Here is a 286,426-nt window from a genome sequence, read left to right as displayed (position 1 = left end):
TGATTATTTAAGCATGGGGGGAATACAAATGGATGGATGATGATGTTGCCTGAACCCAATAAAGCATGAGTGAACAAGGTATGACAATCACAAATGAAACACCCCTTCTAAAAGTACCCTCAGTCTAACCCCAGGCAGGCTTTCTCATCTGCAGAGATTACTTCTGTAAAGAACCCAAGTGATCATTTTCCTGCACCTGGCTGGAAAGAGCTGCCTATGACACTATACTAGTGATTTCAACAGCCAGTAGCAGAAAAAGAAAAATGGTAAGGGCCTCACCTATTGAAATTAGTATTAAACAAATTGTTTGAGTAAGAACTAATCTGCCTACTTTCCCCTCACTATCCCTACAACTGGACTAAATTTGGAAATCGGTTAGGCAGTTCACAGGTTAGCCCACTTGCACCTCAAATATTTGTCCAATCTTGAATTAACCACCCAGAGAACAATTTGTTATGGGGTGACTAACAATTAAAGTTTATTATTATCACCAAATATGGCCCAAAACGGTTCCCACTTGCACCTCAAAAGTTCATATGTACGCCATCAGCGTGGATGGCATCATTACAAACTATGACATTGGGGTGTCCCTACAACTGTAGCAAATTTGGTTCAAATTGGTTAGGTAGTTCACAGATTAGCCCACTTGCTCCTCAAAAGTTTACGTGTCCACCAACTTGAATTGGGGTGGATGACATCATCACTATAGTGGATTTAACCCAGCCTTTGTCCAAAGCAAGCCCATGGGAGGGGATGAAAAAATGCTGAATCATCCCCAGTCTGTGCTTTGACCTACAAAGGCTGTTCCTTTAAACTTTCCTGTTTCTCCAGTAGCTGATTTGCTGCCGCCACCCCACCCCCCACCCCCGGGATTTGGGTGGAATTCCAGGGAGACTCTCCTCTTTCTACTGGAGAAGTACAAAACCCTCCATGTGCAAGCTTACACATGGTGAGAAACCTTGGTAGCTGAGGTTTCAAATGGAGGTTTCAAATTGAGGTGTGTTTGCACCAGAGTAAACCGCTTTCCAGCCCCCCTTTCCTGAGTTTTCCAGCCACTCAAAGAGGCTGGTTAAAATTTGCAAAAAACAAAAAGAAAAAATAAATTTTATTCAAAATACCACAAACAGTTTCCGTCTGGAGCTTTCTCAGCTTTTAGTTACAGGTAAAAATACTCAGTTGATTACAAGGTTCCTTCCAAAAAGCACTCCAGCTGATATTGGAGTGGCACACTTTAAAAATCATGGTTACCCAGTTGCAAAGAAATATGTATGTAAGAAAATACAAAAGCACCTTTAAAGTTTACATAGACTCTTTCAGTACCCTAGCTGGATGGATGGGTGCAAGCTATTGCTTTCTTAGCTTAGTTACATTCTAGGTAAAACAACAGTAGACCAGTTGCAGGGATATGCAAGGCACAAAAAGGGAAAATAAAAGTCCAAACTGTTCCCTAGGTTAAACTTTCCTCAAAGCCAAAGCCCTGGCTTCCTTCTTGAACTCACCAAAACCATGGTAGAGGATTCAAGCCCCAGCCCCTGAAGTCCTTATCTTCCAAGAATTGCAGTCCTGCCTGTTGTAGCTAATTTCCCAGCCACATGTCCAGCTGCCAGCCCAGCCCGCTTTCTTCTGCACAAAGAAATGCTTCTCTTCCTGCCTCATGACCCTCTAGGTCCCACCCACCATGTGCTGAGTGGCTGATCCCTAGAAGTCACTGCCTGTCAGTCAGGACAGGGTACACTTCTAGTTCACTCTTTAGGAGAAGGTGGGGCTGTTCGGTGACTGATCACTACAATCACAAACTACGCCGTTGAGGTGTCCCTGTGTGTCTCTACAACTGTACCCAATTTGTTTCATATTGGTCCAGGCATTGCGAAGGTGGGGGGGGGCACACATGGACGGACACACACACACACGGAATGCCAGGTGCTCTCACAAGCCTACTGGGAAGTAGGCTAAAAATATGTATATATTGTTTTTCAATCTTTAGAAGTTCTCAAAGTGGTTTACATAGCAAAAGGAATGAAACAATTGTCCCCTGTCCCAAAAGGGCTCACAATCTAAAGAACAAAATATACACACACATAAAGAAAACACCAGCTACAGCCACTGGAGAGACACTACACTAGGCTGAACCAGGGCAGTCATTTCCCCATGGCAACATATAAGAGAGTCTCCAGTGCAAATGGTGCTTCTTGCTCAGTTAGTAAGGTTCCACAGAAATGTGAAAGGTACAACAGGGAACAATTCCCCATGTGCTTGAAGACTGCTAGAGTACACAGTGAGAACTGACGCTGAAGTAATTTGGCAGGGTATGCATTTCAATATATTTTGGGCAGGATCATGTCATAGTTAATTGTAAACTGCCCTGAGCCTTTTCAGAAGGGTGGTATAAAAATAAAATAAAATAAAAGGTGAACCAGTGGTTTGGCAGAGCCACCAATTCCTTAAGTGTGCATGCAAGCCTGACTTCTGGTGTTGAGAAGGATATGCTGAGATTGGCTGTGACATGCGAACCCGCCAGTCTTAGCATATCCCACTTCACTTGCAGTAATGGAACCCCACATTTGCCCCACACTTCAAAACCTGGTTACAGATGTTGGGTTCTGTACCAGAAGTAGGAGAAGATGTGCCAACATTGGAGGGTTTGCACATCACATCTAGTGTCAATTTATCCTTCCCAACACTGGAAGTCGGGCTCACACATGTGCTCAGGGAACTGGCAGCTCTGCCAACCTGCTGATTCACCATGACATATGAGGGGGGGCCCCCATGTGTTTGTTGTGCTGATGATCATCCCTTTGTTGAGTCTCTGTTCTTACTATTCCCTCCCTTTTCTCCCATTACAGGCATTCCATAAAAAAGGGTTATTGTTATTTTTTGTTATTTTTACATTTATATCTCGCTCTTCCTCCAAGGAGCCCAGAGCGGTGTACTATATACTTAAGTTTCTCTTTCACAACAACCCTGTGAAGTAGGTTAGGCTGAGAGAGAAGTGACTGGCCCAGAGTCACCCACCAAGTATCATGGCTGAATGGGGATTTGAACTCAGGTCTCCCCAGTCCTAGTCCAGCACTCTAACCACTACACCATGCTGGCTGGTTGTGAACTGAAGAGGCCCTAGCTTCCTTTGCTGGCATCCATTGCAAGAGCACTGCTCCTCCTTGCAAAGCAGAGAGAGCAGCCTATCCCCACATACCTTTCACATGCTACCGGCAAGAGGCAGTTCCAATCGGGAATCCTGATCCTCATCGGCTCTAAAGCTGCCCTATCTTCCTTCTCAGGCTCAGCTATGTTTCCAAATTAGCTATCATTTTCAGATCCTGAGTTTGTAACTGGGAAAGCTTTTTCTTAAAACTATCAACTGACTAAAGATTTTTATTTGCTATCTGGCTTTTAACTGTGTGATCAGTGTACATGTACACAGATTTATATGTTGCAAAGCCTTGGTGTAGTACGTGTATTTTGTGAGGACTCTGAAGGAAAGGGTCATTTTCTTAAGTGTAATAACACTTGTTAAAATGTAATAAGCCTACCTCTTATTGATAGAAGGAAGTGCCATCTATATTCTTAATTCTCCAAACCAGGCCATGCGTGGGGACGTGGTAGAAAGGAGGCGATTGGCTGACAGAGTTTGCAAGCAGAAGCACCTGATCGGGCAGTGGAGATTCCATATGCAGATAGGGAGAAGGAGCATGTGGCACTGTGGTGATTGGGCAGTGGGGATTCCCTATGCAGATAAGGAGGAGGAGCCTATGATGGTTAAGGTCAGTTGGAATGCAACTGTTACTGGTCGGAAGATGTTCTTGATTGTAGAGGAGAAGCATCTCTATATATAAAAGGATAGCAGACGGGGTCTGCAAAAAGACAGTCCGTCGGTCCTGAGGGAGGAAAGAGCCCCTTCAGGAGAAGGAGGATGCCACTGTGTGAATTAAATGAGGAAACAAGATGAACAAAATCTGTTAACTCAGGGAGGGAGGAAGAGAGAGAAAAAACATGAAGGGAGGGGGAAGAAAGAGTGGGGAAGAGCGAGTGGAGGAGAGAGAAAGAGAAAAAGAAGGGAGGGGAAGCGAGACAGAAGGAAGGGCAAGGGACAGGCCTGAGCCTGTCAGCAGCCTGAGGGGAATGAGCGGCCATGGCAGCATTAGCAGCAAGGAAGGGCTCAGTCAACCACTGCTGCTGTTTGGGGCTACCAAGGCCATTGTCAGAGGAAGGCAGCCAGGCAAGGGATGGGCCTGGGCCTGTCAGTGGCCTGAGGGGAACGAGCGGCCATGGTGGTGGCAGCAGCAAGGAATGGCCCGGTCAACCACTGCTGCTGCTCCTGGAGGAAGGAGCAGGAGCGGGGCTCGGGTGAGGGTGAAGAGGTCTCTGGGGATAGGGGGCTTCAGCTTGGCCAATAGGCGGCAGCAATGCTGCAGCCATGACCAAGAAGGGTGAGGGAGATGGAAGCAATGGGAATGAGGAGGAGCAGGAGTGCAGCTCAGGTGAGGGTGGGGAGATCTCTGAGGTGAGGGGAGCAATCAAGTACTAACGCGCAGATGCTCTAGAACGTGCAGGAGTTCCAGCACTGAAGTGGAGAGAAATAATGGCGGCGGTCAGGATACAGAGGTGGAGGACTGGCAGGCGAAGCCCCTCCGGCCAGAAAGGGTGGGTGGATGGTTGGCGAAGCCCCGCCGGCCAGGAAGAGGAGACGGTGATGGGGGGAGGGAATAATGGCAGCGGCGAGGAGGTGGACAGATGGCAGGCAAAGCCTTACCAGCTGGGAGGAGGAAGTGGAAGGCGGCGGGATGGCCTGGGCCTGGCCCACCCAATGGAGAGAGCTGCGGGGGGTGAGCGAGAGCACTGCGGGGGGCAAGCGAGCAAGCTGCGGGGGGGGTGAGCGAGAGCGCTGCGGGGGTGGCGGGGCGGCGAGCCAGCGAGTGCGCTGCGGGGGCAGCGAGCCAGTGAGCACGCTGCGGGGGGGCAAGCGAGAGCGCTGCGGGGGGCAAGCGAGCTGTGGGGGGTGAGCAAGAGCGCTGCGGGGGGGGCGAGCAAGAGCGCTGCGGGGGGCGAGAGCGCTGCGGGGGGTGAGCGAGAACGCTGCAGGGGCGGCGGGGGCAGCGAGCCAGCGAGCGCGCTGCGGGGGCGGCGAGCCAGCGAGCGCGCTGCAGGGGGGCGAGCGAGAGCGCTGCGGGGGTGGCGAGCCAGCGAGCGCGCTGCGGGGGGATGCCACAGGCTCAGTGCACAACTGCACAGATGCTCTGTGCGGTGTCAGCTAGTTTAAAAATATTTCCTTCCTCATGTTTGGAAAAACAGGACTACCTTCTACTAAAGGAATATGTTCAGCTTCCATCACTGTTACAGAAGAGCCAGCTTTAAGATATATTGACACTGATTTCAACCTAGCACTTAAGACACACATACACAGCCTAGCGTTGTCAGTTTCAATTGCCTTGCTTCTTACAGACAGAAGAAAACCCAGAGGCACACATGCATATACACACCCACCTTGAGTTGCGAAATATCAGATAGCACCTTAGAGGCACTCCCAGGTGGATGTTGAATTCAGAATCATCACACCTGTTCACTCACTCATTATGGGGATTTCACACAACATCATTATCCCTACACTATCGGCCTGTATTTTCCCCACATTTAAATAATCGTCTTCATTAACAGAGTTTTTCTGACTTAAAAAGAGATATATACTAGTATAGCTGTACAATGACTACAGATGTGGACTGCTGTAGCATCTAAAAAAAAGTTGCATCTTTTTTAGAAAGAGACATGGCCAGATCAGGCAGCAACTAGCCAAATAAAGAGTGATTTAGTGCACTAATGAAAGTTTTCAGTTTTTAGTCTGTAAGAGCATTTAGCAAACCCACACATTTTCTCAGGTAGAGCCCCACTGACACGAATAGAACCAACTCACTTGTAAACAATTTAGGATTGTAGTGTTACAGATGTTTTTCCTGTAAAAAGATACAAAATAAACATAAGACTCAAAGTATCATAAGACGCATATAATAAATGCAATATCTCTCTCTCTCTCTCTCTCTCTCTCTCTCTCTCAAATCAGCAGGGCTTGAAAATGCTGAGCATCCACCTGCAGATGCAGTGGGAGAGGGGCATTATATTGATTTTTGCCTCCGGCAACAAAATGCCTGATATATCTATATTGCCAATGAATTTATGCCTGTTAGGCAGCTCAGCAAGGCACAGTGCTTAACAAGGGCCGCCATGCCACTAGCAAACTATAGTTGCACCTTGGTGGAAACTTTCCTCTCCCTTGCTTGTACTGCAGAAACGTGCAAAAAGCACAGTGCACAGAGCAGCAGCAGGAAGTCCACAACATGGTGTCTGTCTGAACCACAAAGCTGTTCCAGAAACATCACAGGCACAACCATTGTAAATGGAAGTACTTGGCTGAGCCTTCCAGGGACAAATTCTCTGTGTTCAAGAGGACAGGAGGGGCTTCCAACAGACTCACTGCACTAAAATCAGGTTCCTGCTCTGCGTCAGATCACAGGGGGATTGCATGGAACCATCTCTGTTTTAAGATATGTCTGGTGGGCTTGCACAATTCTACTCATCAAAAGCTTGTTGAACACAAGGTAAAAAGTTCCAAATCTTTTTTTGATTGATTAAGTGCCGTCAAGTCAGTGTCGACTCTTAGTGACCACATAGATAGATTCTCTCCAGGATGATCTTTCTTCAACTTGGCCTTTAAAGTCTCTCAGTGGTGCTATCATTGCTGTCGTAATCGAGTCCATCCGCCTTGCTGCTGGTCATCCTTTACCTAGGGTTAATCAAGCCTGTGAACACAAAAAAGCATCAAGACAGCAAAGCATATCTGATTTTCTGTCTCCACCACAACTGCTTGAACCATATTCCCCTCTGCTTTTAAAACAGGCTTTTTACCCTTGAAAGGGGTAGTGTCAAAGTCATCAGGAAACCCCTATAATCTTGAGATTGATTTGCTTTAATCACTGTGACCATCTCAGTTTTTATTTTATTTTATTGTCATGCTGGTACATTGTCATTTTCTGCAAAGAGAATGGGAAAGAAACATGCCCATTGTCCACAAACTAAGTCAATGTCACCTCCTGTGCACCCCGATGGCTGCTGAATTAATGTAATATCCTCCTGTCTTGTTTTTACTTTATGATACTCTATTGTGTGTTTGTATATATATAACTTGTATGCCGAACTACCAGCGTGGGGATTTGTGGGAGAGGGTAGCCCCACTCAGTGACCCGAAGACAGTGGGATCATCATTTTGGGGGTCAAGCAAGGGTGCACAAGTACAAATGGGGGGTGGGATGGCAGGGGGCATGCTTTGGCGCCAGTTGCCAGGAACAGGAGAGCATTCACTGGGGTCTCTGTCCCCAAGGCTTTCCTCCACACAGCATGCTGGCTCTGTATAGAGCTCCCAGGCCTGACACTCTCGTGAGAGGGCTGTCCATGGGAGAAGGGGATGTTTTGTCATCACACATGATTAGAGACTTTGCTTGGCAATTCTCTCCCCTCCCCTCTGGTGGTTCTTCTCGTGAGTTGTGTGGAGGTGTCCCATGGCCTGGCATCCTCTTGATCAAGTGCAGTGTGCCCGAGGTTGGCATCCATCTTTATCACAGAGGAGGAATCACCCTCCTCAGTGAAGGCAATGCCAATCCCGCTGCCTGACCACAAACCCCCAAGGGGAAGGGTCTGGGTCCCACTTCCCCAACATAATTATACTAAAAAATAGAACTTGGCTGCTCAAGAATACCTGGTTGGTCGGCCTTATAAACCCAACCCCGGGCACACATATGGCCCTAGCCGTTTGCTCCCCTCCCAGCACTGTGATGGGGGGGGCTGCTTATGTGGCCACCTGGAGCGTTTGTGCTTGTGAATATACATCATAGGCACTTCTTTCTCGGGGATCAAAGCAATTAGTGCCCGTCCTGCCATCCCATCCCCTTTCCCTCTCACTTGCCAGATGGGAGGAGCGAGGGGCAGAGTGGGAAGGTGGAATGGCCCTGTATGACTGTGCCATTTGACAAGCCTCTGATGGGACGCAACAGTATCCCTGTTGCTGGCCAACTGCATCGCAGACAGGAGGGGTGGGGCTGGTGCTTGGAGAGGTGGCCAGCTAGGAGTGTCACAGGCATAGAGCAACCATGTCCCCGGACTCATCAGCGCCACAGCCTCTATGATTGTGGTTTGAAAATCAGCACAAAACCACAGTTACGGCAGCATCAGGATTCAGATGTAATTCTTTGATGGCCAAGCTGGAGGTCTCAGTGGTGAACCTTTGTGCAAACCAAAGGTTCAAACTGGAGTTTGGCGTGGCAAACCAGAAGTCACTTTCGGCCTGAAGTTCCAACCTCTGCCCCATTTAACACTGCTTTTGTTTTCTGAACTCAGCCAAAGAGTCTCCGGAATGAGCTCATGTTGTCAATTCAACCTACCAGAGCATTTCCTCATTGTCTACATAACAACCAATCAGCACACATTTATTTAAATTCAGGCAAAGGAACCAATTCAAATTATTATTAATTCTAGAATTATTCAAATCAACTTTTTCAGAAGTACTGCAGATATTTCCTAAAGAGGTTACTTGATAAACAAATTGAATTGCAGTAAAATATATGATCTAGGAGGGTACATCAGTACATTTTAGAAAATAAGTAGCACATTTATTACATAGAAGAATAGTCTTATTAATGATATTTATACGCTAATTTTTTAAAGTGGCAAATATTACCTGTCTAACAAATAACTTAACTGTGAAGCCCATGACTTCTACCAAAGTGCTGTAGGAAATGAGAAACTAAGGACCCACAGAGAGCCACCTGCCATCAGCCCCCAGATCCACACCACAGAGAGGGAGGGCGTGGGCAGGAAATCGGCAGCATCCGTTTCTCTCCCACTTGCAGTTCGTTCAAGGCAGAGATGGCTTCAGCAGCAACAGTTCAGTCCCACCAAGGGCTCTCTGGACTCCTCTTCATCTCCCTCTTGGCCCTGCAGTGTGGTAAGTGTCTGGTATATGAGGGCAGGAAGATCAGAGGTGGGTCTCATTCAGAATCTGGATGACTCGCCCCTTCCACAGCATAGGCTAAACTGCTGCCTTCTTTCTCAGTCTCCCTTTGGCTCTGTTCACCCATATTTCCTGGAGATCCTCCACCGCATTCCTAACTAACTGCATGCGGCCATTTCTCTCTCCTCAGCCCTAATCAGCAGTGCGGATGTTGTTGTGAAGGTGACTCAGGAACCACCATTTGCCAGCAAATCGAAGGGTGAAACCCTGACGCTAACCTGCGCTGTGGACAAAAATGAGTATTATGTACATTGGTATCGGCAACAACCTGGGCAAACTGAACTCCAGCACCTTGGGACTTTCCCAGCCTTTAACAAAGCCCTGCAGAAGCCAGGGGGCAAGTTAGACGAGCGGCTGAGTGGTGAACGGAATAATAATAATGCGTCCTTGAACCTGGGAAGCCTGCAGTCCAGTGACATAGGATTCTATCTCTGTGCTGCTAAGGACACAGTGGTGCTGGAAGAAACAGGAGCTTGTACAAAACTGAGCACTGGCAATAGGCCATAAGGATATACGTGTTGCTGATTAACACATGCTCTATATACAACAAGCAGCATCACTCTCCACTACGTGCAGGCAAGCCATCATCTATAGCAGTGAAGATCCTCACTATTTTTCAAAGCACTTTCAGAGTGAGGGCCACTTCCTAGTGGGCTGACCTCTGCAAGTACAAATACGACAAATATTTATATACCACTTTTAAACAAAAGTTCCCAAAGCGGTTTACTTAGATATAAATGAATAAATAAAATGGCTCCCTGTCCCCAAAGGGCCTACAATCTAAAAAAGAAACACATGATAGATACCAGCAATAGGCACTGGAGGGATGCTGTGCTGGGGATGGGTATGGCCAGTTGCCCTCCCCCTGGTAAATACAGATAATCACCACTTTTTAAAGGTGCCCCTCCTGTATTCTACCAAATAAACCAAATGGCTCTGTGGTTGCCAGGAATCAACACAGATTTGACGGCACAACTTTACTTTACTTTGTTCAGTTAGCATGGTGCACTTTTCCCAGTGCCCAGTGTGGGGGTCTTTTAAGAGAAACAGAGCCATGTGAAGCTCAACTCCAACTCAGAAGATGCGCATGAATTTCTGAAAAGTGTAGAACAGGATGTGCAGAACGTTCCAAGCTCAGAACATTCCAAGCTTGCACACCTACACATTCCTTAGTGGAAAATAGCCCCACAATTCTCCTCTTCATCCATCTTTAGCGATTTCTTGGTGTTCTTTCATGTCTTAGAGAGAATTTAGACTGAAGCCGTCAACTGCTTCAGCTTTCTTGAAATTCAAGTATTTAGCACTGCATAGCTGGACAATGAACTTCACTGGATATCATCATCTAGGGACCATTAGGAAGGAGATTGCAAATAAAATGCTTAATAATATAATGCCCTTATACAAAACTATGGTGCAGCCACACCTGGAGTACTGCATACAATTCTGGTCACCACATCTAAAAAATGACATTGTAGAATTAGAAAAGGTGCAGAAGAGGGCAACCAAGATGATCAGGGGCCTAGACAGGGGCGTAACTACCATTAGGCAAGGGGAAGCGGCTGCCTGGGGGCCCCCACACCTCGAGGGGCCCCCCAGAGGCAAGTCACATGTGAAGTGAGTGTGTATGTATCAGCAAGGGGCCCATTTTAAAATTTTGTCTCTGGGCCCACTCCAGCCTCGTTACGCCCCTGGGCCTAGAACACCTTTCTTATGAAGCAAGGCTACAACACCTGGGGCTATTTAATTTAGGGGGAAAAAGACTGCGGGGAGACATGATAGAGGTCTATAAAATCATACATGGAGTGGAGAAAGTGGATAGAGAGAAATTCTTCTCCCTCTCACATAACACTAGAAGCAGGGGTCATCCCATGAAATTGATTGCCAGGAAATCTAGGACCAACAAACGGAGGTACTTTTTCCCACAACGCATAATCATCTTGTGGAATTCTCTGCCACAAGATGTGGTGACAGCCAACAACCTGGATGGCTTTAAGAGGGGTTTGGATAACTTCATGGAGGTGAGGTCTATCATCAGCTACTAGTTGGAGGGCTAAAGGCCACCTCCAGCCTCAAAGGCAGGATGCCTCTGAGTACCAGTTGCAGGGGAGTAACAGCAGGAGAGAGGGCATGCCCTCAACTCCTACCTGTGGCTTCCAGCAGCATCTGGTGGGCCACTGTGTGAAGCAGGATGCTGGATTAGATGGGCCTTGGGCCTGATACAGCAAGGCTGTTCTTATGTTCTTATGTTCTTATTGTCATTATATATTCAAAACCATTAAAGAAATCTCCATGAAGGCCTTTTCATTAGCTGCTAAATCCATCAACAGACCATCACCACTCAAAAAGGGCTGTTGTTCCAAGGAAAAGGGATTGACCAGTTGTTCCAACGGAACATTCCAGGCATTTACATTCTGCGCAAATGGCAGGAATATTCAGTTGGAGCAAATGGTCAAGTTGGCTGTTCCAACAGAACATTTGAAGGGTGTTCCATGGCCCATTTTGTGTGAAAACGTTCCAATTTTGGAACATTTTGAACATCCCTAGTGTAGAGCTCTATGGGGAAAGCACTGGGAAGGACTACATTTCCCAGTGTTCCATGCACAGCTTCTAGGTTGGGGGTGGGGCTCAGGGTGGCTCCATTCCCTTGAAAGAGCCCCACCAGCATGAGGGCAAAGTACAGCATTGCATGGTGGATATGGTCACTTCTGCACAGTGCCAGGGCTTTGCACTAGCCCAATGAACAATTAGACAGGGAGCCATCAATGTGATCCACCATTGGCTCCCAGGCCTTGCAATGAAGAACACTGAGAAGGGCTCACAAGTCAGCTCTCTTCAAACTTCACACAGACACTTTGATAACACCATATAGAGCTCTCAGCGGAGACATTTTGAGGTCCAAAGGTCATCATGCCGAGACATGCCCCACGCTCTTTACGGCTTTGAGCCACAAGACTAAATCCTGCTGCTGCATCTGCCTGCCCAAGAGCCCTCACCTCACACAGGAATCCCTATCCATTTGGCTTCTCCGCTTGCTGTGCAACAGACCACTCCAATCCCTGCTGCTTCTTTTCTGACTCTACCCCAGAGAAAGACTGCTTCCTTTTCCCGCCAAGATGTTCCCTTTTTTTTTTCCTGACAGGGCTTCTGTGCCTTTAACAGCCACATGAGCAGCAAACAATTTAACAAATGCCACTGTTTTCAATATGAAGGGGAAAGCTTCCACTGTTGAATTTTTGCCTGTCAAGTAACAGATAGAAGTGCAAGGGGCCTTTTAAGGAATAAACGACCCTTATGCATGCCCAGGTTGTCAAGCTGGGGTCTTATGCAGACTAACACTTCCTCTTCTATTCTATTTCCTTTGTTGTTTCCAAAGTCACAGGCACAGAACCTCAGCCAAGGCAGTGGTTTGGTAGCGGGGCAAGGGGGGAGAAAACAAGCCTACAACCACAACAAATATTCATATACCGTTCTTCAACAAACATTTCCAAAGCGGTTTACATAGAGAAATAACAAACAAACAATTAAAATGGATCCCTGACCCCAAAGGGCGCACAATCTAAAATGAAACACAAGATAGACACCAGCAACAGTCGCTGGAAGGATGCTGTGCTGGGATTGGACATGGGCAGTTACTCTCCCCCAGCTCAATAAAGAGAACCACCATGTTAAAAGGTGCCTCTTTGCCAAGTTAGCAGGGCTTGTCAGCCTATACTGATAAACAGAGGCAGAGTGAAAATCCTAACTCCAGAATGGGATATCTGCCGGGTGCCAACAGGATTTTCTGTGTCCAGTCTGCTGTATGTGGATTGCTGCCAGGGACATAACAATGGGAGGGAGAAAAAGTGAAGATGGAACCCTGCCACCCCGCCTTTCTTCAGAGAAGTGCGAGGAGGAGAGCAAAGAGCAAACTGTCATCCAGCTGGCTGAGCTCCCCTCCCTCAGGGGCCAAAGGGACATTCGTGTGGGCCCCCCCCCCACACACACACAAATGTGCAATTATAGCTACACCCCTGACTGATCCCAGAATCTACTATCGGCAAGAACTGTGTGCAGTGGGCTGTTGTCCCCACTCTCAGTGTACCCACCAGATTCTCCCTTGCCCCCATTGCCTTGCCCTCAAACATAGGAACCTAGGGAGCTGCCTTATGACTCAAGACCATTGGTCCACCTACTTAGTATTGTCTGCACTGCACTAACTGGCAGCAGCTCTCCTAGGCTTCAGGCAGTAGTCTTTTCCAGTCCTACCTGAAGATGCCAGGGAGTGAACCTGGGACCTTCGGCATGCAAGCAGATGCACAACCACTGAGCTATGGCCCCATTTAACTGCAGATATCTTAAAGCAGACGGTGATCACACATGTAGCCACCCATCCAAATGCATGCCCAGGCATGCCCTGCTTAGCAAAGGGGACAATTCATGCTCGCTAGTACCACAAGACCGGGTCTCCTCTCCTCTTTCCCCAGCTGAAAGGTGTATGAAGTGTGCTGAATAGCTATTCCTCCCCCTACACCGCCATCTACCTACCTTCTCTGTCAGGATCTTCTAGCTCCTCTCCAGTCTCCCACTCTCCCTTCAAAAAGAAGCAGAAGTGTACAGAGGCCAGTAGAGGGGCAGCCTTGAGCATCACTGCAGAGATGCTCCAGGCCACCACCACTCTACTAATCACAATTTGCATTTCTTTGTGATGGTGACAGCGAGGAGGAGGGGAGAAGGTGGACAGGCTGGCACAATGCGTGGAGGTAGCACATCTCTCTCCTGTTGTCTTTTTGGGCCCTCTGCTGTCTTCAGGCCCTGAACAGGAGTTTCAGTTTTACCCCCACAGTTCGCACAAAGTTATCTGGCTGTGGTGCTAACATGTTCAACAGAATTAATGGAGGATGGATCCCATGATCGCCTGCAGTTGCCACTGGCTCATCTGATGGCTACTCAGGGACAGGCCTTCTGCATTGCTGCCCCGAGGCTTTGGAACACACTTCCTGCTGAAATAAGAGCCTTCCCATCTCTTACAACTTTTAAAAGGGCTGTCAAGACGCATTTGTTCACCCAGGCTTTTAATTAGACATTGTTTAATAGTTTTAACATTTTAAATTTTAACGTGTTAATCTTTTTATTGGTTTTTATTGTCTTGTAAACTGCCCAGGAAACTCGCGTTTGGGACAGTATAAAAATGTGATAGATAGATAGATGACAAGACAGATAAACAGAACCTTAGTGTTCTGTGACAGGATACTTCCAAGGATCAGACACCAGAGACAGACATGGAGTGCTTGTGAGCACCCAGGGGCATCTGGGTGACCACCAAGGAAAGCAAGATGCCAACTATATGGACCTTAGCAGGGAACTGGTGGTAACACTGCTCTTGCCATCATGGAAGGCAATGTTCTTGTTTTACAGTTTTGTGTGTGTGTGTGTGTGTTTCGTGTGTGTGTGTGTTTTGACTGCAATGACTAAATTTAAAAGGGGCTGCCCCCATTCACCCAAGTTATTCAGGCTGAAGGCTCTGGTCCCTCACATACTTACTCATGAATAAGGCTGCAATCCTGAACTCTCTAGGGAGTAAGCCCCATTGAACTCAGTGAAACTAAATCATTAGTAATATTGAGGATTATATAACTTCCATGGTCAGTGGATGTTTACCAGCAATTACTAGGAGCAGAGAACAGTAAGAATGAGATGATGGAATGTATCCAGAAGCTTCTGATTAATGACAATAGGAAATGGACTACTTACCTAAGAGACTTGATTGTCATTCAGCAAGGCACTTCCTCGATAAGGTTGAATTGCATATGTCCCCTGATAGCCATTATTTAAATTATACAACATTACTTAAAATTATAGAACCCAGATCTCTTAAGAAATGGCCATTGGTGCAGTGCATAAAGAACATTTAACAGAGATGTTACAATGAATTTCAGCAACCTTATCTCTACCGTTTTGTTGCTCATCAGGCTGCTATCCATTGGCTTTCCTTAGCCAGAGTATTCCTTCCATCACAGCTAAGGGCTGGACTGCTAAGCCCCCCACCCCACCCCCACCCTACAGAATTCATGTGCCTTTAAACTGCTACATGGCCTAAAAAGAAAAGCACAGGTATAGCTCTTCCTCTGTCACTCCAGGCTGGGTAATGCCTTGCCTGATGAATTTGAGCTTATCATTTGGCTGGTAAAGACAAACAAGCCCTGCCTGGTACTAAATTCTCACCAGAATACTGACCCACACAGATTTTGGACACAGATGGCTTCTGATGAACTGAGCTAGTCCTCTCTTTCAAAGACACTGCTAGAATCTGCCATTCCTAACAATTTTTAGCCTATTTTCCTTAAGGAAATTAAGCTTATGAGATCACCCAGCTTTCTATGTGTACCTCTGTCAACTTTGCAATGTCTGGACCAATTTGAACCAAATTTGGCACTGTTGTAGGGACACATAAGGCATAGTTTGTGATGATGTCTTCACCCCAATTCAAGATGGTGGGTGTGTGAACATTTGAGGTGCAAGTAGGCTAACTTGTGGACCACCTAACCAATTTAAACCAAATTTGGTACAGTTGTAGTGAGTGACACATAGAGATACATCAATGGCATAGTTTGTGATGATGTCACCTACTCCAGTTCAAGATGGTGGACACAAATGTTTGAGGCAGAAGTTGGTAATTATCAATTAAAATTATGGTGAAAGGAAAGTAGGCAGATTAATTCTTACCAGAATTTCGTTATGAGCTTCAACTAGTTTTCCATTTCTGTTTCAAAAGCCCATGGAAGTTTAAAAAGTGGCAATACTTCTGATACCCAAGTAAGACTGTCAATGTTTTTAGCAGTCTTTGCTATGGTGTCTTTACTTACAACTGATCTTAGAAAATTGGGATGGAGGTCAATATCCTGTTGAAGTTTTGTTTTTCTTGATTGGTTGGAAACCCTATATTGAACACAATAACTTACTGACTTACCTACTTGATTACTCATTTGGCTGAAAAGCAGATACCTATGAGCAGCTGCTATCTTACAAAAATGAGATCAATTCCTGAATGTTTAGGGAAGAAGCTGGAACATTAGCAAGAAACACAGTATGCAAGTGTATATAGAAATCTGACTCGGGAGAACTCCTTGAATAATTAGCACAGCATCATACCATCTCTTCTAGGAGTCTTAGTTAAATTGTCTTCTCTTTCCAATAAACCACTCAAAAGTAAGCCGAGGTAAGACACTAGGGACCCATTTTGGGACCTAGTGGTTATCAGTTGTGCTGCTAAGGGGCACTGGAATCGCACCTTGGAGGAAACCTTTTGAGCACTGACAGTGAGGCAAGGATGTTAGAGCAGCAGAAAAACACAAAAGTGCCATGTTTCCAGTGGAAACTTTCCACCACAAGACATGTTTCAAAAACATAACAGGCCCAACTTCTGTAACATGGAAGAAGGTGTTGGAGGTGTTGTGTGGGGCAGTGACACTTGCAGAAACAGAGCAGGCACAGAACGGACTGCCAAAGAGTAATGTGCTTCTCCCCACTGCTGCTAATTGTACTTGCTCTCAGCATCATGCATAAACCATGCCATTTCTCATTACATGCAGAATGCAGATGAATTGACGTTTAGGAAAAGAGACCAGTTCCAATTATTTTTAGTACCAGAATTAGTCAAATCAGCTTTTCCATGAATATTTCAGATATTTCATAAAGAAGTGTTTGCCTGATAAACATGTTGATTTGCAGGATAATATATGATCTAGGAGAATATACTTTTGCTCCATACAAAGGAATATTTCTTATTAATTATGCATATATAGTACTTTTGACTTTTTTAAAAATGGAAAATATTGCCTGTTTAACAAACTACTTACTTGTAGCACATGATTTCTACAAGACTGGATTAGGAAATTAGAAACTAAGGACACACAGAAAGCCACCTGCCATCAGCCCCCAAACCCACACCACAGAGAGGGAGGGCAGGCGTGGGCAGGAAATCAGCAGCATCCGTTCCTCTCCCACTTGCAGCTCAATCAAGGTGGAGATGGCGGCAGCAAAAGTTCAGTCCCAGCACAGGCTCCCCATAGTCCTCTTCATCTCCCTCTTGGCCCTGCAGTGTGGTAAGTGTCTGGGTATACAAGGGCAGGAAGAGCAATATTTCTCATTCAGTATCTGAATGCTTCGCCCTTTCCCGCATAGACTAAGTGGCTACCTTCTTTCTCTGTCTCCCTTTGGTTCTGCTCATATTTCCTGGAGATCTTCCGCCACGTTCCCAACTGACAGCATGCGGCCATTTCTCTCTCCTCAGCCCTAATTGAAAATGCAGATGTTGTGAAGGTGATTCAGGAACCACCATTTGCCAGCAAACCGAACGGCGAGACCCTGAGAATGACCTGTGCTATCAATCAAGATTATTACAATATATACTGGTACCGCCAACTCCCTGGGCAGACAGAACTACACCAACTTGGGACTTTCCCATCTTCTACTGAAGACCTGCAAGAGAAGTCAGAAGGCAAGCTGAAGGATCGGCTGAGTGGCAAGCGGACCAATAATAATGCCTCTTTGAACCTGGGAAGTCTGGAGTCTGAGGACACAGGACTCTATCTCTGTGCTGCTAAAGCCACAGTGACTCCTGCAGGAACAAGGCTAGCACAAAATAGAGAGTCGGACAAAAGTATGCTTCTCACTTCTGCTACTGATTGCACATGCTCTCAGCTTCATGCACAAGCAGCATCATTTCCCAACACCTGCAGCCAATCCATCCTCTACATTCAGGCTGCACTAGCAAAACAAAATCATGCCCACAGCTTGCCAAGGCAAACCAACATCATATAGAGGCTTTCAGTTACAGTGCCCCCTCTGGCTTCATAGCAGACCATACACAGTAAGTTAGGCTGCAGCTGTTGCATATCCCAACACCCCTTCTCAACAGTTGAAGCATTAGCCCACTAAGTTCATTACCCTTGACAGCCTACAATACCTCTCTCTGACCAAAGGCTTTGTAAGAATGTCCACCATCATGTTCTCAGTTGGACAATACTGCAGGTCTATGAGTCCTTGTTTGTATAAGTCTTTCAGGAAGTGGTGTTTCACATCTATATGCTTGGTTCTAGGAATAACTCTCTCAATCAGTGCAAGTGCAATACACCCTTAATTATCTTCAAAGATTTGTGTGGATTCTCTTAGACATTGACCCAAGGCTGTCAATACTTGTTGTAGCCAGATTACTTCTTGACTAGCTCGTGCAGCTGTGATGTTTTTCACTTCTGTAGAAAAAAAGTGTTACTGAAGCTTGTTTTCTGCTGGCCCGACTGATAAATCCCCCTCCAAGTAAAAACAGATAACTGCTGGTAGGTTTTCTATCAGAACTGTCTCTGGTCCAATCTGCATCCACATATCCAGTTACATTACATCCAGAAATTGCTGGAAGTCATCACTTAAGGTGTAAAGTTCCTTTTTAGGTAATGTATAACTCTCTTTGCTGCATTCCAGTCCTTCTGACTTGGTGCTGAGACCTTCCTGCATAAGATCCCAATTACTGCTGCAATGTCGTGTCATGTGACAGTGGTGATGTATAACAATTTCCCAATTACTTTCCTATATTGTTGGTTGGTTGGCAACAGTGTACTCTGTTCCTTGCTCTCCTTTAAGTAACTGGTTTCCATAGGAGAACTCACTGACTTTGCATCTTTCATTCCAAAGTCCCCTATTATTTCTTCTATTTTGTAGCTTTGACTAAGAAGGTAGCTCCCATCATCTTCTCTCTCTATCTGTATTCCCAAGTAGTGTGTTACATTCCCCAAATCTTTCATTTTCAATTGTTGATTTAATGCTTTCAGTATTCCACTGTCATCCCCTTCTTGTTAAAAACATAGCAGTAGGTTATCCATATAGAACAGAAGATAGACCCATTGATTGTCCACTTTCTTCGGGTATAGGCAAGGATCTGCTTTACTTCTGGTGAAGTTTTCATTTATGAGTACTTCATTTATTTGTGCATTCCCAGCCCTTGTGGCCTGTTTAAGTTCATATAGGCTCTTGTGCAACTTACAAACAAAGTCAGGGTATTTATTTATTTTTTGAAGCCTAGTGGCTGTTCCATATAAATTTCTTCTTTAAGTTCACCATGCAAAAAGGCTGTTTTTATATCTAGGTGTTTGACATACATTCCTCTTCCAGCTGCAACACCTAGTAATGCCCTGATTGTTGTGTGCTTAACAATTGGGGCAAACGTTTCATCATAGTCCTCTCCAAACATTTGTAAGTAGCCTTTTGCAACAAGCCGAGCCTTGTACCGCTCAATTTTGCCTTCTTCACTATATTTAATCTTGAATGTCCACTTACAGCCTATAGGCTTTCTATCTGGTGGTAACGGAGTAAGTGTCCAGGTATTATTGCTGTGCAGGGACTTCATTTCCTCTTCTACGACCTTAGCCCATTTATTGGCTTTCCCTTCTGGCATTTGCCAGATCTCTTCCCAGGATGATGGTTTGGGTAACCTATTGGTACTAGCATTATATGAGAGGTGGAGAGGTGGTTTACCTTTGTTTATCCTGGATGATCATCATAGCTCAACACCTGTTGATTCTGCTTTCCTCTGCATTTCAGCTGGTTGTATATTAACTTCAACCATTTGTTCAGAAAGTTCTTCTGTGTGTTTGAGTGGTAGTTCTCTTGATTCTTGTAAAGTCATGACATCAGCAAAGCTTTCCTCAAATGTCATGCTGTTACTAATAGTCACTTTATCTGTGTTTGGGTCTAGAATTCTGTATCCTCTGGAGCATTCGTTGTAGCCAACTAGAATTCCTTCCACAGCCCTATTTTGCAGCTTCGTACATTTGCCTTTGGGGATGTATATGCATGCTTTGCACCCAAATAATTTACTGTGTCCCACACTGGGTTTTTCTCCATACCACAGTTCATATCAGTTTTGCAAATATGTAGCATGCATCTAATCATTTCTGTTAGGGTCTTATTTTTATGTTGTGCCACTCCTTTCTGTTCGAGCGTGTACAGGACTGTTTTGTGATGCTCCACTCCATGAGCTCTGTCAGTCCGAAGTATAAGTAGCTTGCGCTGAAATCTGTTACTTGCCATGGATATATAGTGTTATAGCTTTCCTAACACTTCATCCTTGTGCTTTATGAGATAGGTGACTGTATATCTTGAGTAGTCATCTATAAAGGTCACTATGTGTCTGTTGCCTCCAGGTGTTGGTACTTGCATTGGCCCACACACATCACTGTGTATGAGATCAAGTGGTTTTGAAGCTCTGGTTTGGCTTGCTTTGGGAAGTGTTGCTCTTGTAGCCTTAGCTCTGATATAGCAGTCACCCTTCATAGTCACTGGATAGGCTGTCATCACAAGGTCTTTTGTCAGGTGCTGTTTTGCCAGTTCTTTTACACTTTCAAGCCAAGACACCAGTGCCATAGGTTAATGCAGTTGTCGTGTTGCTTATATGTGGTGAGCTTCACCTGCTCTGTTGCTGTGCTTAAGTGATACAGGTGTTCATCTGCAGTTGCTCTGGCCAGAGTTTTTGTCCCCTCTTGGATTGTGCACTCATTGCCCTGGAACTTGATAGTGAGTCCTTTGGTTGCCATCCAGTTAACTGATAAGAGACCATTTATCCTGGCACTTATGTCAGGAACATATAGCACATCTTTTACTGGAATAGCAAGGATGTTCCCATCTGTCTTGGTGCAGTTTAAAAATCTTTGTCCAATTCCCTCTGCAGTTATACTGCTTCCATCTGCAAGATAAATGTTTTCCTTATTACTTAAGTCCAATTCTGTGAAAAAGTTTCCATTGCAGGCCATGTGACTAGTTGCACCAGAGTGCACCAGCCCTGACTGGAATATAGTCTACTGTTCAAACCAGTTCTTTCATGCAGATTTCTTAATGCATTCCTCATGCTCTTTGCTGTAGCCTGATTCCTTATGTGAATCAATTGGTTATCCTCCACGAGTAGACTGATGGTTGTCCATGCCTGCCTGTCTGTTTTATCCCATTCTTGGGGATTTGCTGCTGGTCTGTCTGTGTTAGTAACCTCCCACAAGTCTCCCTTCATTAGAAGCATTTCTACTTTAAACTTCTATAGCTGATCAGTTCCATTATTCAGCTTTCCCACAGAGAGCTTAAATTCAGAGCTGCAAGCCATTTTTCTTTTTGGGGGAAATACTAGCTTTGCTTACTTGCATTCAGCAGGCAGGCTTCCTCTCAGAGGGTCTCCTTGTGGCTTCTGCTCTTTCCAGGTCATTTGCCCTTGAAGGTCATTCTGGGCTGTATACTGGGTTGCTCTGAAGGAGTTTGGGCACCATAACCTGTTGCAAAATGTGAGCTGTCTGCATGGTTTTCAGAACAAACACCAATGCAAGGTTTAAAACAACTTTACTTGTGAGACAAACGCTTAGTGGTCAGTATAGAACTTGCTGATTCACACACAGGAACAGGAAGGAGAATAGAAACTGCTAGCTAGCCCAGCCAGTACTGAAGCTACTGAGGAATCTCCTCTGGCTTCATGGCAGATTACATGCAAACTATACACAGTAAGTTAGGCTGCAGCTGTTGCATATTCCAACATATTTATCATAGGAAACATCAAGCACACAGGCCTCAATCATACAATACAACTATTGTCTACTTTGTATTGATAGGTAACCCCACAGGGTGGCAGGGAGAACCTGAATCAAGAACACGACAGGCCCAAAATTATTTGGTTCTGTTGCTACTGTGTTCAACAAAACTGACGGAGCATGGATCTATCCATAATCATTAGTCATGGTAGCTAAATGGAATTTCAGTGTTCTGAGGCAGTCTAGATGAGGAGAGTACTAAAGGTAAAGTGTGCCATCAAGTCGATTTCGACTCAAGTCAAGTTTTATTTATGGTCTTAGACCAAACAGTCAATTTCGACTCCCAGTGCCCACAGAGCCCTGTGGTTTTCTTTGGTAGAATACAGGAGGAGTTTACCATTGCCTCCTCCCATGCAGTACTACTACTACTACAAATGTTAATGTGCTGCTTTTTAACAAGAGTTTTCAAAGCAGTTTTCATAGACCAGCAAACAAACAAAGATGGATCCCTAACCCAAAGGACTTGCAGTCTGAAAAGTCATACAGTATAAGGTAGGTACTGGCAACTACTGGAGGTATGCTCTGCTGGGCTGGAGAGAGATCAAACAATATGCTCTGCTTGTGAGCACCAGAAGTAACTGCATGATCATTGTTAGTAGCAAAATACACCTTAGCTGGAACTAGTAAGACAGTTTTTAGAGATTATCCTCAACTCCGCTAAATTTAATAGAACTACAAACAGTAATCTCATATGCACGCTAAACTAAATAGTAAGGCTGCAGCCAGAGGCGTCACTGGGGAGAGGGGGGCCGTGTTCATCCCTCTCTCTGGTGGCCCCCCAGAGTGAGGGAGATAATGAAGAAAATAGGGAGGGAGGGACCTGGAGGGCCCTCAGGAGCTGGGGGCCCGTGTTCTTTGAACCCTTTCTCTCAATTATAGCTACGCCCCTGCTGCAGTCTTTAACTCACTGCTAGGAAGTGGATCCCATTAAATTGAATGAAGCTGATTACCATAATGCTTAGGACTGGACCAGTGGATCATCCTAGTGAATACAACAAGGCTTTCTTCTGTGTCATAGGATCCAGGTATACTTTCCACTGAAAGCAATGGGATTTCAGTTAGTCACAACTAACAAACAGGAGTGGAGCCCTGATCATTTGCCCCAGTACTTGGTTCACTCTAAATTGCTGGAATGGAAAGTCTGCTTCTAAACTGGTGCTGCTTTTCAAGTTGTTCTCTTAGTGAAAAGTAACTGAGTTATTAAGTTCATCGTATTAATCTAAGTAAAGTTGTCCTCTCTTTCCAATAAACTACTCAACAGTTAGCAGAGGTAAGACACTAGGGGCCCATTTTGGGACTAGTGGTTATCAGGAGCTGTGTCACTAAGGGGCACTGTAATTGCACCTTGGAGGAATCCTTTTGAAACCACAGTGCACAGGTAGTTGGGCTAGGATGTTAGGATAGCAGAAGCAAACAAGAAGTGTTGTGTTTTAACCACAAGACTGTTTCAGAAACTCAACAGGCCCAACTTCTGTAACATAGAATGAGGTGCTGTGTGGGGCAGTGATACTTGCAGGAACAGAGATGGCACAGAATGGACTGCTAAAGAGTAATGTGCTTCTCCCCACTGCTGCTAATTGTACTTGCTCTCAGCATCCTGCATAAACCATGCAATTTCCCATTACGTACAGATGAAATGAAATTTAGGCAAAGAGACCAATTCAAATTATTATTAGTACCAGAATTATTCAAATCAACACTTCCATGAATACTTCAGGTATATCCGAAAGAAGAATTTGCCTGATAAACACATTGATCTGCAGTAAAATATATGATCTAGGAGGATATACACTTACTCCTTATAAAAGAATAGTATACACACACACACAGAGTGTATTTTGGCTATTTTTTAAAAATGGCAAATATTGCCTGTTCAACAAATAACTTAATTGTGAAGCTCATGACTTCTACCAAAGTGCTGTAGGAAATGAGAAACTAAGGACCCACAGAAAGCCACCTGCCATCAGCCCCCAGATCCACACCACAGGGAGGGAGGGCGTGGGCAGGAAATCAGCAGCATCCGTTTCTCTCCCACTTGCAGTTCGTTCAAGGCAGAGATGGCTTCAGCCACAACAGTTCAGTCCCACCAAGGGCTCTCTGGACTCCTCTTCATCTCCCTCTTGGCCCTGCAGTGTGGTAAGTGTCTGGTATATGAGGGCAGGAAGATCAGAGGTGGGTCTCATTCAGTATCTGGATGCCTCGCCCCTTCCACAGCATAGGCTAAACTGCTGCCTTCTTTCTCTGTCTCCCTTTGGTTCTGTTCATCCATATTTCCTGGAGATCGTCCCCCACATTCCCAAATGACAGCCTGCTGCCATTTTTCTCCCCTCAGCCCTAATCAGCAGCGCAGATGTTGTGAAGGTGACTCAGGAACCACCATTTGAAAGCAAACTGAACGGCGAGACCCTGAGAATGACCTGTGCTGTCAACCAAGAGAACTATTATATCTATTGGTACCGCCAACTCCCTGGGCAGACAGAACTACACCAACTTGGGTCTTTCCAACTCTTTACCAAAGACCTGCAAGAGAAGTCAGAAGGCAAGCTGAAGGATCGGCTGGGTGGCGAACGGAACAAAAATAATGCCTCCTTGAACCTGGGAAGTCTGGAGCCTGAGGACACAGGACTCTATCTCTGTGCTGCTAAAGACACAGTGATTCCTGCAGGAACAAGACTGGTTTCTAAACTGATGCTGCTTTTCAGGTGGTTATCTTATTGAACTGGGTAAAAGTCCACCTTCAATGGTAACCATATGTTGCATGTTTGAAATTTGAAAATGATGCTGGTTTGTCAGGGATGATGTGATCCACCAAGATCAGATGCCCTGTATTTCAGTCACTTTTCTGAATCCTTATTAGGATCGCTGATGATGCTTAAAGATTATAATAATGGACCTCCAAGCTTCTTTCCTAACAACTGACCTACTGTACTACCATGTGGCCCAGGTGGCTAGGGGAGGCCAAGCTGTTAATAGCTTTACTTAACACACAAGCAGAAACACAGTGTTCAAATGATGGGGGGAAGCCAGGGGAGACCTCAATGATTTTCCAGTGCCACCGCTGACTTTCCCCAAAGTTAGCCAATTCCTGCCCATCTCACAGCCTTGTCAAAGCAGTAGCTAAAGAGATCACACAGACTAGGGGCCAGGCCTCCTATCTATCCCCCACCCCCATCCCTCCCCACCTCACTCCACCCTATAATACTAGTAGAGTTTCCAAGGCACTTGCACTCAAATGACTTCAAAGTAAATTAGAGGCTAATTGACAGTGTGCCTTTTCACAGACTAGAAATCAAATTTAGCAATCCAGAATCCAATACCACCAAGTGGCTCCAATAAAATCAATGGGGCAGGTTAGGGTGATGAGCCAGGTTAAGCTTAACACTGCAGCCACACTGTAAACCGAAGGCGATTATACTGAAGTCCATTCAGGGGCATAGCTAAAATTGAACAAGGGAGGACAAATGTCCCTGGGCCCTTGATAGAGGGAACGCTTCCAACTGAGTGACTTCTTGATCATTGCTCTCCTCCTTGCACCCCTCTGAAGAAAAGGGGCACACCTTCACTTTTTGTCCCATCCCAACCTTGCGGTGCTCCTGTGTCCATCGTGTTCGTGTCTCTCTTTATCATTTTGATTGGATAACTTCAGATTATAATCACATTCTCACTGCAGTTGAAGGTTGCCAGCTGACCAGAAAACCGATTTGGTCTGCTCTTGTTGCTTTAACAATAAGTTCAGGTCCAGCAATTAAGAGGTGATAAGCCTAACCTCTGTGCTGTGAAAAGTTTCACTTGTTAATTCTGCATAACAAAATGCTGTTAAAGGCACAGCTAGCTACCAAGGGCAACTGCAACACTAGTCTGGAAATCCTACTAAGCCATGGCTTCACAAAAGTGAAAGCTAGCCCACTAGCCATAGAGCTGGCACTGACATGTGTTGGTACCACTAGTGACTCTCATGCAATTTCAACAAGAAAAAAAGCACAATTGTCTATATCCTGCTCAGATTATTTATTTTTATTTATTTATTTATTGTTAGATTTCTATAACGCCTTTCATTAAAAAACAACCCCAAGGCGGTTTACAAAAGTAAAAAACATACAATAAAAATGACAATTAAAATATTAAACTAAAAATATAAAACAAATCTAATTTAAAAACTATAAAATACAAGCATAAAAACACACAGACACAAGAATAAAAACACATAGAAGCAGCATAGAAACGGTCATGTAAAAGCCTGGGTAAAACGCCAAGGTTTAAGAAGCTTTCTAAAAGGCTTCTTATACTAATGATCACCCTGTACAAATCACAATAAACACACATCCTAGTTCAATGCACACAATTTCTGTGCATGTATACTCTGCAATCTGATATTCAGAACCAGTGGTGGATCAACGCATAGGCAAAGTATGGTGGCAAATTTTGAGGAGCGGCAAATTTGCCTATGCGTTAATCTGCCACTTGCACTGGGATGTGGGGGGAGGGGGGCAGGGGAAAGTTAAATCTACTTTGAATTTTTTTTTTAACTGCCATTGTGCGAAGGCGGCAAGAGCTCCTAGTGGGCCCGCCTGCCTCCCAAATCATGACAGGTCATCGGGCCATCTTCATATGGGCGTGTGGTGGGATGGTTGCAGAGACAGTGGTGAGATCTCCTCCCACGGGCTCTCCTGCCTCCCAAATGGTAGGTTGGGCTGTTTCCAGCCCATTTGGGGCCTCTGTGCACATGCACGTGAGGCCCAAAATGGGCTGAAAATGTTTATAAAGTAGATTTAACCCCCAGCCCTTTACTTGTAAAGGGGAACCCTTGCTGGAGTGGCACATCTCTGGTCGCCTATGGGCTTAATCCGTCCCTGTTCAGAACCATGCCCCTGTTCGTCACACCCTACCAAACACAGCTTGCTAGCCCTGTCTATCCCATCAGCCTTATTCACCACTGGCTTCTGGTTTGGGTTTCTCAAGCACCATGAATGATTGTACCCCTTATCTAAGATTTTTTTAGCAGGGATGAAATACCCTGGCAGCAAGGCTCCATGTCATGCCCTCTTTGATGGTGAGATGAGAGGCCATTTCAAAGGCATCCCAATTGCACACAGAGAGACTCTGACAACAATGAGCCTCCATCACATATACTTCTTTACTGTAACTTTTACAAGAGAGCAAGGGGAAATCTAGGGGCACTGGAGGATCTGATGGTCATCTTTTAGTCACTTGTCTAGATAGCACCAATGTTGATATGAATTGCCAAGTTATTTTTTTTAAATGTCATTATTACAAGGCCACTGATGCTAGGTAAGTGCTAATGTGTGTGTTCTGTTCTGCAAATGGCCAGTGGGATAATAAATTCTGGTTGATTGACAGGTCAAACCCTCCCCCCCACACACACACACCAATCCCTACAACCCATCACACACTAGCAGCATCCTTCAGTAATCCTTCCTTCGTCATTCCCAGTTGGACAAACTCAAAAGCTGGCCCTGACAACCAGTTTTCTCAATCTGGGTTTTGTTGTGGTTTCTTTTTGGTTTAGGGGGGAAAGATGGCTAAAGGGGTGATATGCTTGAGGTTTACAAAATAATGCACAGTGTGGAGAAAATAGAGAATGTTGTCTCCCTCTCCCATATTACCAGAACTCTGGGTCACTGAGTGCAATGGTTGGCAGGAGATTCATGACAAACAAGAAAAAGGACTTCTTCACATAGTGCACAATCCACAAGGTGTAATCGTGGCCACTGGTTTAGATGGTGTCAGAAGGAGGTCTGAGAAATTCATGGGGAAATAAGTCTATCAATGGTTGCTAGACATTACTAATAAAAAGAACTTCCACATTCAAAGGCAGTTCTCTGTATACCTCTGAATGCCAGTTGCTAGAAGACAAACTGGGGCAGGCTTTTGCCTTCGTGACCTGCTTATGGACTTCTGAGAAGTATCTGGCTGGTCACTTTTTGAAATAGGATGCCGGACAAGATGATCTGAACCAGCAGGACTCTCTCTCTCTCTCTCTCTCTGATACTGCTCCAGGAAATCTGCTGAGGATTGTCACCTCTCTGAGGCCGCATGTGTTTTACAGCTACACCTGTTGAATGTCTGTGTCAGACTGCAGTTTAAGGCACAGGAGCCCTACCAGAGACAAAGTGTGTGTGTGGAGTCGGCGGGGGGGGGAGATCTAGGCACGGCTTTTATCGTAACTGTACTTACTTGTGGGAGTAAGGCCTATTGAACCAATGGGCTTCCTTCCAAGAAGTAAACAGGTTAGGCTCTGGAGTTTCTACAAAGTCATCTAGCACTGTGGGTATACAGGGGGGCACTGTGGTACAGCAGGTGGTAACGCCTTTACAGTAACCTCCAGAGGCTCCTGCAGCGAGAAAAATACAAACTTGGCTCCTTGAAGGGGCTGCCAAAGTCTGCAGAAGAGTAGAACGTTAACCCTTCCCTCCATGCAATACTCTGTAGTGGGGAAAGTCTTCCAAGTGAGGAGAAGGGCAAAGAAAGCCGAAGGTGGGTTATTGGTCTTGTCTTGTTCCAGTGCTTTTAGTAGCAGCAGCAGCAGCTTGACACACAGAACTTTGGCAGGCAGGGACTTCAGTCCCCTTCTTATGCAGGAGGAGGGGCAAACTACACCACTGTGTTTTGGGGAGCAGGGATGGGACAAGGGGAGCATTTGGTTGTTTTATGAAAAGCAGCCTCAGGAGGCTGCAGTCTTGGGAAGGGTGTGTCCAGAGCACTTAACCCTTATCTCCTCCTCCTCAGCTGTTTTTCCTGATGGGCTTAGGGGTTGACTACCTCTGCATAGGATCAGGCTGCATCATTACTCACCGACGTGCAGCTACTTGGGACGGGAGTAAGTCCTATTGAACTTAGTGAGACGTGCTTCTGAATAGCCAGGGCTAGAATCACACAAAGGAAATGCTCACAAAAAAGAAAAAGCGCCTCTTCATTTCTGTTTGTCAGGTTGCTACTAGTAGTTACAGAGGAGTAAAAGTAGCAGAAGGGTGGCAAAACTGCTCCCGGTTAAGGTGTTTAGAGATAAATAGTTTGTTTTTTAAACAGACTATGCCGTTTAATGTACGGATATCATATATAAAGTCAGCAGAGTGCTCTTTTAAAATCAAAAGCAGAAAGTTTTGCACAGGGATCATATTCTCACTAGATAAATTAAGTTTGGGAGGGAACTGTCCCATCTAAATCCCCCCCCCCAAAAACACAACAACAACAAACCCAAGCAGGGTAAGGATAAGTTTTGCTTTGGAGCAAAACTTGCCGCGCTCCAAACCGCGAAGAAAGAAAGGCAACCGGGCAGCAGTATTGTTCAAAAGATCAGTGACCCAGAGGCGGGCAGGTTGGACGCATCTCGAGTTCCTGCGGCGGCGGCGGCAGCTTAGAATCCTGAATGCTTGGCCCGGGGAACTGACCCCGACCATGGCGACAGGCGACTGGTTAATCGGAGCTGTCCCCAGAGTCAGAACTGGAGAGCAGGAGGCGGGGAGTTCGCATGGAATGGCTGGAAGAAGAGGCGAGCGAGTCCCCCGTCTGTGAGCTGCGCGACAACCGGACCGCGAGTGGACTCAGTTGCCTCCTCCAGTCGGTGTGTCAAGAGACTGCAAACGGGACACGGGTCGGGTGCCAGCAGAGGAAGCGGGTTGGTCAGGCGGGTTCCAGCTTGCCATTCAGTGGCCGCCCTGGCTGGCTCCGTTTGAGGCTGGCAGGAGCCGCCAGGGAGTTTTTGTCGCACTTCTCCTCGCTGTGACAGTGGGACGCACAGTGGTGCAGGGCGAGTCTGATACCCGGCGGGGAGAGAAGAGGAGGCAGAAGAGGCGATCGCGGGCAGTGGGAGGGTCGCGGAGCTGGAGGGCGGCCTCGTGGCTCGGGAGGGATCTCAAGTTGGGGGCAGCCGCGTCCAAGCCTGGGAGGTTCCGACTGGGCTCCCTGCCGGGCCAGCTCAGCTGCCACCCGCTCCTTGGCACAGCCCTCCCTGGCACTGGGCGGCTCCGAGGGGCATTGGCCGCGCCTTTCTGGATGCCACTCGGCTGCCCTTGGCGGGACCGCATCTAGGCCGGCATCGGCTGGCAAGGAGTGGCGGGGGCCGACGAAGGAGCCGCTCCGCAGGGCCAGAAGCGGACAGCCAGATTTTGTAAAGGGACCCCGAGAGGCGGCAGCGCTGTGGCTTATCAAGCTTACTTCGCCAAGAAGGGCACCCAGGTCCTGGTCGAAGGTGAGTGTGAAGGCGCTCGGAGCCCCCTTCGCGGGGGAGGGGGGCGCCTCTCCCTTTCCCACCCCCAGCCCCACCGTCGCTTGCCCTTCTCCTAATGTATTCCGAAGAACTGGGCCGGGGCGGCGATCGATGTGGCTGGGCGGCCGCGGGGAGAAGGGCGGGAGAGTGGCAAGCTGCAGCCGCCGCCGCTGCCGCCGCCCAAAAGGTGGAGGAATCTTCCTGGGGAAACTTTGTGGCCGGCACTCCAGCAGTTTGCCGCCCCGAGTCAGGTCAGCAGCTCCGTCCCCACCAGGCGGCCCGGGCCGCCCTGTTGTGGGCTCTGCCCGCGCCCTTTCCCTTCCTCGTCCTAAAGCGCTCGCGTCAGTGAGAGAGCCCAGACCATCCAGCCAGCCCTTCCAAGACCTGGCCGAGCGAGCAGCCGCGCCCAAAGTCCTGCGAAGCAAAATCGCTCCCCTGCTTGTTCCAATCGGACAGAGGTGAGGGCGGCTGCGGCTCCTACCGCCGCCGCCGCCGCCAGTTCCGAGTGCGTGGTGTGGTGGGTCCACGTCCTCTGGGATCGGAAGATACTTGCTCGTTGCCTTTACGCCCGGGTGGGCTCCATCCAACTAAGGAGAGCGCGGGCGGGCGAGAAGGAGAGATCAGAGCCTGCGAACGCAGCGTGCTCATCGTGGTTTAGAGAAAGCTTGAGGAGGAACAACTCTATGAGGGGGGTGTATAGGTTATTAGTTTCGGCTGAGGGGAGTTCAGTAAAATGAGGAGGGAACTCTTCAGTTGGGCGGCGGGGGGCGGATCTTCCCGCGACGAAAATCCAGCAACAAGGAGTATCTCGCCAGACTGGTGCGGTGCCCAACAACAGGGAAATCAGCTTGTAGAGAAAATGGTGTATCCAATAGAGAAAGGAACGGGCTTCGGACAAAAATGCTACTGGAGCGGGGGGGGGGTGGCTACTGCAACCCAAGTACCAAATTTGCACGCTCCATCTTCACTGTGGCGAGTGCCACCCCCTTCTCTCTGCATCCTTGAGGACTAGAAGTTTTCTCCTTCAAAGGGGTTGTCTCTAGCGGGAACAAGGAGGAAAAGCGGGGATGGAAGTTGAGCTGTGGCTTTCCAGGTTTAGACCCCGAGCGTGTTGAGATAAACCAGAATTGTTCTGGCGACTGACTGACGTAAAAAGATGGTTGTACCACCGTAGCTTAGCTATATATTAGATTCGACTTAAGTATTTGAAGTTCAGTCCTCATTTGAACTCTTCCCCAACAAACCTAGTACTAGCCCATATCTTTAATCCCCAAAACACATGTTCCTCTCTCGCAAAGTGTCTTTCCTCATCTTGAGTTGTGGTGGATGACATCATCACAAACTACACCGTGGAGGTGTCCCTATGTGCCCAAAAGGCATAACAAATCTGGTTGAAATTGGTTAGGCCAGGGTTTCTTAACTTTGGGGGCCCCAGATGTTGTTGGACTACAAGTACAACTCCTATCATCCTGAGCCACAAAGGCCATGTCTGGGGATGGTGAGAGTTGTAGTCCAACAACATCTGGGGGCCCAAGGTTAAGAAACCTCATACGTCTGCCATCTTGAATTGGCGTGGTACAACTGTACCAAATTTGATTCAGATTGGTCCACAAGTTAGCCTACTTGTGTTTCAAACATTTTCGCATCTGCCATCTTGATTGGGGTGGACCGAATTTGGTACAGTTGTAATGAGTGACATAATTACAAACGACACCACTGAAGTGTCCCTGTGTGTCACTCACTCCAGCTGTACCAAATTTGGTTCAAATCAGTTGCAGAGGCATAGCTAGAGGAGAGGGGGCTCCTGTTCGCTGGTTAAGGTTCCCCTCAGCATGCAGGAGATAATGAAGAAAATAGGGAGGAGTGGAGCTGGGGGGCCCTCTGGAGCTTGGGGGCCAGGTTCTTTGAACCCATCATTCAATTATAGCTACACCCTGGGCAGTTCATAGTAGTCCATTTGTTCCTCAAGTATTTATGTATCCTCCATCTTGAATGGGGTGGATGACATCATCACAAATGATGCCTCTGAGGTGTCCCTATGTGTCCCTATAACTGTACCAAATTTGGTTCATATTGGTCTAGGCATTGCAAAGTTGATGGGGCGTGGACACTACACACAGAGAATGTTGTGTGATCTCATAAGCTTCTTTTCCTTAGGCTAAAAAGTGGGAAGACTGGAAATGGAAATGAAATGGAACCTCCATCCTAACAGATTCTGAGCAACTTAAATGCTCCAAGTGTTTGATAGTATCAAATAGGAAAGACACTTTGCAGGGAGTGGGGGAGAGAAAAATATGTTTTGTGGACTGAAGATATGGGTTAGTAGTAGGTTTGTTGGGGAAGAATTCAGTAAAATGAGGGGATAACTTTTAGGGACAATCACAGTTTTAACTAATATTCTCATTAGTACAGCATTAATTAATGTTCTCAGACAGCCAGTGTGATGCAGAGGCTAGAGTGCAGGACTAGGATCTGGGTTACCTGGATTCAGATCCCCAATCAGCCATTAAGTTCACTGGATGTTCTTAGGCCACTCATGATCTGTCAGCCTAGCCTACTACACCGGAGGGTTGTAAGGACGAAGGGGGAGAGCCACCATGTGCACCACACTGAGTTCTTTGGAGGAAGAGCAGGATATAAATGCAATACATACATTTGTGTAATCCTGGTCATCTTTCACATTATTAATTAGTATTATTATTATTATTATTTACATTTTATATCCCGGTCTTCCTCCAAGGAGCCCAGAGCGGTGTACTGCTACTTAGGTTTCTCCTCACAACAACCCTGTGAAGTAGGTTAGGCTGAGAGAGAAGTGACTGTCCCAGAGTCACCCAGCAAGTCTCATGGCTGAATGGGGATTTGAACTCAGGTCTTCCCGGTCCTACACCACGCATCCTCCACATAACATCTTGAGGTAAAGTTTGATGAAAACATCTTAATCTGGAGGACAGGGTAAAGTGCATGTAGGTGGTTGTGTTTTTTTACCACCTGGCACAACAGAAGGAGATGTAAATAATCCCTCTCTCCTGTTTTGCTCTACGGCTGAAGTAGTATGTACCACCCTCTGGTTCAGGTTTCCCAGTCACTGATATATTCTCCACTGAATCTTTTCACCCACTTTATTTTATTTACCTACTTAAGCCATTTGTATACCACCCAAAATGCAAGTCTCCTAAGATAAATAAATGTATCCTAAGTTTGAATACCCTCAGGTTGGTTGCAAGGGTAGGCTACCTTTAGCACTCCAGCTGTTGTTGAACTACAGCTTCCGCCATCCCCTGTCACAATTTATGGTGGTTGCCTGGGGATGCTGGGAATTGTAGTTCAACAACAGTTGGAGTGCTAAAGGTTGTGTTTTCCAGACTGTTCAGTCTGGGAGTTCAGGCCTAATTAATGAGTGCTTTTGTGCAAGAGGACCTCTCCTGAAGAGGCGACATGTGACATGGGCTTCTCCTGGTGGCCACACTACCATATTAACAGGTTGGGTGTGCTTGTTTCCCAGCCATGTTCCTGATCACAGGATTGTTTGTGTTGCCGGTGATGTACCATGTAGCCCAAACAAGTATCTGTTTCCTCCACAGATCCCAAATGTGAAAATTTCAAACAACAGCCCACTGCCCTTCTCCTAGGCCCCTCATTCCATAAGAACCGCATCACTCTTGTCTGCCTGGCCAGGGGCTTCACCAACCCATGGCCTGTGGATGTCCTCTGGAAGAAAGATGGCGAGGCAGTGCCTCACTTAGCAGTTGCCACTGATGAGGCCAAGAGTGACGGTGACTGCAGCTTCAGTGTTGTCAGTCGCCTGAGTGTGTCGGCTGCTGAGTGGCAAGGTGGCCACACATACTCGTGCCAAGCAAGCCAACTTGAACAGAAGACCAAACCAGTCGAAAAGGATGGGGCCAAGCTGAGCTCAGAGGAAGGTAAGCAGGCAGGAGCAAGTGGCAAAGGACAGGAATGGGGTGAGGACGACCCATCAGAATGTGTTTTTCTCTTCTGTGTGGGCAAGAGGGATCAGGAGGCTTTCCACTTATTTATTTACAGATTTATATAGTTTACTGCTAGTAGTAGCAGTGTACTAGCAGGCCTACTACTAGTGTCTCAAGGGCAGTTCGCAACAATTTAAATATAGTATATCCATACAAATTAAAAACCAACGATGATAAAATCATGAAAGGCAAGCGAGGTTCCTGGGGCTCTCCCCAAATATGCCTTGGAGTGCCCCTCCTCATGACTGCTAACTCTCTTCTTCCTCCTGTGCTGAAAGTGGAGGAAGTGAGTGCTAGGACTTCCGAGCAAGTGTGCTTAGGGCTGTCATTCTCCTTAATGATAAATGCTGCACAGAAACGCTAACTTGCAATGACTCTTAGGGGCGGGGTGGGCAAGTCTGTGCTTCTGACTGTTGTTGTTCACTCGAGTGTCTTCATTTCTTCCAGCACAACTGACAGACCCCTTCAAGCTGCAGCTCACCCTTCGCGAAGGGCAGCTCATTTTCCTGCTCCTGGTTATCAAGAGCTTTGCCTATGGCACCGTGCTGACGATTTACACAGTCTATAGGGAAAAAACAGGTCAGGGTCTTGTCTTGTCTACTGAAATGTGGTCAGTAAAGGTTCCTATGGCCACAGGCAACCATTTCCCATGTGTCTGATAGCTTCTGGATCAGGAATAAACCAATACTGGTGTGCTTTGGCAGGAGATAAAACCCTAATGGGAACTGTTAAGAACATAAGAACAGCCCTGCTGGATAAGGCCATCTATTCCAGCATCCTGTTTCACACAGTGGCCCACCAGATGCCTCTGGGAGCCCACAAGCTGGAGGTGAGGGAATGCCCTTTCTCCTGCAGTTGCTCCCCTGCAACTGGTATTTAGAGGCATCGTGCCTCTGAGGCTGGAGGTGGCCCACAGCCACCAGACTAGTAGCCATTGATAGACCTGTCCTCCATGAATTGGTCTAAGCCCCTTTTAAAGCCATCCAAGCTGGTGGCCATCACCACATCCCATGGCAAAGAATTTCATAGTTTAATTATGTGCTGTGTGGAAAAAGTACTTCCTTTTGTCAGTCCTAGATTTCCCGATGTTCTGTTTCATGGGATGGCCCCTGGTTCTAGTGTTGTGAGAAGGGGAGAAAAATGTCTCTCTGTCCATTCTCTACTCCATGCATAATTTTATATTTCTCTATCATGTCTCCCCATAGTTGCCTCTTTTCCGAAGTAAAGAACCCCAGATGCTGTAGAGGCACATGAGTAAAACCCTCATAAGGAAGGTGCTCTAGGCCCCTGATCATCTTGGTTGCCCTCTTCTGCTCCTTTTCCAGTTCTACAATATCCTTCTTAAGATACAGTGACCAGAACTGTATGCAATACTCCAGATGTGGCTGCACCATATTGTTGTATAAGGGCATTATAATATTAGCATTCTTATTTTCAATCCCCTTCCTAATGATCCTAAGCATGGAATTGGCCTTCCTCACTGCTGCCGAGCATTGAGTCAACACTTTCAACGAACTGCCCACCATGAATCCAAGATTAATCCTAAGCATCTTCTTTTAACTCTCTCTTTTAGGTTCGTAAGGTGCTTAGAAAGGCTCTACATCCCCTTGCCAGCATTTCCCACCAGCAGCAACCGCAGCATCTCTTCTCCACCCCCTCTCAAGCAGAGAAGTGTATTATTTGCTTATAGCGGGAGGCTATTCCCAGGGTGGATCCAGGCACTCTGTTAAGATGCTTCCATTTTGTCCTTCTCAGTCAATCTTGACAGTGACTTAAAGGCTCAGAGTAGTCTGCTGCTCTTGTCAAGCGCATTTTAACCCACCCACCCCTATTCTGAGTGGCAATAAAAATATAATTTTTCTTATCACTTGTGATCTCTGTGTGGAAATTACTAATCTAGCAAGGTGGGAAGCTGAATACCCACAGCTTTTCCTATCACTGGATCTCGGGGGGCGGGGGGAGAGCTGCATCTGATCATCACCTACATAATACAATTTAAGAGCACTTTTTGAGCGTCCAAAGCCATATTCAAAGCCCTGAGCCATTTTTGGAAGGGCGGTATATAAATCTAATAAATAAAAATAATAAATAAAATATTCAGACTCATATCCTCACAGGTGTTCTGGTTCTCCATCCATAAGGATCACAATTTTCAGCATTTGAGGAAATGGATACTGGCTGCATTTCATGTGTTCAAAGTGCACAACAGCAGATCTGTCATGTAAGTCATCCTTACAATAGCTTTGCAAGATAGGTCAGTGATATCTCCAAATTGCAGACTGGTGCCTGGGCTGGGGAGAAAAGCAGCTTGCTTAAGGCCACCCAGTGAGCCTGGGCCTGAAATGACATTTGAGCTGGAGACTTCCTGGCTTACTTCTGCACAACACTATACTAGCCCACCTGTTCCTTGCAGCAGAGTGAAGTACAGAAACAGTTTTTTTTTAATCAGCTGACAGTTAAAGAAATAACTAGACAATGCACAATACCAAAATACTTTACAGTTCTTCTGGTTAATGCAGTTCAAATGAAGCATGGGAGACTACAAGGTGATGGTTTAATCAGGTGTTAAAAATACACAGGAGAAACCACCAGAGAAGCCAAAATAGGGTGCTTTTAGTCTGAGTCAGCTGCCCACTATATGCAAACACATAACACCTTGCGGGCCCCACCAACTTTACTCTGGCTCTGCGTGTGATGGTAATGGCAGGAAGGGCTGTCTTCTGCTCTTCTTTGCAAAGCAAACCGGTCATAGTTTCCAGCTTCTGTAGCAGGCTGCTCTACAGCTGCAGGAACTGCTCCTTTCAAATAGAAACTTATGCGGGTTTGGGGTTTTACGGTTGTTAGAGTTCAGCATATCTTCAGTCCTGGTCTCTGCAACCCTTTTACACTTTGATGACACCTGCTAGATCAAGGCTGCTGCTTGCTGTTGCTGCTGCTCAGTGGCAATGCTATTGCTGTGAGCCTTGTTGGCATCGGTGAGGTCTGATCTATGTCCTACTTATCAAAGCCTGCTGCACTTCCTTGCTTCATGTATTGAACCATTTCTCCAGCAGCTTTTTACCAACGACGTCAACTATTTAAGCCCCTGCTATCTGGCACTGCAGAGCTGAGGCCTCTTCTCAGGAGAATGCCTGTATAGTATAGCAACTCGTAACAGGAGCCACAGTTTGGGAAAACGAATGTGCAGTTGCTAAGGTTAACTCAGAAGGAGCAGCATGTCCTATGGGGCTCCACCACACCCTTTTCTTAAACTCTATTGAGATTATTTCTGCTCCACAGTGGAAAGGATCTTCATTTCCCCCATCGTTGTGCTGACCTAGGGATCATAGGAGCACAAGCAGCAGCTATAGACCAAGTCAGACCCTTGGTCCATCTAGCTCAGTATTGTCTACACAGACTGGCAGCAGCTTTCCAAGGTTGCAGGCAGGAATCTCTCTCAGCCCTACTTGGAGAGGCCAGGGAATGAACCTGAGCACTTCTGCATGCAAGCAGATGCACTACCGCTGAGCTATGACCCCATTTAACTGCGGACATCTTACAGCAGACAGTGGTCACATGTAGTTCACCTGTCCAAATGCAAACCAGGGCAGACCCTGCTTAGCAAAGGGGACAATTTGTGCAGCCCTTACTGAAACACTCTTGACTGTTCACATGTTAATGTTCAGCACATGTACAATTTGTGAACAATGTAAACACATACAGATCTGTATGCACCCAGTTATTCATACATGTTCAACACATGTACAGTAGTACACTTCCTATCTGTACCTTGCACTTGAGGGGGCCTATACACAGGTTCACTTTGAAAATGAGTACATGCACAATTGTTCACACAAAAACGTGCACATGTGCAAAGACACCTGTACACACATTAAACACGATGAAGCTCTTCTCACGATCAGTGAGAACGGCTTCTTCCGGGTTTGTGGGGAGAGCAGGCTTAGCCCGCTCTCCCCGCACACGATCAAGCCTGCAGCCCTGGGCGGCCGGATTGGCCACCAACACCACTGCCAACTCTGTCATGGAGCCAAAGGGGGCTCCGGGGATCGGGGGCTGCGTGGCCCCCAGAAGTTCCAGAATGCCCCGTGTGCTTGCATGGAGCATCCTTGAGAGACCCCCGAGCCCTGGAGGCTGCTTGCAGCCTCCCGGTCGGGGGTCTACTCATGTGTTGCCATGTGCCGTGGCAACACACGAGCAAAAAAGGGGTTAACAGAGCACTTGCTCCGTTAACCTCGTCTTAGGGGTGGGGTATTTAGGGTGCTTAGCTGCCGGGACCACGCAGTTCCTGTTGCAACACACGATAGCCCAAAAGCGGGCTAGGCTCCCTTAGCCTGCTTTTGGGCGATCGTGAGAATCGCCTCAATGTCGGAGTAGGGCTTGAACCACACATCATTCATGTTGTCTCTGTCCCTTAGTTCAGTGAGTGGATATATATGCAAAAATAGCCCAAAACCAAGGTTGGCATATTTTTGCCCCCTCCCATATGGTGAGCTTAGATCCTGGCCCATCTACGGTCACACTGCAAACAACAGACATGCTTACTTGCAGAGTTAGGGTTCAGTTTTACCTCCCCTCCATGGTTATGCGTGCTTCTGCCTTTTGTTTGTTTGTTTAAAGCACTACTTCTCTGCTTCTTCTATTTAACAGTTCACCCTCCTTTTGTTTAAGTCAATCTATTTGTAAAAATGGGGGAGAACCTATTTGGGGTGAGATGGCTTTGTGATGTCACAAATGCTAACCAGTCAGCACTGTACACAGCCAACTTCTACTGGAAACTGTCCCAACTCGTTTCCCCATAACTCAATCATGGATAAAAGATTGTACATCTGACCAAAAATCGGTGCGTGTACTTCCACAGCCCTACACTATCCCTCAAATTATGTTTATTTGTAGGAATCCAAATATATTTAAAGAAAGATACAGAAGCTGGGAATGCCACAGACGGGTTCCTTTTATCTTCTATGACTATATTGCAAAATGGGTGGGACTTTAGTTCCTTTAGGAACTCTCAGAAAGCTACTGTTTCCATAGACAACTTCTCTTGTAACAGGCTTGATCTGATGTGAAAAACTATGCCTGCTGGCCTGGCTATGACTACACTTCAGATATTTTCAGTGGACAGAAACTTTCTTCAGTTTGGAAAAGAGAAATTATAATTAACACTGAATATGTATTGCTATACACCCAGAAAAAGCACCTTGGCCCAATGACAGTCTAATCTCCACTTTCTTTTAAATCCTTCTATTCTACAGTGTGTTCTGGCAACAAGTTTTCTAAATTAAATGTGCTTTTTGTTGAAAGGAATTTCTTTTGACACTTTTGCTTTTCAGCTTAATTGAGCCATTCCCTAACTCTTCTGTTATGAACCAGAACAAAGTTATTCAAAATCTTCCAAGCACTGTTTTTTGTTTGTTTTGTTGTTGTTGTTATAGAAAACTGAGAGGGAGGGAGGAAGTGTGTATGTTCTGCTTCTGAAAGACACTGTTAAGTGTTCCTGAAACCAAGTTTCTCATGAATTGGGGGTGGAGAAAATCTATAAAAAACCAAAACATATTAGATATCTCTTTCTTTCCTTAAAGACCTACACACTTACTACAGAAGTTACTAATTTTCCTTCTCATTCTCTCATTTCCCATTCTCTCATTTAATACAGTAGATGTACTGTATTGACGCCAACAATTTATCAAAAGTGCTCTCACATTAGCAGTGTTGAACACTGACTGAAAGGAATCCCTAACTACAGGTTAGATTAATGGGGTCTAATCATGATTTATGCTGACTGGCCAGCTGTGGAGGTTTCGACATGTGGACAGAAGGCACTGTTCCCACAGGTGAAACAAAGGCCCACTTTTACTTCAGGCCTGGACTATTGCTGCCATCTCAGTATGACCCTTTCATCACTGTCAACCTCTCTCCCGTTATCACACACCCCAAACTATGGCATTCTACACTATTCTCTTTGTAAATATCACCAAGTGTTTGTTTAAGCGTAATTGATTGCATTGTCCTAGCCTCATGAATTTTGTATAAAGAAAATGGGAATAAACTGCCCCAAGCAGTAGTGTATTGGAAGGTCAGGGTATAAATATTCTAAAATAAATAATACTTAGCATTTGTATAGTGTTCTGTAGCATTTCAAAAAAGTTCAGATAGTGTTTTCAAATGCTCAAAGAACTTCACATGCATTATCTTGTTATCTTCACAACAACCCAGTAAGAAAAGTATGTATTATATCCACATTGTAAGGGTATAAGGAGGAGTTTGCCTAAAGTCACCTAGTGAGAGGCTAGATTCAAACCAGGGACTTCCCAATTCACAGCTTGATTTCTTAGCCACTATGTCAGTTCCCAATATGTGGATGCTGTATAGCACCCGATGCTATGTAACTGCGGCTGTATAATAGAGAAAGCTGTTCTTGTTGAATTTCTATCTCAAAGCATCTCCATGGTGAGAGAGTTGCACTTGTGGAATTTTTGCCTGGCTTGCATGTGTAAATACACAGTGCAGTCTCCATGGGGGGGGGGGGAGTGTAATTCTCATTATAGCACTGATCCCCACATTTTAAATAATGTGTTCTCCCTCCCTGCAGGTTGTCTTTGTTGGAGGCCTGTTCAAATGAAGCATCAATCCAGTAATGATAGGATATCCTATGCATATATACATAGTGGATGGGTCATGCAGTGGGGACAGCCAGGCTGAGCCTGCTTCCTTTTAAACACACACACACATACACGCACTGTGCTCCAGCACAAAAGAGAGTTCACACAAAAAGGATGGGACTGTGGAGGAAGGGCAACAACAATATTGCTGGATATGAGCTCCACTGCTGGTGTTGGACAGGAAGCACTCAAAAGGCCACCACAAAATTAAATTATATATAGTAAAAAGGAAGGATCAGAAAGGTTGCTCATAAAACAGAGGTCAGAGGGAGCTGTGTTGCTGCTCCAATAACTATGTCACAGGAAATATCTGCTAAGTGCCTATGACACTAGTAAAACCGCACTAGCTACAGATATACAGAACTTGCGAGCTGCCTTGGGGGATCCTCAAATCCAGAAGATGGGTTGTTAATTAATTAAGCACAAGGAGCTGCCTTATACAGAGTCATACCAATTATTCATATAACCCAGATCTGTCTATGCTGACAGGCAGCAGCCCTCCAGAGTCCCAGGCAGAGCTCTTTCTCAGCCTTGCTACCTGAGAACCTTTAACTAGATATGCCAGGCACTGAACCGGAGACCTTCTGCACACAAAGCATAGTCTGCTCCCTTTCCATCCTGCAGTCACAATGGGCTTCCATTTGTTTCCACCTTGAAAACATTGTATTCCAACCTGGGAGAGAGAAATCACATAACATCTTAATAGCTGTAACTGTTTTGGCTTAAAACAGTTTAATACCTGTAACCTTACACCCCTATTCAGGTTGTGCCCAAACCAGGGGCCTCTATCGCCTCACTCAAGGTGCATATGCCACTCCTCATTGCTGACAATACAGTGATCTGACCACAAGGTTGTTGGAATCATCCATGGACCAAAACCACGGCTTAGCACGGTCTTGCTTTTCCAGTCCAGCTTAATGCTCAAACAAAAACCTTATCTGAGATACCACCGATAAAGAAAGACAAAGACAAACAAAAAGTGCTGCGACACTTTAGAGACTGATTTATTGTGGCATGAGCTTTTGTAGAGAACAGTCTACATCATTAGATGCTGGAAGCAGTATGAAGCCAGATTTATCTCCCAAGTCAGAACAACTGCGATGCAGGGACAGATAACTGGAAGCGCAATTCCTGAATGGTTGTACCCCATCTCCATTTAGAGAACATCCTCCCCACTGTTGAGTTGATTTTATTTAAATACTTGCTGCTTTTAAAAATGATTAATGTCCCTAATGTGTCTTCTTTCTTCCATTATAAAATAATTACCACCATTGTTTCTGTTCTTAAAGCTTTTATTCAGACATAGACTTAAGTGGAGTTGTATGATACTATGGCCTGGGGACTCTCAACGTTATAACCACATGAGCCCTGATAAACTGTAATCTATCTGAAATTGTTTTTCATTCATCAGCATTGAATTTCATCTCCACTTAGGCCTCTGAAGCACCTTACAGTCATTTCTGAAAAATTTACTCTTGTCCAGACCACTGCTAAGGCATTGTTTCTCATGCAGAAAGTGTGTCCTTTCTGACCACCTTCTTTTCACATATAGTCTCATGATACCTGCCCCACTTTCCTTACTTTTCGTGGTTTTTTAATTATCAATTTATTTCTTACTATTGTTTCTTAGTCTTGTGCAGTACTTGATGATGAGAAAGAAGAGTGTTAGACCTCAAATCTGCCTGGAAATTACCCCATTAGAAGTTCATATCCGTAAATCCAGAGGCCCAATGTAGATAAAGAGGATCCATATGGAGAAGCAGGTTTCCATGCATGTATCACTTGCTGGCTCAGGAACCACAGGAGCAAATTGGATGCACTTCAAAATAAGAATCAGAGTGTAGAGTCTATCTGTGTGCATTGCACTGCTTTCAACAGAATTCACATTGAAATGTGCATCTCCGTCCACATTCTGGTACAACTAGTCACACATAAATACCTTTTAAAAGCACAACTAGAGCAGTCCCTGGATGCAGCTGCATGAGGGATGGTTATGATTACTCACTGGTAAAAGAGTGTCACTCTGCACATGCTCAGAAACTACCATCTTCAGTTTTACATCCCATGTTCTGGTGAATGAGCCTTTTCTCAAATCAAGTACTAGTCTAGTGAAAAACACGTCACATTATCTTTTTTCTTATTTCTTCTGAAACATCAAACTATAAACCAAATATCACTTGGAGCTAATGAATACCAAATATACCAATAACTGAGGGGAAGACTTGTGAGGATTCATCAGCAGTATCACAGTATTCTAGCACCTGAACATATTTCTGCCAGCTTCTAAAAACATATACTTTCAGTGTCTGGCCATTAGAGGGCACTGTTCTCCCACTATGTCTCTACCACAGACATCCAGTAGAACTGACATCAGGCTGGCTGACTTCAAATTGCCCTGATAGCCTACCAACATAATATAACCTAGTTTTTGTAAGTGCTAAGAAATGAGCAATCTTAAATGTGCATGCCTATAAAGAAATGCATTGAGGTAAATGAGTGATGATGGCAGGTATCCCTAGGAGTGTGAGAGGATATATCATCACTGTATTTAAAAAAACAAATTGAGGTCTGTGTGGGCCATAATCACTCTGACTGACATGGCACAACTCTTCTCTTCTGCCTGAACTCAAACAGGCACACAGAATAGGAGGCTCATGCCACACCCATTGTACTCCTTACTGAATAGTCATTCCCACTTGCTAGGCAGATTGACCGTATTGCAAAACTCTCTCACAACATAGCCACCATTCCTCTGTCATATAAGGAATCATTCATGTTCTGAGGTGATCCCTTTTAGCTGTAGGCCCAAGATGAATATAACAACCATTCTTTTTCATGTTGGACTGGCTACCAGTTTGTTTCCAAGTCAAGTTCAAGGCGCCAGTTTTGTCCTTTGAAGCCCTAACGGTCTGAACCTAGGATACTTTAAAGAGCAACTTCTCTATTTCAATCCACCTTGAGTTGCGCACTGCTGCAGAGTAACTGCTCCAAGTGCCAGCACTGTCAGCAGGGAGGTTATCTTCGAACAGGATCAGAGCGTTTTCAGTGACAGCTCTGGAACACCTGCCCAAGAGACATCTACCTGGCCATCTAATTGATGCTGGATAAAAAGCTCAATGGAGGAAATGGGTTGTTGTTGTTGTTTGGGTTTTGAACTCGCTGCATTTTATCTCTGTCTGTTGCTATTAGTTATTAGTTTTAAGATTTTGTTTGTTTTAAGTTGTACTGAGTGTATTTTACATTTACTGTAAGCCACATTAAGGACCATTTTTGGCAGAAAGGCAATGTATAAATTTAAATACAAATAAATAATTTGACCGAGGTCTGGCAGCATGGCTTGTGTAATAGCTAACCCAGCTCTAAGAGGAAATAATACAGTGCTCTCTGCAAGGACATGATCCAAAGGAGATCATTAAAAAAATGACATTCTATTCTCTCCTACACAAATCCTGTCAAATGAATGTCCTCTTCAGTGTTAACCAGATTCAGTACTGCAATTTACATACCCTGTCATTCCTGCTGTCAAGTCCAAGCAGCTGAAAAATGTGTAGCACCCAAGAGGCCATCAGACCTTTGTCTCTGGGAAACCATAAAGAAGGAGGTTGCTTTACGAAAAGTGCAGAGAGAGGATTGGGAGAAGGGAGGCAAGGCTAGCAATGTCAGCTGATAAGGGATGTCCCAGCATTACACCCCATTTTTCAGACACCCCAACGTTAGTTGCCATAGTACAAGGAAACATCTCGATTCATCACTGTCAACTGATAGAAAACATTCAATTTGAACTTACATCTGTGTGCGGTTAATTCACCTCCTGATGTTATTTATGATAACTATCACGTGGAGAGGAGAAGTAAAAACAGTCATTTGCTCGCCACGCCACTTAGCAACACTGGACTGGAAAGTACTGACTGACTGCTACGAACTAGACATAGTCACTGTGATCTGGCACCTCTTTACAAGAGGGAGAGCTTTTAAAAAATATAACCGAGCCATATTCTAGAGCTCTGAAGCTCACTGGCTGACAGGACATCTATCTTTAAATAGATATCAGATCTATTTAAAAAACCATAGGGCCATTTAAAGTACTCTGCAAAAAAATAGAGTTCTCTTTCTATAGATATATATATATATATTATATAGATAGATATAAATATAGATATGCATTTGTTGAGAAATAAAAGCATCTCAGTTCTGTTCATAGTTCCCAAATAGAAAGTGTTCACAGTATTTCCCCCTCCCCTCGCTAATAGTGCCTCGCACCATCTGTCAGGCGCACTGAGTCCGCATCCTGTTCTCTGTCACCCACAAACTCCCCACCTTCCCCATTCCTGGCTTATGCAGTGGTGACGTCATTGCTCAACAAGCCGTTGGTAGCTGCACTGTCCTGGAGTTTGACTTCGGCACCATTCGCCTGATCCGGAGTCCCTGCTTTTGCTACTTGTTCCTGGAGAAGTCTGCGGCGGAAGAAGTAGAGATAGCAGGGGAGTAGGAAGCCCACAAAAGAGAAGATGAGGAGGGCAAGGTTCACCTGGGGAGAATGCAAGGAGGAGCAGTACTGAGACTGTGTGTAGATACATTTATGCTAAATGCTGGTGGAGAGAAACGCTGGCTCCAGCCAGGGCTGGCCCCAGGGGAAGCCTGGCTTTGGCACACACACACCCCCAACCCATAGCCTGGCCACTGCCATGCTCACTGCCCCCATGGCCGCTGCCCCCATCCCCATGCTTGCTGCTGCACCGGCCACCACACTCACCACTGCACCCATCACCCCTGTCCTGTGCTGCCCCCGCCACCCCACCTGTCACCTCTGTGGCCACACCTGCTGCTGCACCCACTGCCTCCTCCTCTTCTGCCTGCTGGCTGCTTACGTTGCAGGTGGCGAGGCTTCTAATTGCCACAGTACTTTGTAACTTTATTTATTTATCCTATCAAAACTATTGATCAAAATGTTGTACACTGCCTAGAGCTGTACAGATCTGGTGGTATAAAAATATGATAAATAAATATTTCTATACCTCCTGACATGTGCATCCCTAGCCGGTGTACATAAGTTAAAATACAATATTAAAACAGGATAAAATGATTATTAACACAAGTATGATATAAAATCAATTAAAACTAATTAAAAACCTGAGAAAACAGGTGTGTCTTAGGAGTCTTTTTGAAAACAGCCAGAGATGGAGAAACTCTTATTTTAACAGGGAGTAAAATTCCAGAGTGCCCAAGGCAGCTACGAGAACGCCGAGTCCAGAGTAGCCAGCAAACAAGCCAGTGGTAGCCTTAACCTGACCTCCCCTCCCCAGATGATTGCGATGAAGTTCTTAAAATGCACCACAGCAGTTAGAGGCCTTGCTGGCTGCAGCAAAAATGACCGGCAGGCAGAAGAGGAGGGGGAGGTGGCTCGTCAGCAGGCACGTACAGCAGGTACCAAGTGGGCAAAATGCCATGCGCCCCCCCCCCAACTAGTTTCCACCCCAGGCAGCTGCCTAAGTCTACCTAGCAGGTAGGCCAGCCCTGGCTCCAGCTCCTGGCTTGTCCCCTGAATTGGAAGGCTATATTCACGTTAATAAAAGTCCCACCACCAGACAAGAAGGCATCCCACCAATACTGGCAGGGAAAAGGGAATGAAGCTATTCATACCCACCCACCCCCTTAATAAATCAGAAGGATGGACCCTGCTGACTCCAAATATAGCCAGACCCATGCTTATACCCACTTAGCCACCACTGTGTGCTTTTTCTTTCTCTCTGTACTGCACCATCATGACAGAGAAAGGACCAGTCCACAAAGCTCGCTGTGGTGGTGCCTATTTTTTAGCAGCTATGACATCATCAACACTCCTCCCAAATCCACAGAGCAGTTTTGCCAATGATCTTAAAATGTTTATGAGTTTATTGTTTTGATATGGTAGCGGCTGCTTGGAAAAGCTTATTTTGCTCCCCCCGCCCCCAACTATATCTCAGGGAACAGCTTGCTTCTTGCAGTCCATAACTCACCCAGAAGGGGTTGCCATGCAGTGGCCCCACCATAGCCATGAAGAGTGGCTGTTGGAGGAGAGCAAATACAGCACTGATCAATGATTGTAGACCGGTCAATGTCCCAAAGTGATTGGACGGATACCTGCCAATCACAAATTGTGCACAAAAAGTGAGTCTTAACGTGCATAGTATTAGAGAGCCAATATTACTCCTACCCCATCCTAAAGACACACACACACACACACACAGCTTTCAGAAGCAAAAATGACATGAAGATTTTGTATTACATTTCAAATGATGAAAATGAGTCCATTCTAAAGATATCTAAATCTCCCAATATTCAAAACCTCAGTTAATGAAATGTAAAATTAGTTTTTTCAAAAACAACAATCTGATGGAAAAGAATGTGCAAATGGAAAGCGTTGGTAAAGAGATGAGCAACAGTTTTAATGAAAAACAGCAATAGTTTTGGCTTTCCATAATATAAAATATAAATTGGCTTTCAGTCACAGCTCATTTTCTGCCGGGCACCCTTTGTAGCCTGTGTTCATGGTGGCTTAGGCTCCAGCCTCAGAAAAAGAGCCCTTGAGCTCGCCTCCTCACAGGCGCCTGTTTGCACCACAGGCTCCCTGTTACAATGCTCTTATCCCTTTAGGCCCTTGGATTCTGGAGCTCTCACTTGCTGGGCAGCTCCAGCCAGACTGGCCCCTCATCACCGGCCAGCCAGTCTTTATATACAGTCAAGATCTCGCTGGTAGTCTCATGAGAGTCCCCAGTCTCGCTGGAATTCTAGCAAGATCTCCAGGCCTCGCACCAAGATCTTGCAAGCCTGCTCCCGGGTCCGTGAGATTTTGCCATTTTAGCCCAACGCTTTGATGGACTCAGGCAGGGGCCAGGAGGAGCCGGCCAGGCTTGGCCGGGGGTCCGTCACGGCACCCAGGGGTAACAGGGTAGACTCCAGATGCCTGGCAGGAAGGCTACGGCGACAGGACCCTGACACTCTCCCTACTCCTACTACTCCCAACTGCTGGGGAAGATTAGGGGCCACATAACGAAGTAACAGAGAGAAGAAAGCCAGCCAATGGCTTCTCCTTAGCTGTTGTAGGATCGTAGTCCTTCAACCTTCTGAACAGGCAGAGCTGGGTTACTTTATACATGATAACTGATACAGTAGGCAGTGTCAGCACCAAATTGTTGGAGGCCCTGAGGCAAAGCACCGATGGCATGCTGGACCCATGCCCCCTCAACGTTTTCCCAGTGGCTCCTGAGAGGATGCAGGGGTCTTTGGAAAGAGGACAGAGTTTCCCTACACCCCCTCCCTGAATTCTCTTGTCAATTCAGTAATCAACACAAACATGTTTAGTTGACTGAAATATTAATGCTGTTCCAGCTGCTGGGTGACAGATCCTCCTTGCTAATAGTCAGGGGTGATGCAATTACATTTCCTCAAGGGCACATGGGAGTTAATGGCCGGGGATTTTTTCCTGAATGGTGAATCTATTTGCGGGGTGGTATCTGAGATTGTTCTGTCAATGTAGGTGTGTGGCAGAAGCAGAAAGGAAGGCAGTGCAGTTCTGAACCGGAGCCAGAGACAGACATGGCAAGGGTTGTTCAAACAGTAATACTTTGTAGTGTCATCCACTGAATCCCAAGTAATCGCAAGATATGCTTGCCTGGGAACCAAGAAGCAAAGAATAATCACAGTTGCTCCACTCCAGCAACTTCCACCCTGCAGGTGACTATGACATCAGAGGGACCATTCTTAAAGGGACAGAGTGCCAGGGAGAAGAGGGGGATTGGCCTTTGGTTCCTGCTCCACTGGGCATATTTGTGTTTCACTTGCATAAGAAGGGAAAATAACAGATGAACAGATGATTTCTCCAGAGTGGAGAGCTGGTCTGGTAGTAGCAAACACGAATTGTCCCATTTGTTAAGCATGGTTCACCTTGGTTTGCATTTGGATGGATAACTACTTTTGGATGGGTAACTAAGCGCAAGGTCTGCTGTAAGATAGTCCTTTAGGGGATGGGGCCATAGCTGTGATACAGCATCTACTTGCATGCAGAAGGCCCCAGGTTCAATCCCTGGCATCTCCAGGTAGGGCTGAGCAAGAGTCCTGCCTGAAACCTCGGAAAGCCACTCTTGATCTTTGTAGACAATACTGAGATAGATGGACCAATGGTCTGGGTCAGTATAGGGCAGTTTCCTATATGCAGATGTAAAGGAATAAAGATATATCACTCCCCCCCCGCCCCCCAAAAAACACACCACTGCCTCTTTCCTCTCCCCTCCACAGCCTTCAACCTTCAGGCTGCCAGCACCACAGCTTTCCTGTGCTTTCTTTAATATTTTTATTTCAGTCACTAGCTACATCACTAATTGCATCATTGCCCACTCCCCCACATAGAATAATTTTGCTTGTCTGCCCATACAGTACAGAGCTGAGCTTTAAATGCCCCTCAAAACTGTCACAAGGCAGTCAGAGGGGAAGGAAAAAAGGGATAAGAACAGGGAAAACATGGGAGTGCAATTGCTTGGCAGCACTGCCACATGGATTCACAGACCTAAATGAGCAAACAACTGGAATCCATTCTTAGGAAAGGCCTGATGTGGGAAAGGTCAGAGTCAGAGAGATTTTAGCTGGATGGACCTAGCTAAGAACTGGGTGCACCCTGGAGGAAGGACATTTGACTGGAACAGATACAACCCTGCAAGTACTCTAAAAAGATCACAAATTTCTAGGGCATTCTCATCCCAAATAAATGAAATCTGTTGGCACAGTCCCAGGACTTCTCACCACTAGGAGCCTGGAAGTGGGGTAGAGCAAGTTCTCACTTCAGCTACCAGGTAGTTCTGCTAGAGCCTAAGGGATGGCAGCAATGCACCCCAACACTGCTATTTTGCTCTGCAACTCTGGAAAGGAAGCTGCTATTAGGAGTGACAAGGAGTTCTGGGCACCCTTCTTTGTTTCTCTTCCCACCCCCCTGTCTTGCACCCTGCCCGCATAGCCAGGTGAGGAGGAACTGAAGCCAGACCCAAAGCTGGTTATGTCCAAATCAGAAGATGCCAGAAGTCAGGTTGGAAAGAAGGCCTTCTTTAGCCCATGGGCCTGGACTTCCTCCCTCAGAAGGTTCATAAACTAGGCCAAATCCCCACCCTCCATTCAGAAGCAAGGAAGCAGAAAGTGATTCCATACTGTGGCATAACTCACACAGCAGCATAGAGGCCTCCACAGGCAGAATGGAAGAAGCCACGAACCATGGTGTGAAGGATGAAGGTCACATACTGTGAAGAAGGGGGGGGAAGAGAAGGAAGTAAACACAGTCCATTATAATGAAAGGAAGGGTCAGGAGACTATGAAGGCATGAAATAACACTGCAGCAGCAACAGGGCACTGTCAGGGGGCGAGGGGCAATATGACAAGGAGCATCGGGGATAGATGAGCAGCAGGGCAGGAGTTACCTGTAGAGGGAGACTGTTGATCAGACAAGTGGTACCAAACCCCACCAGCAGCAGATTGGTGATGACAAAGGCACGGATAGCATTGGTGAGCTTTTGGATCTTACGGTAGCGAACTTTAGACTTCCCTTTCCCCCCAGTCCTAGAAAAAGGAGAGGAAGCAATCAGCTCTTGTGAGTGCACCAAGATCGCCACACCAGCAGCACTCAAAGCAGTCTCTCGCTACATGCTACTTTTGAAATGTAGGATCAGAAACTTACCTGTCAGATGCCATGGAGCCCACGTTTCCTGGGCTATCCACACAGTCCTTCATGTGCCAATCCATCACATAGCCAATGAAGGGGCAAGTGAAAAGGCACAGTAACTGCATGACCCCAAAAATGGAGGAGTAGAAGCCGACTATCCAACAAAAAGAGAAACATAGTCTGAAGGCCCAGCTAGAGTTCCATCCCTGAAGCTAAGCAGGACTGGATCTGCCTGGTACCTGACCAGGTAGCCACCTGGGAACTCCTATGTATATTACTCTCCCTGAATGTAGGATGGGACAAAATATATGAACAAGTAAATAATGAAGAAAACCCTGTACATGCACACATGGTGGTGCATGCAGAGTAGAGAGAATTTGCTAATTGACCAGCTTGCCCACACAGCGTGGATTCATCAGCTTGAGCTGATGATTTCGTATTTTCATCTTTGTCCCTGCTTCCCATTCTGTAGCTCTAAGATGATCTAGTCTGCTCCTGAGTTGGCCTTCCCTCACTTTCTTCAGCTGCATAATCAGCTGACACAGATAAACTTGCCCACCTCCTAGCAATGTCAATTATACTGGAAAAAGCATTTTAAAAAATCATATTCACCCACAAAAGGAAACTTCTGCTTCCATTTCCAACCTCTCCACTTGCAAGTCAAGGCACCTCTTGCAAGTCAAGTTGTGATGTTGATCCCTCAACATTCAAATTTTGCTATAATGGCAGATCTCTGCTTGATTAATACTTTTCAGGATAATTTCCTCTATGTCAAAGAGCTGCAAAATGTCTGACCCTCCAAGCTGGACACAGGAAGCAGAGGTAAGTTAGAGGTAACCTACAAAAACCCTATTGCTACAAAAATTATTTTTTCCACTTTTCAAACTCAAGCCCCTGTTCTGAAATCAAGGCCCCTCAGCAGCCCCTCTGTGTATATGGCAGAAATCCACCCCAGCCAACAGCTGTCTGTGCTTTGTGCCAACTTGTCACTGCTTGTGCAACGCATACACTTTCAGACAGCAGAAAGACCAAAGCACAGCTGCAACTCCAGACTGGACACAGATAGCAGTGGCGGGTTAGAAGGACCCTGGAAGAAGGCTGGGCTGCTAAGGGGCCTTGATCTCAGAACAGGAGCTTGAGTTTAAACGGTGGAGGCATCTCTTCTCTATGGTTTGTTTTCTAGGAAATGGAAGTTCCCAACTCAGAGGCAGGGCAGGCAGAGAGCTGAATGTAGAGTATATTTACCAATATATATCACATAGAGATATATCACTTTGAGAGCTCTGAATGGGGCTCAGCCTATGAGGACTCCTACCTGTTTTTTCAGCTTCATCCTTCAGCTCCACTGATACTGGAAAGCCCAAGAAAAGAAAGAAGACTGAATCACAGTAGCTGGCACATCACCCTCTCCCCACCCACACAAACAGATGCATTCCTCTAGCAATCCCACAGAGCCTCCTCAAAAAGGTCCCCAGTGAGGCAGGATATAAATTTATTAGATAATAAATAACATTTTTATTCTCTATAAGCTCTGCTTCTCTCAGCCTCCTGACTCATTTATTCTCTACCCCTTTTCTTTTTCTCCTGTCCTGCTAATTAGCTCCTGGCTGCCTGATGCAGTCCTTTTAAAAAATTATCTTTTATGTACACTGCCTAGAGATTTACATATCAGGCGGTATAAAAATATGTAATTTTATAGAGAGACAGTTCTGTTCCCTGATATAAAAATGCAATGTGCATTTCAATGTATCACAAATAGGTTCCATGTATCAATTATAGAAACCAATGAGAAAATGCCATTTCTTCTTTTCACAAAATCCATACATTGATCCACCTCTGTTATTTAAACCTCAGGTAGAGTCCTCACCATTCTCCATGCCACCCGTCACCTGGAACTCCAGCATCTTGTTCATGGCTGCCATGTAGAATATGACACGCAGCTGGGTCATACCCATTGTAATGAGACTCCACAGGAAAATGGGGGAGCAGACGCTGTGGCAAAAGGGGATGGAGTCTGCAACCAAGAGAAGAGAAATATAGACTGTTGCTATCACGCTGTGACACAGTGCCCAGAAGAACCAGTGTGTGTATGTGATGCTTCCTAGCTTTATGCTTTCCCACAAAACTGGTGAGAGAATCTCTGCACTGTGTCAGGAATCCATCTCTCATAGCAGAGCAATGGTTTCAGCTGGAAAGGCTAAAAGTTAGGGGTTAATACCAGCTCCTGAAAGAAAGCAGCCTTCAGTAGATAAAGAAGGATTTCCAGGACTCAAGATGTGTGTGTTCTGTAAGAGAAGAGAAAGGGGGTTGTGTTGTATGTTAAACCTTGACTACTGAATTATGGTTCCACTCTAGCCTATTCACATGTTGTGTTCAATGCAAGGACAATCTGTGTACAGTATATGCATATACAGATCTATATGTACATATAGTGTTCCATATGTTATGATGAACACATGTCTAGTAGTGCACTTCCTATCTGTACCATGCATTTGAGAGGGTCTATACCCAGGTTCGCTTTTTAAAGTGAATGCATGTACAGTCAGTCACACCAAAACATGTACATTTGCACAGACACCTGTATGCACATACAGCATAATGTCTGAACAGGGCTACAGTGTCAATTTCACTGATTTAACCTTAACTTAACCTGAAGGGCTCCCACATGAATCTACCCACCCCATTAAAAATTTAGAGTAGTCTCTAAATTTGTCATCTCCTTCGGAGGCTCGGTTGGCAGCCATGTGGGAGAGGACCTTTTCAGTGGTTGGGTTGCCCCTGCCCTGTAGAATTCAAGAAATTCAGCTGGCATCCATCTTGTTGATATTTCAGCATCATATTAAAAACCTGTTATTCCAACAAACTTCCCATTTCTCTTTTAATCCAGTGGTGACTTAATCTCTCCTCTCAGTTGTTTAGATTATTTGGTTTGTGTTCTCTTAGACGAGCACTTTTAAACAGATTTTAGATAAATTATGCTTTATATTTACACAGTGGTTTTAACGCTGCTGTAAGCATCCTTGAGGTTGACGGTTCAAATCCCTGCTGGTACCTATAGCGGGCCGCAGCGATACAGGAAGATGCTGAAAGGCATCGTCTCACACTGCACAGGAGATGGCAATGGTAAACCCCTCCTGTATTCTACCAAAGACAACCACAAGGCTCTGTGGTCGCCAGGAGTCAACAATGACACGACGGCAGGCTTTACCTTTAAGCATCCTTGGATTCATATGAAAAAAGGATATCATAAATAACAAGGTTATATACAGCTCCCTGGCAAGACTCCTAAACCCACGTCTGCAGCAGGGTTTCTACTAATTTCAGGGCCAAACTATACATTGTGAAAAAACCTGTGATTAAAAGATGGGCTTAAAACTGGAAGTGTCTCTTTTTTGACAAAAAGGAGCCATTGGGCAGCGGGGCGGGGACTGATCTGGATTATGATCAAGGCATAAAGGGATGGGGTTTTGTTTTGTTTTAAACAAAATCTCCCCTCCACACATGCATGTGCACACACGTGCGCAGGCACACATTGCAAAGAGCTGCTTCTGGGACAAGTGGCCACTTCAGGGAGTGATTTTCTGTGAGAAAATGGTATGGAAGGGGAATGTTAGGCCCCACTCCCCACATGCCATGGCCTTCCTATGACCGACTGCTTTTTGTCAAAGAGGAGACATTTCCAGTTTTAAGCCCATCTCTTAGATAAGAATTTATCATCATGTGTAGTTTTGCCCTTAGGAAGTGGGGGAGCAAGTCTGGAACTGGGGGCTGTCCTCATTAAGGGTACAGTACACAGTTAATTCATTGTGCCTGACGACAAGACAGTAGGTTCTTGTAAGCAGAACAGTGGTTTGAACTGGAAATGAGCTCCATCCTTATTTCTGCCAGGAACTAGAGCATATTCCAGCCCCTTTATGTTGTTTAAAGCCTTCTTCCCATTATGAGGACACTCCCTGGAATAGACAAAGGAGGTTATTTTCCTTGCAAGATGATATCAGGACGAATGCCAAATGAAAAGTGCAAGTTCTATTTTCTCCCAACAGATGGAGCCAGATGCCAGGCCTACTCTCAGTTGTGGCCAACCACTGCCAGCAATAAGCTTGACTGATGCAACAGGTCCAAGGAGAAAGCAGCTGCCAAGGATAAAGCTCAGTGCTGGATCCATGAGCTATAGTAGTTCCAACCCTCAAGAAGCCTTGAACCCTCCAGAATGCCCCCGGCCCTCTACACCGCCTGGGAAGAGCTTTGAAAGGCGAGGCAGATGCCACACCGAATGGAAAGTTTTGCTCCACGGGGAAGAAGCCTCCCCACTCCCTGAACAGGGCTAAGCAGCCACTGTGCTGTGAGGGGGTACAGCTAGGCACACTCACGCTGGGAGGACTCTGTGGCCCCTTGGCGAAGGTCCTGCAGAGATCCATGCTTCTCTAGATGGGGCGCTTTCTGACTCAGCCGCTGCCCCACAGCAGTCACGTACATGTAGAACCGGTCGCCGGTCACTTTGTGATCGAGGGCCAGGCTGCTCAGTTTGATCTTCTTCCTGGTTCAGGATCATGGGGAGGAGAGAGCATTACACAAGAACTGTTACCCCACGTATGGTAACACAAGGTGTCTGACTAGGAGTCAAACCAGACGTTTGTGAGAATGTGTTCCCAAAAGGTGCCCTTATCCTCAGAACAGTCTGTGGGGGTGAGGCGGATACTGGTTGGGACTGTGGCACGTGGAGAGGGAGAAGTTAACTCTCTCCCCGCATGACATTTCCCCACCACAAGTTGTGTCATACAGTCGTTTCCCAAGCTGCTAATTTTGCCCCCTCCCCGCCCCCCGTGGCTGTTTGCCATAAATAGCTTTGGGGACACAATTTAAGGCTGGAAGCTAACATGAGAGGAAAGAGTTAACCTCTTCCTCCCCACTTGTCACATCCTCGTGATGATGCCCCCCTCTACAGCCTTCCCACCGCCTTCCAGGAATAAGCACACCTCTTAGAAATGTATTCCTGTAAATATCTAGGGGTTCCCCCACCCTACCCCTCATAGCAGCTGATGAAAGGGATTCTCCCTCCTCAAAGCCTCCTTAGTGTAGGTGTTTCTGCTGTTTGGCAAGCAACTGAGGTGAAGGAAGGACGAGGGAGCCAGAAGGGTTGTTGTGCAACAGGCAACAAGAGGTGTTCCAGAAGAGCCCGGTAGGCCTAGGCCCAAATATGAGCTGTATATAGTTGAGTAACAGCAGCTCGTTGAGATCTGAGCCTCCAAACCCATAGACTATTCTGAGCAGACAGACATATTAATCCAAGTATGGTAGAAGTCGTTTGAACACACATTCTCTGCCCTGAAAACACGTTTCAGGATGCAGCATATGTATGTCCAAACCTTCTCACCTCACACTAGAATATCTGTTCTCTCTCATCACACAACTGATGGGTATACTGTAGCCAGTAGAAAAACAGCCGGTCCGCAGCCTCTTCAATGAGCCATCTGTTGGCACCCACCACCTCATGCAGGATGTGGCTTTCAGCATGGGCTAGCAAGCAGCAGCAGCACAATATTTTCCAATGTGTGCGGAAAGGTGAACCCTATATAGTGACTGTTGCTGGTGTCTAGCTTGCTTTTTTTTTTTTAGAATGTGAGCCCTTTGGGGATAGGGATCCATCTTATTTATTTATTATTTCTCTGTGTAAACTGCCTTGAGCCATTTTTTGAAGGGCAGTATAGAAATCAAATTAATAATAATAATAATAATAATAATAATAATAATAATAATAGGTCCTTGGGAAGGACACGATGTCTGGATAAAACAAACCAGTCAATAACACCTGTCTGACTGTATAAACAAGAGATAATAATAATAATAATAATAATAAACCTGACCACTAGCTAGTCACTGCACCTGTGGGAGTTAAGGGTCTGTGAAGAAGGTGCGCCTTACTCAATGTGTGTGGTGTGTGTATTTGCCTGTCATGTTAAGACTTACTTAAGGGGCCAGCCAGGGAACAGGAAACCCCAAATGATTCCAACCTCTGCTCAACACAGGGTCTCTGTACAGAGTTACAGACTGTACTTGGAACAGCTGCATTTCCTCCCACAAGGGCCAGTATTTTTGCCCTTTCTGTCTATTGGCAATTGGATCAATGGGACAGGAACAGGAGCAGCTTTTTCCTCTTAGGACTGAATTGCCACATGGTTCCTACTTACGTGTAGGTGACCTCCTCGGGAGCTGGGAAGGACTCTGTGGGCCAATTGATCAAGCAGTTGAGGAAGATGAGGCTACCCAGGCCTAACCAGACGAACATGATGGTGATGAAGGAAACTCCCGAGTCATAGATCAACTGACAGCGATGGAACAGGAGACATGAGAAGGGAGGGATGGAACAGTGGAGAGGGCAGTGAAGGAGACCTCGGGTGGCTTTGGACATTCTACCAAAGCAGCAAGGGAGGAAGCATGGAGGGATTCATGTGCAGGGAGGAGCATGCATCCCTCTTGCAGAGAGATGCTTTCCATCTATGCATTGGAGAATGTGCATTCTGCCACAGAGGAAACCTGCATTCCACCTCTTTGCATGAGATGTACGAGCTATGACAGACAGAGCATGAATGACTCATGCTTCACCCCACCCCCCACAAAATGTACAAATCCACCCCTCCTGGGACAGGGATCGTGCTCTCTGGATGTTGCCCTGCCCTGCCTCCCTTTGCCAGCCTAAGACTTCTGCTAAAGAAAACCTTTCTGTACCTCTGTACCACTTGTAAGTGAATTAACTCCTTCAGCCAGAAAAGAAGCACATAAACCTAGATCTGGGGCTCTTGGATGCCTAGTAAAAGAGGGCACTGCACCAGGCAAATTAGTTGCTTCAAGCTTACCACATCCTATTCCAACCTCAGGAGAGCTGGTCTTGTGGTAGCAAGCATGACTTGTCCCCATAGCTAAGCAGGGTCTGCCCTGGTTGCATCTGAATGGGAGACTTGATGTGTGAGCACTGCAAGATATTCCCCTCAGGGGATGAAGCCGCTCTGGGAAGAGCAGAAGGTTTCAAGTTCCCTCCCTGGCTTCTCCAAGATAGGGCTGAGAGAGATTCCTGCCTGCAACCTGGGAGAAGCCACTGCCAGTCTGTGAAGACAATACTGAGCTAGATAGACCAATGGTCTGACTCAGTATATGGCAGTTTCCTATGTTTCCTATGTTCCTATTCTAAAAACATACCTTGACACCAGGAAAAGTAACGGCAGAGGAAGCATATGAACCAATCATGAGTGCCATGAAGGTAGAACGGAGATTCCCAAACATATTGGGCAGCTAAGAGAAAGTGAGAAAGCAGTTAGCAGAAATGCTCAGCCCCATGCTTTTCAACCCCGCCCCCCTGGCTTTTTGGCTTTTCTTTGGGTTTATTTACTACTTACATACGCATTTAAATGCCACTTTTTAGTCACATTGTGACCCCCAAAGCAGCTCAGAACCAGAAACAAAACACACACACACACACACCCAATCATTTTACAACCAATTAAGTCAAATGCCAGGATCCTTTATTTTCAGGAACTCTTTATTCAATTTTAAGTCCCAGAGAAAATCATGGAAATCCATTATTAGCTCTACAGACCATAATGGATACCAGATTTCAGACACCAAAAGGTAAGAGTCTCTCATTTTTCAAATTCTCCTCTCAAGAGCCTTCCTTTGCCCCATTCTTCAATTTCATTTGTCGTGAAAGGGACATATTCTTATTTTTTAACTTGCTCTTTTATTGAAAGGGGGGGCACCCTCTCTCCCACCCCCACTGCTCACTCTTTTAAGACTGAGCATAATTTATCACAGCTTAATAAGCTAAAATGCTTTAACCAACTTCTGTCCAGAGCTATTCAAAGTGGATTTTATTTCTTTCAATTCATGGGTGTGGTATATGACAATGACTGTATAGATGTTAGCTGCAACAGGCAGAGAACCAGAGAGTGGTAGTTACTCCAGTTTTAAAAATCCACAACAGAAGGGATTTGACCATTTTTCACATCCACGACATTATTGCCTTCTAATGTCTGCAGATCAAGCTGCTGTCCAGGGCACAGGAGCAGGGGCTGCTAAGAAGCCCGTGCCTCAAACATTCCAAAAAAGCAACCAAAATTCACCTTCTTATCAGGAGAGAGTTGTGCAGAGTTAAGATTCCCTGATATGTGTGTGGTGTAGGGGTAAGTTAAACTGGTTTCAAGCCAAGGAAATTCCTCTTTGAACATTATACATGCAGGATGGGGAGAGAACAGTGCAACCCTGAGCACACACAGTCAGAAGGAAGGTGCCCCCAAATCTACAGGATGCACTTCCGAGGAAGTGTGCTTTAATTGGGGTTGTTCCTTTGGAGTAAATATTTTACTCCAAATGCTGTCTTTGGAGCCGGCATTATGCCAACCAGCCCTTTGGCTTTGGTAAACAGAGGAGTACAGGGTGTCCCAGCCCGCTCCAGTTCTTTAACATATGCCCTTGCCTCAGGCATGGGGAAATGAGAGGCATGGCATTCAATCCTGCATTCTCATTGGCTGCCAACTCCCCACCTGACCTGTGCTCTGTGGGTGTTGTGCCTGCCTCTACAAAAAGGCAATGTGACCTAACTGGAGAATGGGAAGTAAGCACTGCTCCCCAAATGTTCTGGAAAGCAAGTGGAAATGAGCAGGGCCTCCCTGATCCCCAGGATTTGTGCAATGAAGCACAAAGCTCTATGCAAAGGAGGGAGGTAAGCACCAGGTGGCTGCTACAGGTCAGTTCTCCCTCAGGATAAGCCTCTCCCCCCTTCCTTCTGCCTTCCCCCTTATCTTTCTGCCAGCGTGGACTGCTTTGACATGACTCGGACGAACTCACCAGGAAAGAGAAAGGTCACTGTTGCTGCCAAGGTCAGAACACGCACCTTGCAACACGGGTTTTGTCAGGGCTGCGGTGATGACCAGGGGCAAAAAGAGGACAGGGCTCTTTTGTCTTGAATCATATAGAAGAGGAAATTCTGGCAAGTGCTGCTACTCTCAGGCACAGATGGTGGGCTGCACGTGCCCCAAACCCCTCTCTTCTACTGTGTTGATGAGAGATGCAAGAGCCCTACCCTCCTTGGCATCTGGTCACTCTGGCTATGTCGCCCACATGGCTGTGTCCTCAAAACAGCACTCACTGGAATCTCACACAGCAGGGAGGAGAAGGCATGGCACCCCTCCAAACACCTGCACGGGACACATCCCATACCTACACAGGCAAGATGAGGGCAAGCTACATGCACGTGCACAAACACACAAACACATCCCTGTACTGGTGGGGATCACACACCCTAAACTTGGAAAAGAGACACACACATACAGAGAAGAGAGATGTTTGAGCCTGTAGGGCTGAGTTGCCTCATGTTGTTCTGCACTAGTTTACTTGCTTAACATTCAGGGACCAAATATGTTCTCAAAGTAAGATGCCATCAAAAGCATCTGCTGCTAACTTCACCAATTCAAAGAGCACATGCAAAGTCTCAAAGAGAGAAACACTCAGAGAACTAGCAGGGCTGGAAGACAGGTACAGAACAAAACAGGCACCTGTGCCTTTGGTGGTGGTCTCAAAAGGACTTATTGCGGACAGATGGGCCCCCAAATATGGGTAGCAATCAAGGCCTTGTTTGAATACCAGCAGATGAGGAAGTACACCTGCTTCTTGGACAGACCTCTTCTTCAAACTGTAGATGGAGGCTCACATGTCTGCATACCCTTCAGATTTTGTTTTTCATTCCCCATGCACAGAAAACTAGCATGCCAGAGGAAAACCATTATCTCTGACACATAGTGGTCCATCCTGGTTTGGGAGCTATGTATGCTCCCAGTTTTCGGTTGTGTGGAGGCAAGGTAGGAGGAAAACCTGGGTAGCTTTTCCTCCTACTTGGCTTCCATACAATCACTTCCACCCACGTTTTCCTCTTACCTTGCTTCCACACAACCAAAAACAGAGTACACACAGCGCCCACATATGGGTAGAACACAGTTTTTTATTGTGTGAATGACCACATCATCTTCTATATGCAAGGGGTTGGGGGGGGGGGTTGTAATGGAAGAGTATTCCATCATGTCAGTCCTCATATAGTCTGACCCAGTACAGTCCAGAAATAGGTGTACCTCCTCATCTGCTATTTGTGAAAACTGAGCCCAGAAGGCATGAAGACAGGGCTTACAATAAAGCTGTGCTAAAGAAATCAACATTCTGCACCAAGAACAATTGGTATCTGTTATGGATGCCATGCAAATTAAGCAATAATTGCCTGTATTTTAGGGTTACAAGCCTGAATCTGTTCAATAGGCAGATGAATCAACTGAAGCTTTAGGGTGCAATCCCAAGCACACTTTCTAGAGATAAATCTCAATTTAAGTCAACGGGACTAACTACTGGGAAACATGCTTAGGGATCACCTTGCACACTGATGAATCACTGTTGAGACACAGTGGTATTTTTGCTGAAATTATTTTGGTTTTCCTGTGTTACAATAACAGGAAATGAGAAAGAAGATATTGAAGTGGGATGTCCCCTCTAAGAAGGGAGTCCACTGCTACCCACCAGTCATGATGCTGCTTCCCAATAACACTTCCTCACACAGAGAAGGCACCAACTGGCATATGACATCGCATTTGGCGATGACCAAATGACCCCATGAGATCACCCAACCCAGTACAGACACACACAGTGCACCACCAAGCAGCCAGAATGGGCTTTCTAGCATCCCTCCCTGTACAAGGCACCAGGGGGACACAAGTAGGAATCTTGCCTGGAAAACACAAATGTTTCAGGGGGCTGAAGTCATGCAGACCATTTTCATCACACAACGAGCCTCATCTCATGACTGGTGAGAAGGGCTCCAGAGCAGGCCGCAGGGAAGGCAGGTTAGACTTACCTTCCCTGCAGACGACCGCTCCTCCTGTGCTGAGCACGCTCCCCGTGCGCCCAGACGATTCCCTGCACGCCCATGCAGTGGGGAGGGGCAGGGGCAGGGATGTGTCGTTCCGGCCAGTGGAAATACCATAATGCACCACACAGGTGCGCGGTGCATCATGGGGATCTCCTCTCCCCTCCCTGGGCTCCCCACAGTCTGGCAGCCATGGCTGCAAGTAGCCACAGCTGACAGACAATTAAAAAATGGGGTTAAGGGAGTGCTTGCTCCCTCATTTTAAAGAGTGGCTACTTAGGTGGGTTTGCCGCCATGGTGCTACCAGGATCAGCCCGATCCTGGCAGTTCACATGCATGTGCTGGGCTCCCTTAGCCCGGTTTTGCACACGTGTGAATAGCCTCAACATGTTTGTATTAGGGCCTGGGTGAAAGTTGGGTCCAATAGCATCTTACACAGATTCTCCTGTATTTGCACTATTTTTTTCCTGTCAAAAATCACACATCACATCTGTGTCGATGCATTGCACCATAAAAACCAAGGATCTAATTGTTAATAGTGTTGTGAGGGTGCAGAATCATATGATTCTGCTAGATCCTCATGATTTTTATAACCCAAATCCAGCATCAAACAAAACTCACATCCAGGCTTATGAATTGTATCATGAGAGTCAGGGATCTAGTACTTCATGGCTGGAATCTAGAACTAAGGCATGGATCCTCATAATTTTCAGAGGCAGATTACAAAGAAAATCCCCATCTAATCACTGCTCACAGCCATGCGCCTAGCTAGCCCTCATCACTTACTATTTGTGCTGCACCTACTGCTTTACTGGGTGCCAGACTGCACTGTGAAAATAACTGATCCATGACTTTGGGACGCTGTCACTGTGCAAAAATACAGATGTGAGGCATGGATCCTAATGGATCCTCATGGTTGCTATGAACAAGCTAGCAAAATCCACATCACAGTTCATATCCACAAGCACAGTTTGCACCATAAAGATCACAAATGCAGTGCTTCATGGTGCAAAAACAGAGCTATGAGGCACAGATCATCACGATTCTTTTTCCTTTTTGAGACTATTATTGCCAAAGATAATAATGGACGGAAGGGTTTCAAAGCTCTGCCAAAAGAGCTTTGCACTGTTGTCCTTGGCAAATTGAATTTTCTGCAAAACTAAGAAGCTGGGTTTGCACAATTAGAATCACATATCCTTCCAACTCCCTTGAATAATTGTCCTTACTCCTTTGTTCACCTCTGTGAATTTTCCATTGTGAAGGAGGCACTCTAATCTACAGGAACTTAATGGGCTGGTTCAGATGATATAGTCCCAGCATATGTGATTAGGAATTGGACTTGCTGAGAACGCTTCTCAGGACATCCTCCACAGACAGCCTGATACCCTCTTACTGCATCCCTTTATTACATGAGGGGCACTGTTTATCCAAATGGCCCCTATATAGATGTGCTCCAAATATCTAAAGTACTTGGAGTGCGTGTGTGTGTCACTTGGATGAAAAGACCCATGAGATAAAGAGTCATGCCAAGAGGGCATTGGCATGTTCGTGGAGGGCGTCCAAACAGAGTGCGCTCTTGGCGCATCCATTTCTTAATTGTGTGTACCAAAGACCATATCATCCAACCAGCCCAACGTGAAGTTGGACCAAGAGTATATTTTTAGGGCTGGATGGAGAGAAGGTAGACTCAACTCTCTGGTGGTAGATCTCTGGGTGATTTGTGATAGATCAGCAAGAGTTTCTGACTCCTAATTGTGTAACAACAGCAACAACAAAAAGGGTCGTCGTCCCCCACACACACACACACACACAAATTAGGCAGCTGACATGAAGAAATATTGAGAGGAAACCAGGAATGGATTTTTGTGTGAAAGGACTGAGAGCTCAGTTCTGGTACTGGAAACAAATTCCTGGCCTGAGCATGTGCTGAGAGGCACCCTGTTCCTTAATTCTGTCTCCTCCCTCACCCCACCTCAGACATGGTTTTGCACATGGTTCCAGCTGGTGGAACTCAGGGCTAAAAACAACAACAGAGAGGAGAGCTGGTCTTGTGGTAGCAAGCATGACTTGGCACCTTTGCTAAGCAGGGTCTGCCCTGGTTGCATATAAGTGGGAGACTAGAAGTGTGCGCCCTGTAAGATATTCCTCTTAGGGGATGGAGCTGCTCTGGGAAGAGCAGAAGGTTACAAGTTCCCTCTTTGGCTTCTCCAAGATAGGGCTGAGAGAGATTCCCGCCTGCAACCTTGGAGAAGCCGCTGCCAGTCTGTGAAGACAATATTGAGCTAGATGGACCAATGGTCTGACTCAGTATATGGCAGCTTCCTATGCTCCTATGTTCCTGTCCCACAAGCCAGAAGTTTGCCCAACCCTGTTTTAGGGGTTGTTTCAGACTCCAAGTATCAGAGGGGCTGCCATAACCAGTAGGTTTTTGGGTGGATACAGAACAGCATCCATAAAATGCCACAGCAGGCCATGAGTTCACCATAGATTACCTCAGCTATCTGGCTCAGATTACCAGTAGAGAGATGCCCCTCTTCACAACTTGCGGGAAGTTCAGGGCCCACAAGGACTGGCTCTCACTCTCATTTTTGGCACTTGGGTTGTTTTCTTTTTCTTTCCTTTTTTCTTTTTTAAGCAATTAGTATGTTATAGCCACAGAGAGGAGAAACATACAACATATATTATTACAAAGTTGCACAAATAAACCATCCTTGTGGGTACCTATATTATCTCAAATTTTTACAAGAAATTACAGAAAAAGATGACAGCATCTAACAATTACTGTCTTGTTCTTCCAGGAAGAATATGGACATAATTTATCAGTTTGTGCATAAACGTGATGTTCCAGACTTTAGACAACCACTCCAACTGACCTGGAATGTTTTCATCTTCTACTTTTTAGCATAGCTCCCATAAGAGGAATCAGCTCTATAGTATGATGCTCTCTATTCACATTGTCTTCTTATAGCCCTAAACATAATTACTTCAGGCAACAGATGAAGTATGTATTCAAGAATTAACTTACTGTTATCTATTGCTTTTTCCAAATAAAATCAAATTTAAGCATAGTGCTACCAAATATAAAAACCAAAAGTAGCACTGTAGCTCTAGCAACATTTTAAATCTTTTATACATTTTTAGCTTTATATGGAATTGTCACAGATCTCTTGCATTTCATGGCCATTCTGCCCCATCACTTACATGTTGTATATATCTGCCAACTGAGAGGAATTCCTCATGCATCTGGCAAAGTGTGTTTTTGTCCATAAAAGCTTAAGAAAAAAAAAAATCCTATCAATGTTACTTAGTCTGGTATATATACTGCCACTAATGCAAGATTTTCTAAAAGTTCTCTCTTAAATGGCCACATATTGATGTAAAGAACCCTATTTTACATAAATAAAAACATTCTGTTGTAGAGACTTTTTTTATTTAGTTGGAAGATTTCTCTTCCATCTAATTTAGCTTTGTCTTATCCAGATCCACCAGCACACATACTGTATATCTGGATAATAATCCCTTGACCTTTTTGTGAACCTCTCAAAATTCCCTTCCTGGATCACCCCAGCTTTTACATGTAGATCACCAAAATCTCCTCACTAAACACTGTTCAGTCATGCCCATGGGGTGACCTGGGAAAATTATGGATCCAGCACGATGGTAGAAATAGCTAGAGCCTCATTATTTTCAAAGGCAGGGCACAAATCCACCATCTAATCACAGCTCACTTCCATGTTCATCAACATCAAGATCTGCGATTTATACTGCACCTCTCATTATATTGGACACCACACTGCACTAGAAAAATAATAGTTCTTCATGGTAACACAGCCCCTGAAAATGGACATAAGCTATGTTTGGAAGGTGGATTTGAGATGTGTGTGGGTAAAATAATGAGTATTCATGAGGATCTATGTCTTGAATCTATGTTTTTGCACCATAGATGTGTTTTATCATGAGGATCCATGCCTCAGATCTAGGTTTTTATAGGATGCTGAGAAGACACGTGAAACTCATCTGCCCTTCATTTCTTTTTGCTCTTCTTAGCTGCAGAGAGTTTGTTTGTCCACAGTTTTCCTTTAGTACAAAGTGCCACATCATCAAAGTTTCCACTTGTGTATCCCTAGTTCTCCAGACATGGGGCCAGAATGATGTAGCCCCATGCCATGCATTTTGAGATATAATACATGATTTGTATTCCCTGGCTGTGGTGCATGTACTTCTGGTGGTATGTGGTGATTGGTTGCAAAGTCCTATCCTCCATTGTGACTGTGGAGGCAGAGCCAGCAGGGAACAGTTATTTTGGGCTTTCCACTGACTTCAGTGGAAGTATTCTAACATATGCCACCCTCTTATACAAAGCTGATGTTATGGTGTTGTTGTTAGGACTGATCCTTGAGCAAGTGCAGGATTCTGCCTAACTTCAGCTCCTCCACTCCACCCAGCTCCCTCCCCCACTGTGCACTGGCAATGTTCCACCAGTGTAAAGATTATGCCAGCAGTAGCCTCACAGCAGAATGGTATTGCTGCACTGATGTCATTTTGTCTGCCAGCAGAGAAATGTGTTTCACCTGCACAGGCTGGTTTAGAAGCGGTCTTGTCCCCAACCCAGGGAGTATACATCAGGGACAGGATCATTCTGTTTGTTACACTGCAGATTCTCATACCTATTTCAATAACACAGACTAAGGATTTGGGGGGAAAGCACATGTATTTAAATGTAATCAGTTACAATGAGGGTGATTAATCAATTGAAACTACTATAACTAGATGACAGACCTAGTTAACTTTATGTCTGTTTTATTCTGTTTTTCTGACCACAGGAAGTAGAAGGAGAGCTATACAAGGAACAAGATCAACCCTCTGACCATATGAGGTCCTCACTGGAATTCTCCTCTCTGGTTTCTAAGATTTCACCAGGCTCTGCCACAAATATTCAAGCCTACTTTTGCACCTGTAAGGATGAGAAATCTGAGGTTTTCTGCAAATTAGTTCATGGAACACTGCATTCTGCATCCAATACCAAATCTTGTGCTTTTGGGCATAGTCAAAACATATACATAGCCCTGTCCAGAAGATTATATCTAAACTCAAACAAGAGCAAATATGCAATCAGTGTATCTAAAATGAAATGGAGACACTTGATGCACTGGTTACTGAAAGCCAAAGTTCTTGCCTCAAGCTACCATAAAAGAAGTATGAGCAAAACCAAAAGTATGAGCAAAACCAAGTTCTTGCCTCAAGCTACCATAAAAGAAGTATGAGCAAAACCAAACATTGTGCCAAGTGCTAACAAAAAAAGCGTGACTACTGAGCAACATCATGAGATCATTCACACAATCAAAAACTGTGTTCTACCCAGTTTGGGAGCTGTGTGTGCTCCCAATTTTCGGTGGTGTGAAAGCAAGGTAAGAGGAAAACCTGGTTAGAAGTGACTGTGTGGAAGCCAGGTAGGAGGAGAAGCCAGGTTTTCCTCCTACTTTGCCTGCATGCAATCACTTCTACCCAGGTTTTCTCCTACCTTGCTTGCAAACAACTGAAAATTGGGAGCACACACAGCTCCCAAATCGGGATAGAACACAGTTTTTGATTGTGTGAATGACCTCAGTGAAGGTCAGTGAATGAATGGATGGAATTTTATTACAGTCAATGTCCAGCTGTTAACACTAAATCACATAGAAAACAAAAAATACAAAATCAACATAGATTTAGTATGAAACCAACAAGAAAATCATTTAAATACTCAACCCTAGCACCCTGAATTAATTACTTTTTGGTTAACTGCTGCCAGATACGACAGGCTGAGACACAGAACCTAGCCACGTAATAAGATATGGTTGGGTTCTGGTCTGAAAGAGAAGAGAAACCTAACATTCAATAGACCTGCCTGGCAAATTCAATGAAAAAGGCAAGATTAAACCGTGGCGAATGTCTCGATAAAAAGAACAATGCAAAAGAACATGACCCACTGTTTTGACTTCACTCGCTTCACAAGGGCATGTGCATTTGGGAAGCGGGATGTCCTGATATCTGCCCTCAAGCAAAGCTGAGGGTGGAACATTAAAGACTCAGATCATTTTGCAGCTCCATATCCAGAATACAATATGCTGTCTAAGAGTCATTTTAGCATTGCCATATCCCAATGATACTAAGGAATCAGGGGAGAAACCATAAGACACAAGCTTGCTCAGTGAATAAGGCAAATGACAAGGTGCTGGGGAATGAACTGCGTAGCATTCTATCTGAAGAACCCCTGTGGCCACACACCCGACCTTGACAAAATGCTGTAGCAATCCTCGTTCCTCTGAACAGATAAACATCTTGCTGGTCATATGCAGTGACCTACCACAGCACCACCCCTCCCATTAACCAACTGCCATGCGTTTCTCCATTCTTGAGTGCTGATTAGCCTATTCCTGGGGTAATCGGAAGCAATTTCTGCTTAGATGCAAAGACAGACAGAGCTCCTGTACGTTTAGCAGCTGCACAGAAAAGGAAATTTCGGCAGATGCAAACTTTTCTCATCCCTCCATGACAACCTGAATGTACCAAAATGCCCTCCTCCACAGAACTATTAAAGGGACAGAAACCCTGTCCTCTTTGATCACCTGAAAAGGGTCAATGGAGGCTTTAACCATCTCCTGGGTCCACTGAGGGCTATTTGTATGCTATGCTTTAAAAAAAAATAATAATCCATATATTCTTCAACAAGGAGGCCCAAATTCTGAGCCAACCCAATAGAAATTCTGCATTCAGATTATGCAGATCAATCAATACTTGTCTGCATCTGTGTGTTTTTGTTTTGTATGATTTATTTTCAGCTAGAGGTTTTGTGGGACCTGGCATTTTGGGCAGGGTGAATTGCAGGATAAGACAGGGACAATAGGGGTGTACAGTAAAAGCATGGCCTACGCACAGGATGAGTACTTGTTCTGCTAGCCCTGAAGTGCCCTTTGGCAGACACCCCAGAGAAGGGAACTGTGTTGAGAAAAGGTTCCCCAGGATTCTGTTCATGCTGACTCCAAGAGGGTCCAGCCACTCACTAGTTCCACAATTGCTGTGAGATGGGGAGAGAGGCAATAGTGGCAGGACTGTAAGTTGCAGTAGCGGTTAGAGTGTCGGACTAGGAGTGGTGAGACCTGGGTTCAAATCCTTGCTCGGCCACGAAGCTCACTGGGTGGTGATGGGCCAGTCACTCTTCCTCTCAGCCAAACCTCTTCCACAGGGTTGTTGGGAAGCCAGCATGGTGTAGTAGTTAGAGTGCTGGACTAGGACCGGGGAGACCCGAGTTCAAATCCCCATTCAGCCATGATACTTGCTGGGTGACTCTGGACCAGTCACTTCTCTCTCAGCCTAACCTACTTCACAGGGTTGATGTGAGGAGAAATTTATGTAGTACACTGCTCTGGGTTCCTTGGAGGAAGAGCGGAATATAAATGTAAAATAACAACAACAATAATAATAAAAATGGGAGGGGGAGTCGCCCTCTGCTCAACAGAGGAAGAGTGAGATATAAATGTGATAAATAAACCAGCAGAGCACAGTGCAAGGCAGACCCCAAGGGCCCAATATGAAGTAGAACCATGGGGAAGGCTCCAGATGTCCCCAAGACAAAGAAAAATCAGGACTTTGTTCACACACACCCGGCTATTGCTACCTGATCATTGAAAGATATACATTAAGCCTGTTCTCACAACCGAAATCAGGGTTGAAGGAGCATCCAGCCAGGCTCCAATTCTCATGCACACTTCCTCCACCCTCAATATGAATGGATGGATGGATGGATCTTCATTTCAATCACCAACCAGAAGCAAAAGCATAAACAAAAACAAATGCTACTAATATGCCAATTGACCAAAGAAGTAAATTCCACTCTCAGTACAATTCTGGGTAAACTGTGTTGGTTGGCCGCCACCATCCTACCCAGATCAGGGGTAGCACACAATCATTCCTCGCTCCTACCTCAGTTTTCACTGACATATGACCAGTTCTCAGGAGCACCCCAAGGCTTGAAGCCTGGCTGGCCACTCCTCCTACCCTGATTTTGGTGGCTTACTGTCATTTTCTAGTGAGAAGCCCATCTCAGTGTTGTCGCCATACTTACAGTTAGGGAGGTGAAGGTCAGGCAGATTCCACCAAAGCCATTCAGGGAAAGACCAAGAAAAATCAGTGGGGAAAGAACTGGAAAGACAGAATGAGAACATGGAATGAACAAATGGGCAGTGCCAAAAAAAAGGGGCTTGTTGTAAGAGGGCATAAATGGAAGGAAAGGTGGGGCGGAGGAAGGAAGAGTGAGGCAGCAGCAAGCCTGGAGATCCCCACATGAGTTTGTTGAAAAAGGGAGGGAATTAGCCCATGGCTGCCAGTTTGCCTCAGAGAACTATACTATCACTTTAGCATCCCTACAGGAAGATGCAGCTAACTAGGGCTTCTTCAGCCCTCCTGTTCCTCAAGTTCCATTATTCACAGCATACCACTATGTTCTCCTCGCCTAAGGGAGCAGCTCCACATCAAAAGACTTGGTGGTTGTGGCTTGCTTTTAATGGACAGTAGAGCCAGGCAGAGTCTGAGAGGTCTTGCAGTCTGTCCTTGCGTAAGGGGACCCGACACCAAGCACCTGCCCCTTTCTACTGATCCTGCTCAGTGACTTAAGTACCTTATTGACCTAATTCAGTCTAACAACTTAGACCCACAATTATTGCAGAGTCTAATGTGGAGGTGTCCAGCAACTCCTCTTATGTGGTTAGTCTGGATCAGTTTCAGTGTGTGACTCCTGAGGATGTGGACAAGCTACTTGGAACAGTGCTGCCTACCACCTGTTCTCCTGACCCCTGTCTAACATGGCTTATACTATCTGGTGGGCGGGTTGTTGTAGAAGGTCTAGTAGACTGACCACAGGGCGGGGCTCCATGGCCACCTCTCTCCTGGGGGGCACCCAAATGCTCTGGGAGGCCTCACCAGAGCCCCGCTGCCGCTGCCCAGCCCCTGCCCTGCACGCCACCACAATTTCCCCCTCTTCACCGCCAGGGGGGTGAGCAGAGCAGAGCAGGCCACCACCATCTCCGGCGGCAGGTGGAGGCGGGCCTCCTCGGCCTGCACGCATGCGCAGTTGGAGTATGGAGTGTCACATCCCCAAGGAGGCCAGTCTGCGCAGGCCGAGGAGGCCTGCCTGAGCCTGCCGCCACCAGAGGGGGAGTGACCTGCTCCCTTCCCCTCAATGAGACAAAGAGAGAGTCGAGATGGGAGAAGCCCATGGGAAGAGAGGAAGGAAGGATCTTCATATTGTAGTGTAGCATAGGTCTTAGTACACGTACTACAGAGAACAGACTAGAAACAGCCTTCTGCTAGGAACTCACTTCTGGTAATAAATAACTCCACCCCCAACAGCTTACTAGAGCTCCAGCATAGCAGGGGGTTAACCACAGTTCTCCAGGCTGTAACTTGACAACCTTATTTCAAACAATCTGCAACACAAAGATGCCAATTGGGACATTGCTGTCCTTCCCACCTGGTGGTTTGTAGGCAGCCAGGGCCATGAGAGCACAGGAAAGCGAAAAGCTGGCACTGCAGAGAAAGCAACAGATACATCAGAGCAATGTGGGGCTTCAGCATGCTCACAGACATTTGAGGAAATAATTCTTTATGCCTCCAGCTCACCTTCTCCTCCCTCCCAAACCACAATCGACTCTCTCAGCTCTCCTCCTGAGCGTCCAGTTCCCCGCCCTGTCAAATAGACCTTATCCCAACCAAGAATCCACTCTCTGCACCTATTTTCTCTTTTCTTTGAGCTATTCACCTCTTCCCTAGCACTCCCATGATGCTTTCCTCTCCCTGGATATCTTTTTACTCAGGGCCCATTTGCCATTTGCCCCCGGATCTGGGTTTTTTTGCTCCATACCTGCCAACCAGACGGAGTGGCCTGGGGCCAAATCGGTCCATTAATATTCCTAGGGGCAAGGTGGCAGCACTCAGCAAAAAGGAGCCGATGGTGAAACCCAGGTTGAGCATCTCCTCCTGTTCCACACAGCTGGGCCAAGAATGAGGCATAACAGCCAAGGCTGAGGCCGAGTCGTTGGTGTCATTCTTACCTAAAGGTGAGGAGGCAAAGAGAATTGGACCCTTCCCTCTCCAACACAACCCCCCCACACACCTTTTGCAACCATCCTGTACGAGTTTATTCTGCCCATGAGAAAACAATGTCAGATCCTGTTGTTCACCCTCCTCTGTTGAAGAAAACAATACTTTAATGTGTCTCACAGCAGGCAGAGAAGGAAGGTGAGCCACAGGACCTAGGGCAGGAGGTGCAGGTGTTACGCTCTCTCACACTGTCTCTCTGCCATTAAAGGTACAGGTAAATTGGCTAAGTTGGCCACACCTAGCCCAGCATGAAGGGCAGGGATCTCTCTGAGATATGGACTCATGAGACAAAACTGATGAGGGAAAGGAGTTCCCCTGGGGCAGGGCCAGGGAGGGTGCTGCTTTGATCCAGATTTACCGATGGGGAGGAATGGGACTTTCAAACACTTTGCCCCTAGAACATGTATGATTATCAAATCACTATCTGTCTCACTACCTGTCACTGGTTGAATGGCTTGGTTGGGGCGGGGGGGGGGGTGGAGTGGCTTGCCTGAGATATTGCTCCACATGAAAGAAGAAGTATATGAGATGATCAACTCTAAAGACAAAGCTGAGGCATGAGATGAGGAACTTTCTGCAAGGGGACACCACTGAAGGAGAAGGGTGGGTATCTCTGGGGAGCGGCTCATACAGAAAACAGTGAGAATCAGATGCTCTCTTCCGAAACTGTGCCTGAGTCGCCTGCCTTCTCCTGCCACTGCTGCCTACTATTTTGCACATCCACCACATGTGACAAGTCCCAGCACCAGCACCTGCCAGAAAAGGAGAGGCTGGCAAGCTTGGGAAGGCACCAAGGTGTCAGACAAGGGTCTTCCCCAGTTTTACCTGACGACACCAGGGCCTGGACCTGGCACCTTCTGCGAGCAAAGCATGTGATCTACCCTGAGCTACAGCCCTTCCCATGAGGTAATAGATCCAACATGCCCACCTTGATCTGCTATAAGCACTGCACCATCAATCACTCAAACCCCAACACTGTCACGTCCTTGGAAAGCCAAAGAGGTATCCTTGAAAGAGAGGTGACTATCACTCCTATCGAGGCTGAAGCTGATGTGCCCATGTTCTGTGGGTCTTCCGCTCAGTCTCTAGACAACATGGTTGCTATAGTGTTAATCATGCAGGCAGAAACACATTTTCTATCAGGTTCATTTATAACTCTGCTCCTCACTCCCATCCAGTGCCAGAACACGTCTGACTGGTTTGGAAAATGTCAGAAGCTCTTTGGCAATCCCAGGATGACTGGGAGCCTCGGCAGAATGGGGAGAGAGGAGGGGGATCCACAGCGCCTTCTGAATGAAGGGATCAGCTCAGGCCACTACTTGCAACTCATCCCACCCTTTGCCGACCACTTTCTGATCATACCTGCCCCCTTCATTCACCTGCAAGGCCCTGACTTCTCTCCTCTCACCTGTGCAAACATGGGAGTACAATCCCTCACATTTAAGCATGATGAGCAAGGAGCCCCAGCCCAGCAGAACTGCCGAGAAGAAGAGATTTTCCACCACGGCAGTGCAGGCCATCCACCACCGTCGGCGGTACGCCTGCTGTAGGGTTGGTGCCATCTTCCTTCTGGCTTGGAGACCAGGCTGAAAACATGGAAAATTCATTGTCACTCTGCAGCATCCCATGACACCTCCAGACCACTGCTGCCAGAACCTCAGGGGCATACTCGTGAGTCAAATGGGCCATAACCCAAAATTTGGCTTTAAAAAAGCCAAATCTGGCAACAGAGCTCCAGACCTGAAACACAAAGACCAACCCACCCAGGGGCTGGCCCAGGAACCCTGCCATTCCCATGTCGCACCCTCTCTGGCAAGCTGGCCCTTGGCAGAGAAAGAACAGTGGGGTGTCATTCACTATCCCAATGACAAGGAACAGGGAATAACAGGTGGTGGCTGGGAAGGGACTGGATTCAAAACGAAACACCAGATGCCGCTTCAAATTTATCACATCAGAAAGAAGTTTCTGGGAATCAAGACATCAGGAAAATACAACATATTATTTGCATTATAATAGAGCTAGTTCTGGTGCAACACCCTGTCTTCATGGATTATTAAGGGGGTGGGGGCAGCTTTCAGCTTTATTTTAGCAGTGGAAGACAAGGGTACAGCTAGCGAGGCTAAAGTAAAGATAAGGCACGGGGGGGGGGAGAAAACACAGCAGCTGCCAAGAGTTTGTGTCCCTGGTTTGCGATAACTACTCAACTCCACTGTCAGTGTCCTGTGGTGACATAAAGAAGAGAGCATCAGCCTGGAAGCAGGCTCCAGCCAGGGGGCCCAAGAGCTGCAGGGAAGCTGCTGCACCCCCTTTCCCCTCCCAGCAACCTCACGCAGCAAACCTGCCAGCTGCTCTGAGTCACTGACAGAGAGTGCTGCCTAATTCAGGAGATCCCTACAAATATTCAGGAAACAATTCTTTTCTGTTCCCCACTCCTTTTGCAGAAGAAAACAAGAAACGTGAGGTTTGAAATAGTTATGTGAAGTCACTCAGAACCTTAGCAATGAAGTGGCTAACAAACCAAACCAAAACCACAGCAACAAATAACTTGCAAGCAAAAGGTTTTAAACAGCCCTGCGAGGGAGCTTAGGCTGCAAGAAAGCAACTTGCTCAATGGTGTCCAGGGAGCCTTATGGCCAACCAGGAGTTTCCGTACTGGAATAATGTTATTGGCCAGCCTTACCAGGCTGTTGTTGTATGGGTTATTACTGTGACCGTGTATGTGAAATGCTTTGAACATTTTGGAAAACAACAGATGAATGTTCACAGCCATCATGTGCCCAAAAAGAGCAGGGGCCTGATTGCCCAACCAAGGGACTTTATCCTTACTTGTAAGGGCTCCAAGTGTTAAGCCAACCTCCTGAGTTCTGAAGGCAGTCTTTTGATTTGGAACATTTGGGGCTGGCCGTTCTGAAGTCCCACAGATCCAGGACAGTTCTGGGCTGATTTAATACTTCCTGTAATGAGAGAGAAGGGGAAATAAACAGCTTGGTAATGAAATTCAGAGATGACACTAGATCCAAAAGTATTTTTAAACATGCACAATTGGGGAGGGGGGAAATTCAGATAGCTCCTAAAGCAGAGAGAAGCATATGAAAAAGTGGCAAAAAATAACACCAGACAGTTTAGCACGGAAGCTGAAAAAGGAGTCCTAAACACAGATGTTGCCTGTGGGATACAAAGCAAAAAAGCAGCTGTTGCCTGAAACACTTTGGAAGCAATATCGCAGGCCTGATGTAATATAGTCCCTTGAATGTTACAGAAGGTAAACTAACATAAATTAGTGGCTAGGAGGTGAAATGGCCAGCTTCTCTGGCATAGAGTTCCCTAGGTGTATGTGAGCAGATACTAAAAGGGAAATGAACACCAGGGGTGAAATATTCCATTGTGCCTCATACTTTCCCCAAGGTATGGAATGAAAGAATGGGAAAAGAATGGAATGAAGAATGGACTAGAGGAATCAATGTTTTCCTTGTTTCCTTGCCCCAAACTACCTAAGTAAGGTGATCAGATGCAAAGGATGACAGGGTGGGATTTCAGTGTGCACAGCTTTTCTCAGCCCTGCATAGCCCTGCCAAACAGATCTATGAAAGAGACAGGAGCCCTTAGCATGCAGGCATTCTCACTGTAAGTTCTTTGATGTCCCCCAGCATCTACGAGCATCATAGCGATGCAGTCAACAGACCTAATGAAAATTAAGAGCATTATAGCAAAGTTGTACAATTTATTCCAGGCTAGCATTTGGATTCAGATGAGTCAAATGGGATTTGTAGCCCCAAGAACACACACGCGGGGAGGGGAAGAGAGAAAGAGAGACTCACATCACATGAATTTTCGTTCAGATGTGCTTGACAGGTTGTAACGATCCTCTCCCCTCCCCTTTCTGTCTTGTTCTCATTGATCCTTGGGGGCAGTGACCTCTTCCCTAACCCCATTGCTTCTAGTGGTCTGTAAACTGTTCTGTATATGGGTAAAGGTAAAGTGTACCATCAAGTTGGTGTCGACTCCTGGCAACCACAGAGCCCTGTGGTTGTCTTTGGTAGAATACAGGAGGGGTTTACCATTGCCTCCTCCCGCGCAGTATGGGTTGTGTGTATATAAATAAATTATTCCAAGTTATCTTTCACAAATGTATAGACCTGAGGTCTGAATATAGTGTTTTGAAGAGCAATTCACTAAATTCAGACCTCAGGTCTGGATATTTGTGATAGATGACTTCAAAATAGTTATTTATATAAGCACTACCCATATACAGAACACTTTACAGACCATTAGAAGCAGGGGTGGGGGGAAGAGGTCACTGCCCCCAAGAATCAATGGGAGCAAAATAGAAAGGAGAGGGGAGAGGATGGTTACAAACTGAGACAGGTTATTTCCCTCCTTACTAGTTCTGTATGTTTGCAGCTTTAAGAGTCAGTATTGCATTCATTTAACCCTTTTTCGGAAATTATGTTGTATGTGTGTACAGGTATCTGTACACATGTTCATGCTTTTGCGTACATATGTTCATTTAAAAAGTGAACCCAGGCAGTGTTTCCTCTAAGGCGTGCGCACATGCGCATACTCACAAGTTTTTTGATGTCCGTTCGGTTAATTTTAGATTCCACTCAGGTTGAATCAGGAAGGCCCCATTCTAAATGTATGTGCACACACACTGCCTTGATACTTGTCTTATGTTTCTTTTTAGAATATGAGCCCTTTGGGGACAGGGAACCATCTTATTTGTTTGTTATTTCTCCCTGAGCCATTTTTGGAAGGGCGGTATAGAAATCGAATTAATAAAAATAATAATAATAATAATACTGCCACCCAGAACAAAATGTATTCCTTTGAACACATCAAAGAATTATAGAGAACTCTGAACCTAGGAACAGATTCCTCAAATGTAGGGACCTGTTCCTAGAAAGTGTACTATTGTATGTGCATTGAGAAAAATGTGTGAATAAGTTTATGTGCATACAGATCTATATATGCATACACTATATACACCAATTCTATGTATGCTGAAAACAACATGTTTTCATGTTTTCAGAAGAGGGTTATTGATATATTAAAAGTAATGATGCATGAATACACTTTACACAGTCACTCTGCTTATAGCCAGGTACTTCTCTTAACTGGTCCCAACTAGATGGCAGAAAAGGGGTTGGTGTTAATCCAATTAGTTGGTTGTGTTAATCATTTGCCATGAGCAAAAGTGACAAAACTACTCATCTCAGCAAACCATGAAAATAGGGACACAGAAGTGAGCATTTTAAAATAGTGCAAACTGACCAAAGTTGGTGTCATCCTGTGAAGATCAGTAATTCATGCATGTTTAACCCATGCCTCCTTTATAGTGTTGGCCAGAAAGGGTGAAATGTCTAAGAAGTAGTAATAGGCAACAGCATTGGGAGCCACATTTACCAGCTTATCTTCATCAGTTTCTCATCTCTGGACAGCCAAGGACAACTGTAAGATCTGCCAGCAAAGGGACTCTGCTGTGCTTTTTGCTGTTACGTTGTGGGCTGCCTACCTATTTTCTGGATAACTGTAAAAACTTCCAGCTGGGTCTGTAGCTGCTAGAAGGAGGGGCTGGCAGCCATTGTAGCTAGAAAGGCAAGGGAAGTGCCAAAAGCGCAGACATCAGCGCAGCCGATGGCCGTCCTCCTGTAGGTGGCCACTGAAGCAAACCTCCAAAGGGGGCTGGCCTTTGGGGGTGAGCTTCAGGGATGGGACTGAGGGGGCTGGGGCAAGCCATGCTGTCACTTTTAAAAACTTCTCTCTTTATTAACTAAGTCTATACAGGAATGCATTTGGGTGTATCTGGAGATGGGGGCAGGGGTGTTCACTGTCCCTGGAGCTATTCCAGTGGTGGTAGGGAACAGAGGAAGATGTGGCATTGGCAGGCTGTCACAGGGGAAGGGAGATCAGAAATGTAATAGCTGTTACTCCTCCCACCCTCCCTGCCAGCTCTTTGACCTTAGGGAGCAGTACCAACCTCCCACAGAACCTCACCTTGCTTCTCTGTAATGCAAGGCCTGTTCAAAATAAAACAGAAATCATCCACGATTTGATTGTGGATGATGGAGCTGACCTGGTATGTATGACAGAGACCTTGATGGGGGAGGCTAGTGGCCCAGCTTCTCCCGGCAGGATACGCTTGTGGAGCAACTGAGAGGTGGCTGTGGTCTATAAGAATTTTTCCGTTATCAGGGTTCCTGTCCGGGAACTGGCCTATATTGAGTGTGTGCACCTATGTCTGGGGACCAAGGACAGAATGGGACTTCTGTTGATGTACCGTTCACTGCCTAACAGAGTCCCTAACTGAGCTGACTGACTTGGTTGCAGAGTTGGTATTGGAGTGTCCCAGACTGATAGTTATGAGGGACTTTAATGTTCCCTTTAGAACCAACTTGTCAGGATCAGCTCATGTGTTTGTAGCGGCCATGACAACTATGGGCCAATCCCAAGTGTTCTTGGAACCAACTCATGTGACTGGTCACATTCTTGAGTTGATTTTTTGCTCTGATCAGGATAGTGTTCCATGAGTTTGGACTCACAGCCACAACCCTCCTCTGCAGGGGTGAAGGACCTACTAGGATGGTCCACTATTGGGATCCAAAAAAGGCTATTGTATCCAAAAGGATGCCAATAAGTCTTGGAAGGCTTTAAGGTTGGTTCTGCCAGTGCTTCTGTTTATGCCCTGGTTCAGACTTGAAATAATGAACTTACTAGGGCAGTAGACATGACTGCCCCTAAGAACCCTCTCCAACCTGCTTCTAAATTAGCCCTTTGGTATATGGAAGAACTACGGGGGCTGAAGTGGCAAGGCAGATGGCTAAAGTGCAAACAGAGAAAGACTCAGCTCGAATCGGACAGATTACACCACAGAGCACATTTGAAGATCTATGGCAGGCATCCCCAAACTGCGGCCCTCCAGATGTTGCTGAACTACAACTGCCAGCATACCCAGCCACAAAAAATTGTGTCTAGGGATGCTGGGAGTTGTAGTTCAGCAACATCTGGAGGGCCACAGTTTGGGGATGCCTGATCTATGGTCTGGGAATGCACACAGCAAAGAAGTAGTTCTTTTCTGCATTGCTTCTGCAAGTTCACATCTTGCGGAGCTGACAAGGGTTGTGAAAGGGCAAGTACATGCCCCTCCTCCCTTGAATGAGAATTTGGATCCATTAGTTTTACTTGTGATGTTTTTAATGAGTTTTTTTGCAGTTAAAACTTACCGTATTTGAGATGAACGAGACTCTACAATTACAGCAGAGTCTACTGTGGAGGTGTCCAGCAGCTCCTCTTGTATGGTTAAATTGGATCAATTTCATGTTGTAACTCCCAAGGATGTGAACAAGCTCCTTGGGACACTTCGTCTTACTATCTGTCCTTTTGATCATTGCCCGACATGGCTTATACGATTTAGCAGGGAGGTAATTAGAGATGTTCTTATTAAGATCAGTAATGCTTCTCTGAGGGAGGGCAGGATGCTTCCTTGTCTCAAGAAAGCAATTATTATATCAGTGTTGAAGAAACCTGCATTGAATCCCTCAGAATTAGGCAATTCTGTTGGTGTACTGTCTAACCCGCTGCCCAACTGACTCCCTAACTGAGCTGACGGAGCTGGTCGCAGAGTTGGTGTTGGAGTCTCCTAGACTTTTGGTGCTGGGAGACTTCAATATCCACTTTGGGGCTGGCTTGTCTGGTGCGGCTCAGGAGTTCATATGACAACTATGGGCCTATCCCAATTAGTTTCTGAACCAACTCGTGTTGCCGGCCACACACTCAATTTGGTCTTTTGTTCGGATCAGGGGGGTGTTCCGTGGGTGGGGGATCCGGTGGTTTCCCCGTTGTCATGGACAGACCACTACCTGGTTAAGGTTGGTCTCACAGCTGCAATCCACCCGTGCAGGGGTGGTGGACCTATTAGGATGGTCCATCCAAAAAGGCTGCTGGACCCAGTAGGATTTCAAAAGGCCTTGGAGGATTTTGATGTTGGTGCGGCCGATGATTCTGTTGATGCCCTGGTGGGAACCTGGAACAGGGAACTCATCAGGGCAGTAGACATGATTGTGTCCCTTCTGACCTGCTTCAAAAATGGCCCCTTGGTATACTGAGGAGTTGCGGGGGCTGAAGCGGTTGGGTAGGCGACTAGAGTGCAAGTGGAGGAGAACTCAGTTTGCATCTGACAGGATACAGCATGTGACCTGTTTGAAGACCTATGCGGTGGCAGTACGTGCAGTGAAAAAGATATTTTAGTCTGCATGCATTGCGACTGCAGGTTCGCGCTTGGCAGAGCTATCCCGGGTGGTGAGGAGTTTGGTCTCTGCTCCTTCTACTTCAAATCAGTCCCCGGGTTCGTTCTGCTGTGATGCTTTTAATGGGTTCTTTGTGAACAAGATCTTCTGTATTCGGGCTGACTTGGACTCCACTATTTCTGCAAGGTCTATGGAGGAGGTGTCCAGAGATCCCTCTTGCAGTATTAGATTGGATCAGTTTCAATCTGTGACTCCTGAGGATGTGGACAAGATGCTTGGGGCAGTGCGGCCTACCACCTGTCCTCTGGAACCTTGCCCAACTTGGCTGCTTCTGTCTAGCAGGGAGATTGTTGGAGGTGGCCTAGTTAATATCATAAATGCATCGCTGAGGGAGGGTAGGGTGCCCCCTTGTCTGAAGGAGGCAATTAGACCACTCCTAAAGAAGCCTTCCCTGGTCCCCTTAGCTATGGATAGTTACAGGCCAATCTCCAATCTCCCTTGGTTGGGCAAGGTGATTGAGAAGGTAGTAGATGACCAGCTCCAGGCTGTCTTGGAGGAAACTGATTATCTAGACCCATTTCAAACTGGCTTTAGAGCTGGCAATGGGGTTGAGAAAGCCTTGGTTGGCCTGATGGATGACCTTTACCGGGGAATCGACAGAGGGAGTGCGACTCTGCTGGTTCTTCTGGATCTCTTGGCGGCGTTCGATACCATCAACCACGGTATCCTTCTGGATCACCTGGGGGAGTTGGGGATAGGAGGCACTGCTTTGCAGTGGTTCTGCTCCTATCTCTCGGGTAGATTCCAGATGGTGGAGCTTGGTGACAGTTGCTCCTCAAAACGGTGGCTGTTATATGGAGTCCATCAGGGCTCCATTCTGTCACCAATGTTTTTTAATATCTACATGAAACTGCTGGGTGAGGTCATCAGGAGATTTGGTGCTGGATGTTATCAGTATGCTGATGACACCCCAATCTACTTCTCCTTTTCATCTTCAGGAAATGCCAATCATTCTCTAAATGCCTGACTACAGGCAGTAATGGGCTGGATGAGGGATGACAAATTGAAGCCGAACCCAAGCAAGACAGAGGTGCTCATTTTGGGGGTTCAGAATCTGAGGGGTGAGTTAGATCTTCCTGTGCTGGACGGGGTTACACTCCCCAAGAAGGAGCAGGTGTGCAGCTTGGGAGTACTCCTGGACCCAGGCCTCACCCTGGTATATCAGGTGGAGGCCATGGCCAGGAGTGCTTTCTATCAGCTTTGGCTGATTCGACAGCTGCACCCATTCCTTGAAGAGGATAACCTCAAAACAGTGGTGCATCAGCTGGTAACCTCCCAGCTTGACTATTGCAATGCACTCTACGTGGGGCTGCCTTTGTATGTAGTCCGGAAACTTCAGTTAGTTCAGAATGCGGCAGCCAGATTCGTCTTTGGGGCAACCCGGAGAGATCATATTATGCCTGTTTTGAAACAGTTACACTGGCTGCCAATGTTTCCGAGGGCAAAATACACAGTGCTGGTTATTACCTTTAAAGCCCTGAACGGCTTAGGTCCGAGTTATCTAAGAGAGCGCCTTCTTCTGCATGATCCCCACCTCATGTTAAAGTCATCTGAGGAGGTCCGTCTCCAGTTACCACCGGTTTGTCTGGTGGCAACTCAGTGGCAAGCCTTCTCTGTAGCTGCTCCTGGGCTGTGGAATGCACTCCCGGCAGAAATCCGTAGTTCAAGATCGTTACTGTCCTTCAGGACAGCCCTTAAAACCTAACCGTTTGGCCTAGCCTTCCAGGGTTTTTTAGCTGTTTGAACTGTTTAATTGGCTATATTCCGTTTTTATAGTTTTGATTTTAACTGTTAACTTGTTTTAATTGTTTTTATCTGGTTGTAAACCACCCTGAGTCATTTTGGAAGGGCAGTATATCAATCAATCAATCAATCAATCAAGTGTGTGCATCAAAGTGATCCAGTTGACATAGTATACCTGGACTTTCAAAAAGCTTTCGACAAAGTTCCTCACCAAAGACTCTTGGGGAAAAACTAGGAGTCATGGGATAAGGGGATAAGTACATGTGTGGATTGGTAACTGGTTGAAGGACAGGAAACAGAGGGTAGATATAAATGGAGAGTTTTCACAATGGAGGGAAGTAAGAAGTGGGGTCCCCCAGGGATCTGTACTGGGACCAGTGCTTTTTAATTTATTCATAAATGATCTATAAGTGGGGGTAAGCAGTGAGGTGGCCAGATTTACAGATGATACCAAACTGTTTCGGGTAGTGAAATCCAAAACAGATTGGGAGGCCCCCCCAAAAAATATCTCCAAACCGGGGGAGTGGGCAACAAAATGACAAATGCAGTTCAATGTTGGCAAGTGTAAAGTGATGCACATTGGGACGAGAAACCCCAACTTCACATTTACTATGATGGGATCTGAGCTGTTGGTGACTGACAAAGAGAGGGATCTTGGGATCGTGGTGGACAGCTCGTTGAAAGTGTCAACTCAATGTGCGGCAGCTGTGAAAAAGGCCAATCCCATGCTAGGGATCATTAGGAAAGGGACTGAAAATAAAATGACTAATATGATAATGCCCTTATACAAAACTATGGTGTGGCCACACCTGGAGTACTGCGTACAATTCTGGTCACCACATCTAAAAAAGACATTGTAGAACTGGAAAAGGTGCAGAAGAGGGCAACCAAGATGATATGGGGCCTAGAGCACCTTTCCTATGAGGCAAGGCTACAACACCTGGGGTCATCCCATGAAATTGATTGCCGGGAAATTTAGGATCAGCAAACATAAGTATTTTTTCACACAGCGCATAATCAACTTGTGGAATTCTCTGCCACAAGATGTGGTGACAGCCAACAACCTGGATGGCTTTAAGAAGGGCTTGGATAACTTCATGGAGAAGAGGTCTATCAACGGCTACTAGTCGGAGGGCTATAGGCCACCTCCAGCCTCAAAGGCAGGATGGCTCTGAGTACCAGTTACAGGGGAGTTACAGCAGGAGAGAGGGCATGCCCTCAACTCCTGCCTGTAGGCTTCCAGTGGCATCTGGTGGGCCACTGTGTGAAACAGGATGCTGGACTCGATGGGCCTTGGGCCTGATCCAGCAGGGCTGTTCTTATGTTCCTTATAAGCTGATGACACCCAAATGTACTTCTTGATGCCAACTTCATCAGGAAATGGCCTAGCTTCGCTAAATGCCTGCCTGGACGCGGTAATGGGATGGATAGGGGGAACAAACAGGCTGAATCCAAGCAAGACAGAGGTACTCATTGTGGGAGGTTGGAACTTAGGAAGTGGTTTAGATCTGCCTGTTCTGGTTGGGGTTACACTCCCCCAGTAGAGCAGGTATGTAGTCTGGGAAACCTCTCCCTGGTTTCTCAGGTTGAGGCATTAGCCAGGAGGGCTTTCTATCCACTTCAGCTGATAACGCCAGCTACATCCATTTCTGGAGATAAATTATCTTAAAATAATTAGTGTGCATATGCTGGCGACATCCTGGCTTGACTACTGCAATGCACTCTACAGTGGGCTGCCTTTGTACATAGTCTGGAAACTGCAGCTGATACAGGTCGGTCTGTTACCCAAAGATATTATATTATACCCATTAAAAAAGAACTATACTAGCTGCCAATAATCCGGGCGAAATACAAAATGCTGGTTATTAACTATAAAGCCCTGACTGGCTTGGGTACAAAGTATTTAAGAGAACGCCTTCTCCTTCACGAACCCCGCTGCCTGTTAAGATCATCGGGGATGGCGGGGTGTCCAGTTGCAGTTGCCACCAGCTCAATTAGCAGCGACTCAAAACCGGGCCTTTTCTAAGGTTGCTCCAGGACTTTGGAATTCACTTCCTAATGAAATTAGAGCCTCCCCTTCTCTAGATTTTTAAAGAAAGACCTGAAGACATATCTGTTTAGTTAGGCTTTTAGTTTTAAGTTTTAGAGTTTTTATCTGTATTTTAAACTGTTTTAATTGTAGTAATGTTTTAATGGTTGTGTTTTTAGATTGTGAACCACCCAGAGATTTGCATATGGGGAGGGATAAAAAAAGTACTAAATAATAAAAATGCAGCATTCATTGACAACAAATATACCAATAATATTTTATTAAAATATGGATAGTAAAGATAAATAAGTAAGTTACACTCAATGTGTGTGATGAATCTTAAAATAAGGCTTTATTTTTATCCAATTAGCAAGTCTTTTTAAAAAAATAAACCAGGAGGGGTGATAAATATTCATATTATATATACCGTAAATAATTAATAATGATTATGTTACCATAAAAAGTGCTAACAGTTTTTTAACAGAATAATTAGTGTATAGAGAAATCCAAACAACTGTAAGCAAAGGCAGTTTCCATGGCCTAACTTACCACAGTACTCGCATTCACTGTATTTTTTAAAACATATCTCCAAAATACATGGTAACTATCTGTGTCATTTTTCTCAATAATAGAATCAATCAGTAACAGATTCACCTTCCTGTTTGCCTTGCGCTTGCTCCATGCACAGTCCAACGGAAAGCTGCCAGTCTTCTATATCTGACCACCAATCACAAAACCTTATCTATCTATCTAATCTTATCTTATCTTATCTATCATAGTTATATACTGCCTGATATAGATATAGCCAGTAGGTCTACTTGTAGTGGTAAGTACACTTTATAGTTATTTGTACAGTATACTAGCCTTGTGTTTTTAGATGGTAGGGCTGTGCATCGCCAGAATGATCAGAACTGGATCAGTTCCAATCTCTATCAAGTTCATCAGTTTGACAGTGCACACAGGGGAGTCATCATCAATCCAATGCACTCTGCACTATCAGAGCAATCCAGTCATCAGAGGATGGGAGGTCTTACTTTGTGGCAATGCAGGGAAGCCCTTTAAAAAGGTGCTGCCTCAACAGGCAGCAACAGGACTATTTAAACCATACTGTTGCTGCCTTTTGAGACAGCAGGTTTTGCTCATCACACTGCAACAAGGTAAGCCCTTCCAGCAATCTGATCTGGGACATCCTTGTTTCAGACCCAATTGGATTGGGCCCTAACAGGCAATGTTTTAATCAGACTCTATCCAGTGAAAAGGTGTCCAGAAGGGTACCCAGTGCCAATTATTGGACCGATTTGCTGCACAGTCCTATGACATTCTTCCTGGAAGTACAAAAGTGTGTGTGTGTTAATGTAATGTATTTGTAATACCATTATTCTGCATAGGCAGGGATCAATGAATATAATAAGATGAGTAAATAAATAGTTCTGCACAGAGTTAGCAGTACATAGGAAGCTTCTGTATACTGAGTCAGACCATTGATCTATCTAGCTCAGTATTGTCTACACAGACTGGCAGCGGCTTCTCCAAGGTTGCAGGCAGGAATCTCTCTCAGCCCTATCTTGGAGAAGCCAGAGAAGGAACTTGAAACCTTCTGCTCTTCCCACAGCAGCTCCATCCCCTGAGAGGAATATCTTACAGTGCTCACATGTGGTCTCCCATTCAAATGCAACCAGGGCAGACCCTGCTTAGCTAGGGGGACAAGTCATGCTTGCTACCACAAGACCGGCTCTCCTCTATTAAGAGGCTCTGAGAATAGAAATATAACAACTTTGGAGAATCACAAGAGAATCCCAATATTTTGGTAGGAAGATTATTAACTGGCTCAGTTGCTTGATGTTGGACAAGTCATTTTCAAGTCTATCAGACACTGGCATTTCTTTTTTCCAGACGCACAGCATAAGTGGGATAGTATTTTCTTTCCCCCTTGTGGAAGCTCAGTATCAGGTGGAGGAACAGTGAATGTTTCAGAAATTGCCAGATCTCGTCACGAAACCGTTAGTTTTTCAACATCCACCATGCAAGATGTGTGAACTGAACTGCAGCTTCAGGACTACCCTGCTTTTCTTTCTATTAATGATTTACCTCGATAGCTAACAAGCAACACTACAAAATGATTTTGTTACCACACAAAGCTATGTTGTTACTTTCTTTTGATAAAATCAAAATATGCAGAGAAAAACCACCTGCTCCCAAGGGTTGCTGCCCGCTCTACGAGGTCATCTGAGGGGGCTCTGCTCCGGGTGCTGACAATGAGGGAGGCTTGGCTGTCGTGCACTCGGGACAGGGCCTTCTCTGTTGTTGCCCCCAGACTCTGGAATGCTCTCCCAGTGGCCATTCGCTCCTCAGACTCCATCACAGTTTTTAGAAAGCTTGTTAAATCTTGGCTTTTTATCTAGGCTTTTACATGATTGTTTTTATTGCTGCTTCTATGTGTTTTTACCCATTTATAGTTTTTATGCTTGTATTTTATAGATTTTAAATTTGGTTTGTTTTTATATTTTTAGCTTAATATTCTTATTGTCATTTTATTGTATGTTTTTTAACTTTTGTAAACCGCCTTGAGATTGTTTTTAATGAAAGGCGGTATATAAATTCAACAATCAATCAATCAATCAATCAATCAATAAAAACCACTGAGCACAAAACTTGGCACACTAAGTGTAGTTTACAGGGAGGAAAATAGTCACCTGTCCAAGATCATGCCCTAGGCATGATTAATTATTAATTCTCCTGGGTGTGCCTTAGAATGTACATCCCGGCGCCCAGCTGATTGGCTGGGCGGTGGAGGCACCTGATTGGCTGAGGTGCACCCAGGAGGCAAGTGGCGGGCCCGGACCGGCCGAGGCAAGCGGCAGTGGGTCAGCTCGGCCCAGCCGTGGAGACATGTGGAGGCGGGTCGGCTCGTCCGTGGAGACAGGCGGCGGCAGCCTGGCCGCGGAGTTGTGCATGGGGGGAGGGAGGACAAGAGAGAGGAGGAAAGGAGAGAGGGAGGGCAAGAGAGTGGAGCGGGAGGGAGGGAAGAACAGCCAGCCCCAAAGAGCGCACAGATGCACACAGGGTCGGCTAGTTACATTAAGTGCAGAAAGGGATGTCCAAAAATGATTGTTCCATTACTGTATTTTGAACATTTCAGATGCTACCTATAGTACGTAAGGGTTTAAAAAAATATGGCCTTATAGCAGGAGACGTTCTCTTACCTGTGGGCATGTATAATATCAGCTTATTTACTCATGGCTACATTCACTGAAAAGATTAGTAACGTGGGTGATTCCATTACCCATGGAATTGTCCAAATATGCCTCAAGTGGTGTCATGCAAAATTGCAATTGTCAATGAGTCAAACCAAGTTTTCACCATGTCAAAGTTTTCACTATGCAGCAAATTTGTCAAACAAAGTTTTCACCATGGCTGTGGTAAGAGTGGAAGGGGAAATTCTCAGTCAAAATAGAGCTGTGTGAACTGGCTTTAAGAATACATCTTCTCAGAAAATATGGGAAACAGAAGATATAAGGAAAGCAGTCAGTCCAATAAGTCCATCATCCACTAAGCTATCATACAATGAAACTGAACGGCAGTAATTTGAGGACAAACAAAAGAAACTACTTTTTCACACAATACATAATTAATGTACAAAATTCAGCAAATTATTGTGGCCAATTGCATAGGTCCCTTTAATAGGTGATTAGATAACTTTATGGAGGAGAAGTTTATCAATGACTATCATTGACGGCCATATGGTTGACAGCCATGTTCAAAGGCAGCAATACCTCTGAATAACCAATGGCTGGGAAACCATAGTGGGAAGAGGCCTGTTGCTTTCAAGCCCTGCTGATGGGCTTCCAGGGGGCATCTGATTGGTCATGGTGAGAAGCAGGATGCTGAATTAGATAGACCAGCAGGATCTTTGAGGGCTCGTATCTCCCTTGCCACCAGGGTACTTAAATATGAACCCATACCCATCAGAGTCACAGTGGCAAACTGCAGCCACCACTCCAACCTGTTCCATGTGTGATAGCCTGTAGTTTGGGGAAGGCGAACAAAAGCAACCAGCTGGGGTTTGATAAAACGTTGGTGTAATAATATCTGACAGGGCATCTGGTGGTGGGCCACTGTGTGAAGCAGGATGCTGGGCTGGACTAGATAGGCCTTGGGCCTGATCCAGCAGCAAGGCTGTTCTTCTGTTCTTAGGGCACCCTAGCAGCAAGAAGGGCTGAGCAATGGAAGGAGTGGTTGCCCTGGGGGAGTGGTGGGAAAGGCATTTACTTAGAACGGGGACTTGAATGAGCATCTTGTTTTCGAATTGAAATCGAGAAGGAATCCAGCTGTTGCAAAAGGGTCTCTGCCACCTCCATGCTCCCATTTCCTCGGTGACCCTCTCATTCTGAACCCCGAGGCCCAATTCCCTGGAAACCGCGCTCCACACAATCCTCCAAGGTGATGTGACCCCTACACTACTGTATTCCCTTCCAAGATGTCTCTTTAGTCGGAGTATTCGGATACGCAAGATAGCCTCACGGCCATTCGGAAGGAGCCATGCGTTCCCGTGGCCATTCGGTGCCCCCTTACCGCGCCCAGTCCGAGCAATGAATGATCCCCATTTGGGCGAGCCCCGGGCCACCCCTCCCTGTCTCTCCCTCCCCGCTCTAGAGCAGGCCGGGGCGGCCCTCCTCCCCCAACTCTCTCCCTCTCCCCGTCCCCGACTCAAAAATATCTGCGGCTGGCAGAGTCAACATATGGCGGGAGCTATTTTTTTCTAGCCTGCCTAGAGGAAGCTGCTGCTGCCACGTGGAAAGAGCGAGCCCGCATTGCCTGCCGAACAGCTGGAGCGATACAAAGGGGGCTTTCAACTAGCCCAGCCCCACCACACACACTCTCACCCAGCCCCGACCTAACCCCCTCCCTTTTGTCTCGGTCTGCTCCTCGCAGCGCGCCCCTTCCCCAAAGCACCTGGGATGTTCCCAAAGTTGGCCAACTCACCCCTTGGCTCCAAAATCAACGAAGGCGCGCGCCGTCTCCCTCTTCCACTTCTCGTCCTCGGGCAAAGTGCTGAGATTACTCAGCCGCCGGGTAGAGTTTGCAGGTCTGGCGGCTGACCATGAGCAGAAGAGGGTCAGCAGCAGCTCAACACAGTTGGTGGGACAGCACACAGAGCGAGCGAGCGAGCGTGTTGTTGTTTCTGGGCCGCGCGCAGCGCCCCTGGGCTCTGGAGGCGGCGTGATCGCCTTGGGTCTGGGCGGGACACAGTGTCCATGCGCGCGAATTACTTTATAAGGGCATTGCCAGACGTGTGGGGTGTTTGTGTATAAAGCAAAAGAAGGTGGAACTCAGGGAAACTGGACCAAAAGACCAGAGGCCAAGAAAAAGGAAAAAAGGGCCACTTTTTCGCGCGGAACTTCCTCTCTTCTAATGCCCCCGCATATATCTATCCCTCCCACCCCGCGCTTCCTGGAATTTAGCTTCGTTTCAACGCCTCACAAATTTCAGATCACTCCCTCCCACTTCTACGTAAATTGGCGCGATGCGGTGGTTGGTGTGCCAACTTTGTGACTGAGACGAGATCCGAGTTCAGATTCTTCCATAAAATCGCTATGGGTGGCCTTGAGCCAGCCCCGCAGTGTTACCCCATTGGTAAAATCAAACTGATCTTTTTCCCCAGGAGAGTTAAAAGGGTACATTAAAAGGGTATACTTACATTATTAACAACATAAGTGCACTTATTTGCCCGTTCTTTTTACGATGCTTACCTTGTAGTCTGCAACCCGCTTTTAGGTGGTCCATGAGACCACCATTACAAACATAATAGAGGGAAATGCTAACAGCCTTTCCCAAAGCAAACACTGATTTAAAACTCCTCTCCTCCTGCTGCTGCTTCTGTGCACCAATGCAGCCAGCCATACTGAACACATCGGGTGGAAGGGAAAGTGTTGCAAACGGGCGCGTTGTTAGGGTCTTTGCTAGCTCTTAAAGGTTCAGAGGCCCGCATGTAAGGTGGGTGGGGTGGGACAGGAATGCTGAGGCGAGCCACCACACTACCTTCCAGGCATCCTGGCATTCAGCATTTGTCTGCAAAATAGCGTTAAACACAGGGAGGGCTTCTCCACACAGTTCAGAACCCTGCCAGGGGTGTGGCCAGCAGGTGCAGCTCTGTGGCTAGCTGGTGCAGCCTTATAGCTCCCCCCCTGCCCCCACAAGCATTCAATGAATGTACAGAGGATACTTCTGAATAGACCTGAGGGGCGTAGATATAATTGTGCAGAGCTGGGGAAGATATACCTGGGCCCCTGAAGGCAGTCTAGAAACAGCTTGCTCTTCAGTCTCCTCCTCCTGCCTCCCCTTCACATTTTGTCCCAGGGCCCACTCCAGTCTTGCTCCTGACAGATCTTACATGTTTCTGAAACATTTGTTAGTCAGCATGGTGTGCGTGTGCGTCCTCTATCTCTTCTCCCCACACATTCAGTACAGCCGCCTCAGGGTGGAGAAGAAGCTGAGCTTTAGTTCAGAACTGTTTCAAGTTGTTCCCATGTGGCAATGCAATTGAAAATACATGTATTTAATTATTCTTTATTTATTTGATGTACATACCGCCCTTCCAAAAATGGCTCATATAGTTCTAAGCAGAACTAATGGAGACTACTTTTTGCTTCTTTTAACATGACAGCTCTTACCTAGGACCCCCTCTATTGTGCTGTGGAAATGATTTATATCTGTTTGCCAACATAAGGGATACCAAGGGGCATTGCCTATACTGAGTGGCTGCCATGCAATTTAAAAAAAAAAACCCATCAGGATCCTCTATTAGGCCCCCCCTCTCATGTGCAATGAATTTGTATTGGACAGTCCAGTTGGGACTGTGGACACAAGGGCTATTAGGAGACACAGATGGCGATCTCATAAGCCTTCAGAAAGCAGGCTAGAAATGGTGGTCTGCAGAAACAAAGAGCAAAAAGAGGTCCCAAGGAAACCCAAGTACTGGTGCAGAATACAACAAAGTAATGGTGCCTGGGATAATTTCCCTCAGACTCCCAATCCCACTTTCAAATAAAAATATGCTTTACTAGGAACATAGGAAGCTGTCATATACCGAGTCAGACCCTTGGTCCATCTAGTGCAATATTTTTCTACACAGACTGGCAGCAGCTTCTCCATGGTTGCAGGCAGAAATCTCTCTCAGCCTTATCTTGGAGAAGCCAGGGAGGGAACTTGGAACATTCAGCATGCAAGCATGCAGGTGCTCTTCCCTGAGTGGTCCCATCCCCAAGGGAAATATCTTACAATGCTCACACATGCAGTCTCCCTTTCAAATGCAACGAGGGTGGACCCTGCTTTGCAAAGAGGACAATTCATGCTTGCTACTACAAGACCAGCTCTCCTCAGGCTAGCTAGCAGATGGCATACGATTAAAAGTGTCATTCCTAAAATGAAAATTCCCAAGGACTCTATTTTGGGTTCTATGCCACATCCACGGTTTGTTCCTGATCCATTCATAAATAGCAGCACAATGTCTTGTCTATTGGCTTTTACTATCAGGCATAAGTACAGTTTTTTTTCATTGTTCTTCAGGGTGGGACATAGTTGTATATCTGCACAGATGATTCCTCCTACCTGGGTCGTTGGTTTCCCCAAGGGCATTTCAGTGACATGCTATTCACAGCTATTCGCTGTTTGTTATACTCCACTGTCATGCATCACTTCATCCTTCTGTATGGATCCCTGCCTTGACAACAAAGGATCACATGTGTTTGGTTTTTCCTTGTGACAGGACAGGAGGCTGATGTCTACTGCCCTTCTTCTTTGTGAAACAAGCTTTAAAAATATTCTCACAAACGGCGCTCTCTGTTACAGAAAGTGCCAGATGCATCCCAAAGCACTCTCAGTCCTACTCTCCATACTTTCTGCCTCCTGGGCTTGTGGTAATAGTGCACAAGCAATGGTGCATGTAACCACAGAGGCACACTGACATGCGCATCAACCATCCATTAAGCAAAAATAGGAAGAAGGGGCCGCAGTGGAGGACCTGGAGGCAAACAAGAGCGGCAGATTTGCCGGTAGCTGTGCCAGATATTTGCAGAGGCATCTTCTTGTGTTGTCAGAATGGGGAAACCTGGGAAGCACAGCATATTGGGCTACACAGTGAAAGCAGATCATTTCAATTGCAAGACTGAAAAATGAATGGTTGAACATACCCCCACTTGGCTGTGACAATATGTTTGAAAACAGCAGTGTGCTTCTTGAATCTAATTTACAATGACTGGCTATCATTGTGGAGAGTCTGCTTAAGTATTGTGCATTTCAGTATTGACAAGCTGCTGCAACAGTTTGGAGGCAGTGGTCCATATCACTCGTTTGTTCTTCCTCAACTACTGAAAAAAGATACAATGTGTACATTTGCATTTCTGCAGTCTGTGCACACAGCAGTCCAATAAAACCTCCACTACTGAGCAGAACTGAGTGATCATCAGTCAATGTATTCAACTGAGCTTCCACATTTCCCTAAGCAACTCATCCAACTGCCAAAGTGTTACCACAGTTAGGAAGATTTCTCTGGTACTCCGGTTCTACAGCAACCTCATCGGTTTCTCGGCACTCCTGCCCATGTCCCTGGTGAACAAGGGCTTCTTCTTTCTCTATATTTTAACAAGCTGTTCTAATCAGCCTACTTTCCTTTCACTTTCCTTTCCTTTCTACAACGGGATTAAATTTGGTTCAAATCAAGGTCCTCAATAGATCTCTTCCGCCTCAAATGTTCATGTGTCCACCATCTTGGATCAGGATGGGTGACATCATTACAAACAACACCACTGAGGTTTCCCTGTGTGTCCCTGCAGCTGCAGTAATTTTGGTTCAAATAGGTTAAGTGGTTCACAAGTTAGCCCACATGTGCCTCAGAAGTTTACTCATCCACCATCTTGAATCGGTGAGGATGACATCATCACAAACTACACGGTTGAGGTGACCCTGGGTGCCACTCACTGCAACTGTACCTAACTTGGTTTAAATTGGTTAGACAGTCTACAGATTATCCCGCTTTTGCCTCAGATGTTCACATGGCCATCATCTTGAATTGGAGTGGATGACATCATCACACACCACGCCATTTGGGCATCCCTATGTGTCCCTACAGCTGTAGCAAATTTGGTTCAAATCGGTTAGGCGGTTCACAAGTTAGCTTACTTACACCTCAATTATCCCCCCCCGCATTTGGTCTGTTATGATTTAATGTGTTTTGTGTTTTTATCTCATGTTTTAAATGGTGTGCTATAAGCTGTCCAGAGAACAATTTGTTATGGGGTGGCTAACAAATAAAGTTTATTATTATTTATTAGTATTCTTCAACTGATGCTGTTCATGTTACGCTCCGTACTTTTCAGCGCTATCAACTTTAATGGGACACAGTTGTGATCCAAAATTCCTCTGGAAGAACAAGCCTCCATGCTGCAATCCTATACACACCTACCTGGGAGCAAGTCCTAATAACCCAGCAGGACTTTGTGCCATGTAAACATGCATATGACTATGCCGCATGAGTGCTTCACTTTGGTAGGATCAGGCCTGCGCTCTGCATATGTCACCGCTCACACATACACCATACCTGCCCACATAAGGGTTAACTGAAAACCAGTACAGCCCCTAAGTAGGTTTTCACTAGCAAGGGCCATGGTCTACCTAGTTCCAACAGCCTCTTTTCATTATTTCTTTAGTTTTTCTTTCCAGTGTGGAATGATTTGGTTGAATGTCAGGTTTTTGTCCTCAGCTTAAGCTATTCCAAAATTATGCTGTTCAAATGTACAGATGTCTACACACTCATACATGTTTCTGTGTTAATGACTGCACCCGCGTTCATTCTAAAAGTAAACCTGTGTTCAACACAACATGTGAATAACGGAATCTGAGTACAAATCTATACCTATGTACACTATACACTCATGCAAGTGTTGAACATAATGTGTTAATAGGGCTTTAGTGCTCCAGTTTAGGTATTCAGTGTCATTTTCCATCCTCATTCTGGCCTCTACAGAATTTAGAGTGCTAGTTTTGTATTCTTAACCAACTCATTGTTCACGCTCTTCCCCCTCCATGGTTGCTTATGAAAATTATAAATAGCACTAGAGGATCCAAAACTAATCCCTTTGGAAACATCTCTTGCTTCTTCCTCCCAGGTCATCAGAGATTTAGTCACTGCTACATCTTTGAATGATCTTTTCTAACCTATATATACCAACTTTACAGGTACCACACCTTCTGATTCACATTTCCCCATTGTATTCGTGACAATATAAGGTGGAGTTGTGCCAGAAGAGACATTCTCAAAGATTAATATATGCTAAGAAACACAGCCTACTCCCAGCCATTTAAACATATGACATGTAATATCTGGCTGGTAACTCCTCCACCCTGGCTGTGCAGGATGCTAAATTTCTTCAGTGTTGTCATTTTTTAGCATCACTGGGAGGGAAATGCTGTCGGATGTGGGGCTGCTAGGTAATAAGGATATGATACATAAAAATGATTGTTCAGAATAACCTTGAAAGTATAAGTTAGGCCAGTCTGATTTAATTGGAAAGGCAGATGGAAATAGAAATGCAAGTAAGCAATCTGATTTTGAAAAGGGCAGGTCTGGAGAAGTAAAGGTAGGTAGTTAATTAGGGAGGTGAGCTGGACAAGGGAACTGTGCCCCTGGACACAGAAAAGAGCTTCAATGGCTGTAATCAATGGTGCATAGATTATAGGCGCCCTGAATGCCAGGCAAGGTGAAGAAGCCTGAGGGATGTGGCTCCAGGCCTAATTGGATGTGCAAGAATCAGACAAGCCTACCTGAAGCCCAAGGGGGAGCTTTCACTTGGGAGGAACAAACACAGGTTTGCTTTGCTGCTGCAGGCTTCTTCTTCCTCCCCCATTCACTGGTGAAACCTCGACAATAGGAGCACTGATGAACTCAGGGGACAACAAAAAAAGATCATGCACAAGACATGGATGGCAACTGTAGCATCAGGCCAGGGGGCAACAACAAGGCAGATAGAGCTGAATCCTGTCACCAGCACTAGGGGATCAGTTGGGCTAGTACTTATCTGCAACTCCATGGTGCAGAGGGCCAGTTCGGACAACGCATTTCCAGCCCAGGTGCCTAAAAGGCGGGTGCAGTGGTGGTGCAACCGTCCTGACACCTTCTGCAATGTGCTGGCCTCCTCCCAGCCCATCTAATCATCAAATGGGAGAGTCATTTGTCTGAACCGCTTGTCTGCATGCCGTCCAAGTACCTGCTTAAACTAGTATTTGGACTGGGGGCAAAGAGGCAGTTAGGATGAACTGGCCCCTCTATGCAGTAAAGGAATGTGCTGGGAAGAGGTCAGAACATCCACAGAAGAGAACAGGATGGGCACACTCCCTTTCATCATCTGGTCCAGAAAGGTATCATCTGAACTAGCCCTTGCACACTTCTAAGAGGCCCTGGTGGGCGCAAAAATGGAGGAAAAGGCATTTGATTAGAGAAACCAACGCACAGGCAGCAAAAACTGTCTGTGTTGATTAGAAGTAATTTCAGATACTGGAGTCTGGGGATGTGTCAAGTAACCTTTGCCAAGTCTTTTCCTTTGCCTTCTGCAGGAACATTTGACAGCAAGTTCCAATAATAATAGCGCATAAGACAGGGTTCCTTAGAAATGTGTAATTCCTCAATGAGGAGATCAGTAATGACAGGCAAGCTGCTAGAAAAGCAACTTGCCCACCACTACTGATGTGCTCCCATAATGTACACATGATTACTTAGTAAAGTTTAGAGTGCATTCCCATTTAACCCAGGACAATGGCAAGGCCCCATGGACCTCTGGTGCCCATGCAAGCAGAATGTGGGTGCTAGAAGATGCTTTGGAATTTTCTGCAACCTCTAAGAGTTTGCATGGGAAATGCACAAGAGCTGCTCAGCACACAGTCAATGCAGAAAGTGTTGCCTGAAGGCATAAAGTCTGAAAACCTCTGCTGAAGGATAATAAGCAATAGATTAACATACAAATATACCTGACCTTGCGTTGGCTGCAAGCTTTTCCGAGCAGGGTGCAATCATTCATGAGTTTTACAAGTCCCCTTAATTGCCATGTCACCGCATCTGAAATTTCTGTTGCCCTTTCCAGCCACAACAGGGTGCGCTCAGAGCTTTGGAGCCCATGAAAGAAACCACAGCACAGTATCCTGACCTGAACAGGAATCAAACGACAAGAATTGCCAAATAACTTCCAGCATGTGGTTTTAAATAACTTCTAATTGCTTTAAGCAGCTCTAATTGAATAAGTCACCCTTTGGCTAAGCACAGCTGCTATTTAATTAGAAAATACAGAATGAGGCTAAAAGAAATCAAAGGGCCCAATTATGAGCCAGGCTCATTAAAAAAAAAAAATTAACAATGCCTGAAAGCTGTTACTCTCACAAACAGTGACTGAAAAGCATGTGGTACAAGCTGCCCCCTGCTGGCCACATAAAATGTAGCAAATGTTTTGAACTACAAGAGGCCATGCACCATTGGATTATTATAATCATGTAAGACGTAGGAGGACCAACGGCAAAAGCAGTTTAACGAAAGGCAGCCATATGCCACTTCCTTTACAACAGATTAGACAAACTGAAGGGAAATTTGGTATCTGGTTCTAGTTGTTCAAAGAAAGTGTTTGAAGACTTCAATAAAAAGCACCAGAATGTGGTGGAAATGGAATTAGCTTCATAAGGAAGTCTAAAGGGGCCATCTGTTCTGCATGCAGAAGAGTCCCAGGTTCCGCCCTTGGCATCTCCAAGCAGGCTTGGAGGGACTCTTGCCTCAAACCTTGGAGAGATGCTGCCAGTCAGCGTAGACAACACTGAGCCAGATGGACTCAAATTCTGACTGGGTATAAAGCAAGTTCCTCTGCAAAGAGCAACATTGGTTGGCCATTTTTAGTTTCATTTTTTTGAAGACAAGGTGAAGCCTGGTAATAACCGGGCTGGGGTTTCTTTGTTTTTAAACTATAGTCACATCTCAACTATTCCAGTCTATCAGAATTCTCTAATGGCCTTCTTCTCTGGGCACACCTACTAAGATTTACATGCACTCAACTCTTGTCTGAAACGTGGCTGTCATTCTTCCTTACCCCCATCTTGAACGTCTGCAAGCCGGCCTGGGGACCTCACTGCACCCAAATCCCCATGTTGCAGGCTTCAGTTCCCCCTACTGGTTACCTGCTGCAATTGCAGCCAAAGCCTTTCAGCAAAGAGCAAGAAGATCCAGAAGCGTTCATTGCATATCCATTTTTTTCAAAGTTAACTGTGTCAACAAAAACAGCTTCTTGGGCACTGAAAGTACTGCACTCCAATAAAGCTTCCTTTGAGATGATGCAGTGTCAAGTTTTCCTCAGAGTCTGGGGCCAGGAAAGACTTCTCCCACCAGTTCGATTGCCTGGTGACTCCAAATGTGCTAACTTCTCTGCAGCTTAGCTCACTTGCTTGAATGATCCAAGAGCTATTTGTTATGCTGGCACCATTATGTGATGCACCTACTCTATCATTATCATGGACAGAATGGACTAGAAATGGGTACATTTCAACTCTATGGTTCTAAATAGCATCCTCTGTAGCCGAAACATTCAGGGACATAGCTACAATTGAACAATGGGGGACAAATGTGCCTTGGCCCCTGAGGGAGGCCCACCAATTGGGTAACAGCTTGATCTTTGATCTCCCCCTTGCACTTCAAAAAAGGAAGAGGAGCAGCAGCAGCAGCAGGAGATGGGGTGGGGGGAACAGGGCCCATCTTCACTTTGCCCCAGGTCCTACTCCAACCTTGCTACTCCCCTTTAAAATATGAAAGTGTTTCAAAGGGTACAACTTTGGAAGAGAACAGAAAGGAACACAAACCTGGCAAAAGATATGCAAGGAGACAATAAGGGATGCGGACAAGAGAGTCTGAGGAACTTTTAGCTAAATCATCAAGGGAAATAATAAAAACTTCTCATCAGAAGCAGGAAACCTGCATGCGCGCGCGAGAGAGAAGGTTGGACCGTTAAGGAGGATATGGAGACTACAGAGAAGCTGAATAAGTTCTTTGCATCTGTCTTCATGGCAGAGGATAACAAGCATATACCCTTGCCTGAACCATGCTTTTCAGGGACAGGACAGAAGTTAAAGAACTGAGTCCAGCAGAGGTGATATGAGATGACATTTTAAACTGTCTTGAAAAATTAAAAATTAACAAATCGCCAGGGCCAGATGGCATCCACCCAAGAGTCCTTAAAGAACTCAGCTTAACTTATCCATATAATCAGGCTCTGTACCAGAGGACTAGAAAGTGGCCAATGTAAAACCGGTTTTCAAAAAGGGATCCAGGAAGCTAAAGGCTGGTACCAGTGTTCCCTGTAAGAGCAATTCCCCAATGTTGTTGACTACAACTCCCATAACCCCCTGCCAAAGGCCACTGCAGTTGGGGATTCTGGGAATTGTAGTCAACATCTGGGAATCCCTCTTACAGGGAACATTGGCTGGTACACTTAACATCTGTGCCAGGCAAACTGAAGGAAAGCATTCTTAATGATAAACCTGTTAAATATATAGAAGAACAGGCCCTGCTGAAGGAGAACCAGCATGGATTCTGCAAAGGTAAATCTTGTCTCAGCAACCTCTTGGAGTTGAGAGTGTCAACAGACATGTGGATAAAGGTGATCCAGTTGACATAGTATACTTGAACTTCCAAAAGGCTTTCAACTAAGTTCCTCAGCAAAGGCTCCTGAGCAAACTTAGCAGTCACGGGATAAGGGGACAGGTTCATGTGTGGATTGGTAACTAGTTGAAGGACAGGAAACAGAGGGTAGGTATAATTGGAGAGTTTTCACAATGGAGGGAAGTAAGAAGTGGGGTCCCCCAGGGATCTATACTGGGACCGGTGCTTTTTAATTTATTCATAAATGATCTAGAAGTTGAGGTAAGAGGCAAGGTGGCCAAATTTACGATGACACCAAAATATTTAGTGAAGTGGAATCCAAAACACATTGTGAGGAGCTTCAAAAGACTCTCTCCAAACTGGGGGAGTGGGCAACAAAATGGCAAATGAGGTTCACTGTAAGCAAGTGTGAAGTGATGCATATTGGCAAGAAACCCCAACTTCACATATCCGCTGATGGGGTCTGAGCTGTTGGTGACTGACCAGCAGAGAGATCTTGGAGTCATGGTGGACAACTCGTTGAAAGTGTTACCTCAGCGTGCAGCGGCTGTGGAAAAAAGCAAATTCCTTGCTTGAAATCATTAGGAAAAGAGATTGAAAATAAACATGCTAGTTTTATAATTCCCTTCTACAAACATGTGTTGCGGCCACATTTGTACAGTTCTGGTCACCTATCTCAAAAGGGACATTGTAGAACTGGAAAAGGTGCAGAAGGGGGCAACCAAATGATCATGGGCCTGGAGCACATTCCTTATGAGGCAAGGTGACAACATCTGGGGCCTTTTAGTTTGGGAAAAAAGATGACTAAAAGAAGACATGACAGAGGTCTACAAAATTGTGCATGGTGTGGAGAGAGAGAGAGAGAGAGAGAGAGAGAGAGAGAGAGAGAGAGAGAGATTCTCTCCTTCTCTCACATCATTAGAACCAGGGGCCATCCCAGGAATGCCAAGGTTAGATCCGACAAAAGGAAGCACTTTCTCACACAACACATAATTAACCTATGGAATTCTTTGCCACATGTGGTGATGGCCACCAACCTTGAGGGCTTTAAAAGGGGCTTGGACAGATTCATGGTCTATCAATGGCTACCAGTATGTTGGCTATGGGCCCCTCCAGCCTCAGAGGTAGGATGCCTCTAAATACCAGCTGCAGAGGACCAACAGCAAGAGAGAGGGCATGCCTTCATCTCTTGCCTGTGGGCTTCCCAGAGGCATCTGGTGGGCAACAGGATGCTGTATTAGATGGGCCTTGAGCCTGATCCAGCAAGGCTGTTCTTATGTAACTAAGTAGCCTCAGGTTGAGCGAGAAGATCAGTAAAGGCCTATGAATAGGATTTCTAAAAACTATCATCATATGCTTAACTGAGATAAATTGGGCCACTGTGCGAAATGGGATGCTGGACTAGATGGGCCTTGGGCCTGATCCAGCAGGGCTGTTCTTATGTTCTTAAGACACGTTAGTCCTGATCTTCAGCTATAGCCATGTCCAAATGTGCGTGCACAGCACAAAACAGTGACTGGAGTTGAGAAATGCAAACCCTCATCCATGTTGTGTAGTCTACATTGCATTGCTACTCAAATACACATCCAGGTGCTGCATTCTACTTGCAACACAAATGCTCACACCAGCAAGACAATCTATGTGTAGAAAGGGAGACTGCTTACCTGTAAGGAGTGCTCTGCAACAGTCTTTTGAGCGTTTTGCAAAGGTGCGACTCCCATATGTGGCAACAAACAGAGGGCATAAAAAACATTCTGCTTATTGACCAAGACAAATATATCATACAAAATGACAATAATAAATCCCAGTAAAATTCATATAGAATATCATCTGTATTAACATCCACCTTCAAATCTGACTAAAGTCAGACTGTAATGCTATCCACCTCCTCCAACAGACTTCCAGTCTAGAATCCAGCTGTGATGAAATTCAGCTTTCTTAAAAAAAAAAAGAGTCTTGAAACACAGTGATTTTACCTTGTGTATCTTATGCACGGTAATGTGGTGACACACTGAAAGCTCTGCTGGGAATCCGCTCTGGCATGCTGAATCTTTCCTCCTTGTGGAATACTCCAGTTGTTTTCTGGCCAGTCTTCAACAGCTTCACTGTTATTGCTATAATAGCATTCCTGTGTAACACAGGCCATGCCACCACTTCCAACTATTTCTATATCTAATTCCAAATAAGGTATGCCCTTCTAGTGTACTAGAGGAATGAAGCAGGGGGGTCTCTATAAGTCACCAGAACCTCCTGCAGAACTGGATTTTGCTCAGGCAAGTCCACATTTGAGGACTGAGCATGCTCAAAGACATTTCACTTCTCACCCTTCTACTTCCTGCTAGACAGAGCTACAGCTCTCATCCGACAAACGAATCTCACCACCAAGACTGTCTCCCCGCACAAGGCAATTATAGCCTGCCCTTCGGTAGGCTCAACAAGGGAAGGCAAAGCTCAAGCACACTTAGCAGTCAGCAAAGGTAATGTAGCCTTAATGTTTTATTGACAGAGGGAGAGTCAACATTGAGTCCAGGTGTGGAGGGGGAGAGGGAGGTGGGCATGTTGTCCATTATCGGGGTGGGGTGGGGTGAGGGCGTGTATTATGCTGGCCCAGCCCCTTGCTGCATCCTCTTCATCAGCTCCTCATCCTGCATGGAGAGCTCAGTCAGCTTCTTGCCCATACGCTCATGGATGTCCAAGTACTTGGAGACACATCGGTCCAGGCACACAGACTCTCCCTTGGACAGCTCTGCCTCCTTGTAATGTGGAGGGACACATTTGCGATGACAAGCGTTGGTCATTCTGGGGCAGGGCGAGAGAAGAGAAGGGCATGAGAAGACAGGCACTTTCCAGCTACTCCAGTTCTGTTTTATGTCCAGTTCTGTTTTAAACCATCACGTCTCAGCCTTGCAGCTCTGCTGATGCTGGAAACTGCCTGATGTTCCCACCAAGATTCTGAGCATCTCCACCATCATTGTCCCAAAACCAGCCCCACCTTGCTTATTCTGGCAGGCAAGCTGTCACTTCTTGGCTACAATTATTTAATGGTTTATTCTGAAACTGTATATCCTGCCTTTCTCAGGGAACAATTCAAGGCAGCTTATGATTATTAAACAATAAACACACACAATAATTAGAACATTATATTAAAAGTACCAGAATGGGGAACAGAACTCTTCTTTTTTTTTAAAAAAAAAAAAGTGCAATCAAATTCACTGAAAGAAAGCTTGACAGAACAAAACAGTCTCTGCTCTCCAATGAAAAGCTGGTAGAGAGGGCACCAATCAAACATCCAAGCATGGGGAGTTCCAGAGAGAAAGTGCCTCCACTGGAAAGGACCTTTCTTGCATGGCCAACTAAGCCTCCTATGGAGGTGGCACATGCAAGGAGGACTCCCTGAATGATGTTATACTAAACACTTCCTAATCCACATGACACCAATTCCAATGCTCAACAACAACAACCACCACCACCAACAACAAATATTTATATACCGCTTTTCAACAAATGTTTCCAAAGTGGTTTACACAGAAAAATAAATAAGATGGCTCCCTGTCACCAAAGGGCTCACAAAAGAAACACAAGATAGACACCAGCAACAGTCACTGGAGGGGTACTGTGCTGGGGGTGGACAGAGTTCAGTGAAATGATCAAGATGTTTATAGCGACAAGAGAGCTGCTCTTACCCTGGTAACCTGGGTAGGACGAGTGCATATGATCAAGGGTAGAGGAAATGCCCAAGTCTGTGCCCATCTCCCACACAATCATTTCCCCCTCTTCCTACCTAGGTTTTTGCTGATAGAGGGCCAAAAATCAGGAGTGCACAGAGCTCCACCTCCCAAGGCTTGGTAGAAATGCCTATCCTACCCCATTTACAATCGTGAGAACCAGCCTAAGGAGTACTTTCAAATAGCGTTTCCAACTTCCCAACCCCTTCCAAGTAGACATGCCTAGATGATGATGCACAGCTGCAATCCTATGCATGCTCACTTGGGTGTACGTTCCACTGAAATCAGTGGGACTTCTGAATAAATGTACATAGGATCAGGTTGCATGTCTTCCAAGGCTAGAAGGAGCCGCATAAATATTTTCCTTCTGTTGAAGACTGCAGTAGGCACAAAGCCTGCCTGACTGCTACCTAGAGTAAAGTTGTGCCTTCGAGTCGGTGTTGACTCCTGGCGCCCACAGAGCCCTGTGGTTTCCTTTGGCACAATACAGGAGGGGTTTACCATTGCCATCTCCCGTGCAGTATGAGATGATGCCTTTCAGCATCTTCCTATATCGCTGCTGCCCGATATAGGTGTTTCCCATAGTCTGGGAAACATACCAGCGGGGATTCGAACCAGCAACCTCTTGCTCCCTAGGCAAGTTACTTCCCCGCTGCACCATTACCTACCTGGTACCTCCCATGCAATAGGAAGAGCAGGCGCTCCCAACAGCTGCCTCCCAGCAAGGGAGGATTTACTGAACTCAGCCTTGAAGAATATTGCAACATGGAGCAAGCCCAGTTTGGGGTGAGTTAAGAGCAATGCAGATGGGTTGCATAGAAAACAAAATACCAAGTACTATTTATAATCTAAACACCAAGGTTCCTTCCCCTACGACAACATGTTTAAATGGTCCTGGTAGTTAACTACTTCTCATTTTTAAGTTCTCACCCACACCCTAAGACACAGTTACCTTAAGGAGCTTTGTCCACGGCACTAATTCCTGACGAGGGAGCCTATGACCTTGTAACAGCAGCAAGACATCCCCCTGGATAACCCCCCCAAGACCGGTCCCTTTAGATGCACCACTCCCACTCATCATCCCATCTTAATGTTCCATCCTATCCATTGAACAGAATGAAACTTACAAGGCAGAACTCTTGTTACTTGGAACACCTGGATAAGAACGATGAAAGCATCTGGGGCTTTTTAGTATAACACAGAAACAGTTCAAGGATGACATGATGAGAGGCTTATGGAATTATGAATGATGTGCAGAGAATGGATAGGGAAAACAAATCCCCCTCAATATTAGTCACCCAATGAAACTGACTGGCAGTAAATTTAGGATAGACAAAAGTAAATATTCCACACAACAGCATTGTTGTGCTTATGGAATTCTCTTGACCAAGAAGTGGTGAGGGCCACCAACATTTTAAAAGCATTGCACAGGTCCACAGCAGACAGGTCTTTGGCTTAGCCATCATATTTAAATGGATCCTCCCTGGCCAGGAACAGCACATATCTGAGTAACAGATGCCAAGAGCGGACAGCAGGGGAGGGCCTCTGCCTTCATGCCCCCATTGCCAAAGACATCTCTGCCTGGCCACTGTTGGAAACAGGATGATGGGCTAGATGTAGCCTTGAACAGATCACACAAGACAATACTTGTGTTCTTTTGCTGGTACAATGCCTGATAAGATGCCAGTGTTTGTTTCAGGGGACAGAAGGATAATCTGGGAGGCAGAGGGGAAGAATCTGTGTTAGCTGGAGACTATAAAACACTGATCATGGCATACAATGCCTTAGAATAGCATCCACAACAGTGCATCACAGCACAGAAGTTTCATACAGGAAGTTTGAAATATTAGGACCACTGTAACTTCATGTTTGTGGCAAGCTCATACCTGTTGTACATATCAGCCATCATCTCCACTTCCAGTTCAGCTGCCAGCTGTTGAGCCCGTAGAGGATCCATCACACTTTGCCTTTGATGCTGTTGGAGAAACACAAAGCATCAGAATCCCATGCCTCTATATTCACATATGCGTATTTATTTGTATCCCACTTTTCCTATATCAATGTAGTCAAAGCAGATAACAACCCAATTAAAAATCTATCACAAAACATTATGAATTAAACATGAGAACATAAGAACAGCCCTGCTGGATCAGACCCAAAGCCCATCTAGTCCAGCATCCTGTTTCACACAGCGGCCCTGCTGGACGCCTACAGGCAGGAGTTGAGGTCATGCCCTCCCTCCTGCTGTTACTCCCCTGCAACTGTTACTCAAAGGCATCTTGTTTTTAAGGCTGGAGGTGGCCTATAGCCCTCCGACGAGTAGCCATTGATGGACCTCTCCTCCATGATGTTATCCAAACCCCTCTTAAAGCCATCCAGGTTGTTGGCTGTCACCACATCTTGTGGCAGAGAATTCCACAAGTTGATTATGCGTTGTGTGAAAAAGTACTTCTCTTTGTTGGTCCTAAATTTCCGGGCAATCAAATTCATGGGATGACCCCTGGTTCTAGTGTTATGTGACAGGGAGAAGAATTTCTCTCTGTCCACTTTCTCCACACCATGCATGATTTTATAGACCTCTATTATGTCTCCCTGCAGTTGTCTTTTTTCTAAACTAAATAGCCCCAGGTGTTGTAGCCTTGCCTCATAAGGAAGGTGCTCAAGGCCCTTGATAATCTTGGTTGCCCTCTTCTGCACCTTTTGAAGTTCTACAATGTTCTTCTTTAGATGTGGTGACCAGAATTATTCACAGTACTCCAGGTGTGGCGGCACCATAGTTTTGTATAAGGGCATTATAATATTAGAAGTTTTATTTTCAATCCCCTTCCTAACGATCCCGAGCATGGAATTGGCCTTTTTCACAGCTGCCGTACATTGGGTCAACACTTTCAATGAGCTGTCCACCATGACCCTAAGATCTCCCTCCTGGTCTGTCACCGACAGCTCAGATCCCATCATGGTAAATGTGAAGCTGGGGTTTCTCGTCCCAATGTGCATCACTTTACACTTGCCAACATTGAACTGCATTTGTCATTTTGTTGCCCACTCACCCGGTTTTGAGAGATCCTTTTGGAGCGCCTCACAATCTGTTTTATATTTCACTACCCGAAACAGTTTGATGTCCTATGCAAATTTAGCCACCTCGCTGCTTACCCCTACTTCTAGATCATTTATGAATATATTAAAAAGCACTGGTTCCAGTACAGATCCCTGGGGGACCCCACTTCTTACTTCCCTCCATTGTGACAATTCTCCATTTATACCTACCCTCTGTTTCTTGTCCTTCAACCAGTTACCAGTCCAACCAACCAGTTACCAATAGGGCCAGTTACCTGTCCCCTTATCCCATGACTGCTAAATTTCCTCAAGAGTCTTTGATAAGAAACTTTGTTGAAAGCTTTTTGGAAGTCCAGGTATACTATGTCAACTGGATCTACAGTGGGTATTGAAAAGAATCACCCCCTTTGATAGACCTTAAATTCTGGTTCCCTTACATCCTGAAATGAAAACACAAAGAGAATTCCCTTCACCAGCTGTACTTATCCAATGCAACCTATAACATCCAACTGAAAAACATCACAATTACAGTCCAGAAAAAGTATCAGAAATAAAAAACAAGAATTACTGAGATTGAAGAAGGATCACCCCCCCAATGTCAATATTTTGTTGAACCACCTTTTGCTTTAATAACAGCCTTGAGTCTGTTGGGATACTTCTCTATCAACCTTGCACATCTAGACGGAGCAATTTTTGCCCACTCCTCCATACAGAACTGTTCAAGTTCGGTCACATTGGATGGTAGGTGTTGGTGGACTGCTATCTTCAAATCTCCCCACAGATTTTCTATGGGATTTAGGTCTGGGCTCTGACTGGGCCACATGAGGACGTTCACTTTTTTCTCCTTCAGCCACTGTGTGGTCAATTTTGCTGTGTGCTTTGGATCGTTGTCATGTTGAAAGGTGAATCTTCTGCCCATCCTCAACTGTCTGGCAGAGGGTAGCAGGTTTTCTTCCAGAATCTGATGGTATTTTGGCCCATCCATTTTTCCTTCTAGCCTAACGAGAGCCCCAGTCCCTGAGGCAGAGAAACACCCCCACAACAGGATGCTGCCATCTCCATGCTTCACTGTAGGTATGGTGTGTTGTGGATGGTGAGCTGTGTTGGATTTATGCCAGGTGTACTGTTTGGTGTTGAGGCCAAATAGTTCAATCTTGGTCTCATCTGACCATAAGACCTTTTTCCATTTGGCATCAGAATATTCAAGGTGCCTTCTGGCAAAGCTCAAACGAGCTTTAATGTGGCCTTTCTTGAGAAGTGGCTTTCTCCTTGCGACCCTCCCGAACAAGCCACATTTTTTCCACAACACACCATACCTACAGTGAAGCATGGAGGTGGCAGCATCCTGTTGTGGGGGTGTTTCTCTGCCTCAGGGACTGGGGCTCTCGTTAGGCTAGAAGGAAAAATGGATGGGCCAAAATACCATCAGATTCTGGAAGAAAACCTGCTACCCTCTGCCAGACAGTTGAGGATGGGCAGAAGATTCACCTTTCAACATGACAACGATCCAAAGCACACAGCAAAATTGACCACACAGTGGCTGAAGGAGAAAAAAGTGAACGTCCTCATGTGGCCCAGTCAGAGCCCAGACCTAAATCCCATAGAAAATCTGTGGGGAGATTTGAAGATAGCAGTCCACCAACACCTACCATCCAATGTGACCGAACTTGAACAGTTCTGTATGGAGGAGTGGGCAAAAATTGCTCCGTCTAGATGTGCAAGGTTGATAGAGAAGTATTCCAACAGACTCAAGGCTGTTATTAAAGCAAAAGGTGGTTCAACAAAATATTGACATTGGGGGGGTGATCCTTTTTCAATCTCAGTAATTCTTGTTTTTTATTTCTGACACTTTTTCTGGACTGTAATTGTGATGTTTTTCAGTTGGATGTTATAGGTTGCATTGGATAAGTACAGCTGGTGAAGGGAATTCTCTTTGTGTTTTCATTTCAGGATGTAAGGGAACCAGAATTTAAGGTCTATCAAAGGGGGTGATTCTTTTCAATACCCACTGTATCAAATTAAAGCCTCACATGCATCCCTAGGTGGTGTACACAAATTAAAAAACAATCTAAAAACAGGATTAAATGATTAGCATAATTATTTATTCATTCATTCATTCGATTTCTATAATGCCCTTCCAAAAATGGCTCAGGGCAGTTTACACAGAGAAATAACAAATAAATAAAATGGATCCCTGTCCCCGAAGGGCTCACAATATAAAAAGAAACATAAGATAGACACCAGCAACAGTCACTGGAGGTACTGTGCTGGGGGTGGATAGGGCCAATTACTCTCCCCCTGCTAAATAAAAGAGAATCACCATGCTAAAAAGTGCCTCTTTGCCAAGTTAGCTGGGGTTATATTACATCAATTAAAATTAATTAAAAGCCTGATAAAACAGATGTGTATTAAGAGTCTTTTAAAAAACAACCAGAGATGGAGAAACTCTGATTTTAACAGAGAGTGCCTTCCAGAGCCCTGGGGCAGCCACAGTGAAGGCCCAGTCCTGAGTAGCCACCAATCGAGCCAGTGGTAGCTGTAACCAGACCTCCCCATTTGATCTTAATAGGCAGGAGGGTTCATGATAAAGGAAGTGCTCTCTTAAATACCCTAACCCAAGCCGTTAAGGGCTTTATAGATAATAACTAGCACTTTGAAACATATCGGCAGCCAGTGCAGTTCTGCTGTTATATGGTCTCTTCAGGTTATCCCAGAGACCAATTTGGCTGCCTCATTCTACACCAAATCTAGATTCCAGACTAGATACAATGGTAGCCCCACATAGAGTGCATTACAGTAGTCAAGCCTGGAGGATACCAGAATATGTACCACTGTTTTAATGTCATTTTCCTCCAGAAATGGACATAGCTAACATATCAGCCAAAGCTGATTAAAAAAAACTCTTGGCCACTGTCTCAACCTGAGAAACCAGAGAGCATTTGGGATCCAGGAGCACTCCCTAGCTATGTACTTGTTCTTTCTGGGGGAGTGTAACCCCATCTGTAACAGGCATAAACCATCTCTTGAGTTCTGAGCACCTCCACTCTGTACTTCCATTTATTTGGATTCAGTTTGTTATCCCTCATACAGCCCATTACCGCCTCCAGGCCTGCATATAGGGAAGTTATGCCATTAACTGATGAAGATGATATGGAGAAATAGATTTGGGTGTCATCAGCATATTGATAACATCCTGCACCAAATCTCCTGATGATCTCTTCCAGTGGTTTCATGTAGATGTTAAAAAGCACTGCAGATAGTATGGAACCTTGTGGAACTCCACACATTAACTCCCACTTTGCAGAGCAACAATCTCCAAGCGACACCATCTGGAATCGCTTAATTAACAGCCTAATGAAACAGATGGTTCTTGTTCCCACCTAAATGGTGGGGGCGGGGAAGCCTGGTGGATACACACCAAGAGTCACCACCTACTCAGTTTTTCTTGCATAGTTATTCAATGCCTGGCCCTGCTGGTAGAAAGTGAGTAAAGTTGAGTATGTTCCATCTCCCACTACTTTTTGGAGGGAGCAACCAGCTCCCACTCCATCTTTTTTGTCCATGCTGCCTCCACTCTCAAGAGCGCGGATAATGTTGGAGGAAGTCTTTCGGAAACAGATTAAGAGTCCCCTTCTGCCCTGTTAGCAGATGACAGCTCTCCCTGCTGTCATAGCACTGATCCAGTAGATATCTTGTTGTCATAGCACTGATCCTATCTACTGGATCAGTGCTACGACAGCAGAGAGCATTGTCATCTGCTATCAGAGCAGAAGGGGATGCCTAATCTGTTTCCAGAAGACTCCCCCCAACATTATCAGAGCTCTGCTCCTAAGAATGGAGGAAGCATGGACGAAAAGATGGAGTGGGACTTGGTTATCCCCTCCAAAACCTAGAGTGGCAGCCCCATCGATGACTCCAAACCGGTGCCTCCCAGCTTTCCCCACCAGCTCTATGAAGCCTCCAGCTTCATTGTCTGAGCCACACAGGAAAAGGAGGCAGAGGAAGCAGATTTCTCCTCCATGGGTTATTCTGCCCCTGGACTCCCGCCACCCGGGCTACAGTTCTTTCTCAGGAGTATCAACACTCACCTTCACTAGTCTCAGGCATCCGCCGGAAGCACGTGGAGCAGGCACTTCCACTGGCGCGCCTTTCATTTCATTCTCTTCTCGGATACCATCGAGACTTCCTGGGAAGAATAATGCCTTCTAGCAAGCTTCGGTCCTCCCGGGGGAGTGGGAAGCCCCGCTCGGCCTGAGTGACTCAGCCACCGCTGCCGCCACCTCCAAATGCCAGAGTCTTCGGTGCAGCTGGAGCGGAAAGGGAGATTCGGTTACACGCCATGTAACGCGGGAGGGCTGGACAGTCCTCTCTCTTTGAAGGACTCAAACCATAGAGAGGCGCGAGTGGAAGCCTGAGCGCGACAGTGAATTGCCATAGAGTTTGGGAAGAAGTTAGCTTGTGATCATAGAGACTCAGGAAGCGGGTGGAGTAGAGCGGGCGCTTGGTTTGTGCGGCTGCGCGGCAGCTGGGCTGTTTGCTGCGATTTTATCAGCGGCGGCAGGGATTTCGCCCTGAATAGCACTGTGGGGGTGTAGGAAAGAGGAAAGCAAGATGCGGACAGTTTGCCTGCCGCACAATTTATTGTATATCCTGACTATTGCCCTATTCATAGAGACTGCATGCGTGTATGATTTACTTTATATTTACTCGAGTTTCTCCAAAACTATAAACCACAGGCAATCTACAACAGGAAAGCTCACAACAGAAGGTTCTCCACCACCTACTCCTGAGGGAGTAAGTCTCCTGTTGTTCTGAGCAAGGTGCAGCCCTTGAGCCTATGCCTGTCTATATTCTAGTAGTAGTAGTACTGTACTACTGCTATTAAAAGTTTACTTTGTTCTACTACATGGTCTACTCGGAATAAAGTTTCCTTGCTGTGTTCAGTGGGACTTCCAAGTAAGTGTCTACTAAATTGCAGCCCTCCACAGAGCTGACTTCTACTGGGTGCTGCTTGCAGTTGAGGGTAAATCCTATTTCAGGATTGTTCAAGTCCTAAAGCAACAAATGACTGCCCCCATAAGATCCATGTTCTATCCTAGCCATGTTGACTGCCTGCATGTAGAATAATAATAGTATTTTTGTATGTGGTATCCTGGAAAAGGGACACCACATAGTCTTGGCATCTCCAAGATAGGGCTGAGAGAGATTCCTGTCTGCAACCCTAGAGAAGCCTCTGCCAGTCTGTGAAGACAGTACTAAGCTAAATAGACCAATGTATATGGCAGCTTCTTATTGATGTGAATACCGGTTTGTCCCTGGGTCCGCCTTTTAGCCAATCAAACAGACTCAGTGGGGATCAATTAGAGGCAATTTTATTTGCTACTGCAGCCAGCAAGGTAAATCAATGGGCTATTGCTCTGCATTGAAATACAAATTGGTTATAGGTACATCTTACATTTATACAGACAATCTGAATGATGTTGACACCCTAGACATAGTATACTTGGCAACAAAATGGTGGACTAAGTATCTAGTACGCATGCGAAAGATTCATTGTTCATCTGGTGATCACTCCTTATTTGGTTACATCCTGTTTTCCAAACTGTCAGCAAAGAACAGTGAGAATTCATCTGGTGAGAACCAAGTTTCTTTAGATACAATTTAGTGGAGAGAGATAATGACGTTGATCATGTGAGGCCGTGTCCTTGAGCTGGCCTGAGCTGGGCTGGGGTTACTTTAAGTTAGAGTGAGGTATTCTAAGTAAAATGGAGTTACTTTGGTTTTCTAAAACACATCAATCCCCCCCTTAAACACTGCATCATCCTGAATCTTCAGGATGCCTTAATTAAGGTTTGTAAAGGTACAGCTATATGTATGGGTCTTACATTATGGCAAGGTTTAAAGGTTCTCATAAACATTTGGATTAAAGCTGGAATGCATTGTAAGCAGCAACATGTGATTATCAATACAAAGAGAATACATGCTATAACTAGAATTATCTTCTGTGCCTATAAATCAATAGGCTCTCCATATTAGTTAAATGAAAGTTCTAACCGTTTGGAAATATTAATAATAGCTCTTCTAACACATAAACTCTTAATCTTGGAAATATAGTTCTTGCCCATTGATGGAACTCTGTGTTTCGTGTGGCTAAAGGGTTTGGAACATATGTGGTTTTGGGATGCCTTAAACATTTGTGATGCATTAAGCATAGTTTTTACAGAAATGGTATGTGCTAAATGGGCTGTACATATGGCAGTGAAACTAGATACATTGCATACAACATCCTAGAGCTACAAACATAATTAGTATAATTCTATAAATCACACACATATCCTTAATGACCCATATCTGGCATGATTTGATATAGATAAAAAGTTTTACACATAGCAGCAAGGTGTACATATAAAGTCATATAACTTATAGCAAGCAACATTGTTTTAACCCATCTTTATCCCAAATAAAGTATCAATAACAGTCTAGCATTGTGGAACCAGGTGCTTCTAGTGATTAATGGATTATCAGCTTGTGGAAAGCGATAGTAATGACAAGTCATAAAGATCATACAAGTCAAATACAAGTGTCTTATAAAATTAGCAAGTAAAGCTTGGGCTAGCTTAATGTCTTAGAGCACAAAAGGAACCAGTAACTTGGGGATAGGTGCAGACTTTCAGGTAAATGCTTTGGTTAAAAACAATGAGATGATTAGCACAATATGTAAGTGAAACAAGTGAGGTCCATGTCATTACAGCACAAAGATAGCAGGGTTTTCAACATAATGATAGCACATAGTCATTACAAGAAAGTAATATAAGAAAGTGGTGTAAATCATCAACTCCCACCCCCCTTAGTGTCCTCTAAAGTCTGTCATGGCCAAAAAGGAGGCCATGGAGAGCTTTAGAATTCAAAATCTAAAAGTCCTTGGTAAGAAAAAATATTTTAGTCCTTCAGTTGAGAACCAAATGCTCTTGTACAACGTTGCAGGATTTTGGCTATCCTGGATGTTCTCTGATCTGTGTTGTTTTGGCTTGTTTGGCTAGTGTCCATAGACAAGCTCGAATGTTCATGTGTTTGGGAGCCTTGAAATAGTGTCCTTGGCAGAATTTGAAATAGTGTCCTTGGCAGAATTTGAAATAGTGTCCTTGGCAAGGTATCTTACCCAGGTAAGATGGTTCCAGGGCTTTACAGCTTGGGAAAATGCTGTTGCATGTATGACTCCAGAGAAAAGTGGCAGTCTTCAGGAAGATGAATTTTGCATTGGGCCCTCTTCCTCGAACACAGGACAGGGTAGCAGATGGATGTTCTGTCACCAATGGGTTGGATTGGAGATGCAGATAGGGACTGCCCTCTGGTAGCTGCTGCTGCTGATGGTTAGTTTCCCTGGGTCACTGTTGATGGAGACTCCCTTGGGATCACATTCTGGCGATGGATCCAGGTATTCCTTCGATCTGGGAAGGACCAATCCTTCTTGGAAAGACAATTCAAGGCACTGTTGGTTGCAAACCTGTTTACTTGAGAGAAAGACAGGCAAGTGAGTTGCCAATTCCCCCCCCCCCCATGTAGGGACAGCATCCTGAGACTAAGTCTCTGGGTGCCAACCATCAGCACAAAAGGAAAATCAAGTTTTCAAGGCAAATAATACAAAGGATGGATAAAACCTGAGGCTATTTTCAATTTGGTCTTTTGGCATTTTTTTCTTTCTTTCTCCAATTTATATTTTTGTTTCCCTGGGCCCCCACTTCTTCAAAGACCAGAACAGGGGATGATGTCTTCATTTAAGGCTTGATGGCTTGTGTGGTAGGCTGGTGTCTGATCACGAGAACAAAACAGCAATCAGTCCTTTGTCAGGGCAATCAATCTCCATCCAGTATAACTGACTTCATTCTCCACCGTCAGTAACATCTGGCTTTGGGATCTTCATCTAGGTCACGTGTAGATAGTTGTGGTGTCCCAGTTCTCCATCTTTAGCCTCATAATTAACCAGTCACTGATGGATTCAAGTTTGGGTTTGACATTTCTGTAAAGTGAAAACAACCTCTCGAGACAAGGAAAAAGATAGCCCACACAGGTAAAGTCAATCCCTGCCCTCTGTCTACCCACAGCTTGGGCATTACCTGACTTGGCATGTCCAGTGAGATACTATACCTTGGTAAAGTAGGATTGTTTACTACACAAATTACACAGGCTGTTGCCACATGTTCTGCAAAAGGGTACATCCAAGAGGCACAAAAGTGTCTTTGTATTGACTAGGAAAAACCAAAGAATTGGTTCTGCAAGAATTCCACATCCCTCTGCTGTTCTTTACCAGCCATCCTTTTCTAAGTGCGCCCCCCTGCTGTGGTGCAAAGTCGATGTCCTTTTTCTAAATATGTGTGTGTGGGGGGGGGGGTTGTGCCAAGATAGTTAGCACAGGAATCAAAGATGCTTGGAAACAGAAATAGAAGGAGCAGCGGTTTTAGCTGCAGCATCTGCCATCCAATTACCCTTTGTCACTGGGTCATTTCCCTCTGGTGACCTCTGGTATGGATGACTGCAACCTCTTCTAGTAGTGTAACAGCAGTCTAGAGTTCTGATATCTGTGTCCCATATTTTACTTCCTTGTTTCCCACTATTAAAAATCTTCTTTCTTTCCAAGTGGCCCCATGAGTTGTGTAAAAATTACCTTGAAGGTGATGAGCTCTGCAAGCTGTGCTGAGATACCTGGAGAAAGAGATTTCACCACCAGAACTTCATGGTCAGTCACTACTCCATAGCCAGCTTACATTGTCCATCTTACATGAAGCTGCCTCCATCTGTGTACAAATCAATGTCTGCATTTTGGAGAGGTTGATCTTTAAGATCAGGACGGCTTGGCATAAATGCAGTCCACATCTTGCAAGCAAGCCTGTTCTTGGTCTTCTGTAGGCTCAAAAGGAAGTAAGTTAGCTGGATTAAGAACAAAGTAGTAGCCATGGAAACCCCAGGATCCCCACCAAAGTGAAATGATATTTGGTCATGTGTGAGCGAGTCAGCCATCTATTGCCCCAGACTAATCCCTTTTACCTGGGAAATTTCCAAGGTGAATTGCAAACTGGTGCTTTGGAACTCCTTGCCACTTGCAGGATTGGCAAAACAAAATTCCTTTCATCAAATCTCATGTCTGGGATTTTAAGATTCAGCTGCTGTGAAGGCAAAGCGGGGCTGGTGGATGAGTCAAATTAAAAAAAATTTTGAACCTTAGACCATTTGATTAGTAGCTTTCAGTTTACATCAAATCAGTTAGCAGAAATATTGCATAGATTTTGCAAAAACATGACAGTAATACAATTAGACTAATTTATCTTAAAATCCATTTTTCCTTCTCACCCACAATTACAAACTGCTGTTCAGAGAACCTCTTTCCCCCTCCCATCCGGAAATGAGCGGAGTTGACATTGTTCATCAGGGATCAGCTTTCATTTGTGAGGAAGAATTTGGAAGGGAAACTTCCAGTTTAGAGAAAAGTGTTTTTTCCCCCCTTCTTCAGAAAATAGGTAAGATAGACCACGCCAAGGAAATCAGTAAACATAACATATAAAGGCTTATGACACTCAGTAGTGGCAGAAATATCACAATCAACTTAATATAAGAATGAATGAAATAGAGCTTGCTCTCATGCCTAATGCATTTAGCCATAAGCAGCACTTTTGCAGAGGTGGGAAGATTCAGCCCTCAGTTGGCCAGCTGACCGCTGAAAGCTCCCCCTGCTGTATAACTGCTAATTTTGGAATGCAGTGTCAGAGTAAGTTTGGTCTGGAGCAGTTTACAGAAAAACAACAACATGTCACTAGAATAAATACATTCACAAATACAACAGAATAAACAGAATAAATACAACAGAAACCTCATCTTCACAGATATGAGCTATAAGATTGATGTGGGTTGAATTCCTATACAGAACCAGAGCTTTGGGCTCCCTCTCAGAAACATGCACACACACACACACACACACACACAGAGGCTTGTCTTGTGTATTTCACAGAACAAAGGACTAAACAAAAGAAAACTCCATATGAGTCACAAAGAATTTTATAACATTTTCAATCTGTTAGCCATAAACTCAGTTAAGAAAGTAGCTTAAATAGAACAAACTTATCACAGCCATCCATAAAAACAACCTGTAATTCTATATTACCTTTCCACATCACAATCTTATAACTTACTGGTGCTTTTCAAGCATTTTTCTTTTTGTTGTTGTTAACAACCTCCAACCAAAATCCTTTTACGTGTCTCCTTCTAGTTTTTTTTTTTCTTTTGTCTGCAATTCCCATATGCATTCCTTCAAAACTCCATTTTCTTTCCTCTTTTCCAACTGCCAGCAGTTGAAGAGAGTGGGGGGGAGAGAACAAAGGCAGCCTTTTGTTTAGAGAAACTTTTTGCAGCTAGAACAGTGTTATCTTTTGGCTTGGTTACAACAGGACAGTGGCATCAAGAAATTTAGACTGTTAGCAGTTTTGAACTTGGAAACAGAACATAGAGACAACATGATTTTAGCAAAAGACAATCATTATTTCTTCTTTTCTTCAGACCCCTTGTCTTGGAGCACAGAGGCGTTTTTAAATTTTCATTCTGAGGGCACCTCCCCCTCTCGTGAGAATCACCCAATTTTTCAGCACGCATTCTAAAGGTACTTGCTATTTCTACTCCCCATAGCCCCCCCCCAGTGTGCTCGTGCTTGGGCCGTTTATTTTTGACTCAAAGCCGCCCCTCCCTTGGGCTTTTGGGCTTAAATTGCCCCCCCTCGGGATTTTGGCTTAAATTGCCCCTCTCTTGGGTAATTTGCTTTCTCCCCTCTTCTCGGGATGAAAGATTGCCCCTCCCTGGGCTTCCCCCCCTTTTTCCCCTTCTTGGGCTGGGGTTCTCACCAAGACGTCTTTGGATTTCTCGCCTCTCCCTCAGGCTTTTGCCTCGATTCCCAGATGTGGCGTGTTGTGACGACTGGCGTGTCTCAGGGCCCATGAGAATCCTCCACAGACAAAACGCTGTGGGGCGCGCTGGATCTCACTGTCCCGTGACGGGTCAGACTGTCCACCCAGAGTCACATCCGAGTCGTGGCACCAAATTGATGTGAATACTGGTTCGTCCCTGGGTCCGCCTTTTAGCCAATCAAACAGACTCAGTGGGGATCAATTAGAGGCAATTTTATTTGCTGCTGCAGCCAGCAAGGTAAATCAATGGGCTATTGCTCTGCATTGAAATACAAATTGGTTATAGGTGCATCTTATATTTATACAGACAATTTGAATGATGTTGACACCCTAGACATAGTATACTTGGCAACAAAATGATGGACTAAGTATCTAGTACCCATGCGAAAGATTCATTGTTCATCTGGTGATCACCCCTTATTTGGTTACATCCTGTTTTCCAAACTGTCAGCAAAGAACAGTGAGAATTCATCTGGTGAGAACCAAGTTTCTTTAGATACAATTTAGTGGAGAGAGATAATGACGTTGATCATGTGAGGCCGTGTCCTTGAGCTGGCCTGAGCTGGGCTGGGGTTACTTTAAGTTAGAGTGAGGTATTCTAAGTAAAATGGAGTTACTTTGGTTTTCTAAAACACATCACTATGTTCCTATTTGTATTTTGTAGTGCAAGTGGTGTCCTGGGAAAAGGATTCTAAATAGTTGTTAGTTTCTCAAAGGTCCTTTCTAACTGAAATACAGGGGTGTCATAAGCTTTTCCTATCCTATGGTTTTTTAAAGTTGCAATCATATGAATACTTACTTCATAGTAAGTCCCCTTTAACTTAGTGGGATTTACTTCTGAGTAAATAGCTGCGGTGGTGCAGTGGGGAAGCAGCTTGCCTAAGGAGCAAGAGGCTGTTAGTTTGAATCCCCGCCAGTGTGCTTCCCAGTGCATAATAAATATATACATGTAGTCAACTATATTGGGCAGCAGCAATATAGGAAGGTGCTGGAGGCGAATGCTCACTTCAGTGACAATGGCAAAGGCATCATCTCATACTGCGTGGGAGAAAGGCAATGGTAAACTATTCTTGTATTCCACCAAGAAAACCACATGGCTCTGTGGTCGCTAGAAGTCAACACCAATTCGACAGCACAATCTTCAAATAGGCATCAGTTGGACAACATGGACCATGATTACTTCAGAGTAAGACTGGAACCCTCTGCTCACTTCCTAAGAAGTAAGTCTCATTAAACGTAGTGGGATGTATTTCTGAGTTCGCACACACAACTGTGAACTGCACACACTTTTAAACAGTAGGTCTTCTCAGAAAGTAAATGTTTAGAGGAGTGCCTTGTAAGTCTCTTGTGTTTTAAACAGTTCTGTATGTTTTGGTTTGCATCCTATATTCTCAGCTCCCAGACAGGCTGCAAGCTTTTCACATGGCTTGCAAAAACTGTGTGATTTCATGCAAATAAAATCGAAGGCTCACAGCTTTGTAACAGCAAGTTGTAGCACTGCCGAAGGCCTATATACTGAGCATTCAGAGAAAGACCTGTAATTGTTTATTCCACTGAAAGCACATCTACATCACAGACTTAAACTGGTTTAACAGTCATTGAAGTCATTAACACAACTGAAAACTGGATAGGACGAGTGTCCTACCCAGGTTTGGGAACTGTGTGTGCTCCCAGTTTTTGATTGTGTGGGAGCAAACAACTAGGTAGGAGGAGGGAGAAGTGACTGTGTGGAATCGAGGTAAGAGAAAAAGCTGAATAGCACAATGCTGCCTACCCAGCTTTCATCCCCAGCATTTAAGCACATAAGAACAGCCCTGCTGGATCAGGCCCAAGGCCCACCTAGTACAGCATCCTGTTTCACACAGTGGCCCACCAGATGCCGAGGGAAGCCTACAGGCAGGAGTTGAGGGCTTGCCCTCTCTGCTGCTGTAACTCTCCTGCAACTGGTACTCAGAGCCATCCTGCCTTTGAGGCTGGAGGTGGCCTATAGCCCTCCGACTAGTAGCCGTTGATAGACCTCTCCTCCATGAAGTTATCCAAGCCCTTCTTAAAGCCATCCAGGTTGTTGGCTGTCACCACATCTTGTGGCAGAGAATTCCACAAGTTGATTATGCGTTGTATGAAAGAGTAACTCTATTTGCTGATCCTAAATTTCCTGGCAGTCAATTTCATGGGATGATCCCTGGTCCTACTGTTATGTGAGAGGGAGAAGAATTTCTCTCTATCCACTTTCTCCACATCATGCAAGATTGTATAGACCTCTATCATGTCTCCCCACAGTCATCTTTTTTTCAAAATTAAAAAGCCGCAGGTGTTGTAGCCTTGCCTCATAAGGAAGGTGCTCTAGGCCCCTGAACATCTTGCTTGCCCTCTTCTGCACCTTTTCCAGTTCTACAGTATCCTTTTTTAGAAGTGGTGACCAGAATTATTCACAGTACTCCAGGTGTGGCGGCACCATAGTTTTGTATAAGGGCATTATAATATTAGCAGTTTTATTTTCAGTCCCCTTCCTAATGATCCCTAGCATGGAACTGGCCTTTTTCACAGCTCCTGCACATTGAGTTGACACTTTCAACAAGCAGTCCACCACGACCCCAGGATCCCTCTCCTGGTCAGTCACCGACAACTCAGATCCCCTCAACATATATTTGAAGTTGGAGTTTCTCATCCTAGTGTGCATCTCTTTACACTTACCAACATTGAAGTGCATTTGCCATTTTGTTGCCTACTCACCCAATTTGGAGAGATCCTTTTGGAGCTCCTCACAATCCATTTTGGATTTGCCTACCCGAAAAACTTTGGTATCATCTGCAAATTTGGCCACCTCGCTGCTTACCCCTACTTCTAAATCATTTATGAATAAATTAAAAAGCACCAGTTCCAGTACAGAACCCTGGGGGACCCCACTTCTTACTTCCCTCCATTGTAAAAACTCTCCATTTATACCTACCCTCTACTTCCTGTCCTTCAACCAGTTAGCAATCCACACATGTACTTGTCCTCTTATCCCATGACTGCTAAGTTTCCTCAGGAGTCTTTGATGAGGAACTTTGTCAAAAGCTTTTTGGAAGTCCAGGTATACTATGTCAACTGGATCACCTTGATCCACTCACTTGTTGACACTCTCAAAGAACTCCAAAAGGTTTGTGAGGCAAGATTTACCTTTGCAGAAACCATGCTGGTTCTCTCCCAGCAGGGCCTGTTCTTCTATGTGCTTTACAGTTTTATCCTTGGGGATGCTGTCCATCATTTTGCCTGGAACAGACGTTAAGCTAACCGGCCTGTAATTTCCCAGATCGCCCCTGGATCCCTTTTTGATAATCGGTGTTACATTGGCTACTTTCCAGTCCTCTGGTTGGAAAGAATATGTGTAGTTGGAAGAATATGTGTAGAAAATTTCTTATATAACATTAAGAACGTCCTTACATGTTCATGTGATTCCAGTCTATTCTAATGCTGAATGTTCTAATGAGAAATGGGAATGTGGAGAGAGAGAATGGGTGAAATTTATTGAGGTGGCTTTCAACCATTGGGTTGGAGCCTACACTTTCCTGCATGCTCATATCTAGAGGCTCATTCTTGTCATTCAGCAGCTTTAAGTAGCATTGTCTGCACTTCTATGCTTGGCAAGTAATCTGAACCTAGCTCTGTGCTGTCTCATTATATAAGGAGAAACAGAGCAACAGCTGCCATTTATGTCTGCTTCTCATGAGCTAACAAATATCTGCAGTCTTGGTGGGAGGCTCATGTTGGTTACTCTGTTTCCTTAGGATAGCAAACTGAGGCATGATGGAGAAGGGAGGTAGCCTACCCTAGATCATACAAGTCAGACAAGCAGCTGAGGATATAAACAACTTGAATTGCTTTATGTTCACATAAGAGCTCAGAGAAATCAGAAAAGTGGATAAGAAATCTGATCAGCTGTGAAGACAGCCACAAAGCACTAGGAAGGCTGATAAGGAGGACAAAGGAAGAAGTAAAGAATCCAGAGGTTGGGGAGAAGAAGGTCAGGATTGCTCAAGGCTAACTATACATGTCCTCATCTGTCATGTATGATTCTGAATGCTTGTGCTAGCTGGGCCCTCTCCTAGCCAGATGGAGTGTATCAATGCTCCCAGATAGTTTGCGTAGCCAGGAGGACGTGTAAAGCTTCAAAATATGTTCGAAAATTTGCCAACCCTTTTGCAGGTGAGGAGGAGTCATGTGATATAGGTGCACAACTGTCTCCTGGAGCATTCCCTGATGGGTCTTTTAGCTCGCATCTCCACTGGAGTGTGTGTGTGTGCGCGGCGGGGTGGGGTGTTCACATATCAGCCAGATTTACCACTAAGTCCATGCAACAGATGGCACTCCATACACGATTCGGGTTTTTCCCTGCATATTGGAACCTAGCCCAATTTATGTCCATGGTTTTAAAAATCTGCTTTTTGATCAGAGTATCCGATATGCCCCAAACTCACATTAAAGCCTCTCAGTAAACCCATGATAAAGCTGCTGTCTGGAGGCGTATCAGACATCAGGCTTTACTACGAGGCTTTACTGTGAGTTTGGGGCATAACGGATTCTCTGATGCAAAAGGAGGAATTTTTTTTTACCACAGACATAAATCAGGATAGGTTTCAATATGCAGGGGAAGCCCCAAATCATATGTGGAGCGCTCTCCGAAATATTGCATGGACTTCAGGGTAAATCTGACTGATATGTGCACCCAAAGTAAAGTCACCATCTGAAAAAGCTCCTGTTTGGGGCAGAATCCAATTCTTTCTACTCACTATTCCCCTGCCCTGCCCTTGCGATGGCCTCATTTAGGGATCAAGTAATTTCCTGGTTTGGCCACAAGGTGTCAGAGCTGTGTCAGAAATGAAAAGAGAGAGAAAAGGGGAGGGGGGAGTCTCTTAGACAAATTGAGCAGGATGTCATGCTGAAGAGGTTAATCCCATAGCAGTTTTCATCAGGTTTTCATTGTCACTCCAGGAAGACATTTTAAAATAGGCCTACAAAGGGCAAAGGCCTTGGCAAACCATTCATCCAAGCCATGTTTCTCCCAGCAGAGAACTCTCTCCTTTTAGTTCCCATAGCAATGTTTACAGGAAACATGCTCTGCTGGGCTGTGAAAGATGCGGAAAGGGTGTTGACAATATTTGTGTGACTTGTGCTGCCAATGAAACATTGTTGGAGCTTGGCTTGAAGGAAGACCTTTATACCAAAGAAGTCAGCTAACAGAGAAATGGTGGGAGGCTACTCCTCATGCTTGCCCAGGTCAGGATGTACAACACGATTTGGGATCTGATCTTTCAGCTCTTCCAAACTGCATGCAAAGTGCTATCAGTAGCATTAATTTGTCCCTTTGGGGGAATAAAGATGCTGCCCCAACTAGTATACTTACCGGGCCTTAAGTCCCACTCAACGGAGTGAGACTTCTAACTAGCTCTGGTCTTCTGGCATTTGTTTTGGTGAAGGTTATGCTTGAGCACAGGGCTCCTTCAATCTTCCTCCCGAAGAGAGTATTTCCAGCGTCACATACATGTCCCAAGAAGAACTTAAGTGGAGAGCTCCTTTGCTCTCTCATTTGGTTATCTGAGCACCGTCACCTTATGCTGAGCTCTCAAGGGAAGCAACAGTGGGAGAGGGCTGTTTGCCTACTACCCATCCCACTTCAGGGCTTCCCAGAGGTTTTCAGTTGGCCACTGGTACAGAACATCAGCGATACTTGCTATTTAAAGTACCAAAGTTAGGAAGAGCCAGTAGCAGCCTAGCCATGCTGGAATGGGGTTGGATTTACTCCTGAGGGTTTTGATTACCAACTCGAATATGCAAGTGATCCCATTAAGAAGCCCCAAGATGGAAGAAATAAAATACATCAACATCTATTTGCCTTCCAGCAGGGCATCAACCGTCAGAAATGAGTTCTGGTTCAAGTTAGAGGACATCAAAATAGTTGTTTTTAACTTTTCAAATCTGGGGATTATTCTTTGTAGCCATGTCAGTGCTTTTGTTTGAGCATTTACAGGAATTCAAAGGCCAATCTTTCTTTGTTTGATATATTTTAACCCTGCCTTTATGTTTTCAAGGCAACTCACAAATCAAAAGCAATCCTAGAAATTAGACACAATACTGTGTCTAATAAAATGATGTTTTCAGAGTTCTTAGAACATCAGAGTTCTTTAAACGCATCAGAATAAGCAACAAAAAGTCAATAAAAATGAAAAACAATCTAACCTCATGGCATGAGCCCATCAACCTGTTTTCACTTGGCTCCTAAGACTCCACAAGAGGAGGCACTCCAGGTGCACAATCCTGGGAAGGTTTCCCAGAGCGAAGGTACCACTACCAAGAAGATGTGTTCCTTGGTCACCACCTTGCTTGATCTCCAGAGGCGGGGGAATCTCGAAAAGGCTTCAATGATGGAGCAGACTCATATGGGAGCAGGCAGTCCTTGAGATACCCTGGTCCTATGCCTTGAACAATTTATAGATTTGAACTTTGAACTGAGTTTGGAAACACACAAGAAGCCAGTAAAGTACCTTTAAAACTGACAAGGTATGTTCTGAATTAGCCATGCCAGCCAGCAGTCTAGCTGCTGTATTGTCTTTCCAGTTTCATCTGGTTTATCAGTCATTGCAAAGGCTGTAAATCTATCTGTTACTATTAACTCCAGAACATCTGCAGCAGATGGACTGAATACCTTTTATCCCAAATGCTCCCTAAATGGCCAGTGCCTTGAGATAACAATCCCAGGGGGACAGCAGGTCTCTTGTGGAGAGCTCACTAGACATAACTATATTGTTTCCTGTGATTCCCTTTCCTAAAACAAAAAATACAAATATGATGAATACTTTTATACTGCTTTTCAGAAAAAGTTCCCAAAGCAGTTTACATAGATAGATATAAATAAATCAGTGGAATGCCCTAAGGCCCAGAGTTGTGGTCTGAGGCTGCTAGATTGCCCTGATGGATCCAGTCCCTCTTCACCTTGTCCTGGCTCCATCTGGCCCTTTGGAGAAGTGGGAGCTGTGACTGAAAGAGGCACCTGTTGGCCTCCTGATAAAAATAGGAGCCTCTGGTTACCCATCACAGTAGGGAGGGTGGGTGTATCAACAGAGTAATAAACAATGAGAACAGTGCTGCAGCAGCCACAGTGAAGGCTGAGAAGAGCCAGGAAAAGATAGCACAAGGAGGAGAGCACGCGTTAGGGAAAGACAAGACATTCACTAGGTAAGGAGCAGCTTCATTTCCAATGCCCCTTCTTTCCCCAACAGTCACCAGTGGGAGCCTGGGCTCCTGAGAGCTCTGGGTGTGTTGCGGTGGCGGGGGGGTGTGTGTCTTATTCTTCAGACATGCCAGTATGTCTGCACTGTGGTTCCTGAGTTGCATTGAGCTCTGGCCAAGAGCACTTTCTATCAGCTTTGGCTGACATGACAGTTGCACTGGTTCCTTGAAGAGAATGGCCTCAAAACAGTGCTGCATCACCTGGTAACCCCCGGACTGGACGGCTGCAATGCATCTACATAGGGCGGCTGCCTTTGACTTTGTACGTAGCCTGCAAACTTCAATTAGTTCCAAATGCAGAAGCCAGATTGGCTTCCGGGGTAGCCCGGAGAGACCATGTCATGCCTGTTCTTACACAGTTGCACGGGCTGCTGGTATGTTTCCAGGCAAAAGAAAAAGTGCTGGTGGTTATCTTTAAAGCCCGTCTTAGGTCCAGGTTACTTAAGAGAGCACCTTTCTCTGCAAGGTCCCCACCACTCGTTAAGAAAATCAGGGAAGATCTGTCTCTGAGTTCAGCTGATGGAAGATTGGGGTCAGGCCTTCTCAGTAGCTGCCCCTAGGTTGTGGGACCCATGGGATTAAGAGGTTTCTCACCCCTATAGATGTTCAAGAGATCCATAAAGACCCATTTTTCTAGCCTGGCTTTTAGTGGTATTTAAATTGTTTTGATGAGTTTTATGTTAATATTTTAAACGGTTTGATTTTTTTTATTGTGAACCTCCCTGGTCTATTTTGGATGGGTGGTATATTAATGAAATTGATAAATAAGAAGAAATGTAGGTCCCAGGCAGTTCAGGTCTAGTTCCTGGGCCCTGAAAAGATAAATAGAAGGGGAAGAGAAGTCAGTCCTAGGGGTACAATACTCTCCCATCCATACTGGGCCCAAGAGGGTCCAGGAGTGGAGGCAGAGTCATGAGCTGTAGGATTGTGGTTATGTGAGGCTTGAGAGACAGGAGGCAGAGGAACATTGTACCCAGGGCTGGCTGTCTCCATCTTTAACAGACAAAGAGTCTGTCACTGTTAATGACTCAGAGCCCTTTAAAAAAATATATAGGCCACAGGCAGGAATGTAACAGGTGGAGTTTTTCTGGCATAGTGAAGTAAAATTTGCACCTGCTGAATTTCTACCTGCAAGGCAATAGCTAAGAACACATTGCCTCTGTCCATTTTTTAATTGGTGGCAACCTTCGATGAGCTTGTCATGGAAGGAAAAAGCAGGAAGAGCTGTGTATTGTGGCTTTCAGGAGAGGGGTTTTGATGTGTGACTCAGGCTTAACATGCCGGCCACAGAGCCCCAAGTCATTATTGGATTCAGATCATTACACATACTAGCAAGCCACAGAAATGCTATTATCCTTACTATCTGTCTGTGTCAGGAAGTAATACCCTCGGGGACTAAACGATATCTGCTAAGGCCACGCAGAGTATCTGACAGAGCAGAGCTGAATGTGAATGCATCTCAAGGACAAGATGGTTACCCAATGGTGCTTTTCTTTCACCCACGGAACAGCAAGAATCCCCTTCACAATCTCTCACTAGACCCCTCTCACTCCCTGCCATACACCAAGTGTTCCCTATATGCTCTTTGGGGAGAGGAAGGCAGGAAGCTGAGGAGCCAAGCTTTTCTTGGGCTCCTCCCTCATATACCTAACTAAGCCCATTCATAGCGTGTTGCTTCCCCACTTCCTGAAGCAGTGGGATGTTCAGGGCAGCTGGCGAATGGCCCATTTCATTTGAAGGAAAGACACTGGAGTGTTCTAGTGTCTCTGTGAAGTTGTGTGTGTTTTAGGTGTTCAGAGTGGGGCAGCCAGCAGAGGCAACATTAATGCAGGCACCCAAGCTCAGTGGTCCCAGAGCAGGCCATATGTTCAGCAGTCAAACAGCCTGTTCAAGAAATGGCAAACAGCCCCGTGTGTCTCATGTCTAGGAATCCCATCTTCTCTTTGACTATTCAGCCATACAGGTATGAAGCAGGATCAGTGTTGACCAACTCAGGCACTGGCTGAGGGTCTAGGGCAGGGCTCCTCAACTTGGGCCCTCCTGCAGATGTTGTCCTACAACTCCCATAATCCCTGGCTATTGGCCACTGTGGCTGGGGATTATGGGAGCTGTAGTCCAAAAACAGCTTGTGGGGGAGGGGGCTAAGTTGAGCAGGCCTGGTCTAGGACCATCAGAGGACGCATGGCTGATCCTGGGGCCCTAGTGAAAAAAGACAGCACCTGCTAGCACAGCTGTCAAGATGTGCTCCAAGGTAAAGCTTCCCAAACTAGGAGCTAGCTGTAGTGGCAGTGGTGGTAGCTACCATCTTCCTTTACCCATAATTCAGTTCCTCCGCTTCCCAGTGACAGTGGTGGGGGCACTTCATTATAGGCAGCAAAGATAGTGGTGACCAGCACATCTGCTCTGCCCCACCCGCCACTAAAGACATTTCCTTGGCTGAGAACTCCCATGAACTTGGCCCCAGCAGTGGTTGGGAGGATTCCTTTCTTCAGTGAAGTGGCCCATTTTATCTACTCAGGTTGTTTCCATCACTCAGTGGATTCTGCCCCTGGCCAGCATTGCTCTCTGTTCTCAGTTCAGCTCTACCCACTGTGTAATGCAATATCCTTTTTCCTTCCCTTCTTACTTCCCTCCGAAGTGGAGGCTGCAACCCTCCCTGAGGTCAGTTGCTAGCTAGAGTGCAAATCTCACTAAACGGAGTGGGACTCCTGAGTAAACAGAGGCAGGGGTGGCTCAACATTTTTGTGTGCCTGAGGCAGGGCACCCAATGCCACCCCCTTCTGCACACCCTCCTCCTCCACTTTCCCCTTTTTAAAAAGTGAGGGGAAGGCACCTTGCCAACACACTGGCGCCCCAATAATCTGCTGCTGGAGGTGACTATCTTACCTCACCTCGTGGAAGGGCCACTCCTGAGCATCAGCTCTTGCCAATAGGCATATGGTGCAATAACAGGAACTCTGTGGAACTACTTTAATTATGCTTGTGGTTAGTAGTAAAAGAGTGATGTCTCAGTGGCACTATAAAGGGTCTGAGAGTGGAAACCCTTCTGAAGAGCGATGGCTCCAATGGAAAGATGGTACTTGTGCAGTATTCCCAGCAAGTCTAGTTGGCCTTTACAACAGCCAGGGTTCCCTTGGCACAGATATTTGTAACATGGGAGCTCTAGAGGAGGAGCTGAGCGGGGGGGAAGTGCCTCCCCCCCCCCAGTGTCTTGGTCCTCCACCCCATTTCTGTTTCAGAAATCTAATATGTGGGACACAGGTTGCCCAACCATAAATGCACTTGGCCCCTTCTGAGCCCCCCCCCCTCAATCCCCCCCCCCCGGTGCTGCCACTGACTGGCAATGCCTTTCTCACTTCCGTGGATTGATCTATGTGGCAGACACGAAGCAATTTCAGGCAGGGTGAGGCTGAGAATTTAAAAGTGCCTGCTGGAAATCTCAGGCTGGAACAGCAAGAAGGTTGGGAGGGAGGGACGGGCATTGGCAGAGCCAGGAGAAGGAACAGACGAGGGACTGACTGAGGCAGACTGGAGGCATGTGGGTCCTGGGAAGGGCCCTGTTCCTTGTGAAGAACTGCTCAGATGTCTTCCGTTACATCAAATACTGTAACAACTCTTTTTGAAGAAACTGGCTGACATACCACACAGTGTGAGGTGGGCAGTAGCACACCACCTGCACTGCTGCATGGGTCAGAAACACACTGACGATGCAATTGCGCAAGAGTGTTCTTGCACCACTCCAGAAAATCATGCAAACACAGTGTTGTGACTGTGAGGCCATTCTTTCCATGACTGTATAGTTGGGCAACTGTGTTCACACAGAGGCGCTCTTACCCTTGGAGTTCTGGGCTGAGGTCCCAGGGGGCCCCCAAATCCTCTTTAGTCTGTCCTGGGTGGTGTGGTCGCCCAGCCGAGCATGATGATGCTTAATTTGCAGGGGAGGGGGGCCTCCAAAGGCCTTTTGGTCCAGGCTCCAAAATTACCGAGCTGCACCTCTGTGTTCGCACAATCTGGGGGAGTTGCCAAGATCACTCTTGTGCAACAGCACAGGCGGTGCACTGCTGCCCACGTAACACTACATGATATGTCAGGCACTGCCTGGTCATCTTCATCTTGCAGCTCCCTGTTGTTTTTCCTTCTTCACTTCCTGAATAAAAGCTAGTGGCAGAACACTTTCTAGAATATACGACAAATACGATGAATATTTATATACTGCTTTTCAACAAAAGTTCCCAAAGCTGTGTGTGTCTGTCTCTCTATGTAGCTCCCTGTCCCCAAAGGGCTCACAATCTAAAAAGAAGCATAAGATGGACACCAGCAGCAGCCACTGGAGGGATGCTATGGATAAATATCTCTCTTTCAGAGACACTACAGGATGAAATGACAAGGGCCATGCAGGACTGATCAAACGTGGGGACACTGAGGAATGGAACAGCAGGTTCCTGAGACAAGCATGGGGAGGGAGCACAAATGCCCAGAGCCATCCTTTGCTCCTGGACATCCTGACCTCTCCACTGCCTTTGCAAATGTCAGAGGGGTATTTTTACATGAGTGACATGGCCACTCACCTGCCCTTTCTCCCCCCAGTTGCCCATTGCATGTTTCATGTTTGAATCACTGGCTCTTCTTGGCATTTGTCAGCAAGTTTTATTTAAGGGTTATTTACTAGGTGACAAGAAAGAAGGGGCAGGTGCTGACCCCCCCCCCCCCGCCCAGCCTTAAAGGATCTGCCTTAAATAAACTGCTGCTTTAAAGGGTCCTGAATGTTGGGCTTGATGTGGGATCTCTTGGCCTTCTGCACGTCTCTGCTTGTCTCCAAGGAAAGGAGGCCAGATTAAAGAACAGATTGGGCAGGCCCTGCACTGAGCCGTATTTTTACTCCCACGTCTTCCCAACATATAAACAATACAGTTCCCTTGCACTTATTCAGAGACACAGACAGACCTGCACCGTGAAGCAGCTGGCCCTCTCCTGGCATTTCTGAAGCAGACAGACTGAGTGGCACCCAGACTCACAGCATGGCTCTCCTCTGGCAGAGTGGCACACCCTTGATGGAAGCTCCTTCCGCGGGTTTGCTCATGCAGAGGTTCTTTGCGCAAGCGCCATTGGGGCATCACTCTGCCGGAGTCAAGATGCCACCCACTAACCAGCTTTCTCATCCTGTTCTAAACATCTGGTATCTTGAATTTCCTTCCAGTTCAAAACTAGGGCAATGCTCTGTCATCGTGTGGTGAAGGGACAGATGCGCCTGAGTGGTGGAGAAATTTAAAGCAGCTCAGTGCAGTGAACTGGGCTGTTCCACTAAGCTGGGTGTGATTACCTTCTCAAGGAATAATATCCCAGCAGGAGGACCTTCAGTTTGACCAATATCCTATTCTGGTGCTTAATATTCTTATAGTTCTTAAGAGTATTTACAACATACATCCAGTAGAGGGCATCCTTGTTACTTTTCCCCCCAAACTCCACAGCTAGTGGAGCCCAAGGAAGAAGCCTCTGTATTCCCAAGGCCAATGAGCCAGTCCACACTATTCCCCGCTTGAGAACTGCAACATCCATTGATGACTTGCATGTGTGAATAGGCAACCACAGATCTAACATCACAGACAGATCTTTCAAATCACCTAGTTTCCAAATCACCTGACGCACACAATACTTTCCAGTTGGAGTCAGTTCACACATTCAGTTGCCAGTCATCATCATAATCTATTTTTTTATTTAATTATTATTATCCCACATGCCCCGCAAAGATATGCCAGCTCAGCAACCATGCGGATATGCAAGGTGCACAAATTCAACATTTGCACAAACCTTACACATATGTCTATTATTTTCAGTGGCCTTACTCTTATGTGGCATCATGTGTGCAACATGTATACACACAGTATTACTGGGCTGGCATACCCTTGCATGGTATGTGAGCCACTATAACTACTACTACTATTATTTTATTAATGCTCTTCAATCAACAATCAACAACAAAATTACATAGCAATGTAATTGCTTGTGAAAGGGGGTTCACAGTCTAAAAGTACACACAAGGGAGACACCAGCAACAGCCACTGGAGGGAGAGATGCTACGCTGGACTGAATAGAGACAAGCTGCCAAATGTAAGAGACACCACTTTAAAAGGTGCCTCCGTGGGCTAGCAAGCAAGAGTCAGTCATCAAGTGCATACCAATCAAGTGTCAAGAAGATAAGTGATGCATACACACCAATAGTTGCATTATCTGTATGAAGGAGTGGAGGCTTTTGCAATCTCATTTCCACATTCCTCCCCCCCCCTTGCACTGTGTCTTTCCAGAGCTGGAGCAGGAAGAGGCTGCCTGATTCATTCTACACTGAAACTTTAGAGGAAAGTGGCTGTCATGGAGGCTGGAGGCACCAAGGAGCAGGAGGAGGCCCAGAAGAGCAATGGACGAGAGAAGGGAGAGTCAGGAGATGTTCAGCCTGAGGCCAAGGAAAAGAGTGGGGCTGGGGCAACCGAGGCTGCTGTGAACAACAAGATATATGGCGAGAATGAGGCCGAGGAAACAAAGGCTTCTGGGAATGAGGCTCAGGGAGGCCAGGAGCCTGCAGGGAAGCCTTTGGAGACGGAGAAGGAGCAGGGTGTGGAGACCAGAGAGAAAGCAGAGGAGGCCAGAAAGGAAGGCCAGGGAGAGGCCGAGGATAGAGTGGCTGTTGGTGTATCTGGAACAGAGTCCAAGGAAGAAGCTGATGGTACTGGAACACCAGAAGGACTGCAGGAGGGGGAAGGAGGAGAAGGTGTTGCCTTGGGAGGAAATGTCAGCAGTCCCAGCAAAGAGGTGGGGAACTGTGTTATTCCCAAGTTATGATCCTCCTTGTCTGTTCCAGAGTGTTAACTCTCAATGCTTCTTTTCAGCCATACACTGACTACACCCCTCCACCCACATCTTGCCTGTGCCTTCACTTCACCCTCTCTCCGTCCATATAATCCTTAGGGATCTGTGAGCAAGCAGAAAGAATACTCCTATATTCCAGTAACGTGCATTTCCTTGTCTGCAGGGACTTCTTCCCCCTCTCGCGCACTGTCAGCTTATAGGCCAGGCCCTTTCACAGATTCCCATTCAGACACGGCTCTCTCCAAGACATGGCCAGCTCCGAGTCAGCAGGGCTCCCAGGCACGAGTGTTGGGAGCCTCTGCAGGGAAGGTAATCCTGACAGGTGGGCAGGAAGGGTGGGAAGAGAATCAGGGCTCCTCAGCCACACACACAGAAGGGGATGTGAGGGCTGTAACCACTCCCAAGCTGCTGCAGCTGCTATCCCCCCTGTGGTGCTGAGATGGGGTAAGGATGTTCCTCCCTCCCCACCCAGTAGGGGAAGCCAGTAGGTTTCCTCCCAGATGCCCCTGAGACACCAAGATGCCCGTTTTGGAAGCCTGTAGGTTGACAGGAAGGGGAAACAGCAATGGCAGCATTGTTCTGAAAGGACCACTCCCCATGGCCATCTCCTGGCGCCCCATTCCTTGGCACATTTGGCCCCATATGCAGGTGGGTGGCTTCTGAGAGAATGTGGCAGCAGTGATGTGGACTCATGTTGCTGCTGCTGCTGCTGCCTTCTCCTGGCACCTCCCATGCGGGCCTCAGGGGTGGCCCTTTGATAGCCCTGGGCCCCCAAGCCAGGACCCGACCCGACCGACCCCTTGACCTAGTCCTGCTTGTAAAATTGTGTACGCCTGGGGGAGGGAAGTGTATTTCTGTCTCCTTCCATTGTAAGTGGCTTCTCTGTAAACACATGAGCACTATCCATGAATAACAGCAGCTCAAGCACAAGAGTTCAAAATGTTTTTGGTTAAAGCCTGGATATGCTCTGGGAAGGGTGAACAAGGAGAGAGTTAATGGCTCCTCCTGCCACTCAAGGCGACAATGAATATGACTCAGTGTTGTTATTGTTGTTGTTTTTAAATGTACTTATAAGATGTGTATATTTTGTATACAAAAAGTTTGTATATTTTTGTATATCTGTAAGATTTGTATATATGTTCTATCTGGTGCATTGAGGCTCCATATAGTCTCAAAGTGAATTATAATAGGGGGGTAAATGGGGTTGTTTCTTCTCTCTGGTGCCTGCAGGGCCGAACTGGCAGCACTTCTGATGAACCTCTCTCACCTGAGCCAGAGGAAGATGGAGAATACTGGCCAGAATTCTCTCCAAGCTCTCCTGATGAAGGACCAGAAAGCCCCACAGGGATCAATCACCCGGAGACAGGTGAGGAAAAAGGATTCAGCACACTGAGAGCTTGAATGGTAGCACAAAGTACTTGAGGTTATAATTGGAAGTGGTATTCTCAGCATATTGCATCAAATAGTACCTTGCGTGGCATCTGGTAACGTCACTGAATCCTGAAAAACTCAACTTTTTTTTAAAAGAGCAAGTTTCTAGCCCTCATAATCCTAAAAATGTAACTGAAAATACGCAAGAATCAAGAATTTCAGGAGTTGGAGTGTCTGCATACGCCTTTCTGGAGACCATCTCTCATGATCTGCTGTCACATTCCTCTTCCACATCTGCAACAGCTTGGGGACAGGACCATCAGTTCTGTTAACAGGGGGACATGCATCCAGTCACAGTCATTTCTCCTCTTTGCATACCATTTCTCCCTGAATTCCAACCGTGGATGAGATTTTTAATGGTATAACTTTCTGGAATTCCCTCTAGGTAGCACCGCTTCAGACTCACCTGCTCCAGAAGGTGCCACGGAGGACACTATCAGGTGAGACCGAGTCTCTGTGCAACCCTGGCATGGTGGGCTTGATCACTGCTCCCTAGTATGGGGAAATGCAAGGATAAAGCAAACCTCAGCCGTGGTTGTGGGGATGGATGATGAGCAGGAACTGTTAACCACACATTTCTCCTAGTGCCAGGCAACCAGTCGAAAATGGTAACTAGTTCCCAAGTACCACCTACTGACATACTAGGACCGTGTTCTCCAGCAGTGTCACAATGAGTTGCTTTCAGTGTTACTCAAACGAAATGCTTGCTGCTGTCTTGGGCTCAGGGAGGTGGAGGCGGAGGCTTGAATAACCGAGCAGTGAGTGGGCACAGGAGTGTGGGTGAAAAGGAGGAAGGAGAAAGGAAAAGACAACGTTTATACCTGTCCTTTAGCCTGCTGTCTCATGAGGAGATCCAAGGGGGTGAATCTCCTTGGAGAGGCTCAGACAGTCCTATCTGCCGAAGTGTTGCCAAAGTGGCAGGCAAAGAAGACAGTGGGATGCCACCTTGGCCCCAAGTTCCATGTGCCAGGCAGGGGGAGCAGCAGGATTCCCAGCCCACAGGAGGGAGGAATGGCCCCGCCTCCGCAGATCTGTTCCAGGTCCCAGTGATTTGTTTTCGGTGTCCTGGAGGCTTTACAGACAGGGCTGTTACTCAAATCTCCTCCGAAAGAGAGTGTGTGCATTCACACATCAGCCAAACTTACCCCGGAAACCCTTCAAGATCCTTGGACCCACTCCACACACAAATCGGGCTTTGTCTTGCAAATTCTAGCTTATCTCGGTGTACTTCCAGGTTTTTAAAATGCTGGTTTTAAGCTACTTTTTCTGAAGTAAATAGGAGCAAATAGGGAGAGGCACTGATGTAGAATCATTTGCATGAAAAGAGGGATACTCTCTTTAGAAATGAGGATATAGCTCTTTAGAAATCTCCCCCCCCCCATTTGCTAGAAAGAAAACACTGAGGCATGCCATGTGAACTTGCATCAAAACAAAACCCGAGAGCAGAGGGCGGGGCTGCTTCCCTCAATGATGCGAGTGTGATTCAAAGTGGCTTCGCTCAACATTTACCTCACAGCATGAAACTGTGTGTAAATAACTCCCTGGAGTTAGCCTGTAGCAAGCCCACACAGGGAATGGCCCAAGGGCAGTGGTATCTTCTGTACATTCCAAAGATATCCAGGGCAGTTTTATGCAGATCTTCACTCCACCCCAAAAAGCTCACACAAGGAATAGTCCAAGGATAGTGATTTCAGCCCAGAATTTCAGCTCAAAAGCCATACTCAGCAGTCCAGCGATTCACCTCAAGAGGGCCTCCGCTTTGCACAAACAGGTACTCAACCAGGCATGCTTCAGATGAGTACAGGGCAGATAACACCAACATGTAGGAAGCGGCACACATGTGTTAAAGCAGCTGTTACAAGGTTTTCGTTCTGGTATCTCCTCACAGGGGCTGCAAAGGCAGGGAGGTTTAAGATGCGGAGGAAATATTTAGGAACTTCTGCTGTTGAGGCAGAGGGAAAGGTGAAGGTAGAATGTTTGCTATTCAAAGACAAAAGTTTGCTATTGCAAAGACAAAAGGGCACTCATCAGCCAAGTCTAATTAACTGGCTTGGAGGTTGCATTTTAAGGTACAGTTGCATTGTTTTGGTACATTTGTCTGTCTGCTAACAATCGTCGCCTCTCTTCTTCCTGAGACCCATTCGATCAAGACGGAGCAGACTCACCCGTTGTTGCTGCTGCCGCCACCCACCACCCCTTCTGATACCTCTCCTGCTTGTTTTGAATTGCCTTTGGTTCACAGCCCTGAAGTTACCCCAGAGCAGGACAAGGAGCAGCCGCCTGCTCCTGAGGATGCAGCCACCACAAAGGAGAAAAAGAAGAGGCCCACATTTGACCGGAGAGAGCTAACACGGCCACGTGTGCCACCCAGAGGTCAATCCCGCAAGGCCATTATGGAGAAGTTTGGAGGGTGAGTCTGTGTCTGCACTTCTGTTGAAGTGCATGTTTCCCCTCATTACTCCCTCTCTAGCGTGCTTCGTGGGCCAGGCACCCTCTTAGCAGGTCATGTATGCTTCCCCTCCTAGGTGGATGACTAGGTGGTCATGATGCAAAGCACATGCCTTGCACACAGCAGGTCCCAGCTTCAGTCCCCAGCATCTCCAGTTCAAAGGGTCAGGTAACAGGCAAGGGGAAGACTTCTGCCTGGCTCTGACATGACCCTGGAGAGTTGCTTCCAGTCAGAGAAGGCAACACTGAGCTCGTTGGGTTAATGGTATGGCTCCATATAAGGCAGCTTCGAAGTTAGAGGCAGACTCTTGGGCCCATCCCAAGAATGGATAAGGCTCCAATCCTGTTCGCCCTTACTTGGGAATAAGCCCCACTGAATGCGGCAGAACCTGTCTTTGAATGAACACCCATTGGACTGCACTATTAGTTTTTGATGTTTCAGTACATAGGGGATCACAGTTTTGCACTCGCTTGCTCCATTTGCTTTTCTCTTAGCCAAATCCCGGCCCTGATAGTTCTTTTTCAGCACCACTACTATTTAGGAAACCAAAGCTAAGCATTAAAGGGCCAATGTCATGCTTAATGTAATGCTGATCGCAGACACTGATCTTATCCTGGCAGATCTGTAGCCAGTATTCTGTCCAGTAAGGGAGCATAAGTTAATAGTTCTCAGTTTTTAGCTTCTTAAATAACTTTTAATTTGAAACTTTAAAAAAAAATGTAATTTTAATTGTGGTGTTAGCCTGGTCTTTTAACTTGTTTAACTTAATTTAACTTTATTAATCTTCTTTTACATTGTATCTATTTTACTAATGTTGTGAGCCACCCCAAGTAGTAGTGTACTGGAGGAGCAGGGTATAATAAATATTTTAAATACATGAATCAACTGAGCCTCATACATTCAATGGATTCTGGAGAAACTTATGCTTTCTTCTTCTTCTTCTTCTTCTTCTCACTTATACCTTGTCCACCCACCTCTTATTCTCTCTTTCTCCTCCTCTCTCTCATCTCCTTCCTGTAACCATTTCATTCTCCGCCCTTTCCTCCCAAAGGGCTGCAAGTGGTCCTGCCCCCAATATCAAGAGGACGGGAGGTGCAAATACTGTGAAGAACATGTTGCTGGAGTGGTGCCGAGCCAAGACACGTGGTTATGAGGTAAGGGTGCCAAAAGAAGCTGGGAAGATGGTTGTTTGCTCTCCACACAGGCCCCTCCAGTGTGCTTCAGTTCATGCTCCCACTAGTCCCACAGAAGTGTGAAGGGAGACATATTTGTTTTCATTGCAGAATGGTGTTGAGTGCACACTTGTGTGGATCAGCAACATTTGTGAGGCATTACATCCACAGTTTTGTGCACACTTATTTGGGAGTAAATACTGTTGAATCCAGGGGAATGCAAGTAAACCAACCTAGGAGTAGGCTTTAAGAGTATTGGTTTTATCTGGAGAAGCTCCACCATCCAGTGTTGAAGATTGTGAATTTGGGCCACCACCCATTAGCAAACTCTACAATTTAGGTGCTGCCACCAACCTGTCTGGATTGGCTTAATCATCTTTGGCTTGGCTTTATATAATGTCGCAGGCATCACCAGGGACAGTTCTAGGCTCTGCTGTCTTCCATGAGCAGGTTCTGCTATGTTTCTGGCCCCTGTGTGGATAACTCAGTGCATAGTTGTTAACCAGTGGCAAAAACCTGGATGAAAGTGATAGCTCCTGGGAATTAGGTGGATACCTATTACTTTTTGTAATGTCAGCATTATTTCTTCACTACATTGCAATACTTAAAAAAGCATAGGAAGGAACAGTTGATGTGAGGTCCACGTGCTAAGGCGCAGCCCAAATTGCAGAAAATATAACTAGAACGTCCTGTAGTACAGCTGTTTTGTATTTAATTTGACACTCAGTCTCACCCTAACAGCACAAGTTGCTTAACCAGGAAAGGCCCTAGTTAAAATCCCACCCAAACCAACCACTCTCTCTTAGTCTCAATCTCCCTTTACAGTTATTGTAACAAGTAATAATTGTTGCTGTTGTTGTTATTGTAATACTAACCTATCATATAGGGCTGGCTTAAGGATTATGGAGATAATATAAATGAAGCACTTTTGAACACTGTACAAGTGCTGTATAAATACCAAGCACTACTATCCTTTTTTCTTTGCATTTACATATATACTGGACTGTGTATATAGGCAGTTTATATTGATGCTTTCTGCTTGTCTGTCGCCTTTGGATCTTGTTTTTAATTCCCCAAAACAATAGCAAAAGAACAGTATAATCCAACCCCCCCACACACAAATTGGCACCTATAAACCAAAGATGTGATTCTCACCACCCAGAGGTGACAGTCACAATGTCTGATTCATGGGGTTTCTATCCACACTTTCCCCCTATTAAAGACCACATGTGCAATTACAGCAACTGTGTTGTTATTGGAATGTCAGAACCAATTACAAAAAAACCTGTATGCATCTTTTAAAAACTATTAAGATTATTCCATTCTGTTTCATTATTCTGCTTCTGTTTCAAAGCAGTCATTACAAATATTCCCTCAACTAATTAGCAGGCGGGGAAATGGTATTTGAAAAGCTATGTGGTTTTTTAAAAGCTTCAGCAGGCACTCAAAATCATTCCAGTCATATTCTTTGATTTTAGATGCGTTGCTAAGCATCTCACTTGGTATGCTGCAGAATTAGCAATTGCTCCAGCCCCCCACTTGTACAGTTTTAAATGTGAGAACAATCTGCTCTTCCCCTTGAGTACAGTTTTAAGCATGGCAACAGTATGCCAACATGATGCAATTGCCAGATATTTTCTCTGTGTAGAAGGGTGGGTGCATGTCCAGATGTTTCCACTCAGAGTCCCAGCATGGTAGTCCCAGCTAGGAGGTTGGTTTGGATTCTCCAATCCCCCCTCAGCCTCTGTGCTCACTCGGGAGACTTGAGCTAGCCACTTTCTCTTAGGTCTGCTCAACTTCAGCCTTCCAGCTGTTTTTGGACTACAGCTCCCATAATCCCCAGCTGTAGCAGTCAATAGCCAGGAATTATGGGAACTCTGTAGGCCAACATCTGCAAGAGGGCCTAAGCTGAGCAGCCCTGCATAGTCTAACCTATCTCACAAGGTTGTTCTAAGGATTAATAATTCTAAAAAAGATGAGAACTCCATGTATGTCACCCAGAGCTGCTTGGAGGAAAGGAGCGGTAAAAATGTGATTACTATTGATACTAATAGTGTGGTTAATTAACACGGACATACCTTTAGCAATAAGTGATGGTTGCAGCTGGTGTGGATAAGCACAACACCAGGAAGCAGATGAGCCCTTCCCCGTCAATGGTTCTGTGTCTCATTCCCAGCATGTGGACATCCAGAACTTCTCCTCCAGCTGGAGCAGCGGCATGGCCTTCTGTGCCCTCATCCACAAGTTCTTCCCGGATGCCTTTGACTACATGGCTCTTGACCCAGCAAAGCGCAGAGAGAACTTTGCCCTGGCCTTCTCCACTGCTGAGTGAGCACTCCAGGGCCCCACAACTAAAGGGAATGTGGCGGGGGGGGGGGCTGGTTATCAGTGCCAACCCACACTTTGCATAGCACCAAATACACTGGTGTTTTTGCAAAGGGGAGTGGTGTATCTCCAGAAGTGGACACATGCCAAGAAGCCACAGCCAATGGCTCCACGCTGGCCCTTGACAACAGCCTGTCCCTCAGGGCTTGTAGCACATCTTTCCCCTTCACATTTATAACGTGTACAGCATCAAATGCTAGCCAAACACAAAAGGATCTGCAGTGCTGAATGAAGAGTTAATCAGCTCATTCTGTATTTACCAGAACATAAGATAACTCTAGAGTTTAAGACCCTCTTAAACAATGGAAGTGAAATACAAATTATACCTGTATTTATCCAAAAGAAAGAGGATTCTGAGTTTCAGACAGACAATTTCTAACATCAAAGAACTTGGGGGGATACTAGTTTCATTGACTTCAAGAGCTAGGTTAAGCTCTGAAGAAATGGACTCAGAACAGGGAGGTCATTCACACAACCAAAACCTGGGTTGGACAAATGTCCTAACCAGGTTTGGGAGCTGTGTGTGCTCCCAATTTTTTGGCTGTGTGGGAACAAGCAACTAGATAGGAGGAGGGAGAAGTGACTGTGGAATCAAGGTAGGAGGAAAAGCTGGGAAGGACAATTTTTCTTCCTACCTTGGTCAAATGCTGGGTAGAACAGTGCTGTCCTACCCCCCTTTTCCTCCTACCTTGATTCCACACAATCATTTCTCCCTCCTCCTATCCAGTTGTTTGCTCTCACACAACTGAAACTTGGGAGCACACACAGTTCCCAAACCTGGGTAAGATATTTGTCCAACCCAGTTTTCAGTTGTGTGAATGACCTCAGTGCCTTTGAACAGCCAGTCCAGGGACCAGTGCTAGAAAAGGCAGTGCCCATTCCTAGGCCACTGTAAGAAGAAAAATCCTGGTAGACAGACAGTCAACACCAAATTTAGGTGCTATATCACAGTTGGTTATATTCCCTCACAACTCCAGCAGCATCAACTCACTACTAGTGTCTGGAGTACAGAATCATTCTCCTTACACCTTCCCCATCCTCTTGAGGAACAAAGGAGGGAACCAAGCTAGCTCCCAAAGGCTAGACAGCCTTACCAGTGTCATTGGATTCCTTCCAAACAGGTAAGCCGTAGGTTACACAACACTCCCTTTCCATCCTGAGCCAGCTTCCAAGATGGGGTTTTGCTATTGGAGCTTCCTGGCAAAAAGCAATTTATAAATGCAACAAATAAATTAAATATTAGTGTGGAGGGCTATAGCCAGACTTTGGAGGTTCCCACCCCACTTTAGGGTGGGGCTGCACCTAGAAGGTGCCTTTCCGAAATTCAGTGAGGCTGAAAAAGATGTCAAGTTAACCCGATTGTTCTTTGACCACCTTTCCTCAGGAAGCTCGCCGACTGTGCCCAGCTTCTGGAGGTGGATGATATGGTGCGCATGAGTGTTCCTGATAACAAGTGCATCTACACTTACATCCAAGAGCTCTACCGCAGCCTGGTGCAGAAAGGGCTGGTGAAGACCAAGAAGCAATAAACATGGAAGGCAGGCTTCTGCTGGAGGCTGCTTGGAAACAACAGAGGAAAGTATGGCTGGTGTGGGGGACAGGTGAGGGGGAATGCCATGGAGTTCATCACTGAAGGAGAGTATACTGTGAAGGAGAGTAGCTGATAGGACTGAGGAAATGGTAAAGGACAGAATCCCTGCTCAGTTATCAGATGCTTCAGTGAAGAAACAGAATCCCTATGTAGCTGTGGCTATAAACAAAAAAGTTCAAGAAGGATGCCTTCTACAGTGCAATGGTTAAGCCCAGGGCTGTCAAACAGAAAGCCTGGGGCCTCATCAGGTCCTTCAAAGTCCTCAGTAAGACCTGCAGAACCCCACTACACGCCACATAACTTGCTAACCACTAGGCCGACTACGGGTCAGGATTTGATGCAAAATCAGAAGCACAGCTTCTGCATATCTGTTTGGTGATGGGGCGGACCTCCACCCACACTTGAGTTTGCCACCCATGCTCAAGGTCAGGGATTCTCAACGTTGGGTCCCCAGATGTTATTGGAGTTCAGCTACCATGATCCTCAACCAAAGGCCACTGGGGCTGGGGATTATGAGAGTTGAAGTCCAACAACTGGGGACCCAGTGTTGAGAATCCCTGCTCTAGGTACTGCAATAGCGCTCCAAAAGGTGTGATTGTTGCTATCTTGTTCTGCTAGGATTTCCCCCCTCCTTTAAAGTCTCACATTCAGGATTTCTTCTTTGTTTGCTTTTCAGGGAGAAGGCAACATGGGATGTACCCCCGTCTCTTTTCTACTATTTCCTACATACAGCACTGGCTTGAACTACAGTGGTTATTCCTTCTTGAAGTGTGGTACACACAGACTTCCTGCCAGTATGCTTGAAAGATAAACAGGGAAGGGATTATTGCCTCCATCCTGAGGGGTCACTAATCATCTTCAAAGATCTGGCCTCCATGAAAACAGAACTTGGAATAAGTAATAATCCTGGTGCCTCTTTAGCAAGCCACTGCCACCAATTCCATTCCCTTTCCTTTTGGCTACAAATGCTAGAAAATTCTCTTTCAACTCATGCTGCAATCATACTTCACTTCTACAACACTTCATCCATTAAAGCACAGTTTAAAGGCAACCATGCTGTATTTTGTTATGGCAAAGAGTTCAGTATCTAGAAGTCCATTTCTGCCCCCAAATGGTGAGGATATCAGGAAGACATTTGCCACCCATGCTCCTTGGAGACACCCCAGAATTCCTTAAAACTACAGAAGAATGTACAACCTGATCCTATGCCTTTTTCCTCAGAGGTAAACTCCACTGCATTCAATGGGTCTTACTCCCTAGTAGTTGTGCTTGGGATTGTAGCCTCTGACTTGGGATTAAGACCCATTGAAGTCTGAAAAACATAGCTAGGATACACAAAGGAAACCGATTTTTATAAAGCCAGTTTGTCAAATAAACCAGCTGCCTATTGAAACTGGAATCCCCCTTCCTTGCCAGTTTACATACAAGAAAAGGCCAGGGCAAGCATCTGCAACTGATGCTTTGGATATAGGATACTGAGGGCAGAGGCTTGGCTGCAATGATTTATCTTGTTTCCCCACAAAGTCCAGGATTCTAGAAAAGGACGAAATGAAATGGTGTAGTTGAGACGTTCATAATACAATATCACAAACTGGTTTTGGGTGGCCCACTTACTCTCTCTCTCTCTGAGGCAATTTCTTTTAAATAAAGAATGAGAGCCGCAAACATCTCCCTTTTGTCTTAACCAAAAGACCTGTAGGCAGGCACTTTGCTCCATAGAACTGGGGAACTTTTCATCCACCAATTTCAGAAACTACTGCAAGAAAATAGTTTGTGAAAGGCACCTCAGGGAGCCATGCTGAGAGAAATGGAAGTCCTAGAAAAGGTGGATGCAGCTGCTGAAGAGCATGTTCCATTGGCAGATTTTGAGTCTGTGGGCAGTTTTGTTGATTCAGTACTGAGAGCACTGTTTCACATCCTAGACCCAAATCCTGGTACTGAAAGCAGTCCTGGGGCAAAGCTCTGGTGGTTCCTAGTTCACATTAAGCCCTGAAATGCCCAAAGAAAGCCTGGAAACTGATCTTGATGTTGCCATGTGCTCCATAAATTACCCTGGAAAAACCAAACCACAATCCTAGATCCCTCTAACTATTAGGCAATTGTATCCTCGCAGTGTATTTCTGTGTGGGTGATTAATACTGTCTCCTGAGATTCTCCTCATTATGCCAAGAACATGGCCCAGTAATCCTAACAGTAGGAGGTAGAGCAGAGCTATGAAAGAAAGCTGGGGCGAGAAGGATCTACTGCCATGAACGAGCATGCCTTTCAGACAGTAGAAGAGTATTTTTATTAGGAAAAAAGGAGTCATTCACAAACACAAAGGAAACAGATATGCAGAGCAATTCTATGCATGTTTTACTCAGAAGTAAGAGCCCCGACTTCAATGAGGTTTACTTCTTAGTGTGTTCAGGATTGTAGCCTTATGTTACATTCTAAACACACACACTAAGAAACAAATCCCATTAAACGCAAAGGGATTTACTTATAATAGGATTTTAGTCAAAAAGGACTTTGGAGATCGTGTGGTCCAGCCCCCTAGTACAGGATGCTTCTGAGGAGGAAGCTGGACCATGAAAAATATGGACTCCATTACAATTCATCATTTTTTTTTAACTCTCTAGTTCAGACACTAACTTGAAAAAGTGGTTTGGTAACTGGTTCAAGCACTGAAATTATTCAGCACAAATATATCTAAACTGGTTCATACTCTTGTGTGTAATGTCACTCTATAAAAACTCATGCAATGATGATGATTTGAATTGGAAAAAGTGTCATAACCGTTGGTTTCTTTTTTTAAAAAAAGTTACAAAGAACAGGATTAAAAACACGGGAAAAGAAAGCAATTGTACAAGTGAAGTTATACCATTGAAAGCTGAGTGCCTGATTACTGAACCACTTATTTTGAACTAGTTATCGCTTTATGTATTTAAAGGGCTCAGTTCCAACTCAAAGCAACAGAGGTTTTAGGTTCCATTATGGTTCACTGACAAAAACCTCTCTGAATTTCTAGATTCAGTTTCAAGCCAGGAAATTCAGGACTGACAAAATAAAGTACTTTTCTCACACAGTGCACAATGAATCTATGGAATTCTCTGCCACAGGATGTGGTGATAGCCACTAGCTTGGATGGCTTCAAAAGGGACTAGACAAATTCACTGAGGACAGGTCTATCAATGGCTACTAGTCTGGTGGCTGAGGGCCACCTCCAGTCTCAGAGGCACAATGCCTCTGAATACCAGTTGCCGGGGAGTAACAGCAGGAGAGAGGGTATGCCCTCACCTCTTGTCTGTGAGCTTCTCAGAGGCATCTGGTGGGCCACTGTGTGTAAATGGATGCTGGACTAAAGAGGTCTTGGGCCTGATCCAGCAGGGCTGTTCTTATGTTCATTTTGACTTCCGGCTTCTGAGTAAGCACAGTTAGGACTGAGCTGTTTAAAAAATATTTTCTATGTACACATTGTTGGCAACAGAGACCAGTTACTTGCCTGATCCTCATCTCTACCTTGCTCCACTCACAGAGCCTCTTGGCTCCTCACCAAGTCATTTCCCATTTCACAAGTCCCAGCCTTCCAAACTAAGTGCTCCCTCTTGGTCAGTTTAAAGAAAGTCATTTGTATCTTTACCTCTCTTCACCTTTCCCCCCAGGAATGTTTACTGTAGGTTTTTTAAGTGCCTAGCAACACTATAAGAATCCTTGTGATGAAAGGGAGAGAGAGAGAGAAAGGGTACCCATGATGCCCATCCAATTCTGGAGAAGGCCTCCTGCTTCATCACAGCCAGGCATGAAGCTTCATCCACCCAAAGTGCAAGCCAAGTCTCCCCCAGGTAGAAGCCTACTCCCTCTCAGATGCAGAGTTCATCTCACAGTCCAGAGCAACCCAGAATTCCATCATGCATGTTATTTTGTTGATCTGCAGTTTTGGGAGTGGTTGTCTTGGTCCCACTCATCTACCGTCCCACTGGGACTAAGAATATATGGAAAGTTCTCCCCAGGCAGCTAATGACAGAGGCAGGCAGGGAAGCTGGGTAGACAGTTGGGATGGGAGGGGTCACTCGCATGGTCGCTTCTCACTGAATTTGCGGGTGTGCTCTTCAGCATTGGACAGGAAGCGTTTGTAGTCCTTGGTGAATTCCTCGGCCAAGTCAGCACGCAGTGGATGGGCAGGCTCAGGCTTATTCACCAGCATTATCAGTGCCTGGATCACTGTGGAAAAGGTCAGGAGGGTCAGAAAGGGACACAGCCTAATACAGCAGGGAAATCAGCAGAACTTACAGGTGAGCCATAAGCACCCAACAAGCAGGCAGCTGTCCTCTCACCCACCCCATAAGGCACGTCCCTCTTTCTCATACCCTGGTCTGTCCTGGTAGCTGGTTTCCAATATTCAGGGCTGATGATTGGCAAGCAAACTTGGCCCTTCTCATCAATGTTTGGATGGTAGATCCTCGTCTTGAATGTGATCTTGGGGGGCTTGAAGGGATATTCACAAGGAAAGCTGATCTCAATCCGAAATGCCCCTTTATTGTATGGAGGGTCATCCTGGGCACAAGGATAGAAATGGGCTCAGCCATAAAAATAAACTAACAATTTGCTGTTCTTTAACAGTAGTCCAAATCTGAGTAGCAGTGGCCTTACTCTACCCAATGTCCTATCTAACACACTGCAAACCTCTCATCACCTCTGAGCCCATTCAGGCCCCGCTGTTCTCCCAGCTCCCTGGTACTCACGGGCACTAAAAGTCCCTTCCAAAGGAGCACATTAGTTTCATCCACTTCAATATTCTGGAAGCAGCGGAACCCCGACCTCTTGATTTCATCCAGCTCCTAAAAAAAGGAAAAGGCATGAGATGTCTCCCAGCCCAGCAGTGGGCAGCAACTGTGTGATGAAACAGATTTCAATCAGTGCATGGTCATCCAGTTAGATTAAAAGGATGCTTCCCAGCCACAAGAATACTCAGGTTTGAAACCATTATCCTTATTACTCCCTTGACTCCCCTCTTTTAGTAGGAAGGAAGGCTGTAATGTCTGCACAAGACTTCTACTGAACACTTTCCTCTTCACTTAACCAGGCCATATTATGGTGGAAGTAAACAGGAGCAATGCTTGTCTTTCCATCTTCACACGTCAAAGTGACGGGGGCACTTATGAAAATTATTTTTGCAGATCTATGTTTGAATAACTTATTACATGCAAATAATTTATATCCGCTACTATTATTTCTCCGTTCGTCTCTCACTTCAGCCAGGCACCATTAATTTATGAAAAATTCAGTAATATATTCATTTTGGATATAGGGTCCTAGTCCCAAAAGAACAACCACCTTTCCTAAATCAGCCCCACCTGTACACTTCTGTGCCTTATCCTTTCTACCTGTAGTTTTCAAGTCATCAACAGAAGCTTCCATAAACTCAGATCATAAAATATCTGTTTTCCCAAATGTTATGGCTTTCCCCAGTCACAGGCAAATTGACATTCTACAAAAAGTTTTACAGAAACTATTTCAGAGTTATTTCCTTCTTTCCCAACAAACTTCTAAGCTACCAGTAACAGAAAGTGAAAGCAACCACATAAGGTGCTCTTTTGTAACTGGTGCTGATCTGCACTGGCACAGCTTTTATTGCTCTCTTAAAAACAGAGTATTTCAGTTTCGGACTTTTCAGTTAGGGATTTAGAATTACAGTCAGCATCCCATACACTAAGCCGGGCTTTCTGAACCTTTTCTCCAAAACAGCCAACTATTTCCATATTAAAGGATGTTCCTTAAAGGGGCTTGTCGGTTCCACAAGGACTGAATAAATTCCCAATAGCATCTGTTGCCCATCTTTCATGTTTTTTTAAAAATTTTGTCTTTAAAAGGCTATCAACGGCTTAATGGTGTGAGAATGGCAAATTATACACAGTCGTGTGTGTGTGTGTGTGTTTCTAGGAGTGAGCAGTAAGGGCTATTATTACCATCTTTTTTCTCTCCTGGCAGGACTCCTGTGCCCTGAACCACTGCACGACAGGCAGACATTCAACAGGTGAAGCACCATCCCGTTCCCCACCCCTCCCCTGCCCCCTTCCTTCTCACCCCTAACCCGGTGCCGAAATGGGAAAAGCGTGCTTCACTTTGTCTTCGAGCTACAAGAGCCCTTTAATGCAAGAAGGTAGTAAAAGAAGCTAGCTCGAGAAAAAGATGCCGGGGACCAGCCAAACCCAAAGGCCGTCCCCTACGACAAGGGAGATCACCACCAGGCAACAATTGTAACCGTTTCGGAAGCACGATCATCCTCCCCGCTTGCACTGAAGACTCCATCTGCCTACCCTCCCTCCCCCACCGCCCTACCCTCGCTTTCATGCCTCCCCTCCTCAGCGCTCCTCTGCTGCTCAAGGGCTGCAGGCAGGCACCTTACAGCCCCCTTGGCCACCTCCTCCACGTACCTTGCCCACTCTCCTGCTCGCCGCCGCCATCTTGTTTTGTAGCCCGTTCCGGAACCGGCGGCGCACAGCAGAGAGCGGTGGCTACCGAGGCCACTCCCAGGGGTACTGCCGCTGGCCACAAATTCCCAGCCTACCGGGCGGGGGGGGGGCAAGAAGAGTCACCGCTTGCGTAATAGAGGAGCGAGTAAACGCGGCGCCGGCGTCTCTATCTCGGGTCCAGACTGAGATAGCATAGGATTGCTTGTGGAAGATCTGGAGGGATCCTTCCTTCCTTCCTTCCTTCTCTTTCTTTCTTTCTTATACACACTCCGCACTGGTTTAGATTTTTATCTCTTCTCCGCCAGTGCTGGCAGCATGTCACGCTCCTCTTATACAGTATGTTAGATCCGGACTAACTAACTAAGCCTTCGTGATTAGACTCCACACATTTTGAAAGGCCAGGTCGTTAGGACATAGACCATTATAGATCTTCTCTCGGTTGGTCGTTTTTATTGTTTTATTTTGTGTATTTGGTTCTTATGTCGGGCATTGCCTAGAGTCCGCCTTGAGGTGAAAGGCGGTATACACTTTGGTAAAAGTAAATAATAAATAAGCATCACAATTGTGTACGCTTATTACTCCAGAATAAGCGCTATGGAAACCCCTATTTCACAGACATGGTCATCATGCCTTAAAAAGGATTATACCCCGATCTGCTGCATGGTTAAAAAGAAGATCAGTCTAAACTTCTCTTTAACCATGCACCTGGGTTATGAGTATGGGAGGGTAGTTGAAGAAGGATGATTCACTTTTCTCCCCTGTTTTCCTCATTATCCTTTCCTGGAGCCATCCTAAGAAAACAAACAGAAACAACAGTTTCAAAGAAAGTTGCTAGTCCTGGTTTTGACAGCACTTCAGTGCAAGCAGTGTGTGTGTGCCTTAAAGTCAACTGTGAATCACTGGTGGGGGGGGGATGGGATTATCTGTGGGTGGTTGTGCTGACCAACACAGATAGACATTGGGGCAGTGGGCCCTGCATCAGTTTAGGCTATGTGCCGATATGGCTGCCAGCCAGCACAGGAGAAAGGTTTTGTTGTAGCATCTGCCCAGATGAGAGTGTGCAGCAAGTGTCTATCTTAAAAAAATAAAATAAAATAACCTCCACTCCCATTCTCTGGACAGCCATGAGGCAGTTTGAGCTTCAATACTCCCATCAAACTTGTCGTTCTAGCTGGCTATTTCTGCTGTTGTCAATAGCCCATAGTAGAATGGGGGAAATACTAAGGGCTGCCCTTCAGTATTCGTACATACTACAAAGTGAATTTGGTTTGAACCTGATGTGCAACTATCTGTGTTTATGTGTAAGCACCAATGGTTTCAATATATTTATTTATCACCTTTATTTCAAGCCTTTCATCTGTTGCATGTCTTCCCCCCCCCCCCGCAAAAAAACAAAAGTTTAGAGGGTGATGAGCATTTTCTTTTAGCAACTCATGCAAGTTGTTCCTAAACATGTGTATTCAGCAGCAGTAAGAACTATCGGACCCAGGCCAGGGTTCCTAGGAAAAGTGTCCCATAGACATGCCCATACCTATTGTGCCATTACATTCTCCCCAATCTACTGCCTGTGTAATTAATACTTTATTGAATGCAGAGCTCATTTGGGCCCTTGTTTTCTTTTTATGAGCAGTGCAAATAGTATCTGGAAAACGGAATAAGCCAGAAGACCAGATAGTGACTCAGCACTAGAGAATGAGCTTCTTGGCAGTGATGCTGGCAGCAGGAGGAGGGCTCTTTAGATCCACTACTGTAACAAACATTCATAACCATTTAAAAAAAAAAAGGAATTGCAAGAACATACTTACCTCTTTAGAGAATTTATCTCAATCATAATGTAAAATGAACATTAAAAAACCAAAACAAAACAAAAAATCAGTCCAGCATTAGCTTCCTGTCACACAGTTAATTTAAACGAGAAACTGGAACTAAAGACTGGCAGTTTATTCAACATGTTTGTCACAGAAAACCATACTCTGCTTGTGTCCAGTTTGAGGCAAGGCAAGGAGCTGGAATGACTGTACAGCTGTCAGCGTTTTTCCTGGCTCTGCACCTGTGAGAGTGTCAGATCAAAATGAAGCAGGAAAAACTTTCCCCATCAGCTGTTGTTTGTTGTTAGCACTGCTCTTCTGCCAGCTCCCAGAAGTCTCTCTGCCTATGTTTGAGACTGCAGGCATATGGGTCTCACTTTTGACATGCTCAGGAGCCTCACAGCATCGTGAGTTCTCCATTTGCTGGCATATTTGGGGTCAGTTACCCCCAGATTTATCAGCTGCCAAAGCCAAATAGAAAGGGAACTAGCTTCGCACCTTCCCCATGCTGGGATACTTAAGCAGGCTCCTGAAGTTAACTTGCTAAAGTTAACTCACCGTTCAAAGTCTCTCTCCACGATTGACCCTCCTTTGGTTTATCTCCCCTCCATACATGCCTCAACCATGCTAAAATCCAATTACCTCAGCAGGGAAGCCAGATAAGGTCCACCAATGTGCATTCCCTCCTTATCAAAAGAAGGCTAAAGTGGTTGATGTACCCATTAAAACACTCAGAGATGTACCCATTAAAACTGATTAGTTTATTAGGTGCTTCCGACCTAAAAGAGTTCCAGTGTTTGCACGTCCAATCACTCCATTTGCATTGACCCATTCAAGCATTGTGTTGTAACACAGCACAGCAACCACAAACAATGGGATCTTTTGCAATTCCCCTGAACAAGTCTATTCAAGAAAGAAGGGCAACAGGAATATTCCCTCAGGACACAAATTGGGCTTTAAATGCCCTTGGAGCCTGGAGCCAGTGTGCTCCACTTGGTCTCCAGTGTCCCTCACTTGGTTCCATATCTTGGAGACACCCGTTATTTGGACGCTGCAGCGGACACTTGCCATACCACTTGGCCGCATTTTGTTCTGTGGGCCACTCTTGCTTCCAGGCCCTTGATCAGCTCTTTTGCCGGATCCGATCTGCCCAGCCCTCCTCACTACCATCTGTAGTTGGCTTCACGAGAACAGATGCCCTTGGGATCTATCCCTGCCGCCTAACCCCCTTGATTTTTCATTGCTGTTTGTTGCTTCCGGGTCCATCCCCGAGGAGAAAAGTCCTTCAGTTGCTCCTGAGCTACAAGATCCACCGCCGATAAAGGAAGGAACGAGAATCTATGATAACTGGGCTCCCTCTAGCCCTGTTTCTTCTCTCTTAGATCCAAGAGGCTGTTTCTCTGAGCTTCCTTTCTCTGGCCGGCCTAGAAGCTACTTTAATTCAGACATTAAGCTAAATTTTCTCTTAACAGTTATATGGTTAATCTTGTAACGTATTTTAAGTAATAACATTGCTGTAAATGACTTTCTTCCTCCATTGTGCCCCTTACCCTCAAATAAAACCACCTCTGTTTTTGAACATCTCTCTCTCAGTCATTTTCCTGTAACCAGCACTTTGCATTAAAATTTATTCTGATGTGGAACTGCTCTACACTGAACTAGTTTCCCCACACAAATTCCCAATCGCAATTTTAGGGTGTTCGCCAATCACGCCGGGGCAGCTCCATCAATGGTGATGGTGATGATGACAACAAGAAGAAGAACATTGTTTGTTAGCCGCCCCATAACAAATTTTTCTCTGGGCTGCTTACAACAGAGGATTAAAACATACAATAAAAACACATAAGAACAGGCCCATGGCCCATCTAGTCCAACATCCTATTTCACACAGTGGCCCACAAGATGCCGCTGGAAACCTACAGGCAGGAGTTGAGGGCATGCCCTCTTTCCTGCTGTTACTCCCCTGCAACTGGTACTCAGAGGCATCTTGCCTTTGAGGCTGGAGGTGGCCCACTCCAACTAGCAGCCGAGACCTCTCCTCCATGAAGTTATCCAAACCCTTCTTAAAGCCATCCAGGTTGTTGGCTGTTACCACATCTTGTGGCAGAGAATTCCACAAGTTGATTTTGCATTGTGTGAAAAAGTACTTCTGTTTGTTGGTCCTAAATTTCCGGGCAATCAATTTCATGGGATGACCCCTGGTTCTAGTGTTATGTGACAGGGAGAAGAATTTCTCTCTATCCACTTTCTCTATGCCATGCATGATTTTATACATCTCTATCATGTCTCCCCGCAGTCGTCTTTTTTCTAAACTAAAAAGCCCCAGATGTTGTAGTCTCATAAGAAAGGAGCTCTAGGCCCCTGATTATCTTCGTTGCCCTCTTCTGCACCTTTTCCAGTTCTACAATGTCCTTCTTTAGACATGGTGACCAGAATTGTATGCAGTACTCCAAGCGTGGCCACACCGTCATTTTGTATAAGGACATTATAATATTAGCAGTTTTCTTTTCAATCCCCATCCTAATGATCCCTAGCATGGAATTGGCCTTTTTCACAGCTGCCACACACTGAGTCGACATTTTCAACAAGCTGTCCACCACGACCCCAGGATCCCTCTCCTGGTCAGTCTCTGACAGCTCAGCTCCCATCAGCGTATACTTGAAGTTGGGGTTTTTTGTCCTCGACACACTAATAACACATTAAATCATAACAGACCAAAAAAGGTGAAAAGAAAATACTACACAATACAAAGCAGCTAAAAACTCATTTTAAAATTATTTTAAAATCAGAATCAAATTTAAAAGGCCCGAGTGAACAAAAAGGTCTTTACCTGGCATCTAAAAGAGCAAAGTGATGAAGCCAGGTGAACCTCATTGGCTTTATGGCTATTCCATAAATGGGGTGTAACCATCAAAAAAAGGCCTCTAGCATTAACATGCTAGAGACACAGGAGTAGAAACAGTAAATAAGCTGGCAGCCCTAGCAAGCGCTCATTCTCCTTCTTCCTATTTATTCAGTCTCATTCAGCAGTTACTTTCTCCTCCTTTTCATTTCCCTCTGTTCTGTGCACAGACCTACAAGAACCCATCATGAAAGGAATATTGTATTCTTGTACCAAAGGCTGACCACGTAATGGCACAGCAGGGAAATGACTTGACTAGCAAGCCACAGGTTGCCGGTTCGAATCCCCGCTGGTATGTTTCCCAGACTATGGGAAACAACTATATCAGGCAACAGCGATATAAGAAGGTGCTGAAAGGCATCTTCTCATACTGCATGGGCGGAGGCAATGGTAAACTTCTCCTATATTCTTCCAAAGACAACCACAGGGCTCTGTGGGCGCCAGGAGCTGGCACCGACTCTACGGCAGAACTTTACATATATTACTATCAGAGCCAGGATATGAAACTGACTGGTGGGATAAGGAGAGTGTGGGATTGGCACTTCCAGTGATAGTACTACCTGTTGTACCCATTTGGCTGGCTGGCCTGTTTTTCCTTTTGAAAAACAGATCACTGGCTGATGGACCAGGGGCTGAGTTGGAAGTTTCCTAAGTAGTTTCCAAATGATTCTTTGGATCACCTTCTGAGAGAGAAAGGCGCCACTGGAAAACTTGTAAGATCGACATATTCCACCTGTGGGGACATCACATCACCCTATCCCCTTCCCTCTATAAGGCCTGACTGCGCTAGGTCAGTGAGAAAATAGAGCTGCTGTGGGACAGAGAGAGAAAGGAAGAGGAAATGTGAAGAGTCTGGAAGGCAGAAGCCAGGGAGAAGGCGGAAGTGCTTTTGATGCAGTTCTCTGACAACCTGAGTGGTGCCGACTTTTCTCTGTTATTACCAACTTCATCTAATGCTCAGCCGGTATATTTGTGTAAATAAAGCCAATGGTGGCTCAAGAGACACCTCCCTGGGCCTGAGGTTGGGCCAGGGGCGTATCTAGGGTGGGGCAGGCAGGGCACGTGCCCTGGGCGCCACTTGAAGGGGGTGCAACTTCTTAAAATTAATTTTAAAAAAATGGCCACCAAAAACAAAATGGCCACTGCACATGTCCAAATGGTCTCTGCGAGGCCCTAGAGGCCAGCGGTGGGAGGGGTAACCTTTGCAGACACCCCCGCCCCATGGCCTATAGGAAGCACCCCAAAGGGGCTACAAGTTAAAAAAAATTTAATATAATATAAGTCACTGTACACATATTCAGTTTGGCACTATGTACAGAGAATCAGGGCTTGTGGATACTGAGCTGAAGCTTATGAGCTCGGATTGTATTCATTTGCTCTTACTTTGCTTCTTATGATAAGTGAGTTAAATGTGGTATCTTAATAATATGGCTATTAATGGTAAGTTTGTCTTTGAATCAGTGTGAAATCCTTAGTATTAAGGCTCACTGGGAGTTTCTTGCTCTTTCTCTCATTTTAACTGTCTTTCTGAAATACTAGAATATATTCCAAGCAGTGACACAGTTTACTCTGCATATCCTTTAATTATTTTCAGAGTATCTGGGAAAAGCCAAATTCTCCATTTATTTTTAAAACTTAGGTAATTGTGATGCTACAATGCATAGTAGAGAATTAGATAGGCACTTCTGTTTAGTTTTCCAAGTACACCTCCACATAGTATTTGGGTATTTCATGAGCCCAAGCATAGTGAAATTTGTAGTTTTCCAGCATTTTTTGGTCTGGCTACGTCCACTGCTAAATAGTTTTTGAAATTTTAAAAGATTAACGAACTTGACTTATATTTTTCAGCTGATATTATAGTAAAGTTATCTGAAAGATGGGTGTGAGATGTTTGGACAGGGGGCGCAATTTCAGTGCTTGCCCTAGGTGCTATTTTCCCTAGATACGCCTCTGGGTAGGGCACCAAATGCCATCCCTCCTTGCACACATGACATGCACTGCCCTTTTCTTTTCCAAGCAGCAGCAGCAGTTTGGTACACTGAAAATATAATTTCAAAAGAGGCATTTAAGCAGGGGCATAGCAAGGTTGGAGTGAGCCCGGAGACAAGATTTTAAAATGCCCCCCACCCTCACTGAAGCTTAGCTCATGAAGTAAAGAAATCTTAAATGAGGCTAAGCCTGGGTGGGTGCACGGCTGGGGGAGTCAGTCATGTGACTTGCCTCTGGGGGGCCCCCCAAGGCAGTGGGCCCTCAGACAACTGTCTCCCCTTGCCCTATTATAGTTACGCCCCTGCATTTAAGTCTTTGGAATTACTTCCTTCTGGCATGTTTGTTTACAAGAATCGTATATGTGATGTAGTGCCAAACACAGATTTTGGCAGTGCCGTTGATCTAAGCACATATACCAGCAGCACAATTTATTTTCAGGGGTGCCCACCACCTCCTGAAGCTACTGCTCCATTTTGCCTTCTCTGCTGCCACAATAACTATTGGAGGATACGCTCGCTTTCTTTTGCCCTCTTTTGCCACCTCCTTCATTTGTTGCTGGGCTAATTATGAGAAGTGGGGATATGAAACAGAACATGAAATGAGGACAGAATATGAAACGGAATATGAAATGAGGACAAGGCATTAGGGATGTGCATGGAATGAGGTGGAGATGGCTTGTATGGGTGGGTGTAGGACTTTAAGGGCAGGGGAGGGTGCACTTACCCCTCCCCCCACCTTCCCCCCGCCAGCGCTGGTGTTTTGTAAAATCCTTTGGGGCAGCAGTGTACTTCCCTGCTGCCCCTTCTTCTTCTTCAGCCGGAAGTGGTCAGAAGTACCGGGTGCGTATGCGCACATTGCACGCACACTCATGCACGTCAGACGGGCTCACTTGCGATCGCAATGTGTGCACATGCCTGGCGTGTGCACGCGCACCCGGTACGTCCGGCTACTTCCAGCCCCAAAAGAAGAATATCTTCTTTGTTATGAACCCCACCGCCCATTGAGATCATCCGGAGAGGTCCGTCTGCAGTTGCCACCGGCTCGTCTGGTGGCCACTGGGGACAGGCCTTCTCCGCTGCTGCCCCGAAGCTTTGGAATACTCTCCCTGCTGAAATAATAGCCTCCCCATCTCTCACAACTTTAAAAAGGTTTTCAAAGACACAACTGTTCACCCAGGCTTTTAATTAAATAGTGTTTGTTTTAATAGTTTTAACACTGTTATAAAATATTTTAAAATTTTAAATTGTTGTAATGTCAATCTTTTCTGTTATCATTATTTTGTTTCAATTAATGTTTTAATTTTTCTGTCATTTATTCTGTTTTAACTAATGTTTTAACCTTTCTGTTGTAAACCACCCAGAAACATGTGTTTGGGTGGTATAGAAATATGTTAAATAAATAAATAAAATATAAATAAATAAATGAGTAAATAAATAAATATACTATCTCCTGTACTCTAATGCCATTTTCTCATTCCACTTCTTCCCCCTTCTCATAATCAGCAGAGTGGCAAAAAAAAAGGGAGGAGGTAGAGGAAGCAGAAGAAGGCAAGCACATCCCACAGCAGAGAGAGAGAGAGAGAGGAGCTCTTTGCCAAATGGTGTGCCACTGCTTAGCAAAGAGCTGATCAGATGGTAGGGGTGGCAGATAGAGGCAGTGGAGCTGGCAGGGCACATCTTGCCACCCCATTGGGGCCCCAATAATCTGCTGCTTGAGGTGACCACCTAACCTTGCCTCATGGAAGGACCACCCTGAGAGGTTGCTAATTGTAGCCCAAGCAGGCATTCTTGAGAATCCTGTGGTCTTTTTTGTCCTCTAGCCTGTTGCAGCAATCTGACTCACTGTCTGCCACATTCTGCAGCCACGGAATTGATCTTAACTGAGCTGAATGGGGCAATACGCACCGCCAAGACAGGGATGCCACCTCTCCTACCCGGGAGAGGGGAGACCCAGCCATGTTCATTGTCATATACAAGTCTATCTGCAGATGTGGAAAAGTTCAAAATGTCAGTTGCCTAACGTTGACGCTGAGTTTTAAAACAAAACAACAAAACAACTTGGCTGGCTGGCAAAGAACCCAGTTACAGGCCAAGTGGCATCCCTGTTCCCAAAACTAGAGACATTGTCGTGACGCAACCTGCAGTGTTTCACAGGCTGTACAAAACAACACCATAACTGTCTGCCAGTATTTTGCTCCTAATTGCCAAGACTCCTCCTGGACAGGCTGGCCTCTGCTCTCCATAGCCTGATAACTTGCAGATTCGCCTACTGTTAATGCATTGTCCATGGGGCTGCTTAGGAAGACTATTCGGAAATTGCTACGTGGGCAGCTGACTGGGACTGGATGATGAGAACTTATCTTGCCCATGCTTTAACAACCACCCTGGCTCCCCGTCTGTTTCCAGGCACAGTACATACAGTAGCTGGTGCTTCCTTTTAAGCGGCTTGGCACCCCAGGATACCTGGAAGGCCACCTCCTCCAATGTGAGCCTATCCACTCACTGAGGTCCTCTTTGGAGGCTGTCCCCCAGGTGCCCCTGCCATCGGATGGAGGCAAGTGGCACTGGGGAGAAGGTCTTCTCCGTGGATTTTCTCACCTGCTGCCTATGGTGTTCTCTCTTGTCAGCATCAGAGGAAGCAAGATTGGAGGTGGCCTGGAGGCAAAATCCAAAGCCTGACCCCCTCACTTGCTCCCCTTTGCTCACCACTCACTGCCTGCCCTCCCACCAGGCCACATTTGCTCCACTGCCAGCAAAAACAGGCCTGCTTAAAGGGGCCGCCTGTTCTTCTTGGGATTCAAGCTGCACTGGTGCAGAGTTGGGGCAAGTGCATCCTGGTGGTGGCATGGTGGTAAAAGGGCAGGGGTGTTTGTGAAGGTGGGGGCAAGCAGCCAAGGGGGGCAGGGGAGGCAGCAAGCCCAGCTCCTGGGCACTTGTGGCTTGGGTGCACTGCAAGTCCGTGATCAATGATGGCTGCACCACAGAGGGGAAGATCTCCCCCTTCTCCTCAGACTTTTTAAATTCTTCGTTGAGTTGTTTTAATGCTTCCTTTATCTGTTGCTCTTTATAGCGTTGCCTTATTGTTGGTGTTCCCCACTCTCTTTGTATGGTTTATTGTTTGAAGTTGTGAACAACCCTGGAAATGTTTTTAGGTAAGAGTGGCACTGGCAGATCTTTTTTTTTTTTTAACCAATCAGTTCATTTTGCGTTATTTCCCAGAAATTGCTTATATCATCCATATTCTGCAAATTACAGTAATATTTACGTGAAGCTGTGAGTAACCCAGTGATTCTTAAACCCAGATTGTCCTTGAGTCCACAATAGAGAAATATAGTTGAGCAACCATTTTTCTGGGCAAACAGTGACTAACAACAAATCATTTTTTTCTGAATTCCAGTGAAGCTATCCCAAACACCCAAGTAAAGCGAAAGTGTTGCTAGATGGTGAGTAGACATTGGGGTCATTCACACAATCAAAAATTGTGTTCTACCAGGGTCTGGGAGCTGTGTGTACTCCCAATTTCCAGTGGTGTGGAAGCAAGGTAAGAGGAAAACCTGGGTAGACGTGATTGTGTGGAAACAAGGCAGGAGGAAAAGCTACCCAGGTTTTCCTCCTACCTTGCTTCCACACAACCAAAAATTGGAAGCACACACAGCTCCCAAACCAGGTAGAATACAGTATTCGATTGTGTGAATAACCTCACTGTTTAGTTTGAACACGTTCTGAGTCACTAGGGCTGTTCTCACAATCGTAAACTGGGTAGAACAAGCATCATACCAGCTTCAGGAGCTGTGTGTGCTTCCTATTTTGGTTATGTGTGTGAGTTAGAAGCTAGGTGGGAGGAGGGGGAAGTGGTTTTGTGGGAGGTAGGTGCAGGCTCCAATGGCATTTCCTCCTATCTTGTTAATATGCTGGGTAAAAGTTTAGGGTAGGACTACACTCGGAGCTGGCACCTGCCTCCCACATGATCACTTTCCCTTCCTCCGACATAGCTTTTAACTAACGCATAAATGTTTCTTTGTTAGCGAAGATGCTACCGTTTAGAGCTAATTGGCCCCAGATAGGAATATCCTGATGGACAAGTGTTTCATTCACATGAGTGTGTACAAGCCGGCCTGCTACTTAGCACCACTTCCCTTTCCCTTCACCTTGCCTTGTCAGTACATTTGTATCAGCGTTCAGGGGGGATTTCAATCCAGAAGCTTTTTTGAATAGTCTTCCACATGGCAAGTGAAAACTAAAAGGATATGGTGGTATGTGGGGGGCAATAAAATTAAGTCCACAATACTGTGCAGAAGAACTGTTGCCAGGGAGCAATATTCAAACCAGAAAAGGAAATTTAAATTTCAGAGAGAGAGAGAGAGAGAGAGAGAGAGAGAGAGAGAGAGAGAGAGGTGCCAAGTCTCAAGCCTGTGTGCAATCCTTGGGATCTATCCTGTTCTAGGCTGAGCCAGGATATCTTCTGAGGCAGGAACCAGGGAAGGATACAGAACTCAGACAGTTCCAGGAGGGAAGTGGTCAAGACCTAGCTCCAAGCAGGAATACATAAGAGCTAGGTATGGCAGCCTAAAGAGAGATGTTGGTCCAGCAGCCACTGGTTTTTACCCTGGGTTGTACCCAAGTAAAGTGAACTGGCCTGCACCTTCCAATAGCTAAAGCTGGCAAGTTCTCAGAGGATTCCTCCAGTTCAGAGGATGAAGCAGGGCTCAGGCCATGGGAGAGGTCCTCACTCAGGTTCCTCTAGTTATCTTGGTGAGGAGGGTCCTGATAGTGCAAGGACACCAGGGTCTGGGTTGTGGGTTCTCCACTACCACCACCACCACCACCACCACCACAAATATGCACATACTGCTTTTCAACCAAGTTCTTGAAGTGTCTTGCTATACATCCTATCTTATCCCCTGAATGGTCCACCTCATCTGCTAATACGAGGTCCCAGATCCAGGGCCATGACAAAATCTCTCTTTTTAGAATTTAAGCACTGCCGCCACCTCTCCGGACAGCATTCTGATAACACAAAAATGATTTTGGAACATTTAAAATTTTAGTACCAACATCCCCTTCCTTTTGCCACTGCAAAGGGTTGGCTTGTTTGTTGTTAATTGTGTGCATGAGGGATGGCTTTAATAAAAGTCTTAGTTTTTAATATACAGTTGTGCTTTATAACAACATGAAAAACTAACTATTTTATTAACCTGTTTTTAAAAAACCAAACTATTCAATTGTGGGTATGATGGACCTCTATTAGAGACAGCCATTGTAATATTGTACACATCTGCATTACGTATTCAGGGCATTTTGTTGCAAGGAGGGGACCTGCTATTTCAAGGAAATTAGTTGAACACCAAAGTATATCAATAACCTGATCCATGATCTCTTGTCAAGCTCTCACTCAACTTTGTGCCATTTCCTTCTTGTCTAGTGCCTCCTGACATTCTTTCTCTTTGCAGTACAGATTGTCTCTTATTAGGTGCTTTGATGCAATGCCTATTGTAATCGAGGTACCTTGACCTGTCCTCAGTCATGACCTCAGGTGTTAATTCTACAGGTGCTGGCTCTTTGTTACAAATCATAGAATGAAAGGCATATATCTTTCTTTTTGTCCCTTTGCTTGCTAGATCTTTGCCCTAAGGATAAGTCAGGCAATTCTGGAGAAAGCAAATACCCATAATCATTCTTAGTCACACTCACATGCCCATGCTGCCCAAGGCAGCAAAACACATACAAATGGCATACACATGCACTGGGGAGAGCTCTGCCACTTCACTTCTACATTATCCCATTCATAAATATACCTTTGGATACTAGAAACCACTATAGAAATGCCAAGTATTGTCAATGTCATCATCACCACCAGCTCCACCACCATCATGTGGGCACACAAGCCCTTAATTTGCTCCAAAGTCATCATTCACAATGCACATGGTGGCAAGCATGACTTGTCCTCTTAGCTAAGCAGGGTCCACCCTGGTTGCATATGAATGGGAGACTTGATGTGTGAGCACTGTAAGATATTCCCCTCAGGGGATGGAGCCACTCTGGGAAGAGCATCTAGGCTCCAAGTTCCTTCCCTGGCATCTCCAAGACAGGGCTGAGAAAGATTCCTGCCTGCAACCTTGGAGAAGCTGCTGCCAGTCTGTGCGGACAATACTGAGCTACATGGACCAATGGTCTGACTCAGTATATGGCAGTTTCCTATGTTCCTACTAATTGAATGGGCACAGCAGAGCAGGGGAGGCACCCACATGAGGCAGAGTGAGGCAATGGCTTCAGGTGGTGACTGCGCCACAGGGAGGCAAGTACAGGCCTCTGCCCCCTGTAGGCATCATCTCATCTGCCTGCTGCCACCACTGCCCTGCCTCATCTCTATTATTTATTTTTATAAATTTTTATAAATTTAATTTCATTAAATTTATTTTTTCCTTTCCCTCTCCAAATATTTTCCTCAATATCAAACCATCACAAACTCCAGGATTGCTTTCAATAGTCACCTGGAGGTTGACGCCAGCTCCTGGAAACTCTAGACCTGGAGAGCTGGCAATCCTAAGCACAGGTGACCTGCAGGTCCTTCTTGAACCAAGAGCCCCTGGGTGGGCACCAAGAACGATGCGATTTGATCCCCCTTGCAACAGCTAGCGGCCCAGCAGCTTAAGATCCCCTTCCTCCCAGTAAAAGCCTCACTGCAATGTGGAAGCTGGCTTGATCTCTGGCTTGAGATCCACCCAGCCCTTTCGAGGTTTCATCGGTCTTGGAAGGAGTATAAAGCACTCTTTGTCCACTCTTCTGTTCCATCTCTCCCTCCCTCCCTCCCCCCCCCAACCTTCACTTTCACTTTCCTCACAAGCAGCCTGACTGTGTTTATCCTCTGCTCCCCATTTCCTCACGGAAGCAGCCTTGCCTTCAGATCCATTCTGTTACTCCCACTCTAGCAGCTGATACAGTATTCGATCGCAATTAGTATCGTGTCCTCTTTTAATAAAACTAACTTATTTCTTTTGAAAAGTTCTGGTCTCCCAACTTTTCCTGCCTCCTAGGGTAGCGTCACTTCACTATCTGGACCTGATCCAAAGTTGCACTGCACACCTGCTGATTTGGTGCTGGTCAGCCTGGGCCTGCTCTACCAGACAGACAGCTGTCTCCTTCCTCAGCTGGTCAGAGTTGGCTACAGAAGAGAAGGATGCTCCTGGCACTCAAGTAATTCCCCACAAGCTTCAAATGTAATTTCCCCAGAACTGATTTGGTGTTCCTGCCTCAGAGATACAAACAAAGTGCACCATATATAAGTGATACAAGTCTGAGTTAGCATGGTAACAATAAAGCAGTCTGGTTTTGTCAGCATTTATTATCTATGTAGTAGGAGCCACTTTCAATGTCCTGCACAAGCGGAACGGTTAGAAGACTAGCTAGAATGCCCACCCCCAAATACAGCCAAATAATCTATTTGATCCTCTCAGAGCTTTCATAAATGGTTGAAATGTCACAGCAGTACCCAATCTAGGTCACAGAAAGCTATTTGCAGCAAACGTGCATGCTTCTTTAGACACTCCTGGTCAAAGGGTGGGTTGCATTTTTCAGATGTTTGTGCACATTTCACTGGGAGAGTCAGAGAGGCCTTGCTTGCAGAAGATTCTGTGCATAGACCTCAGCTGGTTTCCCCACCCCCAAGCACATGCACCAGAGTTGAAGTGTGGTTTTCATGTCCTGGAGATATAACAGTGGGGAAAGCTTTGCCTGTTGAATTGCTGCCTACCAGACCTCTGTTAAAGGCAAAAGAGCCTTGCATGAGGAGGACTATCAATCAAGGCCAGTCTTAGGGGTGGGTGAGCCGGGCAGTCACCCAGGGTGCCTACCTGAAGGGGGCACCAAGCTAGGTCTGGTGGCTCGCTGATGCTGTTTGCTGAGTCTACTGTCAGCAGTGCACCAGGAAGGAGGAGAAAGCCATTTCTGTGAGCTTTTATTTCAGGTTCTACAGGTTTGGGGGTACTAAAAATGAACTTCCATCCATTAACATAGAGAGGGCACCAAAGACGCTCAGGGCTTGAACTAAGGTAGCCCTAGATGGTTTGACTCCCACTCCCCAATGCCCCCGGCAGGCTAACTGAGAAGTGCAGAGTCCCAGCTTTAAAGTGAGGCATACAGCCTGCTTGTTTGCCAGGTCGAATGACCAGCTCACACTAGGGATGTGTACATGTTTCCCCCGCCAGCACTGTGGTTTAAAACGGTCCTGCGGGGCGGTAGCGTACCTCCTTGCCTCCCCGGTGCACGTCGGACCGGAAGTACCCGGCAGTGCCAGGCACTTCTGGTCTGATGTCTACCAGGGCGGCAAGGAGATATGCTGCCGCTCCATGGGACTGTTTTAAACCACAGCACCAGTGGGGAAAATGCAGCCGGGGGGACACATCTGGAGAGGATGAGCATCCTCCCCGGTCTGAAAGCTACACACATACCCCGGTCAAACCGGTCAAACCAGCCAAACCGCCAGACTTTCGAACCAGTTCAGAAGCCCGCCTCCGAACTGGTTCGAAATTCTGGCATTCTTGGCCTCTGAACCTGTTCGTACACATCCCTAGCTCACACAGATGACCAGCAAATGACCTGAGGAAACAGTGGGAGAGAGTTCCCAGTCTACTGTGGGGCAAACCTCTAACACTTCAGAGATGAAAAGATGCTGCTGACTCTGCTTAAATACAGAGTCCTGTTCCTTTTGAGTAAGTGCAGGTATAACCTGCGTTTAAGGGGGTTGTTTTAGCTTCATGTTCTTCAGTTTGGGTTAATACAGTACATATAACATCCTTACATCTCTGTGCAGTATTTCAAGGAGAGAAAGAATAATTAGCAGTGCTATATTCTGGCACTGTTTATGCAAGAGCTGATGCCCTAGGCGACTGCCTAGTTCTGCCTAGTGGATGCGTCGACCCTGAAGACACCCCTTGCTCAGGGCGCTGTGAATCCCAGGGCCAGCCCTGCTGCCAGTTCTCTATATTCAACACCTCTAGTCCTTACAGTTCCCAGTTCTGTGGACATTCTGCCTATCCCAGGCCCTTATGCATCTGCATGGGGTAGACAGAATGTCCTCAGATCTGTTGCGAGACCAGCTTAATCCCAAACAATGTGTTGCCTATATACTCTTGTTGGCACAGGATTATCCCACACCACTTCATACCTTTATTTTGAAGGTTGTGGGAGGGGCCTCTGATGAACTTTCTGTTTGGCACTGAAGTGCTGACCTAAAAGTAGAAGGCATTTTTAGGCAGATATACCCCAAGTGCTGTGCTTAATTTCTAGAAAAAAGGGTTTAGGGTTCAAGTCCCTCTGGAACCTCCCCACCACACACACACACACACACACACACAATTAGTCTCTGATGTGTAGGAGTTCTCTGTGGGTAGTCAGTAGTGAGATAGTCTTTCTGTGTTCAAGAGTGCACTTTTATCAATGCTTACTTCATAACTTTGAAGATTCAGCCCTGACATTGAAAACACATGCCAGGGCTAAGGCCTAGCACAAATTAAGCCCTGTTGCAATGGCAACACACCTGACAATTTCTGGCATATCAGGAACGACTCAATTCAGATGCTAATATAATAAGCTCTGTCTAGAGATTGCGATGATAATTCAGAACTAGATGTACTGTGTTTACCTGAATCCAAGACTAGGTTTTTTCCAAGTTTTTTGATGTTAGAAATAAGGGGGTCATCTTAAATGTAGAGCCCTCTTCCTTTTGGGTAAATATAGGTATAACCTATATTTAAGCTCTGTTTGTTAAGGGGCTCATCTTAAATTCAGAGTCAATTTGTATTAGGGTAAATACGCTACTACTTTCTGGGATATTTTCCCAAAGGCTTTGTTGATTAATCAACCCAGTGGATTTAACTTCCATAAAACATCCTTGGCAAGGTCCAGATAAGTTGAAGGTATCTTAGAGCACCTCTGTAAGGAAGTACCGTAGGAGCTGCAAATAAAGAACTCAGAACCAGGAACTGTCTTCAGCACAGTGCGGGGGGGGGGGGGGGGCAGGGCGGAGTAAAGATGGCAAAATGGCAAGATGCTTTGCAGCAACTTACCATCAGGAAAGTAAGAGGAAATGGTCATTGGACTAAGCCATGGGTCTGTTTGTCTTGGGGAATGGATGTGTGGGAGATGAGGACCCTCATCTCCCACACATCCATTGTGGGAACCCTCATCTCCCACACATCCATTCCCCAAGACAAACAGACCCATGGCTTAGTCCAATGACCATTTCCTCTTACTTTCCTGATGGTAAGTTGCTGCAAAGCATCTTGCCATTTTGCCATCTTTACTCCGCCCTGCCCTGCCCCCTCACCCTGCACTGTGCTGAAGACAGTTCCTGGTTCTGAGTTCTTTATTTGCAGCTCCTAGTTCCTTACAGAGGTGCCGATGCAGCCAGAATAGATTTGGCTAGCTCTACTTTGCAAAATATGCTTTAGACCACTCCACATCAGACATCCATGCCAAATAAAGGGAGAGAAACAGATGAGCACTTATTGTGAAAGAGCTGAGGGCACATCTCTATTACGTCTGGTCATAGAAAGGCATTTGGTGCAGGAAAACACCACACCAGCAGCTCACTTTCAGTTATTGGTTTGGAACAGGACAGTCTGTGCTGGCTCACCCCTCTGTTGTGCATGCAGATGAGGTGTTGAATCATCCAGGATGCAACAGCAGTGTGGAGCTCAGATGCACATGGACTGAAGGAAGTCATCAAATTTTCAGGAAAACTCCCCTGTGCAAATAGACTCCAGAGAACCATGACATGTGGTAAAGTACTAGCTATGGTGCAGGAAATGGAGACAGGAAAGTTCTAGATTTCCTACACAGGAAACTATAGGCAACTCACATGTCGCTCATTATTTATTTATTTATTTATTTATTTAACACATTTGTACACCGCCCAAAATGCAAGTCTCTGGGTGGTTTACAATAAAACAATAAAAACAACAGATTAAAAAATTAAAACATTACAACAATTAAAACTTAAAATGTCAAAACTATTAAAAACACAAAACAATATCTAATTAAAAGCCTGGGTGAACAAATGCGTCTTGACTGCCCTTTTAAAAGTCGTCAGAGATGGGGAGGCTCTTATTTCAGCAGAGAGCGCCTTCCAAAGCCTCTGGGAAGCAATGGAGAAGGCCCATCCCTGAGTAGCCACCAGACGAGCCGGTGGCAACTGCAGACAAACCTCTCCAGATGATCTCAATGGGCGGTGTGGTTCATAGCAAAGAAGGCATTATGTCTGGTTATCACACATGTATATGTTTTGCCACATGTAGACACAATGAGAAGTTGTGATTGTCTGCAACTTTCAAGCATGTGCAAATTGTGTATGTACACAATGAAATCTACACTTGTATGATCGTCACACATGACAATATATATCTGGATTTCACATTCTTATTTCTACTTATGGAAGTTGCTTCCATGTAGAAAATCTGTAGCTGGTGAACTGGCTCTTTGTTTTAAAATTTATCATCAGACAGGGATTTTTCTTAGCAACTTCAGCATGTTCCCCAGTTGAACCTATGTCAATTTCTCCCCCATGATTTACGGGAAATCTCACCTAATCAGGAATCAATCATTCTTAATTTTTAACTGACCACTAGCTGCAGCCAGCCAATGGGATGTGAAGTCCCCCCTCTCTACCCGCCCCTATTCCACTCTCTGAAGGCTGCTCAGGATAAAGTATGTCACAACTGTTTGGGGCTATAGTCTGAAGAACTCAGCACAGAGGAGGTAAATAATCCCTTGATTTCTCATTTCTCTCCCATTTTAGAGTTGCTCTTGTCTTTTTTCTCATTTCATCACATTTTGTAATTGTTTCCTTTCAGCAGGAGACTCTGGGGAAATGGAATTTCCCTCAAGATAGTGAAAGTAATGTTTTCCTTAGACATGTGATCAGAGATTGCGAAAAATGGGAATGAGGAGCTTGCAAGCAGCCAAAGGAGGAGGGAAATGTGGTGTTTGAGACAGGGAGAAAACAAGCTGCTGGAGTGGATATTCTCCACAATTCCTCCAGTGAGGGACAGTTTCAGGACCTTACAGTGAGGAAGGCTGGAGGTAAGATTAGCTCCTTCAGCTTCTCTGGGAATTAAACACAAGTGTATTTATCTGGCAGGATTTCTGCCACCATGAAGACCTGGCTGATCCTCCTATACCTGGCCACTCTTGTGGTATCAAGTTTCTCAGAGGTGAGTAAAGCTTGTTTGTATTCATTACATGATCCCACCCCTCCGAAGTACCCTTACAAAAGAGGCTTTTCCCAGAAGCAAAGGACAAGATTTAAACCTTCGTAGTATTCAGAGCTGTATGCACTTCTGTCTTTGTCATGGTGATCCATTTTGTGTCTGATATGACACATGGAGAGATTGCAGTTCATAGGGGGAAGTAGGGGCTGTAGATGATCTGGAACCAAAGCTTGAGAGTGGGTATTCTCCAGGCTAGAGACTGGGCTCTTGTTGAAGTGCAGCCAAGGGAAGATAATGACAGGAAGCTAGGCTCCTAGAATGTATACAAAGCCGAGCTATCTTAGTGGCTGGCTATTGTGCTCCAATTCCTGCATGCCAATCACAGAGTGTGCTATGGCATCCCCATATCCTCTTCTCGTGCTTGAAGAGGTCTATGGCCTAACTCAGGGGTTCCCAACTTTGCGTTCCCAGATGTTGTTGGACTAGAACTCCCATCATACCCTGGAATATAGGAACATAGGAAGCTGCCTCATACTGAGTCAGGATATTGTTCCATCCAGCTCAGTATTGTCTACACTGACTAGCAGTGGCATCTCCAAGGTTTCAGGCAGGAGCCTTTCCCAGCCCTACCTGGAGATGCCAGGGATTGGACCTGGGTCTTATTCATTCAAAGCAGATGTTCTACCACTGAGCTATGGAAGTTGTCGTCCAGCAACATCCAAGGTTGCAATCCCTGGCCTAACCTACACAGTCCTAGGTAGGTCTAAGTGTCATATCTTGAAATTCCCCCTTCTAGCCCTGTATATCCCAATAGTCACCACTGTATAGCTTAAACGAAACTGAGAGGATATTTTCCAGGATGGGAAGAGCCACAATCTTGACTAACATTCACTCAGCTATAAAGGGTAATTGGAATCCTAGTGTATCCGTCAGAGCCATTATTTAACGTTGGGATAAGGCACCACCAAAATGCTCCAAGTGGTTGCCCTGCCCACCAGCAGGTTCTTCTTGCTTTCTACGTGGGCCCTCAAGCTTGGGTCCCCTGATGTTGTTGTACTACAACTCCCATTATCCCTGGCCACAATGGCCAATGGCCTTTGGCCATTGTGACTGGGGGTGGTGGGAACTGAAGTTCAACAATTTCAGGAGACCTAAATTTAAGAACCCCTGCCCTATTAGATCTGGAGGCTCTTCACACGATTAGTGTGTAGAGCTGGAAGGTGGTTTGCGGGGAGAGCAGACTTAGCCTGGATCAGCCACCCACACAACTGCCAGCTCCATCACAGTGCCGGCGGTGGGTGCGGGGATTGGGAGCGAGCACGCAGGGCATCCCGGAGAGACCCCCCAAGCCCGGGAGGTTATTTGTGTGTTGCTGCGGCAACACACGAGCAAAAAGATGAGGTTAATGGAGCACTTGCTCCATTACTTTGGTACTTTGGGAGGTACTTTGGAGTACTTTGGGAGGTTTGCTGCCGGGAGTCACGTGGCTCCCTTTGCAGCACAAGATTGCCCCAAAGCGGGCTAGGCTCCCTTAGCCCGCTTTTGGGCGATTGTGAGAATAGCCTCATGGTCATCTGGAAGCCAATGAGAATAGGGAAATTCAAGCTGGGCTTGCTATTCAAGATCAAGACATCAGGGCAAGCCTGGACCGAGAAGCAGTGGCAACTAACTCATCATCAGCTCAGCTCGCTGATACCTGCTATTCTTGAAAAGGACGAAACTGAAGAAGAAAAACAGCAGCAGCAGCAACCTAACCTTAAAATCAAAATGCAAACGTATAACCCAGTTGTTTAACAACATTATTTTGAGGGTCCACTTGGAGCCAGCACCAGTGTACTGTGGGTGGCACTGAACACAATTGGTGTTCTCCTCTGATTCCCTGCCTGCCCCGTGGAAGAATGCAGAGCACCCAGCAGGCACCTGCACTGTGACAAATTGGAGGAGAGGGTGGGATGTAAACAAGCCAAGGGAGGCTAACTGTGAAGGCACTGTTGGTTGCACACCAGCTGCATTCGCCTTCTCTCCGGTGCTATTAGCAGGGTCAAACGGCAAGTGCATGTTTGGATTTGTTTTGTCCGTTCAATGTTCTAGCAGCTGGATCAGACAGACCTGTAGATCTAGACTGTGGTATGCGGGAGGAGGGCTTTCACCCTCTGCCCAGCTACAGACCGTGGCTGTGCACACGAGCAGCCAAACCCAGGCTAGGGCAGCCTAGCCTGGGATTGGCTGTCCATGTGCACAACCTTACCCAGTGTGGATTGCACCTCTCCATATCCTGCACCTACAACAGATGCTATTTGTCCAAAAACAGTTGGTGCCTGCTGACCTAGCATTGCTGGCCAAACTGATCAAAGAGTTCCTTTTTTTGTCCAGGCTACGTTGGTTGGTTTATTCTGGGATCCTGGGGTGCAGAGGGAACGTGAGTGCTTGGGAGGTTACTTGCTCTGGGAAGGATCCAGACATGTCAATGTAGATCCGACCAATCCAGGGAGGTAGATTTGGGAGGATAAATTGACTAAAGAGGAATTACTCTGGATCAGGGTTTGATTGGGGTATTAATTGGGGGAGATGCATTTATTGAAAAGGAATGTATTTGGTGTGATCTGTGTGGGATATTAATTAGGGGAGGGTGTAGATTCATGTGAAAAGAATTTATGATATGAGTCAGAAATTTATTGGTTTGCCTTCTATGGAATGGCTGTTCTGGTGCAGCAGCAAATGTGGGGTCAAAAGGGTGGTTTGGTACTTTGGGGATCACACCTAACCAGAATCTTTTATTTTATTCTTGTGCAACTTACTGCCTTTCAGCCGCACAATAGTTTGCCTCGTGTAAAATGGCTGTTTTGTTGCAGTGGAAAGGTCAGGTGAAAAGAGTGGTTTGGGAGATCAGACTCCTCTGTTCTGTATTCAGTGGCTGCCATCGAGATCAGCCTTCTGGTAGCATGTCAAGAAGATGCATCGGCATGATGAAGAACTTCCCCATTCCATTCTGGCTGGGCAGTCTTGGGCATGCAGCAGCTGGGAGAGACTTTTGGTGATTTGCTCTGCCTCTGAAATTGCCCGGTATCACCCAAAAACATGTCCCTGAGGGCACAGCAGCACACCGCTCAAGGAGTAGGAACACCTTTTTGAGTGACACTAGGCCATTCTGGAGTCAGAGCGAATCATCAAAACTCCCTCCCCACGGCTGCTCACCTGAGCCTCCATGGCCCCAGCTCAGCAAGTTCTCCCTCATGTGGGCGCATCTTCCTGGCGTGCTACAGGAAGGCTAGACTGGATGCCAGCCAGTTTCTGGCCCTGAGTAAGGTACTTATCTTATCTAGTCCAGCACTCTGTTTCCAACACTGGCCAGCCAAATACCTTTGGGAAGCTTACGAACAGAGCATGAGGGCAACAGTCTTCCCTGGTTTTTGTCCCCAGCAGTGACGGCTCAAGATGGGATGCCACTCAAGGTGACACAAGCATCGCTGCCTTGCCCTGCCCTTTGAAATCACACCCTGCATGAGCTGGGCACTGCCACTGGCCCACCCTCCGTCAGGTCACTAGCCCCATCCCCAGCCACCTGACTCGCCCCTTCTGAGCCAGAAGCCTAGTGCTGATTGACACCCTTCTTCTCCCTGGCAGTGTGCAGCCGTTCTCCAGCCTAGTGATGTATAATGCTGCATGTCTCTCTTGCTCATCCTCTCTTCTTTTCTCTTCCAGCAAACTTGTCTGCTCTGGCTCCTCCATTTGGGGAGCAGGCAAAGCACACAAGTGTGTTGCTAGAGAGAGGAGACAAAAGGTGAGTGAGAGAAGCTGGTTGCTGGTGCTGCCCATTGCCTGCCTCCAGCCGGCATCTCTCCTTACTTGAGCAGGCCACGGGCATCCAGCATCGGAGGCTGTGGTCTCTTGCGCTGTGCTGGCTGACAGACTGGCTGGCTCCCATGCAAGTACACTCTCTCACTCCCACCCCCTTTGGCAACTAACTTGTGTGCTTTTTTTTTTTTTTTTGCTCCAGAATTGGAGGAGACAAAGCAGACAAGCTTGCTGGAGGAGAGAAGGAGAGAGAGAGTGAGCAAGAGAGACCGGTGGCATTATGCACTGCTGAACTGGAGAACAGCAGTGAATGGGGAGGAGAGAGGCCGTGACTAGAGCTGAGCTTCCAGTGGGTTGGGCTGCTGAGGACGGGGCCGGTGAGGTGGGAAGAGTGTTGAGGTGAAGACCGGCTGGTGGTGGCAATAAAGATGAGGTTGGGGGCAGTGGCAGCCAGGTGAGATGACACCTGCCAGTGGGGCAAGGTAGGAGTCCTGCACTTGCCACCCCCATCATGTTCCAGTCACTGTCTGAGGGTGTCACCACACTTTGCCTCATGGGGGAGCTGCCCTGGTCCCCAGTACTTGGTACCAAGAGCGGCAAGGTGTGTGTGTGTTACAGTAAGTTTATTGTTAGGGTCATAGATCAGCACACAACAGAAATAATGCCATATTAATAATCAGAGAAAAAGAGAAAAGTGTGTATAAGTTTCATGAGCCCTATCTATGTGTATGGGAGAGAAAACTATGTGTGCTGTAATCTTTCAGATGTTGGCGTTACATTCCCTACCTCTGTCATGTTTTATAGAAAGTCTTCTAGATGCTTCATTCCTTAATCATATAATACATGTTGAGGCTGTTCACACAAGCAACCAAACCCAGGCTTGCACAATCCTGCCTGGGTTTTGCTACCTATGTGAAGTGCCAGGAGCAGGACCAATCCCAGCGCTGCCTCTCCTGTAAGCCCAAGTTCTTAACCTGGGCTTTAACCTGGGTTAAATGGTACGAGCGAGCCCTTTACCCCAGGTATGGGACCGTGTGTCTCTTGGGGCACCTAGAGGATAGTGCACACGTAACATGTCAGGTGATCTTCTGTATGATCTTGCTCCTTGGCTATACCTTCTGATCAGGCATTTACAAATCCATTTACCAGCTTGCCAATTCCAAGTATCTCCAGCCTTCTGGCAAGCAGGACATCCAATATCACACAGATCTCCTCACCAGAGGTCTTATTTCCCCTGCCATTTTTAAGAAGATAAGAAATGGTAGGAAGCTTTTCTGAACAGTAGGAGAGGGCTCCCACTGTTTCTTACTTTCTCCATATCCCGGTAGAAACGACAGAAGACCCGTTGCTCTTCTAAGCCATCTGTCTGTGTGCCGTGAAAGGATCTGAGGGAAGCGAGGGGATTGGTGGTGTCCACATATAATGACTGGCTAGAGAGCAAGCCTAAATCTGTGGATCCCTGCTTCTGATGGTCCTTGATAGACTGCTGACAGGAAATGCCATTTACCCAAAAGTTGTCTTCCATTTCTCCATGCCCCTTTGCATGAAGCAGACAGTAAAATGACTAGACTTCTTCAAGAAGATGTGACTGGTAATCTATTATGGTTGATCCTAAAATGTATTGTTCTTAGGTGCAAGCTCCTACCTGTAGAGGTTCACTGTTCACTGTAGAGTTAGAACCCAAATCATAACACAGTTTCTGTTTAAACGTTGTGATAGACAAGGAATACTAATTCATCTTGTGGAGATTTATTTCTCCACAAACTTCTGCATCAGTGAGGTGATGGATAGCAGATAAAGGAATCTGGGAGCTCTCTTTCCTTTCAGGATGATGGGACTGAAGACCCTGATTGTCAGAAGACCACAAGCAGCACCAACAGCAAAGATGCTGGCAAGGGAATATGGGGTAGTCCCTATTTGGGGCCATATTGGGTAATCTGGATTAGAATAGGAATTAGCACCTTCCCTTGTACAGTTGCTCCCCAAATACATATTTAAAACTTAGTTGCCACCACCTCTTGAATTATTTATTCATTTTAGATCTAGAAGCCAAACCTTAATCAGGTCCTTGTTACGTGAGGAACATAGTTATTGGCTACAGAAGGCTGACGTGTTTCCTGGCTTCTTCGTAAAGCTGTGACTAGCAATCAGTAATAGAATGAGAATGGCTGTTTTCATGAGCAGCCTAGCCTGGGCTAAACTGCTCATTGTGGAGCACCGGGATCTGCCTGGATCCTGGTGCTCTCGCCCAGCCTGACCCAACTCCAGAGCCTGGCCTTTGGCCAAGCTTAAGGGCACAAGTACTCCCTTAACCCTGGTGCCAGGATTGTGTGTGTGCTTGGGCTGCTTGCAGCTCTAGCACCCACAGAGATGAGTGCCTAGAGCACCCATCTAGTATCCCTCGATGCACCACACTCGTGGCACGGTGCACTGGGAGATATGCAGAGGCCGGGACGCAGCATCTCAGCTTCCCAGGCTGCGTGCAACAGTGCGGATCATGTGGGAGAATGATCCGGGTCTCCCACCAACTACAGAGATCATCTGGGGATAAGGGAAGGTTTGCGCAATTTCCCCACCCCCACCCTGTCCACTCACTCCACTGGTCATGAGAATAACTTCATTATATTCAACACTTATACAATCTGTGTACAGTTATTCACTTTGAACACAAGTACAGCAGTACACTTCCTGTCCGTACCATGCATTTGAGGGAACCTGTACCCAGGTTCATTTTTTTAAATGAATGGAGGTATAATCATTCACACAAACACAAGTACATGTGTACAGACATCAGAACACAGGCACAACAGAATAGGTGTGTTCTCACAATGTTTACTAGGGTAGGAGACACCTCCTACCCTAGTTCGGGAGCTGTGTGCACTCCTGATCTTTGATCATCCGCTAGGGGGAAACAAGGTTGGAGGTTCGTTCCGGGATTGTGCGGTGAGCAGTTGCTATGTTGGAGGGCTCCCTCTGACCCAGCAGCTGTACCAGCTGCTGAATGAGGTAGGAAGGAAAGTCCTCCGATCCAGGGAGCTGCTGCTTACCACACAATCATGGAAGGAGCCCCCGAACTTATGTTCGCCTCACAGACTATAAAAGATCAGAAGCAGGCACCGCTCTCAAACTAGGGTAATAGGAGTCTCCTGCCCTAGTTGTCATCATCTGAATAGGACTTTAGTTAATTTACCTTTACTCTTGGTCCCACAACACATTTAAAATTTTAATCACCATCCCTGTAATTCATTCACCTAAAGTAACACAGCCTTGAGAAGCCAACTAGTAATTACTTTGGTTTACAAGTGTGTGCCTTCATAGGGCCAAAGTAGAAGTGACAGGGCAGCCACATTTGTTCTTTGTGTATCTGCCCCCTTCATGTCTACAACAGGTCAGGCTGTGGGATGAACCTCCAGCAGTGGGAACGGAACCTTCCTCCATCCCTTACCTCCCCCGACCTGGCCCTGATACCAGGAGTAAGCCAGGCTGGGAAGAAAAGGGAGGCTGAGGAGTTACGACTGGGGAGAGCTCTTTTAACCTGCATACTCTTTTTGATGTAAAAGGTAGACCCTTTCCCCGCAGCTGCCCCAGGTTTTAGATCTGAGCAGGGCCAGCAGACAAATAAATAAATGTGGCTGCCACAGTCATACGGACTTTGACTCCTTGCATCATGGACGTATCTGGGGGCGAGAGGGCCCGTGTTCGCCCTTCTCCCCAGTGGCCCCTCTCAGTTAGGGAGAGAATGAAGAAAGTAGGCTGGGGGGCCTTCAGAAGCTGGGGGACCTGGGTTCTTTGAACCCATCTGCTCCATTATAGCTACTTGCACAGCTTTCTTTCAAAGATGATCACTTGCCGTTTTGGTATCTTAACTGAATGGCAGAGACATAACTGAAGATGCATATAAACTTTATTTTTCATATTTCTGTCCCACCACATGCATCCCAAAGAGCCCTTGGAGTAGCTAACAATATATAAAACTATCAATATGATGCCCAAGAAAACAGCTAATTAAAACCAGAAAAAGAACAGTGATGGGAGATTAGAAGCCACCCAAATCTTAACACAATTTCTGTTTCAGTCAAATTTGTGTGCACTCTCTGCTACCTTGAATGGTGAGAGAATCTAGGGAATCACTAGGGTAGTAGGCGTCTCCTGCCCTCCTGCAAGGCAGCAGATCTGCTAGCCCTCTTTAGTCCCCAGGGAGAGGCCCTGCACCTCTTCCAGCCTTCAGCCAACTCCCAGCTCTCTCTGCCTCTTCCAGACTGCAAACTTCTTTTCCTCTTTTATATCCACACACACTCACATGGCCATCTCTAGGGTACGGCTGTTAATGGAACTGGCCCTGGAGTGTTTGTTCAGCCCCCCAGTGTTCGGGCTTTGTGGGGGAATTAGCTCTTAAAGGTGGTCAGCGCCATCAGTTTTAATTTGTGCAAATGTTTGGACTCAAGAAATGACTGGATTGAGGCAGGATATGGTTTGAAAATCAAAAGGAGGATTTATTTAAGGGAGGGGGATACAGAAAAGAGAATCGTGTGATTAAAACAACAGAAGGAATAATTGAGAAAAATTTCATCTTCAACGTCAGACATCATAACATATGACAATCTTTTACGTGAAGTTTTATCAATATTTTGTACTGCTCTTTACAGTAATCTTTCGCAAATCAATGACTTTTTACTTCAGATACGTAGTTTAGTAGTTTCTCAAAACTTTAGTCGCTCACCGAGCCAAAGAAAACGTTTTTTTAACAATGCAGAGTAAAGTCTAACACTGTAGATAAAAACAATTACAAAATATCGACTAAAGAGTTGAGTGTGGCAGTGAAATGCAAGGTGGCAGAAGAAATGCAAGGTGACAATAAGGGAGGCAAAAAGAGAGTTTGAGGAACATTTAGCTAAAAGTATCAAGGGGAATAATAAAAACTTATAAAAATACACCAGAAGCAGGAAACCTGCCAGGGAGGCTGTTGGATCATTGGACAATAAGGGAGTGAAAGGGATTATTAAGGAGGATATGGAGGTTGCTGAGAAGCTCAATAAGTTCTTTGTGTCAATCTTCACGGCAGAGGATATAGAGCATATACCTGTTCCTGAAGCAGACTTTTGGGGGATGGAGGCTAAAGAACTGAGTCAGATAGAAGTGACAAGAGAAGATGTTCTAAACTGTCTGGAAAAACTGAAAACTAACAAATCGCCAGGGCCAGATGGCATTCATCCAAGAGTCCTAAAATAACTCAAATGTGAAATTGCCGACCTCCTTGTCAAATTTTTATTATTATTATTATTACATTTATATCCCGCTCTTCCTCCAAGGAGCCCAGAGCGGGGTAGTACATACTTGAGTTTCTCTTTCACAACAACCCTGTGAAGTAGGTTAGGCTGAGAGAGAAGTGACTGGCCCAGAGTCACCCAGCTAGTTTCAGCCATTAATCAGCAATCCACTCAACACAGAAATGTAACACTATTCAATAAGGTTACCAAGCCATAGAAGGGCATTCAGCCTTGCCCAGTGTCCCTCCACCATTCTGGAAGGCAAATACAGAAAGAGCCCACTCATGGAAAGGCTTTGTCCTTGTGACTCTGGAGAGGTGGAAACCATAGAGCATGTGTTCCTCTCATGTCCCTTTTATAAAGACAGCTGTGACATGCTCATATCTCCCCTGCTTCTCAAATACCCTGGTCGCTCTAGTCAAGACTATACCAAGATGCTGCTCTCAGATGACAATCGGACCTTCACGTGCAATGCTGCCAGGTTCTGTGGGGCAGCGTGCAAGATCTGCTGGGTCCTGATTGCTAATCAATACCCCTTGCAGCAGATTTTTAACTACTGATCATTTTACCTGATTGTTTAATTTTAGTTTGCTCCTCTATTTCACGTTAGCTTTTATATGCTGTCTTAACTATTTTATATTTCTAGATGCCCTACTTTTAAAGATAGTTGTATACTGACCCTTATTTTATCTTTACTCTATTAGTCTCTGCACAGCTTCTAGAATCGTATCTTAATAAGCCTAATTTTACCTGTTTCATCTTATTTTATTCATCACCCCACAGTTTCTAGAGTTGTATTTCACGAATCATATTATTTATTTATTTATTTATTTACACAGTCAGACAGGTGTTATTGACTGGTTTGTTTTATCCAGACATCGAGTCCTTCCCAAGGACCTGGGATGGCTGAATTTTATTGTCAATGGTTATAGATATCGTCGCAGAATATAGGCTGTTCCCAGTAAAGCTGCTTTTTGTAATGGGCTGATGGTGATTTCTGTGGCCCCTATGGTGTTGAGCTGCTCTTCAAGGTCTTTTGGAACTGCACCCAGGGCGCCAATTACCACTGGGATTATTTTGGTCTTTTTCTGCCACAGCCTTTCAATTTCAATTTGTAGATCTTTGTATTTGGTGATTTTTTCTATTTCTTTTTCTTCTGTTCTGCTATCCCCTGGTATTGCTATGTCGATTATTTTGACTTGTTTTTCTTTCTTCTAGACTACAGTTATATCTGGTGTATTGTGTGGCAGACATTTGTCTGTTTGTAGTCAGAAGTCCCATAATACTTTTACATTTTCATTTTCTTCAACTTTTTCAATTTTATGGTCCCACCAATTTTTGGCTACAGGTAGTTTGTATTTTTTGCAGATGTTCCAGTGTATCATCCCTGCTACTTTGTCATGCCTTTGTTTGTAGTCAGTCTGTGCAATCTTTTTACAACAGCTGATTAGGTGGTCCACTGTTTCATCTGCTTCTTTACAAAGGCGGCACTTGCTGTTTGTGGTGGATTTTTTGACTTTTGCTCTTATTGCATTTGTTCTTAGTGCCTGTTCTTGTGCGGCCAGTATTAAACCCTCTGTTTCTTTCTTCAAGTTGCCATTCTTAAGCCATTGCCAGGTCTTGGTGATGTCTGATTTTCCACTTATATTGTGCAAATATTGACCATGCAGGGGCTTATTTTTCCATTTTTCTGCTCGGTTCTTGACTTGTTCTTTCTTGTAGGCCTGCTTTGTTTCATTGGTGTTGAATAGTTTCTCGTTCTTGACCATTTTAAGTGCATCTTCTTCACTGTCCCTTATATATTCTTCAAGGCCTCTTTTCTCCTCCTCTACTGTTTGATGGACTTGCAGCATTGCTCTTCCACCTGAGCTGCGAGGGAGGTAGAGCCTATCTACATCACTCCAGGGGTGCAGAGCATGATTGATGGTCATGATTTTCCTGGTCTTACGATCCAACGTCTCTAGCTCTGCCTGGGTCCAGTCTATCAGTAATGGAGTGGACAGCAGACTTGCAAACCTTAGCAAAGTGTCCCCTTTTCTTGCACCTGCTGCAAGTGACCTTCTGTCAGGTCACTGAGCAAAATTGGCTTTGTGGGTAGTCTCCACATCGGTAGCAGGGGTAGCTGCTCCTTTTTTCGTGCTGCCACTATCCAGGGCAGTGCCAAATAAGAAGACTGGGTTTGGAAGGATTTAGATTAAACGGTCTGGATTTTAGGAGGTTGGGTTTGGGGTACCAAAGCATTTGCCACCTTCCTAGCCATCTCTATAACTTTATCCAAGATACGTTTCTGCTCCAATAGCAGTTTTTCATGTAGTTCGGAGCAGTTTGTTTTCGTAACAATCTGATCCATGAGCATTTCATCAATAAAGTTGGCAGACTCATAGGATACACTTAAGGCAGCAGCAGCAACAGCAGCAGCAGCAGTAGTTTCAGACCATATATGCTTTTCTGAAGCTTACAGACCATTCTTCTTTTTCTAGCTCCTCAAAACCTGGTGGTTGTCTATATCTATCTATCTATCTATCTATCTATCTATCTATCTATCTATCTATCTATCTATCTATCTCCTCTTTAATAACACCGTATAGAAATGCTGTCTTACCAGCCAAGTGATGTACTTCCATTTTCCTTGATGCAGCAATATTAAGTAGCAGTCTAATGCTGCCTGCAGCCATTTATCTGTCTCTGAATCAGGCATGCCTTCAGTTTTATGCCACTCTGTAGGTTCTGGCATTTTCTCCTCTCTGGCTGCCAATGACAATCTTTTAGGTGGAATCCCTTTATTAACTCTGCTTGAGTGTCTCACTTCTTGTTCCATTTCAATATCCCCTTCTTGACTGGTTCTGTCCAGGGGCGTAGCCAGCCCGCCGGCGGCCCATGCACGGCCGCGGTGGGCGCCCCGATAGCCCCGCCCCCTGCGTCTGACATCAGACGCGGGGTGTGTGGTCTGGCTCCGTTCGGGAGTTGCTACTGGTTGCCGTTTTTAACTGCTGAAGGGGCCACGCGGCCCCTTCAGCAGTTAAACGAAGGCTAGAGCTGCCTTCGCAGCACAGCCCAGGAGCGCAGCCCACCAAACTGTGGGTCCGTGGACTGGTTTGGTCAAACTGACCGACTGGGCAGGTCAGTTGAGTCAAACCAGCTCAAAGCAGTCTGGTGGTTCGAGGGCCAGTAAGGGCAGCACTGTGGGGGGCGGGGCGGCAAGAGGCACCTTTAAAATTATGTATGTATTTATTTACTTATTGCATTTCTATACTGCTTAGTATAGAAATCTCTAGGTGGTGTACAAATTAAAACATAATATAAAAACATTTAAAATTCATAAAAACAGATAAATATCACAGTAGATACAAACACATATTCAAATTTAAAATTTAAACTTCAGTTAAAAGCCTGGGAAAACAGGTACATCTTCAGGGTCCTCCAAAAAGCAAACAGAGAAGTAGATGCTCTTATTTCAGCATGGAGCACATTCCAAAGCCCTGGGGCAGCCACAGAGAAGGCCCGGTACTGAGTTGCCACCAAACAAGTTGGCGGCAACTGATATGATAAGGTGGTGTGCATTGATGGTGGTTGATCTGCCCCTTATCCTATCACATGCAGCCCACAAGCTGTCTCAATGTTCATTTCTGAGAATCATGTGCAATTCTGGAGAAGGAAAGATGACACACATGCACACTCACAACTGTGAGTTTAAATGGGCTTTATTAAGGCTAGTGATTACAAGTGTAAGTGATCAGGCATATAGGCAAGTAGTTATCTATTTCATTTTTCTATGATTGTAGTGCAGTGTTCAGTAACAACTAAAAGCATTCCTAAAATTATTTTTCTTTTCTCAAAATGCAGAGCTGCTAACTAGGAAAGAGTTTTGGCCTCACCAAGAAACAGACAGTTGTGTATCAGTAAGCTGAGAAATTCTTCTTCTGTGTGCAAGAGCACCTTATCTGCTGTTACGTAGCAACAAGTCAAAATAATTCCCCAACCTAGCAATTCAATCAGGGTTTCCCCTTTAATTTGGTCTACTAATTTCTATGACAGTTAGCTCATACCAATAATAAGTGAAAGGCATCTTTGACTCCTAACAGAAAAAGCATTTCTTTCTAACCCTTCTACTAAATGCTGAATAGTTTAAAAAAGTTTCATTTCTTTTGGAGCAAGTAGCTGAAGGCCTTTTGCTATCTCCTGACTATTCCCAAACAATCCTAGAAGCTGTGCTGGCAGAGATGAAAAAAAGCCAAAGGACAGTTTTCAAGGAGGGAGGAAGACCGACAAGAGGAATGTCCATTAAAGCAGCTTAAGTAGGGGGGAGGAGGAGGGACTGGGAGGAGGAGAGTGGGGAGACAAACACCATTTCCTGCCACCTGGCTAATAATGGCTGCAGCAGGGGCTTCGCTGGAGTTCGGATAGGTAAGAGATAGATCTAGGGACCGAGAGGAAAAGAGGGGTGGGGGGAAAGATGTGTTAGTCAGAAGTGGCTGGTTCATGAGACATCGCTCTAGGCAATATTTACCAGTTTCCAGGTATGCTGGAACGAGATCTCCACTGGCTTCTCCGGTGGAAGGGTGATTGGCTCTGAGGATACAGGGAGGGGCTACATGGTGCTTCTTTCATGAAGAAGCCCATGCCTACCCTGCCACTATGAATGGCTGTCTGCAGCTTTTTATACATTTTTGGCCACCTCTCCAAGTCAAAATAATCACCACATCTACACAGAGTGTCTCTTCTTTGATAAACAGAATCAGGCCTGGGTCTCCGAATCAGCCTGTCTGTCCTCCAGGCAGAGCACCAATCAGGAGCCCAGCTCTTTGTCTGTCCAATCTCAAGATAGACATCTTTTTTTATGTCCAGCTGGCCCAGGCTGGTAGCCATTTGTTCATGTTCTTCAGCCCAGGAAAATATGTTAGAAGGACAGAGAATGTTACCTAAGCGGGAGGGGTTCTCAGTTTTATATGAATATAATGTCCCCCATAATACAGCGTAGGCGTTACCATCTCTGTGTGGTTTCTTATAATTTCATAAAGCAGCTAGATATGAGTATGCTTGACATGTCAAACTAGTTCTCATGACTGGTTTTTAGTACAGCAACAAACTACCCAAGGCTCTTTGCAAGGTGGTAAACAATTTCAAGGCTGGGAGCGAATGATGGAAAATTCCCCTTCTTTCCCAGACTCTCAAGAATAAGCATTTCTGTTCACTGGCTTGGTTTAGAGAAAAAAAATCGAAGTCAGGCTTCAGCTTCCTGCCAAAATGACAATTCAGACACAGGCCTCAATCTAGCCTTTTGGCTTTTGGGGGTCTGAGAGCAGACCCTGGTTCTAAAAAGAGGTCCACCCACCTGTTCATATCACAACCACAACCGGACCTCTCCAGACGATCTTAATAGGCAACAGGGTTCACAGCGGAGAAGCTGCTCTCATAAGTACCCTGGACCTAAGCTGTTGAGGCCTTATAGGTAATAACCAGCACTTTGTATTTCATTCTAAAACATATAAGCAGCCAGCACAGTTCTTTTAGAATAAGTGTTATATGGTCCCTTTGGGTAATCCCAGAGACCAATCTGGCTCCCGCATTCTGTACCAATTGTAGTTTCTGAACGACATACAAAGGCAGCCCCATGTAGAGAGCATTACGGTAGTCAAGCCTAGAGGTTACCAGCAGATGTACTACCGTTTTAAGGTCATTTGTCTCCAGAAATGGCCGTATCTGGCGTATCAGCCAAAGCTGATAAAAAGTATTCCTGGCCACAGCCTCAACCTGAGAAACCAAGAGAGTTTGGGATCCAGGAGAACTCCCAGACTACGAACCTGATCTTTTAGCGGAAGTGCAACCCCATCCAAAACAGGAAAATCTAAACCATCTCTCGGATCCCAACCCCCTACAGACAGTACCTCCATCTTGTTAGGATTCAACTTGAGCTTGTTATCTCTCATCCAGCTCAATATTGCCCCCAGGCAGGCACTTGGCGGGGTGGGGGTGGGGGGTCATGCCATTTCCTGATGAAGTTGGTATGGAGAAATAGATCTGGATGTCATCAGCATATTGATAGCATCCCAGACCAAACTTCCTGACATTCTCTCCCAGCGGTTTCATGTAGATAGTAAAAAGCATTGGAGATGTTAAAAGTAATTTAGTAGGTCCTTACCAGTGATACCGCCACTCTAGGCAGCTTTCAGGTGTGGTGATGCTCCCACTATCAGCCCACAGAGTGGCAGTGTGACCCTGGCACTTACCTGGCCTCCACACAAGCTGCTGGGGGAATGCCGCCACCCCTGGAAGCTGCCTAGAGTGGCGGTACCACCGGTAAGGACCTGCTAAATTATTTTAAATTATTTTTAAAGGTGCCTCTCACCCCCCACTGGTGCCATCCTCACCGGCTCTTGAACTGCCAAACTGGTTTGCTTTGAAACAGGTTCCGTTCGATCTCAGACCAGCTCCCGTTCCTGAAGGGTGGTCCTGTTCACGATCAAACCACTCGAAGTGCCCTAGTTTGCGGCAGAGCAGATCAGATCGAACCAGTTCTTGCACATCCCTAACTGAGTCTCTCTGTAATATCATAGTCTATGGCTGCTTGTTCATTTTGTTGTTCAGCTTCTCCACTTATTGGAAAATTCAGGTCACAGTCAGACATCACATTGTCATTTGATTTTTGCCTCTCATCAAAATATGCATCATTGCACAGTTTAGCAGTCTTTGTGATAGAATCAAGTATTCTGTATCTTTTGCTATTCAGTGCATAAGCTATGAATATTTTCTTAGTTGTTTAGGAATATATATACATATGCTTTGCAGTCAAATACTCTAATATGCTTTAAGTTAGGTTTTGTCCCATTCCATAGTTCAAGGGTGTTATTCCTTTAGTTTTAGTTGGAAGTCTATTTTGCAAATAAGTTGCAGTAATTACAGCTTCTCCCCAGTATTTGTTTTCCAGACCTGAGTCAAGAATCATACTTCTAGACATTTCAATCAAAGTTCTGTTCTTTCTCTCTGCCACAAAAATTTCCTCTGGAGTTCAAGGTATTGTTCTCTCATGTTTAATTCCTTGTTCTTTTAAGTATTGCTCAATATTCTTCCCAGTATATTCCCAACCATTATCAGTGCTCAGAGTCTTAGGTTTTCTTCCAAACGTGTTGCTTATTCTAACCACATATTCTTTTTTGTTTTGGCAACACCTCATTTTCCTCCTTGAGTAGGTAAGTGTAGCAAGGAAAGTTATCTTTTTTTGCTGTGAGAAAAATCATCTATGAAAGTCAGGAAACATGAGATTCTTTCCTGTTCTCTTTACAGAGAAGGGTCACAAATATAACTGTCAATCAAATCCAAAACCTCATTGGATTGCCTTTCTGTAGCTGATGAATATGTGCCCCTTGTTGCTTTTGCTTTAACACATTCAATGCATTTGACTTCAGATTTGTATGGTTTAACCTGTAGGTTTCCTGCCAGTTGTTCTTTTACTAATTTTGAAATGCATTCCTTGCTTGGATGCCCAAATCAGTGATACCAAAGACTTATGCAATCTTTGCGTGCGCACTCACTTGCAACATTAGCTTGCTCTCTTTTGCAATCTATTTCATACAGTTCACCATCTTTCAACATGCCTTTCATCGAAGCTTTCCGCCTTTGAAAATAAAGCAATGGTCCTGTCTGAAAAGAACTCTACATCCATGCCTTGTAGCTGTTTTTATAGTCATTAAACTATTTTGCAAACTTGGAACATAGTATGCCCCTGGAATAAACACTTCATTCACTTTATTTGCATCAAGATTACATTTCAGACAAATGGTGCCTTTTCCTTCTGCAAAAATTTGCCGCCTATTAACAAAGTGTATAGGACTTTTATGTTCCATGCTTATCCCAGAGAAATCTTGCAAATTAATGAAGTAGCTCCACTATCCAAATATATTTTGTTTCTACTTTGACTTGCATCAATTCTGCAGATGATTTCTTTTGCAGAACATAATTTTCCATCTTCCTCAGCATAATTTTCATTGTTTTCACTTTTGCATAGGCAAGTTTGTTAGAAAGTCCATTTTTTTTTGGAATTTAGTCTTAGTCCCTTTTCCCTGCTGAGAATAATTCCCTTGTTCTACTAGGACAAGCATTCTTCAAATGCAAGGTGCTTCCACTTCCACATTGCCTGCCATCAGCAACTTTGTAGGCTTGATTTTTAACTGATTCCTCCCTTTCTGTTTCAAATTGAATTCTTGCAAATGCCTCCTGTACAAAATTCAAAGTCACATTTTCTTTAATTTGCAGAAAATTGATAATATTCTCATATTCTTTAGGCAAGGTATTGAGCAAAAGTCTCCTTAAGACATATTTATCTCCTGCAGCTCCAGTTCTCTCAGTGTTCCCAAAATGAGCACATGTGCTCCTGGAAGCTCTCTCCCTCTCTGAAACTTTTATTACACAACTGCAGCATAAGAGAAACTTGATTATTCATGGTTCTTTGTTAAAACACATCCTTTAATCTTTCCCACATCTCTCTTGCTGTATTTTTGTTTTCTATATGATAGATTAACTGATCATTTACAGTCAGAGATATGTACCCATGGCTTGCTTATTTGCAGAATCCCATTCTCGTTATTTCTCTTCATTCTCTGTTGGTCGTTTTTCTTCTAGAACATAAGATAGTCCAAGTGTATTCAGCAACATCTTCACTCTGAAAGATCATCTTCTGTAGTTTGTTTCATAGAGCAGTTCAACAGTGGGATGTCTCCCCATATATGAAAAAATTAGTCCTCTTGTCTAGCTTCCTCACCTACAAACTCTTTGTTATCGCACAACTTATTTCTTCACAACTGGGCCCATAACCCAATGTTGCAGAGAAATTACTTATCCTTTATAAGTAATTGTACAGGAAGCCAACTTTAACTGAGAAATTTATTACTTACTAAACATAGGCTAAGAAAACAAACAGGCTAACAATCTCTTATGCAAAGAGATGGAGAACCTCTCAGTTTGAATTCAGGACAGTAAATGAGGAGCAGACAAACAAACCCAGATTCCTCCCACAATCCAGTACACATGATACATTCAAATAGACAAGCATGTTTTATACAAAGAACAGAAACAATGCTATAGCAAATCCCAACAAAGAAAACATAGCTTAATCTAATGGAGATTTATTTCTCTAGGATGTCTTCATCAGGAAGGGCCTCGATAATAAAACAAAGGAAGCTGAGCCCCCTCTTCCCTTTCAAGGTGGAGAATCTGAGCAGGGATGGACCACAAACACCAACAGCAAAGGTACCTGGCCAACACTGAACATCTCCCCACGGAAGCTACTGCGTTTTTCATTCTTGGACTCCAAGGTATGACTATAAAATGTATAGGAAAGTAATTAGTTTAATACTTTAATATTGGGCTGAAAATACATAGTTAAAATTTAGTTGCCCTTCTGTGTGGAATCATTTAGTCGTCTCAGAGCAGCAGAACTCTAAAAATGCCAACCAGGAGTCATTAATCTAGTTTCACGGCTTGTGGCTTTCTTGATACTCCTTTTGGAAAGAATCAAAAGGATCCTTCCCTCAAGGAGGGAAGTACACCACTTCTGGAAGCATTGCATGGACAAGGAAGAGCAAGCTCCCAGACCATCTAGTTGTTCCTGGAATCAGTTTAATATGTCACTCTCAAATTGAGAGTGTTGATGCCTTGCTTGATCAGACCTGAGCCTCTTATACGCATTGTACTTTGTTTGTATGTCCAGGACAGGGACACAAAATACTTTCTGGAGGAACTGCTCATTAAAAATGGGCAAATTCCTGGGATGCTAGGGGAACCCTTTCCTTCTGCAACCAACTCTGACCAGCAGGGGAAGCAGGAAGCTACCCAACTGGTAGAGCAGGTCTAAATTAAATAACATAACACCAGATCAACAAGCATGCATGACTTTGACTCGGGTGAATAGTGAATCAGGTGATAGTGAATAATCACAATTACGCACTTCATGATAAATTGAGTTGGAAGCCCAGTACTTCTCAAAAGACAGAAATAAGTGTCATTAAGAAAACATCACCATAATCAGCTATGGAATACTGACTGCTAAAACTGGTATAACAGTGAATTGGATAGCTGATTCAGTGAGGGGGAAGCTCCTATATTGGGCATCAATGATATAGGAAGGTGCTGAAAGGCATCATCTCACACTGTGAGGGAGGAGGCAATGGTAAACCCCTCCTGTATTCTACCATGAAAACCACATGGCTCTCTGGTTGCCAGGAATCGACACCAACTCAATGGTACAATCTTTCCTTTCCTTTTCAGTGAGGGGAGTGGGAGTGGGGGAGGGTGACAGGTAACTGAAGTCAAGCCTCTGTGAGGAAAATGAAAGTGGAATTGGAAAAAGAGGGGGAGGAGAAAGAAAGAGCAGTGTAGACCTCTCTTTTTCTGCTAATAAGAGATGAAACTTTGAAAGGGAAGGTGTGGATCCCAGGGATAGGCTATCGCTGAGCTGACCCCACCCCACCCCAGCCTGGGCTGGCACCTAATCCAAGGGGGGCCAACAGCATCTGGGTGCTTGGCAGGGATCCAGGTCCAAAATTCCAAACATGCCAGGATTCCAATTTGGGTTCAGGCTGCAGGGAAGAGTGCAGGAACAGGCACTCGGTGGGAGTTCCAGAGAAGACTCAGGCAGAGTGTCTGCCTGCAAGTCTGCTTTGAAAGCTCAAATGGCACAAAAGACAGAAAGGTAGGGATGTGTGAACCGGCTCAACCTGGAGCTGGTCCAGCATCAAACTTTCCTGGCTCGAGGGCTCGCCATCCAACTGGCCTTCAGCCAGACCAGCCCTAGTTCGGCACAAGTTCAAGCTGGCACACACACACACACACACACACCCGCCAGGCAGATCAGGGGTTAGAACTTGTTTTTTAAAAAAATAAAAATAAAAATCTGGGCCTCTGGACAGGGAAGTTTCTGAATAAGGTCTCCCTGGGCATTTTCCACACAGGACTTTTAGCTCGCATCTCCTCCGGAATGGAGGCTGTGAATTCACATATTGACCCGATTCACTCCGAAGTCCCTGAGAGCTATTGGGGAGAACTTCACACACGATTCAGGTTTTTCATTGTGTAGCACAATTTATATCCAGGGTAAAAAAAATCCACTTTTTGTGTCAGGTTTTTTGGGGCAACTTCAAACTCGCAGTAGATCCTTGCAGTAAACCCATGGTAAAGCCTGCTGTGTGAAAAACACCCTGGATGAAAAAAGGCAGAGGGTATGTCTGCTAATATGCTAGGCAGAGAATTTGGGGGGCTGAATGGGGGAAGCTACTAACTAATAAGGTAGATGGGGCTCTGGGTGTGCCAATTCAATCAATGGCAAGGCATTGTTCTGATTGCATTAGGGGGTGGTCCATTCAGACTCCCCTTTTTCCTAGGACCTGTGCTCGCCTGGCTGACAATTCTCCATTAAAATGCAAGAGCTGTGGGTATGGCAGGCCAAGAGCTTCAAAGCACAAGCTGCTGTCCTGTGTGACAGTCTAGCTTGTGCAAAATGGATACTTAAATCCAAAATGGTTGTTGCTTTGGTAACAGAACAACAATTATTATACTGATAAGAACAGATTGTCAACATAGATTGTTTGTTTTTGTGAAATGCCTAGAGCCTTTGGAGTCAGGCGACAGATAAATTAAATTATTAAATTATTTATTTATTTGTTCCAGCTGTCCTGTCAGCTCTTTGACCTTGGGGAGCAGTGCCAACCTTCCACAGACTCTCACCTGGCTCCTCTGTAATGCCAGGTCTGCCCTGGATAAGTCAGAAACCATCCATGATTTGATTCTGAATGAAGGGGCAGACCTGGTATGTATTACAGAGACTTGGTTGCAAGAGGCTGGTCGCCCAGTCTGGTCCCAGCTTCTCCCTCCAGGGTACTCTGCTGAGGAGCAGATACAGGGAGGTGGAGTGGCTGTGGTCTATAACCTCTCCCTAACCAGGAGCCCTGTTAAAGTGTCTGACCATATTGAATGTGTGTATCTAAGTTTGGGGACCAGGGATAGACTGAGACTTCTGTTGGTGTACCTATCACCCCATTGCCCGATGGAGTCCCTAACTGAGCTGATGGACTTGGTCTCGGGTTTGGCGTTGGAGTCCCCCAGGCTTGTGGTGCTGGGGGACTTCAGTGTCCACTTTGGGGACAAGTTGTCCGGGGTGGCTCAGGAGTTCATAGCGGCCATGATAACTATGGGCCTATCCCAAAGGCTCTCAGGACCGACACACATTGCAGGTCACACGCTTGATCTGGTCTTTCACTTTGATCAAAGTGGTGTTCCGTGAGTGGGGACTCCTGTGATTTCCCCTTGACATGAACAGACCACCATCTGGTTAAGGTTGGACTCACAGACACACCCCACCTTTGCAGGGGTGAGGGGCCCATTAGAATGGTCTGCCCGAGAAGGTTATTGGATCCAATAGCGTTCCAAGAAACCTTGGAGGGACTTAGTGTTGGCTCTGCTGGCGATCCTGTTGATGCCCTGGTGGAGAATTGGAACAGCAAACTCGCCAGGGCAATAGACATGATCGCTCCTAAGTGTCCTCTCCAACCCGCTTCAACATTGGCTCCTTGGTATACAGAAGAACTATGGGGACTGAAGCAGCAAGGTGGATGACTGGAGCGCAGGTGGAGGCAGACTCGACTAGAATCGAACAGATTACAACATAGAGCACATTTGAAGATCTGTGCTCTGGCAATCCCAAGGAAGGGATTCTTTTCAACCCGTATTGTGTCTGCAAGTTCACATCCAGTGAAGTTGATCAGGGTTGTTAGAGGGCTAGTAAGTGCCCCTCCTCCCTTGAATCAGAACTTAGAACCATCTATTACCCACTATGACGTGTTTAATAAGAATTTAATAAGAAAGAATTTTTTTGCAGATAAAATCTCTCAGATTCGGGCCAACTTAGATGGAAACTCCACAATGAATTCGATGTCTGAACTGGAGGTGTCCAGCAAGTCCTCTTACGTAGTTTGACTGGATCGGTTTCAGTTTGTGACTCCTGAGGACATGGACAAGCTGCTTGAAGCAGTGAGGCCTACCACTTGTTCTCTTGACCCTTGTCCAACAAGTTTTATCTAGCAGGGAGGCTGTTGTAGGAGGCCTGGTAGAAATTATAAATGCTTCTCTGAGGGAGGGCAGGATGCCTCCTTGTCTTAAGGAGGCAATTATTAGACCTCTTCTAAAGAATCCTGCATTAGATCCCTCAGAGTTGAGCAACTATAGGCCTGTTTCCAACCTCCCATGGCTGGGCAAGGTAATTGAGAGGGTGGTGGCCTCTCAGCTCCAGGCGGTCTTGGAGGAAACTGATTATCTAGACCCATTTCAAATTGGCTTTCAGGTGGGCTATGGGGTGCAGACTGCCTTGGTCAGCCTGATGGATGATCTCCAATTGGGAATTGACAGAGGAAGTGTGACTCTTTTGGCAGGGGCGTAACTACCATTAGGCAAGGGGAGACAGTCATCTTGGGGCCCCACTGCCTTGAGGGGGCCCCCAGAGGCACGTCACATGACTCCCCACCTGCCCGTGTTGCACCCCCTATGAATTATGTTGAGTCTCTTGGAGATCGGTAGTAGCAGAGAGTAAAAAAACTAGATTCAATGTGAACTAGATATTAACTGTATTCATAATGGGAATGTGAGTGTGAGTACACTATATATTGTGAAGTGTGTTTGTGTATGTATATCAGCGAGGGATCCATTTTAAAATCTTGTCTCTGGGCCCACTCCAACCTTGCTATGCCCCTGTCTGTTGGTCCTTTTGGACCTCTCAGGGGTTTTCGATACTATCGACCATAGTATCCTTCTGGAACATCTGAGAGTGTTGGGGGTGGGAGGCATTGTTTTACAGTGGTTCTCCTCCTACCTCTTGGACAGATTCCAGATGGTGTCGATTGGAGACTGTTGCTCTTTGAAATCTGAGCTTAAGTATGGTGTCGCTCATGGCTCCATACTCTCCCCAATGCTCTTTAACATCTACATGAAACCGCTGGGAGAGATCATCAGGGGATTTGGAGCGGGGTGTTATCAGTATGCTGATGACACCTGGATCTACATCTCCAAGTCAACTTCTTCAGGAGATGGCATAAGTTCCCTAAAAGCCTGCCTGGAAGCAGTAATGGGCTGGATGAGGGAGAATAAACTGAGACTGAATTCAGATAAGACGAAGGTACTTATAGTGTGGGGTCAGAACTCCAGAAATGATTTTGATCTCCCTGCTCTGGATGGGGGGGTCAAACTTCCCCAAAGGAACAAATTCACAGTCTGGGAGTACTTCTGGATCCACACTTCTCCCTGGTATCTCAGGTTGAGGCGGCGGCCAGAGGGGTTTTCTATCAGCTTTGGCTGATACACCAGCTGCATCCGTTTCTTGAGATGAATGACCTCAAAACAGTGGTACATATGTTGGTAACCTCCAGATGACTTCTGCAATGCGCTCTCTGTGAGGCTGCCTTTGTACATAGTCTGGAAACTTCAGTTAGTACAGAATGCGGCGGCCAGGTTGGTGTCCGGGTCATCTCAAAGAGACCACATCACTCCTTTGCTGATAGAGTTAAACTGGCTGCCAATAGGTTTCTGGGCAAAATACAAAGTGCTAGTTACAACTTATAAAGCCCTAAATGGCCTAGGCCCTGGGTATTTAAGAGGACGTCATCTTCATTATGAGCCCCATCACCCATTGAAGTCGTCTGGAGAGATCCGTCTCCAGTTGCCACCAACTCGGCTGGTGGCCACAAAGGGATGGGCCTTCTTGGTTGCTGCCCCGAGACTGTGGAATGTGCTCTCTACTGAGATATAATCCTCCCCATCTCTCACAATTTTTAAAAAGCATTTGAAAACCCATCTCTTCACCCAAGCTTTTTCAGCTATTTTTTTTAAAAAAAGGTTTTAATCTGTGGTTGATTTTTAAATTGTTAAATTGTTTTAAGTTTTTGAATATGTTTTTATCTTGTTTTATGCTATTGTTAACCGCACAGAGATGAAAGTTTGGGGCAGTGTACAAATTTGATAAATAAATGATAAATAAATAATGATTTTTGTGTGTGGATAAAATCTCTCGTATATGGGCAGACTTGGATTTAGACCCCTCAATTACTGCAGTGTCTGAATTGGAGGTGTCCTGCGACTCCTCTTATGTGGTTAGGCTGGATCAGTTTCAGTTTTTGATTCGTTAGGATGTGGACAAGCCGCTTGGAGCGATGTGGCCTACCATCTGTGTTCTTGAGAGGGTGGTGCCCTCCCAACTCCAGGCGGTCATGGATGAAACTGATTATCTAGACCCATTTCAACCAGCTTTCAGGTGGGCTATGAGGTGGAGACTGTCTTGGCCTGATGGATGATCTCCAATTGGGAATTGACAGTGTGGCTCTGTTGGTCCTTTTGGATCTCTCAGTGACTTTTGATACTATCGACCATAGTATCCTTCTGGAGCGTCTGAGTGGGTTGGGGGTGGGAGGCACTGCTTTGCAGTGGTTCCGCTCCTACCTCTTGGGCAGGTTCCTGATGGTGTCCCTCAGGAACTATTGTTCTTCAAGATCTGTCTTTGGTATGGTGTCCCTCAGGGCTCTATATTATCTCCAATGTTGTTTAACATCTACATGAAACCACTGGGAGAAATCATTAGGAGATTTGGTGCAGGGTGCTGTCAGTATGCTGATGACACGCAAATCTATTTCTCCATGTCAACATCATCAGGAGAAGACATAATAACCTCCCTAAATGCCTTCCTGGAGGCAGTGATGAGCTGGATGAGAGGTAACAAGGTGAGGCTGAATCCAGATAAGATGGAGGTACTTATTGTGCGGGGTTGGAACTCTGGTGTCCCAGAACACCTGATGCCCCAGGTGGAGGCAGTGGCCAGTGTTGCCTTTTATCTGCTTCAGCTGATATGCCAGCTGTGCCATTTTCTTGAGATAAATGACCTCAGAATAGTAGTACATCTGCTGGTCATCTCTAGACTTGATTACTGCAATGCGCTCTATGTGGGGCTGTCTTTGTATATAGTCTGGAAACTGCAGTTGGTCGAGAATGCAGCAGCCAGGATTCTCTGGGTCATCTTGGAGAGACCATATCACTCCTGTCTTAAAAGGTCTACACTGGTTGCCGATACATTTCTGAGCAAAATACAGGGTTTGGGTTATAACCTAAAAAGCCCAAAACAGATTGGGCCTTGGATATTTAAGAGAATGTCTTCTTTGCTATGAACCTCACTGCCCATTGAGATCATCAGGAGAGGTTCGTCTGCAGTTGCCACCTGCTCATCTGGTGGCCACTCAGGGATAGGCCTTCTCCATTGCTGCCCCGGGGATTTGGAACATGCTTCCTGCTGAAATAACAGCCTCCCCATCTCTTACAACTTTTAAAAAGGCAGTCAAGACACATTTGTTCACCCAGGTTTTTAATTAGATATTGTTTTAATTGTGTGTTAATAGTTTTAACGTTTTAAATTTTAATTGTTGAAATATTTTAATCTTTTTATTGGTGATTTTTATAGTTTTGTTGTAAACCGCCCAGAGAACTTGTGTTTTGGGTGGTATAAAAATGTGTTAAATAATTAATAAATTAATAATAATAAATAATGGTTTTGCTTGGTCTCAGTTATAAGTCTGAAAATCATTTGCTTGATTGATTGTATTTGACAAGCAAAAACAAGCCTCAGGGTGGCTAATGGTGGCTAAAACAATCAATACAATATCAAATGAAAATAACTTATTCAAACAAGAAAAACTATTGTGATCTGGGTGCTGGGTTCTGATCTAGCCACTAAAGGTTACCCAGATTAGAGCACTATTTCTGTTTGAATATAACCCTATTCTGACATGACATTGTATGTACATACAGACGTTTGTACATGTTTTTAGGTGAATGACTGTACCTGTGTTCATTTTAAAGCAAACCTGGGTACAGGCCCCTTCAAACACAGGGTGCAGATTGGAAGTGTACTACTGTCTTGAATATTATGTCTGAATAACTGCACATGTGTACAGAGTTGTACATGTATACACATGTACACATTATGTTGTACATGTTGTACTATGTGTGTTGAACATAATGTGGAATTGGGCATATGAAGCACATTTATTGACTACAATAGATAGGAGAACATAGCTTTATGTCTAATAAAGAAATAAAATCAGAATGTAATGGGACTTGGGTCAGTCATGACTAACTTGTCTCAATGATTTCAATGGTGCTTTGTCGTAACTACTTGGTGTGGATGCTACCCAATAAACACATTCTTCATCATCATCATCATCATCATCATCATCCAGGATAGAGTGAGATGCAATCCTGACCCCTCTCAGAGCATTTACAAGATTGGTCACCAATCTCAAATCTCTAAAAAAAAAAAAAAAAAAATGGAGACGTCCCGCACATTTCCAGTTCATGAAGGGTTATGGGCGTCAGCTGCTAGAACTCATGGAAATTTACCTCCAGGACTAAAGCCCGAACCCCTCCCCCTCCATCCTTCTCCCACTGTTCTTCACTGCAAATGCTCTCTGTCCCCACATTAACACTAGATAGCAAACAGACAGAGAGACCCCATGTTTGCTGCATAATGTTTTATGTTCCAGACTCAGCAGTACTTCTTTCATGGCATAATGGTTGGGCTGAGCTAAAGTATTATTTCGGACACAGGCTGACAATGCACAGGGCACACTCACAAGCCATGGTCTTGCTCCTTGGTTGTGCTTTTCGGTTCTGACCCTGTTCAACAGATTGCTGAGAGCAAATATAATCTGGCTGACCATTTGTCTTTCATTTCTTCATGACTTCTTGTATCAAGAAGAATGGAACAGAAGACCAGCAGACCGAAAGTTCAGAAACAGCGACCACACAGACAAGGAGAAGTGTGGAGACACAGACCATGAGCAATGTAGCCCTTCATGGACCCTTCAGCAATGTAAGCCACATTTTATTCTCAGATTCCTATGTATTATTTGCCATCCAATTCAGAATGAGAATCAAGTACCCTTCAGATATTAGACATTAGAACGGCAATCACAGACAGCCTGATAATGAGGCTGCCTGTGATTGGGGTGAGGCCACTGCCCCAAGAGGAAGCAGATTTGCTGTCTTCACCAAGCTGTCACCTCATCTGCAGAGGCACTCTTACCCCTGGACTTTCGGGCCGAAGTCCAGGGCCTCCACAGCCCCTGCCCCCGCCCCCATCCTCTTTAATCTATCCCGGGTGGTGTGGTCGCCCAGCCAAGCATGATGATGCTTAATTTGCAGGGGAGGGGGAGCTCTCTAAAGGCCTCTAGGTCCAGGCTCCAAAATTACCTAGGTGCATCTCTGCTCATCTGGTCCACAGGCCATAACCCCCGCAGAAACTCCCCTGTGGTAGTGCGCCTGTTACTACCTTTATTTCCTTCTGCTACTTTCTCCCTCCCTCATTGTTGCATCCACCCCACTTTCCCTCTTGAAAAGGTAGGTGGCAGGAAGCGTTTTGAATCACTTCCTGTGACTCAAGTTTCCCCACCCTCTGTCTTTGCAAAAAATCGGTTGGCAGGCGACAACAAGGAAGAGCAGCAACCGTGGTGCCACCGCCAGCAGAAAGAGGAAATAGGGGTGTTTGCAAGAAACAGGGGGCAGCCTCCCATCTTTGCCCTGCATTCCTTACAGAAGGCTGCAAGGAAAAAATCTAGAGCTCCAAATCTACCCCTGCAATGTAAGGGGTAGGAGAGCTGGTCTTGTGGTAGCAAGCATGAGTTGTTGCCTTAGCTAAGCAGGGTCCACCCTGGTTGCATATGAATGGGAGACTACATGTGTGAGCACTGTAAGATATTCCCCTTAGGGGATGGGGCCACTCTGAGAAGAGCATCTAGGCTCCAAGTTCCTTCCCTGGCATCTCCAAGATAGGGCTGAGAGAGACTCCTGCCTGCAGTGCAACCTTGGAGAAGCCGCTGCCAGTCTGTGTAGACAATACTGTTGATGTAGATGGGTCTGCTTAGCCAATCAGTCAGACACAAGGATTGGGAATTATTAATTGAGGCTTTATTGCTCTGCAGTCAGCAATAGATAATCAATAGGCTTATGCTCTCAAACCAATTAGTTTGGTTACAGGTGCATCTTACATTTATACAAACAATCTAAATGGTGCTGACACCCTAGACACAGTATACATGGCCCAAGTATCTAGTACGCATGCGAATGATTCATTGTTCATCGGGTGATTACTACTTATTTGGTTAGATCCTGTTTTCTTAACTGTCAGCGAAAAACAGTGAGAACCTTGACTATGTTAACAAGTTTCATAGATACAATTTTGCTACAGAGAGATATTGACGTTAATTCGGAGAGGCAGTGATGTCCCTGAGCTGGGCTGGAGTTAGAAATGGGGTTTTCTAAGTAAAATGGAGTTGCTTTGGTTTTCTAAACACATCACTGTGCTGGATGGACTACAGGTCTGACTCAGTATATATATGGCAGCTTCTGATATTTCACAGGTCCAGGATGGGAGGCTGTTTGGCTCACATTCCTTGCAAGGGGTGGATCAAGAGTGATCCAGCCTTTGCAAACCTTTGAAAGCGGCCGAGGGCAATTGCGAGGTGTGGAGTGGAAGGGGGGAGGCTGCTGGTAATAAGCAGCCTCCACTTCTCAACCATGCTCCCTTTAAATCCGGGAGGGGACAGGGCGGACCCCAGTGGGAGGAGTGGGGCCAGGTGGCATTTGTCACCTCACCTCAGGCAGCTCAGTACTCCAGCCTGCTCTTGACAACAGTGTGGAAGCTGTTTTACACAGAACACAGATGACTGTGGTGGAAGGATCAGTGCAGTTGGCTCCACCCATGTAGTGCAGGTCTTCTAAACATTACAGGAGTGCCGTGGGCTGAAGCCATGGGTCGGGGAGCTACGCTGCTGCTGTGATGTCTAATGGGCACCTTACTTCCTTCATCTTTACTGTTACTCTAAAACATGTCTTTCCATCTCATAGCTGCCATTGCCCCTTCTGGAAGAACATGTATGTGGATGAGCACGCATCCCATTATACTATTTCTTCTCAAAGCAGCAGAACTTTGAGAACGCCATCCAGCAGTTCTGCTTTAGGGTTTTGTGAGTCTGTGCCTTAATTATTGAGGGTGCAGCTAGATAGGGACATCACGTCAGTGACTGGGTCTCTTGTGGTTATTTAAAATAGAGCAGCTGTGTGGGGTCCTGATTTGGATCTGGGCCATGGCACTAGAGAAGGAGGGGCTTAACCTTTTTGCCCTGCACCATTTTCCTTGATAAAAATGCTCCCTACCCACAAAGCTTCAATTTGCAGGTCTGTGAATTTTCCCTGAGCCACCTAATGGCGCAGTGGGGAAGTAACTTGCCTAGTGAGCAAGAGATTGGCGGTTCGAATCCCCGCTGGTATGTTTCCCAGACTATGGGAAACACCTGTATTGGGCAGCAGCAATATAGGAAGATGCTGAAAGGCATCGCCTCATACTGCACTGGAGGAGGCAATGGTAAACCCCTCCGGTATTCTACCAGAGACAACCACAGGGCTCTGTGGTCACCAGGAGTCAACACCGACTTGACAGTGCAACTTTAAGTTTTCCCCTATAGGGCAAATAGTATTGGGGCAGGCAGGGCAGGATGGAAACCATTTTCATCATGGAAAATAGTGCCAGAGAAAGAGTAAAAACCCCTTTCATCAGTGCTGTAAGCCAAATTAAATTCAATATTTTTAAAGAAGGGTGGAAGGTCTCATTACAGATCTCCTGCCATCATCCTCAGTTTGGCCCTGAATTCTATACCCCTTTTTCAGACATTCATAATCTGAGGATAATGAACATGTGTGGAGAAGGGGCAGGCACAATAGTCTGTTCCTGACCTACGCACATTCATCTGTAGAGGGATCCTGCATCGTACAGTACATTTAATCAGTGCTAGCAACAATAACAGATTACTAACTCTACCTGACAGGTGACTTTGGATAAGGAGAATGAAGATGATAAAGAGATAAACAAGCCTAATGGAGAGAGGAAAGAGGAGAATAATGAGAGAGATTTCCATGCATGGAATGGAAAAGGAGATGAGAAAGATCGCAGTGGCGGCACTCATGCTTCTGAACAGCTGAGATGCTCTGAGGATTCCCAGGAATGTCTGAATGCTACAGAACCATCTACGAGAGATCCGACCACAGTAAAGTCTACCACAACTCCCACAACAACAGAGCAAATGACAACTACCAGTAAAGCACCTGAACGGTGCCCACCACTCAGAAACCCCTGGGCTGCATGTGGTAACGAGGCCACTGCAGAGGATAAAGTGAAGTTGGCTGAGGCTCTCACTGAATTTGCCCTGAAGTTCTATGCAAAAGCTATTGAATATGAGAAACGTGACTCTAATATGGTCTTCTCACCCATCAGCATCTCAGTGGTGCTCTCCATCCTCTTGTTAGGTAAGGGTAGCTCTTCAAGTATGTACATAATAACTACAGTCTTGTGGCCTTTACATACATTAGGGCAGTTCACATGATCATAAGTAAGAGTTGAATAAGGGTAAGAGATGAGTCCTACCCACTTTCGGGAGCACAGCACATTCCTGTTTTGAGATCGTGTGTTAGATAAAAACAAGATAGGAGGTCGGGAGCTTAATTGTCTGTCAAGCCCCAGCTGGGTAAGATGAGCACACTCAATCAAATTCTGTCCCCAACTTCTGAACAAGGTAAGTGGGGAAATCGCCCTACCCAGCTGGAGCTTGACAGATAATCAAGTTCCCCACTTCCTACCTTGTTATCTAACGTGATTACCAAACAGAAGCACACCCAGCTTATGGTCTCCTACCCAGTTTATGGTCCTGTGGACTGCCCAGAGGCGTAACTAGGGAAAACGGCGCCCGGGGCAAGCACTGAAATGGCGCCCCCCCGCCCCCCAACATACTACATTATACTTAGGTTTTTCCTCACAAGTGCCCGCCGCCGCCAAGCCAGGCCACTGACTGGCCACCATGTGCCAGCAAAGCAATGGGGGGGGGGGGGCGCAGGCGGCGCGGAAGGGACCGCTCATGGGGGAGGGGGTGCCGACACGCTCCCTTGACTGCTGCAGCGCTGCTGCACTGAGCAGGAAACATTTGTATTGACAAAATTTTTAAAAAAAATTTAAAAAATATATTTTTTGTCATGGCGGCGCCCCCCATGTGACCAGAAAAGATGGCGCCCGGGGCACGTGCCCCCCCTGCCCCCCCTATAGTTACGCCTCTGGGACTGCCCTGTTAGACTTTTTTCTTACATGCATGCAATCTATGTAGATATAGATAGATAGATAGATAGATAGATAGATAGATAGATAGATAGATGCTATGGTTCTCAAGCTTGGGTCACCGGAAGTGGTTGGACTACAACCCACATCATCCCTAGCAGCAGCTGATGGGAGTTGTAGTCCAACATCTGGGGACCCAACCTTAAGAGTCTCTGTCTTAATCTATGAAAGCATGAATTTTTCCCTGCTTTGAGTACCCAGATTGAGTAGTCACAGCACATGTCAGTTGCTTAAGTCATGTACTCATGGAAGGGAATCTCTCATACTATACTTCAAATATTGCCATATGGCATGCTTCTGTTTTCCTGCATAGAAATTATCTCTGTGTAGGAAAAAATGTAAGCTATGAAGCAGCCCTCATACCTTTGTACAAGCCCCTCAAATGTCATTACCTACAGACAAACATCCACCTTTAACTGATAGCTTTCTTGCATTCCTGTTACGGAGAGACTGTAGGGTTGCTGTCATGATGATGGTTAGGGCAGGAGGCTTCTCCCATCCTGGCCTGAGAGCCGAACAAACATCCAATATTTGATCGTGTGTTAGATAAATGTCAAGTTGGAGGCAAGCAGCTGGGTAGGGTTCCCCCCCTACTACCTTGTTCTACAGCTGGGGATGGAAACTGAGTAGAATGTACTCCCCAGTTGCTCCCCATTTCTGTTTCAGAAATCTAATGTGGGGTGCACTTTGCCTCTTTTGTCCCCCACCCCACCCCCTTGCTGCCGCAGGGCGCACTTGTCTTACCCAACTGGGCTTAGACAGATGAGCAAGTTTCCCGTCTCTGTCCTTACGTTTCTCTAACACACAATCAAATATTGGGAGCATGTTCAACTCCCAAACTAAGGTAGGAGAAACTTCCTACCCTATAACGTTAGTGAGGCCAGCCCTAGTGACTTGCTTCATCATTCATTCAAATTTAAGGCCCTACTTCTCCAGGCATAAGGCAAGCTTCCCTGGAGAAGCAGAGGCCAGTTGTAGGTGTGACTTGGATGTGACTTGCCCAGGATGTTTCTAGAGTGTGAGAGAATGAAAAATGCTTCCCTTCATGCCAATTGTTAGTACTGTAATCAGTGAGAACACCATGAGGTCATACTCATGACCAACTTACCCAGGGTCAGAGAGGGCTAGTGGGGAGGCAGGCTCTTACCTGCCTCCCCGCACACAATTACCCATCCCTCAGAGCTCTGCTGCTTGCCGAGGCACCAAAGCACGGAGCCAGTGGAGGAAGCCCTCTGGTATCCTGCAATGCACCATGCCAAGGGCATGGGTCATTGTGGGGGCCTCCCTCAGCCAGGTGCTCTTGCTGCCCAGTTTGGTGTGTGCTCGGGCTGTGTGCAGCCCAAGCATATACACAACCCTGGCATCGGGGTTAAGGATGCACCCATGGCACACCCTTAAACCTGGCCAAAGGCTGGGGTTTAATGTAGGATCCGGCAATGTGGCAGCACTGGGATCAGCCCTGATCCTACCGCTGCACATGAGCAGCTTAACCCAGGCTGGGCTGCCCTAGCCTGGGTTAGGCTGCTCATGAGAATAGCCTTCATCTTTTTTTAACCAAAGCTCTTTTTCTTCTATGCCTTTGAAAATCAAATGAAGCTCCCTCTTCTTTTAGTCTGAGCCTCTATCCTGAGGACACAAGTGAATGTCACAAAGTGAACCCTCTGTGTCCAGTCTAGTTCTTGCCACTTCCTCCTGGTTATGTCCTCTGCTGTTCCAGTAACAAGGAGACAACGTGGTTGAGGCAGAAAACATTGTTAATTTACAGCAGTGTCGGTGTGGGAAATGATCATGTCCCCTGCTCTACCCATTTAAAATATTCTCAGAGGGGCATGGAATGCTGTCACACAAAAGCTAAAAGCACATGACTAAACGATCATGAGGCCTGGTTCAAACATGACCTCCACAACCTCTTGTCATCTTCCCATGGTTGGTTCCGTGTTACAAAAGAAGAGACTGAAGTTCTGTGTTACCAGGATTGATTGGAGAGGCTTGTAAAATAATTTCCATGGCAGGGGGCGGGCACTGTGTCAAAATTGAGGACTCCGATCTAGGGGAACTAAGGCTTCCCCCCCACCTGCCAGCCCTCAAAATACATGTTGTTGAAGAGAGGCCTCAGCTTGAACAGTGATATATACACTTCCTTTCCACATCCACGTCTTTGCCAAACAGGAGCACGTGAGGAAACCAAAACACGTCTTGAGGAGCTGCTCTCTTCTGAAGACATAACATGTGTCCATACCGCACTGAAAGAGTTCCTCAACAAATCAGAGGCATTGACCTCAGCCTCTGCAATTTTTTACACACCAGGTGAGTAAACTGCCAGTTCCAGGATTCCCACACATCCTCTCCTCTCAGGTAAGGCCTGATTCATAACGAGATGTGTGTTTCAAGACATCAACTTCACATATATAGTGATGTCTGTGACTGATTTGGAGAGGGATCTTGGAGTTATGGTGGACAGCTCACTGAAGATGTTGACTCAGTTAGCAGTAGCTGTGAAAAAGGCAAATTGCACACTAGGGACAATTAGGAAGTGGATTGAAAATAAAACTACTAATATTATAATGCCCTTATACAAATCTATGGTGCAGCCGCATTTGGAATACTGTATACAGTTTTGATCACCATATCTCAAAAAGGATATTGTAGAACTGGAAATGATGCAGAAGAGGGCAACCAAGATGATCAGAAGTCTAGCCTTAAGAGGTAAGGCATTTTAGTTTAGAAAAAAGGTGACTAAGGGAAAACACGCTAGAGGTTTATAATAATATGCAAAAGGTGTGGGAAGAGTGGATAGGGAGATGTTTGCTCTCTCTCACAATGCTAGAACCAGGGGTCATCCCATGAAACTGACTGCCAGGAATTTTAGGACTGACAAAAGGAAGTACATTTTCCTTTTGTCCAATTCAAGTACATTTTCCATAGAATTATCTGCCATGGGATATGGTGATGGCCACCAGCTTGGATGGCTTTAAAAGGAGCCTAGACCAGAGTTTCTCAACCACCGGTCCGGGGACCGCTGACTGGGAGTCAACCCCCCCCCCAACAACTGCAATCAAGGCACTCACTTCCTCAATTTTGCACATGGTATGGAAGAGGAAGAGTATCACCTTCTTGTCCCTTGCCTCCACGTGCTGCTGTGATCTTCCTACAGCTATTTTATTCCCTATCTTTACAGCTTCAAACTGTATGCGGTGTGGAAGGTATGCCACCTGAAGGGCTGCCACTTGAAGGGCTGCTGGTTCTTGCATGCTCATTGTTTGCAGCCAAAGGTTGATTGATTGAAACCCAGCTGCCTATTGTGGTCGAGGCGCCTTGAGAGGGAACGCTGTTTCCCTCTTGCATCGGTGGGGTGTTGTGGTCCCTCTGCCCCCTGTAACCCCCTGGTCTGCACCACCGGTGGAGGACGGCGGTCCCCTTTATGACCTCGCCGGGTGCGGGGGACAATCTCTGGCCGGGATCATGCCGCGGTGAGGGCTAAGCAGAGGAGGGAGGGAGGAGGGCCGCCTTGGCTCACCTCGCAGGTATGTGCGGGCAGCATGTGGGACCACGTGAGCTGCGTGGCCCCAAAGGCAGGCTGGTGTGATTGGCTCCCGCAGGGGAGTTGGGAGGGGGGCACAGAAGTGCACATTGTGAGAGAGGATGGGGAACACTTGCTACACTCTGGTGCGCAAGCACAGTGGCGGCAGCTCTTGGACCCAGGCGACCTTCCGAGTGCAGTCCGGTGCACCATTGCCTCACCCACCCTGAACAGTGCCTCGTCTCCCCAGCGAGGAAAATGAGGCATCTACCACTACAACGCCCCACACCCTCCGCCATCTCAGAATCACCCCCTTTCTTTTAATGCCAGGTCTCCACCGCTCTTCTTCACATTTTCTTTCACCATTAAAAAAAACCCCATTCCCAGCACCTGCCATGTAACGAATTTAACGAGTTTTGGAGGAGCTGCACGGGTTTCATTAGGTCCACCTCACAAAGTGCACATCTAAGAGCAGGATCCAGATCAAGTCAGGTGATCATGACCAAGCAGCATTGACACAAATGAGAGATGACTAAATTAATTTCAGTGGGTGGTCGTGACTAACGTTGTCTGGATCCTGCCCTGCGACTACACAACTCCTGCTAAAACTCCACCTCCATCATGAGAGGGTTAAACTGTAGATTTCCGGCTCTACTGAGCTTGCCCTGCTCTCCTCTCCTCACCTCCTTTTTGCTTTGCTTGACATCCAGCCTGATGAAGCATTTTGGGGGATTCAAAAGCTTGCTTGTGCGTTGTTTTCATTGCCCCCATGTAGCTTTTGAATTTTTCTAATGGCCCAACATCCCCTCTCCATTGAGTAATCACAAGCACCTCCACCCCCACCCCACACATACTGAAGACATACTGGAGACAAATTTGTTCACCCAGGCTTTTAGATTCAGGGGTTCTCAACCTTGGGTATCCAGACGTTGGTGGACTTCTACTCCCATAATCCCCAGCCATAATGGCCAAATGCCATTGTGGTTGGGGGTTATGGGAGTTTAACTGAGGGACCCAAGGTTGAGAACCCCTAATATTCCATGTTTGCAAAAGATTCCAAATTTAATTATTTTAATGCTTATATTATTTTAATTGTAAACTGCCCAGAGATGCAAGTTTTGGGCAGTATAGAAGTCTGATAGATAGATAGATAGATAGATAGATAGATAGATAGATAGATAGATTTGAAACCCCTTTACTAACTGCCGGTCCGGGAAACTGCGCATGAAGAATGTAGCGGTCCTTGAAACTCTGCACGAAGAATTTAGCGGTCCTTGACTCCAAAAAGGTTGAGAAACACTGGCCTAGACAAATGGAGGACAAGGCCATCAATGACTACTAGTCTTGATGGCTATAGGCTGCCTCCAGGTTCAGAGGGAGAATATCTCCAAATACCCGTTGCAGAAGAGCAACAGCAGGAGAGGGGACATGCCTTCATCTCCTGATGGTGGGCTTCTCAGAGGCATGTGGCTGTGCCACCGCTTTCTGCCCCGCGCCACTGCCGTTTTCCACCCTCATGCCTGTCAGCCACCACTTTCCTCTCCCCCTCCCAGCAGCTCGCTCATGAACTCTCGCAAGAGCTGCTACACATGGGATTAACGACAGGTGTGACTTAGAGAATTATATATATAGATAATAAATCAATATTACAGATTGGAAGCCAAGAGATAGTAGCTTGTATAAGGATAGGCAGTAAATGCACAGCTGAGCTAAAACTGGAACCAGAAAGGTTCTTACTTAATATTGGTTACAGGAGTTAACTACAAAGATGGCACCACCAATGGTGACTGATGGACATATGGTGCTACTCTCATCGCAGCTGAGAAGTAAACGCTCTTGATTATAGAAACACCTTCCTATTTAGTACAGAGGTTATAGCCAGACTTGTAAGTGCCTTGTTGGAGCTAGGACCCTGGCAGCATCAGCTCTCAGCTGCAATGTCTCATGATGACCACTGGGGGGTTTAGGGTCATGGATAAAAGTGCTGTACTCCTCCCTTCTTTGTTGTTCCAGTGTTAGTCACCATTTTGTCTCTCTAGAGATGGCTGTTGGTTTAGTCTCTCCTCCCTTTCAGCCTTAAGCTCAGCTTTCCTGTCCTTTTGTAATTTCTAAATAAATCCTTTTTGTTCTTCAAACTTAAAGAACTGTCTCCAGATATCTTGCTTGGCTGAATTCTCCCCAAACTGGCTCTGCTCTGCTAATGGGAGTTGAACTGCCATTCTTCTCCTACAAAGGGTTATGGGCCCAGAAGCCAGTAAATAAAAGAGAAAAGCCTAGAGAGTTCATTAGAAAGCAAAGCACAGAGAAAAGCTTTGGAAATGGAGACAGCACAAGAATTCCAGATGATTGAAAAGTTGCAAGGTCCTGAGTATGAGTTCTGGTCTTTCAAGATGGAGATGCTCCTCAAGAGTCATGGACTTGGCAGTGTTCTGCGCACCCAGCATCCTAAAGATGCAGGAAAGGAGCAGAAAGAATGGGACAAAGCTGATGAAAATGCATCAGGAATGATTTGCTTTGGTGGTGAGTGACCCAATCTTAATGCATCTAAGAGACAAAGAAAATGCAAAGGATATATTGGAAACTCTGAAGGAATTATATAAAAAGAAGTCTGTGGTTTCCTAAGTGCATAAAACTGAGTAATAAAAAAACTAGTAATAAAACTAGTAATAAAACTGAGTAATAAAAGACTTAGAGAAGGAGAAAATCTGTCCAAGCACACAAATGAAATGTTAGAAATATCTAGGCAACTCCAAGCTCAAGGGGTGGTCATGCCAGATGCGGTTTTGATAGGATTGCTGCTGTATAGTTTGCTACATTACTTTGATAGTGTGATTAGTGCCTTGGAAGTCAAGGAGGATGCAGACTTACACTTTGTAATTTACCATGTAGACTTTAATTTGTGCAGAAGGAATGGTAAGCAAACAAAGGGAAGTGAAGGAAATGCATTTAGAACTTTTCAAAGAAATAAGAAATGCTTTATTTATGGAAGCTCCAAACACTTGCAGAATAAGTGTCCCAAGAATAAAGAGTTTGCAGACTTTGTTTTGCAAACAAAACAAAGTTGCAAAGAGAGTGAGTCATCAGAGACTAAAGCTAATAAGCAAAGGATATACCTTGCAAGGACAGATAAAGTTTTGGAAGCTAAGTTTGAGAAATGCAGCAGTGATATTTGCATAGACCCAGGTGCTACAAGCAACCTGATTAGAGAAAGGGAGAGATTTATAAACCTAGATACAAGTTGTAAAATCTCTATATATTTGACAGATGGAAAACTGATGTATGCAGAAGGGAAAGGATCTACACAGTTGCTCTGCAAACTGGAGAAAGGAGAAACCATTGGCTTAACAATTGAAGAAATTTTGTATGTGCCTACTCTAGAAACAAGTCTGATGTCTATAAAATATGCTACAAAAAGGGACTATGAAGTAAAATTTAAATGGAGGCACTGTTTCATTACTCATAAACAGGAATTGCTTGTGAAAGCAGGTTTACAAGAGAATGGATTGTTTGAAGTAGAATGTGTGACTGAAAAGGCCCAAACTGTGAAGGAATGCACACACAAAGGTTGTCTGAATTTGTGGCACAAATTGTGGTTAGGCCATAGAGATGCCAAAATGATGTGTCAGGCTGAAAACTTGAATTTGGTAAAGGGTCTAAAAACAGCCCCCTACAGCACTGAATCAAAGTGTGAATGTTGTATAAGAGCAAAGGCAACATGGCCTGATTTTCTTGCACGCAAAGAAAGAGAAACACAGCATCCTTTGGATCTGATTCATAGTGATATTTGTGGACCTATGCAAGTTAATACATCAGGAGGGAAGAAATATGTTGTTACTTTCAGTGATGAATATTCTAGATACACATATACATACTTGTTAAGTGAAAAGGAACATGTACTAGAAAGACCAAAATAATATATTGCAAGAGTGAGCAACAAGTTTGGGAAAAAGCCACAGATCCTCTGCACTGACAATGGTGGTGAATACACTGGGAATGATGTCATAAGATTCCTAAAGGAGAAAGGCACTGAACCCAAAAGACTGTTCCTTATACTCCGGAACAAAATGCAGTGGCAGAAAGAAAGAATGGTTCACTTATGGAAATAACAAAGTGCATGCTTGTAGATTGTAGATTGCATGCTTGTTTGGCAACTAAATTTTGGAGAGAGGCAGTGATGACTGCTACTTACCTGCGAAACAGATTGCCAACAAAGACCACAGAAACAATGCCACATGAGTGAAGGCATGGCAGCAAGCCCACTTTGAGTCATAGAAGAGTGTTTGGGTCTAAAGCACACTCCTATATACCAAAAGCCAAAAGGACCAAACTGAACTGTAGATCTGAGGAAGGAATACTTGTTTGCTATTCCATAGGATGTAAAGGATATAGGATTTTAGATCTTGCCACAGAAAAAATTAAAATATGCAATGTAGCATCCTTCAGTGAAAATGAAAAACCAACCACTAGTGAACTGCCAAACTTAGAGCCCAGTTTTCAGTTGGAGAAAGAATTAAGGCAATATGAACAAAAGGAAGGATCTACTGTAAGTTTTACACCTGGCACAATTCAACATAAGAGAATGCTGATGACAAACAAAGGGTGTGGTGTTCAACATGGCAAAATGAAGGAGTTCCACATAAGAAACTTTCCTACATTGCAAAGAGAGAAAGGTTTCAAGAACCAAGCACGTGGAAAGAAATTGATAACTTACCTGCAACTGAAGCACAAAACTGGAAGGAAGCTGCAAAAGAAGAAATTGAATCATTGCACAAAATAACACATGGACACTCAAAGAGCTACCTGAGGGAAGAAAGACTGTGGGGTGCAAGTGGGTTTTTTAATTAAGCAAAATGCAGAAGGAGATGTCCAGCGTTCCAACCCAAGTGAGTCTGGTGGCAAAGGGATTCTTGCAAATATATGGGGAAGATTATGATGAAACATTTGCTCCCATTGTAAACACACCTCAGTAAGGACACTTCTAAGCATTGTAGCAGGAAATAAAATGCAAGTGGATCACATAGATGTGAAAACTGCATTTCTTCCTGGAGACATCAAAGAAGATATTTCTATGGAGCAGCCTCCAGGATTTGTGGAACCTGGTAAAGAAGAACTTGTACGTAAGCTGCATAAAAGTATCTATGGACTAAAGCAGGCTGCAAGAGCCTGGGATGTCAAATTAAACCAATTGCTAGTCAATGAGGGATTTACCCAAGGAAAGGCTGACCCTTGTCCGTACTCGAGGTTCAAAGACAACAGATGGACATATAAACTTACTTTCATTGATGATTGAATAATTTATGAAAATAGAAAGGACAGCCTTGAAATAATAAAGCATCTGAATAGTGAGATGGAAGTAAAAGAACTTGGGCCAGTTTTACACTATCTTGGGATACACATAGAGAGAGAAGAGGATGGAAGCTATTGGCTTAACCAGAAACAGAAAATAAATGATTTGCTAGAGTATTAGGGGCTTAAAGAGGCCAAAGAAATGAGTACACCTATGGAAACAGGCTATCTAAAGCAGAAGGAGGAGAGTGAACTTCTGCCAGACAACAGTGAATACAGGACAGCGATTGGAAAACTTTTATATGTAGCTATGATAACAAGACCGGCTATAGCTGCATCTGTGGTTATCCTGAGTAGAAAAGTAAGCACATCCAGCAAAGATGACTGGATTGCAATAAAGAGACTAGGCAGGTATCTAAAAGGGACAATGCATCTAAAATTAAAGTCACCTGCTAGTAGTGGACACAAATGGATGCAGACTGGGCTGAGGATCAAACAGACTGGAAGTCAACTAGTGGTTATGTATTCTTTTATGGTGGTGGAGCAGTCAGTTGGAATAGTTGCAATCAATCAGTAATTGCCCTCATATCTACTGAGGCAGAATATGTATCTGCCGCTCAAGCATGTCAAGAGGTGGCGTGGCTGCACAAGTTAATGTCGGATTTCAACATAGACGAACCAAAGCCCACTGAGATGTTTGATGATAATCAAAGCTGCATCCAGATCTCACAAATGGAGAAAATAAAATTTAGAACAAAACACATTGAAACCAAATATAATTATGTGTGGGATGCACAAGAAAAAGGACTTGTAAAATTGATGTATTGTGCAAGTGAACAAATGGTATCTGATGGCTAACTAAGCCGTTGCCCAGGGATAATTTCAAAACCATGAGAGAGAATTTGGGACTTATAGACTGCAGCACGAGCCGATGAGGAGGAGTGTTGGAGCTAGGATCCTGGCAGCATTAGCTCGCAGCTGCAGTGTCTAATACTGACCACAAGTGGGGGTAGGGTCATGGATAAAAGTGCTGGACTACTCCCATCTTTGGTCCTCTGTGTTAGTCTCCATTTTGTCTCTCCAGAGATGACTGTTTGTTTAGTCTCTCTCCCCTTTTAGCCTTAAGCTCAGCTTTCCTATCCTTTTGTAACTCCTAAATAAATCCTTCTTGTTCTTCAAACTTAAAGAACTGTCTCCAGACCTCTTGCTTGGCTGAATTCTCCCCAAACTGGCTCTGCTCTGCTAATGGAAGTTGAACTGCCATTCTTCTCCTACATGCCTGGCTGTATGTTTGGGCTTGGGAGGTGTGTCATAATAACCCATAGGAACTAGAAATATGTCTGCATGGTGAGGAGGTGTTTTAAGTTTTCTGTCCTTGTTTGTTTGTTTTTGTGTTTTTTGTTTTTGTGTGTGTGTTTTTGATACACAGAACTTACCTTGGATGAGGATTTCCACAACCTGACAGAAAGATTCTATCAAGTCCACAAACAGCACCTTACTAACAACAGCAACCAAGATGTGATTGACATCAATGCATGGGTAGACAAACATACTGACCACAAGATCAAGAAGCTCTTGAATGAACTGGAACCAGATCTCCCGATGGTACTTCTCAGTGCTGTCTTCTTCCACTGTGAGTAGGAAATCCTTAGGGCTTCCACCCTGCAACATCCAGCCAAAACAGATTTTGAGGAGCTCCAAAAGGATCTCTCCAAACTGGGGGAGTGGGTGACAAAATGGCAAATGCGGTTCAATGTTGGCAAGTGTAAAGTGATGCATATTGGGGCAAAAAACTCCAACTTCACATACACGCTGATGGTGTCTGAGGTGTCAGTGACGGACCAGGAGAGATCTTAAGGTTGTGGTGGACAGCTCGTTGAAAGTGTCGACTCAGTGTGCAGCAGCTGTGAAAAAGGCCAATTCCATGCTAGGGATCATTAGGAAGGGAATTGAAAATAAAACTGCTAATATTATTATGCCTTTATACAAAACTATGGTGTGGCCACACTTGGAGTACTGTGTATAGTTCTGGTCACCATAACCTAAGAAGGATATTGTAGAGCTGGAAAAGGTGCAGAGGAGGGCAACCAAGATGAACAGGGTCCTAGAGCACCTTTCTTATGATGCAAGGCTACAACACCTGGGGCTTTTTAGTTTAGAAAAAAAGATGACTGCAGAGAGACATGACAGAGGTCTATAAAATCATGCATGGTTGGGAGAAAGTGGATATAGAGAAATTTATGTCCCTCTTGCATAACACTAGAACTAGGGATCATCCCATGAAACTGATTGCCAAGAAATTTAGGACTGACAATAGGAAGGACCTTTTCACACAATACAAAATCAACTTGTGGAATTCTCCGCCACAAGATGTGGTGACAGACAACAACTTGGATGGCTTTAAGAAGGGTTTGGATAACTTCATGAAGGACAGGTCTATCAACGGCTACTAGTCTGAGGGCTATAGGCCACCTCCAGCCTCAGAGATTCAGATGCTTCTGAATACCAGTTGCAGGCGAGTAACAGCAGGAGAGAAAGCATGCTCTCAGTTCTTGCCTGTGGGCTTCCCAGCGGCACCTGTTGGGCCATTGTGGGAAACAGGACTCTGGACTAGATGGGCCTTGGGCCTGATCCAGCAGGGCCATAAGTTACCATTAATTAGACAAAGGGAGACGAATGTCTCATGGCCCACAGCCTCTGAGGGCCCCCCAAGGCCAGTCTTTGCCCTCTCTCCTGCCAGAGAGAGCAAAGGCAAGGCAGCTGCCTGCCTGCCAAATTTCTCCCTGCTTCTCCTCCCATGCAGCCTCTCTGCTAGAGGGAGCGGAAACTGCTGGGAGCCAAGACAATGGAAGGAGGGAGATACGCAAACTTCCCCTCAAGGAAGCTTCCTCCGCCTCCCCAGCAGGCTGTGGCAGCTGAGAATGAATGGATCGCTGCTGAGCCCTGAGCCCACTCTTGCGGGTGGGGCGGTTCTGTCTGCCTTCTATCGCTCAGGCTGTACCTGGAGGTGGAAGGGGGTGGGAGACACTACAAGGAAGGCAATAAAAAGTAAGCCCCCCACCCGCTGTTTTTGTTTTTTGCAAATTGTGGAGCTTGGACCGCAATTTACAAACTGTCTCTCTTCAAAGAGGGAAGGGGAAGCATTTAAGGTTTGTGTGGAAAATGGAGAACCCCCGTGGAGATCGGGTCTGTCTGTGCTTGTTTCATTTTTTGTACTAGTGTCTGCTCTCTGTGCTTGCAAAACTCCTGCACTCTGAAATTTCCTGGGGAGGGAACCTTGCTAACTTGGCAGAGAGGCACCTTTTAACGTGGTGATTCTCTTTATTTAGCAGGGGGAGAGTAACTGGCCCTATCCACCCCCAGCACAGTACCTCCAGTGACTGTTGCTGGTGTCTGTCTTGTGTTTCTTTTTAGATTGTGAGCCCTTTGGGGACAGGGATCCATCTTATTATTTTATTATTTATCTGTGTAAACCACCCTGAGCCATTTCTGGAAGGGCGGTATAGAAATCGAATGAATGAATGAAAAAACAAACTAGCAGGAGGGAAGCTGGGAGAGGGGGGAAATGCCTTCCTTCCAAGCACTCCACTTAGCTATGCTGAGGAAAAGGGTACAAGCCAGGAGAGAGAGGTGCAAGGGACTTCTTGCCTGCTTTTCTGAATGGTGGGTCTCTTTCCCACCCAGCCCCCAAGTTGCATTAAAAATAAAAATTCCAAGGTCTCCCCATCCCCGCTCAATAAATCGATTACTTTGTTTTTTTTACATCTTTATATTCTTGCAAATGCAGTTGTTTAAATATTGGATCCTTTAGAGGCAGAGTGGGAGTGAATAGAGAATTATGCAGGATGTTAAGTTATGTGTTTAAATATTTCTGCTAACACATATTTGCATGAATATGCTTGTTTTATATTATTACATTCTTGTGAGTTCAGTTGCTGTTTGTGCCCTCAAGAACCCGTGTCTGTGGGGGGCGGGGTGTATGTGGAGGGGAGACTGATGCTTGACTTCCCAGTCAGTGTACATAGGATTGCAGTTTTATCATAAAAGTATATCAGCACAAAGTCAGGTGGTGTGTTTGTGTTTTGAAATAAGGGTCAAGGCTTTCAAACTGAGTCACTTGGTGACAACCCTAGACTGAGAAAACTCTGAAAGAACCACATGCAAGCACTGGTTTGGTTTGCAGGATTGTTTGGATGTTAAATAAATTGCCTCTACTGTGAAAAGCCAATATACTAAAAACGCAGCATGTAATTTCTATAAGTCGCCTTTCCCATATTTTGCAAATTGTTTTGTTGGGTTTGAGAACAATCCCCCATCATTTGGTCCGTATATCTTGGAGTGGATTCAGATGACAGTATGGATTGTCTGTTAATCTGTTACACTATATTACATGTGCCCTGTGGTTGTCTTTGGTAGAATACAGGAGGGGTTTACTATTGCCTCTTCCCACGCAGTATGAGATGATGCCTTTCAGCATCTTCCTATATCACTGCTGCCCAGTATAGGTGGGAAACATACCAGCAGGGATTCAAACGGGCAGCCTCTGGCTTGGTAGGCAAGCCATTAGAAACATTGGAAAGCAATGGAAAGAGGAGTGGGTGAGCTGAGACAGCCATTGGTTTGCTTGATCTTTATAGCTCTAGGGGTTATTTGGGGGAACTTTTTTTTCAAAGGTGTGTGTATGTTCTCCAATGCTAGAGGAAGCAAGCAAGCAAGTAAGCCTTGGTGGACATCATATCAATTCTGGGTTCCCACATCATGCTTCATGGAAGTGTGTGCAGCTCAGTGGTCGTGGTTAACTCTTTAACCACACTCCTCCTTGTCATGAGAACAAGGCCAGAGTATTTTTTATGACAGGGTGGTCTGTGTGTCTAAATATATGCATTCCTTCTGATCTCAGTTCTTCATCTTTCCAGCCAAGTGGAAGACCATGTTTAAAAAAGAAAATACAGAGAAGGCAGTCTTCTTCCGTCCAGGCCTCCCTAACATCAGGGTGCCCATGATGACCAGTGAGAAATATCCAGTGGCCTTCTTCATTGACAACTACTTGGCTGCTAAGGTAATGCAGTGGACCAGGAAGATAAAGAGCTCCCTTTCCAATCTCTTAGAGTTAGTTCATGCATTCTAGGAAGAAATGTTAGAAAATTGGTGGGGATAGGTTCCAGAAAGGAAAACATATAAAAACTAGTTCTTAACACAAAGTCATCTTCACGTCACACAAAGGGCATCTGCACAATATTATTTTTGTTGTTGTTGTTGTTGTTAATTTATTTGATTTCTATACTGCCCTTCCAAAAATGGCTCAAGGCTGTTTACATAGAGAAATAACAAATCAATAAGATGGATCCCTGTCCCCAAAGGGCTCACAATCTAAAAAGAAACATAAGATAGACACCAGCAACAGTCACTGGAGGTACTGTGCTGGGGTTACTCTCTCCCTGCTAAATAAAGAGAATCACCACGTTAAAAGGGGAAAATATAACTGTAAAATAGTTTCAAATCAATTTAAATGTTAGGGCTTCCATTCAAGGAACCTTGAGAAAAGTAGTTCCTTGAAGGAGGTAAGACTCACCTTATTATCCTCACAAAACTATAATTACCAGGGCTCCAGGGAGAAGCCATAGAAAACTCATTTCACTCTAGATTAAATGTGTCGTGTAGGGGTGCTCTCAGACTTTAGGTTATTAATACATACATATTCTACAGTGTTCTCCACCAGCATAAATGAGACTGACTATTGGCCCACCTGGCTCATATACTGGGTGGGTTCACACAGTGGCCTGTAAGTACTAACAAAGTAGGCTGGAGAGGAACTGGGGGTTGTCGGGAGTGCATGCTCCCACTGGCCAAGGCATTGAACCTGCCCAAGTCTGGTTCCCAACCCTGGTTACCCACTTCCGCCTTAGATTCTACTGATTTCCTGTGCCTACTTGAAACCAGAACTTGAAGTTGGTTTGACAAAGCTGGTAAAATCTAAGGTGAAAGTGAGTAACTGGGATCAGGAACTGTACTTGGGCAGGTTCAGATGTCACTCCCGACAAGAGCACACACTCCCTGTGACCTCCGGTTCCTCTCCTACCCACTTTGTAAGTGCTTCCACAGGCAGTTGTGTGAATCTACCCACTAACTGGCAGTGGTTCTCCATGGTTTCAGGCAGGGGTATTTTCCAGCCCTATCTGGAGATGCCAGGGATTGAACCTGAGACCTTCTGCATACAAAGCAGATGCTCTACTACTGCCCTGTGGCTCATTCACAAGGGGTGCAGGGTCCTGCTTTTGAACTGAGCCACATCTGTAAAGGCTTGCAATTGTATGGGTTTCTTACTGTTAACTCTACCCTGTTGAGCCCAGACAATCACTTTGTTCTTTTCTGAATGTCACAGGGAGTGGGGAGGAGCAGTGAAAAGCAACTAGTTGGGGAAAGAATGCTGGAGCTTGGGAATGCTCATCTAACATAGGCTGCATGAGAATGTGGAAGAGGGCCGGGAGACTGATGGTGTTTGTTTTGTTAGGTGGGTCAGCTACAGCTGTCGGACAACATGAACCTGATTATCATCACACCTCAGTATCAGCAGCAGAACCTTTCTGATGTGGAGAAGCGCCTCCATGCAGATGTCTTCAAATCAGTGATGACCAGACTGGAAAGCACCACTTTTAAACCCACTATAGTGACTCTGCCCAAGTTCAAGGTGGACTCTTCCCAGGACCTCTTGTCAATAGTGGGGGGAATGGGTAAGAAAAATGGATTTTGGGGTGAGAAGGTTTGAAGATGGAGGTATATAAAATAATGCATGGTGTAGAGAAAGTAGATAGAGGAATTTCTCTCTCACACACATAACACTAGAACCAGGGGTCATCCTATGAAATTGCCAAGAAATTTAGGTCAAACAGAAGTACTTTTTTAACAGAACTCTTAATCAACTTGTGGAATTCTGTGCCTCAAAATGTGTTGTTGGCTACTAGTTTGGATGGCTTTAAGAGGGGTTTGGATAACTTCATGGAGGAGAGGTCTATCTACAGCTACTAGTCTGAGGGCTACAGGCCACCTTCAGCCTCAGAGGCAGGATGCCTCTGAATACCAGTTATTTATTTATTTATTTAACTAACTAACTAAATAACTTGTATGCCGCCTAAACATTCGCCTAAACAACATAAAAACAATTAAAACAAATATAAAAGGTTAAAACAGTTTAACAATTTAAAAACAGTATAAAATTAAAACTACAAATTTAAAAAGCTGAAAAAGCTTGGGTGAAGAGGTGGGTCTTCAGATATTTTTTAAAAATAGTCAGGGATGCAGTCAGTTGCAGGGGAGTAACAGCAGGAGAGAGGGCATGCCCTCAGCTCCTACCTGTAGGCTTCCAGCAGCATCTGGTGGGCCACTGTGCGAAACAGGATGCTGGACTAGATGGGCCTTGGGCCTGATCCAGCGGGGCTGTTCTTATGTTCTCATCAAGTTACTCCTTTACAGAATAACAGAGAGGTCATGTCAGGTTCAAATCCCCGCTGGTGTCAGATTATGGGAGACACCTATATTGGGCAGCAGCGATATAGGAAGGTGCTGAAAGGCATCATCTCATACTGCGCAGGAGGTGACAATGGTAAACCCCTCCTGTATTCTACCAAGAAAAACCACATGGCTCTGTGGTCGCCTGGAGTCGACACTGACTAGACGGCACAACCTTTCCTTTCCTTTTTCATGCCAGTGAGTGATGGTAAGGGCCATCCTCCACCTCCCAGGACATATCTCCTTCATTCCAGTCCATCCATATTTTTATAAGAAGCTGCTCTCACAAAATAGCGGTGCTGACCCCATGGAGGAGAACTGACTCCATGCCTTCATCTGGGAATGGGTAATATATTCTAATGAAGGCTGCCCCAGCCACCCAATCATGGAAACAACTGCATTCATGGATGTGGTGTCCATCTCTTCGGGCGAACACCAACATATCCATGAGTGTTGCAGAGATGGAAGGTGAATGATGGGGATTTCTGTGCTCTGTTTTAAACACTATACATGAGTACAACATGTTTTATTTAACATCTGGATATGGCTAGAGTTGGATCTTGATCATGGAGAACTGCATTGCTGTTTCTATTAAGTGTGCTATGTTAATAGTACTGCATTAAGTGCTGCGTGGAACCTCCATTTTAATTCCTCTTCCTATTAACTGTGGACAAGAAATGCTTCAACAGTGCTTAAGGGCTCCAGCCTTGTGCTAGTGAGTCCATAGTTCTGCTTTGGCCTCGGTATCTTTCTTGCGAATTTCCCAAGCAAAGGGATAATCCGGGTTTCAACAGCGTTGATATTTATTTTTGCATTCAATATTGATTTCTTTATGCATCCAACCTTCTCTTCTAGACTATGGCATTTTCTATGATGCTAACTTGTGTGGGGTCTCTGCGGATGAAGAAGTGGCTGTGTCCAGTGCCCAGCATAGGGCTGTGCTAGAAATCAGCGAGGAAGGTGTGGAGGCTGCTGCCACTACTATGGTCTCCGTGGCACGCACAGCCAATGCCTTTGAGGTGCGCCAGCCCTTCATCTTCATAGTGATGAAGAACAACCAGTTCCCAGTCTTCATGGGGCGTGTCAACAACCCACGGCGTTCCTAACTTGGTCAGCGTTCCATCCATGGGCTGAAGACATCTCCTGGAGTGCCTCATCCTGCACTACATACATATGAAGTTTTGTACAGGTGTGTGTGCATGCACATGTACCTCTTCAGCTCTTGTTTTTATTCCATTGCATTCTTATTTTATCCTTCTGTTTCCACCTCCACCCTCTAATTTTTAGAAGCTAGAGATTCCCTTCTCTGTCATTTTTCTCCAAATTACTTATTCTTCCTTTGCATCCCTTAGCCTTCATCTATTCTCATTTATACAGTAGGCTGAAAAAAGCCCTATTCTGTAAAGGGTCCATCATCTCCTTTTCCGTGTAACCACTTTTTCCAGGCAACAATCCCTTCAGCATATTTCATTACCTTTTGCTTTAGCAACATTTTCATTTCCTTCTGCCTTCATAAGGAATAAAGTGTGACTGTGTTGGCTTATGGGACCGTTATTGCTGTGCCGAAGGGAGGAGTTTGCTAGAGGAAATGTTGGGTAGGAACGTTTTGCCAGTAACCAGGGGCGTAGCTAGGGGAGAGGGGGCCCGTGTTCATCCCTCTCTCGGGCGGCCCCCCAGAGTGAGGGAGACAATGAAGAAAACAGGGAGGGATGGAGCTGGAGGGCCCTCAGGAGCTGGGGGCCCGTGTTCTTTGAACCCTTTCGTTCAATTATAGCTACGCCCCTGCCAGTAACCATTGCTCTGTTGTTACCTGAATACAAAATGTAGTCCCAGGTCTCCCAAACAGTGGATGAGGTGTTAAACAGGGGTACTTCCAGACCAAAGTGTATTTCAGTGGCTGACATACCATGCAAAGGAATGTGGGCAGCTGCTACAGCACCACCTACCCCCCCTGTGCGTGTGTGAGCTCTGCCGATGGGGCTGCGCTACAGGGCAGTGCTCTGCCGTAAATGCTCCATGAATGCAGTTGCAGCACAAAGTGCCCAAAGTGGACCCGTTGGCATTGAAAGGACAAGATAGGCAATGCCTCCCTTGTCCTTTTAATTGCAATGGAACAACTCTCAGTCATTTTCCTCATCTCAGCCAGCGTCTTTTCAGACCACTTTTTTCACAACTTGGGCAGTAGAAGAAAAACTTGTGGGCTGAGGAGAGGGGTAGAGGGACCGTTGCACAGCTTGAGGAGTTATTATCTTTTGTGTTGGGTGGTGATGTCTGGGAGGGTTGGCTCTCATGGGCACGCCGCCCCCCCCCCCCCGCCATTCCACACCTGATGGCACTTTTGACTCTGAGCCTCTTCTATTAGGAGAGACTTCCCTCACCACCACCTTTCATTGGTCTTTTACATTGCGTAAGCGAGAGTGTGCAAGGCTCGCTATTGGGCTTAGTAGTGTGTGGAAGTGCCAGGCTGTGACCCAGTGGCTCTCCCTCCAGGCTTAGGGTGGGGGCAGACAACGCACTGCTTGGGAGGATTCCCTTCCTCCCCACCCAGGACAGCGACTCTCAGCTGAAGAAACCCCTCCTGGAGCTTTGCAACTTCATGCCCCAGTCGAAGGCTGTGTCTGCAGCAATGTTACCTTACTGGGCTGTTTTAAGGGTGACATCAAGAAAATACATGTGAAGTGCTTGGAACACGCGAAAGGGCTACCCACATGTTAAGTAAGTCAGAGACGTAGGGAAGCAGTTGGTTTTATTTATTTATTTTCAAAAATGGGGATTTCATCCTCCAATATTAAAAAGCTGGAGATCACAGGGAGCGGAAGAACATAGAGGGACAATGGACAGTATCATTATTAAAATTAATATTAATATTATTAGCATTATGCATAAATAGACTAACCAGAAAACAGAAACCAAGTGGCCCTCTTCCTCTTGTGAGCTGGGCTCCAGGTCCAAGGCACACTTGGTTTGACTGCATTGCACTGAAGCACTTGCTTCATTCTGGAGCCAGCTACTTCAGGGCACACTTGCATCCTTTGAACACACACACCTTGTATCTCTTTGAACACACAGACAGGTACCTCATACAGGCCACATTTTGTACACAAAAGTACGTATGCTCGCAACATCTATACACAAAGAGATACCAATCAACTCTGCAACAATGTCAGTGCATATATAAATTTCCTCTTCTGAACAAAGTCCAACCATGCAGGCAGTCACTATGTACACACTCAGAAAAACGCAGCAAGGAGTCTGCATGCATCTGAACCTGGCAGTCTCAGCTGCAAGAAAACCTGAGCTGCTCCATATATGTAAGCAGCTCCTGGGCTAGGCGGGCTCCTTTGGTGATCTCATCCCATGTTGTTTCGGCAAAGGACCAGGTGACTCTGCAGGATGTCGCACAGGAGGCTGCAGGCTGTCATTAGGAAGAAAAGCAAAGATATGAAAACAGGGTAAAATGCCAAGACTCAACCATACAGGTTCAGCATGGTCCATGTACAATGATGACACAACTAAGCAAAGTTGAAAAACATTCCATATATTGCATCCCTGTAACCAGTGAGGTCATTCACACAATCAAAAACTGTGTTCTGCTCAGGTTTGGGAGCTGTGTGTGCTCCCAATTTTCAGTTGTGTGGAAGCAAGGTAAGAGGGAAACCTGGGTAGAAGTGATTGGGTGGAAGCAACATCTATATATATAATTCTCCTGGGTGTGCCCAGGAGAAATGCATCCCGGCAGCCCAGCTGATTGGCTGGGCTGCAGGGGGCGCCTGATTGGCTGGCAGCACACCCAGGAGAACAGCGGTGGCAGCCATGGCCGGGGAGCCAGGCAGGCCCGGCTGCGGAGGCGAGGCGGCGGGCCTGGCCGGGCCCAGCCGCAGCAGCACTCTCTGGCCCGGCGGCGGCGGCGGCAGCACTCCTGGGCCTGGCCGCGGAGGTAAGGCAGAGGGCCCGGCCACAGCGCAGGCGGTGGTGTGCCCGGCCGCACTAGAGGCACAGATGCTCTGTGCCCGGGCCCACTAGTAGGAGGAAAAGCTCCTACCTTGCTTCCACCCAATCACTTCTACCCAGGTTTTCCTCTTACCTTGCTTCCACACAACTGAAAATTGGGAGCACACACAGCTCCCAAACCTGGGTAGAAGGCATTTTTTGATTGTGTGAATGGCCTCCGTGTCTTGTCATCAGGTTACACAACTAACAATGAGACCTGTTTTATTTATTTGCATTTATTTGCATTTTTTTCATTTTTAAACTGAACGTTTTTTTAAAATACAAGATTTTCCCACTTTAAGTATCCATTAGGAAGGGCTTCCCCCCGCCACCCTGCCATGACGTTTGCTGCAAATTGTGAAAAGTCCCACTGTAGAAATGTTGCACGCACTTGAAATTTTACTGAGAAATGTTCTTCGAGTCATTGGTGGGGAACGTGGAGAACAGTCCAATAAAACATTTGGTTGTGGGGGGAGATGGCAAATTTTGAATGGACATGAACATTCTCCTGCCATAAAAAGATTGTTAAGGAGCTATCGCTATTGCCTGTTTTACACTATCAGTTATCCTGGGAGATCAGTTCAAAACTTCACTTCAAGCTTAGGGGTTTTTTTACATGTTCAAGAAGTGAATCATGAAGTCAGCTGGAAGAAAGTCAACAACTCAGGGCAAGATCAAAGATTATTCGACTAACCTCTGTTAAATAAAGTAGCATCCAGTCTAAATTAATGATGACTAACTTAGTCTGGATGGATGGAGATGAAGGGCTATGCCTTGGAACCACCAAAGCCCAATAATATATACTTTGGAACCACTCAGAGGCAGAAGCAGACACTCTCAGAGCAGCAGCTACCTTCACACAGTACTGTCCACTTCTGGTGTGGGAGGGGCCTTTTTAAAAAAAAAAATAACAGAAAGCAGAGCCTCATTAGTGCCCCAGCAATAGCTGGGAAAGCGCACCGGGAATGTTCAAGCGTTTTCTCCATAGCACTCTGTGGGGAAAGGACTACAGCTCCCAGTGCTCTCCACAGCCATCACTGGGGCACTATGTGGCCCTAGTTCCTGCAAAGCAGACCCTCCCTACACCAGAAGCTCACAGTACTTCACAGAGGCGGCTGCTTCCACATGGTTCCGATGGGGTGGTGATGCACATGATTCGGCACTGGACATTCTGAAGCACAGGCCAAGAACTAAAGCATAGTGACTTACATACTGCGCAGCCAGCCACGCCCCCAAGAGAAATATGAGCTCCCCGGTTGCACATTACTCACTACTCTGTCTTTGCTTCTAGCGAGGACACAGGAAACTCCATGCACCCTAAATAGGATAGCCACTTTTGTTTGCTGTAGACCTCTAGGGCCATTATCAGTTATGAACAGCATTGTCGGCAGAGAGTTCAACAAGTGAAGTTCTCCTCACTACTGCACAGTATCTTTGTACTTGGGAAAGCTACAAGTCTTGCATTTTTCTGCCTGTCACACAGCTGTTGAAAGGGCAGGTCCTCTGCCAGAAAAAGGTGGAAAGTTACAACCCTAAAAAAAGTTTCGCAGAGGAAGACATTACGCTGTGTCTTATCAGTATCTGCGTGGGGATCGATGTAGCTAAGATTGTGATCTCAGGAGAACAACCCTGAGATAATTAAAGATAGTTGCATAAAGAAGTTCTGAATGAATGGCTCTTTTACCTTCATTTTTTTAATGGTGTTTTCCAGATGCTTGAGGTAGCTTTGGCAGTAGCCAATTTCCGTAGTGATGCTGGGGGGCAGTATGTTGATCTCTCGGATGTTGTCTTCAAAGTGCTGAAAGCACTTGGCATACTGGCACAGTCTCATGCTAATGGTGCCCTGTGATGCAAGAAAGGAAAGGCACCAAGGAGATGACAACCATCAATACATTTACTGGCGGTGTGAGCAGTTGCTTTAAACCATGTATAAAATTAGGAAAGCTGGTCCAGTTGCATTTCGGAAACAATACGTTCCGCGTTAGTGGGTTGTTTAAGACAAGTAACCAACAGCCTTAACAGGACAGGGTTATAATGGTGTTAACAGAGGCATAGAAGGCAAGACTATGGACAAGTTCAAGAGAGACGGCACCTGTTGAAATTCCCCCTTTCCAGCTACTGAATCAGTTCCTCAATCCAGAGCCCTGTTCATACTGAAACTGGCATCTCTAGGGCTTGTCCTGATGCTACTTTTGTACTTATCTTAGCCCAAATGCAGGCACACAACCCGGTGGTGCATGCCTTGCATCAACACAGAGCCACACAGAAACAAGAGGCTGAACCTAATTTACAGGAGCAGGGGTGCAGATTGCGGAGTCCCCCCTGCCCTCCTTTATTTTACTGAACTCCACCCACCCCCACATACACACACACACAAAATCAAGCTCCCTAAACTTGCCTGGAATCCCCAATCTCCAGTAACACGGCATGAATAGCCTCCAGCCACGAGTTAGAGAAACTTTACCATGCTCTCCGCCCTGCCCCGCCCTGCTCTGCCCCCAACAAATGCTGCATCACTCAGTTCCCAAACAATTGTGAAAGTGTGCGAACAGCACCCAGAGCACATGGTTGGGGACTACAGATGATTCACTTCCCATATTATTAGACGGGAAGGAGGGTGTCCTTCCATGAGGCATAGTGAGGCAGTCCTTTCAAGAAGCAGATTACTGGGGCACTAGTGGGACAATAAGATGCCCCCTGCTACCCCCACCAACCTTTGAAACAAGAGAAAGGGGCAAATGTGGTACCCTGCCACAAGATAAACCTATTTTGGCCCACCACTGCGATTGGGGGCTATCACACTATTTATTTCTATTTTATTTACTACATTCATATGCAGCCCTTCCTCCAAGGAGCCCAGAGTGGAGAAAGTGGTTCTGTTTATCCTCACAACAACCCTGTGAGGTAGGTTAGACTGAAAGATAAGTGACTGGCCCAGAGTCACCCAGCAAGTTTTCATGGCTGAACAGGGATTTGAATGCAGGTCTCCCCAGTCCTAGCAACACTCTCAACAAACCCCTGCTTACAAATGACCATTTGAAACCACCCTTAAACTCCATGGAGCCATAATAAGAGCTGGCCAAAAACAGTGGCCCACATGATGCTTCACACTGCTCTGCAAAGCTGAACTCCAGGTCTGCAGTGGACTCGGTGTTGCATCGATGCTATTAAAAATGGGCAACTGCACTAGCAGCACTCCTGCAGTTCCCCCCATTGTCGCAAATGGGGGAAACTGCAGAAGTGCTGCTCGTGCAACTTCCCATTCTTAACATTTCCCCAGCGTGTGGTGTTGCAGAGCTGGAGTGCTGTGCCTCATGTCGGCAAGTTTTCTTTAATGCCAACTTCAAAACATTATTCATTTCCCCCCACCCAGATTTAGATTATCTTGATGTTTAGACTGTTCCTTGCACCATTTACGTACAGGAGTGTTTACTCTTGGGCCTTGTGGTTTCTCAGTTACTGGCAGTATTGCTGCTGATGTCTGAGGTGTGTGTGTGTGTGTGTGTGTACACAGAGGGAGAGGAGGAGAGAGAGAGGCAAAACTACCAAAAAAGAGAGAGAAGCCTCCTTACCAGGTCCATGGGCTGGTCCCTGACGCCATTATTTCCCAGGATACACACAGGTCCTCTCAATTCTCTACCTCCATAACCCCTATCCTGTAAATGCGAAAAAATTGAACATAGACTGGCTTTCCAAACTAGCAACAACCCATCTTAATGGTTAAAAAAGGATTTATTTTCCTGTTAAGCACTTGAAACATAAACATGGCTTGTGTGACAGAATCCGTGACCGCCACCCCTCGTCCTTCCACTTCCCACATCCCAGATCTTGGAAACTTGGATTACAATATGATTTCCTTGAACACAGGTTATTGGAGCCCAAAGCAGAACATCACAGGTATTGATAGAACGTTGATTGCCAATGGAATCTAGTAGCCAGAACGACATACGGCCAGGGTTCAAAATGCAGCTTAGCTATGGACACAGTAAAGGACTTAAAAGAAGTTCACCATTTCTCAGCTGATGAATGATGGTGAGTGATTGTGAATGATTTTGCTTCTGTTAGGATCCGACTTACCAGCTTAAGGATTCCTCAGGAAGCAAAGCTCTCCTTGTCAAATTGGCTAGCAACTTTGAAAGGGGGAAGAAATGCCATCTCTTCCAGATTGTAGTTTGGCTGGCTTGCATAATTCACTGCCACCATCCTGAGCTATTTGCAAGCAAAAGTCTGCAATCAACCTTTCTGCATTGCCTATACTTTCTGTGGTGCAGCAGAGTCTGAATCATATATATTGACTGGGAGGATGGAGCTGATTGGCAGTTGTGGTAGTAGGTTGGCCTGGATAGCTTTTTGGCTTTTGCAACTCTATTCATTTTATGAATAGAGCAATAATTACCCATCACACAAGTTTGTGGCAGAAGGCACAAAGTACTGAATGGTAATCATAAACCCCACACCCTAAGCACATTCAATCCCACTGCAGTCAATGGGACTTACTTCCAGGTAAAACATGCATGGGAAGGTATATGCACACAGATAGATTCTAGGGAAAGGGAAATTCACTGAAATTCTCTATCTCAGCTGAACCGGGTCTTCATTAGTCAAGATGTCAGCCAGCAAAACAGAAAGAGGTGAGCACTTCTCGTACATACCACAAACGTCTCATGAAGCTCCTTCAGATTCTTCTTCAAGCGACTGACGATTGGGATGGTATTGGGCAACTCTTCTGCGCAGGTGGGTCCAGGAACAGTGGGACACCCCTGACAGACGCTCCAGAGCACAGTCATCACTGACATCAGGGATGCAAATTTGTGCTGGTCTGTAACAAAACAAGGATTGTGTCTCTTTTAAAATTCATTTTAAGTCACCAGAAAAGAGAATGGAATGTAAACTGTATGAAATACTTATACAATGGAATCTTGTTGATTGAGAAGGCAACCACAAATTACGCCACTGGGGCATCCCTATGTGTCTCTACACTGTAGCAAATTTGGTTCAAATCGGTTAGGCAGTTCACAAGTTAGCCCACTTGTGCCTCTAAGCTTACATGTCTGCCATCTTGAATTGGGCTGAATGACATCATCACAAACTATGATGTTGAGGTGTCCCTATGTGTCCCTACAACTGTACCCGCTTTGGTTTATATTGGTTGCGAAGTTGATAAGGGGGTGGGGGACACACACACACACACACACACACACGGATACACGGAGTGCCGGGTGATCTCATAAGCAGGGTTGCCAGATTCTGGCTCTCCAAATCCAGGCACCCTAATTTGCATATTATATAAATTGGCTTGCAAATAATTTGCATATTATGCAAATTAGAATGTGCAGTTTCCAGTTGACTTGTATTTGCTCTGGATCTCTACCAACAATAGTTGGGGAAGATTTCTTTGCCTGGCCATTTTCCTGAGCATTATACACTCAGACATTATATACCAACACTTTCTAATATAAAAATTCAGTTTTTAGCATAGTCTAATGAGCTGTGTGTAGCGGTGTCATGGATTCCTCACCAACTTCTGATAAAAGACAAAGGCAACATTCCTCAGGGGGATGACTGTACTTGTGAACCTGCCCTGTGCTTTAACTTGCCTTAATCCAAGTCCAAAGGTTGAGCAGAATAGTGACCGCATGTTTTGCTCCATAACTCTATTTCTACCAGGGCTAGAGCTTAGCTTTTTAGAAAGAAAAAGAAAGAAATCTGGAATCCGGGGAATCTGGGTGGGCTAAGCAATCCAGGTGACATGCTTAGAATCTGGGTACTACCTGGAAAATCGGGGGACACGAAAATGTAAATACATCGCAGGCAAATGAATAGGCAGGCCCTACAAGGTGGGTTCCCACAGTAAATGCCACCCAAACAGACCTTCTCAGCGTATGCTATAGAACAGATGAATACAACCCATGCAAGGGTAGCTTAGAGATCATTTTTGAAACCTCATATTTTATGTCCCTTTAGCCATCACAGTATTTCCCCTCTGTTATCAAAACCAGAGCAGATGCCTGCCTATCTAAGAAAGAAAGAAAGAAAGAAAGAAAGTCTGAAAAACACAAACTCGTGAGTTCCATAGAGAGGAAATCCATTTGGTTGAAATTCACAGGAAAGCTAATTAGATTATCCTAATTCGAAGATCTGGTCCTAACCTATATGAGCTTCCCTTAGGACTAAAGGGTTTTTTACGCTGAAATAGTAGCTTTTTTAACATCCTGTGTGTGAGTGTATTTGTGCATTGTCATAACTTTTTGCCAAATACTTCTTATTCACTAAAACGAGCAATCACTACTCAGAACAGTAATCAGAACAGCTTTCTGACATCATCACTCAGGAAGGGAACTAAAAGTTTTAAAAACCCCTACTTTTTAATTATTACTGGAAACCTTGTACTAATTTTGTTTCTGATATTCTTAGCACAAGAACCCAGAAAAATAATAATAAAGTGTCAACAGAACAAGTAAAAAAAAGTTTGATTTCTGTCTTCCATATTGTTGATGGATTTTAGCCTTATCCCCCCACCACTCCCTACTCTGTATAACAAATGTTGTTCACTTAGGAAGCTGCCATATACTGAGTCAGACCATTGGTCTATCTAGCTCAGTATTGTCATCACAGACTGGCAGCAGCTTCTCCAAGGTTGCAGGCAGGAATCTCTCTCAGCCTTATCTTGGAGAAGCCAGAGAGGTAACTTGAAACCTTCTGCTCTTCCCAGAGCGGCTCCATCCCCGGAGGGGAATTATCTTATAGTGCTTACACTTCTAGTCTCCCATTCGAATGCAACCAGGGCAGACCCTACTTAGCTAAGGGCACAAGTCATGCTTGATACCACAAGACCAGCTCTCCTCTCACTTAAATCAGATGACATTTTTAGATACAGAAGTTTACAAAAACATCAACAGTCTTCCCAAAAATTCAGCTTTAAGTGAAATATGTATTTTGTATGTGCCTGTGAGAGCACACACACACACACAAAAGTAAACATGTTGCCTGGCTTTAATGTTGAGTTATTTCCATTAACTCACCCTTTCCTCTACTCACCCCTCACCCACCTGACAATCCCCAGTATCCCTCACATGAATAACTAAAGACACTGATTCCTAGTAGCAGCAAGTAAGGATGTCTGTCTGTCTCTCTCTCTCTCTCTCTCTCACACACACACACACCACAACACACACCCCTTCCTGCCCTAGGAATTTGCGCTGGGTATGTCTCTAAGAGTGTTCCTGGGTATGTCTCTAAGAGTGGAGAGAATCTATCTATGTGGACACCGACTTGACAGCACTTAATCAATCAATCAATCAATGTCTCTAAGATCAGATCCAACCAGGTATGGCTGCAAGATCAAATTCATGCCCTGGGCAGAAACAAACCACTTCCTCACCTGACAGACAGTTGTTAAGAGACAGCTACTTTGCTTATCAATGCCTTGGGGCAAAGACAGTCAAAGAAAGGGATTTCCCCAGCCCGCCTGGTAAGAAGGAACCTGGGAATTCCAGCATCAACTTGGACTAGCAGCAAATAAGGCAGAATACTTTGGCGGAGTCACCGCAGTTGTCAAGTTCAAGGCAGGGCTGCCTGTTAGAAGATACTGCTGTCATTCTGTGCAGGGAGGGAGCACGCATCCTGCCTCTTTTGATCTCTCCCTCATATCCATTTGTGCCTCTTCTTCAGTATTCAGATCCCTCCACATACATACAACCTTTCAACTCTCAGAATTCAAGTTCAGGAAGCTGTAGAGGCTGTTCTCACGGGCAGCCAAACCCAAGCTGGGCTTGGCTACCCATGAGAAGCACTGGGATCTGTGCAGATTAAACCCAGCGCCACAGTCCAGCTGTTAGCCAAGGATAAAGGTGCCAATGCGCCCTTATCCTGACTTCCGGGATCATGTGTAAGTGTGAGCTGCTTGCAGCTTGCACTGACACAGAGACGGGCGCCTAGAGCACGTGTCCCCTGGGGAATCCCCTAGTGCACTGTGCTCAGTGTGCCGTGCACTGCTGGATTCTTGGAGGCTGGGACAATGGGTCCCGGCCTCAGAGCGATCCACGATACACCGAGCAGCAGGGATTCTGTGGGAGCACACTCTCCGTTCCCACCAGGTCAACACTGGTTGTTTGGAAGGCAAGATTTGGGAAGCCCTCCCTATGCCTGCCCGCTCAGTCAGTCGTGTGAATGGCCCCAATGTATTTCATACAACAGCATCCTAAATTACTAATCAAATTACAATGCCCAACTTCTCTAGATCTGCTAATTCCCCTTGGTCCCCACAGCTCCTGATATTATAGAGTTGACTTTTTTTTCACAGTCCAAATTGTGACATTTCCCCTTGCATCTCCATGCTTAGGAAAGCATGGCCTTTTTCCTGTTTCTCTGTCAAGCAACTGTTAAAAGCACAAAAACCCTGCCGGGGGAAAGAAAGTGAGTCCCATGCTACTGGAATCCTTAGCTCACCTGCTACAAGCATATATACCTTTGCTGACATCTTACTAGCCCTCTGGCATTCTCTCACTTTTACTCATCACAGTGGGCAAAACATAATAAACACACTTGCCCCTTGCTGATAGGTGGATCCAACACGCCCCAAAGGTTCAGAGAAGAATCTTGAATAGCAGTGGAAGAATCCAGCACCTTGGGCTGATCTCATCCCCATCCCCCCCCCAAAAAAAACAAAAGAACCCACCAAAGCTGTTTTCATTCAAGCACCCAAACAAGAATCCAGGTTTTTGGTGCTGCAGTGCTCAGCTTTATCAAATGGAACCATTGTTGGCAACTCTGTATCCGCGGTAGGGAGCTGAGAGTTTAAATAACTTTTCCCCTGCAGACGTTTTTCTACAGAAAAAGTCAACCCCCGCAAATCCCTGCAGACTGAAATCTTCAGCAATTAGTCCCCACAAAAGCCTGCAAGCTGCAGAACCAATTCCCTCCACTAGATAAACTTCTTCAGTGACACACAGTGAGCCAATCTCTCCCCACTAGCTACTACAGAAACATCAGTGCAATGGAATGGAATGCCCTCCAGCAGCCTCTACTTACGCTGCCCCATCCTGCTCCAAGTTAGATGTTTTTTCCACTCCTTAATTGTCCTCCTACCTGCTTCTCTCTAGGGTCCTTATATCTCACCTGGTGATCACACCCCCTGTGCTTGCATCATTCTGGCTTCCCAAGAACAGTGGCATGTCAGTGCTGTGAATGGACAGGATGTGGGAAGGGAAGCTCTGAAAAAAGCCAGAATGAACTCGTTGGACACTTCTGGGCTGGGCTGGGCTGGGCTGGGCAGGGCAATCAATGGTGGGTACTCCATGACAGACTGGGCCTGGTTATCACAGAGATGACGCATTTGGATGCAGACAGCTGTTATGGATGTCATCACCTGGGAGATCAGAAGGCACTTGTCAAGCTTCAGAACAAAAAGGGGTTTTCCATGCCGAGGGAATTTTTGCTGGCATCAGGTAGGTGCTCCTGAGATACTGTGTCCAGTTCTGATGATCATGGCTCAGAAAACAGGATGAGAAACTGAAGCAGAAGGACTGCAGGAATTATCTGGAAAACATGTAATACAGAGAAAGTTAGGACAAAAAAGAAAATCTAACCACATATAAACTAATGAGGTCTGAAGCAAAATCCCCTCTAACAGGGGAGTCCAGATGTTGTTGACTACAACTCCTAGCATCCCCAGCTGTGATGGCCTTTGGCTGGGAATTATGGGAGTTGTAGTCAACAACATCTGGGATTCCCTGTTAGAGGGAACATTGATCTGAAGTAGCAGTGATAACTAGGAAAGTGATCTTGAAGTTGTGATGGACAGCTCACTGAAACCATCGACTCAGTGCATGAAGACAAATGCCATGCTAGTGGTTATGAGGAAAGGGATGTGCGCAGCCTCTTGGAAATACAGCGCCACGACTGGAACAGCGATGGAGCGGTGGAGCAGGTAAAGACTTGCAGGCCTCATTCTTAAAGCTACCGCTCTCTGTCCCCCCACTTACGGCTGCCTGAAACAATTTGGGCACATCCCTAATACTGAGCAAGATGGGCCAACAGTCTGACTCAGTATAAGGCAGCTTCTTACATACCTATGAGGAGGATCCTGCCCCAGCTGGGATCCCCAATCCCAATAACAGCCCCCTCAGAAGAGTCCTGGAGCACTGCTGACCTGATAGCTTCCAGTGGGGCTCCTGCCGCTTCCTTGAAACCACCTCCATCCCTCGTGGGTCTCCAGGAACAGAGGTGATACTGTGCCAGGATGGAGCTCCAGCTCCAAAAGGCAGAGTGCTCACCTGGCTACTTAGGGCCTCCCTCCAGTTGGGCCTACTTGGATGGAGAAGGAGGCCAGCTCAGGTGCCTCCTCTGGTGCAGAGCTGAAATGATCCAGGAATGGGTGGCAACTCTCTCCAGCTGCAAAAACACTCAGTGAGCACCAGCCTTTTACTGTTTCAACCATTCTACGACTACTACGAGGTTTTTTACTGGTTGCGCCTCCAGCCTGTCTTGCTGGATCAGGGGTTCCTAAACTTGGGTCCCATTGCTGTTGGACTACGACTCCCATCATCCCCTGCCACAATGGCCTGTTGGCCACAATGATCTAAATGATGATGCTACAAGGGTGGCCCTGAAAGCACAGAGTGGCCACTGATGCCTACCATGGCCTGGTAAGCTTTCTTTCTTTCTTTCTTTGCTGCCCTATCTAAGCAAATAGTCCTGGGCAGTTGACAACCCATAAGCTTGTCAGGGCCTAAAAGGGTTTGTAGGGGGAGGATGGATGCCCTGTCACCATTGGGAGGACAGGAAGCTCCAGTGGAGGACTTTGCCCTGGAGCTCACCAAAACCTGATATTGGCCCCAGGTCTGTACAGTTCTGATTGCCCCAACTCAAAAAGGAAATTGGAGTGCCAAGATGGAAATGGTTTGGAAAAGGGAAACCAAAATGGCCAGGGGGTTGTAGCACTTTCTTTGGGAAGAAAGGCTAAAGCACTGGAAGCTCTCTAGTGTAGGAGAAATATGAGTAGAGGGGGTCATGACAAAAGTTCATGGAATTATGCAGGCATTAAACAAATGAACAGAGAGTTTTCTCCGTCTGTCATATTACTAGACTAGATATGTTCACCAATGTACTTTTAAGAAGCCTGCCTCCAATCAGAAGTGCCTCTTCTTTCCAAAAGCCACAATCCTGACTGGGAAGGGGAGGCCTACTTTCTCCCTGCAGACTCAGGGCTGTCCTTAGGGCATGGCAAGCAGGGCGACCGCCCCAGGCTCCACTCTTTTAACCCCCATTAGAATGAACTGGAAGGCCCCCCCCCCCGCACTGGCTGATTTGCCTCAGGGCCCCACACCACACCAGGGCTCTCTAAGGACAGCCCTGTGCACACTGTTCACCCAATAAAAATTCTTCCCCTGAAGCAACAGCTATTCCCTGCCTTGCAGGGGAGATTCAGTGGCAGGTGGAGAGTTGGCCCTGCCCCCACTCCTGGTATCCCACAGTCCCCATCACGACTGGGCCCTTTGCGGCTCATCTTGCCTTGAAGAGATGCTTCTGGTTAGAAGCACGCCTCTTAACAGTGCATTTACCTGCAAGCCTATTCTGACCCTAAAACGTGGGATGGTCCAATGAGACTGGCTGGCAGGAGATTTGAGACAAATGAGAGGACTTCTTGCAATGCAGAATTAATATATGGAATTCGCTGACATGAAGTGGGGATGACCCAGTGCTTAGATGGCACCAAAGGGAATTATACAGGTTCATGGAAGACAGGCCTTTCAACAGCTGTTAACCTCCCAGTTTAGCCTTGCTTCCACCTCTTTCCCATCCTGTCTCCCTTGTGTCTGTTATTAGACTGTGAATCCTTCAGGACAGGGACCTCATTCTATAATAATAATAAAATAAAATGGAACCTCCAGGTTCAGAGGCAGTATATCTCTGAATGCCAGTTGCTGGGGGGCAAACTGTGTCGAAGGGCAATTGCCTTCATGCACTGCTTGAAGTGCTGGTGGTTACTCACTGTGTGAAACAGGATGCTGGACTAGATGGACCTTTGGTCTGATCCAGCAGGACTTGTCTTATGTTATTATGTTTTAAACCAGTCAATCTCTTTAGTTTAAAATACAAATTAAAATGTAGCAACTATGTACACCAAGCTTTTGCTAATCAAGCAAATGTGAAAAATTATAGTGGGACAAAGCCAAATAAATGAGAAACAACCAACAATGTTTGAAAGTGAAAAATGTTTAGCCATTATAACAAAGGCCTTTAATTAGAGGAAGGAAAGTTTCTCTAAGAGGAAGGGAATTCTTAGAATTTCAGAATGCAAATTAGATCTTCCTGAGATATACAGTAGCCGTGGGCTTTATCTCGTGAGTATTAGAGAGAAGTCTGTGGTCATGCTGTACAAGAGGTCACATGAACATACTTTAAAAAATGGGAGAGAGGCCTCAGACAGCAAAGGAAATGTGATTAATAGTGATTATTTAATCAATATTCCGGATACAGGGCACAAAGTTGAAGTGAAGGCTATAACTGATGCTCCAGCATTGCTTGCCCAAAGTTTTAAGGATGGAGCAACATTTAAACATTCAAAAGGAAACACAAAGTTCCTGAAGGGACTTGCAAAGAATGCGAAGGGCTGGCAGGTGTCTAATTGACTTCCAGAAAGACTTTTTAATAGCAGTTTTTGTGGGGAGAAAGTGTCCAGGGGGGAAAGAAACAGGAGAAGGAAAGGGAAATCTTCCTGGCAAAATCCCTTTCATATACTTATCATGATTCAAAATTAATTGCTGGGTTTGCAGCAATAGTTTGCATGGTAACATCCTGTAATTATTTTTGCGTTCTTTCAGCACTTCAGTGCTATGGTGGCCCCCAGCACAGAATAAAACCCTAAGTTTTATTAGCCTGGGAGACAGCCAGAAGCTGCCCCCAAGTAGCACCTTAACCAAGGGGGCTCTGATAGCGAGGAACCCAATGTCCCTTGTCAAGATCCTCATTCCAGCCCTAGACCCTTCCTCATCACCTTGGATCTCATAGTGCCTGTCTGGAACCTCAAGGCCTCCCATCCATCTGGAAGGGTGGCCAAGCATCCTCTTATCTTAGACTGCCCTCTGTTTTGAAGGGCTGTTGGAGATTTGGCCCTTTGGCTCTTTTGCCTGTCATTTGTCCAGGACTTGGGGCAGCCCCATCCCTGATAAATCCGGGACAAAGGCTTAACTATTTTTGTTCAGGCTCCCACAGCAGTGGCACAGAGCTCCTTTTCTGAGGTTAGGAACATAGGAAACTGCCTTATACTCCGTCAGACCATTGGTCCATCTAACTCGCTATTGTCTACACCGACTGGCAGTAGCTCTCCAAAGTTTCAGGCAGACGGGTCCTGGGAACTTCTGCATGCAAAGCGGATGCTCTACCACTGAGCTATGGCCCAATCCCCATAAGCTGCCAGCACCAGGGGAGGTGGACACAGAGAGATCCAGGGGTGGGAGCAGAATTGGTGATGACCCTGGATCAGTTTCAGTTTGTGTCTCCTGAGGATGTAGACAGGTTGCTTGGAATGGTGCAGCCTACCACCTGCCCTTTTGATCCTTGCCTGTCGTGGCTGATACTATCTGGCAGGGAGGCTGTTGTAGAGGGCCTGCTAGAGGTTATAAATGCTTCTCAGAGGGAGGGCAGGATGCCTCCTTGTCTTAAGTAGGCAATCATTAGACCGCTTCTAAAGAAGCCTGCCTTGGATCCCTCAGAGTTAAATAATTATAGGCCTGACTCCAACCTTCCATGGTTGGGCAAGGTGATTGAGAAGGTGGTGGCAGATTGAGAAGGTGGTGGCAGACTCCAGGCAGTCTTGGAGGAAACTGATTATCTAGACCCATTTCAAACTGGCTTTTGGGTAGGCTATGGGGTGGAGACTGCCTTGGTTGGCCTGGTGGATGATCTCAAATTGGGAATTGACAGATGAAGTGTGACACTGTTGGTCCTTCTGGATCACTCGACGGCTTTCAATACTATTGAACATAGTATCTTTCTGGAACGTCTGAGGGGATTGCGGGTGGGAGGCACTGCTTTGCAGTAGTTCTGCTCCTACCTCACGGGCAGATTCCAGATGGTGTCTCTTGGAGACTGTTCTTCAAAATCTGAACTTTCATATGGTGTCCCTCAGTGCTCCATATTGTCTCTGATGTTGTTTAACATCTACATGAAACAGCTGGGAGAGATCATCAGGAGATTTTGTGCAGAGTGTTATCAATATGCTGATGTATTTCTCTATGTCAACATCATTGGGAGAAGGCATAACCTCCCTAAACACCTGCCTGGAGGCAGTAATGGGCTGGATGAGGGATAACAAACTGAGGCTGAATCCAGATAAGACTGAGGTACTTATTGTGTGGGGTCGAAACTCAGGAGACAATTTTGATCTGCCTGTTCTGGATGGGGTCACGCTCCCGCGGAAGGAACAGATACGCAGTCTGGGGATGCTTCTGGATCCAAACCTCTCCCTGGTGTCCCAGGTTGAGACGGTGGCCAGAGGTGCCTTTTACCAGCTTCAGCTGATATGCCAGCTGCTTCCGTTTCTTTAGATGAATGACCTCAAAATGGTGGTACATATGCTGGTAATCTCTAGGCTGGGTTACTGCAATGTGCTCTATGTGGGGCTGCCTTTGTACACAGTCTAGAAACTGCAGTTGGTCCAGAATGTGGCAGCCAGGTTGGTCTCTGGCTCATCTCAGAGAGCACATCACTCCTTTGTTGATAGAGTTACACTGGCTGCCGATACGTTTCCGGGAAAAATACAAGGTGCTGGTCGTTACCTATAAAGCCCTAAACAGCGTAGGCCCTGGGTATTTAAGAGAACATCTTCTTCACCATGAGCCCCATCGCCCGTTAAGATCATCCAGAGAGGTTCGCCTGCGGCTGCCGCCAACTCATCTGGCAGCTACTTGGGTACAGGCCTTCTCCGTAGCTGCCCCTGGACTTTGGAATGCACTCTCTGCTGAAATAAGAGCCTCCCCATCTCTGACAACTTATAAAAAGGCACGGAAGACACATTTATTCACCCAGACTTTTAATTAGATTTATAGTTCTAAATAATTTTAACACTGGGTTTTAAATGTTTTTAATCTTTTAAATAGTTTTACTTGTTAATTGATATGATGTTTTAAATGATTTTAATTGTAAATCACCCAGAGACGCAAGTTTTGGGTGGTATAGAAATATTTTAGATAAAGAAATAAACTGTGCTCAGATGCAGCAGGGATCAGGCTGCTGGCTGAGGGGGATTCAGAACGGAATGAAACACAGAGCCAGATGAGTGGGCAAGTGAGGTGCAGGGACAGGGGAGGATGAATGTGTAGAGGCTGTCATCCGGTGTCTATGCACCTGTGCTGGGGATGAGATGGCTGGCCAGAGTGCCTGTGGTCCCCACTGAAAGAGCAGGCACCAGCAAGTTTTTCTTTCACACAGGGCTTTTAAAGCCCTTTAGCTCACATATCCTCTGGAAAGCAGGGTGTGTGTTCACATATCAGGCAGACTTACCCCAAAGTCCCCGAGAGCTATCGGGGAGCAGTTCACACACGATTTGGGTTTTTCGCTGTGCTTTAGAGTGCAGCCCGATTTATATCTGGGGTAAAAAATTCCATTTTTGCATCAGATTTTTGGGATAAATTCTCAGTAAAGCCGTGCAGAAAACCTGCGGTCAAGCCTGCTGTGTGGAGAACTCCCAGGAGAAAGCTGCACAAGGCAGACGAGAAGGACCAGAGTGATGTGACCCTCTTCCTTTTAGCCCTTCTGCCTTAAGGCACTTGGATGCTGGGACCTCTCAGAGTCCAATACTGGGGACTCCCAGCAAGGTATCTTTACATGTTTCCCCCGCTGTAAATAGTGTGACTGCATTTAAAAGAAAAATATTCAGCATGCTTTTTACTCCAGGAGCAGCTTCCCAGATACATATAGTCATGAATTGTATTCATAATCAAATTATCTTATTTCTAAATTTGCATCCATACATATAAATCAACATACACACATTTTATGCAAATACAAATGTGTGCACATGTGTGCCCACAAACACATGCACAGAAATGCATAAACACACACCGACGAATTCACACAAGAACACAATAGAATCCAAACACAAGCATACGTGCTAAGAAACAAACACACATGCATGTGTATATACATGTTTGTTCGCCTATGTATACCTGGGCATGTGTTTGTGTGCACACATAAAAACAGACGTTCACACAAACACAGTACAAATACATGTACATGTACACATACACATGCAAATAATTAGCTGTGTAGATGTCTACAAGTGAAAAGGTACTGATATATTGAGGTCATTCACACGATCAAAAACTGTGTTCTACAAAGGTTTGGGAGCTGTGTGTGCTCCCAATTTTCGGTTGTGTGGAAGCAATGTAAGAGGAAAACCTGGGTAGAAGTGATTGGGTGGAAGCAATGTAAGAGGAAAAGCTACCCAGGTTTTCCTCCTACCTTGCTTCCATACAACCATTTCTACCCAGGTTTCCCTCTTACCTTGCTTCCACACAACCAAAAATTAAGAGCGCGCACAGCTTCCAAACCCAGGTAGTTTTTGATTGTGTGAATGACCTCATAATTTGAAGTCCCTCTCTGTTCAGAAGGAATTCGTTCTAACTAAGAGCCTTTCTAAATGATAGGGTTTTTTGCACTGGGTTCAGAGGGTTTGCACACCTAATCTTATCTAGACTGCCTGCAGGCTGTGTACACAATGAATGTTTTCCTATGGTTTCCTACCTTTTCTTGAACAGTTTCCTGCAAACCCCTCATGGTATTCTGCATCAAAAACCCTGTTACAACCAGAGGTGCACCTAAGTAATTTTGGAGCCTGGACCTAAAGGCTTTTGGAGGCCCCCCACACCCATACAAGCAGTATTTTAAACACATTTTTAATGAAACCACACCATCTGGGACAGACTAAAGAAGATTTGGGGGGGCCCCAGGGAGTGTGGAGGCCCTGGACTTCGGCCTGGAAGTCCAGGGGTAAGAGCACCTCTGGTTACAACACTCCTCCCCATGCAGCAGAGAACCACCTCACTTTCCTCTCCACCTGTAGCTGTCCCGCCAGGGTAGGGCTGTATGCGCACTGCAGGAAACCAACAGAGTTTTAATTGGCACTGAATTGTTAATTTAGGGGATGGGCTTTCTTGGTTGCTGCCCGGAGACTGTGGAATGTGCTCCCTACTGAGATACGATCCTCCCCATCTCTGACAATTTTTAGAAAGCATTTGAAAACCCACCTCTTCACCCAAGCTTTTTCTGTTTTTAAAAATTTTAAGGTTTTAATTCGTGGCTGATTTTTAAATTGTTAAATTGTTTTAAGTTTTTGTATCTATTTTAACTTGTTTTATACTATTGTAAACCACCCAGAGATGAAAGTTTGGGACAGTGTACAAATGTAATAATAATAAAATAATAATAATAATAATAATAATAATAATAATAATAATAATAATAATAAAATTTTAAGAAGAAACCATTTTTCTTAGCTTTTCCCTGTTATTGTTTTTGTGCAATCTCTGCTCCTTCATTCATTCACGTCCTTCACTCACTGGTGTTTTTTTTTTAATTTTTAATAATATGTTTAATAACATTCTCCAATTGGAGCACTGAAGTGATCACATGCCCCAAAGGAAACTCAGTACTTCAGCAGACAAAAACAAAAAGGGAAAGAGGGCTGCTTCAGTGGTTCAGCACTTTACAGAGCAGGGGTGGGTGGAAATGGCGGACAGAACACGAAACACCTGAGCACACTTGTGGAGATCAGAAGAAGAGGCTGGGGAAGGTGCATGCAAAGGTATACGATGGGAAACTCCTCCACGTACCCCCAATCACCCTGCCCATGCATCCTGTTGGAACCCACAGGAACTGTATGCACAGCTTAACCTAACGCGCACTAAGGAGTCCTCCCACACTGATCACAGGGAAACAGTGGTGTGTTCACTCATTTGAGGGCCAATTGTGGCAGAAGGCTACAGATTTCTGCGTGCATCATTTATACAGTCAGCAACATCCTCCATGGAAATCAGCACTGAAGCTGGATCAAGGGACTTCTAAGCCTGTCCAGCATTGCAGCATTCTTTTTCTCCCTGCCACCATGCACCAAATCCTCTCTTAACCAATAAACTCCCTCAGGCCTCAAAATTGCCTCAGAGTCCTGATACCTATCACCCACCTGTCAGAATTCTAAAAGCAGAACTGCATGTGACTTCTGTGAATAAGAAGTTTCCACTTACTTCAATTTAATAATACACCTCTTTTATTTCCAAAAAAATGCTGAGCTAAATTTAGCCTATATACTCTATAGTATATTCTAGAGATTCTCTGTGGTATATTATATTCACAGAGCTCAACTTATCCAACAGTTCCCAGCTCACCAATTTCTCTCTCCTATCTCCTAGACTTAGTAGGGGGAGGGGAAGTCTTTGGTTTTACAGTGGGGAAATGCCATAGGTCAGTGATCTTCACTACTTTTTAAGTGGGGGCTATTTTGGCAAAAAAAAAACCAACCTCCAGTGAGCACCATTTCCCATCTCCCTGCAGTTCTACACTTTTTCCAACATGAGGAGTGCATGTTAAGAGTAAAAGAGCCCTGTCAAGCCCTAGCACCATCTTGGAAGGTGTACATGGAGCACTAGGAAGTGTGTAGTCCTTCCCAGCACAACCCACACAGAGTTCTATGCACATGTGTCCAAGCTACTGTTATACATACACGATGACTGTAAGACTCTACTATAACCTAACTGTTTCAGAAATATATAAACTATAATTCAAGTCACTGTCTTTAGAATCAGCACTAAATGTTACGTTGGGAAGAGTACTGGATTGCCAACACTGTAATAATAAATTTCCTTTTTACAGACTACAGAAATTTTATGGTTAAAAAACTGTGCCTTTTAAAGCCCAAAACTGGTCTTAAATACAAGTTCCAATCTTTGTCTGAGTACTACCCCTCCTTTGTGTTCAAGATCCACAAAGCCCGAAAATAGGAACCAAGGCTGATCACAAACATGCCATGTGATCATTAATTATGTTGTGCAATGTCACAAATGGTGCTCACTTACAACTTGCCTTCCATGTACCCAAATGGACAAAGTGGGGCATCTTTGCTGTGGGTGTCATCTGTGGGTGCCAGGTGCTCATCCTCCCCATCTTCAGTTGAGTCTCAAAGACCAAGGAAAAGTATAGGTGAATGGAAGGCAAGTTGTAAACGATAACAACTGGTGACATTGCACAGCATCATTAATGTCTGTTATAATGACATTAATAATGTCTACACATGGCATGTCTGTTAAGTAATCAGCTTTAGGTTCCAATTTCCTGGCTTTATGGAGCCTGAGCCAAAATGAGATAAGTTTTAAACAAGCAAGGTTTTGTTCTTGTTTTTACCATAAAATAGATATATTGGCTCTAATAATCTCTATAAATAAGATTCAGATTATCCAGGGTTGGCTGAGAGGCTTGGGTAGGGCAGGATCCTGTACTGTCTTTAAACAAAAATACATTTCCTACATGCCAGGTCCTGCCAAACTGCCGAATAAGCACTAGGATCAGAAAGCATGTATCAAGTCAGAAATCTGTGAGCATTTTTTAAAATGGACTACCTAACAAATTACTAAATATTAAATAGTAATTTTTAAAGCAATGTTCTTCATGAAGCTATGTCTAATTAATTCATTTTTTAAAAATTATTTAATTGATTCATATACCGCCTGACTCCAAAGGCTCTAGGTGCCCTTTTTTAACTTTACAAAAGTAAATACAATAAAAGCTAAATAAACCAAAACAACAATTTAAAACGTCCACGGATTACTAAAAGTCAGGCTAAAAAGATGTCTCTTAAGGGCTCTTTTAAAGGCGGGTAAAGATGTTGAATCATGAATGGCTATAGGGAGCACATTCTAGAGCCCAGGAGCAACTGCAGAGAAGGCCCACTACAGAGTCACCACCAGACGAGCTGGCAGAAACTGGAGACGGACCTCTCTCAATGACCTTAATGTGTGGTGGGGGGATCATGCAAAATTAATAATAAGTATATTAATTAATATGCTTATACCCCATCCCTGCAGTACACTACTTGGGAGAATTCATCATCAGTGTTTTAATACTTAAACGTTAAGCTTTTTCTATAGGGGACATAACATACTGAATTTGGGGGCCCAGTGTCTACACCAAGATTTGTCAGCCTACCACTGTCTCTCAGAAAAAATATTCATGGGAATAACTATATCAATTGATTTAAAATTGTTTCATTTACTGCAAGCAACAGCAGCGGTGGCCCAAAACCTCTTTGTACCCGAAGCAGGGCACCAAATGCTCCCCCCACCTTTTCAATTGGCAGCAATGGATGCTGCTGCTTTCATGTGTCTACACACTCACCTATGTAACATTCTTTTCTTTGCAGTGGCAATAGCCTTCTTCCACCTCTTCCCTCATTTGCTGCTGAACTGATAATGAAAAGGGGGACATAAGGGCAATATAATATTGTAGACATTCCACACTGATGGCATAGCTGCATGAGTAACATTGCTTTTAAGATATCGTCTATCTGCCCTTTCCACATTTCCTTTCCCACTTCTCCCACTTCCTCCTCCTTCTCATTTGCCCAGCAGCAAATGAGGAGGCAGCGGGGACATGAAGGAGGTCAAGAGAAGAGGAGTGGCTCTTTGCCAAGTGATGCCTACTCTGGGAAGAGCAGAAGCAGCTTTGAAGCCTACTCTGGGAAGAGCAGAAGAAGCTTCAGGAGGTGAGCAAGCTTTTCTAAACAGAACATCAAGCCTTTTCCCCCTTCAATCTAACTAACAGGAGGAGGGGAGATTTTGAGGGGCTGGTTTCTCTTTAAGGGAGAAGTCCTAGTCTGTTTGTTAATTCTAGGGCTAGCATTTGTGAGGGCTAGCATTGGGGGCCCTGTGGCATCCAGTTTTTGTTTCTCCCTGCCTAGAGGGGGTGGAGTCAGCTAGGGCAGTGGGAGGGCCCACGTTCCTGTGAGCCACATTCCTGTGTCTCAGTTTGAAGCCTACTTTCTACATAAAAAGTGAAGCCTGAGAGCATAGCGAACAGAGCATAGTGAACAGGGATAGCAAACAGGGCATTGTAGTTTTGTGGGAGTTTAGCGGAAAGTGTGTGGGGGAGCCTGAAACAAGTCCCCCATTATCACAAGGAGCCCAGTGGAGAAGATAAGATAAGTACAAATCCCTCCCTCATAAGTATTGATCCCTCCCTCATATAAGTACCAATCCCTCCCTCATATTATTGAGAAAGGCAGTTTGAACAGTTAAATAACTGACCAATACAGCTGAGACCTATCTTTCTAATAAACAATCTCTAAGTACTGTAAACTGCCAAAAAAACAGTTATGGAGATAGATAGCCATCAGGGGAGGGGGCACTTCCCAGTGTATTGCACAGAGTGTCACATGTATGACTATTTGTTCCATGGAAAGAAGTCATGGATATGTGCTCGGTGCAAGGAGCTCCTGGCTCTCAGGGAACAAGTTCGTTCCCTCGAGACCAAGGTGATGGATCCGGAGAAACTCAGAGAGACAGAAAGGCATTCAGACAAGACCTTCAGAGACGTGGTAGAGGCATCCCACTCCAGGGCTGATAGCTCCTCTGCTGTCAGGGAAAATGAAGGTCTTGGGGAAGGAGGATATCGGTCTGAGGAAGAGGGAAATGCTCCTTTAGAAGGGGCCTCTTCCGTGGAAGATGAGCCCATATCCTCTCACACAGGGGATACTCCTCTGGGTGGTGGGGGCCTCCTTGTAGTGGGTGATTTGATCATTAGAGGTATAGAGGGATGGGTTTGTGACCTGCGTGTTGACCACATGGTGACTTGCCTGCTTGGTGCAAAGGTGGCGGACATCGTGCAGCATCTAGATAGACTGTTAGGAAGTACTGGGAAGGAGACTGCTGTCATGGTGCATGTTGGCACCAACAATGTGCAGAAATGTAGTCAGGAGGTCCTCGAAGCCAAATTTAGCTTGATAGGTAGCGTATTGATGTCCAGGACCCCCAAGGTAGCATTCTCAGAAATTTGCAGAAAACATCACGCAGGTACAGTGAGACCGGCAGAGATGAAGGGTTTCAATGTGTGGATGAGACATTGGGGGTGAGAGGAGGGGTTTAGATTTGTTAGGCACTGGGATACATGCTGGAGCAAGCAAGGCCTGTACAAAAAGGACGGGCTGCACACCAAGATGGAACCAGACTGCTGATGCTTAAAATCAAAAAGGTTGCAGAGCAGCTTTTAAAATGACACCTGGGGAATAGCCGACAGGAGCTGAGCAGTATCTGGTTCAGCAAATGCCATCCTTTAAAGTATGAGTGTGTAAAGGATTCAGATAAAACAGAAGAGGACAGAGCAGAATCACATAAAGGGCAGACAGAAGGCTGTGCTACCTGGTCAAAGAGAGCAAAGAGCCCAAAGAAAGATAGCATTCACCAGGTAAGAGATTCAGCGTATAGGTACTTATATGCCAATGCCAGAAGCCTCTGAGCCAAGATGGGCAAGCTGGAGTGCTTGGTTGCTAACACAGAAATAGATATAGTGGGCATAACAGAAACATGGTGGAACAGTGCAAACCCGTGGGTCACTGTTATCCTTGGATATAAACTCTATAGAAAGGACAGGGAGGGGCACCTTGGAGGTGGAGTAGCACTGTACGTTAAAGCAGGGATAGAATCTAACAAGGTAGAAAACCTAGGAGGACCAGAGTCCTCCACAGAAACCATGTGGGTGAAAATAAAAGGCCTGAAAGGAAATGTGCTACTGGGGATGTGCTATTGCCCTCAGGATCAAAAAGCTGACAGTGACTGGAAGCTGCAGGAGGAAATCAGGGAGGCATCAAGGAGAGGCAGGGCAGTAATAATGGGTGACTTCAATTACCCACACATAGACTGGGTAAATTCACTGTTAGGTAATGAAAAAGAGGACAAATTTCTAGATATGCTGAATGACTGTGCTCTAGAACAGTTGGTCTTGGAACCAACCAGAGAGAAGGCGACCTTGGACTTAATCCTGAATGGCACCCAGGACCTGGTGTGTGATGTCAGTGTCATTGACCCTTTAGGGAACAGTGACCATCATGTGATCCAATACAGCATAAATGCGGAAGAGAATCAGCAAGGAAGTCTAACACAGACACTTTGAATTTCAGAAGAGGAAACTTCTCCAAAATGAGGAGTATGGTGAAAAGAAAGCTGAAAGAGAAAATCAGGAGAGTCACTTCGCTCCAGAATGCATGGAGTTTACTCAAAACCACAATACTAGAAGCCCAGTTAGATTGTATACCCAAAAGGAGGAAAGGTACCACTAAGTCCAGGAGGATGCCAACATGGCTAACAGGTAAAGTCATGGAAGCCATAAAAGGGAAGAATACTTCCTTCTGAAATTGGAAGGCCTGTCCAAATGAAGATAACAGAAAGGAACACAAACTCTGGCAAAAGAAATGCAAGGTGACAATAAGGAAGGTGAAAAGAGAGTTTGAGGGACATTTACCTAAAAGCATCAAGGAGAATAACAAAAACTTCTTTAAATACATCAGATGCAGGAAACCTGGGAGACAGTTCGACCATTGGACAATGAGAGAGTGAAAGAGATTATTAAGGAGGATATGGAGGTTGCAGAAAAGCTAAATGAGTTCTTCACATCCGTCTTCATGGCAGAGGATACTGAGCATATACGTACCTGTTCCGGAACCAGACTTTTCAGGGATGGAGGCTAAAGAACTGAAGTGACAAGAGATGATGTTCTAAACTGTCTGGAAAAATTGAAGACTAACAAATCACCAGGGCCAGATGGCGTCCACCCAAGAGTCCTCAAAGAACTCAAATGTGAAATTGCCGACCTCCTTGCTAAAATATATAACCTATCCCTGCAACCAGGCTCTGTACCGGAGGACTGGAAAGTACCAAATATAACACCGATCCAGAGGCCATGCGAGAAATTACAGGCTGGTTAGCTTAATGTCCATTCCAGGCAAGTTGATGGAAAGTGTTTTGCCGACAAAATGGCAAATGTGGTTCAGGGCTGGCAAGTGTAAAGTGATGCACACTGGGCGAAAACCCCCAACTTCAAGTATATGTTGAGGGGATCTGAGCTATCGGTGACTGACCAGGAGAGGGATCTTGGGGTTGTGATGGACAGCTCGTTGAAAGTGTCGACTCAATGTGTGGAAGCTATGAAAAAGGAAAATTCCATGTTAGAGATCATTAGGAAGGGGATTCAAAATAAAACTGCTAATATTATAATGTCCTTATACAAAACTATGGTGTGGCAACACCTGGAGCACTGCATACAATTCTGGTCACCACATCTCAAAAAGGACATTGTAGAACTGGAAAAGATGCAGAAAATTGTAACCAAGATGATCAGGGGCCTAGAGCACCTTTCTTATGAGGCAAGGCAACAACACCTGGTGCTATTTAGTTTAGAAAAAAGACGACTGCAGGGAGACATGATAGAGGTCTATAAAATCATGCATGGTGTGGAGAAAGTAGATAAAGAGAAATTCTTCTCCCTCTCACATAGTACTAGAACCAGGATGACCATGGGTCATCCCATGAAATTGATTGCCAGGAAATTTAGGACCAACAAACAGAAGTGCTTTTTCACACAACGCATAATCAACTTGTGGAATTCTCTGCCACCAGGGAGAGTTTTGTGTCCAGAAGCACCACCAGACTGCGTACCTGTTCCTTCTGGGGACGTATGACCCCATCCAGAACTGGCAGATCAAAATCATCTCCTGAGTTCCAACCCCGCACAATAAGTACCTCCGTCTTATCTGGATTCAGCCTCAGCTTGTTACCTCCCATCCAATCCATCCAGCATCCAGGCAGGCATTTAGGGAGGTTATGCCTTCCCCTGATGATGTTGACATGGAGAAAAAGGTTTTGGTTTTATCAACATACTGATAACACCCTGCACCAAACCCCCTGATGATCTCTCCCAGCGGTTTCATGTAGATGTTAAACAACTTCGGAGACAATACAGAGCCCTAAGGGACACCATCTGAGGGACACCATACTGAAGTTTAGATTTTGAAGATCAACAGTCCCCGAGGGACACCATCTGGAATCTGCCTGAGAGGTAAGAGTGGAACCACTGCAAAGCAGTGCCTCCCACCCCCAACCCCCTCAGTTGCGCCAGAAGGATACTATGCTTGATAGTATCGAAAGCCGCCGAGAGGTCCAAACAGAGTCACACTCCCTCTGTCACTTCCCAATTGGAGATCATCCATCAGGCTGACCAAGGCAGTCTCCACCCCATAGCCCACACGAAAGCCGGTCTGAAACGGGTCTAGATAATCAGTTTCATTCATGACTGCCTGGAGTTGGGAGGCCACCACCCTCTCAATTACCTTGCCCAACCACGAAAGGTTGGAGACAGGCCTACAGTTGCTTAACTCTGAGAGATCCAATGCAAGCTTCTTCAAAAGAGGTCTAATAATTGCCTCCTTAAAACAAGGAGGAATCCTGCCCTCCCTCAGAGAAGCATTTATGATCTCTATTAGGCCTTCTACAATAACTTCCCTGCCAGACAGTATAAGCCATGTCGGGCAAGATTCAAGAGAATAGGTGATAGGCTGCACCGCTCCAAGCAGCTTGTCCACATCCTCACATGTCACAGACTGAAACTGATCCAGCCTGACCACATAAGAGGAGTCGCTGGACACCTCCGATTCAGATACTGCTGTAACTTTGGGGTCTAAATCCAAGTTGGCCCAAATAAGAGAGATTTCACCCACAAAAACTCATTAAACAGGTCACAGTGGGTAATAGACGGTTCCAAGTTCTGATTCAAGAGAGGAGCAGCACTTACTAGCCCTCTCACAACCCTGAACAACTCTGCTGGACGTGAACTTGTGGACACAATATGGGCTGAAAAGAATCCCTTCTTCGCCACCCATATTGTGAGAGTATAGATCTTCAAATGTGCTCTATGTTGTAATCTGTCGGATCCAAGTCGAGTCTTCCTCCACTTGTGCTCCAGTCGTCTACCTCACTGCTTCAGCCCTGGCAGTTCTTCTGTATACCAAGGCGCCAATTTTGAAGTGGGTTGTAGAGGACTCTTAGGAGCGATTATGTCTGTTGCCCCACTCGGAACGTACGTGCACACAGACTGCCTTGATACAGTGGGCCAGAGAAAAAAAAACCTCATTCCACATGCAGAAGAAAAAAATGAAAGGGAACCCTGTCTCCCATTTGTCTGCTCTGACATGTCTATTAGACACCTGCCACATCCTATTGCCACATCCTGGAAAACTCTGACTTTAAAAACAGTTGTAAGGGGTTGCATGTTACTTCTCAGTGCTGGGCACATCTTAGACAGAAGCCCCAGGTGATGCCAGCTCAGGATATGAGGATATTTTCCTCTGCATGGCTTGATGACTGGAAGGGGCAAGAAGATTAAGCCACGTGAGACCAGTGATGCAATCAGTTAACTCTAAGAAATATTCCAGATTCACTCAACATTCTTATAGTGCTTTCGGGGGAAATAATTTCCTGGTTTCATACGCTGGGAAAAGTAGACATCCAATTATTCCCGCAAACACCTCCCCCTGGCACATATACACAAACAGAAATATGCCTCACAAATTGCTTGATAAATTACAGTAAGCAGCTGCCCCAAGCTATGCTTCTGATTCAACTTCCTATTAGGAAAAGGGTCCCAGGAACCTTTCACTGGAGATATTAAAAACATTTTTCTCTTTTCCCCAAGCAGTAGGAGACTATGGAACTTTCAGCACAGCTGTTTTAAATGGAGGATACCATGCATGGATGAGGTAGGACCTAATGTGAGGGATCTGTACAGGTTTGAGATCTTGTACACTGACAGCTCAGTCACATCAAGCAGCCACCTCTTTTTAAATCATACCTATCTGCAACTGACCAAAAAAAAAAGAGAGAGAGAGAGAGAGAGAGAGTTAAAATCTTCAAAATAGATTCAGATACTCAAAATCAGTACTGGAAACAGAGAGAAACAAAAATAATAGACCCCAAGCCTCACACAATGAATTATACCATGCAACACAAACTTGGCATGCTGGTAAGTTTACATCATCTGAAAGATCCCTAAACTTCTTACTCATTCTGTTTTCCTACATACCAGTGATACCTCCCAGTATTTTGACTAAACTAGTCTCACTGTAATTAACATACACAGAAATGGTTCTTATTTATCAATCATTTATTTATTTGATTTCTATTGAATAAATATGTTCAATAGATATGTTTATGTTCAATATGTTTTATGGGTCACACGGTGTCTGTTTAACACAATTAAGGAGACAGCTTGCAGGTTCTTGTGACAACAGTATATACGATATCTCACTAATAACATTTACTATTATCCCCACCCCCACCCCAAATGGATGCCCTTCTACAGAGCTACCAAGAGATTTGCTTTAGGAGTTTTGGGCCATCACAGGAAATCCTCTGATACAGTTCTTGCCTTGTGTACAGCTGCTGCCAGTGAAGAAATCTGGAAGCTGCAGTGTACTCAAGCATCCTCTCCAATGCCACAGTGGATCCTCTGGTGCAGTTTGTGCTAGTACACAACATTAGAGTTGCATCCCACACTACTCTATATAATGTTGCACAAGATACCTGGTCATGCCATTACTCACTCTACCCATTTTCATGTATTGGAGGATGTGTGCAACCCATAAGAATATGCCACCCAAAGCAGAAGTGGCTTGAATGCAACTGCTGATCCTGAATGCCACTGCAGAGCAGCTACCAAAGGACAGAATGGATTCCTGAACCTCTCACCAGTCTCTGTCCGAAGGTGAATGTGGGGACGGATGGTAGGGAGCTCAGCTTGCCCAGTGCAAGCACAGCTGTGTCTTTAGTGGCCTGTGCCAACATGAAGCAATGATATTGTTGGTCAGTGCAGAGTGCTAGCTGTTTCTGTGTAGGAGCAGCATGGACATATCTGCACCACATGATTGCTGCCCATTCCCCCTTTCTCCCCACGATGCAGTAGTAGTTGGTAGGTGCTGGGTCCCAGATAACAGTTTATAATTCTCCTCACTCCAGTTGCTGCTGCTCACTGGTGGCCAAATATGGCAGTTTTCACAGATACAGGAGCTGCTGCTGTTCAGGGGGTGATCCTTCCATGATATGAGGTGAGGTGTTTGCCTTGTGTCAGATTTGTGGGGCAGCAAGAGGCACACTGCTGCATCACCTGCCCCTCTCTGCTATACTGCCATCTGATCACCTCTTTGCTGAGTGGTGGCACATCCATCATAAGAAGAGCCCTGCTGGAACAGGCCCAAGGCCCATCTAGTCCAGCATCCTGTTTCACACTGTGGCCCACCAGATGCTGCTGGAAGCCTATAGGCAGGAGTTGAGGGCAAGCTGATACACCAGCTGTGTCCATTTCTTGAGATAAATGACCTCAGAACAGTAGTACATCTGCTGGTCACCTCCAGGCTTGACTACTGCAATGCGCTCTATGTGGAGCTGCCTTTGTACATAGTACGGAAACTGCACTTGGTCCAGAATGCGGCAGCCAGGTTGGTTTCTGGGTCATCTTGGAGAGACCATATCACTCCTATCTTAAAAGATCTACACTGGTTGCTGATAAATTTCTGGGCAAAATACAAGGTTTGGGTTATAACTTATAAAGCCCTAAACAGCTTGGACCCTGTGTATTTAAGAGAATGTCTTCTTCGCTATGAACCACACAGCCCATTGAGATCATCAGGAGAGGTTCGTCTGCAGTTATCACTGGCTCATCTCAGGCTAATCAGGGACGGGCCTTTTCTATTGCTGCCCTGAGGCTTTGGAACACACTTCCTGCTGAAATAAGAGCCTCCCCATTTAAATATACATTTAATAGTCTGTTCCTCTACTTACGTAGAACATAAGATGAGCCCTTCTAGGAAGGAGCTGGACCAAAGCTCCATCTACTCTAGCATCCTGTTTTTCACAGTGGTCAGATCCCTCTGGGAACCCCAAAGGCAAAAGCTCACTGTTATATTTTATCTAGTAATCTTGTGTGAATGTGCACTCCCTAACATGGTATAAAATGAGCCATCTTGGTAAAGGTATTGACAATTACCAGGATAGTGGTGTAATTGTGGAAAGATAGTAAGCCCCTAATCAAGTTTCAGATCATGACTTTCCAGGGACCTTCAGGTGTGGGTAATGGCATAAGGAGCCTCTAGCTTTCCGGTGTGGTCCTTGCCTGACACAAGGGCACCAGAACTCCCTGGTCACTTGGTGCAAGGTCTTATAGTGGCCAAAGTGCCCTAAGGGTTGTGCATCATGACATAAGCGAAGAACATGGAAGCAGGCCGTTCCTGCAGGTATGTATAATTTTGAATTGACATATAGGAGTCCATTTGCCACATAAATGCCAGCAGACAGAGGGGGCCTCCTACTGGAGATCTTGGATTAGGCGCATGGCATACTGATCCTAATGTTGTTGCTAGATTAGTGCCCGCAATTCAAGATCTTGACCGGTAGCGGCAAAATTTTCCAAGTGTAACAAGGGGGTCAATGTTGGTTCCTGGATATCACGAAGGTACTCGGGTTTGCGTGATAAGGCACCTGCCCAGCGAATTTGCATGTGGGAATGTAAACAACCTTGAAGTTGAACCAAGCAAAGAAAAGGGACCACCTAATCTGATGGTTATGTTTTTTCACAGTTTTTAGATGTTCTGGGTTATAATGGTCCATGTGTATTGTCACGGGATGCTGCGCTCCTTCGAGATAGTGCCACCAAATTTCAAAGGCTGCTTTGATGGACAGAAGTTTCCTCCCAAATGGTTTAATTTAACTCAGAAGTGAATTTCCAGGGTGTTTTCTGGGTTATGAGATTTGTAACGCTTAAAAGTGTTGCAAAGTGTATAGTGTAACGGGATGAGGCAGCGTTTTGAAACCGCGAGCGCAGTGATTCTCATGCAGTATTATATGCAACGTGACAAGGCTTTGCCCGTCCATATTGCCTGTCACTGCAGCGGTTTTTCCAGGCAGGGAGCTTCCACATTCCATCTCTGGAATGCATCCACTGCCCCCTCCTCCTCCTCAATTTCGGGTCAATGGGGTTGCGGAGGGAAAGGGGGCTCGCTGATGTGACGGAACTTTTTTTTTTAAAAAAAAAATTCTCAGTGCACTTGTCCAAATCCACCAGCAGGAGGGAGCCCATTCCAAAACAATGCCTTTTATCATTGCAGGATTGCACAAGGCAAGCAAAGTTAATTTAAAAAAAAAATCCAATGGTGGAGAAGGAGGGAGGAGGCAGAGGGGAGGCGACTATGGGTGTAAGGGTGAACAATCTGTAAGGGTGAACAACAGCCAGTAAAGGTGAACAATCTGAAGACATGGGTGGGGTGTGGGGGAGATTGCCAGGGAAGAAGTCTGGTCTCTGTCCCGTCACCCACCCACCCCCGAACAAGAGTGTTGACTCCTCTGGGACTGGCAGTCGTGGGCTTTCCCTAACCCGGGCTGTCACCACTGACATCACTGCCTCTCCCCGTCAGTGCCAGGCTGGCAGAGGGGCTCCAGAAAAGCAGCGGCTTTGCAAGGGGGAAGAGGGGGCAAGGGGGAGGGGGAGGACAAGTCCCATCCCCACCCAAGGAGCCTTCTGGAAGGAGAGCAAAATCAGTCCAGTAAAATTATTTCATGGACAGATCTGAGAGGGGCAACCAATGCTCGCACTGCTACTGTAATTGGATGGCATGGAAGTAAATGATTTAGTTCAATGGACTTCCTCTTCAGAAAAGTACCAGGGAACATACTTTTGGCAAGGAAAGGGGTGGAAGGCAGCTTCTTGCCCCCCACCCCCACCATAAACAGTGCCTGTTCCCCTTGCCCCCACCATAAAATAAAATAAATAAAAATAAAAATATATGAAAATAACTGTCCACATTGCAACATGCTGTGAGCATAAATAATGTGACAAGCCTCCCTACAATGGAAAAATACAACTACTTTTCTGCAACACTTTTGCCTCGTTATAGGGCAATTACAAAACAATTAAATCCAAAACAGGGCATGGGAAATATGAACAGTACCCTGCTGACAATGTAACAACACCGATATCATAACACGGACCAAAGTTTGCTCAGACAAAAACCATCTGGACCTTACATGCATCCATCTTTAATCCCTGGGGAGTGCCAATATGTCCTAAGAATTCAACTTCCTTGAGATCAAAGGCGTACCTCTCCAATATGGCATATAGCTGGTGCTCCCTCAGGCGCTGCAGGACAGTTCTCACATGCACAAGATGCTGGGTCTTGGTCTCTAAATATATCATCTAAATAGAAAATGATGAAGCGGTCTAGAATATCTCGGAACACATCATTCACGAATTGTTGGAAAGCCGAAAGAGCATTACAAAGGCAGAATGGCATGACCAAGTACTCAAAATGGCCATACTGGGTCCAAAAGGCCATCTTTCACTCTTCGCCCTCCCTGATCCAGATAAGATTATATTCCCCCCGATGTCTAATTTGGTGTATATAGTGGCTGAGCGCAACCGGTCAAACAGTTCAGTGATCAATGGCAAGGTATATCAATTGCAGATCATAATCTGGTGTAGGGAGTGGTAGTTGTGGCATAACCTTGACTCCCCAATCTTCTTTTTCATGAAGAAGGCAGGGGCTCCGGCTGGGGATGTAGATAGTCTAATGAATCCTTGTTGTAAATTGTGAAGATAAAGTCCTGCAAGGCCTCTAGTTCAGGCTCAGAGAGAGGGTAGATCCGGCCCACTGGAATTGGTGCTCCTGGAATTAAATCTATAGCACAGTCATAAGAGGTAGAGTATCTGCTTCCTTAGGGCAAACACATCCCACAAATCACAATATTTGTCAGGTCAGGTCAAACTTTCCTTCTTCAAGACAACAGGACAGGAGACTGGACGCCCACAAGGCACTCCTGGCAATGGTAGTTGGAGGCAAAGGAGACTTGGTGGCAATGCCAGGTTATGGTGGGGTCATGTCGGGCCAGCCAGGTAACACCTAAGACTATGAGGAAGTGGGGAGAGTCCACCATATCCAACGCCAGCCACTCCTGATGTCCTTGAATAATTACTTCTAGTTCCATGGTCTCCAGCATAATTGGACCAGAAGTCAGTGGTTGGATATCTATGGTTTCTGCTAGCACTGGATTAGCTTTAGGAACCACTGGAATCTTTTGACTGGTGACAAATGCCTGATCAATGAACAAGTTGGAAGCCTCAGAATGTACCACAGCAAAGAGATTAAAGACATGCTTATCAGGCAGATGTAAGTGCAGTGGTAGCATGCTCAGATGAAGACCTGGAGGTATGACTTAGCTAGTGTCCTTGCTCAAGGGGGCTATGGCCACAAGTCCCATCATCATGGTTGTCCCCAGTTTACTAGTACTCATTGGTCTCAAGTGCTTGGATGGGTAAGTCAGGGCATAATGTCCCTCAGGGCCACAATATAGGCACAAATCTATCTGTCTGTGTCAGTAGTTTTCTTCAGGAATCAGGTGAGCACCCCACCCCCGTGGCATAACTGGCATTGAGCTGGTGTGGTACAGGCTAGTAGAGTTCAGCACAATTGTACAGGGCAGGTTTGAGGGTACCGAGAAGGCTTTAGAGCATGACCTTCTCTGAGCCTCCAAATGGAACACAATCCTGTGGCAGAGGTGTATAAGAGCTGTAAGTGATGCAGGGGTCTCATTCCGAACCTCTGCTGCCAAGCCTTCTTGGAATTGGTCCATCAGTGCTGGTTCATTCCAGGCCAAATCATAGCAATAGCAATAGCACTTACATTTATATACCGCTTTATAGCCAAAGCTCTCTAAGCGGTTTACAATGATTTAGCATATTGCCCCCAACATTCTGGGTACTCATTTTACCGACCTCAGAAGGATGGAAGGCTGAGTCAACCTTGAGCCCCTGGTCAGGATCAAACTTGTAACCTTCTGGTTACAGGGCGGCAGTTTTACCACTGCGCCACCAGGGCCAAATCATGGGCCAATAGCTGAAAGGCCACTGAATACTCTTGGACTTATCCCTCCCCCTGACACAGTCAGCGGGTTATTAGCATTTTCCTGCTTTAAGGGGTTCTCAAAGGCCCGTTTTAACTCCTTGATAAAGGTGGAATAGTCTGCCAAAAAAGGAGTGGAGTCTAGGATATAAGGAGTAGACCATCAAATAGTCTTTCCTTGCAACAGGCTCAGTAAAAAAACGTGTACAGATCTGGTCAGTCAGAAAGTCCTCAGGATGAAGATCCATATAGAGCTGGCATTGAGCCAAAAAGATAGGCATTATCTAATCTGTTCCATCAAATTTCTCTGGGAGGCTCACTGGACACCTGCCCTGAAGGGATGTAGGAGGATGAGGGTCTGCTGGTGCAGGCACTGCAGGTGACAGTGCACGCAACCCCTCCATCCTTCATGGGCTGAAGCAAGCTGTCATGCTTGGTACATACTGGTGTACGTCCCTGGTAGCGTAGGGCCATGAAATTGTAGTCATCAGGCCAAGGATCGAAGCCGGAAAGCAGTCCGTAAGATAAGGCAAAGTCAAGGTCACACATGCAAAGGTCAGTACAGGGAGGCAGTCCAATAGGAGTGGGCAAGAAACATGGTCAGACAAGCAACGGGTCAGTAGCCAGCAACAGTACAGAGGAAGAGGCAAAGGTGAAGTCAGGCAAGCAGTCAGTCAGGAACCAGGAAGTCAAGGCAAAAGGCAACCCCTGCTAACTGAGCAAAGAGACACCTTTTAAAGTGGTGATTCTCTTATATTTAGCAGGGGGAGAGCAACTGGCCCTATCCGGCCCCAGCACAGCATCCCTCCCATGGCTGTTGCTGGTATCTGCCTTATGTTTCTTTTAGATTGTGAGCCGTTTGGGAACTGGGTACCATTTTATTTAGGTATTATTTATTTTTCTATGTAAACCACTTTGTGGACTTTGATTGAAGAGTGGTATATAAATATTCATCGTAGCAGCAGCAACAGCAGCAGCAAGAGCTCAGTGGATGCAGGAAGGCTTTACAATGAAGTTGCTTCAGCAACTGCTCCTTCAGGACCAAGCTCTTAAACAGGTCTGCTGCTCCAGGATCCCTGTTTCAGGCTCCTCCTACCTCTTTTAGGGGCTGCAGTCATTTTGTCACAGACTTATCTGGAGAAGTGATTCCTTCTCCATTTGTTATGGTTCCAGGGTATCCTTAGAGTCAGAAGATGGAGGCAAGGGACTATCTTATGGGCAAGGTGGGGGCAGTGGTTCTTCTGGATCTAGACTCTCTGATGTTGCTAGCTCTCCTGCATTCCCTTCCTTATCTTACGAGGCTGATAGCTCTGAGTCACTGGGTGGGCCCTCTGGATGATGGTGCAAGGGTATAGCAAGGGGGTCTGGCCTCCATTCAGACTCCTCATCCCCTGAGCTCTTGTCACCCAGGCCTGGTGGGTGGTCCAGGTGGCTTGCGTTCATGATTGCTACCTAGAGAGCCTGTTTGGGGGCTCCCAGGAGCACCCCTATACCTGGTTTGGGGCTACTGGCTGGTAGTTCCCACATTTTGCTATTAAGATCCCACAGGACCATGAGATCTCTAACAGGTTCACATGTGCTAACTCATAGGGCATGCCACCTGGCATGTAACCTGGGGAAAGCTGGTTCTCAGGTCAAGTTTCATTTCAGGACTGCAGGAGAACCTCCCTGCGCTCACCCCCTTGATTTCTTTCAGGTGAGGAATGCCAGTGTAGATGTGTTGTGGTGTTTGTGCAGGTTTCCGAAACCCAGTAGTAAAACATGCCCTACTGCTGTCTCCAGACTTGCCCAGCAATGCCAATGGGAAAGGCCCAGAGCTGCCTCTCAGTAACTTGCTGCTTTGCCGCTAGTGCAATCTTGCTCCATTTCTAGGATCACACGGAAGTCTTCTGCAGCTTCACAAGACAGTGCACTCAACAAACAGTGAGCCACCAAGCTCAGCTTGACACCCCCTTCAGGTAGGTAGCCCAAGTGATCACCCAGCTCACTCACTCCTAAGGCCAAACCTGGCTGTGGGGAGAGAGTGTGAGTGAGCTTCTGGTGCTAGCGCAGCAGGGGCAACAAGGGGAGGTTGCCACTGGATGCAAACTCTCTCCATCTGCCCTTGCCACTGACCTACAACACCAAGCAGCGGCTGCAGCACAACCCAGAAGATAAGGCCAGTCCAGCAAGGGGGAAGATGAGTGGTGCCAGAAAGAGCGGGAGGGCTGGCAATGGAGCGGAGAGCCAAGCGATGGGGTAGTGAAGGGAGGCAGGGACTGCAGCAGGCAGCTGGGCTGATACCTATAGTGGGGAGTGGGGCAGGGTGCCTGAACTCGCCACCTGATTGCACATTTGCTTGGGGCTATCACCTCACCTTGTCTCCTGGGGGAGCTGTGCCTACTCCTGGGCAAATATGAATAGGATTACCACTTTAAGGCTTATTTATTCCTCATGCTACCTTTCCATTGGCCCAGAAGTCACTGGATTGTGTGCAATTCAGTTCTCCAGGCTGGCTGGTGTCATTCCAGACCTATCATGACTAACGTCATTGGCAAATTGTTGGTGTAGTGATCATCAGGCTTGAGGGAGGACTAGGCCTCAATTGGAGGGTGGGCTTCTCCAAATAAGGAAGAAAGCCACAGAGAATCAAATCCCTGTGAACCAATCCAGAGTGAGGGGCAGGGTTTACTGGACAACAGCCTATAGAGGAATAGGGGAGGGGGTTGTAAGGTTTCGGTTCTCCCCTGGAGGCCATGGAGCGAGTCTAATCAGCTACTATTGTAGGAAAAGAGAGATTCCCTTGGGTTGGGAATCAACTGGGAGTAAGTAGGAAGGATAGGGACTATTTTAGCTAGATGTGTCAGGGAATTTATCTTTGTTTAAGTGCTTGGACCTGTCTGCATGGTTATTGTAGTTCCTGGGTTAGGGTTTTACTTAAATGGAAACAACAATTATTGATGCCTGTATAGTTTCCCTTATCTTCAAATTATTAATAAATCCTTGTTCTTAGAGTGTCATTCCTCATTAGGTTCTGCCCTAGTCACACGCTCTTGAAGGCCTAAGACTGCTCAGGCCTTACTGTAGGGAGGGGTTTTCCACTTTACTCTCCCAGAATATTCCCTTGGAATAGTCAGTACGCTCTTATTAAAAGTGGATGGTGGCAGCCTACCCTGGACTTCTCTTAGCTTGAGGAAGGATTTTGTATTTCCCCTGCTTTTGATTGTTACAGTTGCGAAGGGGGGAAACTCTGGCAATGGGTGCTTAGGTGCTCTGAATATATTTAGGTGCTAAGGAGGGATGCCTGGAGAATATTTAGGAATCCTTCTCCTCCTTGATGGATCCCCCCCTTGCTTAGGAGGCTCTGTTAGGGCTGCAGTGATGGAGTTAAGATTCTTGGTAGGTGTATATGCCTGGGGCCCTGAGACAGAGTACCTAGCAAGAATCTGATAATACAAGTATTACCCATTGGCCCTTCTTCTTTTTTGCTCTCTGTGGCAGTGGGTGCAAAGTGTGTGAAATGTTCTTCCTCCCCTTTTCACCAAATTCCCACTTGTGTTTTTATAGTTCTATAGCACGGAGGCAGATTGATGTGGACCCATGCCACGGGTCTTACAATTTGAGCTGTGTTCCTTTGCTAGGCTTATATAGTCCAAGTGCTTAGTTGACAGGGATCATATTCTGTGCCCACCCCCACCTCCATGGAGCTTGTTGGTGTTGAAGCTGTCTAAAGAGTAACAGAGTGCTAGTTATGGTTACCTTTTAAAAATAAGTGAAACACAATGGATGGGCCCAGTTCCAGCTCTGTGGATAAGCTTAGACACAATCCCTATTCACACATTATGTTCAGTGCATATACAATCTGTATCTGTGTATAGTGTATGCACACACAGTTCACATCATATGTTCAAGGTTCATACTGTAGTACACTTCCTATTTGTACCCAGCATATGAGAACGCCTGTACTCAGGCTTGCTTTCAAAATGAATGTGTATACTTGTACGGTCATTCACATAAGCACTCTTTAGGTGGTATAAAAAGTGAGGACACTGTGTGCAAGTACAGCATCCCTGTGAGCATGCTCTGAAGCCCTGCCTTGTCATGACCCATGGTTACAGTATTTTTCCGGAGTCTCAATAAAACATATCTTTATGATTATGGACTTTAGTGAGTACTGAAATGATTTTAAACTGGTTTTAATTTTGTTTTAATGCATTATTTGTTTCTTTAATCTGTTTTTTAAAATATTTGTGAGACACCTAGAGCCATCTGGGTGAGGCTGTGTAAAAATATAACAACAATGCTGGACTGTAAGGAGGCAGGGCTTCAGAGTGCCCCCTCATGGATGCTGTATCATGTATAGTGTCCTCGCTTTTTATAATGTCTGAAGAGGCTGACAAAAGCATGCGTGTATACAGACATTTGTACGCATGTATAGTGCAGTATTTGAATAGGGCTATAGCTCCTCTGTATCCTGCCAGGATCCTGCCAGTGCTGGGAATGCACCAACTCGGTGCAGCCCCCAACTCTAGCAATCCTGTTACTCTGTTCTGGGCAGCTGTGCCAGTGTTTGTTTCATTGGTGTAAAGAAATTTGAAATTGATCCTAACCTGCCCAATAGGCCTAACTCAAGGATAACAGGAGGACTGCAATTATTTGAGCACCTTTTATGCTTTCCTAGCAGCTTGGGTTAAGCCCAAAGCCCCAGGCAGCTAGGAAAGGGGAGCCTCTCCCTGGCAGCCCCTTGTTCCCCTCTCCCTGGGGGCCCCTTGGAGTGAGGGAGACAATAAATAGGGAGGGGTGGCACCCAGGTTTTTTGAACCCACCCGCTCAATTATAGCTACACCCCTGCCAGTTTACATGCTGTGTTCTTTGCATTCATGTTATCGTTTTATTTATCTCCTCGCTAACCTAGACTGAGGCATACTGGAGAACAAAGAGTTTTCCTTGTGGTGTGAACTCGAGGGCCATTTCGTACACTACAGAAAGGTAAACTAGAGTTTGTCTCTAGATGCACATAGGAGGAAACTGCAGGCGGTCGTGGCTCCCTGTTTAAATTAGTATATGAGTCACATTCTCACGTTATGTGTTGGGTATACCGTATACACAGAACATGTAATCGTTGTGTAAAGTAGCGCAAACACAGCCACTTTCTCGTCATTTCAATGTGTATGTTCCATTTACGGGTCCCTTTACCGATCTTTTCCAGACAAGCAGCTACTGGGAGTAAAGTGAACAGCTGATGCCTAATTCCGAATCCGAATCTATCCCACAATATATAACCAGACACGACCGGTCTGTCTGTAGTAGTGGAAAAAACAAACAAATAACCCATCTACCCTGCGTCTGTAGTTGCATTCAAGACTTTGGCGGGGGGGGGGGGAGCCGGGGAGAGCAGCGACAACCCAAACATAAGATATGGCAGGGAGGGCTGTTATTATGCTGACGATCGCCACGGGCACACTCCTGGAAATTCCTTTCTAAGCGAACTTTCCCAGTGACCGCAGGAATAACAACGAGGTGCCCTAAGTCAAGCCACCCTCGCGAAGAAGCAGGGTCGTAGCAGCGAGAGCACTAGAGAGGTCTGCCGGGGAGGCGCGCGAGCCTTAGGTGGAGCCGGGGGGGGAGAGACGCCGCGGCCAATGGGAAGGCGAAGCCCCCTCTCCAAAGGGTTGACGGGCAGCCAATCGGAGTCGTGCGGAGCGGATCCCACACGCTCCATTCAAGAATCTCAAGTATTCAAGATGGACGGAAGGGAATGCGGTGAAGAGAAGCGGGAGCTGCTTTTAGTGCCTGCTACTTTCATGCTCGGGAAACGGGGGAGGCCCCAAAGTTTTAACCTCCGCCACTGAGGGAGGCGAGAGCCGAGGAGAAGCCAGAGAGCTGCTGAAAGGGTAACGGCGTCCAATGACTCGCTCCTGGGCACAAGGGGGTGCCCCCCCCCCGCGCCAAAGGCAGGCAAAGCCTCTTCCTCTCCACCCCGCCCCCATTTCTCTTCCATATTCATTTCGCTTCAAGTGCGGGGTTCTTGAGGGGAGGATTAGGTTTTTGTTGGGTCTGCGAACAGTGGAGCTGGTAGTAGTGTGGGCGTCAAGAGTAGTGGTGGTGGTGCGGTTGGGGGCACAGGTAGACGGAGGGCTGGTATCATCTGTGGCTTTAAGTTGCTTTCCCCTCAAACCCTCGTTGATTCAGCTCAGTCCCATCGGCGAGACTTCTTTGAGAGTGGAATGAAAAACGGGTTTCCTCATTCCCTGGCGAGCCCTTCCTCACCCTCCCTTCCTTTGGCTGTAGAACAGGAGCAGGCAAGATTCCTTGGGGAGCCCTCTCTGGCCAGCTATTTAGAGGGGACTTTTCTCCAGACATGGGTGGGATCGAGGCTGTTCACCAGCCCTGATCTCAGGAGTGTGGGGAGAAAGTGGTCTTTGCCCTGCTTTTCAACCACGGGGATAAGAGTGGCAGCGAGAGAGCAACCTTCCTCCCTGCACCTTTTCAGGCTCCCTAGAATGTCCCCAGATTAGGGACGCTTTTCTACATCTCAGCAAAAGCACCTTTTGAGTCCTCCTCAACTCTCACTATTTGTGCTCATGTCTGGATGTTGTTAATGCAGGATAAAAAAAGTTGAAGGGTTTTTTAAATTGAATGTACATTATAACCAGCATATTTCTGTGTGTTTGCATACAGGAAATGCAAAAAGTGTGTTTAATATTATGATGAAAATGCCTGTTTTAAAACCATCTTGGTATTCCCCCCAAAAAAACTATAATATGTCCACTGCAGGTGTTTATGGGGACATGGCATGCCTGAAAAAGACGAAGTAAACCTCACAAGGTACTGAAGAAAGCTGTGTATGTACAAAGCACACCAGTCTTCTGTTGTTATGCCTAATGTGTTCTGAGTGTACTGACACTTTGATGGAAACAGTGCTTGCTCTCTCAAAAGACTCAAATTCTTCATTTAGAAGAAAAATCGAGCCACTGTCGCCTCTGACAAAGAGTTGTACAAATATAACTGTTGTATAGCTGACGAGAAAATGGGTGCTTTTAGAAGAAAGTTGTATTTCCTTCAGCACCCTGTGAGGCCCACTTCTTCTTTCTTCCTGATCTGGAATTGGTGCTGCCCTCCTTTCTCCCTGGGGATATTGCATGTCTTCATTCACCACACCTGCCCCTAGCTTGCCTCCCCCTGCAAGTGTGCTCTTGTCAAGATAGCAGGGAATCATGAGGCTCCCTACAGTATGAGACAGTCCAGATAGGAGAAGGAATGATAACAAAGCACAAAACCCAGACCTGCACCATGCTTTTTTTCTCAGGTACTGCTTCCTGGTTTGCTGCTGAAACATCAAGCCAGTGTCATAAGAAGCTCTTGTGTGAACATGCCTCTTGCCTGAGCACAACATTGGGCCTTCAGGAATGCATCTGAGGGTAAAAGCTTTTCAGGATTTCTGGCTCTCTGCACTGACATACCCACAAGGTTTTGAGTACTCTGAGGAGGAAGACTCCATGGAGTGCCTATTAAAAAGTGCTTCTAAAGTCTTCAGGTTTCAAAGCTCTGGAGGACTTTTCCAACCCAGTGATGCTCTTTAGCCTGCACGATTTACATTTTGTCTCATTGAAAATTCCAGCTTGTGCAGCACCAAGCAGGGCAGCATCATAGCGCTGGAGAGGAAATATGCCTGTTCAAGACCCACATGCACAATAACTAGGTAAAGGCAAAGTGTGCCGTCAAGTCAATTTCAACTCCTGGCACCCACAGAGCCCTGTGGTTTTCTTTGGTAGGAGGGGTTTACCATTGCCATCTCCTGCACAGTAAGAGATAATGCCTTTCAGCATCTTCCTATATCTACTTCAGGTTTATTTCTAAGTCTAAGCAGAGGCTTCTGGTAGCATACTGGGTTTTGTGTAGTTTATTGTCTGTTTTAACAGCATCTGCTCCCAGCAAGTGGCTAAAGGCAGTTCATGGGATTTGGCATTTACCATGAGCATGCTCAGTCTGAGCAGACAAAAAGGTCTATACTTAGAGATTGAGAGAAAAACCAAGAAATGTTTGTGTGAGCTAACCCTGGCTTCATCTTTGCCTTTGGTGCAGTTGGATCAAGGTATAAAGTTCTGGCATGCTGCTGCTTTTAAACTGTATTAAGTAAGGCCTACAGTTCCTCTGATCAGAGTTCTTTTGAACTAGATGCTACAAAGCCACCTCTACTGTCGAGTCAGTTAATATAAAGTCATCTCTAAGGCAGAGACTATCTTAAATGGTCTTTGAAGATAATGGGGTGGGGGCTAGGGGGTTGTAATTTGTTTGCATTTATAGAGTGAAAATTTTATTGTTTGTTTGTTTGTTAAATTTATATACCACCTTTCATTAAAATAATCCCAAGGCAGTTCAGAGAGTGTGAGCTTCTTGCTAAGGTTTCTGAGGCAAAATTTAAACCACATGTGTGATTTTTAGAATAGATTTGGTTTTTATGAAGTCTGTGTTACAAGGGATATTCATATAAAAGGTACTATATGGCATTACCTAAATGACTTATTTCTAACAAAACTAAGTCACACATTTTTACCAAAGGTGGGGTGGGGGGAGGTCATCTTTTCTTTGGGCTTCAGGCCACTTGCCACAAAAGCAAGGAAAGGACTGTTCCATCCTACCTCCACCCCACCCCCCCTTTTTTGTAAAGTTGTATACTTTGAATTAATAGGCAGCTTTTATGCTGGGCTTCTTCCACAGACCTGCTAAAAACTGCTCAGCCCTGGACATGCTCTGAGCTATCCTGGTACTAAAATTTTGATTTCAACACCTGGCAGCTCTGCCTAGAAGTAATAAGGTAACATTAAGCTGCAGAGAGTGAGGTGGGGGAGGGGGAGCAATGTGTGTTCTATCTGTTTTGAAAATCTACCTGTTTTGAAAATATATGCCCTACCTTGGCATTGTTGGATACTAAGCTCTGATATACAAGGAAAACTTCAAAGAAAGGTTATTTTGGTTATTATGCACCATCAGCATAGGTTTGAAGGAACTATCCATCCTTGGTTGTACAACTAAACTTTAAGATTACAATTAAATGAGAGAGAAAATAACACATATGTGTGCTAAAGCAGGTACACAAGTGCAAACCTTCTCCCCCAGCACATATGCACAAGCCAATTTATTTTTGTTGGGGGTGTGTGCAGGGTAGAATCTCCATTTTAGAAAACAAAATGGCTTTATGGGAAGGCAAAAATACTGCAATAAAGGAAGGTTAGAAATGTTAATTCTACTATAAATAGTTTGTACTGCATGTTTTGATTTTCTTACAGTGTTTATAATTGCCATCTATTCACTTCAAAAGAATGCAAATTATCTTAATTGGGTGGAAATAAAACATATTAACCTGAAAGCTTAAAATATATGTATATAGTAGACTGAAATCATAACATCATTGATCTTTTCTACCTGATCTAGTTATCTCCTGCCCAACATGGGACAATAGGAATATAAGAAGCTGCCATGTATAGAGTCAGACCATTGGTCCATCTAGCTCAGTATTATCTACATAGACTAGCAGTGGCTTCTCCAAGGTTACAGGCAGGAGTTTCTCTCTGCCCTACTTGGAGATGCCAGGTAGGGAAAGTGGAACCTTCTGCATGCTCTTCCCAGAGTGGTCCCATCCCCTAAGGGGAAGTGCTCACATATGTAGTCCCCATTCAAATGCAAACCAGGGTAGACCCTGCTTATCAAAGGGGACAATTCATGCTTGCTGCCACCTAATGGCAGCAGGGAAGTAACTTGCCTAGGGAGCAAGAGGTTGCTGGTTCGGGTCCCCACTGGTATGTTTCCCAGACTATGGGAAACACCTATATCGGGCAGCAGCAATATAGGAAGATGTTGAAAGGCATCATCTCATACTGTGCGGGAGATGGCAATGGTGCACCCCTTCTGTATACTACCAAAGAAAACCACAGGGCTCTGTGGTCGCCAGGAGTCAACACCGACTTGACAGCATAACTTTTACTTTTACCACAAGACTAGATCTTGTTCCACAATCACAAACGCCATATTTGTGAATCCAGATGGGACCACCTGAGTATGGGGGAAATTGCAGCAGTCTGCGCAGATTGGGGGAGGAATTCATTGCTCTGTCACTGAATGCTAGGACCTTACACACATGCATAAATTGTTTCAGTTGGAGCTAAATTACTTCTGTTCTCAACAGAGTATGGGTATTCATTTCCTCAGATTTGAATGACTACTCCTGTACACTAGTGTGCATGGCTGTCTGCCTCCAATCTGTGTACTTGACCCTCTCTTGGACAAATCTGCATCACTGGATGGGGACTTCTTTTATCCATTCAGAATATGTGGTCTCTTTGCATGTTTCTTGCTGAGTGTGTGATAACCCTGGATCATTGACTAAAATCAGTGTTTTAATTTTAAAAGCAAGGCAAATAGCAAATGATATACAAGACCTATGTGATGTCCTCATAGAACAACCTTTGAATAAGTCTTCCCTGTTTAACTGAGTCAGGTCTATGTTAATTTTGGGCCTAATCACCATTAAGTAGGCCTAATTTTGGGCCTACCACAAGAGCTGGCATGACTTGTCCCCATAGCTAAGCAGGGTCTGCCCTGGTTGCATATGAATGGGAAACTTGATGTGTGAGCACTGCAAGATATTCCTCTCAGGGGATGAAGCCGCTCTGGGAAGAGCAGAAGGTTTCAGGTTCCCTCCCTGGCTTCTCCAAGATAGGGCTGAGAGAGATTCCTGCCTGCAACCTTGGAGAAGCCACGGCCAGTCTGTGAAGACAATACTGAGCTAGATAGACCAATGGTCTGACTCAGTATATGGCAGTTTCCTATGTTCCTAAAATGTTCTGTTCTGTTGAACTGCATGGTGTTCTTGGACTGTTTGGTGCATATGTTGAATACTGGGGGCTGTAGCATTTATTTCTTCTCCACATTGTGGATATATTCATTCTTAGTGATATGATCATGGTGGAGAATGCCTTCACCCTCCTCATATGTACTACTGCAGGTGTGGTTCTCCAAATGTTGTTGAACTACAAATCCCATCATCCCCATCCATAATAAATTGTAGCTGGGCATGATGGGAGTTATAGTTCAGCAACATCTGGAATACCACAGGTTGGGAACCCTTGAACTACTGTATTGATTAAAATAATATGTCTACCCTTGCTAGAGAATTCAGCCATATTGCTGCAAACTTGTTTTGCAGTCATAGCAAAATGTTCAGGCTTAAAACATCCTTGGAGTTTTCTCCCACCTGCCCACTAATTAAAACCACTTCTCTCAAGTTGTTATAAAATGTGCTTTTTCCTCCTTTGAGCTGACTTAAGAAATGACCACCATCACAGCCATTTCAATGTCCTCCCCTTGGATCTTCTTGGCTTTGATGCTTCCATTTATATTTGCTTTTTCAAATGTTTGTGGCCTTTTTAGGAAGACTAGGCTGTTCTTCCCACAATGGATTTTGTATTTTTGGCTTTCAGAAATTAGTGAATTGTTTCTCCCTTTTTGTTACCATCTGTTCTTTCATGACTTTTTAGTGATGACATTGATAGACAGATTCTTAAGGGAGAGAGTAACTTTTCCATCATCATCATCATCATCATCATCATTTTACATTTTATATCCCGCTCTTCCTCCAAGGAGCCCAGAGTGGTGTACTACATACGTTTCTCCTCACAACAACCCTGTGATGTAGGTTAGGCTGAGAGAGAAGTGACTGGCCCAGAGTCACCCAGCAAGTATCATGGCTGAATGGGGATTTGAACTTGGGTCTCCTTGGTCCTAGTCCAGCACTCTAACCACTACACCACGCTGGCTCCACGCAGCTTTCTACAAAGAGGTGCCTAGCCAGATATATTTTATTTGCTTTGCTCATAACAGCAGTCCAGTGAACTGCATTGTAAAAGGTTTTGCCTACGGTAAGTCCTCGACTTACAAATGAGTTGTGTTCCAAAAGTGCATCTGTAAGTCAGATGCTGATAACTTCAAATGCGTATTCTGTAGTTTACAAGCACAACAGCTTTTTAAAATGTGCATTCCTAAGTTGAGGGCTTCCTTAATGTAATATATTATGGAGCTTTGTTTTTATGTACAAGTGTTTGTAACTCGGGAGTGCCTGCGTATGATCTTGGATCATACTCATATCTATTAATTATTTAATGGAGTAGCCAAGAAAACCACAGCAATGGAAAGTCTGGAGTTAGCTGCTAAACAGAAGATCTTCTATGTTTAGAATGTAGGAGCTTGCTATAGGTCAGGTTCTCTTTCCCTCTCTTACATTAGGAGTGGGATCTGTGTGCGAGAGGGGTGTAGATGTTGTTTCAGCTACTCTAGTTCTGTCACATCAGACTCTAGCTGAGAGTTGTCTCTCTCTTCTCCTTGTGCTCGAGAAGGTTGTTATTTCCCAAATCGCATTTGCTTCATATTTGGTCACAAGGTTCAGCACCATTGGTAGGTGAATGGCCTGTTGGTGAGAAATGAGGGCATCCTGTTGCATCGGTGCCTGGAATTCTTATCATTTAGCAGTCAGTCTCTCTCCCTCTTTCTCATGGCACCTCTTCCAGCCAAATTACCTGACAGATTTAGGGTAGTGCTTTCTTTTGTTAAATAATACAACTGCATTAATGTTCCTGGTGGGTATCATACCTTGTTGTGTGTGTATTTAGGCAAATCTATTGGATCGCAAGATTTTGGTTCTGAGAAAGAGAGCTCTGATCTGGGCTACAGTTTTCCTGCCTAGTGTTTACATGTATCAAATTCCAAGGTCTTATGTGATAATGTTTGGGCCGCTTGGTTGAGGCCCTGTGGTGAAAGGCTCCCAGCTTCCATGGACAGTACTTTCTGTTCTAGGAAATACACCTTTGTTTCCCATCCTTTCCCTGGTTATCTATTTACTTAGAGTTTTTCTGAGCAGAGAATGTATTACTTTGTATTTCAACAGTGTTTATAACAGATCTACCCAAACATCCTGCTGCAGTCCCGTGGTGATATTTATAGCATCCATAGAACCAAAAGACCAGGCCAAGTGATGCTTCAGGCCACAAGGTTTGTAGATTCACAGCATGTGTATGTGTGTTTGTTTATTTAATTTAGCAAGCTGTATACATTGTTTTTGGTTGAACTAACTGGCATATATTTTAGCCTTTGCTCCTGTGGTGACCCTTGTGTACTTTTCACCCCTGAAAAAAATTGGGGCTGCTCAGTTGCAATGAATGCATTTGCATGGGCATTGATGACTGGAGAAATACAGCATGAAGGCCTAGCCACTAGGAGGCACAAATGATTGATCTAGGAGTGCTCCGTAAATAGAAAAGGGCTGCTGCATATTGAACATTGCTAAGGCTTAGTCAATAGATACAGTAGTGGGCTTAGAATCGGGAAACTTGGTGTCTGTTCCTAGCTCTGCTACTGGCCTGCTTGATAGCCTTGTGTGTTACCTTGCCTCTCTTCCTCCATTTGTCTCACTTTTTCAGTTGTATAATAGAGATAATCATCCCAGCTTTCTATGCATTTGTATATGAGAGGGTATGTAGAGCCAAAAGTGGTATGTGAGAGATGAGGGATACTTATTTCCTTTAAATGCCTCCTCATGGCTCACCTTTTCTGTTGGCCCAGCTCCCTTATCCCCATACTCTGTTGTAAAGAAGCCAAGTATACGTAAATCAAAGAATAGCAAATCATCCCCCAGTTTCTTTACTTCCACTTCCCTCCCCTTCTGCAGTTGTTTTCACCCCTTTTTTAGATTTTAGAGTGCAAGCCTTGTAGAACAGGGACCTGTTTTCTAATTCTTTGTAAAGTGTCAGGTGCACAGATTGCATTGTATAGAAAAACAACACAGCTTACACTGAGAAACAATGTAAATGTACATGAATCCCACTATTCTCATTTTTGATGGATTTTTTAAAAACTATGGCTTATTACTTACAGTCTCACCCTTGATGCAAAGTTTTATCTCTCTGTGACAGGTTGAAGTCAAAAGTACACAGGAAAATATGGAGTTGAGCCCAGAGTTTTGGATGTAACTGTTTTCTTAGTGACTAAACAACTGAGATGCCATATTTGCACTAGACCCAAGGCTGTTTCCATCTGTGAACTGACTTATGACGACTGAGGTGAGTCTGGAGGGATCTTAGAAATCTTCTGAATAGAACAATGATCTGTGTATCATAAATCATCTATGCTGGGAGTAGACAGAAGGTAGAATGGAATCTACTAATTAGATCTAAGTGATTTGCAGTAAATTAGCAAGTGTTTCCGTGATTCCTGATTGTTTAACAGTAGCTGCAGCAAAACGGTTAGGGATGTGCACCAACCGAGGTTCATGGACAGGTTCGGAGCTGCTGGGGGGAGTGGTGAGCAGGATCTTTTAAAAGGAGAGAGCAGGTCCTTACCTGCTCTCCACAGCCCCACGCAGGAAGAGGAAAGGAAAGGAACCAGGAATTGATTTTTGTGTGAAAGGACTGTGAGCTCAGCATGTGCTCAAAAGCACCTGCTGCTGTTCAGTTCCGAGTGCATGCAGGGATGTTCCCGCAAGCCACACTTTTGGACCGGGATCCAGCTGGTGGGCTTAGGGTTCTACTGAAAAAAGCAAAGTAGATCTGGCAAGCTTGAAGCCTGCCCACCCGAAATCAATCCCATCCCAAGCCAACCTCAGAAGATCAGCCTTGCACACCACCCTAGAGATTAATGTTGATAGAGAGCAATTTGTGGCAGAAGTTACTCTGTTTTCCTTTCCCTCCCCTCCCCCCCTCTCTAGATGGAATTCCTGAGCAGTTAAAAAAAATCAAGCTGGATGCTCCTGTTTGGATGAAGAATAGAGAGGATTGACTTGATTTGGGCACTGTAGCAGCTCATTGTTCCACAGCAGGCTCTCTAAAGAAAAAGACACTGATACAGTTAAATAATTCCCAGTCCCCCTGCGTGATTCTAAAAGCAGAGAGGAAGTGGTTCTCTTGTTTCAGCACAGAAAGCCAGAGAGAGTGAAGGGACTTCTGATACCTTGGGCATGGCCCCTGTCCGAAGCTCTTTTCACATTGTGCTACTGTCTGAGCCCAACCCAAGCAGTGCAATGTAAAAAGGGCATTGGGTGGGTGGCCACAGCAGCATGAAGCCTCTATACCTCCACCACTGGCAAAGCTTTAGGGGATGGGCCTGGGGTCTTCTTGTGTGAGCCAAAAGGACTGTGCAGTTGAGGGGGGAAATGATATCCTTCCACCTACACACACCAGTAGCAAAAAGTAGACCCTCTGACAGCTGAAGCAACATCCATCTGCCCTGCCTCACACATGAAACTGCTCAGCATCAACTGATGGGTGCGAATAGCACCATAACACCAATATGGTTTGGTTACCTTTTTAGTTGTGGTGGCTGAAGGGTTGTTCTTCCTTGCAAGTCACCAGTTGACACTTCTCTGTCCTTTTCAGAGGTTGCTACAGCAACTTACTGCAAAATAAATGTACTGATTTTTTAACTTGGCAACTCCCAGCAGACTTGCTTGATTGCTTACTGTTTGTAGGAAAAGGTAGTTTGCCTGTTACTGAAGTAAAGCGAGAGAGAGATGGGCAGCTGTGCCAAAAGCTTACTAGATTATGGTACTTCACACAGTTCTGGGATTATCCCAGTTGTAAAGGTGAGAGATGCATGTTATGTTTTTTATTGCATATTTGGTTTCCAGATGCTTATCTGGTTGGTGTTTCTGTTTGCCTAAGACTCTTACAATGGACTTTGAGTTCTATCAGTCAGACATTATGTTTGTGTTCTGTACCTATTTCAGATGAGTCCTTTTGAAATATTTGACCAGGGAGCCTATTTCTTGTTAACAGGGTCTGTAGCCTTGTGTTGAAGGGAGGCAGGATGACAGAGGCCATTACTAGTATGGTTTGCTTCTCTTTTTAAATATAAAACATCTTTATTATACAAAAAAAACTCCTGCGCTGGTGACAGTGCTGAGGCTTTATCCCCACTTGACCTCCCACCCTTCCTTCACATGGGGTGGGAGGGATGTGGGGGGCCATAGTGCCTGGGGAACACAAGCACACGGTGACCCAAACAAAACCAAAAATAGACTCCATAGAGTAGACATGGGGAAAATACCACGGCAGTGTTTGGGAAAAGGAATGGTGACGGGGAATGTGAACTACCATGGCCCCATGCCGAGAGGGACTGCTCCTCTGCCCTCTATCTCCAGGATACCTATGTCCCATCTTAGAAGCTGTTTACTCTCTTTCTAGCCTTCTCTGCCCAACACTGACAGGCTGACAATCTTTTTTTTAAAGTTCTGTCCGAGAAAGAAGAGGAGCATATTAATCTGCTTTGTACTGAGTTGGACCATTGGTCCATCTAGCCCATCATTTTCAACTGACTGATAGCAGGTTCCCCAGGGCCTTAAGCAGAAGTCTGTGCCAGCCCTGCTACATGTGAAATCCCTTTCCCCCCTTCTTCTTCTTCTTCTTTCTCCCCCTGCCCCTTTTTCTTCTTTTTTTGGTGGGGGGGGGATTGGTGATTCCAGGGATTGAACCTGGGACCTTCTGCATTCAAAGCATGTGCTCTACCACTGAGCTGTGGCCCATCCCCAAGAGCCTGCCTTTACCCACAGCCCTTTTCTGTCCCATTCTAGAAAGGATTGTGTTTTTCATGTACAATGGACTGCAAAGTTCAAAACTGTTTCCAAGCATACCATTCTGGATTCCACAACTTGTTCCACCCGAGAGGTGCTAGTAGTGGGACTAGCATACCCCAAATAAATCAAGTAGAATCCACTCAAAGATCACCAGCACTGGCCCCTGAACCCTGTGGGTTTCCCCTTTTGTTGTGGGGGTTGGGGATCCTCCAAACTGTGGATCCAGCATTTTAGAACATACCGAAAGTTTGGGAGAAGGATCCTGGTATCTCCACTCCCATGGCTGATGCTGTGCAGGAACCTGGGTGGGGAGGAGGGATGGGGTCAGGATTAGTTGTGCTGGGATGCCAGATATGGCAGTGGGATTAGGAAAGGGCAAGGCATGCTACACGGGAGGGTGTGCCCCCAGAGTCTCCCTCAGTCCCAGCCGTTGTCTTTCACCATGTGTGACATCTCAATAATGTACTTCCCTTCCTTGTACTTCTGGCTGGTCTCGAAGGCTTGTTCCTGGCAAATGAGGAAATTGGAAGATATGAATATACTTGCTGCAGGCATCTCCTGACTACCCTCCGCATCTCATATTATGTATAACTCTCAAATGCCCTCAAGGCAAGGGAGTGTATGTGAAGCAAAACTTTCAACCATTACAACCTAAGGAGTCACAGGATGTTCAGTGGGGTGGTGAAATAGTTGGAGGCAGGCATCTGTAAATGCCCTCCGCCTTCATGCCTTTTGACAAGGGCTTTACTGATCACTTGGTTAGGATGTCAGGGCTATTCTCCCCAGCGGGCCAATATCACAGAGGCAGGTTCTTCACACCTGCCTAGTCCTGACACTTCCCAGCAAGAGTGTTAGCAAAAATCCTGTTTTAAAGAAATACCTTACTGTCTGTGCACGTAAGCTCCCTGCACTCAGTACTTACATATTTCCAGCCCAGCGTAGTCTTGCAGCTTTCACAGAAAATGTCGGCAACTGAATGGAGACCGGTGAGCAAGAGGCGCTGCTCGGCTGGACCACAGCCCACATTAACCCTGTTGCCAAAGAAATGATAGGGCAGTGACTTGTTTTATCCTTATCGCACCTGAACCCTATTCTGTTCTGCTTCCTAGAGAGAACATAGTGGACTCTTGGTGTGGAGGAGGTGATGCCCCTGCCCTAAGTGTTTTGCAAAACATATTCACATATATAAAAATACAAACTTTAGCCATAGTGCTGCTTTTTGGGATGAATTATGGAGAGCTCTGCAACTGAAACATCATTTGCACTTGAGGGTATTAAAAACCAAAACATCATCTCAACAGTTTTTGTTTCCACATCAAAGCCTATTGAGCAGCTATTTAGAAGTGTCACAATAAAAAAAAACCTACATCATGCTTTTGCAATTTATCTTTTAAAAAGAACTGCCTGTTCAGAGAGAGCACTGAGAACAAAAGAGGAATTCTAAATTCAGTTGCACAGCGGCCTCCAATGGCCAGAAAAATGATTTACAGAACAATAAACCTTATCAAGAACTAGAAAAGTAGGACACATTCTCAAGTTGTGGAGAACGGTCACAATTGCCACATGGATGTCATGGGAAGAACACAGAGAGTTGGATCTAATCTTACTCAGGACCTTACATCCCTTCTTCATTGCAAGTTTGGTGTTATATGCTCAGATATAACATAGTAATTGCAGCAGGCATCTGGGCTGCAGTGTTAGAAGTTCGCTTCAAAGCTTGCTATTCTGTCAGCTGAAATGTGAGATGTTCAGCCCACACGATGCATGACAAGTTGAGAGCCTCTCCCCCCCCCCTTTAGGTAAATATTTTAATCTGCTGCGAGCTGGAATTTAGGAGCAATGGTGGATTTAGTATAACCTAGGAATTAACATTTGTCCTGGCAAATAGGAAACACATATCCTAAATGTATTGTGCTTCTGCTAATAGTTGGAGGCTCTTACTGTAGATAATCCAAATGCCTTTGTAGCATGAAAGGGCAGATCAGACTGGGATAGAAGCAGGAGGCAGCAGAACTAGTTACCAGAAGAATCATGAGCCTCCAAAAGCCTGATGATCATCAGTCATGATTTCAAGCTGATATATGCTGGAACAGAAGTAACATTTTCCAAGATATGAGATTAGTGGGTTTTAAAGAAAAGGAAGAGTGGAGAAAAGAAAGTCAGATCTTGACCCTATGCTATAGTTTTGTCTCCACTCCATCAGTTACTTCAGTCATCTTTTCATGAGCTATGCAAGGGTGATAAATGCCCAGTTTCATACCTGTCTAAAAATCAGAGCAACAGGAATAGGGGCTATTTTATATCATTTGTTAGATGAACTGTTTACATCATATTTGTCCAGGTAAGGATCACACTAGAGAACCTTACCAACAGAAATAATCTAATTAATACTTTTAAATATCGTTCTTTCCCATTGAAAGTAAGGCAGAGGTTGCTTGTCACTTTCTCCAGATCCTTGCTTTTGCCAGTCCCATAGTTTCCTTTCATTGAGAAAAGTGCAACTATTTTTGAGGCACACACATTCCAAAATGACAGTTTGATTGGGCTCAGCATCCAGAGGAACGCTAATTCCATATGACTCAGTCTGACTGACTTGGAGTGAGGCCTTCTCCCTGCCAAAGGCCAAATAGAAATGATAAGAGTGATGTGTATCTTTTGGTCTTTTTTACTGCCAAGACCATAGCATGCAGTGAGGGACATGGAAAGCCTCCTGCATCGTAAACTGTAGTGGATATATTTTAAGAATCAGCACCGTAGGTCTGAAAAGTGATCAGGAATCCTCTGGTTCATCTTCATGTACTGGGGCAGGATTCATCATATGCTAATCTTTGCAGATCTATCTTCAAAAGAGGATATAATGCTTTCTTCAACTTGGAAGAAAAATAAAAAATAAATACATAAGGCACATTTTATAGATATGATTAACCACTGGGTCACAGGGAGAAGAGGTCCTAACACCAGCAGTTTTGAAGTCAAGTGTAGATCATGCCTCAAGGTCAAGAGTGTTCTCATCCTGGGTGAATAAGTCAGCACTCAAGAGAAAAAATTTGGATAATATAAAGTAAGATGACAGGCATGTCAGTGCAAGTCCTGACATTGTTACCACGGAGTTCAGCGGGATGGTGTTATGGGGAGAAGTGCTGCATTAGGGAATGGCGATGCAATTTGAGGAATGTACAAAGGCAGGATTTAAGCAGTGCTGAATTTCTACCAGACTTGCTTCATTTCTGAAAAGAGGGTCGCTCAGGTGCAAAGCTTATAAGAACCTGAAGCCCTTATCCCAAATTTGCAGGACAGGGGGACTGATTATGGCTACTCAGTTAGATGAGAAGCCCTCTGGTAGTTTTATTCCTCCATATGTTCCAAGACTCAGTGTGGCTCCAACTGAGCTCTAATTTTAAGAATGGCTATAACTGTGGGATGCTGGGATAGACATAAGCCATCATATCTGCCTCCCCTGAGAACAAATATATACATATCCCTAAACCACATCACAGAGGCTTCGTTTTAGGGACAGGGCACCTGCATAATTTAGAGACTGCAGAACTGATGAGATATAGCAACTATCTACTTCCTTCAGATTTGAAACAAAAAATATCCTTCCTCTACCCTTATTCTCACCCTTTCCCCCCGCACTGTACTTCCCGACACAAATAAAACCAATGACAGGAGGACACTCACACAGAATTGAAAAGATAGGCACGACCATGACTCCCCTGGAAGGACTGTGGAAATAAAGTACAGGAGTTACTCTCCCTTGAAAGGTTACCTGGCCCATACCCCCAAACCCAACCACCTTGCTTAAAGGTAGAAATTCCTAGATGTAGGAAAGTGATGTTGCTGGCCAAGTAGCCCAGTAGGGTGCTGCTGTAAGGAAATGCCCTAGAGGCCCTGGGTTGGCACTACTGTGGGGAAGCACACAGTGCCAAAGACTCATTTGGGCACTGACAGATGGCAGCTGAAGTTCAGCTGGTTGCCATGATGGAGGGGCACACATACCTTGGAGATGAGCTCATCGTGCTTGGCTAGGTGTGCCCGGCAATGGACACAGCTATACGTCCGGTGGCACCGGGGCAGGTAACTGCGGAAGGTCTTTGTAGGGAGACAGGCAGCGGGTGGTACCGGCTCACAGCTGGGCATGACAGGCTGGAGAGCAATGCCCTGTCGAGGTGGGGGGGCAGGTGCTGTGCAGCCCCCACACAGGCGGTCGCAAGTGAAGCAGCGAAGCAGGTTGGCTAGAGCCGTGTTTCAGAAAAGTTAAGTTTGGGGGGGCTGTGCTGCCAGGGCCCCCCCAGATGAGAACCAGACCGAAAGGGAAGTTTCCTGTGAAGAAGAAAAAAAGGCAAGCAATTATCAGGCAAGGGGAAATTCCTTCCTGCTCCTTGTATGTAAGACCCTGGGGAAGGTGACCGGAAACCCTTCTGGAGGTGGAAGCGAGCACGATGGATTAATTAGTCTGGAATAATTACTACTGGGCCCCTGTTTAATACTCACAGCCAGTTGGTGGATTAGAATCCTCAATCCACTTCTAAATTGAACTAGAAAGACTGCTCGGGTGGGGGAAATTGCCTTTTTATTGTGTTGGCTAAGAGAAACAAGGGGTTACTAATCTGAGTTGAGCAATTCTGAGTATAAAAGATTCAAATTCCATCTCAGCCTACTGTTATTATTTTAACACAGTGTTAGCCCAGACTTATACCACAGTGTTCTTTGTGGGGATGAAGGAGCTGAGGGAATTTATTTAGATTTCTTCTTTCTTGCTCAAACTCAGCAATTTACGTTCAGTTTATTCTCATGACTTTCATAACCTGATGAGCTGTTTTCGGGGGTGGGGGGTGGAGCTACATGTGACACATTGTTTTATAACTGCTTCCCTTGTAAACACAAAACAATTTTATGTAGATTTAACTAAGACTTTATTCCAGAAACAACTCAATTTTTCTCCTCCTTTCCCTCTCTTTAAAATAATAATAATAATTAAAAACTTTATTTGTTAGCCACCGCATAACAAATTGTTCTCTGGGCAGCTCACAACACAGCATTAAAACATCGAATAAAATCATACAGGAGAGGAGATCTGGTCTTGTGCTAGCAAGCATGACTTGTCCCTTTAGCTAAGCAGGGTCTGCCCTGGTTGCATATGAATGGGAGACTTGATGTGTGAGCATTGTAAGATATTCCCCTTAGGAGATGGAGCCGCTCTGGGAAGAGAAGGTTCAAAGTTCCCTCCCTGGCATCTCCAAGATAGGGCTGGGAGAGATTCCTGCCTGCAACCTTGGAGAAGCCTCTGCCAGTCTGTGTAGACAGTACAGAGCTAGATCGGCCTATGGTCTGACTCAGTATATGGCAGCTCCTATGCTCACATGAAATCACAACATACCCACCCCACCAAAAAAACCCCACACACATACACACACACATTCCAAAATACAAAACACAGTACAAAACAATTTTAATTTTTTTAAAGTCAGCTTTAAAAATCAAATTTTTTAAACTTTCTGACTCCACCCCACACTCTCTACAGGATCCCCACTGGGACAAATTTCCAAACAACAAAACACAAAAGATTACTAGATGGAATACAGCACACATGCAACCTAATCCTTTATGTGTATACTTGAAAGTAAGTCCAACTAATCTCTGTGAAATTTATTATTTATTAACTGCATTTTATACCACCTTTTTGCCTTGACAAAGGCACCCAGAGTGGTTTACAATATTAAAAGATGCAAATTACAGAAGATTAAAAAAGGTTGTCTCAGGCTGTTGGTCTTTTTGGGAGCCGAGGACAAGAGCTCCCTGGCCTGGGCGCCTCCTTTCTTGCCTTCCTCTCAGGGCACACTGGTCTTTCCATACTCCTGGAAAGGTGGGGGGAGGGGCTGCCCCAAGAAACATTCCCAAGAAAATGTGCCCAGGATTGCAACCTTAAGCTCTGCTTTTGAGTTCATCGTCTGAATTCAATATCCACCATGACTTGAATACCCATTCGAATTAGAAGCGGTTCTTCTGCTTTCTTTCCCACTTCTCCATTAGCAACATTCGTACTCTGTTACACTACAATTCAGACAACCCAGTGACTCTGTCATGTGTGAAAACATCATGAAAGATGGTGATTTGCCTAAGACCTTTGAGTGATCTATATGTAGATTCAGAACTGTATCTTGCACCCCAAAACCCAACACTTCGGCCATTGCACCAAAATGCTTCGCTGCTAAACGTCTCCTGAGCAGCCAACTGACAGCGCTCCTAATAAGATTTATTTTCCTTACACACACCCACTATCACATTAGAACTCCACCCACTTATCGCGTCTGTAAGAGAGCCCTCTACTGGGGCCTCGACGTCATTTCTATGCATCTCCATTCAGTCTCCACTCCTCCCCTTCTGACAATAACTCCCAACAACGCGAGCGCGCCCCCTGCCGGTACGAAGGAGGCAGGACACCCCAAGCGGACTTTCTGAAGCTCCAGCAGCCTCATACATTTGTCACTGTGTGAGCATTAAACGTTCCCATTCGTCCCGAAGCGCAGCGAATCAAACGCTGGGGAGAGCGTCGACGTCGTCGGCAACTCCAGGTTCCAAAAGCCCGGATCCATTCCTGATCAATGCAGCGAGAATCATCCCAGCAAAGCTCATGCGCCCTACATTGCTTTGATTTTCGCCCCAGTTCCGGTCCACTTCGCCTCTCCTAGCAGAAGCGATGATTGGAGAGGGGGCAGGGAGCGTTGCCAGGGGGGGTGAGAAAACAAGTGGAGTGGGAGGAGCTCGGGTGCCTGGGGACCCCACGCGTTAATCGCCGCAGAGTCTGACTCACGTGGCTGCGTGCGCGGAAGGAAAATAAAGGCTGATTTGGCGTCCTGAAGTTCCCATAGGGACGTGGCTGCAAGGGGATGGTGGTCGGGGGGAGGAGAGGAAGGAAGGAGGACGCGGGCCACGAAGGAAGGGATTGGGCGCTCTCTCGGCACGGGGAAAGATGGCCCGGAGGGTAGAGGCAAGGCGAAATGAAAGGCTTGCAAAGCCAAGCGCAGCGGGAGGGAGGGAAAGTTTCAGCCGCGCCGTCTGCGTTGCCCTACGCGCTGCTCACCTTGGAAGCTGCTCCCGGAGGGATTTCTCTGTCGCTGCTGCTCCTGCTGCCGCTCTGCAAAGGGTCGCGTCAAGGGGAGCGCAGCTTCAGGGCAGCCAAAGGGCTGCTTTTGTGCTCCGTCTGTAGCCGTATGTGGCTGTGTGTTGTGGAACCGCATCATAACATTGTGAGTCATCCATCCCTCCCTCCCTCCGTCTCTCCCTCCTCCTCCCCCCGCCTTCAGCCTCCCGCTACGTCAGAGCGGGGCCGGAGACACGGATCAAAGAGGGAGGGGACAAGCAGGGGCCACCACAACAGTGATGCTGGCGGGGCTGGGGAGAGAACACAGCAAGGCAATAGGTAGGCTGGGGTGGAAAGATGGATGTAAGGGAAGGTGGTGGGGTCTGGCAGTGGCTCTGAAGGAGGCTCGGGCGGCAAGGATGGAGACAGAGAGACGCGCAGGTGATAAATCCCACGTTGTGCGCCTGTGGCAAACTCTGACGCAGGAGAGGAGAGAGACGCAGCTAAGGGTCACGGGCTGGAAATCTGCAATATCACTCTCCGGTGTACTTTCTCTTTCCAGCCCACCAAGCATCCGCTCTCAAGCTTAATGCGCCCAAGACGCTGTCACCGGAGTCACCTCTGTTTGTGGCACCCCCAAAAAACAAAGACCTGAAGCGAGCCCCAGGATGGTGACACGCTCATCCTTGAATGGCCACATTCATTGTCATTGCTCAGGCTGTTCGATGTTCCTTTTATCCCTATCCCAAATGTCTTCCAAATCAACGTGGTGGGACATAAAAAAGAGACAAACGGCAGTCGGATAGCTATGTTAGATTACAGTCTGGCCCACTGAAACCAAAAGCAGTTTTATCATTGATTTCCATAGGCACAGGGTTGCAGGCTTTTAGTCTGTTACTTAGCAGGAGACAGGCAAAATAAATACTATTGGGGAGTGTTCCATAAGCTTCCCTAGGTGAACCCTAGGGACTGAAGGTACACCGAGGTGGAAGCATGTTGATCTCTTTCAAGGAAGTGATTTAATGGATTAGCTGCAGTTGATTTGAACACCAGCAAGCTTTCAAATTGCACAGAACTCTTCTCCAAGCAGGTCTTGTCTCCAAGCACTGTTTTGCCTAATTTTATGGTCCAAAGACCTCCAGAGTCAGTCACCAATATTACCTTCCATAAGCCTTATTCACTGGTGCTGAACTGTCCCTTTTATGTGTGTGTCTTGAGAAGCTGCAGTTGTGACTTGGTGCCAAAAGCCAACTTGTGCAGACACCACTGCATGATGTCAGCATGTGTCCAGCTGACTTAAACCATGGCGGCATAGTTGGAAATCAGCATGGATCCACCAAATCCATGGCTATCACAGACTGAAAATTATGCAAGTAGTATGATTCCTAGCCCTAAATAACTGGCTGTTCTAACTGGAGCTTTTCTAGAACTATAGCACCCTCTGATCCTTTATACTTCAGTTTCTACTAGCCCAATACTAGCCCAGTTTCTACTAGCATAATATGTTGTTTCCCTAAATCACAGACACCTCATTCTTTCTCATTTTAATGCCCACAGTACACATACATTTTAAATTTGTTTATTTATTTGTTTATTTATTTTATTGTAATGTTTATATACCGCCTTTCATTAAAAACAATCCCAAGGCCAATGCTTTGCAATGCACACACATTTAAATTCTTGCCATTGTAAATACCTGCAATATTGCTATCCAATGCTGTTCCCATTTCATGATTCTAACAATGACCCCCACCCCCACCCTTACACTGCTGGCATATTGGGTCAGTGCCCTACCTTTAGAAAACAATAAAAGAAAAAACAAACACTGGGGATAAACACGGATATTCCATTTAAATTGGTGGGCATATGTTCAGAATATCCTGACCTCAGCCTTGGTCAGTCATGGTGGGTGCAGAAGGATCTGGAACTTGAAAGCTGTGTATACATATACAGTGAATATCTCTGTCACTATAGTGTGTTTTGAATATGAATTCATTCTTACTGAAGTCATATTTGATTGTAATAAAGGAAATGATTGTATTGTGCTCTAGGAAGTTATGATCACTAACAAAATGTAGCTGAAGAGCCTTATGCTTTTGCTTCCTCTCTCCGTTCCTCCAAATCTTTTTCCTCCTTATTTTTTGCTGCTTCTTTGATCTCTTTCAACTTAGTCTACAGACAAAACCTAGGCTCCCAGACTAGCTATCTGTTATGCTGGGTTGATTGGGACATCTTCCCCAGATTCAGGCTGGACATTGGACAAAATTATCCTCAAAGGTCATGTGGCATGTCATATATAATTATTATTATTATCTTGTTTACACAGTCAGACATGTGTTATTGACTGGTTTGTTTTATCCAGACATCGAATCCAGACATTTATCCAGACATCGAGTATAATATTTATTATTATTGTTATTATTATTTATTATTAATTCAATTTCTATACTGCCCTTCCAAAAATGGATCAGGGAGGTTTACACAGAGAAATAACAAACAAATAAGATGGAACCCTGTCTCCAAAGGGCTCACAATCTAAAAAGAAACATAAGGTGGAGGTACTGTGCTGGGGGTGGATAGGGCCAGTTACTCTCCCCCTCCTAAGTAAAGAGAATCACCACGTTAAAAGGTGCCTTTTTGCCAAGTTAGCAGGGGTTACATCATGTATTATAGTTACATCATGTATTGTTTTGCTTTCAATTTGCGAATAGACCTTTTCACAGATTTAGATGAAAAGCTAGAAAATTACTGAGTGGCTTAATGATGACAACAAACCAAATCGAGTAGCACTCTTAACATTTCTCCATGCTTCATGCTACAGTCTCTGAAGACTACTGGAGGAGAGGAGATACATGGAAATAGTATCCAACTCTGATCAGCTCTTACTGATTGGATAGTAGCAGCCAGCTGGATTTGTATTTGTCTGTATGCAGACTAGTAGTACAGCAGCATGCTGCAGGCACAGTCTATCTGAGCTGTGAGACTTGGGATTTCAGCAGTAAAAGCATTAAAATACACAACAACTTGGTGTACCATTCCCCCACATTTTATAATTGCCTTCCACAGATGTCAAGGCAGCTGTTTATACAGAAGGGAAAGAGCAGTATGGAAGCAAGGAGTTGGATGTCTTCTCCAGTTTAGAAACATTATGGTATAGCTTCCAATGCCCCACAAATAATGAATTTCTCCAAATAAACATGTACGAAAAGAGCCTTGTAACTCCTTTGAGATATACAGCCACTGTGGCATAAGCTCTCAGGAACTCTGGTCCATGACCACCTCTACCTCAATACAAGTTAGTCTTTTAAGTGCCAGAATGCTTTTTTAATTTTTTGCATTTGCTGTACTATACTAACATGTATGTCACGCCCCTCTGGAATTTGTCACCAACTAATGTCAAAGTAAAATGCCAAAGTATTTTTAACCCACTTTTCTATTTCAGAGGAATAATCAAAGGCCATGATATGCCATTTCCTGTCAAAAAAAGATGATAACAAATTATTCATGGTCATGAGGGTAAAAGACGTCAGAATTAGCATCATACAATAATGCCATGGGATCAAGAATTGAGAGTGATCACAGCTGATTCATACCCCAGCCCTGGAAAACGGACACTTCTTAGATGTAAGGACACCTTACACCTACCCCAATTTACCAGTTCCTGGCAGATAATCCGTGCTGATTTATGAACATATATATGCCTTTAGCATGTTGAGGAAAGGTATGTTTGTTTATTTGTTTGTATGAGAATAAATTGAATTGATGTATGTATCTAAGCAACAAACAGCCATTGCTGGGTCCTTGCTGGAGCCTACGTAGCTGGAAAGAAATAGTCCTACACTATAGAGCAGGAAAAAATGGAATATGCTTGCTTTTTGCACTGACGTGTTTGAACTTCTGGACGCATTTTGAAGGGCTCAGATCAGAAACTACATTTCCTAAGAGGCTGCACGAATAGCAGCCATTTCCCTTTCTCCCGTGCTTTGCGAAGAATTGAGAACTACATTTCCCATAAGTAACTGAGAGGCCGGCCCCGAAGCATGGACACATGGTTACGCAAGCTTAATCTCTCCTGTGCGTTCTCACTTCCGGGGCAACCGGCGCTTCCGTTGCTTGGCCTGACCATTGGATCTCTGTGGATTGAATAGGTGGGTGAATCTCCTTCCCTCTTCACACCTCTGTTCCGTTCCCATGGAGACTCTCAGTTTCAGACTGCACGTTTTACTAATGGTGGATACGGAGAAGACCAGAGCGGACTCTTATCGCTTCTTCGGTCTTCAAGAGGAACAGTTTCCTGTTAGCCCTGCCTCAGTCCCTTTCCCCCTCTAAACGTATTAGATGGTTTTTTACAGTGGCGTTTTAATTTACTTTGCTTCAGTGCTGTTTTGGTACAAATTGTGCTTTGTATTCTTTGTTAATTATTACAATTTATTTTTATTTATTTCTTTAAAAGAAAGAAACGCGTTGACAACAGTGGGATTCTGAATACATGATGCGGGGGGATTGGAGTACCATTGGGAAAAGAGTATATTAAGACAAAATCAACAAAATAAATATAATATATGCTCTGTAAACAATGTAAATACTCGCATTTTGCTTTGGATTAATCCTGAAATGACTTAAATGCTGAAGAAACAAAATCATGATTTGATGGTCTAAATATAGATCGGTACTCTTTGGCCAGGTACCATCATCTAGCCCCCACTTGCCATTCAGAAGTAAGAGAGAGAGAGATTGTGTGTTACAACTTTGATACTTGTTGGCAGTTCACTTGGGGGGGAGGAACTGACCCACTTCCTTTCACCCTCTTTTCAAAATGGCCTTTTGTCAAGACTTGCTGCTGTCCACAAATGTATAATCTAGCCATCCTACCTTAAGACGGGATTCTCCAGACACAAGGTCTCAGTCAGCCCAGTCTCTTCCCTGTTGTCAGATTAATGCATGTTGTTCAGTTTTCAGTGTAGTGCAAGCAAAGAATAGGCATTGATAAAATTGCTACTCTCACAATTCCAGTGTAAATCCAATGACTTAGGTGAGTGACACAAGCCACATACACCAGAAGAGATAGCAATTCTTCTTGGTTATTATCCAATCTGGGGGAAATTCCTTTCCCTAGATTGATTAACTCTAAATACAGTTATCAACTAGACTGAAAGCATGGAAGCAAGGTCCAACTTCCTTTTGGAAAATGTGAGGTTTGGTTTTTTTATTTAACATGGGCCATCCTCCTTACAAATGTTCACTTTTGTTTGTTTATAACAGGTGCAAGGGAAACAAAATGGCAGATGAAGCTGGGGATGAAAACAAATTGTTGGCCAAGTTTGAGCTGGAGAGGGAAACGGAGCTCCGCTTTGAGGTTGAAGCCTCACAAACTGTTCAACTGGAGCTTATGAAAGGCATGGCTGAGATCTTTGGAACTGAGCTGACACGCAACAAGAAGTTCACCTTCGATGCTGGTGCTAAAGTGGCTGTCTTCACATGGCATGGTTGTTCGGTGCAGCTGACTGGCCGGACTGAGGTGGCTTATGTCTCCAAAGACACCCCTATGCTTCTGTACCTCAACACACATACTGCACTGGAGCAGATGCGGTGGCAGGCAGAACGTGAAGATGAACGGGGACCTCGGGTTATGGTGGTGGGCCCCACAGATGTAGGCAAGTCAACTGTTTGCCGCTTGCTGCTGAATTATGCTGTTCGCTTAGGGCGCCGACCCACTTTTGTTGAACTGGATGTAGGCCAGGGCTCAATCTCTATTCCGGGCACTATGGGGGCACTCTACATTGAACGGCCTGCAGATGTTGAAGAAGGCTTCTCAGTTCAGGCCCCCCTGGTCTATCACTTTGGGTCCACCACTCCTGGAACAAACATCAAACTCTATAACAAGGTAAGTTACGCCTCTTGTAGTGGTGTATAAGATCTTCTACATGCATCTTGGTCCCAGTGGGGGTGGTTCTGTGTATCCTCATCAGATGGAGAATAGGTCAATGTATTAATACTTAGCTGTGATAATTAGAAAGGGAGCCTACTTGTTCACCTCTGACTAACATATGTGGGGACAAACAGGAGATTACTTGTTTGGCTTGTAGTTTCCCAGGAGACATATGAGTAGTTGCTGTTGGAAACAGTAATGGTAGATGGATTGCCCCCACCCAGTCTGACACTACATTTTGAGGGGGAAATTATAGTGAGGAGTTGTTTACATATACAGACTTCTCTAATGTGGGAGGAAGACAGTATCAACTGTATAGTGATAAGCCATTAACACTCCCTCTTTGAATTTTGTGGGCTGATGGGTAGAAATAATTTAGAAAAACATTAATTAAGTTTGTAAGAGGTGTGAAACTGTTATGCCAGGATCTTTGGCATTGTATCTGGAAGAGTAGGCATGGGCCAGACATGAGTTTTCAGGCTGCTGCTTTCTAATCAGTCTTTTCTTGTCATGGATTTTGTTAATACGGCTCAGAATGCAGTTGTGTAACTAATTTACAGCTAGATTGTCTACAGATTTAGGCCTGCCAAGTTGATTTCAGTGGACTTAGGCAACCATAACTCTGTATAGGATTAGGCTGCTTGATGGTGACTTTGGATGCATTGATTCACCAATAGCTCTTCAGTTCCTGGATATTCTGGATATAGCAGATTTGACCTCAGTTCACAACCGGTAGTTGTAGCCAGATTAGATTGCCACAGTGCACTCTTTAGGGGGCTGCCTTTACAGACAGTTCAAAAATTACATCTCATGTAAAATGCAGCTCCTAGATGGTTGGCAGGAGTAATGTGCACTGTCCAAATTATATCAGTTCTGTTTCAGCTACAGTGGTTGCCAATTTACTTCCACAGATAAATGTGCTGGTCTCAGCCTTTAAAGCCTAATGCTCTAGGGCCAGGTGTCTTAATGACCTCCTGCTGAGGCCCTACTCTCTTGCTGCCTTTGAGATTTGTTTGGTGTGTACTAGAGACAGGGCCTTCATGGAAGCAGCACAACAACTGTGGAACTCTCTTCCTAGGGAGATAACCCACCCTCTTCCCATCTTTCAGTGGACATTGAAGTCATGTTTATTTTGCAAAAACTTTTACTTCTGTTGTTGTACTCAGTTAATCGGCTAATTTTATGTTTCTGCTTTTAAACTGTTCTCTGTTTTATGGACTATACTTTATTGTGATTGGTTTTATGCTTCTATACTGATTTGCTAGCCACCCTCAGCTTGTTACATGAGGAAGGGCAGGATGTACATCCATAAAACAAATAAGATGTAAGGCAATACAGCTTAGGAGAGTCCTGTTTATAGCTTGTCTAACAGACTTGTCTCTGATGAAAACCAGTCCTTCAAAAACTACTCTGATAAATTCAGTGATGAAGGCACACACGATGCTGCATGTCTGAGCTGGAAATTTCTGTTTTGAAAAAACAGGGCTTAGCTTTTCACACACTTAGTGAATTCCCATTATGAATAGTTTACAGATCAGCAGCACTCTTCCTATTGATCAAAACTCAGTCTGGCCACTGTATGTATTCTAGTTCAGAAACACATCTAAATGAGTGTTGTGTGTGTGTGGATGATATATTACTTGCATGTAATCATATACATTTTAAAAAAATCCTTTGTATTGGCACTGAAGTAGCCTTTTTCTTTCTTTTCTTTTTTTGCAACCAGAGGATTTCAAAGTGTATCAACTTAAGGCTTTTAAAATATTTGATTAAAACTTATCAATCTAATTTAAATTTATTCTTCTTCATGCTTCTTCAAGTGGCTCAGAGTAGCATTTTAGTCTCCCAGCAGCCCTGTGAGGTAGGTCAGACTGAGAAATAATAACTGGCCCTATCCACCCCCAGCACAGTACTTCCAGTGACGGTTGCTGGTGTCTATCTTACATTTCTTTTAGATTTAGGGATCTTGGGGTCGTGGTGGACAGCTCATTGAAAGTGTTGACCCAATGTGTGGCAGCTGTGAAAAAGGCCAATTCCATGCTAGGGATCATTAGGAAGGAGATTGGAAATAAAACTGCTCATATTACAATGCCCTTATACAAAACTATGGTGCGGCCACACCTGGAGTACTGCATACAGTTCTGGTTACATCATCTCAAAAAGGATATTGTAGAACTGGAAAAGGTGCAGAAGAGGGCAACCAAAATGATCAGGGGCCTAGAGCACCTTTCTTATGAGGCAAGGCTACAACACCTGGGGCTATTTAGTTTAGAAAAAGGACAACTGTGTGGAGACATGATAGAGGTCTATAAAATCATGCATGGAGTGGAGAAAGTGGATAGAGAGAACGTCTTCTCCCTCTCACATAACACTAGAACCAGGGGTCATCCCATGAAATTGATTGCCAGGAAATTTAGGACCAACAAACGGAAGTACTCTTTCACACAACGCATAATCAACTTGTGGAATTCTCTGCCACAAGATGTGGTGACAGCCAACAACCTGGATGGCTTTAAGAGGGGGTTTGGATAACTTCATGGAGGAGAGGTCCATCAGTGGCTACTATTCTGAGGACTATAGGCCACCTCCAGCCTCATAGGCAGGATAGCTCTGAGTACCAGTTGCAGGGGAGTAAGAGCAGGAGGGAGGGCGTGCCCTCATATCCTGCTTGTAGGCTTCCAGCGGCATCTGGTGGGCCACAGTGTGAAACAGGATGCAGGACTAGATGGGCCTTGGGCCTGATTCAGCAGGGAATTTCTTAAGTAAAGTGTGTAGGTACTAAATTCCTGGAGATATTTCTGATCCATATATTAGATTGTTGACTGATCTTTAGAAGGGGAAGAAGGTCATAGCTCAGAATAGGATGCATGCTTTGCATGCAGAAGGTCCTAGGTTCAATCCCTGACATCTCGAGTTAAAAGGATCAAGTAGCAGGTGATGGGGAAAACCTGTTTGAGACCATGGAATGTTGCTGCTAGGCAAAAGTGGGCTAACTGTGCCAATTTCTGGCTCAGTATAATGTAGACTCATATGTAGAGATGCAAGGGATAGAAAACATAGGACAGCCACCTTGATGTCAAATCTTCATGTCAAAAGCTGGAGTGATTGGTTGCCAATGAAAACATAGATATAATGGGCATTACAAAAACCTGGTGGAACGGTGAGAATCAGTGGACACTGTTGTTCCTTGATACAAACTTTACAGAAAGGACAGAGATTGGTGGATTTGGGGTGGAGTAGCACTGAATATTAAAGAAGGGATAGAATGCAACAAGCTAGAAAACCTAGGAGGACTGGAGTCCTCCACAGAATCATTATAGGTGACACTACGAGGATTGAAAGGAAATGTTTTACTACGGACATGCTATCGCTACCTTTAGTCACTGTTCCCCAACAGTTCTACAACTGTGACATCTTGGTTCTGGGCATCACTTAAGATTAAGTCCAAGCTCACCTTCTCTCTGGTTGGTTCCATGACCAACTGTTCTACAGTACAATCATTTAGCATGTCTAGAAATTTGGCCTCTCTGTCAATACCCGTACATGAATTCGCCCAGTCTATGTGAGGGTAATTGAATTCACCCATTATTACAGCTCTGCCTCTCTTTGACATGTCTCTGATTTGCTTTTCCAACTCCAGGTCACTCTCTCTGTGTTTTTATCCAGAGGGCAATAGTATGTCCCTATTAACACATTTCTTTTCAATCCTCGTATTGTCACCTATAATAGACTTCTCTGCCACAGGATTTGGTCATGGCCTCTAGCTTGGATGGCTTTAAAAGGGGCTTAGACAAATTTATGGAGACCGGGTCTATCAATAGCTACTACTCTGATGGCTATTGGCCACCTACAGCCTCAGAAGCAAGATGCTTTAAATACCAGTTGCAGGGGAGCAACGGCAGGAGAGAGAGCATGCCCTCACCTCTTGCCTGTGAGCTTCTCAGAGGCATCTGGTGGGCCACTGTGTGTAACAAGATGCTGGACTAGATTGGTCTTCATCCTCATCCAGCAGGGCTGTTCTTATGTCTTCTAACCCATAACCTATGTATGATTTCTTGTTAGTCATGTTGCTTCTGCTTCTTCCTCTATGCAGATCACATCTCGCTTGGCTGATGTCTTTAACCAGCGCTGCGAAGTGAACCGCCGTGCTTCAGTCAGTGGCTGTGTCATCAATACCTGTGGCTGGGTGAAGGGGTCTGGGTACCAGGCACTGGTACATGCTGCCTCAGCCTTTGAGGTTGATGTTGTTATAGTGTTGGACCAAGAGCGCCTCTACAATGAACTGAAGCGAGACTTGCCCCACTTTGTTCGGACAGTGCTACTTCCCAAGTCAGGTGGAGTGGTTGAGCGCTCCAAGGACTTCCGGCGGGAGTTTCGTGATGAACGCATACGTGAATATTTCTATGGCTTTCGAGGATGCTTCTACCCACATGCCTTTGATGTCAAATTCTCTGATGTCAAGATATATAAGGTGGGAGCCCCCACCATCCCTGACTCATGTCTGCCTCTGGGCATGTCACAAGAAGATAACCAGCTCAAGCTGGTACCAGTTACACCTGGCCGTGACATGGTGCACCACCTGCTAAGTGTTAGTACTGCTGATGGCACTGATGAGAATATCTCTGAGACTAGTGTAGCTGGTTTCATTGTAGTCACTGGGGTGGATCTGGAGCGCCAGGTCTTCACAGTACTATCTCCAGCACCTCGCCCATTGCCAAAGAACTTCCTACTCATCATGGACATTCGTTTCATGGATCTCAAGTAGAAGCAGCACTGGCAGGAGTTTGATAGACTACAGCGGGCTACTCTTTGCTCCCTCATAAAGAAAACCAACAATACCTTGAGTTAGAATAGCCTTGCTTCACACAGTGGGGAAGGGAGAAAGGAATTGCAAGATGGGATGAACAGTTTGAACCATTTGATTAGTTGGATTCCCTCAGCCTTTAAACCTTTATTTTCTGAATAAAATAACAGAAGATAAAGCTGGGAAGATTCAGGGATTTTGACTTATGAACAGCTATAATAGAGGAAACTGTTGCCTGCTATCCAGTTAGTTGGTTTGCATTTTGCCTTAAGTCTGCTCTGAAGTCTCAGGCTCTGAAAATGAGACCCTTTCCCACACTGTCATTGTCTTATCTGGAAATGACCATCTTGTACAGGGCAAACTTTTTATCTGATATTTTTAACTTCAATAAATTCCTAAAATTTCTGTGTTTTAAAGGATGGGCACATTTGTGTTCCTACCTACACATTAAAACTTCTTTTTAGCATCACACAAGGAAAGTCAGGGCATAGGGAATGTCTGTGTAATAAGCATACAAGGGTTCAAAAGAAATATATCAATTGGGTAGAAAGATACAAATTTGCATAAGGAGTTTGAATTAAACAATGTAACTGTCGACGATTGGCCCCAGTTGGAATGAAACACACGCACAAAACAATTGTGGGGATTTTCAAACACCCTGCAGTCCCCAAGCTTCAGTGTCTCCTTGAAAGGCTGGGAAAAAACAGGTGGGGATGGAGTCCTGCTGTTTGGTCTGCTTAAAGTCATTCTAGCGCAGAGAGTGAAGATAAACATCCTGGTGGAGGAAAGGGAAGACGACAACACTGCTGTGTGCTGCAGCTTTCTCCCATGCTGTTTTCAACTAATCTGAAAGTGGGGGCTGAATCTTTTTTGCTAACTTTTTATCTACAAATCAGTATTTACATAATAGTTAAGTTTGGAGTTCCCTAATAATCTGTATCTGTGGTGGTTAGGGCTGCAGGATACACATGATGTAGAGTTCAGCGGATTTCCAGTGTACAGGGAGTGAGTGGAGTGGGCTCCAAGAGATGAGAGAGAGAGAGAGAAGGAATCTAGTAGTGGGAATAGATCTTGTAATAGGTCTCTGTAAATGACAGAAGATGGTGGTTGGGTTTTTTTTAGTTTACACACTTTTCTGCCATATTTCTACATCAAGTAATCTGTGATTAACATGTTTCCTTGCATTCCCTCCCTCTTTACCTCATTTCCAACTTCCTAAACAAGCTGCAGGCTTTGAGGTCTACTACAGTTAACCACATAGTATTAAGAGTAGGCTACAACATCACAGTTATATAAATCACCTTATCACATAAGTAATTTAGTATAATCTAACATTTCCACTTGAAATGGAACTGAAGTGCTTGATTCAAGTTTGTCTAACCAGTTGGTGAACCTTTACTGGTCTGAACTTGAATAATGTCAGTTACAGCTGAACCCAATGGGGAACCAAGCCCAAATGTGTAATGGTTGACTCCCTGTAGTGTGGGAACCCATAACATTGCTATTGTTTTGGAGTTTACTTAGTGGAAAAACAGAATGTGAACACATTTCAAGAGACAGATGAGGGATCTGTAAATCCCCATCCATTTTTACAAGGCACAATATTGATTGTGTATACTATTCAAGATTGTTTCCCTCACATCAGCTCAGTGAGTGTTGGAATAGATCCAGTTAATCTAGTAATCACTTTTAATTTTGTGTGTGTGTATCTATATATTAATTACTAGAACGGCCCCAGAGTGCTGGCTAAACACTCCAATTGCGCTTTTGGCTCAGCGTGGAGAATTAGCTTGGCTTGAGGGAACAGTTTTGTTACAGTATCAATTTGAGCAAGTTTTGGAAAATGATGAAGCAGGAGTACAATACAACCTATTTAGGATAAAATAAGGGTACAGGAAAACAAAACTTTGGTTAAGCAAGGCAATAAAATCATAACTGATAGTTTTCACTGAGAGGAATTTAGCTTAAGATCCAAATGGTGGGTAAATTAGCTTAAGACTTGCTGTAGAAAGGGCTTGAAGGCAGAGATAGAGAGAAGAGAAAGGGGGTGAGGAGATTCAAAGAGGCAGAAGGTTAGCTTTACCTCTCTTTGGTCCGTTAGTGCATTTAATGCACTTGTAGATGGGTACATGGGCAGATATCCTTGCAGAAAGAGGATAGGAAAGAGGCAGAAAAGCATGAAGAAGAGCGAGCTATTTTGGAAGGGCGGTATACAAATCAAATAAAAAAATAAAATTAAGAGTGAGTAGCATAGAGCTACCAGTCACATGCTTGAGAACCAGTATGGTGAAGGTCCAAACAGACTCCCATTCAGATTCCATGGCCATGTGTCTTGCCAACTAATTGAGCTGTTAATGGTGGGTTGGGAAATGTTTTTGTGTTGTGGCAGAGAGTGCTTGCCAGTTATCTCTCTTGTGAAATGAGAGTATTCTCTTCCCTTAAGGAGTGCCTTTTGAATTAGGTCTACTTGTTGGCTGTTTGCCTTCTGAGATAACGAAAGACTGGTTGGGGCTGACCCTTTGCAGTCTTAGCTATTATGACCTAGGGGTATTTTGCCCCATGCTTTGCTCATGCCAAGCAACCATCTGTAAGCTTCTGCCAAATATGGGCAGGCAAAACGTTCATGTTCTCATGAACTGAAGTATCCAGCATGGAGACTGTGTCCACAGTTCCAACTGGATGAAGGGTTGTGTGTGCTCTCTGCTCCCCCAAATCAGGCTTTCTAGCAACAAAGTGTGTGTGTGCATGCACACACACACCACTTCACATACCTAGAAAGAAAATTATAAACAGATATATAATTACAGTAATAACAAAAATATACACTGTACTGTAGCTGCTTCCCTCATAGACACAAAGAAATCTTATGTAGATTTAACCAAAGGTTTATTCAGAAACAACTATTTTCCTGAGGCTCTCGGAGGGCATCCTTAACAGAAAGATAGCCCCTCCTCCTGGAGTGATAGGCAAGGCCCAGGAAGTTAGGCTTCTCCAGAAAGAGGGGCAGCCCTGCTTTCCCAGACCAATCTTGCCTAGCAAGCAGGTCAGCAGTGTTCTAGTCTTCTCTCTTTCTCTCCCTCCCCTTCCCCCTCTGATTGGACCTAGGGCTGGAGCCCCACATGGGGAAGAGGGAGTCAGGTTTTTCTCCTGTGCAGTGTGCCTGCAGCAGGGGTGTTTTTTTCCTGGCCCTCA

At 45.4% G+C, this 286,426-nt stretch overlaps 9 protein-coding genes, 1 long non-coding RNA gene and 1 gene segment (V, D, J or C); 6 read left to right on the top strand and 5 right to left on the bottom strand.

The window, feature by feature from the left end:
* Positions 1–8,829: 8,829 nt before the first annotated feature.
* On the top strand, positions 8,830–24,516 carry LOC128342960 (immunoglobulin lambda variable 3-19-like). The segment is given in 2 exon segments: positions 8,830–8,986; positions 23,981–24,516. Coding segments are annotated over 2 exon segments (465 nt in total).
* On the top strand, positions 17,047–18,159 carry LOC128342952 (immunoglobulin iota chain-like). Its single transcript, XM_053291201.1, has 2 exons — positions 17,047–17,133; positions 17,322–18,159. The coding sequence occupies exons 1-2, from the start codon at positions 17,058–17,060 to the stop codon at positions 17,849–17,851; spliced, it is 606 nt and encodes a 201-aa protein (XP_053147176.1). The 5' UTR covers positions 17,047–17,057; the 3' UTR covers positions 17,852–18,159.
* A 4,621-nt stretch (positions 24,517–29,137) lies between the features above and the next one.
* On the top strand, positions 29,138–35,731 carry LOC128326179 (uncharacterized). The gene is made up of 5 exons (XM_053252564.1): positions 29,138–29,284; positions 29,698–29,857; positions 33,460–33,798; positions 34,312–34,443; positions 35,438–35,731. The coding sequence occupies exons 1-5, from the start codon at positions 29,138–29,140 to the stop codon at positions 35,443–35,445; spliced, it is 786 nt and encodes a 261-aa protein (XP_053108539.1). The 3' UTR covers positions 35,446–35,731.
* A 5,772-nt stretch (positions 35,732–41,503) lies between these two features.
* SLC43A1 (solute carrier family 43 member 1) lies at positions 41,504–89,765 on the bottom strand. Of its 2 annotated transcripts, XM_053288901.1 has the most exons (16): positions 88,298–89,760; positions 74,066–74,193; positions 72,648–72,825; positions 71,001–71,190; positions 70,611–70,666; positions 69,207–69,283; positions 57,400–57,492; positions 56,394–56,527; positions 54,576–54,742; positions 52,073–52,219; positions 51,521–51,556; positions 50,221–50,359; positions 49,964–50,102; positions 49,713–49,786; positions 46,520–46,643; positions 41,504–45,051 (listed from the first exon to the last, which is right to left on the bottom strand). In XM_053288901.1, the coding sequence occupies exons 3-16, from the start codon at positions 72,799–72,801 to the stop codon at positions 44,857–44,859; spliced, it is 1,725 nt and encodes a 574-aa protein (XP_053144876.1). In that variant the 5' UTR covers positions 72,802–72,825; positions 74,066–74,193; positions 88,298–89,760; the 3' UTR covers positions 41,504–44,856. The 2 variants fall into 2 exon arrangements, with proteins under 2 accessions (XP_053144876.1, XP_053144882.1); XM_053288907.1 differs by lacking the exon at positions 49,713–49,786 and having other exon boundaries at positions 88,298–89,765.
* Positions 89,766–100,472: 10,707 nt separating this feature from the next.
* Positions 100,473–109,232, bottom strand: TIMM10 (translocase of inner mitochondrial membrane 10). 2 transcript variants are annotated; one of them, XM_053288962.1, is made up of 3 exons: positions 108,865–109,232; positions 103,606–103,686; positions 100,473–100,793 (listed from the first exon to the last, which is right to left on the bottom strand). In XM_053288962.1, the coding sequence occupies exons 2-3, from the start codon at positions 103,674–103,676 to the stop codon at positions 100,592–100,594; spliced, it is 273 nt and encodes a 90-aa protein (XP_053144937.1). In that variant the 5' UTR covers positions 103,677–103,686; positions 108,865–109,232; the 3' UTR covers positions 100,473–100,591. The 2 variants fall into 2 exon arrangements, with proteins under 2 accessions (XP_053144937.1, XP_053144933.1); XM_053288958.1 differs by having other exon boundaries at positions 103,606–103,694; positions 108,865–109,228.
* Positions 109,233–113,151: 3,919 nt separating this feature from the next.
* LOC128342097 (uncharacterized) lies at positions 113,152–115,341 on the bottom strand. The gene is made up of 3 exons (XR_008314772.1): positions 114,958–115,341; positions 113,819–113,937; positions 113,152–113,674 (listed from the first exon to the last, which is right to left on the bottom strand). It is a non-coding gene; the product is annotated as an uncharacterized LOC128342097 (long non-coding RNA).
* A 7,460-nt stretch (positions 115,342–122,801) lies between these two features.
* On the top strand, positions 122,802–139,931 carry SMTNL1 (smoothelin like 1). Of its 3 annotated transcripts, none has more exons than XR_008314761.1 (9): positions 122,802–122,937; positions 129,294–129,795; positions 131,083–131,218; positions 131,669–131,723; positions 133,526–133,693; positions 134,784–134,886; positions 137,081–137,232; positions 138,674–138,868; positions 139,557–139,931. XR_008314761.1 is itself a non-coding variant. In XM_053288928.1 (9 exons), the coding sequence occupies exons 2-8, from the start codon at positions 129,358–129,360 to the stop codon at positions 138,816–138,818; spliced, it is 1,197 nt and encodes a 398-aa protein (XP_053144903.1). In that variant the 5' UTR covers positions 122,802–122,937; positions 129,294–129,357; the 3' UTR covers positions 138,819–138,865; positions 139,558–139,931. The 3 variants fall into 3 exon arrangements, 1 of the variants encoding a protein (XP_053144903.1); XR_008314759.1 differs by having other exon boundaries at positions 138,674–138,890; XM_053288928.1 differs by having other exon boundaries at positions 138,674–138,865; positions 139,558–139,931.
* Positions 139,932–141,139: 1,208 nt separating this feature from the next.
* Positions 141,140–145,656, bottom strand: UBE2L6 (ubiquitin conjugating enzyme E2 L6). The gene is made up of 4 exons (XM_053288944.1): positions 145,297–145,656; positions 143,605–143,700; positions 143,230–143,416; positions 141,140–143,083 (listed from the first exon to the last, which is right to left on the bottom strand). The coding sequence occupies exons 1-4, from the start codon at positions 145,324–145,326 to the stop codon at positions 142,929–142,931; spliced, it is 468 nt and encodes a 155-aa protein (XP_053144919.1). The 5' UTR covers positions 145,327–145,656; the 3' UTR covers positions 141,140–142,928.
* Positions 145,657–163,727: 18,071 nt separating this feature from the next.
* On the top strand, positions 163,728–213,390 carry SERPING1 (serpin family G member 1). The gene is made up of 10 exons (XM_053278492.1): positions 163,728–163,787; positions 164,170–164,242; positions 182,433–182,609; positions 191,075–191,191; positions 194,202–194,679; positions 197,708–197,845; positions 205,774–205,977; positions 209,261–209,403; positions 210,856–211,075; positions 212,706–213,390. The coding sequence occupies exons 2-10, from the start codon at positions 164,183–164,185 to the stop codon at positions 212,954–212,956; spliced, it is 1,788 nt and encodes a 595-aa protein (XP_053134467.1). The 5' UTR covers positions 163,728–163,787; positions 164,170–164,182; the 3' UTR covers positions 212,957–213,390.
* A 41,006-nt stretch (positions 213,391–254,396) lies between these two features.
* CLP1 (cleavage factor polyribonucleotide kinase subunit 1) lies at positions 254,397–283,650 on the top strand. Of its 13 annotated transcripts, none has more exons than XM_053254127.1 (8): positions 254,424–254,693; positions 256,109–256,220; positions 257,521–257,617; positions 261,740–261,843; positions 262,764–262,910; positions 275,944–276,125; positions 277,764–278,385; positions 282,524–283,650. In XM_053254127.1, coding segments are annotated over exons 6-8 (1,296 nt in total). In that variant the 5' UTR covers positions 254,424–254,693; positions 256,109–256,220; positions 257,521–257,617; positions 261,740–261,843; positions 262,764–262,910; positions 275,944–276,123; the 3' UTR covers positions 283,196–283,650. The 13 variants fall into 13 exon arrangements, 12 of the variants coding, with proteins under 12 accessions (XP_053110102.1, XP_053110092.1, XP_053110075.1 ...); XM_053254117.1 differs by lacking the exon at positions 257,521–257,617 and adding an exon at positions 255,577–255,627; XM_053254100.1 differs by lacking the exon at positions 257,521–257,617.
* YPEL4 (yippee like 4) lies at positions 264,672–272,640 on the bottom strand. Its single transcript, XM_053254208.1, has 5 exons — positions 272,502–272,640; positions 269,417–269,740; positions 269,099–269,142; positions 266,340–266,448; positions 264,672–265,924 (listed from the first exon to the last, which is right to left on the bottom strand). Exons 2-5 carry the CDS (start codon positions 269,555–269,557, stop codon positions 265,835–265,837), a joined length of 384 nt encoding a protein of 127 aa, XP_053110183.1. The 5' UTR covers positions 269,558–269,740; positions 272,502–272,640; the 3' UTR covers positions 264,672–265,834.
* Positions 283,651–286,426: the final 2,776 nt, after the last annotated feature.

The sequence above is a fragment of the Hemicordylus capensis genome, chromosome 1 (genome assembly GCF_027244095.1).
Source record: "Hemicordylus capensis ecotype Gifberg chromosome 1, rHemCap1.1.pri, whole genome shotgun sequence".
NCBI classification, from domain to species: domain Eukaryota; kingdom Metazoa; phylum Chordata; class Lepidosauria; order Squamata; family Cordylidae; genus Hemicordylus; species Hemicordylus capensis.
This window is presented reverse-complemented; position numbering and strand designations above follow the sequence as displayed.

What these genes read in the sequence shown, in the direction of transcription:
- CLP1 (XM_053254108.1), top strand. An exon ending in ACATCAAACTCTATAACAAG is followed by an intron (nt 278,386 to 282,523) that starts GTAAGTTACGCC and finishes TCCTCTATGCAG; the next exon opens with ATCACATCTCGCTTGGCTGA.
- UBE2L6 (XM_053288944.1), bottom strand. Translation starts at nt 145,326, where the DNA reads ATGGCGGCGGCGAGCAGGAGAGTGGGCAAG. An exon ending in CGAGCAGGAGAGTGGGCAAG is followed by an intron (nt 143,701 to 145,296) that starts GTACGTGGAGGA and finishes TCCTTTTTTTAG; the next exon opens with GAGCTGGATGAAATCAAGAG. An exon ending in GGAAGGGACTTTTAGTGCCC is followed by an intron (nt 143,417 to 143,604) that starts GTGAGTACCAGG and finishes CCTTGTGCCCAG; the next exon opens with GATGACCCTCCATACAATAA.
- TIMM10 (XM_053288958.1), bottom strand. Translation starts at nt 108,930, where the DNA reads ATGAAAGGCGCGCCAGTGGAAGTGCCTGCTCCACGTGCTTCCGGCGGA. An exon ending in GATGCCTGAGACTAGTGAAG is followed by an intron (nt 103,695 to 108,864) that starts GTGAGTGTTGAT and finishes TTTCTCCAACAG; the next exon opens with CATCAAAGGCAAAGTGTGAT. An exon ending in ATGGCTGATATGTACAACAG is followed by an intron (nt 100,794 to 103,605) that starts GTATGAGCTTGC and finishes GCCCTGCCCCAG; the next exon opens with AATGACCAACGCTTGTCATC.
- SMTNL1 (XM_053288928.1), top strand. Translation starts at nt 129,358, where the DNA reads ATGGAGGCTGGAGGCACCAAGGAGCAGGAGGAGGCCCAGAAGAGCAAT. An exon ending in TCAGCAGTCCCAGCAAAGAG is followed by an intron (nt 129,796 to 131,082) that starts GTGGGGAACTGT and finishes TGGTGCCTGCAG; the next exon opens with GGCCGAACTGGCAGCACTTC. An exon ending in CCAAGACACGTGGTTATGAG is followed by an intron (nt 134,887 to 137,080) that starts GTAAGGGTGCCA and finishes TCTCATTCCCAG; the next exon opens with CATGTGGACATCCAGAACTT.
- LOC128326179 (XM_053252564.1), top strand. Translation starts at nt 29,138, where the DNA reads ATGGAATGGCTGGAAGAAGAGGCGAGCGAGTCCCCCGTCTGTGAGCTG. An exon ending in GGTGCCAGCAGAGGAAGCGG is followed by an intron (nt 29,285 to 29,697) that starts GTTGGTCAGGCG and finishes GACCGCATCTAG; the next exon opens with GCCGGCATCGGCTGGCAAGG. An exon ending in CACCCAGGTCCTGGTCGAAG is followed by an intron (nt 29,858 to 33,459) that starts GTGAGTGTGAAG and finishes TTTCCTCCACAG; the next exon opens with ATCCCAAATGTGAAAATTTC.
- LOC128342952 (XM_053291201.1), top strand. Translation starts at nt 17,058, where the DNA reads ATGGCGGCAGCAAAAGTTCAGTCCCAGCACAGGCTCCCCATAGTCCTC. An exon ending in CCTCTTGGCCCTGCAGTGTG is followed by an intron (nt 17,134 to 17,321) that starts GTAAGTGTCTGG and finishes CTCTCTCCTCAG; the next exon opens with CCCTAATTGAAAATGCAGAT.
- SLC43A1 (XM_053288901.1), bottom strand. Translation starts at nt 72,801, where the DNA reads ATGGCACCAACCCTACAGCAGGCGTACCGCCGACGGTGGTGGATGGCC. An exon ending in TGACCTTCACCTCCCTAACT is followed by an intron (nt 57,493 to 69,206) that starts GTAAGTATGGCG and finishes ACTTTCTCTTAG; the next exon opens with CTGCCCAATATGTTTGGGAA. An exon ending in GGATGAAGCTGAAAAAACAG is followed by an intron (nt 50,360 to 51,520) that starts GTAGGAGTCCTC and finishes TTTGTTGGATAG; the next exon opens with TCGGCTTCTACTCCTCCATT.
- YPEL4 (XM_053254208.1), bottom strand. Translation starts at nt 269,557, where the DNA reads ATGCCCAGCTGTGAGCCGGTACCACCCGCTGCCTGTCTCCCTACAAAG. An exon ending in GCCTATCTTTTCAATTCTGT is followed by an intron (nt 266,449 to 269,098) that starts GTGAGTGTCCTC and finishes CTTTGGCAACAG; the next exon opens with GGTTAATGTGGGCTGTGGTC. An exon ending in CTACGCTGGGCTGGAAATAT is followed by an intron (nt 265,925 to 266,339) that starts GTAAGTACTGAG and finishes CTCATTTGCCAG; the next exon opens with GAACAAGCCTTCGAGACCAG.
- SERPING1 (XM_053278492.1), top strand. Translation starts at nt 164,183, where the DNA reads ATGAAGACCTGGCTGATCCTCCTATACCTGGCCACTCTTGTGGTATCA. An exon ending in GCTCTCCATCCTCTTGTTAG is followed by an intron (nt 194,680 to 197,707) that starts GTAAGGGTAGCT and finishes TTTGCCAAACAG; the next exon opens with GAGCACGTGAGGAAACCAAA. An exon ending in ACAACTACTTGGCTGCTAAG is followed by an intron (nt 209,404 to 210,855) that starts GTAATGCAGTGG and finishes TTGTTTTGTTAG; the next exon opens with GTGGGTCAGCTACAGCTGTC.